At 41.6% G+C, this 243,845-nt stretch overlaps 1 protein-coding gene across 1 annotated transcript; it reads right to left on the bottom strand.

Moving 5' to 3' along the window:
* Positions 1-34,222: 34,222 nt before the first annotated feature.
* Positions 34,223-226,814, bottom strand: LOC126465865 (estradiol 17-beta-dehydrogenase 2-like). Its single transcript, XM_050096340.1, has 10 exons — positions 226,730-226,814; positions 161,548-161,712; positions 141,698-141,919; positions 138,250-138,432; positions 73,492-73,624; positions 68,100-68,211; positions 61,965-62,057; positions 35,615-39,781; positions 34,895-35,085; positions 34,223-34,784 (listed from the first exon to the last, which is right to left on the bottom strand). The coding sequence occupies exons 2-8, from the start codon at positions 161,693-161,695 to the stop codon at positions 39,659-39,661; spliced, it is 1,014 nt and encodes a 337-aa protein (XP_049952297.1). The 5' UTR covers positions 161,696-161,712; positions 226,730-226,814; the 3' UTR covers positions 34,223-34,784; positions 34,895-35,085; positions 35,615-39,658.
* Between the last annotated feature and the right edge of the window lie 17,031 nt (positions 226,815-243,845).

The following is a 243,845-nucleotide window of genomic DNA, read 5'->3' as shown; positions in this document are numbered from 1 at the left end:
CAGACAGCCACAGATACAGGACTGAATCGACTGGTGATAACCGGAAAATCTTAAAGGACATACTATTTGGCATTGCGGATTATATGTCTTTGGTAACGTGGAATGTTGGCGGATAGACCAACAAAGAAAGCGAGTTAAATCAAGTCCTCAGAGGAAAACAGACATTGCAATAATAACAGGAACTAAGAAAAAACTAAAAGGAACAAAATATTTGATAAATTACTGGATGATGGCGGCTTCCCACGAAGGTGACGACTTAGTGCTGGAGCAGCAGTTTTAGCCAATGATAAATTGAGAAGAAAGACTCGCCAGCACAGCTTCGTAAGTGAAAGAATAATGGCAGATTTCTAATTCCAGGAGGTCACGTAACAGTTATAGATGTATACTGTTCGGAGGAGGGAATCAAGGATTATACTGACACTTTTTACGATGATCTTCAGAAAGAAGTGAACAAAATTAACAATGCAGAACATATTGTCATCGCTGGCGATCGTAATGCAAGAGTTGCAAAGCTATCTATACCAGGAACAGAAAGACTGGAGAAAAGACTTAGTAATAGTGGACAGGACTACACCAAGTTGCCTGTTTTAATTATTTTAAAATTACTAACACTTTTTACAGAAAGAAAGACATCCAGAAAATTTTTATGGAGTTCACGAGGATTAAGGTTTGTGATTGACTGTATATTAATTAATGATAAAATGAAGAATCTCATGCAAGATATTCGTGGTTATAGAGGAAGTGACATAGGTAGCGATCACTTCCCTTAGGCAGTAACACAAGAATACTATCAAAATCAAAGAAAAAAAAATAATTTCCAAGCGAAGCCACAAGAGGAGTTGTTCAAAATAGGGATAGGAGAAGTATAGGATTAGGAAACTTTATCAGTAAGGACTCCAGGAAAAGCTTGCTTCACTACTAGTCAATAAGGACATCGATATAGAATTAAATAATATTACGACCTGCATCATCGAAGCGGCCTCAGAAGCGCTTGGTAAAGGAGAGAAGACAAACGGGAAAAAGTAGTTCATAATTTGGAACACAGAAATTACGGAAGCCGTTAAAAAACAATTAGCTCATTTGAAGTTTCTACAGACAAATACACCAGAGAGATGGGGAATGTACAGAATAACAAGAAACGTTGCGGAACAAACAGTTACCCAAAGCCTACAAAGGGCAGTGGGACTCGTTCGCTAATGTCATAGAACTCGACCCACAAGGAAGAAAAAGACACTGCCTCACTGAAAATTACACCCAATAAACAATGGATAAGTCGTTACATAGACTTACGGTGTGCAAAGAAGGCCGAAGATGATACAATGAAACAGTATATTCAGTTACTATGGAGAATCTACAAGCACCTTTGAAAGGCATGAAGAACGGAAAAACTACTGGAACACACGGAATAAGTGCAGAACGAATTAAACATGGGACGTTATCACAAGATACACTCATCTGCGATTAGTAGATGAATGTTGGACGAACTGTAATATCCCAAACCCTTGGTATACATCAGAAGTCCTCTCTTTTTGCAAGAAAGGGAAACGTAATAAGTGTAAAAACTACCGTAGTATCAGTTTTTCAAGCAATGGCTACAAACTATACTCAAAGATAACCAATAACCGCATGAATAATATCACAGAAGCCACTATTCCGGAAGAACCAAAGGATTTAGATCAGGTAGTTCATGCACAGACAATGCGTTTGTAATTAAAAATGTTATAGAAAAATACAGATAATTTAATATAGAAACACTTATGGCCTTTATCGAGCTTGAAAAGGCTTTCGACTGTGTGAGCCGTGATAGCCCATATGTCTGAATGTGAATATCCTTAGCACCTACTAGATGTAGTGAAAAGTCTTAACAAAAGTATACACGGTGTAATAACACGGGTAGGAATTGATTAGAAGGAATAATTATTAATCATGTTTATATTGACTCCATGCTTCGTGAATGAAAATACAAAGTAAACAGAGGAATTAAGAAAACGGATGAGGAATACGTGAATGTACTTTTGTTTGCAGATGACATCGTTATTATTTTCAGTATGACATCCAAATATCAGCATACCAACTGAATGGAAATGCAAGAAATACAACTTTAAATTTTCTCTTAATAAAACGAAAGTAATGGTGTCCCGAGGGAAATACACGGACAGACCAAAAATTGTTTTGGATAATTCAGTTTTAGAATAAGTCTCTCAAATCTCTTATTTAGTCTGTGCTATAAGCTTTGATTTTCACAGTGATACTGAAAACAAGAGAGACAGATTCCAAGCTGTCTGTGGTACCATTAGCAGAATAGTGGCCATAAAGTACAAAAAGAGACCATTATAAAATTCTGGAAAGTGACGGCGGTTCCAGTGTTATACTATAGAAGCGAAAACTGGGTTACCACAAAAAAAAAAAAGAAAACGAACAGCCGAGATGAGGTTCCTAAGGAAGGCGAAGAGTGCACAATAAGATATATGATTATAAATGAAGATATTAGAACAGAATTACATATTTTCGACATAATGAAAAAAAATAAAAAATATCGTGAAGATTGGAGACAACACCTCATGCGAAGACCAGGTCACAAAATTCACCAGAATACCCTGAGCTACAAGCCGAATGGGAAAAGAGATATCGGAGGACTTGGAAAAACGTGCGAATGATTTTGCTTTTTTGTGAGTTCGAAACAGGCAACAGCCTAATCTTTGAAAGAAAGATGATAAATGACGATGGTGATGATGCTGGAGCTCTAGTGAAGAGAGGTGCAAGTAATTAAATTATGTATGTCGCTTTATTCTTATATTATGGATCATGTCTGTTCTGTAATGATTTTTGAAAAAGTGGGCAATTATACACTTCTGTTGAAGTTGAAAAAGACCAATAGATGAAGACAGCTGCCTTTGAATGTCGACAACTGAAATAAGAGGATAAATACGCGCACTATGTCAATGTTGTTCAAACAAATTTCGGGATAGCAGGCGGCCGTCGTTCGATATCTCGCACGATATTTCAACTGGGCACTTGCCAGTCAGAAATTTGTTTGAACAGTAAATTCGCCGGGAAAATTTTAAAATTCACATATATCAGTGTTATTATACACAGTCCAGTCACATCAATGCGACCACGCCTACGTTCGACGCCAGCGTGCACTAACTAATCACAGAGGGAAGGTGGCAGCACTAGTAAAGGCGATTTATCTGACGTCCAAAAGGGCATGATCACTGGCTTACGGGCCAAGGGTGGAAGGATTTCCGAAACAGCTAAATTTGTAAACTCTTCGCATGCTGCTGTGGTTAAATTATACCATGCTTCACAAAATCAAGCTATCCAAAAACGGTCATAGATGACAGGGGTTAATGGCGGCTGGAGAGATGTGTACGAACGAACAGAAGTGCAGCTACTGAGCAACTGAGCGCCCGTATGGGCCAAGGGGATGCCAACAGCATCTTCTCAACGACCGTTCAGGAAACATTTCTGCATAGGGGCCTCTGCAGCAGGTGCCGAGTTCATGTACCCATGCTGACTGCTGTTGATCGGCGACGAAGGCTGGAATTTGCACTCCAGCAGGTGGCCTTTTCAGAGGAATCTGGTTTTATGCTCCATCGGACCGATGGCTGTTGGCGTGTACAGAGTGAAACGCCTGAAAACAAATGCCCGGCAACAATTGTCGGAAGGTTCCAGGCCGGAGGGCATTTCCTAGGTGATCTCTTTATTCTGGAACCCACAATGGGTCAACACAATTATGCATCTGTTCTTTGGGATCATGTCCGCACCTACGTGCAACCTGTTTTTTCTTACCACGACGCCAAGACAGTGCGACGTCTCAGACAGCTTGCAGTGTACATGCGTGGCTCGAAGAACAGCAGGATGAATTTACTGTACACACCTGGCCACCGAACTCCCCGGATTTAAACTCTGTCGAAAATCTTTATGATCATCTCGATCGGGCTGTTCACGCCATGGATCCTACAGCGTTGTGTAGCGTGCGCAGTAGAATAACAGTTCAGAGGCGATGATTGTTTCAACATGACAATGCGCCCTGTCATAAAGCTCCATCTATGATGTTGAAATGGACTGGCCTGCGCAGAGTCCCGACCTGAAAGCAATGGAACACCTTTGGGTTGAGTCAGACCGTCGACTTCGCACCAGACTCAAGCGTCCAGCATCACAACCTTCTATGAAGCTCTTGAGGAACAATGGCCTGCCATAGACAGTCAGACAGCTTACTGAAAGACTCCCTAGCAAAGCCGTCATAGTGGCGAAGGGTGGACACAATGCATACTGATGTCCAATAACAGGTTGAAACGTCCCCTTAGAAAAATTATGAATTAATGTGCTGGTAAACCTCTTACGTTATTTGATTTTCAAACAGCTGAGCAAAACTAAACGTAATCAAACATTTCTCTCTTTACTTATTCTGATCATCACTAAACTGACACACAATATTTTTAGCGCAACGCAATCTGACTTTCAATAATCCCTAGAAAAGAATGGCCCTGACTAACAATAACCTGTACCTTTCATGAATCACTTACCTCAGAAAAATCTTCGTTAGTCGAAGTACTGCAACATAGCGAGCGCCAATACTGCCAGCTAAATAAAAGATTCTAACTACTGAAGGCACTAACTACTGATAGGCATAGTTAGCAAATGAAAGATTTTCATAGAGAACAAACAATGTATTTACCTTAATAGTGTTCAAAAGTCATTATATATATATATATATATATATATATATATATATATATATCCAACCAGCCACAGACTGCACACAGCACAGTCAGTAATTTTCTTACAGAGCACTACGTGGCGTTACCAACATAGAAACCTAATCAGTCTACTTACAAGGTATCCGGATACATTTGATTAGGTGGTGAAGCTCGTATGTCTATCACCATCATCAACAAACTTTCTTGAGTTCTGACGTGAAAACTTCCCCTACAACGTCCTCTTCTCCTGAAAGTGCATATGCATTCAAGTCATCAAACAGAAGACACACAAATGATTGTGAACATAAACCAAAACATTATCATCATTATCTGTAAATATTATGCCTTAGTGCGTGACGTTTCAATTTGTTTTCTGTTACGTGCTCTTACACATGATTTCAAAACAGAGCTCCCAAAAACGGAGTACTGTCACTGTCTTCTTGGAATTTAGTTTGTCCGATTGGGATATCTCTTGCTGTGACAACTGTTTACTCTCCTTGTGCGTGAGAGGGCATGTAAATAATTTATCTCTTTTTTATCAGGCTGAAGGACCATTATATTACATGACGTAATAGCAAAGGCCTTCTTATAGTTAACAAAATAGTCGACTTCTCTTTATTAGTTGCAAGACAACATTACCGGTTGTAATGTGTTCATTACACCAGTTTGGGTAGGGCAGCAAATGCGTTGTTGCCTACGTAGTGGCCGTTGAGATTAGCATCTGTGAATGTCAGTAATTCCTTATAAAGAATGAAGAAAATAACTGCTTTAGCTGTGCGACTTTAGTGAGTCTGCAGCAATACACCACTCTACGGTGCTTTGTCAGATTACTCTCCCATAAACTCCCTAATTTGTCATTAAAATTTCGTCTGGTTGGACCCTCTTGAGAGCAAAGTAACTACTTATATGGCTGGAACGTAAAACCATAGGTTTGCGAATGTAAATAATGTCGTTAAAATTTTACTCACTGCATTGCCAGCAGCACGTACGTGAAATTTCCGTAGTTTTACCTTCATCCTGGATTCTACCTTTAAAAATTGCTAGCTCCAGCTGAAGTAATTGACAGCTTGCTTGTGGAAGTTCGTATGTCACTTTGGTATAGTATACGATGGAGAAGTACAATCGTTTCTTTGGTGGCAGACATTTCCGATTGCCGAATCAACCAGCGTCATACTGTGTGAGAACGAGAGAAAGAGCGGTATTCCTGGGAGCAGCCTACGACTACTTGTGGTTTACCAGGAAATTTCACAAACCTTCTCGCGACACAGTGAAACGGAAGCTTTCGCTGATTCCCTGACAGCAGTGTATCAGAACCGCGCGCTGGCCCTGACAGTCGATTCAGCACCGACCGGCAGCCGCGCCATCCTCTGATGTGTTATGTATGAGCAGGGTGTCGCCACACTGCTCTCCCGGAGGCTGTTAGTTTCTCTGACCCTGGAACCGCTGTTTTCCACTCAGGTAGTCCTCAGTTGCCATCACGAGGCTGTGTAGACCATGTTCCAATCCTCCCACTAGAGAAAAGTTCCTGGCAGTTCTGAGCGTAATACCTGCGTCCTCAGCTTACGAGATACGCAGACCCTGTAGCTATGGAGGTGAGCGAGAAAGTACATAGCAGCACGAAAAGTTATCTTTATAACAACGCATTTTGGAAATGTCGATGCCTCGATTATTCAAACCAACGTAAATTCGCAACCATGTGTCTAAAACACAGTGAACTTCCTTGAAGTCTCAAACGATTGTTAATGCGATCGTGCGCAGCAATCGACGAGGGTGGTTTGATAAAACTGGTAAAAATAAGAAGAAACAATACATCTTACTTCTCGACATAGTCTCCTTTGACGGATATAGACTTGGTCCAGTGATCCTCCAGCTTTTTCATCCCATCGGGAAAACAGGTTCTGTCAAACTCTGCTAACTCTGCCAACTCTCGGTGGCTCCAACTATCACTTCCTCATTCGATGATAGTTTCTTCCTAGCAAGCCGAAGTGCCAAGTTAGGGAACAGTGCCGGACTGTGTGGCCGAGCGGTTCTAGGCGTTACAGTCTGGAACCGCGGGACCGCTACGGTCGCAGGTTCGAATCCTGCTTCGGGCATTGATGTGTGTGATGTCCTTAGGTTAGTTAGGTATAAGTAGTTCTAAGTTCTAGGGGACTGATGAGCTCAGAAGTTAAGTCCCATAGTGCTCAGAGCCATTTAGGGAACAGTAGAAGTCACATGGGGCTAAATCTGAAGAATAGGGTTGATGGAGAACAAAGCCAAGTTCATGCACTTCCGCCTTTATTATCGCTGCTGTATGGGATGGTGCATTATCCTGCTGAAAGAGTACTTTTTCAGTGCCAACCTTCGTTTTCTTTCAGCCAACGCAAGTTTCAAACTGTCGAACGATGAAGCATAAAGGGTCCATTTATGGTTCTGGATTGTTTAGAGATATCTATAAGGATTATTCCCTAGGAACAACAAAAAAACAGTGGCCGTCACCTTACCAGCTGACAGAAGGGTTTTTGTCTTCTTCGGTGCACTTTCACCAGCCTAGGTTGATTGTTTTGACTGCTTTCTTGACTCTTCTGCGTAATGATGGAACCAGGTTTCATCAAAAGCCTCAAATCGGCTCAAAATGTCTCATGGTTTGTGAGAAAACGTCGCCAGACATTGTGTTGAAGCGTTGTACAGGATACGCTTTTGGTCGACTTCGAGCCATCGCACACAGCCTTTTGTTAGTCAGTTCTCTGTGCAGCGTATTACGCACTCGCTAAGTTGAGATGCCTACAGTCTCAGCCATCTCACGAGTTTTTATTCGGCAGTCTTGCGTCACCATATCATGGATTTTGTCAATAGTTGCCTTTGTGGTGACTTCAACTGGACATCCGGAGTGCACTTCGTCTTCAGCGCTTGTCTGAGTACGTTTAAATTCATTAATCCAAAAGTAAATGGTCTTCAATGATGATGCAGAAACATGTAAACTTCATGCAGTTCTGTTTTGATTTTTTTGGCAGTCCAACTCTTCACATGAAAATGTTTAATAGCAACAAGAAACTCAGTTTTTTCCTTTTTCGTCGCAGACGACACACTGATCAATTCAGACGGCTGTACACTATCGAATTTCTTTCTACGATCCATGGAATAACCAAGCTCGTCAATCATGAAGGTGCAACAAAATTGTTCCACTCTTTCTTGGAAATTTACCAGACTTATTAAACCAGCCTCGTACGGTGTATTTCCTGTCGACGTACCTGTAGGTAGGTAACTGTTGCGGCCCTACTGTTCGCTAATGTTCCTGAGTTTGTTTCAACTTTTGGAGCGGAATGTGCTGTGGTAAGCCTATTTCGACACATAATTAGGCTCGAGCTGAGTCGCTTCTTTTTCAGAGAACCAAATCTGTTACAGATAATGTGATACCGGAGCAGAACGTCTTGATAATCAAGATAAAGATTATTTATACAGTCCGAGAGCATTGTATAGTTTCCTGAAATAGCAACAAAGAAAAGGAAACGAAACGCCACTTCTAGAGTTACTTAACTTAAAAGAAAAATAGTTTATATACAACCGGTAGCATTTTTTTACTTCGATGAAAAGTAAAAGAACTTTTATCTAAGCATGAACGTTAATTTATAGTCTCAGTTATTAAAAAATGGTGTACCTAGTTTTTCACACAGCTTCAAAACTGAAGATTTACTGAAATATTACCTACCAGAGAGTTGTCATCATGTTTTTAGGATGATGTCTAAAACGATTTAAAGAGAAAAAGTGTTTTGTAAGCAGGCTGCATCAACATTATCCTGGAACAATAATTTATCCATTTTACTAATTGTTGAGCTCCAAGGCTGTGGACTGTATTACGTAAAGAAATACAGCAACCAGACACATTTTATGTATTTTTATTTAAGCAAGTGCACGTTTCGGGTTTTCACACATCTTCAGTTAGCCTAAACATACTTAAGTCTTCAGTGCATCATTAACACATCGACAGCACATTGAATGCCGCAGCTGCTTTTCTGTTCTGCTTGTTGTTGTTACGATTTTCGCGTTTGTAGATGTGGCGGGTACTGGGCTGTTTTTGTGGACGAAAAGAGTGTTTGCGTCGCATCTACAAATGCGAAAATCGGAATAACAAGTAGAATAGAAAGGCAGTTGCAATGTCCATTTTGCTGTCAATGTTTCAACGATATACTGAAGATTTAAATATGTATTACGCGAACTCAAGATGGGTGAAAGCCCGAAACGCGTTTGAACTTAAATATAAATGCAAAAAAAAAAAAAAAGGAACAGTCTGCTGTTCCTTTTAAATAACTATTATAGAAGTCTATATGTCTGTGGAGATGTGATCCTCAGTCTTCTGTTTTAATTTTAGATTAATGTCCAAAACGTAATTTATAAATACAATTATTCTTTTAGCTCTGGTTTTTGAAAGCATTGCACTGCGTCACGGAGGGTGTGGATACATCAAAGTGCTAGATGCAGATGCAGTCAGCGATAACTCAGACAACATGTAAAATAATTCTAGATTATTAAGTTGAAAAATATTAACGCGTAAGGAATACGATAGCTTCTAGAAAAGTTTTGCAGTGGAGTAAATTTTCTTTTAATTTTTTGAAGAAATTTCAACTACAGTACTCTTTCATCATCCTTATTCACAGTTCCCCTCCCTTCACTGTTAGAAAATAGTACTTCTTCTGGCCAGGTTCCAGTTCATATTAAAAATTCACATTCACGTGAAGCGAGGTCGTGGATTTAGGAACCATGTTCAGAAATTTGATACCAGTGTGGCTAAATTACCATAACTTCTTTGAATAATATGCAGGAACTACGTCTCGATAAAAAATAACAGCTATCAGCTTTTGAGTTTTCTTACGTGAGGGAGCACATACAGCGCTTTGTTGGCCTCTCAGGTTTCTGGCTGTTAACTAACAGAAATCAAAGACATCAAGGTACTGTACTGGTATTTGGTGTGCAGTACTGCCATCCTAAATGATTATACAATACTGTGTGCAGAAACACTGGTAGTAGCTACTGTTCAATACTTTGTTTTACCGGTATGTAGCTTGTAGCACTAGGTATCAATAGTATTTCGATACATAAAAAGATAATTTTAATTTAAGGTATGTTACATATTTGTGTCAACTCTGTTTCCGTGGACGCTTTGCTCTACGTACAAAATAGACGTACGCAGAGTGTTCCGAAACAGTTTGAAAAGCTTGTAAGAGCTACAAATTCAAGTACTTGCACGCGCCGAATTGCGGTAACATGCAGTCTTCTGTGGGTCCGTGAATTACTATTTGTTCAAATACTCATTACCAGCTAAAATGTGCATTTTTCGGAAGTGATAAATTTTAGCTACGTTTGTTGGGTCAGAGGAAACCAAACGAAGGTCAAGATTGGAGACTCCATCTCTGAAAGCCTGCTTGAATTTGCGCGAATGGCTAACTTCAGTGCTAAATAACTCGGAAATGGCGCAACGTATCAATTTTTTTTTTCGTAACAACATCCGACCACTTTTAAAATTTGAAAGCTACTTGTGATTTCCATAACACGAACCATCAACGGACCTTAGCGAGTTTGCACTCCAACATAAGAGACGTTTCCCGGCTTAAGACGATTAGTCAATTGATTCCAGAGATTAGTAGCGCGAGAGTCAGTCACTATCGCTGCCTGCCGGAAAGGAATCGAACTTCTGGTCTTAAGGATTGAGGAGCTAAGAGGCAAAGAAAACTTCGCAGTTAGCAGTAGCTTTATATGAAAAAATTTGAATTTATTATCCATTTCAGTTTCGCTTTCAAGCCTAAATCTAACAGGTTTCTCACAGCAAAACGCAATGTCGTATGTGTACAGGGAAATCTAGCCAATCTTATTTTATTCGGACATTACGGACATTAATGGAGTAAAAAGTCATTCGTCGAACAGCTTGCAACGGAAGAGTGAAATAAGCTCGAAATTACCCGTATATGTTAGAAACTTTTTGATAAATGCAGTTCTCTGGTGAGTATAAAAGTTAACGTAAGATATAATTCACCAATGCAAATGTTACGCTGTTCTCGTGTAGCAGTAACAACGTCCGTCTTACGAAACGATTGCGAACACATCTTGTTCCAGGAAGGGAAACCACAGAACATTTCTCCGGAATTGCTGCACTTAACAGCTGTTAGATCGCTCCGCAGAACACGTACTTCTGACCTTCGCGTGATACACGAGATGGATCGACTCGATCACAATACATTCGGTACTAACTATGTAGAACTATCATTACGAAACGGGAAAATAGCATACAGTCTATCAGACGACGAAGGCGTTTGTGTCATACGAGATAGTTGCCGCTCCGCAGACCAATTTACACCGAATGCTGGACATTCTAAGCAAGTGGTAAGTTATGAAATCCTTCTTCATCTCCTTAAAACACTCATCTGAAAAATATTTCTTGATGAAGAAACTTAAGCAAAATGTAACTCCCTGTGTAACAGGAAAACTCTTGCAATAATGATAATACAACAGTGGTGACTGTGTGGATGCGTATACCAAGTAAAAAAGACAGACACTTGAGGAAATATTTGTGAGTGGGATACTACTACTACTACTACTACTACTACTACTACTACTACCACCACTTTCCAGTGAATTATTATTTATTTATTTTTTACACATCTATTTCCGAAGAACCAAACTGAGGAGCAAATCTCCATGGTCATGGAACGTGTCAATACATAAAACTACTACAGAAATGTAATAATAGATAAAATAAAATGTTTATGAATTCCAAAAAGACGGTAGGATATAAGTTTATATAAACGCAGTCAACAATATAACACTGGAATCAGCTTAATTTTTCAAGGAACTCCTCGACAGAATAGGAGTGACCCATGAGGAAACTCTTCAGTTTAGATTTGAAAGCATGTGGATTACTGCTAAGATTTTTGAATATTTGTATTAGATTATTAAAAATGAATGCAGCAGAATACTGTAGGCATTTCTGCACAAAAGTTAAGGACGTGTAATTCAAATGCAGACTGGATTTCCACCTAGTTTTAACTGAGTAAAATCAGCTAATTCCTGGGAATAAGCTGATACTATTAACAAGAAACGACATGAAAGAATATGTATACTGAGAGGCCAATATCAGAATACCCAGAATAATGAACAGGGGTCAACAAGAGGTTCGCTAACTTACACCATCCATTACCCGAACCGCCGGTTTCAAAATGGTTCAAATGGCTCTGAGCACTATGGGACTTAACTTCTGAGGTCATCAGTCCCCTAAAACTTAGAACTACGTAAATCTAACTAACCTAAGGACATCACACGCATCCATGCTCGTGGCAGGATTTGAATCTGCGGCCGTAGCGGTCGCGCGGTTCCAGACTATAGCGCCTAGAACCGCTCGGCCACTTCGGCCGGCCCGCCGGTTTCTGAGCTCAAAATACCCTTTGAGTGTGGAAAGAGCTACCCCAAAACATGATACCAAACGTCAAGCGAATGAAAATAAGCAAAGTAGACTACTTTTCGTGTCGAACTATCACTTACTTCAGAAACTGCTTTAACAGTCTAAATAGCAGCATTAAGTCTTTGAACAAGATACTGAACATGGGCTATCCATGACAGTTTACTATCTGAACACATAGAAATTTGAACTGTTCAATCTCACTAATCATATGCCGATTCTGCATAATTAAAAGTCAGGTTATGTTGAATCGTGTGTTAGAAACTGTAAAAACTGAGTCTTACTATAACCTAGAGTTAGTTTATTTTCTACAATCCATGAGCTTACCTCTTGAACTGTACTATTTGAAACAGTGCCAAAGTTGAAACTTCCTGGCAGATTAAAACTGTGTGCCGGACCGAGACTCGAACTCGGGACTTTTGTCTTTCGCGGGCAAGTGCTCTACCAACTGAGCTGCCCAAGCACAGCTCACGCCCCGTCCTCGCAGCTTTACTTCTACCAGTACCTCGTCTCCTACCTTCCAAACTTTACAGAAGCTCTCCTGCGAACCTTGCTGTTTTAATCTGCCAGGAAGTTTCAGCTCAGCGCACACTCTGCTGAAGAGTGAAAATCTCATTCAGTGTCAAAGTTGCACACAACATCCTTTATACCAAGCTAGTGTAGTCAGCAAACAGAAATATTTTATATTCACCCGTAATACTAGATGGCATATCATTTACATAAATAAGGAACAGGAGTGGCCGCATCACTGATCCCTGGGCCTCCCTCCATTTAACCGTGCTGCACTTGAATCTCACGTCGTAGCCATTCGCAATACTGTCGAGAACGACCTTTTCTGTCCTTAAAGTAAGATGTGGACCAACTGCAATATTTTGTGATAAACATAATCAAACGTCTTAGTTAAATAAAAAAAAGATGGCTAGCGTTCGAAACCTTTTGTTTAATCCATCCAATACCTCACACTGAAAAGAGAATATAACATTTTCAGTTATTAAACCACTTCTAAAAGCAAACTGTACATCTGACAGCAAATTATATAAAACGAAATGATCACTTATCCTTACATAACAGCCTTTCAATAACTTTAGCAAACACTGCTGGCATAAAAATCAGGTCTAAAATTGTCTGCATCATCCCTTTCTCCCTTTTTATAAAGCGGCTTTATTACAGAGTACTTTAATCGTTCAGGAAACTGAACATTCCTAAAGAAAAAATTACAGTTGAGCATGAGAAATTTGTTAAGGAAAGCATTATATTTGTCATCTATGTTATCAGCACTATAGACATCCTGCCACTCTTGTTCCTTAACAAGGTTTACAAAATTCTCTATTGCTATTGGATTTTTCTTCATAGTTTGTAATTACATATACCATTTGTTTGAGTACATAAGCCCTTCAGTATTAAATTCGGTGCATTATGGTCAGAGAGGCCATTCACCCTTTTACTAACAGAATGCCCATCTAGTAATAAAAAATGAACATAAATATCGTCTATAATTGTGCTACTGTTTCCCTGCACCTTGCTTCGAAAAATCCACTGTTCGAATTGTACGTTGAGTGCAATTATGACTTAATCTTTCAACAAACCTCGTAACTACATCTGTTGTCCATCATTAAAATTCTTTTCTGGAGTATGGAGTGAAAGGAACGACTGCTTTATAGTGGGACAATGTTACGATTTGGTTCTTGGCCAGTTTACTTATACAGGATGGTCAAAAACAGCCTGAAAAGCTCGTCAAGACAATCAGGATCATGGCGTCTGCTGTTTTGGTCTTGTCAGTATCTTTAGCCAAGCCCAACGCCACCAAGCCCTTGACACTACTGCCCACCATACCAACGATTGTAAAATCTGTCGCAGAACTATTGAACATGTTTTATGTTTAAGAATTACGTCATTTATTGAGAACGAAAATCTCCTCTACAAAATTCAACATCAGTTACCCAAGCAAAGATCTTGTGAAACCCAGCTCGCTCTGTTCCTCCATAAGATCCATTGCGCTGTAGAAAAAGGGGGTCAAGCGATCACTTAACCATTATATTTCACTACCATTACAGCCACTCGTGTGTTTCCTGTTCCTATGCCTCTGCAAAGCTGAAATTTTTCTGATATTCCTGTTGGGATCATTTCATATGTATACGGGATGGACTAATATATTGCCTGACTTTTCTAGGAATGTACGTTCTTGGAATTTTGAGAGTAAACCTCCCTATCACCTTTCTTGTAGCGTCAGATACAGGAGCTGACTGGAGAACCCTGCCCATAATGCTACAAATGTTCTCAACTGTGCAGCGACCGTGCTAGCAATATAGGGTTTGGCAAGGACGACGACAATCACTAGAAACTCTCGTCGTGCGCGGGCGGGCATTACCTTGCTGAAATATAAGGCCAGGACGGCTTGCCGTGAAGGGCAACAAAACGGGGCGTGGAATATCTTCGCTGCGGATGACGACCAAAGGGGTCGTGCTACGAAAAGAACTAACACCCTAGACCACCATTCCTCGTTGGCAAGCCTTACGGTGGGCGATAGTAAGGCTGGTACCCCACTGCTGTCCGGGGCGTCTCTAGATACGTCTTCACTGGTAATCGAGGCTCAGTCCGAAGCCGAACTCATCACTGAACACAGTTATGCTCCAGTCAATGAGATTCCAGGTCTAAGACGTATCTGGAGACTCCCCAGACAGTAATATCATACCAACCTGTCACTTGCCACACCGCCAGACAACTAGTAACCATGGTTTTGGGATGCCATTTCTTTTCATAGCAGGACCCTTTGGTTATCATCTGCCGCACCTTTACGCCATAGCGGTACGTCGACGATGTTCTGCGTCCCTATGGTTGCCCTTCATGGCAAGCCATCTTAGAGAGTACATCGGAGCCCAAGCGGTTCCTCTGAATGGCATACCGAACGGAAGTCCCAAGTAAGCTTCACAATTTAACGCTGCACAACACTTGTCCGCTGCAGTGGGCAGCTGTCAGTGACGCTTCTTTCGCGTTTTCAGATAGTTCTGAGGCTACAAAAGCACGCAGTCCACTGCAAGAGATGCTTGCTGTTGGCGCTGTACTCTGCGTGCATTTGCTGCTTAAGGACTGATTGTAAACGTCAAAGAGGCGATCATTAACAGCTGTTCACTGAAGCGGACAAGTGTCACACAGGGTTAAGCTTTAGCTTGAAATTTAAATGACTCAGGAGGTGAATAACGTAATCTGATGCCGCAATTTGGTATCGTGTCTCTATGTCCCTCGTCATCTAATATATTGGCTATCCGAGAGAATGTTATTTCAGTATGTCGGTTGGTATATGGTTAACATGTAAGTACGTAAATGATAGATTATTTTTAAAATTCTGCTATATGATTTTGTGATTGATAATGACGGAGGGCGGTTGCGTGCTTCACTGTTAATCGTAATAAAATAATAGACATTCTTAAACAAAAATATTACTATTCGGAAAAAATTATTTGCAGACCGTAACTTGATGATAAATGATTACTGAATACATATGGGAAATTGTCAAAACCATAAAAAGTACTGAATTTTTGTTCAACAAATATAATACGAGTCTAATGTAAAATTAATTTGTTAATTGAAAAAAACCTAATTTTTACAGAAGTTCACAATACAGGGTGTAACAATAGGTATGGCCAAAATTTGAGGAAACGTTCTGCACAAGTAGAGTAAGAAGACATGTTGTGTGAACATTAGTCTGGAAATGGTTTGCTTCCATGTTCGAGCTTAGTTTCGAAAACTCTTCACAATATTAATCACTCGAAACCACACACGAAATGATCGTATCAGCACCGTAAGAAGCATTTTTCCAAACGAAATATTCAAAATGTCCTCCGTTAGCAAACATACGCATATCAACCCACCGTCACATCGAACTCCTGATGCACTGAATGGGTGTAGGTCCGGAGAGCGTGGAGGAACTGGTCCACCTCCACATATCCATCAGCCATGGAATTTGTTATTTAGAGGCCTATTAACCTCAACACTGAAATGAGTAGGAGTTTTGTCACTCTCATAAAGGCACATGTTCTGGCAGAATAGGTGTGGTATCTAAGGAAGCATGGTGGAAGAACATGAGGTCCTAACAAATAGTCGCCACCTATGCCGGCCAAAAAGTTACCAGGAAATCTTTCTTGATGACGTGAGTGCACAACAGGGCGAGGATTCTCGACAGCCCGTACGTGCTAATTGTGAAAATTTAAAATCTGTTCACGTTGAAACGAAGCCTCTTCCATGAACAGCATATTTCACTAAAGTGAGTGTTGAAACATTGTTGAATAAACCATTCACGGAAGTGTACCCTCGCACGAAAATCACTGCTGAGAGTGCCTGCACATCACAGGTTGCCAACTCTTCTGATACCCTGTTTGCAAACAGATATCACCAAATACCCACCCATACCCCACTCTTCCAAACACCATCATCATCATTAATGCACAAGCAACCTTTATAAGGAAAAAGTATTTTCTTTGAACACTTTTATTTTTAAAATGGAGAAATATAAATAATATTTAGCTTTTGTAGGTGTTTTGTAAATGACGAACTGAGACAATAAGAATAAATAGTGCTTATTTCTAACAATCTTTTGTGTATAGAATGATCAAGCAATTATCAGTATATCGCGAGTGCTTCTCAGAAAAGAAAGCTAATTATCCATATTGAGGGTAGATACTTGCTGCAAGACATGTTTCCACTGCAGCACTGCTCTCCCTAGCGACACTTGCTGCACACAGAGCCTGTATCCCCATTTAAAATCAGCCAAGTTTGTAAATCAGTCGATTGTTGGTGGCCCTACTTCTGAACTGGCACAAAATGGGAGGCTTGAATGCTTCATGTCTCACCACTGCCGCTAATAATGATAATAATAATAATAATTGTATAACAATGTGTAAGCACTATAGTAATGAATTATCCATTATATAATTATTGTTGTGTTGTCAATTAATTTGTTTATGTGTTGCAAAGTGAATGATGAACGAATTTCGGTTTAATTGCTGGAACCAACTACAGCTCAGAGAAGGCATTTCCATGAGGTACCTAAGAATATACAATCAATTTTACTGCTGTGGTTGCATGGTATAGAGTAAAAAATACGTGTGCACTGGGTGGATTGTATGAGGAAGAAGATGTTCATATATTCGTTTCACACTATGTAACCTCTAACACACTGTGTCACACCTTAATGCTAGGATTAAATAAAAATGTTATACTTGATAACTTATTATCGATATTACATTCTCACGAAATAGTGATAACAATAATGATCTTTAAAAATTATTTAGTTTTGTGACCGAAGCAGTCGAACACTTTTGTTTTTATCGCTAGGAAAATTTCATTTTATTCCTCAGTGGATAATTACACTTAGCCCGAGAACCACTGCCGTACATGGTACAGAGACAGCAGATTCTCATGTAGCACTCTCCAAACAGTCGTATGCTCAACACTACTTGTTGCAGCTGTCTTACGTTGACACAAGTGTTGTCATCAATTGGTCGAAGAACTTCTTCCTCCAGTTTGGCTGGCTCAAATGGCTCTGAGCACTATGGGACTCAACAGCTGTGGTCATTAGTCCCCTAGAACTTAGAACTAGTTAAACCGAACTAACCTAAGGACATCACAAACATCCATGCCCGAGGCAGGATTCGAACCTGCGACCGTAGAGGTCTTGCGGTTCCAGACTGCAGCGCCTTTAACCGCACGGCCATTTCGGCCGGCCTCTTCCTCCAGTTTAGGTGTCCTCATCCTTCTAGGAGGCCCCCCAGTCTCTAACAGCTGGCTTCACTGTCACATGCTCCTAAGACGGTATTTTAAACATTTCATGTAAAGCTGATAAATTTTGTTTCTCTATGTTTCCCGTGATTAATATGATTGTGAAGAGAAGTAGAAAACGACCTCTAACACAAAACGAAAACGTTTCCGGATGGAGGAGCATATAAAAAATTATCCTCCATTATATGTGAGGAATGTTTCTTGAAAGTTTGGGCATACATTTTTCTTCACGCTTTATAGTCGATAGCGAACTAACACATTGAATTTTTTTAATGTGGGATAAATTATGAAACGGCTTTTTTAGATTAATATTAATTGAAAATTTCTTACAGAAAGCAATGACCTTTCTTATCTTTTAAAAAAATATAAATGAGCTCGTGGCGGAGACCACGTGGTTCTTTGTTGTTCAGTTTTGTCAAAGATGGTCACTATGATTACACTACGACTGAAATTGAGATGGATCAAATAATGCCTTGCTAATCTAACGTGAAACTTTATACATCTAAGTTATGTGAAAATGGTGAGTGCTCATTCATGATTAGAACTATGAATGTTAAACTTCTTTTCTACAACGTATGCGTGTGTTGCTCTGGTATTCTTATCACAATAAAATGCGCCTGCAGTTTAGTTTCACTTGAGAATAATTTTGATTTTCCTTAAGATTTAGGTGGAAACAGAGCATTAAAAGCTAGTATTCCTAACTTACGAAGTACGGGTATATTTTGCTCGTTATCTTGACAGTTCACTTGGCTGGTTATCAAAACGAATAATGAACTAACTTCTAAGACTTCATGGGACAGATCTATAATTCATTTGTTATCAGAGTTCACTGTCATTGAGCTGTCGCAGTATATTTTCTCACTTACACAAGATTTAGTACAGCTCTTTGTTGCTGTTCTGACTGTAAGGAGAAATGTACGTGCAATGAACACGTTCTAACGATATGTACAGTCGTCAGGGCTCTTTGTCTCATGTAAACAGCGTTAATTTGCTTTGTATTCCACTTTGTTGTTACCATCATGACGTTTAGAACAACTGGTTCGTGGTATTTTTATGGAGTATTAAAAGTTTTTATTGAGCGTTGTTCTCAATATTCTGATGTGTGGTTTCAGCTACATGCCACACTTGGCAATGATTTGGTGGGTATTGAAAGATATTGAACAACTGACACTGGGTGAAATATTTTTGTTTGAAAACAAAAGATAAATCCACAAACAAAGGGAAACATAACAGCAATTTGATTCCTTTCATGAAACGATGAATATTAACACAGCAAAACGTTGCGAACCGTCTATCAGACCTCATCTACCATTCCCGTTGAAGCGTCAGGAGATGTAACAGGCGGTGAAGCTTTATTAATTTGGAATGAACTACACCAGTCTCGTTAATTTCTGTCCGTGCGTAGATATGGCGGACAGTGAAGTAAGTTGTACAGACAGTCAGTGTTATGAAATAAAGAAAACAAATAGTGAACAAGAATTTCGAATTGGGTTCATATTTAAAATAATGGCACAGGGATTTTAGCTGCGATTTCACTGGGAGCAGTCCCGAAAGGCTGAAAAACAACTAAAAGCCTCCTTGTATCTAATGACGCTTGTGAAGCAGAGAAGAGAAAGTAAATACGTATATCACATTCACCTGCCACCGGGGCTTCGACCATTACTGTCTCGCCTTGTGAACCAAATGCTTTGCCACAAAGCTCTTAATGGACATTAGAAAAGACGCGCCCTTGAAACCTCGAACCTCTCTGGATCTCCTGTGCAACAAATACTCCCCCCTTGTGGGAGGAGCTGCCGTGGTAGGTTACATGTATCTAGTTTTTCCGGAAAGTATTTGATGTTGTACGCAATGTTGATTTGGAACAGAGAAAAAGTTGTGAAAGTACGCTTCAACTTTCTTTTATTTTTGCAGATGTTAAAGTCTTTAGCTTCATCTGTACGGAGATTACTCACGAAATTCACAATACTGTCTGTGCGAAGCATCCTATAAACGGTTGTGTTAACAGTATCGATTACTCGGCAACCCATGAAGATCCGAAAGTTATAACTACGCACCAGTGCTTCCAAAAATAGCTTATGGAAAGAGAGATTTGCGAGGGAAACTTGCTAAATTGACATATCGAGGAGATTAAAGTGAAATTTGGTTGTCCGTGTGGTTGGGCGCCAGTGAAATATGAGCTGCTCAACTCAGGTGTTTACAACTGCTCGCTGGGAAATATACGACACACATTGCGCGCTTCTTAATACTCTGTTGTCTCGATAACACTCTGGAGCGTGTTAATTGATGTGCATACAGAAGTGCCGACACCGTTTGATCTGAGGGGACCGCAATGCACGCTATAAACACACGAAGGATGGCGTGAGGTCTGAAACAGGATACGTAATGAATGCTATAAAGAAAAGTACGTAGCTTTTGGAATACTTAACTTTAATCCATCCTTTTTGTATACATCGTTCTTGATGAGACATGCTTTATACGATACGAAGTGTGGCTAGAAAAAAACCGGACTAGTACTGGTGAAACAATAAAACGAATGCAATAAGGCTGAAAGTCGCGTGGCCTGTCACGTGACTCTCGCTCCGCCTACTGCTCGAGTTTCATCTGCCTCCTGCACTCAGTCTGCCCGTGGCGTCTGTTTTAAGTAGTTGACGTTTTGTCTGTGCGTCGGAAAATGTTGAGTGTACAGAAAGAACAGCGTGTTAACATCAAATTTTGTTTCAAACTAGGAAAATCTGCAAGTGAGACGTTTGTAATGTTACAACAAGTGTACGGCGATGATTGTTTATCGCGAACACAAGTGTTTGAGTGGTTTAAACGATTTAAAGATGGCCGCGAAGACACCAGTGATGACACTCGCACTGGCAGACCATTGTCAGCAAAAACTGATGCAAACATTGAAAAAATCGGTAAACTTGTTCGACTAGATCGCCGTTTAACAATTAGAGCAGTGTCTGAGTTAACAGGAGTTGACAAGGAAAGTGTTAGGCAGATTTTTCATGAAAGTTTCAACATGAACAAAGCATGTTCAAAAATGGTTCCAAAGTGTCTCACAATTGAACAGAAGGAACGCCGAAGAATGATTTGTTCTGACATCCTGGAAAACATTGAAAGTGATCCCACCTTCTTACAAAATGTTATTACTTGCGATGAATCGTGGTTTTTTTTCTTACGATCCCGAAACTAAACGCCAATTGATGCATTGGAAAACTCCTGGTTCTCCACGACAAAAAAAAGCACGAATGTCAAAATCGAAATTCAAGGCAATGATGATTGTTTTTTTTTGACATCAAAGGGATTGTGCACATTGATTGGGTACCAGAGGGACAAACAGTGAATGAGCATTACTACATTAGCGTCCTGGCTACCCTACGTGAGCGAGTACGGAGAAAACGGAACGATTTGTGGAGAAAAAAGTCATGGATCCTTCACCAAGACAATGCCCCAGCTCACAGTGCGTTGTCAGTGAAGACGTTTTTGGCAAAACACAACATTCCCATCTTAGATCATCCACCCTACTCACCTGATTTGGCCCCCTGTGACTTTTTTCTTTTCCCTAAAGTCAAGTCAGCTTTGAAAAGAACTAGATTTGAGACTGTTGAAGCAGTGAAAGAAAAAACGACGGAAGTAATGTATGGACTTACCGAAAATGATCTGCAGCATTGCTATGAACAGTGGAAAATTCGTATGGGGCGGTGTAGAGACCGAGGAGGAGAGTACATTGAAGGAGATAACATGAAATTGTAAATAATTGTAAATAAATGTTTTTTCCAGCATCAGTCCGGTTTTTTTCTAGCCGCACCTCGTAAGTATCAATTGCTATGTAAGGTTAAGTGCGCCTTGCTAGGTCGTAGCCATGGACTTAGCTGAAGGCTATTCTAACTATCTGCTCGGCAAAGGAGCGAGGCTTCGTCAGTGTAGTCGCTAGCAAAGTCGTCCGTACAACTGGGGCGAGTGCTAGTCCGTCTCTCGAGACCTGCCGTGTGGTGGCGCTTGGTCTGCGATCACTAACAGTGGCGACACGCGGGTCCGACATGTACTAATGGACCGCGGCCGATTTAAAACTACCACCTAGCAAGTGTGGTGTCTGGCGGTGACACCACATTAACTAATCTGGATGGCTATAAAAATTACTCTACGCGCAACGACTCGTCGACCTGTACTGCCTGTGTGTATGGTCCAGTGGTTAGCCTGCGTGTTGTTTTTAGGCTGTTATCTACACTTTTTCCGGCATACGACTCTCTGATACCCATCTACATCTCAAAACCACGCCGCAAATAAACAGTTAAACTATGAATACATGCAGAACGGAGTTCACACAATTCACGGACAGGTCATGCACAGAAACTTCTTACTTAGGGCAATTGACATTTGTGGCAAATAGGAAAGGTATTTGGCCACAGAATATCGGCAGACTAAGTCGTACGAAAGCAATGGAGAGGCTGGCTCTGAGCACTATGGGACTTAACATCTGAGGTCATCAGTCCCCTAGAACTTAGAACTACTTAAACCTAACTAACCTAAGGACATCAAACACATCCATGCCCCAGGCAGGATTCGAACCTGTGACCGTAGCGGTCACGCGGTTCCAGACTGAAGCGCCTAGAACCGCACGGCCACAGCAATGGAGAGGAAAAAGACAAAAAGAATAATAAGATTTGAAACACGGACAACCTGGACATGATGTCAAGCGATTTACTTCCACTCGTTTAGACTAATACTGCACTAATTATCCTCAGCCGTCTGAAAAGCACATTACACGCTCAGGCAAGGCAGCAAAATATACAGGAGGAAGTTTACACGATTCACCGACAGATGGCACAAGCAACATTGATTATTTTAGCATAGAGTAAAATGATGCCAGGAAAGGTATCCGCTCGCATAATCAAGGACCAGGCTCAGGATGAACGAAACTATCTGATGAAACACGTCCATATTCCTCTTAGTAGGCAGGACTTCTCGGGAGTATTAAGAGCAACACAATTAAGAACATTACTATAGCTGTCAAGCGAGGGAGGTCTGGATCTCAACGAATACAATGCAACGTCATTCATCACCGGTACATGTTTCGTGGTCACAGCACTACTCCAATCGCAGTCGTTTGTATTCTACATCTACATACATGCTCGGCAGGTCACCGTATGGTGCGTGGCATAGGGTATCTTCTACTACTAGTCATTTCCTTTCCTGTTCCATTCGTAAACAGAGCGAGGGAAAAACGACTGTATACGTACTTCCGTATACGAAATGCATGTTGGCGGCAATGGAATCTTGCTACGTTCAACTTCAAGCGTCTTCTGTAATCCCCTCTTACAGATCTTACTTACTCATTCCATTTCATATCGCTTCACAACGTTACCCCTAGATATTTAGTCGACGTGACTGTCTTCAGCAGCACTTTATTAATGCTGTATTCGACCGTTACGGGATTGTTTTTCCTTCTCATCGGCATTAACTTACAGTTTTCTACATGTCGAGCTACGTACCATTCATCAGACCGGCTAGAAATTCTGTTCCGTACGCCATGGCATCATCAGCAAACAGCTGCAGATTGCTGCTGACCCTGTCCGTCAGATCATTTATGTATATAGAGAACACCAACGGTACTATCACACTTCCCATGGGCACTCCTGACGATACCCTTGCTTCTGGTAAACACTCCTCGTCGAAGAGAACATACTGCGTTCTGTTACCTAAGGAGCCTTCGAACCACTTACATATTTGGGAATGTGATCCAAATACTCGAACCTTCCTTAGCAGTTTGCAGTGGGGCACCGTGTCAAAAGCTTCTCGGAAATCTGGGATATAGAATTCACCTGTTGTCTTTAGGGACCGATTATGGTTCAAATGGCTCTGAGCACTATGGGACTTAACATCTCAGGTCATCAGTCCCCTAGAACTTAGAACTACTTCAACCTAACTAACCTAAGGACATCACACACATCCATGGCCAAGGCAGGATTCGAACCTGCGACCTTAGCGGTCGCGCATTTCCAGACTGTAGCGCCTAGAACCGCTCGGCCACTTCGGCCGGCGGGACCGATGACCTCAGCAGTTTGGTCCCATATTCCTTACCACAAATTTCCAAATTTCCTGTTGTCTTTCACGCGTGGTTCGTAGGATATCACGTGAGATAAGGGCAAGCTGAGTTTCGCACGAGTGAAGCTTTCTAAATCCGAGCTGATTTGTCGAGAAAGCTTTTCCGTGTGACAGAAATTTATTATATTTCAACGGAGAATATGTACAAGAATTATGCCTTCAACATATGGAAGTGATTTGGAAATGGGAACACTGAGGGGTTTCAAGTACCAATTATTGTAAGTCTCTTTATATGCACTGTCTTCTGCTTGGTTCCAAAAGGAAATAAATTTTCGGTTGGAACCTGTTTGGATACAGTGAATATTAAATTAGATTCACTTCAATGAGTGGAGTCGGTGGGGATGCAGTAGTAGGAATGACAGCGGTGAAAACTGTTCATAAATGCTGAATCTGGAATGTGATGAATATTTGCTAATAAATGAACCCATATTTCCTGCATTTCACGGGCAATCGAACAAGCTTTCCGGGTATGACTCAAATTCTCGTTGTTACTGATGTTTTCCCTCATTTCTTTCGAAAGACACATCAGAGATTACCATGCAAACCTTCGTATACGAAGAGCTGTTGTGGCAGAAAGCCTGGAACCACAACAGCACGACTTCAATTATGCATGTTTCAGGCAGCTCTACTTAGCATTCATTCTGTTGAGTCACCGGTTCATGAACGTGAAACGACGGAGGATGAGAAACACTTGTTCTTCGGGCGCGACAGTCGAAGACAACAGTCCACATTAATTCGACGTCTGATGACGTTAAAATGTTCACATGTGCTGCACTCCTGGTGACAAGGCACTGCAGGATATAGAAGGTACTCTTTCTCTTACTGCGGGGGGAAAAAAAAATTAAAAAAAATAAAAATAAAAATAAAAATAAATTAATTTTGGTATAGGTGCACAATAAAAGGATCATTGTCAAAATGGATAGGAGAGACTTGTAAATTTGAATTTGCCTGTTAATTCGTCGAGAAAATTATCGATCCATTTAGTACCTCTGACTGGTGGGTTACGATCAACTGTTCACAGAACTGTGCACGAACTCAAACAGAAGCCCAAAAAATAAAGATAATGCACAAACTGACCAATTGAAATATTGTTGCCAACATTAGTGTAGCAACTGGCTACTACAGTCGGTGCATGGTGTAGAGACTGAACCTGAACGCTGTTTTCTTTTCCACTGAATCATGTCTGCATGTCTTGGGGTATGTGAACTCGCAGAACAATCGATGTGAAGAGTCCAGAAAATTCTCACATTACATCAAGATAATGTGGAAACAGGAGCGTTGTGCGATAAGTGGTGACAATAAGTTTTTCAGTTGTATTCAGTTGTATATTATTACTGTAAAACCTAAATAAAAATCGAACTGCATGAAATTATCGTTTTGAGGCTGTAGACTGTCGTTACCATCTGAAAATTGCCTTTACCCCATTCACTAGCAAAATGAGACTGCTCGTGCATTGCCTCCTGACATCTATGGACGTTTAAGGAAACTACGTGCACAAACCCGACTGAAAGCTGGTGTTAGACGTCAGAAGTGTTCCTATTGCTTCTCGTGGCGATGTGCTTGCGCGTAGTCGCAAACATTTCTGGGTAACAGGTGTATCAGTGTTAGGCATACTCTCGGCGTTTAGGTTATATAATGAAAATACTGAGATTATGAAGGGTCAAAACCTCTAAATTGCGCGTAAAGATTTGACCAACAATCTTAGCCACTCTAATTTTGGACATTTGAACCCAACAGAGGTGACAATGTGCACGGCAACATCTCTTTCTGTTGATACAGTCTGCAATAGAAACTGTTACAATAATATATTTGGTGATCAACTTCTCACAGTCGGGGTTCACCGTCATGTAGAATCATTTAAAGGACGTATATGCAGTGTCTGTTCTTTCGGACCGGTGCGAACGAACAGACACAATTTTTATCCAGCAGCCACTACGAATTAAGACACAAAGGAATTACAGATATTGGCTGCGCGTGGGCGTTAATTTAAATCAATGGGGAAAGATGAAAATTTGTGCTCGACTGGAAGTCGAAACTAATTGGGTTTACTAGGCAGATGATTTGACCACTGAGCCATCCAGACACAGGGGTCACCAACGGCGCGGACTGTCCTAGGACGCCGCCCGTCAGACTCAGATTTTCAACTTATCCTCACACTACTAATGTAGAGCCCCTTGCCCATTATCCTCATTACTCGTGGCATTTCGCTGATTCCATAAGAGTTCGAGCCTGGTGTGCAACTTAAATAAATGGAAAAACAGTCTCGCCGCGTCAGCCGTAATGTGTGGGCATGTGGTGGGTTTCGTGCGCCGCTGCCTGGTGTGCAGCGGCGTGATAAGTCGCAGGGCTTCTTGCAGCGTTGCAGAAATTTCTACGCTTATTGAAATCTGGAATCTGATACCATCATTGCCACTTGAACAGAACAGATACTTTGAAATCATCGTTTGACCGTAATTACGCCCGACCCAAGCTACATCAAATCGAATGTTGGTTAGAATACGAAGTGAAACTTGATTCAGAGGGTGTCATTGGAATGCATCTTTCGATAATGAGCGGCGTTTTTTTGTCAAATTTAAGAATGCTAACTTATGCGACAAAGTAGTCGAGTCTTGCGAAGGAATTATGAAGTTTTGTGGCGGAAACGTAGGCGAAGTCATCATAAAACATGCAGGATTTGGAAAACGGACGATCAGGACATTTGAATTGCCATTCGAAGTACCAACGGAACCGATAAATGCAGTGATAGCGCCGTACGGGAAAGTTCTTAGTAATGTTGCCGAACGGTGGTCCCATGCACGTAAATTCCAAGTGCTCAACGGAGTGAGACGATTAAAGGTCGACTTGCACAGGCATGTACCATTGTAAATCAGCGGTTGTGGTTACCGAGGCATCGTTATATACGACGGCCAGCCGAGGACGTGTGCGGCGTGCAACTCTGCCGGCCACGTCCGCGCTGAGTGTTTACAGCGGCGAGTGGCGCAGCTGCCGGCTGGCGAGGCGCCGAGACTGCGTTGCCAGCGACATAACGCTATGGCTGCCCGCGGCCGAGTCCTGATCCAAAGCCCTAATGTGAAGGTTAGATTAGATTAATTATTCATTCCATTGACCCATAAAAGAGGGAATCCTCCTGGGTGTGGAATATGTCAGATAAACCCATTACAAAAGTGTAATTAGAAAAACTTGAGTTTCATTAACTTTAATTATCCTGAGTCAATAATCAGTTAAGTTATGTACATGAATTAAATTTAAACTTCTAATATTTACAGGTTTAATACTTACATCTGCTTTCATTAAATCCATTATTCAGACATTTGCTAGTTTCTTGGCTATTACAACCAAGTATTGTCAAAAATTAAAGTAAATTATTCATTTCAATGGTTCAAAATGGTTCAAATGGCTCTGAGCACTATGGGACTCAACTGCTGAGGTCATTAGTCCCCTAGAACTTAGAACTAGTTAAACCTAACTAACCTAAGGACATCACAAACATCCATGCCCGAGGCAGGATTCGAACCTGCGACCGTAGCGGTCTTGCGGTTCCAGACTGCAGCGCCTTTAACCGCACGGCCACTTCGGCGGGCTCATTTCAATGATCCTCAGTTAAGAACAGTCAGATTATGTACAAGATTTAAAATTAAACTTCCAATATTTACAGACTTCAGACTTACATCTGCTTTCCATACATCCATCATTCACACAGTAGGCAGTTACCTACACGGACAACTATGTAACCCAAGCAGAAGCCCAGAGTACCATCGCTGACACAACCGAATCGAGATCATCCGAATCTAAGAAAATCGTGACAGCTGTAACGGTTTCAACACAGTAGACCCCGAAAGATATTGGGAACCACCGCAAATTCTCCGATTCCTCCGCTGTTGACAATGACTTATGCAAGAACCAATTGTGAATGATTAATCTCATAGTGAACCGATTTCTCTACTGAAAGCGACAATTTGACTCGAAACACCCCCCTCTTAGAAGATTTGAAGAATACTGAGAAAGAAAACCTCAGACAGCAGCCGGCAAAACCTAAACCACAAACACGTTAATAGAGCCCTGAAGATATTGAAGAACTGGAGCAAAAAAATCTCAAAACACATCGAGGCGGAAAGCATGACCTGGTAGGCGTCGGAAACACAGACACCCGAAACACGAATGAGGGCGCACGTATGAACCTGGCCCCTCTAACTGAAAAACCGGAGGAAACGTTTGACCCCTGTGGACCTGATAAGGAAACTGCGTGGTTTGATGAAACTGAATGTGATTGGTAGTACTACTGAATGACACAGTCGTATAAAATTGCCACGCTCTATGTAAACAGAATAGTTTCTGACGTGAAGTTACAATCTCTGAAGGGCTACTTATACGCTGCCGACATTGACACAGCGTTGATACAAAAGGTAGTTACGACGAAAATAGCGGATGTGTACGAATATGAGGCAATCGTGAATATGCAATGAATACGGAACGGGAATATCGTTCAAACATGGCGTACCTTGTACAGCACGAGCTATACTTGAATCTGGACGAGGAAAAACTGCAAAAATATATGATGTACTTCTTGTTAATGTACGAGTGTGAGTCAAATGAAAACCTTGAATTTGTAATAACAAATCGAAATTTCGCGTCGTTATCCTGTAAGTTGGTAAGCGTGCTACAAACAGCATGCAGAATGGCCTGTAGGTGACAGCATAGTGCAGATGCACACATACCGTCGCAGTATGAGTATAAAGATGGCTGCCCCAGTTGCGACTTGCACCAGGGAAGAACAGCGTTCTGTTATTTGGTTGCGTAGTGAAGGTGTGAAACTATCGAAATTCATCGACGAGTGAAGGTTCAGTACGGTGATGCATGTTCGTCACAGCATCAAGTCTACGAATGGAGTAAGAAGTTCGCAAATGGTGTGACTTCAGTGGAAGATGCTCCTCGTCCAGCTCAGGCACAACGAGTTGTGACTCCCCCACATAACATCGCAGCAGTTGAAGCCATAGTGAAGGAAAACCGCCGAGTGACACGGATTGACATTGCAACATGTTTACAGATTAGTCATGGGTCAGCAAACCACATTGTGCATGATGTGCTCCAGTTTCACAAAGTGCCTGCAAGATGGGTGCCACGGCAGCTGACTCCTGAAATGAGAGAACGACGTGTTGATACTTGTGAAGAACTTCTTCGACGCTTTGAACGAGAAGGTGATGGCTTCCTTGCAAGAATCGTTATTGGGGACGAACCTGGATTCACTTCCACCAACCGGAAACGGAGAGAGCGAGCAAGGAATGGCGCCATTCCTCATCACCAAAACCAAAGAAGTTTCGAACAGAACCATCAGCAGGGAAGGTTATGCTGACTCTCTTTTGGGACGAAAAAGGCATAATTTTGGAGCACTACATGCCTAGAGAGACCGCTGTCACCAGTGCATCATACACAGATCTCCTAAAAGATCATCTGCGGCCTGCAATCAAATCAAAGCGACGTGGATTGCTATCAGCAGGTGTCCTTTTGCAACATGACAATCCAAGGCCGCATACTGACCGTACAACAGATGCGACAATCACAGACCTGCATTTTGAGTGTCTTCCTCATCCACAATACTCATCAGACCTTGCCCCAAATGATTTCCATATGTTTGGACCACTCAAAGGCGCAGTGGGAGGAAAGAAGTTCCGTTCTCATGAAGAGGCACGCCACGCGGTGCATGAGTTGTTGCGATGACTACAATAAGAATTTTTTTCTAGAGCTGGAGGACTCGCATTGAGCGTGGAGGAGATTATGTTGAAAAGTGATACAGCTTTGTACCACTTCTGCACAATAACTAATATTTAAAAAAAGTATTTTAGGTTTTCATTTGACTCACCCTTGTATATGCTCCCTCCGGATCAACGGAAAACGAGAAGGAGTAACCTGTCCTGGGATGATATTGTCGCATTAATAACACATTTTCGATTGCACACAATTTTGGGTGGAGATTTTAACTGCATATTGCGTCCAGAAGATCAATCCCGAACTTCAACTTTTGCGAGGAGCTATTGTTGTTAACTAATGGACCATACGTGATAGATACTTGTCGCAAACCCGAGGTTACACGTACGTATTCAGTAATTCGGCAAGTAGACTGGACATGCTATATGTAACGAAAGGCTTTATTGATAATGTAACTGACTGTGAAGTTTCGCCGCTCTTCTCGGCTCTAGTAGTCTGGTCCCTTCAATCCCACAAACCTACCAACCAACCTAAAAAGAAATCGGATGGTTTAGATGGCCTACCCATACTTCTAGAACGTCATAGGACGAGAGTTCCCCAAAATATGAAATGAATTATTGGGAGACGTGCAGATGCCACCTCAGTTTACGGAATAACTGATTGTCCTGATCCCCCCCCCCCCCCCCCCAAAAAAAAAACACGTAGCACTAAGCTGAAGGATTTTCGACCACTAACTCTACTCAATTCCGACTGTAAAATCTTCACCCGAGTCATAAATATTAGAATGAAGTCGGTACTGCCGAAGGTACTTGGCCCTTATCAAATGAGTGCTGTCCCAGGGAGATCTATGTCAAATGCATTATGTGAATATAGGGACATTATACATTTGCGCACGACGGCTACCTACGGATGATGAGTCGGAGAAACCCTGACAGCAACACCATTATGTTGAATAATGCTTTTCGTGCAGCCACAGGACGTCGTGCACAATAGGCTGCATGATGCGCAACTTGGACTGATGACCTTAGCAGTTAAGTCCCATAAGATTTCACACACATTTGAACATTTTTCGTAACACATCTGAAATGTAACGTCCACTGTTCAAAGCGCCGTCAATGCGAACACGAGGTGACCGAGACGTGTAACCAATGGCACCCCATACCATCAAGCCGGGTGATACGCCAATATGGCGATGACGAATAAACGCTTCCAATGTGCGTTCACCTCGAGGTCGCCAAACATGGATGCCAACATCATGATGCTGTAAACAGAACCTGGATTCATCCGAAAAAAATGACGTTTTGCCATTCATGCACTCAGGTTCGTCGTTAAGTATACCATCGCAGGCGCTCCTGTCTGTTCAAAAATGGTTCAAATGGCTCTGAGCACTATGCGACTTAACTTCTGAGGTCATCAGTCGCCTAGAACTTAGAACTAATTAAACCTAACTAACCTAAGGACATCACACACATCCATGCCCGAGGCAGGATTCGAACCTGCGGCCGTAGCGTGTTGCCTGGGGTGCGGTGTACAAAATATTTTCGATCTCTACGGAGTTAGACACATTGCAAAGCAGATGGTGAATGTTACACTACCCAGGTTAGTTACAGCATTATTAGTATTGCTAGTGATTTTTATTAAACATGATTCTGTCTATCTCTCGCTACGTTACGCTCGGCTTTTAGGCGCAATTGAAGGACGGTATCCAATGGCGAGGATATAGCAGACTTCTCGGTCGTTAATGTTAATTTACGAAATTGGAGTTGTCAGTTCTCTTGCAAGTACAGTGTTTCGCTTACGACGCTATGTCCAGCGTCGCGTGCCAACCACTAACCCTTAAGCAGTCTGCAATCACCATATGAGAATCGAGCCCGTTGTTTGGACGGTGTTGAAGGCGGCGTGTCTGTTTTAACGGAACATTAAGAAAGTCGTTTAATCAAACCCCGCGACACGTATCGTCGGTGTGTGTTCCAGTTTTTGCCCGTCATTACATAACTGTAGTTTCTTCGTTAATAGTTAGCTTTATAACAAAAGGGCAGAGTGCAATGAGGTGGGCCGGACGACGTGGCTGAGCGCTTCTAGGCGTACAGTCTGGAACCGCGCGACCGCTACGGTCGGAGGTTCGAATCCTGCCTCGAGCATGGATGTGTGTGGTGTCCTCAGGTTAGTTAAGTTTAGGTAGTTCTAAGTTCTAGGGGACTGATGACCTCAGCAGTTAAGTCCCATAGTGCTCAGAGCCATTTGAACCATTTTTTGCAATGAGGTGAAAAAACTCAGGATATACCTTTAATATCTTGTCAGACCTCCTTTTTCCCGGCATAGTGCAGTAACTCAATGTGGCATGGATTCAACAAGTCGTTGGAAGTCCCCTCCCTATTGAATCATGTTGTCTCTATAGCCGTCCATAATTGTGAAAGTGTTGCCCGTGCAGGATTTTGTGCACGAATTGATCTCCCGATTATGACCCATAAGTGTTCGATGCTATTTATGTTGGGCGATGTGGATGGCCAAACCATTTGCTCGAATTGTTCAGAATGCTCTTCAAACCAATTGCTAACAATTGTGGTCCAGTGACATGATGTATCTTTGTTTGGGAACATTAAGTCCATGAATGGCTGCAAATGGTGCCCAAGTAGCTTCATCCAGTAGCTTCATCCAGTCAATGATCTGTTCAGTTGGATCAGAAGATCCATTCCATTCCGTGCAAACACAGCCCACACCATCATGGAGCTACTACCAACTTGCACAGTACCTTGTTGGCAACTTGAGTCCGTGGCTTCATGTGGTCTGTGCCACAATTAGGCTCTATCAACAGCCCTCACGAAGTGAAATCGGGACTCATCTGACTAGATAGCGGTTTTCCAGTCGTCTGGGGTCCATCCGATAAGGTAACGAGACCAGAGGCACTGCAGACGATGTCGTGTTGTTAGCAAAGGCACTCGCATCAGTCGTCTGCTCCCATTGCCCATTAAAGCCAAATTTCGTCACACTGTCCTGACGGATACCTTTCGCGAACTTGCTTTCTGCCGTTATTTCACGCAGTGTTGCTTGTCTGTTAGGACTGACAACTCTAAGCAAGCACCGCTGTTCTCGTTCATCAAGTGAAGGCCGTCGGCCATTGTGTTGTCCATAGTAATAGGTAATGCCTGAAATTTGACATACTCGGCACACTCTTGACACTGTGGATCTCGGGATATGGAATTTCCTAATGATTTCCACAACGGAATATTCCATTTGTCTAGCTCCAACTATCATTCTGCGTTCGAGGTCTGTTAATTCTCATCCTACCGTTATAATCACGTCGTAAACCTTTTCACATGCATTAGCTAAGTACAAAATGGCAGCTCCACTACTACAATGCCTATTTAGACCTTCTGTACGTGATGCTTTGGGCATCTGTATTGAAGCAGAACGCTATCAAATGGCTTTGGCACCTCACTGTATGTTGTTGACATACCTACCTGAGATTTTAGGTTGGAGGAAAGAGATACGTCCAATAATTCATTCCTCTGGAATGTACTGTTCCAGTTTTTTATGTCGTTTATCTTAACTTTGTTTGTGGGACATTTCTCTCCACGTGCTAAGGTTGTTGAGAGTCTGATATTTGCTAGGGGTTTTAAAAGTCTAAGAATGTTTTAAGTCAGTCCATCAATGAATGATCAGGCTACTAATACCCCTGGGTTGTGGCTGTCATACTCAAACATATTGTACTGTGAAACACTGAAGTTCACTTTCATTGAACTGTCTTTTCCCATTGTTTCTAAACTCTGGAATTCCGTTTAAAAAGATCTGGCCATCAGTCCTTATAGTTCTTCACAATTTTGTTATCCTCAAGGTAGTTGACAATGAATGAGATCTTTTTATTGGCAGAATGAAGAATAAGTTCAATATATTCTTTCACAGTGTGAACTCGTATCAGTTTGTCGTAACTTTCTTCTTATACACCCAAACACCCTATCACAAGGTAGGAAAGAGTGCCCCCGATGGGTAAGGATTGAAAAATTTTTTCAAACATACCGAGCCCTACTAATGCCATTAGGAATCGAAGTACTGAATTGTTACGGTTTTGTTCCTGGGCAACCATCAGAGAAAATGTGCATCTCCTTAATATTTTTACCTAAGTAATGTTCTTCGAAGAAAACAAGCAAGAAACTACAAATCTCATTCAGTCACTTTTTGGCTATTCCTTCACGGAATTCAAAGAAATGAGGTTTACCAGTCTTAAGGTCGTAAATACAGAAAGTAAAAACCCAGAGCTGACGTAGGTAAAACACTTCCTGCACTGGAATGCAGGGTGGTGGTACGTTCTGCACAAAATCCATACATATGCCTTCGACATCGTCGTTTTGCTTGCACTTTTCCTGTACAGCTTTTATCTTTTTATAAAACTTTTTGGTCCTTCGAATATGAACAATTTACTTGGCAACAATCACTCTTTTAGCTGAATCACAAAGGAAAATGGTTTTTAGTTTAGTTTTAATTTTGTCACAGTAACTACAAACATCTTTTTGAGGTCTACCATAGCTGTAATTATAATTTTCGTGGAAAAACTTTAAATAAAATCCATATTTTACATTCAAATCAAGGAACGTTTTTAGAAATAGCGAATGCATGATCTTTACATTCAAACCGGCCTTCAAGTACTTAATATATCTGTTTGCATAGTGAATAACTTTTACCTCGAACGATTCAATGTGTTCCTTTATTTTATCAATAACATCATCTTTTATAGCTCTGACATTGCTTCCCATGCTCTTACTCCTGTTTTCTATCGGAGATTTTCCTAAAACCAGTAGGTTTCCTAATCTTCAAATCCTCCTGTCACTCTTCAGGCCATGAATACTAATAAATGCAGTTTTACATAGCAGTATTCCGTTTCCTGAACTTAAACATGATAAATGAAGTTCTTCTCCCTACTTTTTGGACTATCCTTCTTTGGGCGTCTGCGGAAAATTTCTGTAACTTCCGTAGGACCTTGTAGATATCTGTCTTGTGTTTCCTTGCTCCTGAATTCCTTGAACATTTCTAGGATCTGGGCTCTGTCGATCTCATCAATGGCATCAAAACGGCGAAGCTTGTAACTGCAATAGAAGAAAACAGTGTTTAGAATATACAAGGGAAACAGGCTTCATGTTTTACTATACATATACAAAACATGTAGTCAACATTTAGTTTTTAAATTCATACTTACTTGCAATTTTTCCCCGTTGCAGTTGCAGGAATGTTTTGTCCTTTGTAGTTAATGTACGCTTCTCCTCGTAATTTAGCCTTCTTTATTGTGAAGTGTTTATATTTATCATAATGCTGTATGCCTTTCCTCTTGTTATGGCTGTTACCTTCTTTATTTGAGTCCATGCCCTTTTTATTATTAAATTGCCGCTACTAATGAAAGATTAGACAAAAACCACACAAGATTTATCATACAATGTGGTGTCAGCAATAGAGCATTAAATCGGTGCTGGTAAAATCTGATTGTTGTTAATGTAGGGACATAAACCATAGGCTACTTCTGGTGATTTAAAAAATGTTACATAATGCTAATGAGAAGATGTTGTATGAAACGTAATGAGTCCTGGACTCTCGACACTTTTATACCAACTAAATATTTTGGCAACGATTTTCTTAGCTTTAAAGGCAGAAACTCATGACGTTCTCAACACATATATGCGCCTACAGATGGAGAATGCAAAAATACTGAAATCTGAATTTGTGAAAAAGTGGACTCATGACCTTTCCATAATAACTGATTCAATTGTAATTAAAGTATGGCATGGAACAGCAGGCTCGACAGAAGATTATAAAATATGTTAATCAATCCCACATAACCATCTATGTAATTGGTAGCATGCAAATTCTGATTTAAAAACGTAAATGCAGACATGTTTGAATCAGATCAGTTGATGTCAATTACCTGTTACTTGAGTGAAAATGCAACTCTCTTCATTTACTGGGGTGAGCAGTGTACCAGCGTCCATCTCACGTTCGTGAAATGCTGCGAGTGCCACAAACTCCGATAATTCACGATCTAGTAGTACTCAAGGATAGCCCTACTAATCCACTCTCATAAGTACACAGTGTAATTATCCAAATCATAGTTATATTGTGGTGGTCTGGGAAGTAGTGTTGGTTAGTCACGAATAAAAATAAACAGCAATAACCTTCAAATGTGACTGAGAGGCACTTTATCCTCTAAGAAACAGCAGTTACAATAACAAGGGTTGATCGTTACAGTTCTGTTTGGCACCTATCGCTTAAGGCGAGAGCACACGAAAGACAGTGGTATCTGGCGAACGTATTCCTTTATGTGCCTGTATGATACTTCCATTACTCACATTAAATATGATTTTCTCACAATTCACATACTCGCTCAAAGAAAATCTTTACTCACGTTAGTCATCTAGAACTCCAGGAATATATCTCTATTACTTGGTAGTTTAACACAGTTACCACACAAAAAAGTAACATGTAAAGGAACTTTCGCTTGCATTGATCAATACTGCTCTGCCACGCAGGTATTTCAATAATGATTCTAAACTTTTAATTTTGATGAAGCCTGTAGTTATTGCTATTACTATCATTATCAAATCTAACTAAAATTAAAAATAAAGGAGGTTGTATTTACATATTACTACATAACACAGTTGCGATGTTACAAGTGCACTGATTATAGATAAAATATATGAAGTCTATAACTTTACTTCCGCCACTGTTTTACAAATTTGAAGCTTTATTATGAAAAACTTACAGAAACTTCACGATTCATAGTACTGGCCATCACTAGCTTTAATTTCTCCCATTTTTCAGGCTGCATATGCATCCCACAGTAGAAGAACTGGCAGTTTTTTGAGATCCATGTATCGAACCAATTTTGCACAGTGAGGCCGTGTGACATTGATAAAAAAAAGGTGGTATTCAGAGGGAGCATTGTCTAGGGAATACGGCTGATTGGGCATGACTTCCTGTTTCAATGTTTCCAAGTACTCGTAAGTTTTGACAGGTTTTGAAATATGGGGTCGAGCATCGATTGCAAAATGGTAGAAGAAAAGTTGCAGATCTAATACATAAGGAATTTGATGCATATATTGGGTAAAAAAAAGTCCATTGGTCATGTATAGTGTACCCATCATGTCAAATAAAATGCAGACTGAACTATAGGTACTACCACTCGAATACGAAATACAATAGGAATAGCAATATAATTATGACTCTAAAACAGTACATTACTTTTGTTGACAATTAAGATAATAAGAAAATAACAAGCCAACCTTTGAGTCATTATGTAGAAATTAGTCATGAGGTCAATCCACAATGTAGTCTCAGGTCTTGGTGCTGTATAACAATCCTGGTCTTAGTAAATGACAAAAAGAGTAGTACATCATAAATCAAGCATTGCTTCGCAAATAATATGAGGCATATCTGTTATCTACTTTGCATGACACAGCATCAAAATAAAGCATAGACAGAGGTCTAGGTATTAAGTACACAAAAAGGAAGTACAAAACCAAAACAAAAGATAATTGTTATGATACAAAAAGTGATGTATGTCCATCTAATGGGCAGATAATTAGAATTGCTATAAATTCATGTTAGATGTAGACATCCCATGATGATATGCTTGTTCTGTAGGAATGTTGTATTCAGTATAACCAAGCTAGAGGATAACCAGTCCTAAGTAATTTTGCACATAGAGTTTCTGTATGGCTTGTACGTGACATTCTCTTGATCTTGCTCCATCTTTTCAAATAATATGCCCTAATTAAATTTTCTGTGTATAAATGAGCAATTTTACAGGTTGCAGCAGTTGATTGTTTGTCGCAGCACCATTACACTCACCAGCAGTTATGTAAATGGTCTTTTTTATTTGTTACAGTTACTATGATACCCAAACAATTTGAACAGTGGAGATTGTCCTGCAGTAATTAGTTAAGGAACCTCTGAAATATTGCTGGAGTGCTTGATATGCCACACAGTGCTGGGTAAAATTGAAGTAGTGTGTTGCTGACATTGAATGTTTGAGACCCTGCACAAGGAGAAACTGGTAGTATGTTTCACAGTGGATATCACATGAATACAGTTTATGACACAAAATGCATTAAAAGTGTCCACGTGAAATATGTTTGGAACATCCTTGTGGCTGACTGTTACAAACTGTAGATGGTGAATAAACAGACTGGCTGTGGGCAAGACATGGTATATGTCTAAAACTGGAATTTTTGCTTGGCCACAGCCAAGCAAAGTCATGGTATGTTGTAAGTAAGCCCAGAAATCAATTGTTGGTACATCTCTATGGACAAAAACGTTACTGTAGCGCCAGTATCCAATTAATGGTACTCAGTGGGAGCCAATGTGAAAGTACACTTGTCATGGAATCTATCCTGCATTGTATAGGAACTGGTAGGAGAGGCCTGTCCTCCAGAGTTAAATGTTGTTCTGCACTTTCATAGATTCAACAGACTAACTTAAATAATCATCATTTGTTACTTCTTCCAACAATTTTAGAAATTTCATAGAAATATTAATTATCAGTTCCATATTATTTTATAGCAAATAATAAAAAATTATTATTACTTTAATTTGATAATAATTTGAGGTAAAATTCTGGTATTCTGTGACATCTTTAAAATAATTCCAACATGACATGTTATAGTACTTTAACACATAACATCACTATAGAAAGAGAACAAATATGATAGTAGTAAGTAGAAACTTTGAAGATATTCTTTATCATTCTCATTTCCCTTCATATTTACAGGAACTGAGAGCTGAAGTCGAAAGAAAGACAATAATGCCTTAAATAAACTATGACAAAGTTATGGTTTTTAAATACTGGTGTTGAATTTTAATATTAGAGTAAAAGTTAAGTAAGTAAAATACTAAAAATAAATATGTAATTTCTCTCCTTTTTTCAGCTAAGTGTTACATATGATTTTGTTCATGTGAATGAGATTTTCTATCGATAATCACTGGTTTAGAAAAGATACAGTAACAGGAACCTTGAAAAACAATTGATGACAATATACTGGACGAAAAGATGATATTTACCTAGGAGCAAAATAACACAATATGGGTGACATGTAGATTCTGCAAAGACTCATGGAAACCAAGCATTCATCATCATCATCATCTCCTTCCAAGGATTAGGTCCTATAGTCACTTGTTCCAATATCTGTCATCCTGCTATCTCTTACAAGGTCTACCCCATGAACAAAACAAATAATATTGGTGACAATTAGAGGCTCAAAACTGAGACAGTACCAGAAGCAACATTTTTGAAGCACCCTGCTTTATTCAGGTGAAACTAAAGGAAATAAATAAAAACATTAAAATGCTGAGCTACTGACGAATCTTGAAGCTAAGGGTGTGAATGAAATTAGAAGGAAGATATGAGATAAGAATAAAAGGCTAGGTAGTGCTCATTGGAAGCTACTTAATGTGACAACAAAGAGAGCTACATAAAATTATTCTCAAATGAGATTTTTCTCCAGAGCAGTAAAATTTCCAGGTTTGTTTGTACAAAACATGCCTTGGAGGAAATATGGTGAAAATAAATTCAAGGAAGTATGATATATGACGATTTAATGATTGTACATATATGTTGTTCAGCATAATGATTGAAGACAGACCGGATAGTGCTTCCTGTGTTTTTATTTCCATTCGACTTTTGATTTCAAAGAGACCTCTTCATTTCATGTCGACTTGGATCTTAGGAATAACAAAACAACTGTCTCAAGAACTGCACAAGTAAATAAAAATAGAAATATAATAAAAATAAATACAAGTAATTCAAATAATTCATAAAATATGCACTAATACAGTTGTTAATCGTATAATACAAAGACAGATGATCTCCATGTGTTTTAATGCAAATACTGACTGTATTCTTTGCTTCACTGTCTGCACACATTTTCCATCCACTGCAGTACAGTTTCCCAGTCAACATTACATCATCCACTTTTTAACCCCATATAATTTTCACCAGTGTGATGACTAGCTGTGCTAGGAACTCTTTCAGCCAGTCAGGTAGTTTTGCAAGTACAGTGAGAATTATTGTTTCTAAGAAACCTGGAGTGACTCTTCTCTGCAAAGAGAGAAAGAAATTGTATGCTATAATACTAATGTTGATGTCCAGTACATTACAAAACACAGAAAATAAAGCTATTGTGTAAATTTATAAGTTGTAGTTGCTTCAGTTGTAGTTGCATGATGTACAACTGCATTGCATATTATGCACCCCCTAATTTTATTTTGTTTTACTTTCAAATCAAATCATTTTATTTCTTCTTTAAATTATTACAATGCAGCTGATGTTGTCATACAGCTATATTATTACATCCAGTGCATATGAGCAAGTATGTAGAAAATATATGGACATTTTTTACATAGAACATCAACTGCAGTATGTTAATTAAAATATTTGCACATATGTACTTCATGACTTTAACATTATAACAGATAAGAGATTAGTAAATAGGGCTATATTTACAGCATATATAAATTCTTGTAGTGTATAGGAAACTTCATGTTTTAACCATTTCTTTGAAACATTTTTAAAAGCAGATAATGGAACATCATATGCCTATGGAGGCAATGAATTAAAAAACTTAACTCGTAAGTACTTTTAGTTGTTAATGCTCTTCTGAAGCCTAGTTGGAGGTATATGTTTTCTATCTGACTTGGGTCATGCAGATGAATTGATGTACATTTGTGTTATTTTTCCTTTAAGTTCAATAAATAACTGACTATAAATAATGATGGTAAGAGCAGTGTTTTCAGATTTTTAAAATTCACTCTATAAGAAGAAGCCCTACTGTCAGAAATTCCTAAGATGCATCTGGTGGCCCATTCTTGCTAAATAAAGATTTTACTCATACCTGGTGACTTATCCCCAAGCGATATTTCATATGTTGATGTGTATGGAAGAAAACATGATATGAAGCAAGTAAGATATCATCACTAACTAAAGTTCCAAGTTTAACCAATAAAAAAGTGACTCTTTATAGTTTTGTGAATACAAAATTCATAGGTATCTCCCAAATTAATCTTGAGTTAAGGTGAATACCAAGTAGCTCTGCTGATTTATTATTTGTTTCAGTGTTCCATAGACAGAAGAGAAGGATTGATTATTGACTCATGGATTACAAACCAGTCATAAGTTGCTCTTAATTGTTCTTCACTTAGTTATTTTAATATATCTCTTTCCCTGCTATTATAAATGTAGTATCATCTACAAAAAGAAAGTGATTTGCATTTTACCACTCTTGGAAGATCATTTACATAAGTGATCAATGACAAGGCTCCCAATAAAGGTCTGGGTGATAATTCGTGCAACTGATTTGAGTAAAATTCTATGAGAGAAAGCTCTTTATTCTCATGCCACACTGCTATAGCTTTTGTAAAAAGATTTTGTGATTCACTAAGTCAAAAGCCTTACTAAGATTCCCAAGTATAGCATGAGCAGATAAATTAGATTCTGATGAGTTTAATACAAATAAAACAGGATATTCGACTGTGTTAACTGTAGACAGATCTGGTCTAAATCCATTTTGAGATCCTGAGAAAAATCAGTGACAAGCAAAATGCATAGAAATTTCTAACGGCATAAAGTATTATACTATTTTTGACAATACAGGTACAAGAGATATTGGACAGAAATTGTTAGGGCTTGGCTTGACTTGTTACCCTTCTTGTATAAGAGCAAACTCACTGTTTCTTTTAGACAGATTGGAGAGCAATCCTTTTCAAACATGCAATTAATAAATATGCACAGACTGGCTGCTGTTGTGTCTGCTATCTTTTTTATAATGTAATTGGATAAACCATAAAAACCTTAAGTTTTTGAACTGCTTAATTTTGTTACATATTTTTTGGTTTCTTGGACCTTAACTGTTGACCATTTATTAATTTTTGATACTTTTTGTGACTATCCCAGCAATATATTTGTAATATGAAAGTTTTCTTCACACTGAGAGACATCTAAACATGAGATAGTTACATTTCAGGTATGACAAAAAAATTATGAAATTCATCGGATGTAATACCAACATCAGCTGAAGACTTTTTTTAACTTAGCCTATTTCAGCCTTCTTGGCAGCTTTGCACTTATTATGGGAACTACTAATATATTCATCCATTGCTCAACATTTGGCACATCTAATCTCTGCCCTGTATTTACGTTTTATTGTTATGTAGTTAATTTTATCTGTATGACAGTTTTTTGAATTATCATAATAAATCATGACTCAAGATCTGCGTTTTTGTAATTTAGGTGTGAACCATTTACATACAGATGGTTGTAAAGGCTTTATGGCTGAAACTCTGACTTTTAACTTCGTTGGTAATCATTGTTTAAGTCTATCAGAAAATACAGTAATAACTGTGCTAACTGAATCATCAATATTAAACCATTCAGAGAGTACCACATGCAGTTTCATTTGTAAATTGGTCCTGTGGTCAGCAACATTAACAATAATTCTCCTGATCTGTTCAGTCTACATGCAAACGGGATTAATATTATTAACTACAGCTTTTATTAAGACGCCATTATGGTCAAGTAAGAAGTGAGTATCAAAAACCTCTACCTCAAAATTGTATTTATCAGTACTGGTTATGACATTACCGATATAGGAGTAGTGTGTTGTGTTATCATTAGAACAGAATCTGTCATGTGACATTATCATATTAGGAAATTTGAGATGTTTTGAAGAGCTTGTTCTGATTGTTGATATTACCAAAGATAAAAATTCTATACTTAGTGTATTTTTTTTAAATTTAAGAACAATTCAATTCTAATATCTGGGGTACAACGTAATCATGCAATAATACATTTAAGAGTGGCGGTGTTATAGCAGTAGGTTGAGAAATATTTCTGTCATGAGTTTCATCAGTACTTTACATTAGAGATCTAAGCTATTGTTAATATAAATTGAAGTGCCTCCAAAATTCGGGTCTTGCACGTATTATTTAGTAAGCAGACTGAAGCAAGGTGAAATGTAAAACTACATTTGCTCCTCACTTAGCCAGTATTCATCGGTAGTAGCTAGATTCAGAAGGTTCTGGCTCACTTCCCAGTTTCTAGCTCACCCAGTGGTTTCACTCGTTCCTTTGCTAGCAAATGAAAACTTATTAAAAACCTACTGAATCTAATTACAATAATCCAATTTTTATAAAATGAATATTTTTTTAATATCATGTTCACCATTTTTCAAAAATGATTTTTTTATACAAAAGAACAACAAAGGATAATATTTAATATTTTTTTAGAAGATGGACATACGAAAATAAAATTTAACGTTTTTTAATAAAAGGTTTCAAAAATATATCTCATTTTTGTCAGTATCTGAAATTTCAGTTTTTTTGTACTATCAAAAGAATCTGGATTATTCCATTCAAATTCTCCATAAGATAAATACTGACTCACAGCACAACAACATAAATTATATGCATCTAAATATTCTAGATAATTTGATATTCATTTACTATTAAAATCTTTCATACATTTATTGTTTGCTTCAAAATATCTCTTACAACACTTCGATATTCCTCCTTATATTACTTTTTTCAACCATAAAAATTATATCATAATCATATAAAAAATCAAGTGATTGTTCTGTCATTTTTAACATTGCAACCCAAATTAATCCTGTATGAAGATCATACCTTTTATATATGTTTTTGTATAATTTTCAAGTAAATCATACAGCAATACATCAGTTTTAAAATATAGATCATGATATTCACTTAGATTTTTAGTATTAATTTTTTTCAAACTATTCTCAAATGTTTCTAATGTTTGTCACTTACTTCACAGTTATGCAGTTTACTGTGAAATTCATACTTTGTTGGAACTGTATCTCTTCAAATTTCTTCCAAGAATCCACATAATCATATGGATATGCATCTTTTCTGATCACTAAATCGAATAACCCTTATGGGGATGAATTTTCTAATGTTTTTCATTCGATCTCTATCTAAATTTGATGAAAGTTTATCTAGTGAAGAAACTATAACATTAGAAGTATCAAAAAACCTCGTTTTAAAATTTTCTGTCCTCAGTGAATAATGACCATTATACAATGTACATTTCTTTGATATCGCCTATCTTGATTGTTCTTCAGGAGTTAAATGGTTTCATTTCTTCAACTCTCTTTTTTAGACATACATTAAATTATTTATGACAATTTGGTTCTGTGTAAACAACAGGATATTTATAAGGTCCATTTAAATATTTAATATAATAACAGAATCCACATGGTTCATGTTCTGATATTTCATTGTACATCAATTTTCTAGATTCGGTTGACAGTTTCCTATCTTCAGTAGTTAACTTTCAGAATTAGTATGAATTATGAATGGAACTTTCTGCATATGTTGATAATTGCCAAAACGTATGTAGCAAACTTTCCCTGGCATTTCTACTTTTAATGGTTTGTTAACTAAATAGCTTTATGTGTGATTATTTAAGTTTTGTTTACTAGTGAAATGTAGTAAACACTAATCACAAATAAATTTTACCTCTTCATATTTATTAATTTGATTCAAAACAAGCCTACCTAAGTTTTTTATAGAATAATAATGTGAAACATTTCTTTCATTGAAATAGCTTTATGTGTTTCTCTTTCTTACTTTTCGTAATTTTTAATGGATACACTTGATATTTTTCATGAAATGAATAAATATTAATTGGTAGATGAATTTTATCTTCAATTTTTGGAACATGAAAAATTTTCGGATTTCTGATCAAGACAAAGACCAACATTTTTATATTTCATAACTCTTTCTGGAATTTTATCTACAGGATGTAAAGCAGATATTATACCTAACAGAAAACACTTTTGATCTTTATTTTTCATATTAATACATTCTTTTTTTATTTTATCTGGTATTTTGATGTACATTGATCCTCTCAATGAAATATATCTCTTTTCTTTGTAAACCAATGATTCCATTTAATCTCCATACTAATTTTCAAGCTTGAAAATAGCCGATACTTGATAAAACATTTTATTTATCAATCGTAATTTTCATTTGTGAACTTATAGTTTTCTGTCTGGAACTGAAATTCCACAAATCTCTGCTTCTCTTCATTTGGTACTCACAAAGAAGACTAAAAATTATTTTGAATCCACAATGTATTCTTAGATTATATTCTACAATTTTCATAATATATGAATTCTTCACTGGTTATCAGCCAAGTGGCATCGTCGTCTCATAGCAACGTTTCGATGAAGATGATGGAGACACATTCCATTAATATTATTTTTGAACAATCTTCACTCGAAATTCGTTTTAAATGATTTTTACAACAATATTTAGAATTATTTTCCCACATACACAAGGAATACGATTATTGTTGCATTTTTTAGCTGATATTCATACATATTGTCTACACATCATTCTGGAAACATCATTTGTGTATTTCTGTGAAGTAATTTTCTCAGTTGACTTTTCAGTAGTACGATATTTAGAAAATCTGGATTTGACACAAGACAGCTCTGCTTGTTGTTGAACTTGCTCTCAATTTATATGGAAAAAAATGATTGGATTTGTGAAAAGTAAAATCTTATATGATTAATATATTCTCCTACATCATAATGATTAACACTGTAAGCTTAATCAAGAATTAATAAATCATCATCAATTTGTTTTGTAATAGACTTTTCGTTAATTCCTTTAATTACTCGTCTAAACATTGGACATTTAATTTGTTTTTTATGCATTCATGTTTACACTCTTTATGAAAATATGATTACAGCTTGTTTTTTTTGTGTTGATTTTCATTTGTTAAGCATATAGGACATTCATGTGTTTTAGATTGTTCTATCAGTATTTCATAAGATTTAATAAATTTTCCTAAGAGTGATTCTGATAGATTGTGATTTCTTCAAACTATTTTCCAATGTACTTTTTCTTTTAAATCTATTAAAAAGGTTCAGATAATGTTTTTCATCTGATATTCACACCACAATTTAATTTACCTTGAAATTCTCTCATAAAATCTCCAGACAGTGCTTGTTTATATGATACATAATCCCAACTTACTATGTCTTGACATTTCTTATAAAATATTTTGTTGACATTTGATGATTCAATATATATATCCAATCAAATTTACCTTGAAATTCTCTCTCAAAGTTTTCAGATAATTTGTTAAGCTTTGGTATTAGATGTTTCCATTCAGATTCACAATATACATTTAACTATCTCATATAATCAACAACAATTTCATCACATGTTTCATTTGTTGAATACAAGTCAATAACTGTTTAAAATTTAATTTTTTACATATAACATGAATCATCTCAATACATTGTTGTTGTTTAGTTTTTAATTCATTCACTTCAATGCACTGCCAAGAACTCATAAATGATTGCTAATATTATTAATCAATTCTTCATAAATATAATGGTAACTAATAAGATCAAGAAGTTATTGTTTTCTCATTTTAGAAGAACGTCTAAGTCCTAATTACTTTGCTCTAACTTTTAGTTTGTTGAATTTAAGACTATTTACTGTTTGTTAGAAATAATTTTTATTAGATTTGCAAAGAAATGAAATTTTTTCAGAAAGCTTTCAGATACCTGAAAATTTAACCATGTAATAAAGCTACAAGACAAATGTATCAGTTTATATTTTTCTATTAAAAATATTATCAATAAATGGCAGCACCCAAAAGTACTTCTAGTTTCAGTATCATCTAATATGCTTTCATGCGATAATCATGTGTAAACTATATTTGCTGAAAATAATAATCTATGGTCCATAGTGAAGGATATTGCTAAGGTAATTGCCAAAAAAAGAAAGATGCAGTTTTTAATAATGTTAATGTTAAAGGTAACAAAAATTGTAGTTAGTTGAAAAATATCTAAAGTATTGTTCAATATGTGCATCCTCATACTGTATCAGTAACAAAATTGGTTTAACTAGGTTGTCACAGAGACATAGAACAGTTATTTCTAAAAGAGAAACTGAAAACTTCATTAATGATTTTGATTTTACAATAAATTTGATGTCATGGTCAAAGGAAAAATAATTTATTGGAATTATAATTAACTGTTTCAAGATTGAAAAATTTGAAACACAATTTCCTGTTGCAAAGTACTGGATTGATTTATATTTTCAGAATACAGACCTGCAGATGAATAAGATGAAAATGATAATCAAAATAAAAATACAACCGAAGGAATTAAAGGGCAGCAATTTATAAAGGAGCAACAGAATTATAGATTAATTTGATTTAATCTTACTTAGGAAAAGTTTAATATTTATGACGTTATCAGTAGAATACACAAAAATTTCTTAAAATGAGTGAGAATAATAAAATAAAATGAAAACAAAAATTCTAATAAAATATTTTCTCTTAAATGGAGTTGACTATAGATCTAATCAACAACAAGCTTATAGATAGTAATAAGCACCTGTTAATGATTAGTGATGAAAAGAGTAATCCATGGTTTGTCCAAATCAAGTTGCAGAATTTTAGGATGTGAATGCACAGAAAATCAATTAAAGTCAATTTTTCGAAAAAATATTATAAGACATGAAAATTTCGGTAGGATTGGACCGATCCTATCTAAATATGTAGAAAATTCAACAAAATTTATCACTGAACCTGATCTATATTCTTCAGTTATGAGATTAAAATGCCTTTCACAGAAATTTTTCAAGATTGGGAATGCAAAGAAGTTTTACCATCTAAGAGAAACCATGGAGAATATAAATGGTAGACAGAATAACTCAGTTAGAAAATTTAAATAAAATCAAAGATGAAATGATGGATAGTTTGAGAGAACTTCATGATGAATTTGAAATAATAAACGAAAGGAACAAAGAAACAAACACATTATTACTTTGTGTTGCACCTCAAACAGTTAACAAAATTTTAAGGTCGACTTTTGTTCTTTTGAAATTATTTGACGATGATTGTGAATGCAATATATTATTAGAACTCAGAGAGAAAATTTACAGGAATAGTTAAACAGAATCGAAGATAGACATACAAATTGTGAAGAAATGTGAGGACTCAATTACAGTCTTACTTCAGTAGATTTATATCAACAAATGAAGGAAACTTGGCACAATTATTTTTACGTTTTGAATGATTATACTCAAGAACAATTGATTAGTGATTTAATAAATCTAGGCATGGAAAATTAAATTTATATATTCTACACAGAATTTCAGCAAATGGTGTCTCATTCTCTAGACAATAAAAGATATTAACAACCAGAGGTGTGGAGCAGCACCTCTGTAAAGAAATGAGGTTTTATTATTTTAAAGAAGAATCGAATTATTGACATGAAAATTTTAAACTTTTATTCATTATGGTATTTCAGGTTGTGGGAAGTTGCACCCTGAAAAAACAGAACTAATTTCATTTAATGTTTTCTGTATGGAAATCCAGACAGGATGAACTTTTAGGTAGCTAAATTTTTTAAATATATATTATAATATACATTTTCAATGGTCAAATATTTGACCCCTCAAAAAAATAACACCGAATAATTTATGTGAAAAAGGCAGCAGTGGAATAATATGACCACTGAAATAATAATGAGAAATGTATTAATTTTATTGAAATAATTGATAAGCTAATAAAAGTTATTTTTAATAAATGGCAGCTATTCCAAATACATCTAATGCCGATGTCGCTAGTTGAGAAACAACTATGAAGAATATTTTTTAATTTATACGGAATAAGAACAGGATTGTTTATAACAACAAAGAAGTTAGTATCATAATTGATGAAGGGAATAATTTATGGTTTAAAGGTAAACATGTTGCAGAAATTTTAGAATATAAGAATCCCCAAGAAGCAGTCCATGAGCATACTAGAGAAAAATATCGTAAGGTATACAATGCCCTAAAGGAGAGCAAATTGCTCACCTTACTTCTCTATACTATTTTTATTAATGAATCATATTTATGTTCATTAATAATGAAATCTTACATGAAGCAAACAGAAGATTTCCATAACTGGGTAACTGAAGGAGGCTTACCTTCAATTACAAAAAATGGCCAATATAAACTACAATCAACAATTGACAATTTACAAGAATAAAGTGAAGATTTACAAAGTGATAAAGAAATAGCTATGTGTGTTCTGAAGAGAAGAAGAGAAGACATTCAAAATCTAAGAGAACACATTAATGAGAAAGATGAAATAATTAGAGAAATAAAACCACCTGTAATTACACCAGATCAAATATTTACTTGAGACATATGTCTGTTGATTTAAGAATCACTCAATGATGAATATGATTATTATGTCACTAGAATACAAAAAAGAATTTTACAATGACAGTTATTTGAATTTGTACACAAACATCCAAATTGTGAAGAAATGTAACAACTTGAGTACAAACCCGACTCAATAAATTTATACGAAGAAATGACTGAAAATTTGAGGATTGTCTGTCAGCTGATCTATCTTTTAATGTGGATGACTATTCACAAGACCAGTTAAAGATATACATAGTCTGCATCAGACTTAATCAATGTAAGTCTATTTTTTAAGGCATTCATAAGCAATACAAATAAATAATTCACATTTTCGTTAGTTAATTAATTAATGAATATATATATTATATATTTATTGTCATTTGGTTAACACAAAGAAAGGAGAAATGACAGTGCAAATTTTTTCATTGGTAGTGTTTGGTACATTTATGTATGTATAAACTTAAATGAGATATTTTTAAATTTAGTTACTTGAAGATGGTGCTACTACTAAGAACAAAGTTGTTCGAACATCCAATACAATATTTCTCAGTAAAAGTATTTTTCTAATTACTTGTTTCATAATTAAATTTAAGTCTGATAAGGTCACAAAACCCATCATTTAATTTTATCAACCCAAATTTAAAAATCTTCAAAGGATTCTTAAATTAAAGGAACTTTTATTTGAATATCAAAACATACTCTATCTTCTTTAATAGAACAGTTAGCAGAATGAATACTATAATCAACATCAAACTGATTTAATGTTTCAATAAAGGCTTCCATTTAAATATAAAAATGATCTTTTTTTGATAACAATATGCAATCATTTGTTTTTCAACTTCTCTATTTTCTTCAGTAGCTTTCAAAACATTATCACCTAACCCCATAATTCCTTGTTTTATTTGTTCAATTGCAACAATAACTGCTTGTCCTTTTTTTGTATTTTTCATATTCAGTTCGAGGTTGGTTTTTCCAAAGCTTGAATTGTTCCTCCAATCCTTCAGTTATCTTTCTACTCCATTTAGCTTTTTTAACAACTTCTGAGTTGTACTTTGTAAACATTTATTACAGATGAAAAAACATTACTTAAACATTTTTAAATATTTATGTTTAATGTTTATGTTTAACTTTTATGTTATTATGAAATTCTGTATTTTATTTCTGAACTTACCTTCATTTGACATCTTTTTAGTCCTGTCTTCCTCAGTTGCGTGTAATATTACGGTATATTGATAATTTTTATTTATGGACCATCTGACAGCAACTGAATAAAACAATTTTAGTGCCATACATCACATCTAAGCCAGCCAGCGACCAAGAGGAACAAATTCCAACAATCAGGAATATATAAACTTGAATGTAAAAGTTGTGTTGCAGTATACATAGGCATGACATGCAGGAATTTTGAAACAAGATACAAAGAACATAACGGATGTTGGAAATATGAAACAAAACAATCCACATTTGCAGAGCATTTAAAACACCATCACCATCATCCTACAAACATGGAACAAAAAATGAAAATAATGAGAGGAAGCAACCATGACAAACATCTTATACAAACGCAAGAAAACTTCCACATCCAAGAAGCCATAGCAGAAAACAAATGTGTGATAAACACACATTCACACAGGCTCCCTGCTACACTCAATAAAGGAAACGATAACATAAAACAAAAAAACTCTTCCCCACGCCATCTGGACACACACACACACACACACACACACGCACACACACACACACACACACACATAAACACACACACACACACACACACATACACACACACAGCCCCCAAAAAAATTATACCACACAAAAACACACTCTCACACACATACACACACACACACACACACAGCACAAAAAAATGATATCACACCAAAACACACACATACACACACACACACACACACACACACACACATACACACACACACACACACACACACACACACAGAAACACACACAAATGCATACACAAACAGATAACAGATACTTCAATAATTACACTCGAAAGTTTGACAGACGGCAACAGAAACCAAAACATTGCATTGAAACAAGCGTTCAGTTCATAGTGCTGTGGAATGTGGGAAAAAACCGCAAATTGGCAGTCATAAGAAGAAGAACAACACCAAAAATGCAACAAGAGCGTAATATGTAAGAAATTGTCCATGCAACCTATAAGTACAGTTCAAAATATTACTACTTAATAGGAAATACCAACCACCAGAACTGTTTATAACCTATAGGCACAGTGACAAAAAATATAAATTAAATAGCTAAGATACAGGGTCTTACAAAAAGGTACAGCCAAACTTTCAGGAAACATTCCTCACACACAAAGAAAGAAAATATGTTATGTGGACATGTGTCTGGAAATGCTAGCTTTCCATGTTAGAGCTCATTTTATTACTTCTCTTCAAATCACATTAATCATGGAATGGAAACACATAGCAACAGAACGTACCAGTGTGACTTCAAACACTTTGTTACAGGAAATGTTCAAAATGTCCTCCGTCAGCGAGGATACATGCATCCACCCTCCGTCGCATGGAATCCCTGATGCGCTGATGCAGCCCTGGAGAATGGCGTATTGTATCACAGCCAGCCACAATAAGAGCACGAAGGGTCTCTACATTTGGTACCGGGATTGCATAGACAAGAGCTTTCAAATGCCCCTATAAATGAATGTCAAGAGGGTTGAGGTCAGGACAGTGTGGAGGCCACGGAATTGGTCCGCCTCTACCAATCCATCGGTCACCGAATCTTTCATTGAGAACCGTACCAACACTTCGACTGAAATGTGCAGGAGCTCCATCGTGCATGAACCACATGTTGTGTTGTACTTGTAAAGGCACATGTTCTGCAGCACAGGTAGAGTATCCCGTGTGAAATCATGATAATGTTCTCCATTGAGCGTAAGTGGAAGAACGTGGGGCCCAATCAAGACATCGCCAACAATGCCTGCCCAAACGTTCACAGAAAATCTGTTGAAGACGTGATTGCACAATTGCGTGCGGATTCTCGTCAGCCCACACATGTGGCGGTGAATCGAGGAAGTACAGTACATACTGACGAAACTAAAATGTGCTCTAACATGGAAATTAAGCATTTCCGGACACATGTCCTCATAACATCCTTTCTTTATTTGTGTGTGAGGAATGTTTCCTGAAAGGTTGGCTGTACCTTTTTGTGACACCCTGTATGTACATATTCCAGGCCACTGATGATGCCTTGCAGAAAAGAAAGACAAAACGCGTATGGCACTAAAATTGTGTTGTTGTCAGATGGTCCATAAGTAAAAATTATCAATACACCGTAATATTACCTTCATTTGGTTTCTAGTTATGTATATAAAAAAACCAAATTGATAATTACATCATTTACTACAAATTTTTAAAAATGAATAACTTTAAGGCAGCACCAATGAACTCATGATAAATGTGATTTAAATTTGTTTCATCTTGTTTGAAAATAATTAAAATTTAAGATTACGTGTAACTAATTTTTTATGATTTTTGAATAAGTTTCTATTCTTTCATGTCTTCCTCTAGTAAAATATTCTCTACCTATAACCTGGGTTTCAAGAATGAAGTCATCACTTACTACTATTGTATTATGTAGACATCGCTCTGATGAAGTAATTTCTTCATTATTTTCAATAAAAGCAGTAATTTTTTTGTTGTGTTTATCTTAAATTATTTCACATTTTTATAATGTCTTCATATTTTGGTTGATCTAAACTTTTTGAATAAACACACAAATTATTAATTTTATTCCAATTCAACCACCCTAGTGCTAGAATATAATTGTTGATAAATAATGTAATTTTTCCAAAACCACTTGGTACTATGTTGCACATGGAATAGAATTTGGCAAGAGTTTACCATGTTTATTTTCTGATTTCTTTTCTGGAATTCTTATTTTCAGTTCCCAATCTGTGTGACTGCTAAAGCAGTCTTGACTAAGTCTCATTTATTTAAAGTCATCTACTCTTAAAAGAAGATTAACTGTAAAATGTATTACTAGTTGGTTTTTATTCAACTTTTTTAACACCAAATATTATATCAAAAAGTGATTAAAATTACTGTGATACAGCATAAAAAGTTTATCAGAAGTTAAATTTTATTCTGATGTAGAAGCAATAGAAATTCCTGGCGGTCAATATTGTTTGAAATACTTAGAAAACATTATTCAATCGAAAATGGTAAATAATCGTATTATTTCAAATAGAGTTGTAACTGAAAGTGATGTTAAATTGTTTAGGGATAAAGAAGATCACATTGGTCAAATTTTAGGATTTAAAAATCAAATTCTAAGCCTATAAAAAACTGTTGAAAAAAGATGTTTCTAAACCTATTCCATTCCAATTAATTATTATAAATTTTAATTTGGCTGATGGAATGTTTGTTAAACATACTGGTCATTTTTATAGAGAAACTAATATTATTGTTTCATTTAAACCTAATGCTGAATTTGGAAGACCAATAATTTATGAACCACATTATCCTGTAGATATACCTGTTGATTCTATTCAAGATTTAGAAATTTCTGTAGCTGATGAAATTAATAATGTGATTGACTTTAATGGTCCTTATGTAACAGTTTTTTTTAAATGTCTTAATGAATTTTATCCTTAAAACAGCGGAACAAAATCGAGAGTTCTCAGTTTTATACATACGCTGTGAATGAGAAAAGAAAACATAATTCCAGTGCACCTAACAGAGGTACAGAGATTGAAATAAATATTGGTGATGGATGGCTTCCTCCAAATAATGCACAATCATACATGAACATTAGAACTGTTATAGCTATTCCAGATGAATCAGAATCAGGTTATCCAACATATAATGGAAAATCTAATAAAACATTAATCGATAATTATGTGACAAAACTGTTTGTGTTTGTGACCACAAAACAAGGAAATAATATTTTATCTAGAATGGAACATCCTTTTATTTCATCAACAGCTATGTTTTATTTGACTATAAAATAAACTTAGAAGGACATATTCTTAATAATGGAAAAATTAAGAGTAATAAAAATGAAGTACTTTACCCATTATCAATGTTTGGTGGAGTTTTTAAACATTAAAAAGAAACTATGCAGGAAGGAGAATTAACAGCAGCTTTTACTAGGTCTTCTAGTTCTGGAGATGAAGTTCTTAGATGCTCTGAATATAATGATGCAGGAATTGAATTTAAGATACACTTCATAAGGAAGGAAAAATTGCAATAAAATCGATGAACAACCTGGGTACCAATTATTAAATATGAACCAATATATGAGTTAGAACAACGAGAAAATATTCTGAAAAATCGAAAAGTTCTGATATCGTTTAATGAACCTTATGCTGTGGAAGTTGCAGGTTTGAGTGGTAAGAAAAATTTTGAAATAGATATGAGTTACTATAACTCAGTGGATTCTGAAATACCATATTTCTTGTTTGCTACATTTCAAACAAATCGTAAAAATAATCAGTTATTTGACTCTTCATTATTTGACCATGTTAATCCACAGAATATATATATGAAAAATGGAAGAAACGAAATTTTCCCACAGGAAATGTGGAATATTAATCATCCAAATAAGTACTGCAAATTTTTAGCTGTATAAATGATTAAAAAAATTGAAAAAGTTAATGAAATTTATACATCTTTTTTGCATTTCATTTTGAAGTATTTACAGAAAGAAAGAAAAAATAAAAACTTAAATATCTTATGTCACTTACAAAATGATCTACAATCCTTATATATCTAAGTACCTCTTTTTATGCAGATGGACCGCTAGTTTACAACTTGTAATTATATGGAAGCATGTGGCCTCTAGATAAAGATATTGCAACAGTTTTGTCAGTGCAAGGAAGGTCGTGTGATGTGTGAGTGTATATAAACATTTTCTCGCGCTGTTTGCGGAAGAACATTCTCTCGTGCCGAACTAAGCAATCCATTACTTCATTCAGAGATGGCAGTCATGTACAATCCATAGAAAATAATAGGGAAACATATTTCAATTTAAACACAAATGAATTTTTTGAAAGTTTTCAGTATTCATACTAATTTTTATATGTAATTCATATTTCAACACCTCAAATAAAATATTAAAATGTGAAGAAAACAATTTCTTTATTTCGAAATAAACTGATGAAAGTAGTGCATTTAGAAAGTACTTTGTCACTCATATAACAACTATATATACAATCTTAGAGGTTCTTTATAGTGTCAAAACTCTAAGCTCTGTATGTAGACTGAAGGATTTTGGCCCTTACCTGACAAAATCATCGAAACGAATAAACAAAGCAGTTCTCTTAATTCAGAACTTAGTCTTCATATAGCACTGTGTACATAGGTTCAGAGGAGCCCAAAAAAGGATGATGTGGTGGTTGTTTTGTGGTTTTTGGAAATTACTTTTTATTTTTCCTATTAATTTTTAACAATCTTTAAATGGACAATACGAAACAGATGAAGCAATGTGGTTGTACGTAGCCTGTTCATAGACTGGCAATGCTATAGTCTATGTTAATATCACTGACAGCACTCTGCGCCCTCGGCATGAGATTCTGTGTTTGCACAGTAAACCTGTTAGCATGTTGATAGAGAAGTGTATGTACACGTTTTTTTCGTGGAGTTTCTGTGTTGGTAGGACAACAATGTAAAATGAGATGAAATTTCTTATACGAAAATATGCAAGGAATATTATGACAATGGAGGTATAATTGATAATGTTTGGGTAGTGGAATTATTGACAACTATATAACTGGGTGCCACATGAATAAGGTAAAATTTTCTAAATACATTATTTGCTCTTCGACAAAATCTTTCTTTTGCTAACCATATGCCTTCTAGTAGCTAGAGTCTACAATAATATGAATCTTTTTATTTAGCTGGCTGTTGCTGCTACTTGCTGCAATTGCTGTAGTTCATGTTATGAAGATTTTTGTGAGGTAAGTGGCTTATGAAAAACAATGGGGTTTCCACCAGTGGGATTCGTGATTGAAATGAGTTTAGGCAATTAACAGAGTTGGAGATACTATCATATTTCTTTAATTTGGATTTATATTACTGTTAAGATTTCTTGCACTTCAGGGCTATTCTTTTGTGTTAATTATTGGAAGTCATGATGTCAATGTATAGCAATCAGATTGTGTTGGGGTTGCATATTGTGGGTAATAAATGAATAGGTTAATTCTGAGTTGTCTTTGTCAGGGAAAATTCTGTTGGTAGAGTGCTTAGTAAAAAAAAAATAATTAAAGAGTTTCATGGTGAGTGCCTAGAGAAAAAAAAATATTAACGAATTTTATAAAGAGAATCATCGAAAAGGTGGTTATTGTTGGATTTGTAAGGAATGTAAAAAATATTACCTGGAAACTAAAGTTACTTGTGAATGAAGTAGAACTGCCAACAAGCCTTCTCTTAAAAAACATTTACAATCTCCAATTCACAAAAATCTTATGACTGCTCAAGAAGAAAGAATTTGGAAAATATTGGACAAGGAATAGATATCTTACCTTACCATAATTCATTTTATTTATTTTCTTACATTCACCTTCTATAAAAAATATTAAATTTTATTTTCTTACACACTTTTTATGAAGAATATTAAATTTTATTCCCTTATGCATGAAAAAATAATTATTTTGAAAACTGGTGAATGTGTTATGAAAAATCTTCATTTTATAAATTCTTCTAAGTAATTTAAATGAAATTAAGTGAATTAGCCCTGAAAAAGTGGATTATATTAGCTAGATTTGGTAGGTTCTGGGTATGTTTTCATCTGCTAGTGAAGAAACGAGTGAATCTAGTGAGTGAGCTAGGAAGTGGAAAGTGAACCAGAACATAATGAATATAACTACTGTTGATACTTCACATTCATTTGTTTCCTTCTATTTGGGTTAAAGCCATAGTGTGTATGGATCTTTCATTTCTGCTGTTTCGTTTCAATTCATTTTTGTATGGAGAGTTATGAATGTGAATAACATTAGATGAATTTTATTGTCATGCAAAATCATGAAACTGCTACCAGAAATCTATACTGTTTTCTCCATGATATGTTTCAAAACGTTTACCTTCATTTTCTGATACATATTGTTGGCAGTTACTGGATTAGATGAGATGTGTTATAATTTCTCTGAATCGTTAGGAAGTGAGAGCAGATGATGAGTAATTTGAGCCTAATTATAGCAATAATTATAACCAGTTGCGTATTACAATCTTTAAGTATGTTTATCCTGTGAACAAATTTTTCAAGCCTGAGCAGGTTCAGAGTTGATGATGGTAATGTAAACTGAACGATGAAAATTTGCAGAAGCTTTAACATTAAACTAATGGAACACCACTCTTGCTATAAAGTCAAATACCTTTTTATGCAGAGTGTCATAGATTTATATATGACATTCTGCATAAAAAGGCATTTAACTTTAACTATATAAATCTGAGTGTGGATGACAATAAAAATTTCTCAGAGATGTGCAAATGATAATGTGAAACTATTTCTCTAAAATTTACTGTGTAATAGCTCTATAAACAAATATACATACTGAATTATCAGCACATATAGCTGATTAATGTTATTGATAATAAATACAGAATTCAAAAACGTTACATTGCTGATGAGTAGATTAATAATGTAAAAGTACTGTCCAGGTAGAGCAGTATCGTTTCAAATTTTGTCTGAAATATCATGTATGAAGTAGGACCCATAGTCAGTATTCAATTACAGGTGAGACGAAGGCGATGGCATGCTACCTCTTACAGGACTATTCATATTCAAGTACTGCAGTGCTTAAATAACCTTCTGGTTAAATACAGGTTCACGATTTTACTTTAGCCTTATGAAAGATTTTAAAGCAACAAATTCTATCACAGAGTTCTTAAAATTACAGTGTAATATTTAATACAAAGATCTGTTCTTGTTAAATAAACCCTGAAGCACAAGATTTCTGAAGGGAAAAAGAAGGCTAGCAGCCTGAAACATCATACATTGCATTCCAACAAAATAACAGCGCACATAATACAAAATAGGGCAAATTAAATTACAATGAAAAAGCTTAAGAAGATTTTAAATGTTTCAACAATAAAAAAATTAATATTTACATACATTCGGTATTTTTGTAAAAGAAGACAGATGTAATATGATTGTAATCATGTAGTAAAGAGTCTACATCAACAAATCCAGGTTTTTAAACTAACATTAATGAGATGGAACGTGTTACACTCCACAGCAATGAAAACAACCGAACTTCTCAGTAGAACAACTTTCTATTGACAGATAGTGAACCAAAACAAGGTGTTGTTAGTAAATATGTATACCTCCAGAATAAGATCATCCCATAAAATTCATTAACTGTGACAAAATTACTAGAAAACGTCACACATTCCAGACTGACTTTCTACAAATTTTTGAAGAGGTAATTAACTGCTTTAAAACAGGTATTCCTCCATCCCTTGTTAATGAACTTTACACAACGAGAAACCAGAAGGATGTAATCAAAGTAAGACAGAGGAATGTACTCAGGCATAGAAAGTTGAGAATACCTGGGATTTGACCACTTACCAGGACAATTTAGTTACTTTTACAGAAATACAAGTCACTGAGGAATGAAATAGATAAGAAGTGCAGGGAAGCTAAGGCGAAATGGCTGCATAAAAAATGTGAAGAAATCGAAAAAGAAATGACTGTGGGAAGGACTCTGTCAGTATTATATGAAAGTCAAAGCAACCTTCGGTGAGATTAATAACAAAGTTGTGACATTAAGAGTGCAACGGAGTTCGACTGTTAAATGGAGAAGAGAGGGCGGTTAGGTGGAAAGAGTACATTGAAGGCCTATAGGAGTTGGACGATTTGTCTGATGTGTTAGAGGAAGAAACAGGAGTCGATGTAGAAGAGATAGGGGATACAATATTAGAGTCAGAATTTAAAAGAGCTTTCGAGGAGTTAAGATCAAATAAGGCGGAAGGGATCGATAACATTCCATCAGAATTTCTAAAATCATTGGGAGAAATGGCAACAAGACGACTATTCACGTTGGAGTGTAGAATGTGTGTGTCTGGCGACATACGATCCGACTTTCGCAAAAATATCAGGCACAGAATTCCGAAGACTGTATGAGGTGACAAATACGAGAATTATCACACAATCAGCTTAGCAGCTCATTCATACAAATGCTGGCAAGAATAATATACAGAAGAACGGAAAGGAAAGCTGAGGATATGTTAGATGACGATCAATTTGGCTTTAGGAAAGGTAAAGGCACCAGAGAGGGAATTATCACGTTGCGGTTGATAATGGAAGCAAGGCTAAAAAAATAAAGACAAAGTATTCATAGGATTTTTCGACCTGGAAAAAGCATTCGACAATGTAAAATGTTGCAAGATGTTCGAAATTTTGAAATAAGTAGGGGTAAGCTGTAGGGATGAAACTGGTAATATACAGTATGTACAAGAGCCAAGAGGGAATAGTAAGAGTGGACGACCAAGAACGAAGTGCTCGGATTAAAAATGGTGTAAGACAGGGATCTAGGCTTTCGTCCATACTGTTCAATCAGTACATCGAAGAAGCACTGATGGAAATAAAGGAAAGATTGTTGAGTGGGATTAAAATTCAGGGTGAGAGGGTATCAATAATACGATTCCCTTATGATATTGCTAGTCTGAGTGAAAGTGAAGGAGAATTACGTGATCTGCTGAATGGAATGAACAGTGTAATGAGTACAGAATATGGACTGCGAGTAAATCGAAGAAAGACGAAGGTAATGAGAGGTAGCAGAAGTGAGAGTATAGAGAAACTTAATATCAGAAGTAGATGAAGTTAAGGAATTCTACTACCAAGGCAGCAAAGTAACCAGTGACGGACGGAGCAAGGAGGACATCAAAAGCAGACTATAAATGGCAAAAAACTTATTCCTGGCCAAGAGAAGTCGACTAGTATCAAACATAGGCCTTAATTTGATGAAAAAATTTCTCGAATGTTGGTTTGGAGCACGGCATTGTATGGTAGTGAAACACGGACTGTGGTAAAACCAGAACAGAAGAGAATCTAATCGTTTGAGATGCGGTGGTACAGAAGAATGCTGAAAATTAGGTGGACTGATAAGGTAGGAAATGAGAAGGTTCTGCACAGAATCGGAGAGGAAAAGAACATGTGGAAAACACTGGCAAGAAGAATGCTCACGATGATAGGACATCTGTTAAGACATGGGGGAATGAGTTCCATGGTACCAGATGGGGCTGGAGAGGGTAAAAACTGTAGAGGAACACAGAGACTAAAATACATCCAGCAAATAATTGAAGACATAGGTTGCAAGTGCTACCCTGAGATGAAGAGGTTGGCACAGGAGAGGAATTCGTGGTGGGCCATATCAAACCTTGACAAGTGACATCACGGAGAGGTGACTTAGTTGCAGCAGAGGAATCGTTTCAGAATACATGCTTCAATCTGCAACGAGTGTGTGCAGTTTCGAAACTTCCTGGCAGATTAAAACCATGTGCCGCATGCAGACTCTGCTGGCTGCTTGTAAGCCACTTTATTTTCTTTCAGGAGTGCTAGTCCAGGGTAAAATCCTGGAAAGCTCTGTGAAGTTCGGTACGGGAGATATGCTGTCAGAGGTAAAGCATTATGCTGTGGTCGAGAGTTGCCCCTGAATAGCTCAGTCGGAACAGACGAAGTTCCCAGTATGATTCAGGGCCCGGCAAACAGTTTTAATCCGCGTGCAAGTTTCAAAAGATCTCATTTTCCAATCCAGAGTGATTCATTCACCCATTAACGTTCGTTGAACGCTATGGTGACCAGCGTGTCTTTATCTTTTATTAGCATTCAGAAATCGTGTCGTCGTCTTTCTCTTTAGCCTTAAATACATTATCGCAAAACAACTCTGATTTTCTTCTTCTAACGAAGAAAATTCGGAGAAAGCTTTGGCGGTAAATTAATGTTGAATAGATGCGATTTTGTAGATATTATCAGCTTGAAAATATTTTTCGAAACGTGTAATAAGCTGTGACATACGGTATTTAAAACAAATTTTATGTTGTGAACAAGTCAATTTCATTGGAGATTTCAAGTGAAGAGAAGTATCGTTATCATCCGGAATAATTTTTTTCTATAGCTGTACTTTTTTCTGAAACATGTAACGTTATCATTAAATTTTAATATGCGCACGTTGTATCTTTGCAAGTAGAGATTCAACGTATTTAAGTTGTAAGAATTTGATGTACGTATTCTAGTGTGACAAAAAAATCTGATTTAATGAAGCAGCATATTCGCGATTTTTTTTCCGAAAAGAGTGAAATTTTCTACACTCATATTCGTTACTACTTCGATCAGAGCTGAATGTCACGTGTCTTTCAATGGATTGCGAGCACAGGTCACTGGATTTTCATTCGCCCTCTCAGTTCAGTTAGAGTAAGTACCCAGTTTTGGAATACTTCTGTGGCACCTCTGCAAGAAAGTCGTTGCACACGATCTTCGAACTGCTGGACTAGATAATATTTGACATTTTATCGTGTATTCAAAATCGATGGCTAGGAGAAGAACCACAATGAAAGAATAAGCAAAAAAAATTGGATAAAAGTTTTTATTAAATACAGCGTTTGAAGATTTAGAACCCGGACACATAGACCAAAGTGATTAGATATGCACTGTCCTAGAACTCGCAAAATATCGCTTCCTAAAAGCATTGGTCTGCAAGACACCATTTACCCGCATTGCAAAATGTGAATAACTCTCCACAACTAAGGCCAAGAACCCTCATCTTCTCCGGTATACATACACGCGACCCTACTCTGTTCCCACAGCCATACAAAAATGGAGCATTACAGAACCACCATATTGCTTCGTTAATACTCGACGGAATCAACTAGTATGATCTCAAACCATTACATTTCTCACGACAGATGATTAGACGTGAGTTATGAAGCACCTGTCCCTGATTCGAAAGGCACTTAAGGTAGATGGTGATTCTCAACAAATGTTTCTGTAGGGATTATGTGTTTTTCTTTACTTCCTCTCGAAATGATTATTGGAAATGGAGATTTTCCTTATGTACAGACCTGTACATTCTGCCCGACGCAGGCTATCACCATTTCGTCGATGACCTCTGAGATGTTTTTCTTGGCGAGCCACTTGGATGCTCTAAGCATTACCTGGTAAGGCAAAGAAGGAATTAGTCTTGAGATTAAAAAAGAAAGAAACTGAAATATGAGCAACTGTAAAAAGTTAAGTTAATCATAATACTTTTTATCGAAGTATGGCACAAGTGCCGTTAACATTTTTGAATATTTAAGCTCGTGTGTAGGACCTGAGCTCGAACCCTGAATCCTTGCATTGCACTACTGCGTGCACCATCCGCGCACATTCACACATTCCGACTGTGGTCAAGTCAAATTGTCCGCTGTGTCTTTTCTTTCAGACGTGACAGTTCAGCAACTTAGCAAGAGAGCTCTATAGATTTTGAAACGAAAGATGGGAAACACAAGCCAAGTTACAACTTTGATGGCGTCTGTGAGGCGTGTACAATTTGCATAATTTGTAACTACATGCAAAATAGTGGATCAGGCCTTGAGTCCCGACCAACACCCAATTTAAACTTCCCGTAAAATTGGTAGTCATGTGGCATTCAGGGCTGCCTAATGAGAAAGGTGTTTTTTATTCTTATTCCTGTAACAGGCTGCTTTTCCCTCGCCCAGTGTGAGTGTTGTGTCTCACGTGTAGGCGGCCATGATGAGTACGTGGGGATTCTATTTAAGTGCTAGTGTTGTTGACGAACAAAAAGAGGAGAAAAGCTGAAAACCGGTGCCGGTACATAGCCTATAGATCGCGAGCGGCTCCTTGGGGGCCGCAGAGCGTAACGTCTGCACTGGATGGACGACCCATACTCTACAGTACTAATGCTCTCACTCCATGAGACGCTGCGGAGAGGCGCAGGGAGTGGACATGTAATCCGATTGTGTGTAACTTATGGTCCGTAATAAGTAAAAGTAATATCAGGTTGACGAACTTGTCAACAATATAAACACAGCTAAACTAGATGCCAATTTTGTTCAGTTTATGAAACGAATAAATTGGGTGAGTTTCAAAACACAAGAAGTCTCAAGCGGGAATGCAAAGTCAGTAGCACAGATAACATTGCATCAGGAATGCCGATCAGCGAGTTTTAACGGTCGCTAAAGGAGGCGAAGCATCAATAGGAGTTATGAGAAGATCAGTATCTGTCTTTTGAAACGACACCAGCAGCCAATGTCAATGGAAAAGCAGAGTCAAGTAAATCATTGACAGGGTAGGGGCAGGCGTTCAGATCTCCCAATGAACTGCAGGAGAAACGTCACCTGATGAGTCATCATCGAGGAAGCGCAGAAGTAAGACATGGGACGTTGGCTATTGAAATTCCCGTGCGGTCATCCACATTTAGGTTTTACGTTGTTTCCCTAAATCGCATAACGCAAATGTCGGGATGGTTCCTTTGAAAACGCACTGCCAGTTTCCTTCCTGTTCTTCCCCAGTATCGCCAAGCAGAGGGAACATAGTTACTGACAGAACGCATCATCATAGACGTGTTTTTTCACCAGCGCAAAGAGCCAACGGAGAGATGTGTGTGTGTTAAAATGGAAAATAACGAGGAAGCCACAAATTCGAGTATTCCATCGGAGAACTTTGAAATAAATTATACTGAACGTGGCCAATAATTCGTTATGGGACCGCGAAATGCAAACGTTTGGAAAGGAGGACACTAGATCTACATCTACATGATTACTCTGCAGTTCACAATTAAGAGTGTGGCAGAGGGTTCATCGCACCATCTTCAAGCTATTTTCTGCCGTTCCACTTTCGAACAGCGCGCGGAAAAACGAACACTTAATTTTTTCCGTGTGGGTTCTGATTTCTCTCATTTTATTATGATGATTATTTCTCCATATGTAGATGGACGCCAACATAATATAATCACACTCTGACGAGAAATCTGTGATTGAAATTTGATGAGAAGATCTTCCATCACGAAAAACGCCTTTATTTTAATGATTGCCACCCTATTTCACATATCATACCGTAGCCCCATCTCGCCTATTTCGCGATAGTACAAAATGAACTGTCCTTCTTTGAATTTTTCGATGCCCTCCGTCAATACTACCTGATTTGGATCCCATATTGCACAACAATAGTCCAGAAGATAGCGAACAAGCATACTGTAAGTAGTCTATTTAGCAGATCCCCCCCACATACATCTCGCGTATTGACCACGAGGAGAAAATTCGAGAAATTAGAGCCAACACAGAGGCTTGCCGACAATCATTCTTCTCACGCACAATTCGTGAGAGGAACAGGGTTGGGGAGATCAGACAGTGGTACCGAAAGTACCCTCCGCCACAAACCATTAGGTGGCTTGCGGAATATGATGTAGATGTAGAAAATGGTTCTGGAAACTCGCCGAATCACTAACAGAGAGGTTGTTGATGATGTCAGCATATTATTTTGGATTATTTGGGAATGAAATGTGTAGGAGCAAAGTTTGTATTTAAATAGTTGAATTTTGACCAAAAACGATGTCGCGTAGACATCGCTCAGTAATTGCTGAATGATCAAGAACTTCTAAAGAAGGTTATAACAGGTGGCGTTAACGTAAGTATATGGGTATGACGCCGAAACCAAGGTCCAGTCGTTCCAATGGAATCTTCTCACGTTTTTTTTTTTTTTTTTTTTTTTTTTTTTTTACAGTGGGATGGTTCATCATGGTTCAAATGGCTCTGAGCACTATGGAACTTAACTGCTGAGGTCACACAGTCCCCTAGAACTTGGAACTACCTAAACCTAACTAGCGTAAGGACATCACACACATCCACGCCCTAGGCAGGATTCGAACCTGCGACCGTAGCGGTCGCGCGGTTCCAGACTGTAGCGCCTAGAACCTCTCGGCCACTCCGGCCGGCAGATCATTATGAGTTCTTACTTTATGGCCGTACGGTCAGTAAGGAATACTACCTGGAAGTTATGCGCTGTTTGCGTGAAGCAGTCCGAAGAAACCGAACAGAATTGTGGCAAAACCGTTTGTGGAAATTGCATCGCGATAGTGCTTCCGCTCACACCTCAGAGCTTGTTCGTGATTTTTTGGCAAAAAATAGAATTGCTATGTTGCCTCAACAGCCATTTTCGCCGGACACGGTCTCCAGTGACTTCTTTCTATTCCAGAGGTGGAAGAAAATCATGAAATGACGTCATTTTGCCACCGTTTCAGATAAAAACGGAATCGCTGAGGGAATTGAACGCCGTAACGAAAAGTGGTTTCCAGAAGTGCTTCAAAGATTAGAAAAAGCGCTGGCACAGTTGTATTACATCTGAGGGAACAAAGTTAATGTTCATGAATAAATAAAGACTCTTGAAATAGGAAAGTTCCCGTTATTTTTTGATCACACGTCGGACACTTTAGTGTGTTACAGTGACAGGAAATGCAGTTTATTTGGTGTGATGCTGTTACTCCTATAGCAGAATCGAACTATCGGAAACTTTAAACTGACGCGATTATGAGAAAAACAGCATTTCTAATCGGGCGTTTTTTTAAAATTTACTTTGTATTATTATAATAAACGTGTTATAATAAGTATTAGATTCGGAGTGTAAGAAGAAATGCAGATGATAAACGGGTATTCATTGGACAAATATATTATACTAGAACTGACACGTGATTACATTTTCACGCAATTTGGGTACATAGATCCTGAGAAATCAGTACCCAGAACAACCACATCAGGCCGTAATAGCGGCCTTGATACGCCTGGGCATTGAGTCAAACAGAGCTTGGATGGCGTGTACAGGTACAGCTGCCCATGCAGCTTCAGTCATCAAGAGTAGTGACTGGCGTATTGCGACGAGCCAGTTGCTCGGCCACCATTGACCAGACGTTTTCAATTGGTGAGAGATCTGGAGAATGTGCTGGCCAGGGCAGCATTCGATCATTTTCTCTATCCAGAAAGGCCCGTACAGGACCTGCAACATGCGGTCGTGTATTATCCTGCTGAAATTTAGGGTTTCGCAGGGATCGAATGAAGGGTAGAGCCACGGGTTGTAACACATGTGAAATGTAGTGTCCACTGTTCAAAGTGCCGTCAATGTGAACAAGAGGTGACCGAGACGTGTAACCAATGACACCCCATACCATCACGCCGGGTGATACGCCAGCATGACGATGACGAATACACGCTTCCAATGTGTGTTCACCGCGATGTGGCCAAACACGGATGCGACCATCATGATGCTGAAAACAGAACTGGATTCATCCGAAAAAATGACGTTTTGCCATTCGTGCACCCAGGTTCGTCGTTGGGTACAACATCGCAGGCGCTCCTGTCTGTGATGTAGCGTCAAGGGTAACAGCAGCCATGGTCTCCGAGCTGATAGTCCATGCTGCTGCAAACGTCGTGGAACTGTTCGTGCAGATGGTTGTTGTCTTGCATACGTCCCTATCTGTTGAGTCACGGATCGAGACGTGGCTGCACGATCCGTTACAGCCATGCGGATAAGATGCCTATCATCTCGACTGCTAGTGATACGAGGCCGTTGGGATCCAGCGTGGCGTTCCGTATTACCCTCCTGAACCCACCGATTCCATATTCTGCTAAACGTCATTGAATATCGACCAACGCAAATAGCAATGTCGCGATACGATAAACTACAATCGCGATAGGCTACAGTCCGACCTTTATCAAAGTCGGAAACGTGATGGTACGCATTTCTTCTCCTTACACGAGGCATCACAACAACATTTCACCAGGCAACGCTGGTCAACTGCTGTTTGTGTATGAGAAATCGGATGGAAACTTTCCTCATGTCAGCACGTTGTAAGTGTCGCCACCGGCGCCAACCTTGTGTGAATGCTCTGAAAAGTTAATCATTTGCATATCACAGAATCTTCTTCCTGTCGGTTAAATTTTGCGTCTGTAGCACGTCATCTTCGTGGTGTAGCAATTTTAATGGCCAGTAGTGTATGTACAAGAGACAAGAGGGAATAATGAGTGGAACACAAAGAACGTAGTGCTCGGTTTATGAAGGGTGCAAGACAGCGATGTATTCTCTTGCCGCTGCTGTTCAGTCTGTACTGTAGAGAAAGCAATGTTGGAAATAAAAGAAAGTTCCTGACTGGAATTAAAATTCAAAGTGGATGGATATCAATGATAAGATTTGCTGATGTCATTGCTACCTGAGTGAAAGTGAAGAAAAATTACAGTATCTGCTGAATAGAATGAGCCGTTCAGTGAGTACATAATATGAATTGAGAGTAAATCGGAGAATGACAAAAGTAATGAGAAGTAGCAGAAATGAGAACAACGGGAAACTTAAGATCAGGACTGGTGATCACGAAGTATAAAGAATTCCGGTACCTAGACAGCAACATAACGCTTGACGGGCGGAGCGAGTACGACAAAAATGCAGACTGGCACTGACGTTAAGTACTTCTGGCCAAGAGAAGTCTACTAGTATAAAATGTAGGCTTTTATGTGAGGAAGGAATTTCTGAGAAACGTTTAGAGCACGTCATTGTATGGCAATGAAACATGGACTGAAGGAAAACCGGAAAAGAAGAGAATCGAAGTGTTTGAGGGGTGGTGCTACAGAAGAATGTTGAAAATTAAAGGAATAAGGGACATCTATTCAGATGTCACGCAATAACTTTTAAGTGAAGGAACTGTCATGGGTAAAAACTAGAGGAAGGCAGAGACTGGAATACATCCAACAAATAATTGAGGACGTAGGTCCCGAGTGCTACTGTGAGATGATGAAAGTGACACTGGAGAGGAATTAGTGATGAGCCCCATCAAACTAGTCAGAAGACTGATTAAGTAAAGAAAATTCTAATAATAATAATAATAACAGAAATAGTTATGGTGATGGGAAGTAATGTTGTGCAGTGTAAAATTATTAATTTATATTGCATAATTTGTGAAAGAGAAATACAGCAAGTGTCAAATTACAGGCCAAAAGCTATAATGGAATGAAATAAATAAATAAACATACTACACGACGAATGGAAAAAAATTCTGTACTCAGTTTATTATTCGTTAGTGAAAAAGACTGAAGACTGCAGCAATAGCAAAAGAAGGTCTACACAACCATGGTATTTGGTCACTTTTGAATAAACAGCTGTGTGAACGTGAAGACATCAGGTGACACAGCGTAGATTACTGTGTGTTAGAAACTTACCTCACAATTCTTTCTTGCTGCCTGTCGAATGCTTTCTTTGTCATCCGAGAGAGTCTTCTCTGTATTTTCAACATATTTCGACTGCAAGTATTCTGCATCAGTAAGAGCAGTTCTGCAAGAAACCAAAACGTAAAGAAATAACACATGTAGGGAGTGAACCCAAAATAACAAAAACAAAGAGAACCTAATTATGCTTGAAAATTTTATACCATATCAGGACATGCTGAGTATGTGAACGTATAACGAAATGTGTCAATGACAAAACGTGCATACAACAGTAAAATGTGCCTACATTCATGTTTTCCTTGTTTTATAGCTATATTTAATTTGTTAATTCGTTGTTCGACATTCGTAGTATCGTGTCTTCCTACAAGTATTCGGATTACTTTAATACAGATGAATGTCGAGAGAGAATGTGTGTGTGTGTGTGTGTGTGTGTGTGTGTGTGTGTGTGTGAGAGAGAGAGAGAGAGAGAGAGAGAGAGAGAGAGAGAGAAGAGAGAAAATGTTCTGCTAAGGAGGAGGACTATTCTTTCGTCGGCAACCACGTTACCTTCCTCATCTCACGGTGAACCCCGTAAGATGCGTACTTGGACAGCCTTTGAATTCAGTTGGTGGTTGTATAATTCTTCACTGTGCAATCATCACATCTCGTTACATTTATGGACACTAGTAAAGACGATCTTTCTGAAACATACATACTGACATGGTATTCCTTATACTTTAATGTGGATAACGCTGTTAATGTAATTCTGGAGTTTCTTCTCTCGAAATGGGCTGTTCAACTAGAAGAGCAATATCACCAGGCTGAATACAGAAATTCAAGATATTAGTGTTTACAGTTTCGTTATTATTGTGTCGTTCATTTTAGAATGTATTTTTGATAGGAAAGTGTCTGACAGGTATATCGGTTTGACATTTATGCATATTTCACCAGCAATCCGCTTGTTAGTGTGTAGCGCATAGCTCCTTAGCTGGCCCCACTGCAATTAAACAGAATTTTTTTCTATTTTGTACATAGCATTTCTTATGAAGAGCCGCGCGGGGTAGCCGCGTGGTCTCAGGCGCCTTGCCTCGGTTCGCGCGGCCTTCTCCGTCGGATGTTTGAGTCCTCCCCAGGGCATGAGTGTGTGTGTTGCCCTTAGCATCAGTTAGTTTAAGTTAGATTAAATAGTGTGTAAGCCTATGGACCGATGACCTCAGCAGTTTGGTCCCATAGGAACTTACCACAAATTTACAAAATTTCTTATAAAGAGAGTGCAGTCATATTTCGTTCTAGATCGTATGATACTCCTGTATATCAAAAGTCCTCACCAAAGTTTTGTTAAGAAGCGCGTCACGTTCAGAAGAAGCTGGAACATTTCTGGGAGGTATTCAATATGGCAGTTCTTAGAAACAAACATCTAATGTTTTTCCTAGTGTCGTAATCAGTCTGCTTTTTGTATAAGTGTAGCAAGTTGGGAAGCTGCCTCTCTCTCAATCAGAGAGAGCTGCTGGAAAATTATTTTGGTAGCTTAGTAGCATTTTATTAGAAACTGGTTAATAAGTTTCCTCAATGCAAGATGAGAGAAGTACTGATCCATAGGAGTAGATGGACGAAGGATTGTCTCCAGTTTTCGACCTGTGGAGTAATTACTTGTGCAAACCGCTAAGTAGAAAATGATTCGCAAAACATATATTACTGAAGTGTTACAGTAGCAAATCTTTTACACATTCTGAGAAAGTTCACAGCATTGCCAAAAAAAAAAAAAATATATGCTTATCCTCTACAGATCTGCAACGGTTAAAGTATTAGAACGAATGTAGATTAGGTTCAACATTTCGTCGAGTTCGAGATCATTAGAGATGTACTGCAAGCTTGGATTATGGAAGGAAATCCGTTGTGTCCTTTACAAAAGGACTATCGCAGCATTTAGGGAAACCGCAGAAAAGCTAAATCTGGTTGATCTAGTATCCTCCCAATAAGAGTCAGTGTCTTAATCATTGTGTCACCTCGGTCTGCGTTCAAATATTGCATAATTCGACATTAATGAATAACGAAAAATGATTTTCTGCTTCTGCTAGAGATTCTGGAGGTTTTTACAATACGGAAAGGCGCACTATTTATCCTAAGAATGCCCTGTGAAAGACTCGGCAATCGTTTTAAAATATTTAAGTCCTTAAATCTTACGTTACAGAGTTTCAGTTCACCTCTAGGTATCTGTGTGACACTATATTTATAAAAATCAAAATCAAATGCCGTCTTGATAATTTTGTTGAAAAAGGAACACACTTTATTAGTTCAATGTTTTACAGATATTAAACTAGTGAGTGGTTTGTACACTGTTCTCTCATTGCTCTTTTCCTTGCTGTGGCAGTTCTTGTACATCATGCATCAACCAAATGGTTGGTTTTTAAATTAATTCCAGCCTTTAAAACCTCGCCTAAAGCTCGCCGTCATAACGTATTCTTTGGCTCAAGGCGCTAGCTTATTTTTGAAATTTTCCTCACGGAATGTCTTCCTGTTCGCCGTCGTCATTGCTGAAAAAGACGCCATTCGGAAATGAATGTCCATCTGGGCGAAACGTAAATGTCTTTTCGTAAGAAATGCAAATGAACACGCCTCAGTTGTTGCCTCAAGGAGTCTCCACAGCCTTTCCCACCGAACTCGAACAGTGCTGTGAGACCATACCCTACGAGGGACATGATGTAACGGGGACTTTGGCTCAGGGTTGTCGTTCAGAAAGAATTCTCTCACACTTCACGGAATGTGTGAATACGCATATCAGTTTGGCATACGAGTTGAACTAGTCACGTATAAAAAAATCAGTCCGCAGAGAGTAAGAGACCACTTTATCAACAAAATAAGGTTTTTGTCAGCGTGGACCTACAGCACAACAAAAAACATTCACCAGTGAGCAAATGTGGGACATGTTGGGATGCTGTCTGTACGTTGTATGTTACCTGCAGTTTTCAGGTAACACAACTTGACGAAATGTGACATCAGTGGAAAGCAGCGTTGAGTGCAGCCAGCCAAGATCACTTCCGATAGCTGTACTGTCTTTGTCGTCTGTATGACCCATTGGAGTGCTGCGTCATTTAGAAACCAAAGACAAATCAGTCTTGGCAACATGCACTACCGGTCAGTTTGATGGCCGCATTGGCTCAAAGAACTGATTAAACATTGACCTTCGTCTGTCAACGTGTGATGCGGGATTTTCAAGTATCGCGCAACTGGTCTCCGTTTTTTTTAGTAGAACTCTACAGTTTATAACAGATGTGTTGCTGCAGTTATTGTAGTAGAGATAAGGAAACTTCGGGGAAGGAAACCGCGAGGAAGATCAGTTTACATTTCGAACAAATGTAGGAACACGCGAGGCAAACTGACCCTACCACTTACCTCAGAAGTTAGGACAAGGAAAGACAAACCTACATTCATAATATTCGTAGACTTGGAAAAAGGTTTTGACAATGTTGAGTGGAACACTCTCTTTGAAATTTGGAAGTATCAGGTATAAGATGCGGGGAGCGAAAGGCTATTAACAACTTTTACAGAAATCAGATGGCTGTTATAAGAGTCGAGGGACATGACAGGGAAGCAGTGTTTGAGAAGGGAGTGAGACAGGGTTGAAGTCTGTCACCAATGTTATTAAATATGTACGTTGAGCATGTAGTAAAGCAAGCCAAAGAAAAATTTGGAATAGGAATTAAAGTTCAGGTAGAAGAAATAAAATTTTAGGGTTTGCCGATGGCATTGTAATACTGCCAGAGGCAGCAAACGTCGTGGCATAGTATTAAATGGAATGGACAGTGTCTTGAAAGGAAAATGTAAGACGACCATAAAAAGAAAGCAAAACAAGGGTAATGAAATGTAGTAGAATTAGACTAGGAAACAAGACACATAACACAATAACCTAGTTTCGTTATTTGGTCACCAAAATAACTGATGGCCGAAGTAGAGAGGATACAAAATGTAGACTAGTAATGACAAGAAAAGCGTTGCTGAGGAACAGAAATTTGTTAACAGCGAATATCGATTTAAGTCTTAGGACGTCTTTTCTAAAGCATGTGTATGGAGTGTGTCAATGTATGGAAGTGATACATAGAAAATAAACAGTTTAGACAAGAAGAGAATAGAAGCTTTTGAAATGTGGCGCTGCAGAAGAATGAAATGTGGTGCTACAGAAGAATTCTGAAGTTAAGATGGGTAGATCACGTAACTAATGAGGAGACACTGAATAGAACTGGGGAGAAAAAAGATTTGTGTCAGGGATCGGTTAATAGGACACATTCTGAGACATAGTGGGCTCACGCATTTAGTACTGCAGAGGAGTGTGTGTGTGTGTGTTTGTGTATGGAGGGGGGGGGGGGAGGTAAAATTGTAGAGGAAGGCCAAGAGATGAATACAGTAAGATTCAGAAGGATGTAAGATGAAAGTACTTATTCAAAGAGGAAGAGGCTTCATAGGTTACAGGCATGGAGAGTTGCGGAGGGCACTTTATGTGCCACTGTCATTACCTCCCTTTCCTGTTCCAGTCGCGTACGGTTCGCGGGAAGAACGACTGCCGGAAAGCCTCCGTGCGCGCTCGAATCTCTCTAATTTTACATTCGTGATCTCCTCGGGAGGTATAAGTAGGGGGAAGCAATATATTCGATACCTCATCCAGAAATGCACCCTCTCGAAACCTGGACAGCAAGCTACACCACGATGCAGAGCGCCTCTCTTGCAGAGTCTGCCACTTGAGTTTGCTAAACATCTCCGTAACGCTATCACGCTTACCAAATAACCCTGTGACGAAACGCGCCGCTCTTCTTTGGATCTTCTCTATCTCCTCCGTCAACCCGATCTGGTACGGATCCCACACTGATGAGCAATACTCAAGTATAGGTCGTATAGGTAGTTTATTGTACGATCACCAGATTTAGCACCTCTTTTAGTTTCCGTGGGAAAAACCGAAACAACACGTCTATATGAACACTGAGGACTCCATTGATATGCAGTACAGGACCTGGGCTGCGGGAAGTTTAAATGAAATTCAGCGGGCAACATTGTCAGCGTGGAATCTTTAACATGGGTATCACTACTCTTAATATGGCAGCCGTAATAGCAATCTCTTCTGATCGAGAGACAGTCATTCTTGGCGCTACTGTCTTGTTACTATTTCATCAAATCCCGCACTTTTACGCTCTCTCTAACACCAGAGAGAAAAGTAATTAGTTAAAAAAAGTCAGAAATCGGCAGCTATAAAAATAAAAAAATTACTTACGTACTTCAGAAGACTTTTCATAATATCCGAAATAACGTAGCGGAAACCACGACTCGTTACATTTACTCGTTCTACTTATATTTTAGGTGGCCCGTGTCATTTGCCGCACGCAAGGTGTACACTTGCATGGTATGGTAATGTACTCACTCATATAATAGCGGTTCGACAGCACAGACAGTGACGGACCATTTCTTCATTTCCAATCTCAAGACGTCGGTAAACATCGTCAGCGCACTTTTGGACAAGCAGTAAGTACTCGCCATCGGAAATGGCAATCTGCCTGTAACATCACAAACGACAAACTCCATCTTAGCGTCAGTGTTCTCCCTCCGTCTTTTTTTAGCAGGCATTCATACGAAAACCTTACAAGAAAACGTGTAACACAATATTCATATGGGTAATTTAAAACGGACACCATATATAAATGAAAGTCTCAACACACAGTTCGCGGTGGTCTTAAAAGCGAGATCCACTTTAATACGAACGAATCTCATGGCTGGAGATGATAGAACTGTTCGAATCTCACTTAGCGACACGACAGTGTCGATAAATGCGAACGAGCATGCTGTTGCCCTCTATGCAGGAGGATACAATCGTGCAAATTTGGGAATTCAAAATTGGTATACGTTGTTCAATTCGTACAAATAAATTTCATTTAAATAGTGGTACGACGTCCCATTATTACATGCCAATTACTATTCAAAAGAATAACAGAAGCTCTAATGAATAATTGGAAGTTGGTAAACCATCCGAGCGTTGTCAGACTGTTTTAGATAATGTGAATGATTATATTGCTGCTAATTAATTTGTATCAAATGTTTATCTGCTGTCTTCAAGAAACTAGCGAACAAGCGCTATTTAATACGCACTGAATTATGCAGTAAATTTCAACTCATATTAATAACGTTAAAAAAGTATTTTTAAACAAAACCAAATATCTCAAATTCTCACAAATTACGAGGATAATACGCACTTTCCACAGTTACACTGAAGTAGCGCTTACGCGACTGCAACATTTACGGATAATATCCAGATGCACAGACTTCAGAAGCTCTCAGATATTTTTGTTTCTCTATCTTCAAGCGAACTGATAACTATTCACCGAACTAATCATTCACCGAAAGTGATACGCTTTCTATCTAGCATCACCAGACACTATTAACATTGTGAATAAATAACATTCATTTTAAAATTAGATACTTGAAAACAGTTTTCTTTATGAATGATTGCATTGGCAATACATCTAGTATGTAGTAACACAAATGGAAAGACAGCGTGACACTACCTGTGAACATTTGTGTTTTGTAATCAAATTTCGTAAGATGCGAATAACATATACTTTCAAATCATAAAAGCAAACAGTGCAAGAGAATTTTTTGCAATGACCGAAGAATAGGACTCAAAAGCCGCGAAGATGATTAAACTAGTGAATTGTTGCATTGCAAGTTCGATTCCTGCTTCTGATAACATGAAAGGAGAAGCAGTTGTGATAAGAATGTGCAACAAGGAACAAAAAATGGTCATAGCAATGTTTCAAAAGTGTAATTCTTCAGCAAAGCTGTCATTCAACATATAAAAACCCAGAGAAGGAAAGTATAGTATACTCGCAACGATTACAGCGTTCTTACTGGTGATGCTTTGTAAACAACAGCAGAAAGTGCCTAATGAAGGAGCTTCTCAATTTTCAGATACTGTAAAACAGCAAGTAACCAAAGTATCTAGGAGGGTTTACCCTAGGTAAGCGTGGGCTAGGAATTTCTGTGTAAAATCTCGCAGCTGGTGCATTTTACCCTTAGTTTATCTCTTGGTTGTTTCACACTAGTGATCCCCTCAGACTATCACAACTTTCATATGAGAATTATCGAGGTGTAACTGTTATTTTAAACATTGTAGCAGCTGTAGCCAGATCTGACTCAATAGGCAACGCTAATTGTAATTTCATTTCATCTTGGAGACTATTGGAAGGGCTTAATTACACACACATTAACTTGTCTCCTGATACGATTGCTCTTCGGCTTTTGCTTAATCAAAAGTCGAGGTTCACATAAATAGGGTAAGATAAAAAAAATGGCAATGGAGGCCATACATCTGACTCTACATCAGCGTGGAATAACTTGAAAAACTTTAGTATTGGTAAGGCAACGAATTTAGATGGAATGAGGTTAATGAAATGAATTAAATATTTCGAGATGAAATCAAAATAATCTCTTCCATAAGTATTTCCGTTTTGAAATCACCTCTGCATTGCTAACAAATGCCAAATATATGTAAGGGATGTTCTCTTTGAGTAGTGCTGAACACTTCGGCAATTTGAGGTCGCAGTGGGGAGTGTCTGTCACCGAATACTATCGTCATCCCAACCCCAGTGCGATGCAATTTCCAACTAGCACCCTACGGTTTCATCGAAAAGCTAAGCATTCGTATAGGAAGAGAGAAAGAGAGAATAAAAAATTCAACAAGTCACAGAAAATGAAACATCCGATATTACAGTACCTTTGCCAACATCACTGACACTGTTTTGCATACAGAAGAAGTAAAATTACTCGAAAAAGGTCTGAAACACAATGTCAGCACACTTATCGACGAAAAATACATTGAAAACCTCATAGCTGACACAGGAAAACAGCAACGAAACTAGTGAGGTAACACTGGTGTGACGAGAGAGCTAGTCAGTAATGAAATCAAAAACATAAAAAGCAAGCAGAGGAAACCGAAAAAACACAGATTCCATAACACTGACAAAACTTAGAGAGAAACCACAAGAACACAACACCATCATCACAAGGGCAGATAAAGGAAACACAGTGGTTCTCATTGATAAAGAGCAATACATCAGTAAGACACAAGAGTTCATTACAAAAAATAAAATTATAAATCTACAATCAGATCCAGCTAACAGATTCCAAACGAAGTTGAGGAACTCTCTGAAAGACATTCAACATACAATAGAAAACAATGGAAAAAGAAAACTGCTGCAAACATATCCGATTGCACCTTCCCTCCGATGCTAACCACAGCTAAAAAGGAAGCTCTCCTCAGCAGAGCTATTGTGACTTAAAGAAACACTCGCACTACTTGCCCACTTGCAAGATATATGTTGAAAATATTATCAGAAAACTACAACTTACAAGAGGATGGGACTATAAGAATCACACTCAATTGATTCAGCACGTAAAAGACATACAAGTTCCAGACACAGCCACCCTCCTGTGATTTGATGTAGAGAATACATATTCCAATATCCCAATAATTGAAACAATAAACATTACAGAACAAAATCTTAAAACACACAGTACACTTCCACATTAATATATCAAAGAAACAGTCAGGCTTATAGAGCTATTTCATGTCAATAATGAATTCTATCTGCAAAGTGAAGGATTACCAATGTGGTCCCAGTGTCTGGAACCACAGCAGACATATTTATGAACCATGTAGGATAGATTATATTCAACAAAATAGCGCCAAATAGGGACAACATCCTATACTGGGTTAGATATATATAGATGACATCTTATGCCTGATAGATGAACCAAACAATAAAATTGACCAGTGACATACAGACATAAATTCTATTCATGATAAGACACATTTTACAGTCGAGAAAGAGCAAAATAGACAGTTAAATTTCTTGGACATCATGGTAAAGATTCGAAACAATCAACACACATTTGACATATACCGAAAACCGACAACAACAGCCACAATTATAAATGAGACATCGGAACATCCCAGTTCTCAAAAGCAGGCAACACTTACATACATGCTCCACAGATTAAACACAGTACCATTAGATACAGACAATTACAGAAAAGAAATGAATGCCATGATACAAATAGTCACAAACAGTCGATACAAAGATGAGTAACAAAGCTGAACAATAAAATCAAGAAACAGGATAGAACAAACACCCAGCTGTCATCCACACAAGGACAAAAATCACACACAACTAAATACACAAAATACAAGAATAGAAACAACACAAAGTGTGAAAGAAACAGAAAGTAAAAGATGGTACACAATGACATACAACCGCAAATACACAAACAGAATAACCAATGTTTTCGAAATACAAGGCATAAAAATAGCACGCCAAACCAACAAATCCATTCAGAAATACTTCCCAAAAACAATGGGATAAACTGATCTGTCTGAGAAATCACGAATATACCAAATGAAATACAATACATGTGATGGAAGATACATATGTCAAACCAGGAGGACATTTGACCCAGGTACAAAGAACATGTAAGAGCTTAGAAGTATAGGACAAATCGCTCAACTTTCGCAGAACACTTACACCAACAGCAACATAAAATTACAGCCAGAGATACAGACACGGAAATCTTAAGGATAAACAACAACAAAAAACACCTCTCCATCTTACAAGACAACTACCACACCCGAAAAACCATAACAGAAATAAAACAACTCATAAATGATCAAACCAACATGGCAAACCATACACTCTTTAAACTTATTGGCACTTAGTGTAACATTAAATGTACACATATAACCACAAGCTCCATTTGCCACTACCATCTCCTCCCAGATTCTGTCCCCTAATCACCGTCCTGCCCCCCTTCCCCTCCCCCCCCCCCTGCAAAAAAAGGAATGTGAACCCATCCCCACTTCTCTACCTACATACAAGACAATTGCACTAACTCTCTCTCTCTCTTTCTCTCTCTCTCTCTCTCTCTCTCTCTCTCTCTCTCTCTCACACACACACACACACACGCACACACACAAAAGATAGAATAGTCACAGGTTGGCAACACTCACAACACGAACGAAAACAAGCGAACGGACATAGAGGCTGTGGCAGTGCAGAACGAGAAACAGTTTATAAGTGAAGCGAAAATAATGCAGGCAGGAAATTCTGCAGAATGGCAAAAACTGCCAAATACAAATGTGAAATGAAGCCTTTCGATGCCAACCGCTGCTAGCAAGGAGGGAAGAAGCCGAATACGTAAAGAAACACCGTAAGTAACTTGCAGACCAACTTTATAAAGAAAACGCTGTTTTTAACCTAAAAAAATGAAAAATGTACAAAACTATGGATCCGATTTGCAGAATAATCACGGAAGATGCTTAAAAAATCGCGTGTGATGTAATTCTTTTTAATTAAATTGCAGTCAGCTCAAGACAGATAACGTACAGTAACAGATATCATATCTATATAACAACGGGAACATGCTGTTAAAAATCTCAATTATTTAAGTTACATATAAATATAATAAACATCGTATATTAAAGAATTACATGCCTAAAAACACCTCTGTATTAGAAGTGAACGTTGTGTCAAAGTTACAAAGCAATCGACGAAGAACTTTCGGAGATACATGATTCTGAAAATACAAACATTTACATTTTTATAGCGACTCCCCTTTTATTACATATATATTACATATGTATCAGATGACGTTCCAGTAGGTATATAAAACACGTGAGTATTCGACTGCAATGTTGTGTCAAAATTTCAAAGCAATCGGTCAAGAACTTTGGAAGATACACGATTTTGAACAAATGATCACGTGTATGTAGAATCAAAATGTTATGTTGAAAGGAAAAGTGAGCTTAGCAGAAGTGCGCATTGTTCTAGTTAAGTGGCATGCTGTAGATTAGACATGGATAATTAGTGACAAGCTTGGAGAGAGAGCAGAGCTGTAATTCGAGAAGCTGAGTGGTAGAGCGAACGCTAAGAGTCTTCTTTTAACCGGAGAAATCTGACAGCATTGGAGAACTTATGTCAATTCCATATACCTATTTGAACTAGATCTAGTGTATCGAATACTGCAAGCGCAGGGAGAAATGAAATATTAATATTCGTTTACTGTTTCTCAGAAAGTGCTTCTGGACCATAGCATCGCATGGCAGTGGGGCAACAGGAGAGGAAGACATGCAAAGCGAAGCATTTTAGATGGTGTGTTGCGAAGGGTTCTGAGAATTTAGCGGACTGTCAAAGAATAAGGAGGTTCTTACAGTCAATGTTCCAGAAGACGCACGGACAACAAAAGCCGCCCGACTTTCAACGTAGCCGTTACAAGAAGCATTTACATCTACTGGGCTGTTCACATACCCATTACGCGACCGTGGTGAAGAGGAGGATGTCAATGATTTCCCTTTTGGCTGCAAGAGCAGATACAACGCCAGGCCTAATACGCTGTCTGGTCAGCATTGTTTTTGCCGACATTTGCCACCGTACTCCCCTGCTTGAAAGACTTAAGAGAATATCGCCGTTTTTATGCCTTTTGTTGGACGCGCAGTTCAGCTTATATGATTCTACTATAAATTTATGCTTATGACGATGTGTAAGATACTAAATCCAATGTCTACGTTGCCGCTCAGTGTGTTGAACCTTATATGGTTCAAATGGCTCTGAGCACTATGGGACTCAACTGCTGTGGTCATTAGTCCCCTAGAACTTAGAACTAGTTAAACCTAACTAACCTAAGGACATCACACACATCCATGCCCGAGGCAGGATTCGAACCTGCGACCGTAGCGGTCTTGCGGTTCCAGACTGCAGCGCCTTTAACCGCACGGCCACTTCGGCCGGCCGAACCTTATATGTATGACGAAGTACGTGTAAGTCCTGCTCAGATGCCAAAATAAAAAAAATGTTTAGAAAAAAAGTTTGTAGGTAGGATAACATTTCGGTTTTCTTTGAACAAAGAGTAACAATATTGCTTCTTTTTGAAACCGGTGTTGCACGTTTGAACCTGTGGTATAGTTTCAATATGTTTCAGAGAACTTACGGCGATTGGTTTCAATAAGCATAGCGAAATGGTTTGAGCTACGTTATTTTGAATACTCTTGCTCATGAACTGTTGACACTACATCTATATCTGCATCTACATCCATACTTCGCAAGCCACCTGACGGTGTGTGGGGGAGGGTACTTTGAGTAACTCTATCGGTTCTCCTTTCTGTTCCAGTCTCGTATTGTTCGTGGAAAGAAAAATTGTCGGTATGCCTCTGTGTGGGCTCTAATTTCACTGATTTTATCCTCATGGTCTCTTCGCGAGATATACGTAGGAGGTAGCAATATACTGCTTGACTCCTCGGTGAAGGTATGTTCTCGAAACTTCAACAAAAGCCCGTACCGAGCTACTGAGGGTCTCTCTTGCAGAGTCTTCCACTGGAGTTTATCTATCATCTCCGTAACGCTTCCGCGATTACTAAATGATCCTGTAACGAAGCGCACTGCTCTCTGTTGGATCTTCTCTATCTCTTCTATCAACCCTATCTGGTATGGATCCCACACCGGTGAGCAGTATTCAAGCAGTGGGCGAACAAGTGTACTGTAGCCTACTTCCTTTGTTTTTGGATTGCATTTCCTTAGGATTCTTCCAATGAATCTCAGTCTGGCATCTGCTTTACCGACGAATAATTTTATATGGTCACTCCATTTTAAATCAATCCTAGTGCCTACTCCCAGATAATTTATGGAATTAACTGCTTCCAGTTGCTGACCTGCTGTATTGTAGCTAAATGATAAAGGATCTTTCTTTCTATGTATTCGCAGCACATTACACTTGTCTACATTGCGATTCAATTGCCATTCCCTGCACCATGCGTCAATACGTTGCAGATCCATCTTGTTTTGCATAGTTTTGTGTACAGTTTGTGTGTGTGTGTGTGTGTGTGTGTGTGGGTGTGTGCGTGTGGTTGTTTCACTATCAGAAACTTTTCATCACTCTTTTGATCACAGGAAATCGCTATCTGTGTAAAGGAGGTACAAGTAATTACTTCTCCATTCTCAGTGCAGTCCGGTGGGGCGTGCTGTGTTTCCAACCGTGACCAGGACACTGCAGCTTGCGTAAGTTGTTCACTATGTCAGCATGTCACGAATGTCATCTTGCGAGGAAACACTGTGATCGTTTCTTAGAGAGTTTGCAGGAAGATTAGTTTCATGTGACGTAACATCACGTTCACGAGGGTCAATAATTATAGGATACGGTCAATAATTTGCAGGTGATTAAACAAATGAACTGACAACGTCTGCTCACAGACAATGCACTTTATGGCAAGACGGTTTGTCAGTACATAAAGTTGTCCTCCAATCGGTCTATGCAGAGTGACGCTATACGAATACTCAGCCGCTGTTGTGAGACACAAAACACTGAAGATCTGCCTCGTAGTAGTCACACACGGTGAACGCCGTCAGCGACCTACAAATCAGGGCTCGCATATACCCAAAGGAGAATGAAACAAAACTGGACGCTACTGATTTGGAGAAAACTTGGATGGCAGTGCCGACCTAGACAATACGAAACGGTTTGTACACGATCAGTCTGGACTCCAGGAGTCCATCAACAGCAGCAAAAACACCCAGTGCCGTGGCTCTCAAAGGAGGTGAGCAAGGGAACACAGGGAATGGAATCTGGATCATGACATCTTGCACTCTTCAGCGACTGCAGGTGAAAGCCGTGGGAGAAGGTGGAGGCGCCGATATGCATTTCCACCGTTTCAGCAGCGATGTGGGTCAGTCATGTTTTGGGCAGGTGTCTTACCACTTTATTGTTATATTTTTATCGTCTCCTGACTGGTTTGATGCTGCCCGCCGCGAATTCCTCTACTGTGCCAACCCCTTCGTCTCAGAGTAGCACTTACACTGTTCCTCCTCAATTATTTATTTGCGTCTATTCCAAATTCTGTCTTCCACTATACTTTTTACACGCTACAGCTCCCTCTAGCACAATGGATGTCTAAAACACATGTTCTGTCATCCTGTTCCTTTTTTGTTAATGTTTTCCATATATTCCTTTCCTTGACAATTCTGTGGAAAACCACATCATCCCGTATCAGTCCACCTAACGTTCAAGATAATTCTGTAGCACCACATCTCAAATGCTTCGAGTCTGCTTTTCCGATGTTCTCACAAATCATGATTCACTTCCATACAAAGCTGTGCTAAAAACGTACATTCACAGAAATTTCTTTCTCAAATCAAGGCTTATTCCTTGCTTCGTCCGCCATGCGTTGTTTTGCTTCCAAGGTAGCAGAATTCCTTCACTTCATTTACTTCAAGTTCCTAATCTCATATCTTCTAACCCTCATTACTTTCGTCTTTCTTCGGTTCATTCTTAAGACACGACGGACTGTATGTGAGAGTGGGTGACGTGTTTTGGTCGGTTTACTCTTGTGACACGTCGGACTATACTCGTATTTGAGCATGGGTGATGCGTTTTGAACTCACTCCGTATTCCGTACTCATTCGACTGTTCAGGCCATTCAAAAGGGCTTCCAATTATCTTCACGTTCATTTAAAATAGTAACATGATCCGAGAATCTTCTCATTGATGTTATTTCACCTTCAGTTTTAATCTCATTCTTGAACCTTTCTCATATAGTACCTATGTATAGGTTGCACAGTAGCGGCGAAAGACTACATCCCTATCTTACATCCATTTTAACCCGAACACTTCTTCTTGGCCTTCCATTGTTATTGTTCCCTCTTGGGTCTTGTATATACACAGTGTACAGTATGCGTTTTCCTGAGTGTTTCAAACACATTGCACAATTTCACAGTGTCGAACGATTTTTCAGCTCGAAAAATCCTATGAGAATGTATTCAGTTTTTTAGTGTCTTACTTCCAATACTTAAGTGCCACCTCGTCGCACGTCTTATTAGTCGCTCTGACATGTAAGACTATGTTACAAATGCATCTAATTTTAAATTGTAAACGAGTTTGTACAACATTACACATTTTTATTATGTTTATTAACGACTTAGTTTCCAGCGTTATTCAGTTCATGTTGCATACATCTATTGCTTAAACTGTGACCGAGTTTGTACGACATTATTTATTTTATTATGTTATTTTTTTGATGTTTGAGTCCGAATACTTTTCCAGCACTATTTATTTCCTTATGCCTGCCGTTGATGATGTCTGTTGCTACACTCTAATTTCGTTATAAAGAAATAGTTCACAGGTGAACCGTCGGATGTCAGTGTCCAACGGGGGCAGTAATGTGGTAGGTGACCACGTTGCTAAGAGCAGGTCCGCTAATGAGCTGATTGATCAGTCTTCCTCCCCCCCCCCCCCCTTCCCTGACGGGGACGGGAGAGCTGCTTGAGGGCTTGGATTACGCTTCTCCACCTTTTACCGTACAATTTTTTTCTTTACTTATTTATGTTATTTATGTTTCATAGGAAGACCTCGAAACTGATGGTGGGACTTGATTGAGGCTGATCTAGTGACCAGTGGATGATGTTCTCCGTGAACAGGTGTGTTTCGAGAGGACGAAATGGAAGAGGCTCATTACCCGGGAAACTGGAACTGTTAAATGATGATGATTCATATTTCATGCAAAAGTACAATTAATAAATTCTGACAAAACAAAAATGAAACTAGCTTTGAGCATGATATTGATAAACAATAATATAAGGCAGTACTCTGCATGCGTAAATTATAAAATTAGCATTAAAATTAGTAAAGCAGTAGAATGTTGATGAATTAATAAAATTTGGAGACCTCAGGTTTCAATCGTTATCAGTTTGAAGTTGAAAGGGATACTTAATATATCGGTTTGCTACAAATAATTTAGTGACGGTACTGAATCAATAAAATTAGTGCTAAATGTTTGGAGGTGACCCATTTACGTGTTTTGATGTAAGTGTGTGGTGTTACATTTATTTTCAGTGTGTCTGTGTTGGTCGCTTTCTCTTAGGCTACTGTTTAAACCAGTTCGCAAATGGAGCAAAGTACTAAAACTAAGGAGTAACTCGGATACGTGGGGTTCGGGAGTAGTTATGTAAATTAAAGACTAAGTTATACATAGCAGTAGTATCGTTGGCGTATACGTACATCTGTGCCATGATAGGAGATACATTTCTTGCTCTTTTTGTGCCGTTTTACAATACTATGCTAATAGTGGTCAGCTACTGGTGGGAGGCGGGGATAATTTTAGCATAATTTACATTTGAATTTGGAGTACAATTGACAATTTGTTGCCTGTCACAGCTACCCTCGATTCTCCGCCACGTCCTACGGTCACTATATGGAAAAAATTGGAAATTCGTGGTAAGGTCTTATGGGACCAAACTGCTGAGGTCATCGATGGTTCAAATGGCTCTGAGCACTATGGGACTCAACTGCTGTGGTCATCAGTCGCCTAGAACTTAGAACTACTTAAACCTAACTAACCTAAGGACATCACACACATCCATGCCCGAGGCAGGATTCGAACCTGCGACCGTAGCAGTCGCACGGTTCCGGACTGCGCGCCTAGAACCGCGAGACCACCGCGGTCGGCTGAGGTCATCGGTCCCTAAGCTTACCCACTACTTAATCTAACTTAAACTGACTTACTCTAAGGACAGCACACACACACACACCCATCCCCCCGAGGGAGGACTTTAACCTTCGACGGGGTGGGGGTGGGGGGGGGGGGAGCCTCGCTCGCCATATGGAGAGAGCAGTAGTGGGCAGTTATAAACTTTTAATCTACGCTAGGTTTTATGGCTAATTTAACTCTAATATGTGCGTGTCATGTGTATGTGTGTGTGTGTGTGTGTGTGTGTGTGTGTGTGTGTGTGTGTGTGTGTGTGTGTGTGTGTGTTGTGTGGTTAGTTGTCTTCATTTTGGTTCAAGTGGGGGGGGGGGGGGGGGGGAGTGGGTAGTGGGATCTCTCTGATTATGAGTACCATACTGGCGGCTAGGTCCGGTTACTGTGTTCGCTGCTTGTGTATATCTGAATGTGGGTCGTCTGTTTGTTCGTGGTCTCGTTGTCAGGACGTCTTCCATGTCTGGACGTTTCGTTAGTGTGTGTCTTCCGTAGTCTGCTCTAAGTTTGGTCAGTCTGATCTCCAGTGACTCCATCCCAGTGTGTCATAGACCGTACGTTCTTACTGGGTGTTAGCCACGGCAGTCTGGAGATGCTACGTAAGAGTCGTCTTTTGTTTTAGTGGAGTCATTCTGCTATTTGTTAATGCCCAAAGGTTGTTATGCCCCATAAAGGTACTGTGGCATGTCTTGTATGTGTGAATTGCTATTTGGTGGTTGCAGACTGATCAGAGGTTGGCATGGTCTTTCAACTCTTCCCCACTCGATCCGCCCTGCCGGTTTGCCCGCTGTCAGTACATAGCATCTCCTCCACATTCCTCCCGCCGACGCACTACTGCGCCGTCGATGTGTATCCAAGTACGCATGATGGCTGCACGTCTCCTCTTTCTCCGGCAGCCCCTGCAACCAGCTCGTTACGGGATGTGTCCTTCCTCTTCTAAGTCACACTCATTGCGGATCCAGTTCCTTACTAAAGATGTAGCCATTACCACGACTGCTCAACGGTTCCTTTATTCGATTATTTAATGACACCGTCCAAGAAATTAGACGTCTGTGTCATTACGCTAGTAAGGTCGTAATCCGTTTCACGTAATTCCGGTAGGCAATGATCCTTGACTGCCCATATGTGTTGCTGCTGCAATCGTGTGTGCCAATGGTGCTATCGCCAATGATCTTAGACTATACGCAGCGTCTGAGCTATATTGTCTTGCCACACTGGAAGGGTATCTGATAGACCCCGAATATTCTTAGTCCGAGATCGTCTTTGACACTATCTAGCAGTTCACGTTCAAATGGCTCTGATCACTATGGAACTTAACTTCTGAGGTCATCAGTCCCCTAGAAATTAGAACAACTTAAACCTAACTAACCTAAAGACATCACACACATCCATGCCCGAGGCAGGATTCGAAGCTGCGACCGTAGCGGTCTCGCGGTTCCAGACTGAAGCGCCTAGAAGCGCTCGGCCACTTCGGCCGGCGCAGTTCCCGTGTTTTAGCTGGTCTTCACTTGGCGTTTTCGGAGAATTGGTTTTATCTTTCCGGATAATGTGCAAAAAGAAATAAACGCAATGATTGCATCTGTTACCGGTGCAGAGGCAAGGGGTGGAGTGAGCTACATGACGCCTTGATGAACAGCTGTCATCTCGATTTCGGCGTGATTCTGATGCCACGATCGAAACTCAGGCACAAAGAAAGGCTGACCTGATAGCAGTCAAGAATGTCGGTGCCGACTGCGTCATAGCAGCACGTGAGATGAAGACGCCGCAGCCACCTAAGCAGTGGGAAAAGCCAACCGAGGCACTCCTCACGGGATTGCTCTGGATATGTGATCTGGCAGCAGTACAAGAAGTCGTATGGAACGTAAGCGGGGCACAAGCTGCTCAAACGGAAGGACTGAACCCAAGTCGGAGATACACGAAAAACATACTCTTTTTCTTATTTGCCGAGACACTTCGAACAGCATACACTGATAGCATGTATAAAAAAAATTACCAAAATACAGTTTTACACACAAGTTCAGCAATCTGAACCATAAAACAGAGGCTTGGAACGAATGTTCAGACAGACTTTAACTAAAGCAAAATATCATTTGGCGAAATCAGAAAACATTACACATTTTTCAATGTAGTAAAACTGAGAAAATTCTGATACTTGAAAATATACGTACACACTAGATCCATAAATTTACTTAGGCTTCAACAAAATGTGGTAGTGTGCGGCCCATTTACAATATTAATCTGGCGTGACTCAATCTGCCGCAGAAAAAGATTCTGAAGCTCATTAACTATTTGCTTATTGATTTGATGGAAGGAAATTTTCTCACGATGTTAAGGACAGTGCATGACATGGCGATCACGAGCTGGTTCTTTTAACTGGCCTAGGCACCGGGGTACACATGGAATAACTTCAGCAATTTTACACAGACTAGTTGAGTTTATCTATATACACCAAACAGTAATTAATACATCACACTCTTATTTCTGCTAAACAACAGGCTAGTGTGAACCAAGCGATTAAGACTTACGGTTAACTTTAACACAACCACTAACAAAAGCAGAAAAGAAAACTTTAAAGTTTAGTTGAGGCCAATGCTTACGAAGGCAACAATTCAAGTGAGCAAACTTTACAGGGTGGATTATAAGCTTTTCAAAACTTTAAATAGATGTTCATACAACGTAAAAATAACTCTAAACCACCTTTAAACGGTGGGTTAAAACACAGAAATGTGTATTTTGAGGAGCCTTAAAAGATGAGTTAAAAACTTTTCAAAAGTTCAAGCACAGTTTTCAATTTTAAAGTCACGCTGAAGCCCCCTTTCAAAGGGGAACTAAACCTTTTAAACTTTAAACTCATGTTCACAATTTGACAATAGTAAGGTTGCACTGAGCCACCGTCGAACAGTGAACATACTATCTTCCAGATCAGCTTCAGTTCAGGGGCAGAAGACACAGAATTACAATTTCCAACCATTAATTAGGGACTTCCGTTGAACGTAACACGCTGGAGGGGTCTAAGAATGCAGGTACAACCAAGTAAGATCAAATAACAACTATGCAGATGTGGTATAGGAAAATAAAGTTAGTGTGGGCAGCGGAGCTTTAACAGTAATCATTGATGGTGAGAACTGAAGAACAACTTCCAAACCAGTAACGTCTAAATAATGCGATTCACCAATGTGGGTAGTGGCCAGCAGAGAATATCACACGGACAGATTACTGCAAGGAATTCCATGAGACGCTACATATTGCCCCGACCAAAATCTAGTTCCGCCATGCGACACGTTATTCCTGCGTAGCGTTTCGACAGTAACTGATCGCTCTAAAGCCACCACTGCAGCCCAGGTGCGCTCCTCCCGCGACGATCCGTCAAGACCATCCTTACACACGTCGCCGTACCGCCTGGCAGCCAGCCCTACCCTCTATGTGTTGCTGACGAACACCGCCTGTCCATTAGCTCCTCCCCAGGCTCTCCCTACAACTCTGCCAAACCAAAGAGCCCACTGATAGACATATAGTCTTGAGGTAAAACCCCAGGCCAACGATATGGGCGCTATTTACTCGTAACGTACTGAGCCGTACACGGCTCGCGTTTATCCCACTTATTGTTTGTCATCTTCTGTTACTGTACTGCGGCCTCGTTTTCTTATTCCATTTACTGGCTTCACTAACTTCCTGCCTTACTTGTCGTGAGCGGCAGCAGCAGCGCGTATCGATAAGTGCACTGTCGTACCAGCTCTGGAGCGACCGATAGTATTTCCAGGTCGTCGTGTGTTTGGCAGTGAGTTCGGGACGCAGCAGCAGTGAAGTCGGGGACGGAGCGCCGGTGAGGCGCCGACAGCCAGTGCTCGCCGACCGCTGGCGACACACATGAACTGTCCGACGGAGGGAGATTGGGGCGGGACGGCAGTTGGTTGGTCGTTCGGTCGGTCGTCTCATCGGCCGACGTATACTTGGTCCTTTCACCGTTTCCGCGCCTGGGCAGTCGGTCGGTTGGCGTGAAGCAGCGAGGAAATCTCCGCGGCGCGTAGTTTGGACGGTGACGGTGCCGGCGTCCACGAGTGGTCGGAGTGTGTGGTGCTGTTCCCATTGCTAAGAGGTCCGTGGCTCATCGATACCGGACACGAAAGTTATCTTTTCGCTTAGTCCTTTGAATGTATGTCAGTTGGGTTGCCGTCGGATTGAGAATTGTTGGGTCGACTGCCTGTCTCACCTAAGCGAGCGTAAGTGTTTGGATTCCAGGCCGACCCTCGGAACTTCTGAGCGCCCTTGGGTGTACTCCCTCTTCTTGTTTGTTCTTGTTGTTTGTACTTGTATGGCTTTTAGCCGATTTTTATATTAAGGTTATTTTGCCCTTAAAGCGTAAGATTCTTTAGGCCTTCAGCCTAATTTAAAGAACTGTTCCACGTAAGATCTTTGGCATTTTAAAGGTTTTAATGTTGTTGAATTGTAAGTGTTGGGCCTTCAGCCGATCTTGAGTTTGAGTTGTTTTGCTCTTAAGGCCTTCAGCCTAAATTAAAGAACTGTTTCACGTAAGGCCTTTGGTATTTAAAAAAAATAATGTTATGGAGTTTAAGTGTTAGGCCTTCAGCCGATCTGAATTCAAATTGTTTACTCTGAAAATATCAGATTCTTTGGGCCTTCAGCCTAAATAAAGAATTGTTGTAAGATAAGGCTTGCCTTTTAAATTTCTGATTATGCTTGCGTTTTAAGTTATTGGCCTTCAGCCGTTTTTAAATTAAAGTAGTTTTCAGTCGGTAATGAAGTTCCAAAGATTAAAGCAGTGTGTTAAAAATAATGGGCTCTTGTAATGTTTGATCAAATAATAAAGTTGTATGTTCGTGGTAGAAGCTGGGCGTCTCACGCACTTATCAAGAAGAACTGATGCATGCTGGGTTTAGTGATGTGCCCGTCAAGGTGCAACAGTGAACTAACAAAAGGAGACTGTTACTGTTCACCATAATCGTGAGATCCGCAGACAGTCTTAAAACTGTGAGAAGAGCTGGAGGAAATCTCCTAGCTACAGAAGCTGTTAGGCTTCCCTGCCGACATATAGGCTGTCCTGTCCAGCCTGGACCACGTGGCAAAGTACTGCCGCAGCACGGAAGAAGTATGCCAGATTCTCTGGCGATCACGACAGTTGCAGTTGCGACAAGACCAGAGAAGGGAGGCCAAAATGGGACAGTTGTGGTGAATCCCTTGTTGCCAACTGGTACAGCTGCCAGTCTTCCTCAGGCCGTAGCCAGACGGAATGGAGGATGGCAGCACCAGCCAAAAAGGCTCACCAGAGAAGACGGAAACGCCATCAACTGGCGGACTCTAATCTGGCGCAGCGGAGAGGCAAGCCGGACTCGGACTCACCTGCCTATGATTGACCGGAATATCCTTCCATCGAGAGTGATGGGTGAAGACCGTTTGCCAATGGAAATGTAGCAGGGCCTGAAAGGATGAACCGCAGGACGAGGAAACACGGCCATTTGGCACAGCACACAGGCATCTGATTTGCCCCACCCTATGGACTGCCAGAATAGCCAAGAGTGAGAGAAGTGGCTGCCACCACCCGTGAGCAGAGAGGTTCAAATGGCTCTGAGCACTATGGGACTTAACATCTGAGGTCATCAGTCCCCTAGAACTTAGAACTACTTAAACCTAACTAACCTAAGGACATCACACACATCCATGTCCGAGGCAGTTTTCGAACCTGCGACCGCAGCAGTCGCGCGGTTCCGGACTGAAGCGCCTAGAACAGCTCGGCCACCGCGGCCGGCCAGCAGAGGTGGCAAGCACTACCTGAACAAAGTAAACTACAGGTGACGGTGGTGTGCAGACAAGAATCGAAGTCGCCCTGAAGAATCCCTGAGCAGATTCCGAATTTCCCAGCACATAGAAGCGGAAGCATCCTGACTTCTACTGCGGGAGGTACACGAGCGGCCCATGTCGGAGATACTTGTGGCAGTCAGGACAACTGCAGGCATGCAAAAGAAGATCATGTCGCGACCCCGTAAAGAGATGGCTGCACAACACAGCTGGGACTGGAATAACGGGCCTTGCAGCCTGGAGATAGTTTACCCCAGGCTGAGATGATCAACTAAAGGACGCTAATGGTCGAGATAATCAGACTGTAGAACAGTCTGATGGATCACGAGCGATGTGCTGCCTCAGACAACAAGAGCCCTGGTGGTGTCAGAAAAGATATTGACAGTACCCGAATCAGGGTGATAGCACCAGTGTCTATGGCCAGCGTTTTCAGAGATTTTCCCTGGAGGTAACGTGAATACAAGAGTTGTCACCGATTAATCTCCTCCACAATAATTCCTAAATAGGATAACAAGCCCTCCCAAATCAGTCCACCCCAAGCTACAGACAAATGCAGTCGGAATAAATATAAAAACAAAGGCCACAAAGAGCCTCAGAGTTCTCAGCCAGCTCACCCATCCCTCTCAGGGATGCAAATGCAAGTGTTTTCCTGCCCTTTCTTGTTTCTTAAGAGAAAAAAAGGCCAGTCAGTTCATCAGCGCACCTGATGGTGGTGAAATTAACACATTGAAATATTGTATCCGCTGGATACTAACATCCGGCAACATACCTGTGAACTATTGAACTATTTCATCATAAAGTATGCCCGGAGAAGCTGAAGAATCACAACACAATGTCATTGTACCTTGTTTTTTTTTTTTACCACTGGATAATGGCTCACCTGTGAAGTACTTCGACATAAAGCATTCTGGGAGAAGCTGAAGAATCACAATTCCACCTTACTTTTTTTATACTGCTTAGGTAACTACTCGATAATGACCATGGGCGGCCGAAAATGCTCGTGGTTTTAAAAATAAAAATTTTATTCCAGATCAAGCGCAGTAACAGAACTGCCTTCTTCCTAAAGCAGAGCTGATCATATAACAGGTCTAATTTCCTTTTCCATTCATCTGCACATTATTCTTGTCAATATCTTGGATGCTTGAGCTATTAAGCTGATTGTGCGATAATACTCACAGTTATCTGCCGTTTATAGCTTCGGGATTCTCTGGATCATAATTTCTCGAAAGTCTGATGGTCTGTCTCGAGACTCTTAGCTCCTACACACTAACCTGCTTGCTCGTTAGGTTGCTACTTTTTTCTACAATGATTTTCGGAATTCCTTATGAATTTTATCTATGGTTTCCGCATTGTTTGATCGCAAATCTTCCAAAACTCTGTTAAATTGTAATACTGGATCCCCTATGTCTTCCACAACGGCCCCCACTTTTTCTTTTCACATCATCAGACTTTCCTCGTCCTCACACAGACATTTAATATACTTTTTCCAGTTATCTGTCCTTTTCTCTACGTTTAACAGTGAAATTCCTCTAGCACACTTCATTGCGTTTTCTTTATGTCCTTCGTGCGAACATTTATTTTTCTATTTATTTACATTTTTTTCTGCAGCCATTTATATTTGGCTTCCATTTACTTCCTATTTATTTAATTTCTCAGTGATTTATATTCCTGACTTTCTGTCGTCTGCTGAACATTTTTGTACTTATCTAGTCATTTCAATAAAGTAATATTTGTTCTCTTACCCAAGGTTTCTTCAGAGGCCCCTTCCTTGCTCCGGCATTTGTCCATCCAGTTTCAGTGATTGGCCTTTTTAGAGATGTCCATTCCTCTTCAGCTGAATTGCCTACTGTGGTACTGATTGTCACAATATCTATGAGTACAGCCATAGAGAGCTGCAAACGCACACTATCATTCCTCAGTAGTTCTGACTCCTATTTCTTTTCACATTGATATTTCCAGATGATTCACTTAAAGTTTAATCTACTCTTCATCAATACTAAATTGCGACTTCATCACTCTCGATGGTGATTTGAGGGCTGTCCAGAATCAGGATAGGAGCCTGTAACTTATTGTTCAGCTCTATAGTCACCCGTTCGGCGATGTCTTCGTTTTCTAAGAAGACGATGTGCAAATGCACCGAGCACACCTCTTAAATATCCTCCTGCATACGAATACAGTGGTCTTTTGGTATCTGCCGACTTGAACCCGATAGTGTTTACTTAGGATCAGTGGAAACATACCTCGTTGCAACGAACCCTCCTGACACACTGTAGATGAATTCAGGAGATCGCTATCGAAGTGTGGGACAAGCCTGAGTATGGTTGCTCATAAAGAAATGAACGAGTGCTCTCTAGGATGGGGATCGGCAGAAGTCAGTGGAAGTCAGTCGACCTTCGCCCGCTCGTGTTTTGTCTCCAGCTATTGTCAGCCTCTGCGATCTAATACAGAACCTTGCGTATGTGACCTTTGCGAAGTGTTTTTTGTGCCATGTTGTGCAATTAATACAACACTTGAGGATTGACGAAGCGGTTAAGGCCCATCAAGGATTCAGCCAGATACTCTTTCCACTCCCCGGGCAAGAGGAGCTAGAGAAATAATAATGCTGCTTAATGTTGCGAGCCGGAGAGCAAAAGTAAAGATTTGCTGTGAAACAAACAGGAGCAAGTTCAGGTTTGTGAGAAGAACTTGAAATTTTTGCAAAGACAATTCTGGGAAATCAGCAGAAAATCTCGCAGAAATGAGATCTACATCTATGTGATTACTCTGCTATTCACAATAAAGTGCCTGGCAGAGGGTTCAATGAACCACCTTCAATCTGTCTCTCTACCGTTCCACTCTCGAACGACTCGCAGGAAAAACGAGTACTTAAATTTTTCTGTGCAGGCCCTAACTTCTCTTACTTTATCGTGATGATCATTTCTCCCTATGTGGGTAGGTGCCACCAGCATGTTTTCGCAATCGAAGGAGAAAACTGAAATTTCATGAGAAGATCCCGTCGCAACGAAAAACGCCTTTGTTTTAATGATTGCCACTCCAATTCACGTATAATGCCTGTGACATTATTTCCAATTTCGCGGCTATACAAAACGAGCTGCCCTTCTTTGAACTTTTTCGATGTCATCCGTCTGTCCCACCTGATGCGGATCCCACACCGCACGGCAATACTCCAGAAAAGGGCGAGCAAGCGTAGAGAATTTCAGTTCAAATTTTCCAGTTCGACAGTGACTGGAAATTGCTTTCGGTTTTGTCTTAATTGTTTTAAAATGGTAAATTGTGTGTGTAGGAACTAAGGGTACTGTTCCCCTTGCAAGGAGAGGTCCACAGTGATGGGATCAACTTTTGCAAACCACAAATACGATTGTATGGTTAGAGTCTCAGGTATTATATCACACCCTGCAATAATCATTTGTGAGAAAACAAGAGGCATGAATTTTCTTTCATTAACTAGATGACTGAACTGCAACGTCGATTTTTGATCCCCCTTGTCTTACTGTTGAAGCTCTTTGGGTGACATGACGAAAGTAGCAGATAGAGTACTGTCACATACAAATTTTTTTATCGTCTTCAAAGACAGGATTGTCATCACTATTTTTACTCAACTGCAAATATGGTACTCCCAAATTTTTCTCCGAAGGCAGTTATTTTGAACAACGCTCCATACTATAACAAACAGGTGGACAAACGCCGTATGATTCCAAAGCGAGAGTGTTGCAATAGCTGCAGAAGAGATGTGTTGCCTGCAACTAAAATTTAAGGAAGCAGACTCAGTTTTCTCTAATCCAAGCGAATTTTTTTCTTTCTTTTTGACTCATCAATCCTCTGACTGGATTGAGCGACACGCCAAGAACTCCTCTCGGTGCCAACTTTATCATCTCAGAGTAACAATCGTAACCTACGTCCTCATTTATTTTCTGGACGTATTTCTACCTCGGTCTTTCACTACAGTTTTTACCCTTTACAGCTGCCTCTAGTAACATGTAGGTTATTCCCTGATGCCTTAATACATATCCTATCATCCTATCCCTTCTTATTGCCAGTTTTTTTCCATATATTCCTTTCCTCACCAATCTGTACAGTTAGTTCTCATTGCTTATCTTATCAGTCCATTTAATTTCCAACATTCTTCTGTAGCAGCATACCTCAAATGCTTCGGTTGTCTTCTGTTCCGGTTTTCCCCCAGTCAATGTTTCACTGTCATACAATCCTGTGCTCCAGATGTACAGTCTTAGACAATAAAACTAACCGCCGGCCGGCCGCCACGGAGACTAAGTCCGAGTCATTCACTTAAGGTGGCCAATAAAACTGACCGCCCCTGACAACTCTAAGTACGGCCATCCGCACAATCTGGCAACACTGTAAGATGCAGAAGTGTTAGGAGGAAGTGTTGTCTACTTCCGAGACGGTGTCGGAGTATGTGAGCCCGTGGTCTAGTGGCAATCGTCGTGAGTTCTGAGCTTATAGTCGCCTGTTCGCGTCCAACTGTAATTTTTTTTTTTTTTTGCCACAGTCGGTCTAAAGTTATGAGTCTGAGTGAACATCGAAGATAATTCGCTTCACATTCTACCCACTAGCAATAACAAGTATTCCAGAAACAATTCCGCAGGACAGCTCGTGGCTACGCCGCGATCATAACAGCTAACGCTCGAACGTTTCCTCGCGCTGCAGCGGCTACCGGCCACCGGCCAGACGCCACCCGCCGCGCCGCCTGAAATCCGGCGCCGCCCATGTGAACGCGGCGCCACGCTGTCAGTGCATGAATCAACTGTCATTTTCGAATTTGAAGTTCTAGTTGTCATCTTGCAGTTAAGCATTGGATTTTGCATACTTGAAAATCATGAACTACGGTTAAGCATTGTAAAATTGAGTCGCAAGTGGAAATAGGTGTAACATCTGCAACACAACGTTTACTTTTGGTATAACAGAGGGGTGAATGCAGAGGAGGCAGCTAGAAAGATTTGAATTGTGTGTGGAGCGAATGCTTTTGGGAAAAAAACACTAGAAAAAGATATTCTTGTTTCAACAAAGATCGTTCTGACATGAATGATTTTCCACATTAAGGAAGTCTCGACTACTGATATATGTGATAGATCACCATTTTACCATCATGCGACATTTGCATTCAACAGGAAAAGTTCAGAAGTCTGGTGTAGGAGTACTGCATGCTCTAATTCGAAACAACAAAAGTCAACGGAGTGACTATTATTGAACGTCATCAGGTCGCTCATTGAGCATTCGTATGCAGTACTGTTACTGGTGACGTGTTATGATGCCTTTATCGTTAACTTCCTAAGATGAAATGAAAGGCTGAGCCCCTCCAAAAGACATAAACTCGAGCAAAGAGTAGTATGAACATAATATTTTACATCTGATAGCTCCAAAAGTGTGTTTTGGGCTACGAATTCTGCCCCAAGGGCTGTGTGCAACACAGCTGGAATTTGTTGCCAACAACTGAGACACCTTTCGATCTCAGCGTAAGAAAATCGAGCAACACAACTACATCACATGCGCTACTGCATGACAACGCACTTCTTGATTTGAGAAACAAAACTATCCAGGTGACTGAAATTAAAGTCGTCTCTCAGGCACTTGTATCGATAGAGAAGTCCTCTCTCAAGCACTTGTCCCTCTCGTCATATATTCGTAAAGTTTTACCTTTCCCGCTCTTGATCGATCAACCGTCAACGCAATTCATTTCTAGACGAAAATACTCTTACCACTACTCTGGTATAATGATATCGTTGGAACCAGTAGGTTTCTACTGGTGTAGAATTTGTAAACAACTTAAGCATTGTCAGATCGTTTTAGACATCGTGAAAGAAAATTCTTTTGCTGATTAATTTCTCTTTGATGATTACTGTTGCGTTTAGTAAACTAATGGAAAATCCAATTAAAATATTCACTGTACTAATACAAATTAAATTCAGCATACTACAGAAACATCACGACGGCAGACTATCTTAATAAAGCATTAAGTATCTGTAAGACGATTGAGCCTATTTTAACACGAATTAGTAGGACATTACCGACTTATGACTTCGAAAAGATCTGTATTTGCTTCATTTCCTGTATCATTCGCAATTATTATGAAAATGTTGCATTTCATAGATATAATTACGTATTCACAAACAACAAAAAATATGTCGTCATTATGAATTTGGCAGTACCGTAAGGTTTTCGCTCTGACACTAAGGGTTACTGAAAGTAGCAAGGCGCATTTTGCTAAGCGCTGTCTTACGATTCCCTTATTGCGTTTGTATCTGCCTGCTTGAAGCTAAGCTACAAAAGAATTAAAAATCTGGCTTTCAGCGAGTCTCGAAAGGCGAACGAAAGCAGCTTGCACCTGGTGGCCAAACATGTTTCTTGGGAACAGGCTACTTCCTAAAGTGGGAAGACATTCTTTTGTGGTTGAATTGTTGGCAAATGTCAGTCAGACGTGTGCCGTTGGTCTACGCGTTTCGGTGTGTTGAATTTGTACCAATGATTTTTCTACGGGTTTTTTCTGTCCCAAATAGAGAGTTGAAGTCTCCCGTTAGTATTTTCACGTCATCTTGGTGAATTTTGCTCATAGTATTTTCGGGTGAATATCTTTTATAGGGGCTCTGAATGAGCATAGTCATAAGTCGATTGTTGATGGAAGCGATTTTTTTGACAGAGTTGATGATAGATCGAGAAATGCAGTGCCGAAGATTGGTACGCCTTTCGCTACGTTTTGTTGTATTTTTCTCTTGAAGATGCAATGATTTCCGTAATGCAAGTTTTAATTGTCAATTAATCGTGGTTCTTGAAGAGCAAGGATGAGAATTTTTTGGCAGTCGTTTTCTTTTGTGAGATTATTGAGGTTTCTTGTTTGGATCAATGTATCGATGTTTAGTTTTTAAATGAATGTTTTCTGCTTGTAGGGAAATTTACCAGAGATCTTCGATATTCTTTGCCGCGCTAACCTGGACTCCCCAGAGTGTGAAAATCCAACTGCCGCCTATCGGTGGCCAGGTTGTGTACCACCTGGGGTAAAGTTACCTTTGCTTGCATAGTTCATGTTTTCTTGTGTTTCATTGGTTTGGCCTGGGTGATACCGGGACCAGACAGGACCAGAGGGTGTTGAAGCCTTTGGAAGCAAATATTTTCAGCCAAGCTTATTGAGATAACAGACGGTGACCAGAGTAGCGGTGATTTTCAATCAGATGTGTCTGGATTTTGGGTTCAACGGATTGAGTAGCCGTCCAGGACTGTGTTAGTATTTGGTTCATCCCAAGTATTTGATTTCCTCGGTACCACCCATATGGGGAGGGTTTTCCCTCTCGGCCACACGGGATTTTTATTGTTATTATTATTGTCATTATATCATCAGCAAATCTGATATGGAGTACCTTCCCACCACTGACATAGATGTGTATTGTTCGATTCCATTTTTCCATCAGATGAATATAGGTTATAATTACGTTACATTGCTGCTAGTCGACATATTTCTCACTTTTTCTTAGACAGTTGCTAGCTGTTACTCCATCATAGGAATTTACGTGCGCAGCATTGTTGCAATACAGACGTTCAAATTATCAGATTTCGGTAATTTCATTTCGATACAAGATCGTCCTACTTGGTTACTAAAAGTATATTCGTCCACAAAACCCGTGTGGACAATTATCTGATAATCGGTCAAGCTTTGCTTTGTCGCAGCTCTTTAGCATACAACAAGTCCATTTACTTTCAGTCCCCTCCTTCCAATTCTTGCAATATAATTTAATTGAACAATCTCACCCACTCGACGCCAACTGAGGAACTGACTGGTGCATGTGTTGTTCAAAACACAGTACTTGTCACCCTCACTGGAATCAATGACTGTTTGTGTGTGTGTTTGTGTGTGTGTGTGTGTGTGTGTGTGTGTGTGTGTGTGTTTTCGTGTTAACGCACAATCTGAGTCAATACTATTAAAATCAGAGAGACAACCAACAATAAATATTGCACCAAATATGACTGTAAAGTATTTTAATGCGATGGGAAGTTACAAACTGAATTTTTACCCATCCCATGTCCTGCGTATTAGGTTAAATAAGATGTATTAACTCCACAGTGTCGTTAGCAGAGACAGTGCGCTCTTGTTGTCGAGGCTCGCGACAAGTGCAGCGATTAGCAGTGCCCAATGCCGCCGCGATTTGTTTGTGTTGGCTGAGCGTGGACACTGCAGCAGACGCTTCGCCCTAAACAGAAAGAAATCACCTTGGCTCTGACTGCAGTGAGCGGATATCACTGCCTGCGTGTTCTTATAGTAACCAACGTGAGACTCTACTCACAGGTGCCATGGAGCAATTGCAACGGGTATCATGTCATTAGTCATCAGAATATTAACCAGTGATGAAATGTCCACTCTATTTGAATCCCAAGAAAATAGGAACCGCCGGCCGCGGTGGTCTCGCGGTTCTAGGCGCGCAGTCCGGATCCGCGCGACTGCTGAGGTCGCAGGTTCGAATCCTGCCTCGGGCATGGATGTGTGTGATATCCTTAGGTTAGTTAGGTTTAAGTAGTTCTAAGTTCTAGGGGACTGATGACCACAGCTGTTAAGTCCCATAGTGCTCAGAGCCATTTGAACCATTTTTTTACAATAGGAACCTTCCCACAAAGGAATGTGAGGTGATATCAAAATTTATCCAACATACAAAAATTAACTGCAGAGCTTTCATGTATGCAGTAATAGCACACAAGGAAATGTTATGTCTTGGAAGCGTATATTTCATTTCCTCTTCTCATATTAACGCCCTTGTTTTAATATGAAGTGAGAAAATAAACACGAAAAATTAAAGTTCCTGAGAAGCATATAAGTCATCTCATATCACAACTTTTGTTTTAGTATGAAGTAAAAAAATAAACAGTTTAGAGTTCTGAAGCATAAGATGACATCAGATTCTTATCGTAGGCGCTATCGGAAACGCCAAAAGCGGGGAGCTGTCCATTCTTTTGTACAACAGTCTGTTTCCTTTCATGTATTACTCCCGCTAGGAGATTCTTATTTAACGACTTGTCGGCATCAAGTTCTTCAGCAGAACAAGCCTTATGTTATTGTGATAATTACGGTATGGAAAAAATGCAACAAAGACGAGTTCCGCTAGAGCAGTGAGGATATTTGCACATGTGTGTATTCAGCAATGACTGCCAGCTGCCACAACACTTCACAGAATCCTTGCGGCAGGCAACACAACTGTGCGTGCAGACCTCATTCAGTGACACGTCAGGAGATGATGAAAACGTCAAATTAACGTCGCTTTCCGAGTCGTATTCAATCCAGAATGAGGTGTTATTAAGGTTGTTGAGCGTTCTAGCAATTACACTTTTATGATTCCCATATGAGTATCTCGATAGCCAAAAGAACCCGTTAGTGTGAAAGTATCGGAACTGCATTAATATCAGACTGCAAGAACTTGAGACAATACGTGGGTGACCTATTACTGTTATTATGCATTCTCTCCGTCTTGGTCGTAATGCGAATGGATCTTCAGAGGCGCTTTCCGCTATTCTTGACAAACATCAGCAACCTGTAATCACTGAGAGTCACAACTGCGTGATGATAATGGTTCAGGTTGTCAGTAGTTGTGGTGGTGTTATGCTGTCAAGCTGCATACAGTAACGTTAATGGTGGCGCACATAATTTAGCGCTGACTCAAAAAGGTTCAAATGGCTCTGAGCACTATGGTACTTAACTTCTAAGGTCATCAGTCCCATAGAACTTAGTACTAATTAAACCTAACTAACCTAAGGACATCACACACATCCATGTCCGAGGCAGGATTCGAACCTGCGACCGTAGCGGTCGTGCGGTTCCAGACTGTAGCGCCTAGAACCGCTCGGCCACCCTGGCCGACTTAGCGCTGACTACCTACTTAAGTAAAGATAGTGATGTGGCGTCATCGCTTGTCTTTATTTGGCCTCAGCTTGAGTAATCCGATTCAACGAACATAGTACTCCAATCGCGGGCTCCTAATACAGTATGACTGCAGAGATTATCGTGCTGGTATTACATTAATTCTGCAACGAAATGCTTAACAAATCTTACCCTCAGCTATGCAGCTGGAATGACTCATTACACAAGTACTCCATGTTGCACTTGGTTAAGTGATCAGTCCGCTGCAATCCTGCTTGTCCGCGCGACTGCTTCGGTCCCAGGTTCGAATCCTGCCTCGGGCATCACACACGTGATGCCCTTAGGTTAGTTAGGTTTAAGTAGTTCTAAGTTCTAGGGGACTGATGACCACAGATTTTAAGTCCCATAGTGCTCAGATCCATTTGGGGCCAATCCTGCATTTTACTGTTCGTAAATACTCGTATACTTAAGAAATGGTTCAAATGGATCTGAGCACTATGGGAGTTAACTTCTGAGGTTATCAGTCCGCTAGAACTTAGAACTACTTAAACATAACTAACCTAAGGACATCAGACACATCCATGCTCGAGACAGGATTCGAACCTGCGACCGTAGCGGTCGCGCGGTTCCAGACTGTAGCGCCTGGAACCGCTCGGCCACCCCGGCCTGCATACTTGTATACTGACCATTCGTTATTTGACTAAATATGAACTACAATCGAATTCGCATGTATATGACATCGGTTAGCGCCGGCACAAAGGTATGGTGCAAATGGCTCTGAGCACTATGCGACTTAACTTCTGAGGTCATCAGTCGCCTAGAACTTTGAACTAATTAAACCTAACTAAACTAAGGACATCGCACACATCCATGCCCGAGGCAGGATTCGAACCTGGGACCGTAGCGGTCGCTCGGCTACAGACTGTAGCGCCCAGAACCGCACGGCCACTCCGGCCGGCCACAAAGGTATGACTAAGGGTTGGATGCCGTTGAAGTCCTGTTACATTGATGGCAAGACAAATGTTCGCAAATCACCTCTATTGCCTCAAAAAACAATTGCATCTTAAATATCGAAGGACCGACGACCACACTGTCACAGTGCGTTGAAATACAGCAACTTTGGCAAATGAAAATTTGTGACCGACTGGGGTTCGAACCCAGACCTCCTGCTTACTAGACAGACGTTCTGATCACTGCACTATTATTTTTTTTAAATGTCTGAGAAGACTTTCAGCACCAGGTAGGCGGAGGCAAAGACGGCAGGTGTCGAAGATCCGGTCCTGTCGTGGTCCTTCAAAAAGTTTCGGATGACATTCCGCTCCCAGTTGTTAGTGGCAATGCGCATGGGATTCGCTCTTAACCACAGTCGGAGTTGGAGACTCTTCAGTTACATCTAACCAGTCCGCATCTACTGCACTATTTTAAGAGCCGAGATGCAGTATTTTGGTATTAAAATTTTGTAATTTTGTGGTAAGAACTTATGAGACCAAGCTGCTTAGGTCATCGGTCCCTAAGCTTACACATTACTTAATCTATCTTAAACTAACCTACGCTATGGACAGCACACACACCCATGCCGGAGGGAGGATTCGAACCTCCGACAGTGGATACTATGATGACACAGCAGTCAACCTCTCAGCAGCACCTATCAACACACGCTCCTCTTCAGACGCGAATTCCCATTTTTGCCGCATACCACATGCGCGGTACCCCCCGGCCATTGTTCCACTAGCTTGCGTCCACACTGTATTTCCGCGATGGTCGGACGATGTCGTGCGTCTAGCACTGAAAACTTTCGATGACCCGTGGGGACCCAAATAATTATACAGGATGTTTCAGGAGGTATAGTAAATATTTTAGGAAATGGTAGTATAGACAAATTGTTGAAATAATGACATATAACATGCGTCCAATTTTTATTGAACATACAGATAGCTGGGTTCAATGCATTTTCGTTTCGTATCTTGGTCCTTACAGGTCCCAGTTGTCTACACTTACTTGAAAATGAGCTTCCAGCGTCATTGGAAGAGGTTCATTTGGCTACAATAATGCGTATGTTCCTCCAGCATGACGGGGCTCCTCCACATTCTAGTCGTCAGGTGACACATTATCCAAATCTAACATTTCCTGGAAGATGGATCATTAGATATGGGCACATTTCTTGTCCTTCAAGGTCCCCGGACCTTATCTCTTTCGATTTTTGCCTGCGGGGATGGTTAAAGGCGAAGTCTACAAAGAAAAAGTAAACCCAAGAGCCGATTTGATCGTTCGGATTATGAATAGTGCAGCCCTCATAAAAGAACGCAAAGACGACCTACACGTGGTGTTATCAAGAGAAGTCAAATGCGCATTGTAGTTGGTGGGGGAATTTTTGAAAATCATCTTTGAATGTCCCCGTTGCCTTTGCTTTGAGTTTGTTATGGTTACGTACTAACAGCTGTATCTCTGTACACAATAAAGAGTGGACGCATTTATATGGAATTTTTTTATGCAATTCGTCTGTACTACCACCTGCTAAAATATCTAATATTCCTCCTGAAACACTCTGTATATGGATATATGTGTGGTGTCTGTTCTTTCGGACATGTCCGACAGAAAATGCTTCATGGCGTTCTACAACGACCTTCGATCTAGTTGTACGGGCTGATAGAGATTTCAGAGCTCCTTGGCTGTCTGAATAAAAGTAGATGCTACGATTTTTGTAGGGTCTACTCTAATTCTCCTCCGTGCACATGCTAATAGAAGATACTATGTAATACTGTGGCCATCTTCCCTAAGGAGATTCTAGGCAGTACACCAGATCCGGTGATTTCATCTGTTTTCGACCTGTCAGTATACCACTATATTATGTCTCCTGAACGGTGTAGTGGTTCGTTCTTCCACTGCTCCCTGCTTCCAACTGTTACATGGCAAGGCTTATTGAAACAGCAAGAAGTTGTTGTATAGTTAGTCGGCATTTCTCCAGCCATCGCCATACTGATTTGGGATTCCGTATATTGTAACTATATCCAGTTATTTACAATTTTTAGCCTTTATGTCCCTGCTGCGGCCTCCATTTTAAGCCACAGGTGTAAGGCGGGCATGTATAGCCTAATATCCATCCCAAGAGTGGATGTCCTGCTAATTCCGTCTGTTTTTGAAAGCAGGCCAGTCTCTGCACTTTGCCAGACTCCCTAGCAGCCACCTTCTGTTCGACTGTGTTCATATTATATGACAATAAATTATCATTGGTATTTTTTCAGAGGTGTATATCCAGTACGTACTGGGTTTAGACCCCAGTTTACCCTACAGCACCTTCTGTTCGACTGTGTTCATTTTATATGACAATAAATTATCATTGGTATTTTTGCAGAGGTGTATATCCAGTACGTACTGGGTTGAGACCCCAGTTTACCCTACAGCAGCTTCTAGTGCTTATAAGATTATCTTTCGCAGTGGAATATATTCTTTATGTGAGGTGTTCATAATAGTTTTCCATCCAGGGCTACCTCTAGATACACTACAACCCTCTCTAAAGTTTCATCGAGAAACATAATTTTTCAGTATATGTGCTGGACATGCTTCCCCATAAATAATACTACACCAATTTTCGTGCAGCTTGTCTTTAAATACTTTTTCACAATGTTCAGTGCACACAAGTTTAACAATACTATCAAATTTTCTAAGTCTTATTGTGAATAAATCGTCTACTTATTCTTTTCAAGGGTAGTCTCCCGCATTCAGCTCATCTATGAGTTCATTCACCACTAGGTTCTTCATCTCTAACCATTTACTCGAAGGTCGTATTACTAGAACCCCCTCGACATCCAGGAAGATACAGAGAGCATCCAGAAAGGGTAGTGCTTTTTCCACCTTCCCGACAAGTTGGTGAAGTGTTACCTCACATGATTTGCTTCGTAAGTATTATGAAAATGTGGCAGTTCATAGATAAAATTACGTATTCACAAAAACAAAAAGTATGTTGGCAGAAAATGAAAGTGGCATTATGAATTTGGCAGTACCGTAAGGTTTTTCGCTTTGACACTAAGGATTACTAAAAGTAGCAAGACGAATTTTGCTAGAGCGTTGTCTTACCATTCCCTCATTGAATTTGTATCTGCCTGCTTGTAGTTCTGCTACAAAAGAATTAAAAATCTTGCTTTCCGCGAGTCTCGAAAGGCGAACAAAGGCAGCGTGCACCTGACAGGCAAGCACGTTACCTAAGAGCTAGCGAACAGGTACGGGTCTTTCACGTACTTACTGGCTCAGTAGCCGCTATGGCAAATAAATCGCAACACAAGAGACGAGAGTAGTTGTGTTTCCCGTGTGGAACCACTTTCGTTGACTCAAAAGCATTAACTGATATCCTTATGTCACGTCTCAAGAGAAAATCACTTGCAGTATTCAATTGAAATGACACGATAATATCAAGTGAATTTAGCGGGATAGTTCTGTGCCATCAAGGAAGTAACTCGCCGGTCACAGAGTTGCCAAACATATTCTGCGCTGTTGCCAAGTTTCAGTTATAGTGCCAGGAAGGATACCAGCTGATATGTTGTGTGAGTGACCTCGGAAGTGACATCAGCTTCATCTCAAAGTTGCGGGTGGCAAGGGCCGCAAGATCCTCATTATATGCCCATGAGTCTTATTCGCATTTCTGTAACTAGGTTTAGAGGCTAGAGTGCAATTTCTTGTAATACATCGATGCACTGAATGCAAACTAAATGTCATATATTAATAACTGCGACAATTATTTGTGTTTTACTGTCTCAATCGGATCGAAACGTTGAAAGCGTATTCACCAGACGCGATTCACAATTTTGGAGCTTCTCCAGTGGTTGAGTTGGCAATGCCTCTTTGCTGTACAATATTGTTATTGAGATCACTGTCATTGGCACATCCACCAGAAGACAGGCATGGCCTGGCTTATTGTTGTCAGATTTCCTGACGGATATTCTGCCTTTGCTCGAAACGTGAAGACTTAAGGTGAATTCGAACATTCCATATGGCGAAAATTGGATGTTTCTATTCTTCCAGCTCTAACATACAAATAACAGTTACAATAAGCGGCAGAAAAGCGCCTGTGAACCAACAGTTAATGATGCAATCATAAATAGTGGAATCTGACAAATTCCATCTGTCATCTGATAATTGTGAGAACTACTTTTTCATCTTCACAGCACCGCAGTATGAACTCAAGGGTTTCATAGAATACCTATACTTAATTCCGTTGCGATCGTTTTCAATGACAGTAGGGAGGAGCAAAACCATCTGACTTGAAACATACTTTTCCAGCGGGATTTGAATCTTTGGCTACAGCTGCAGTAGCACGTCCAGTGAGGTATTAAGAATGTGAGCATGCTACAGTATAGGCTAGGGCAGAGAGAAGCAGGTTTCCGACAAAGTAAACGATGGTAGACACTGTCGCTGTCACTTATTAAACAGGAATCGTTCAGAAAATTACAACTATATCTAGTGAAATGAGTGGGTTGATGCAGCTCCAGTCCGGCACCATCACTGAGTTGCCAAACATTTTCCGAATAGCACTTATGATACAAATGTGTGTGTGTGTGTGTGTGTGTCTGTTGGCTCGAGCACTATGGGACTTAACATCTGTGGTCATCAGTCCCCTAGAACTTAGAACTACTTAAACCTAACTAACCTAAGGACATCACACACATCCATGTCCGAGGCAGGATTCGAACCTGCGACCGTAGCAGTCCCACGGTTCCGGACTGCGCGCCTAGAACCACTAGACCACCGCGGCCGGCTGTGTGTCTGTTCTTAGGACATTTCCGAAAGAACAGACACTGCGAATCGAAATAGACAGACTTCTTAATCAATTAAAGATTGAAGGACAGATGTCCAGGCTGTCATGGGCATTAAAATAGAACAACAGCGTCAGATGAAAATTTGTGCCTGACCAGATTCGAACCCGGATTTACAAAATTTTAATACCAAAATACTGCATCTCGGTTCTTACAATAGTGCAATAGGTGCGCACTGGTTAGATGTAACTGAAGAGAGACTCCAACTCGGATTGTAGTTAAGAGCGAATACCAAGCGCATGGCCATGAACAATTGGGAGCGGAAACTTAATGTCATCAGAACCTTGTTGAAGGACCATGAAATGCGATCGTTAGACCGACTGCACAAAGTTCAGATTATAAATACATACATACTTAGAAAAATATATTACGTCGGAACAGTCTTACCGATACTGCAGGGCACTGCACATAAAAATATAAGCTGTAGCCTCTTGGTATGTGTGGAAACAAAATATCATCAAAGTATCCTTCGACACGGCAACTTTGCAGAGGCAAAACGAAGGACTTGGAATTAAAGACGTGCTTTTAAACTAATACACGCCACTAAGACAGGCATCACGAAACTTCTGTTCCTCTCGTTAGATCCTGGGGATAGGAACGCTCCTGTTAATGTAGCACGCCAGCCTAGATTACGTCCGAAAGTACTATGGCGATTGGAGCTGTATAAGACTTTCACGAGCACAAACCAACACTAGAACCGTTTATCATTATATTACCAGACATCGTCTTTACAAACCAATTCCGGTAACTTAACCTACAAAAAACTGGAGGAACGTCTGGAAAAATATCAACAATAAAATTATACCAACTAGAGTAAGTGCCGTATGGTGCGACTTTGTAAGCGAAACCATACCCACAGCGGAACGATTATGGAAAATCAAATTGAGACCATCTCCATACGGCGACAAATGACGGCTTGTAGAAACTGTAGCGCACATCTTCTCATGTGAAAATAGAATCAGAATTTGGAACTGGACTAGGAAGAAATTAGCACTGTCAATAGAACCGCAGAAAGTCAAATACCGATAACTGAAGCTTTACAACCCGACTGGAAATGTTACTTGTCCGCAAAGAATAACAGTTATTCGTGGCTTCTGGGACAATTTGTGTTTTACGTCATAACAAACAAAACTAAGTAGAGTACATGTTCTATATTGCAGTAGAACATTTTAAGCTGAAGAAGAATAACAAATATAAGGAATGGTTTTAAATTTTTTATCTATTGCTTTATGTGGGCTACAAAGAGGTTCAAAATGGTTCAAATGGCTCTGAGCACTATGGGACTTAACATCTGTGGTCATCAGTCCGCTAGAACTTAGATCTACTTAAACCTAACTAACCTAAGGACATCACACAACACCCTACAAAGAGGTGGGCAGTTTTATTCATTAGAAGAGGAATACTAATCTTTCAATTTTTTTATTCCTGGAATATTCTTTTACGTTGGATCTAAAATCTAATTTGGCATAACCCCACCGGATCCGAAATTTCTTTTATTTGTTGAAAAATATATGGCTTCCTTACAGACCTCATATGCATCCAGTGCATAATAAATTAAAATGTGAATATATTTCTGAATGAATGTTTGTCATGTATTTTTACGTCACCCTTTCCATTGTTATAAGTTATGTTCTACAACGAACGCAGGCCATTGGAGGCGGCAATATGTAATTTATTTTACCTAAATTACTACTTAAATTTTGTTCTACAATTTAAAAGAATATACGGGAGCAAACATGGAATACATGGGAATAATGCAGCTGCTCAGTGCCGGGTATGGGAGAGGCATTGTGGCCAGGCCTCGGATCTTCGACCCCTGCCGTCTTTGCCTCCGCCTACCTGGTGCTAAAAATGTCTTCTCAGACATTTAAAAAAAATAATAGTGCAGTGATCAGAACGTCTGTCTAGTAAGTAGGAGGTCTGGGTTCGAAGCCCAGTCGGTCACAAATTTTCATTTGCCAAAGTTGCTGTATTTCAACGCGCTGTGACAGTGTGGTCGTCGGTCCTTCGATATTTAAGATGCAATTGTTTTTTGAGGCAATAGAGGTGATTTGCGAACATTTGTCTTGCCATCAATGTAACAGGACTTCAACGGCATCCAACCCTTAGTCATACCTTTGTGGCCGGCCGGAGTGGCCGTGCGGTTCTGGGCGCTACAGTCTGTAGCCGAGCGACCGCTACGGTCCCAGGTTCGAATCCTGCCTCGGGCATGGATGTGTGCGATGTCCTTAGTTTAGTTAGGTTTAATTAGTTCAAAGTTCTAGGCGACTGATGACCTCAGAAGTTAAGTCGCATAGTGCTCAGAGCCATTTGCACCATACCTTTGTGCCGGCGCTAACCGATGTCATATACATGCGAATTCGATTGTAGTTCATATTTAGTCAAATAACGAATGGTCAGTATACAAGTATGCAGGCCGGGGTGGCCGAGCGGTTCCAGGCGCTACAGTCTGAAACCGCGCGACCGCTACGGTCGCAGGTTCGAATCCTGTCTCGGGCATGGATGTGTCTGATGTCCTTACGTTAGTTAGGTTTCAGTAGTTCTAAGTTCTAGCGGACTGATAACCTCAGAAGTTAACTCCCATAGTGCTCAGATCCATTTGAACCATTTCTTAAGTATACGAGTATTTACGAACAGTAAAATGCAGGATTGGCCCCAAATGGATCTGAGCACTATGGGACTTAAAATCTGTGGTCATCAGTCCCCTAGAACTTAGAACTACTTAAACCTAACTAACCTAAGGGCATCACGTGTGTGATGCCCGAGGCAGGATTCGAACCTGGGACCGAAGCAGTCGCGCGGACAAGCAGGATTGCAGCGGACTGATCACTTAACCAAGTGCAACATGGAGTACTTGTGTAATGAGTCATTCCAGCTGCATAGCTGAGGGTAAGATTTGTTAAGCATTTCGTTGCAGAATTAATGTAATACCAGCACGATAATCTCTGCAGTCATACTGTATTAGGAGCCCGCGATTGGAGTACTATGTTCGTTGAATCGGATTACTCAAGCTGAGGCCAAATAAAGACAAGCGATGACGCCACATCACTATCTTTACTTAAGTAGGTAGTCAGCGCTAAGTCGGCCAGGGTGGCCGAGCGGTTCTAGGCGCTACAGTCTGGAACCGCACGACCGCTACGGTCGCAGGTTCGAATCCTGCCTCGGACATGGATGTGTGTGATGTCCTTAGGTTAGTTAGGTTTAATTAGTACTAAGTTCTATGGGACTGATGACCTTAGAAGTTAAGTACCATAGTGCTCAGAGCCATTTGAACCTTTTTGAGTCAGCGCTAAATTATGTGCGCCACCATTAACGTTACTGTATGCAGCTTGACAGCATAACACCACCACAACTACTGACAACCTGAACCATTATCATCACGCAGTTGTGACTCTCAGTGATTACAGGTTGCTGATGTTTGTCAAGAATAGCGGAAAGCGCCTCTGAAGATCCATTTGCATTACGACCAAGACGGAGAGAATGCATAATAACAGTAATAGGTCACCCAGCGAAGAGAAGATTCCACGTATTGTCTCACGTTCTTGCAGTCTGATATTAATGCAGTTCCGATACTTTCACACTAACGGGTTCTTTTGGCTATCGAGATACTCATATGGGAATCATAAAAGTGTAATTGCTAGAACGCTCAACAACCTTAATAACACCTCATTCTGGATTGAATACGACTCGGAAAGCGACGTTAATTTGACGTTTTCATCATCTCCTGACGTGTCACTGAATGAGGTCTGCACGCACAGTTGTGTTGCCTGCCGCAAGGATTCTGTGAAGTGTTGTGGCAGCTGGCAGTCATTGCTGAATACACACATGTGCAAATATCCTCACTGCTCTAGCGGAACTCGTCTTTGTTGCATTTTCTCCATACCGTAATTATCACAATAACATAAGGCTTGTTCTGCTGAAGAACTTGATGCCCACAAGTCGTTAAATAAGAATCTCCTAGCGGGAGTAATACATGAAAGGAAACAGACTGTTGTACAAAAGAATGGACAGCTCCCCGTTTTTGGCGTTTCCGATAGCGCCTACGATAAGAATCTGATGTCATCTTATGCTTCAGAACTCTAAACTGTTTATTTTTTTACTTCATACTAAAACAAAAGTTGTGATATGAGATGACTTATATGCTTCTCAGGAACTTTAATTTTTCGTGTTTATTTTCTCACTTCATATTAAAACAAGGGCGTTAATATGAGAAGAGGAAATGAAATATACGCTTCCAAGACATAACATTTCCTTGTGTGCTATTACTGCATACATGAAAGCTCTGCAGTTAATTTTTGTATGTTGGATAAATTTTGATATCACCTCACATTCCTTTGTGGGAAGGTTCCTATTTTAAAAAAATGGTTCAAATGGCTCTGAGCACTATGGGACTTAACAGCTGTGGTCATCAGTCCCCTAGAACTTAAAACTACTTAAACCTAACTAACCTAAGGATATCACACACATCCATGCCCGAGGCAGGATTCGAACCTGCGACCGCAGCAGTCGCGCGGTTCCGGACTGCGCGCCTAGAACCGCGAGACCACCGCGGCCGGCGGTTCCTATTTTCTTGGGATTCAAATAGAGTGGACATTTCATCACTGGTTAATATTCTGATGACTAATGACATGATACCCGTTGCAATTGCTCCATGGCACCTGTGAGTAGAGTCTCACGTTGGTTACTATAAGAACACGCAGGCAGTGAAATCCGCTCACTGCAGTCAGAGCCAAGGTGATTTCTTTCTGTTTAGGGCGAAGCGTCTGCTGCAGTGTCCACGCTCAGCCAACACAAACAAATCGCGGCGGCATTGGGCACTGCTAATCGCTGCACTTGTCGCGAGCCTCGACAACAAGAGCGCACTGTCACTGCTAGCGACACTGTGGAGTTAATACATCTTACTTAACCTAATACGCAGGACATGGGATGGGTAAAAATTCAGTTTGTAACTTCCCATCGCATTAAAATACTTTACAGTCATATTTGGTGCAATATTTATTGTTGGTTGTCTCTCTAATTTTAATAGTATTGACTCAGATTGTGCGTTAACACGAAAACACACACACACACACACACACACACACACACACACACAAACACACACACAAACAGTCATTGATTCCAGTGAGGGTGACAAGTACTGTGTTTTGAATAACACATGCACCAGTCAGTTCCTCAGTTGGCGTCGAGTGGGTGAGATTGTTCAATTAAATTACATTGCAAGAATTGGAAGGAGGGGACTGAAAGTAAATGGACTTGTTGTATGCTAAAGAGCTGCGACAAAGCAAAGCTTGACCGATTATCAGATAATTGTCCACACGGGTTTTGTGGACGAGTATACTTTTAGTAACCAAATAGGACGATCTTGTATCGAAATGAAATTACCGAAATCTGATAATTTGAACGTCTGTATTGCAACAATGCTGCGCACGTAAATTCCTATGATGGAGTAACAGCTAGCAACTGTCTAAGAAAAAGTGAGAAATATGTCGACTAGCAGCAATGTAACGTAATTATAACCTATATTCATCTGATGGAAAAATGGAATCGAACAATACACATCTATGTCAGTGGTGGGAAGGTACTCCATATCAGATTTGCTGATGATATAATGACAATAATAATAATAATAAAAATCCCGTGTGGCCGAGAGGGAAAACCCTCCCCCATATGGGTGGTACCGAGGAAATCAAATACTTGGGATGAACCAAATACTAACACAGTCCTGGACGGCTACTCAATCCGTTGAACCCAAAATCCAGACACATCTGATTGAAAATCACCGCTACTCTGGTCACCGTCTGTTATCTCAATAAGCTTGGCTGAAAATATTTGCTTCCAAAGGCTTCAACACCCTCTGGTCCTGTCTGGTCCCGGTATCACCCAGGCCAAACCAATGAAACACAAGAAAACATGAACTATGCAAGCAAAGGTAACTTTACCCCAGGTGGTACACAACCTGGCCACCGATAGGCGGCAGTTGGATTTTCGCACTCTGGGGAGTCCAGGTTAGCGCGGCAAAGAATATCGAAGATCTCTGGTAAATTTCCCTACAAGCAGAAAACATTCATTTAAAAACTAAACATCGATACATTGATCCAAACAAGAAACCTCAATAATCTCACAAAAGAAAACGACTGCCAAAAAATTCTCATCCTTGCTCTTCAAGAATCACGATTAATTGACAATTAAAACTTGCATTACGGAAATCATTGCATCTTCAAGAGAAAAATACAACAAAACGTAGCGAAAGGCGTACCAATCTTCGGCACTGCATTTCTCGATCTATCATCAACTCTGTCAAAGAAATCGCATCCATCAACAATCGACTTATGACTATGCTCATTCAGAGCCCCTATAAAAGATATTCACCCGAAAATACTATGAGCAAAATTCACCAAGATGACGTGAAAATACTAATGGGAGACTTCAACTCTCTATTTGGGACAGAAAAATGCTGTAGAAAAATTATTGGTACAAATTAAACACACCGAAACGCGTAGACCAACGGCACACGTCTGACTGACATTTGCCAACAATTCAACCACAAAAGAATGTCTTCCCACTTTAGGAAGTAGCCTGTTCCCAAGAAACATGTTTGGCCACCAGGTGCAAGCTGCTTTCATTCGCCTTTCGAGACTCGCTGAAAGCCAGATTTTTAATTCTTTTGTAGCTTAGCTTCAAGCAGGCAGATACAAACGCAATAAGGGAATCGTAAGACAGCGCTTAGCAAAATGCGCCTTGCTACTTTCAGTAACCCTTAGTGTCAGAGCGAAAACCTTACGGTACTGCCAAATTCATAATGACGACATATTTTTTGTTGTTGTGAATACGTAATTATATCTATGAAATGCAACATTTTCATAATAATTGCGAATGATACAGGAAATGAAGCAAATACAGATCTTTTCGAAGTCATAAGTCGGTAATGTCCTACTAATTCGTGTTAAAATAGGCTCAATCGTCTTACAGATACTTAATGCTTTATTAAGATAGTCTGCCGTCGTGATGTTTCTGTAGTATGCTGAATTTAATTTGTATTAGTACAGTGAATATTTTAATTGGATTTTCCATTAGTTTACTAAACGCAACAGTAATCATCAAAGAGAAATTAATCAGCAAAAGAATTTTCTTTCACGATGTCTAAAACGATCTGACAATGCTTAAGTTGTTTACAAATTCTACACCAGTAGAAACCTACTGGTTCCAACGATATCATTATACCAGAGTAGTGGTAAGAGTATTTTCGTCTAGAAATGAATTGCGTTGACGGTTGATCGATCAAGAGCGGGAAAGGTAAAACTTTACGAATATATGACGAGAGGGACAAGTGCTTGAGAGAGGACTTCTCTATCGATACAAGTGCCTGAGAGACGACTTTAATTTCAGTCTCCTGGATAGTTTTGTTTCTCAAATCAAGAAGTGCGTTATCATGCAGTAGCGCATGTGATGTAGTTGTGTTGCTCGATTTTCTTACGCTGAGACCGAAAGGTGTCTCAGTTGTTGGCAACAAATTCCAGCTGTGTTGCACACAGCCCTTGGGGCAGAATTCGTAGCCCAAAACACACTTTTGGAGCTATCAGTTGTAAAATATTATGTTCATACTACTCTTTGCTCGAGTTTATGTCTTTTGAAGCGGCTCAGCCTTTCATTTCTTCTTAGGAAGTTAACGATAAAGGCATCATAACACGTCACCAGTAACAGTACTGCATACGAATGCTCAATGAGCGACCTGATGACGTTCAATAATAGTCACTCCGTTGACTTTAGTTGTTTCGAATTAGAGCATGCAGTAATCCTACACCAGACTTCTGAACTTTTCCTGTTGAATGCAAATGTCGCATGATGGTAAAATGGTGATCTATCACATATATCAGTAGTCGAGACTTCCTTAATGTGGAAAATCATTCATGTCAGAACGATCTTTGTTGAAACAAGAATATCTTTTTCTAGTGTTTTTTTCCCAAAAGCATTCGCTCCACACACAATTCAAATCTTTCTAGCTGCCTCCTCTGCATTCACCCCTCTGTTATACCAAAAGTAAACGTTGTGTTGCAGATGTTACACCTATTTCCACTTGCGACTCAATTTTACAATGCTTAACCGTAGTTCATGATTTTCAAGTATGCAAAATCCAATGCTTAACTGCAAGATGACAACTAGAACTTCAAATTCGAAAATGACAGTTGATACATGCACTGACAGCGTGGCGCCGCGTTCACATGGGCGGCGCCGGATTTCAGGCGGCGCGGCGGGTGGCGTCTGGCCGGTGGCCGGTAGCCGCTGCAGCGCGAGGAAACGTTCGAGCGTTAGCTGTTATGATCGCGGCGTAGCCACGAGCTGTCCTGCGGAATTGTTTCTGGAATACTTGTTATTGCTAGTGGGTAGAATGTGAAGCGAATTATCTTCGATGTTCACTCAGACTCATAACTTTAGACCGACTGTGGCAAAAAAAAAAAAAAAAAAAAAAAAAAAAAAAAAAAAAAAAAAAAAAAAAAAAATTACAGTTGGACGCGAACAGGCGACTATAAGCTCAGAACTCACGACGATTGCCACTAGACCACGGGCTCACATACTCCGACAACGTCTCGGAAGTAGACAAGACTTCTGCATCTTACAGTGTTGCCAGATTGTGCGGATGGCCGTACTTAGAGTTGTCAGGGGCGGTCAGTTTTATTGGCCACCTTAAGTGAATGACTCGGACTTAGTCTCCGTGGCGGCCGGCCGGCGGTCAGTTTTATTGTCTAAGACTGTACATTCTCAGAAATTTCTTCCTCAAATGATGGCCTATGTTTGATGCTAGGAGACTTCTCTTAGCCAAGAATGCCCTTTTTGCCAGTGCTAGTGTCGTGTTTTGTCCTCCTTGGTCCCTCCATCATGGGTTATTTTGCTGCCTACGTAGCAGAATTCCTTAACTTTATCTACATCGCCATCCCCAGTTCTGACGCTCCCTCGATGTTATCATTTCTGTTGCCTCTCATTACTTTCGTCTTTCTTCGATTTACTCTCAATCCATATTCTGAACTCACTAGATTGTTCACTCCATTCAACCATTCCAGTATTTCTTCCTCACCTTCACTGAGGATGGCAACGTCATCAACAAATCTTATTATTGATATCTTTTCGTCTTAAATTTTAATCCCGCTCTTGAACCTTTCATCTCTGTCACTGCCTCCTCGACGTATAGGCTGAATAGTAACTTACACCCATATCGATCTTGGTCTTCCACTTTTATCGTTTTCTCTTGTTTCTTGTACCTATTGCATATTGCCTGTTGTTCGCTATAGCTTACCACTCTTTTCGAATATTTTAAACCATTTTACATTGCCCAACGCTTGTTTCAGGTCGATAAATCCTGTGACGATTTCTCGCTTTTTCTTTAGTCTGGCTTCCATTATCAACCGCAACGTCAGAACTGCCTCTCTGGTGCCTTTACCTTTTCTAAAGCCAGAGTGATCATCATCTAACAGACCCTCAAAAAAAATGGTTCAAATGGCTCTGAGCACTATGGGACTCAACTGCTGAGGTCATTAGTCCCCTAGAACTTAGAACTAGTTAAACCTAACTAACCTAAGGACATCACAAACATCCATGCCCGATGCAGGATTCGAACCTGCGACCGTAGCGGTCTTGCGGTTCCAGACTGCAGCGCCTTTAACCGCATGGCCACTTCGGCCGGCTAACAGACCCTCAGTTTTCTTTTCTATTCTTCTGTATATTATTCTTGTCAGCAACTTGGATGCATCAGATGTTAAGCTGATTGTACGATAATTCTCACTCTCACACTAATCGGCTCTTGCGATCTTCGGAATTGTGTGGGTGATGTTTTTCCTAAAGCCTGATGGTATATCACCAGTCTCATACATTCTACACACCAACGTGAATGGTTTCGCTGCCACTTTCACCAACGACTTAAGAAATTTCGATGCCATGTTATCTATCCCTTCTTCCTTATTCGATTTCAAGTCATCAAAAGCTCTTTTAAATTCCGATTATAATACTGGATCCTCTCTCTCTTCGCTGTCGACTCCTGTTTCTTCATTTATCACGTCATCAGACAAGTACTCCATCTCATGGAGCCCTTCATTCTACTCTTTCCAACCATCCGCTCTCTCTGCAGCGTTTAATATTCGAATTCCCATTGCGCCTTTAACGTTACCGCCCTTGCTTTTAATTACACTAAAGGTTATTTTGACTTTTCTATATGTTGGATAAATTCTTAGGACAATCATTTCTTTTTCCATTTCTTCCCATTTTTCATGCAGCCATTTCGCTTAGCTTTCCTGAACTTCCCATTTATTTCATTCCTAAGTGACTCTTATTTCTGTACTCCTGAATTGCCCTGAACATTTTTGTCCTTCCTTCTTTCATCGATCAACTGAAGTATTTCTTCTGTTAACCATAGTTTCTTCGCATTTACCTTCCTTGTACCTATTTTTTTCCTTCCAACTTATATGAATGCACTTTTTAGAGTTGCTTGTTCTTCGTCAACGGTACTATCCACTGAGCTATTCATTATCGCAGTACTTAAGCTTCAGCGAACTTCAAGCGTACCTCTTAATTTCTTAGTACATCCGCATCACACTTCTTTGCGTACTGAGCCTTGCTGACTAGTTACTTAAACTTCAGCTTACTCTTCATCATTACTCAGTTGGGATCTGAGCCTATATATACTCCTGGGAAGGCCTTGCAATCCAATATCCGATTTCCGAGTCTCTGTCTGACCACGATGTAAGCTAAATGGAATCTTCCTGCATCTCCATGCTTTTTCGAAGTATACTTCCTCCTCTTGTGATTCTTGAAGAGAGTTTTCGCTGTTGCTAGGCAAAATGTAGTGCAGATCTCAATTAGCCTTTCTCCTCTGTCATACCAACTGCCAAGCTCATATTCTCCCATAACCCTTTCATGTACTCCTTCCCCTACACCTGCAGTCCAATCCTCCTCGACTATTAGATTTTCATCTCCGTTTACATGCTGATTACAAGTTCAATATCATCAGATACTTTCTCTGTCTCTTCATCTTCGACTCGCGACGTCGGGATTTATGTCTGAACTATCGTTGTCGGTGTTCGTTTGCTGTCGGTTCTGATGAGAACAAACCCATTACTGAATTGTTCACAGTAATTCACTCTCTACCCTACCTTCCTGTTTATAACGAATTCTACTCCAGTTATACCATTTTCTACTCCTGCTAATATTACTTTATACTCATCTGACCATAAATCATTCTCTTCTTTCCATTTCACTTCACTGACCCCCACTATTCTAGATTGAGCCTTAACATTTTCTCTTTCAGATTTTCTACCTCGCCTACCACATTCAGGTTTCAGACATTCCACGCCCGAATCGTAGAATGTTAACGTTTCGTTGGTTATTCAATCTTTTTCTCATGGTCAGCTCCCCTTGGCACACCCCTCCCGGAAATCCGAATGGCGACTAGTCTGAAGTCTTTTTCCAATGAAGAGATCGCCATAAGACTTTTTCAGTTACACACCATATGTCCTGTGGATACACATTATGTGTCTTTAATGTAGTGGTTTCCATTGCCGTCTGCGTCCTTGTGGCATTGATCGTTACTGGTTCTTCCGCCTTTTAGGTGCAGTTTCCCACCGCAAGGGGAAGATAGTGTCCGCTCCTCTGCCCTCTCTGACAGTGCCATAGGCAGAACGAGGGTGACTTCATATTCTGGAAGCCTTCGGCTGTCGTCACTGATGACTTTTATTCAGAATTTAAGCAGTGGCGAAGTTCAAACGCGAGACCGAGGACGGTTTGACTATTATTCTAAGACATTACCCGTTTCAGCTCACGCGGGACCCAAGTTCCTCCTTTCTGAATCATGCCCATAGCCTTGAGACGTTTTGAAATGGCTTGCTCTGTCACTCCCACTAATTGTGCCAATTCTTCGTGAGTCTGACGCGAGTCTTCACTCACGAATATCTCCAATTCTGCATCTTCGAAAACATTCTATCTTCCATCAATATGCCGGTCTACGACGTTAAGATCACCGTTCTTGAAGCGTTGAAACCACTCACAACATGTTCCTTCACTAATAACGTCCTCGCCACACATACTTGAGAGCATTCGATGAGACTCAGCCGCTGTTTTCTTTACATTGAAACAACAAGAATAAGGCTCGTAAACTGACATTTTAAATCAAGAACACCTTTATGATGCAGACACAAACCGACTAATGTTTGAATGAGGTTATGTTGACCGAGGCGCAAGCTATCTGCCTGACGTCTGCGATCTGCTTCTTTCGGCCGCTACTTACCGTTGTCGCCACCTATCGGCAAAAGGCGTAAGCAAAGTTGTACACCTTGTACATTTCCTCAATCTCTTCCTCACCTGCGGAGCTAGTTGGCATATAAACTTGTGCTACTGTGGTGGGTGCGGGCTTCATGTTAGTCTTGCATCCCCGGGGACCAACCCCCTCCCCCTCCCGGCAGCTTTCACTGCACAGAACTTTTGTTTTTTTGTTTTTTGAAGTTGGACTCGAACCCAGATCATACGTATATCAACCTGTTATCAATCTAACAGACCACCTTATTTTTTTTTTCCAAACCCAGCCACAGAAACGCGAACCAGACACATCACGTATTCCAGGCCATAGCAGCCGCGACCTGAAGACACCAGCTATTTTTTTTTATTTATATGAATCCAATAGACCATTTTTTTTACTTGCGAGCGGGGCAGGCAGGTGGCGGCAACGAGGGCAGGGGTCAATTAGTCCGAGGCCTGGCCACAGTGCCGCCCTCATACCCGTCACCACTCACATTGATTGTAAAGGAACATTGATTTTTTTTTGTTTTTGGGAAAGCATCAAGCATTGGAGCCAGATCATTCGGTTGATACATAAACGGGTGAAGGTTTTAGAGCTCTAACAGCTACCCAATACCTGTTCTATTGAATACAATATGGAGCATATTACCGTACTTGCGACGGTGATCCGCGTAGTGTCTAATTTTAATGTATTCCGTTTCCATGTGTAACAGAAACTCGCTGTAATCGTCGCCCGTCAGCCGATTGAAGACATGACTTGTATATTGGCCCAAGAGCCACATGACGGCATTATTTTTAGTTGGCGGAAAATATTTGACGTCCGGTCTGTGCAGTAAGTTCGTGTCTATGTTATTTTCAGAAGTCCTAGTTATAAGGGCGACTTTTTGACGAACCCATTGCCAATTGCGCATGCGCTGACTGCAAGTATATCTGTGGGGAACAGTATCCACTCGGTGACAATCTGGACAATGGGCTGTGTCGCTTAGCCCAATCGCATGCAGGCGCTCGTTTGTGCTGATAATGTTGTTAACCGTTTTGTACCATGTCGACCTGACCAAGGACGGAAGTACACTGCTGCTGATGTTCGCCCACAGGACATCCCAATTGACTCCAGTATGTTTATGTTCGATTTTGTTCTTGCCCTCATATTGTTTCCTGTGCTCCAGAATGTCCTTGGCAGTTAAGGGTCGATGTTGGAGAAGGACCTCGCTCAAGTAGCTCTTTTCCAGATAATATGTGCGGATGTGGGAGAGCTGGTAGTCGATCGTCTGCACATTGATCGGAGGTTCTACGCTTTTCGGCGCGACTGCCTCAAACAACTTTGCCGTAAGAGTGTCAGAGTAGTTTTGGATTAAGGATGTCATCCGTTTAATGTACAAAGCCATTGCTTTGGCGTTCAGATCGGTCAGACCCATACCGCCATGCAGACGGTCGAGGGTCACAGTCTTCACGTCAACTCGAAATATTTCCCCCCGCCACAGAAAATTGGTCAACTTGCTCATTATCTGTTTGGCTATGACAGTGGGGATTGGAAAGACCTGTGCCACATAATATGCTCGCGACAGGATACATGTATTTATAAATTTAACCCTCTGAATTTGGTCCATGCTGCGATAAACGTTATCTATTAAAGCACCTTTGACTTTGAGCGAGACATCCCGCCAATTCGCCGTTATCATGCTTTGTGGGGGGACCGTCAGTATCGTCCCAAGAGATTTGTGTTCCGTAACATGGTTAGCCCATTCTAGGCCGAAATCTTCAAGTGCTCTTATACGTAAAAATTTGCTTTTAGTTTCATTCATTTTTGCGCCAGAAGCAGAACAATAGCTTCTGAGGTCTGCCTCCAGTTGAATCACATCCGTCATGTGCTCTTGTACTAGCTGCAGCAATGGTTCTACTGAGATGACAAAGAGCAACATGGAAAGGGGGGCTTCCTTGGGGGACACCCCTTGCGATGGTAATGGGTCTTGTGAGCTGGCAGTTGACGGAGATCGTGGCGGCCAGACCAGTGGTCATATTGCGCTGGACAGCGATGGAGTCATGCCGGAAGCCCATCCTCCGCATCGTTTCGAAGAGGTATTTATGGCTGACACGATCAAATGCTTTATAAAAGCCGACAAAAAGGAGGCCGCAATTGATGGTGCTGGCAGACGACAGAGCGACGATATCTCTTTATTGTGCTGTAGTCTGTACAGAACTGGGAGGACACTCCCTCACCCCCCCCCCCCCCCCCCCGTTCTTCACACGCCTTTCGCTTTCCTCATGCCAGACCCTCTTGTCACCGCTAACCACGATCCGCAAACATCAGTCAGCAGCCTCCTCGGGAAATCAACACCCCAACGCACCAAGCTGCATATTGCACGTGCAAATGTCCAATCTCTGCCAGCTCACTTCGAGGAGTTCAAATATATATCTCAAACTACTGATATACACGTAATACTTTTGTCAGAGACTTGGTTCAAACCAAGTATTCCTACAACTTCCGTAAACCTAGATGGCTATATCTTTCTCAGGCACGACAGATGCAACAGACGAGGGGGCGGAGTAGGGGCGTACATACGCTCTGATTTGTCACCTACTGTACTACATACATCTGACAACAATGTAGATAAACAAGAGGAATATACACTCCTGGAAATTGAAATAAGAACACCGTGAATTCATTGTCCCAGGAAGGGGAAACTTTATTGACACATTCATGGGGTCAGATACATCACATGATCACACTGACAGAACCACAGGCACATAGACACAGGCAACAGAGCATGCACAATGTCGGCACTAGTACAGTGTATATCCACCTTTCGCAGCAATGCAGGCTGCTATTCTCCCATGGAGACGATCGTAGAGATGCTGGATGTAGTCCTGTGGAACGGCTTGCCATGCCATTTCCACCTGGCGCCTCAGTTGGACCAGCGTTCGTGCTGGACTTGCAGACCGCGTGAGACGACGCTTCATCCAGTCCCAAACATGCTCAATGGGGGACAGATCCGGAGATCTTGCTGGCCAGGGTAGTTGACTTACACCTTCTAGAGCACGTTGGGTGGCACGGGATACTTGCGGACGTGCATTGTCCTGTTGGAAGAGCAAGTTCCCTTGCCGGTCTAGGAATGGTAGAACGATGGGTTCGATGACGGTTTGGATGTACCGTGCACTATTCAGTGTCCCCTCGACGATCACCAGTGGTGTACGGCCAGTGTAGGAGATCGCTCCCCACACCATGATGCCGGGTGTTGGCCCTGTGTGCCTCGGTCGTATGCAGTCCTGATTGTGGCGCTCACCTGCACGGCGCCAAACACGCATACGACCATCATTGGCACCAAGGCAGAAGCGACTCTCATCGCTGAAGACGACACGTCTCCATTCGTCCCTCCATTCACGCCTGTCGCGACACCACTGGAGGCGGGCTGCACGATGTTGGGGCGTGAGCGGAAGACGGCCTAACAGTATGCGGGACCGTAGCCCAGCTTCATGGAGACGGTTGCGAATGGTCCTCGCCGATACCCCAGGAGCAACAGTGTCCCTAATTTGCTGGGAAGTGGCAGTGCGGTCCCCTACGGCACTGCGTAGGATCCTACGGTCTTGGCGTGCATCCGTGCGTCGCTGCGGTCCGGTCCCAGGTCGACGGGCACGTGCACCTTCCGCCGACCACTGGCGACAACATCGATGTACTGTGGAGACCTCACGCCCCACGTGTTGAGCAATTCGGCGGTACGTCCACCCGGCCTCCCGCATGCCCACTATACGCCCTCGCTCAAAGTCCGTCAACTGCACATACGGTTCACGTCCACGCTGTCGCGGCATGCTACCAGTGTTAAAGACTGCTATGGAGCTCCGTATGCCACGGCAAACTGGCTGACACTGACGGCGGCGGTGCACAAATGCTGCGCAGCTAGCGCCATTCGACGGCCAACACCGCGGTTCCTGGTGTGTCCGCTGTGCCGTGCGTGTGATCATTGCTTGTACAGCCCTCTCGCAGTGTCCGGAGCAAGTATGGTGGGTCTGACACACCGGTGTCAATGTGTTCTTTTTTCCATTTCCAGGAGTGTAGAATGAAATTTTCACTCTACAGCGGAGTGAGCGCTGATATGAAACTTCCTGGCAGATTAAAACTGTGTGCCTGACCGAGACTCGAAGTCGGGACCTTTGCCTTTCGCGGGCAAGTACTCTGCCAACTGAGCTACCCAAGCACGACTCACGCCCCGTCCTCATAGCTTTACTTCTGCCAGTGCCTCGTCTCCCACCTTCCAAACTTTACAGAAGCTCTCCTGCGAACCTTGCAGAACTCCTGAAAGAAAGGATATTGCGGAAACATGGCTTAGCCACAGCCTGGGGGATATTTCTAGAATGAAATTTTCACTCTACAGCAGAGTGTGCGCTGATATCAGTTAGTTCTGCAAGGTTCGTAGGAGAGCTTCTGTAAAGTTTGAAAGGTAGGAGACGAGGTACTGGCAGAAGTAAAGCTGTGAGGACGGGACATGAGTCGTGCTTGGGTAGCTCAGTTGGTAGAGCACTTGTCCGCGAAAGGCAAAGGTCCCGAGTTCGAGTCTCGGTCCGGCACACAGTTTCAATCTGCCAGGAAGTTTCATATCAGCTGTAGAGTGAAAATTTCATCCTAGAAACATCCCCCAGGCTGTGGCTAAGCCATGTATCCGCAATATCCTTTCTTTCAGGAGTGCTAGTTCTGCAAGATTCGCAGGAGAGCTTCTGTAAAGTTTGGTAGGTAGGAGACGAGGTACTGGCAGAAGTAAGGCTGTGAGGACGGGAAGTGAGTCGTGCTTGGGTAGCTCAGTTGGTAGAGCACTTGCCCGCGAAAGGCAAAGGTCCCGAGTTCGAGTCTCGGTCCGGTACATAGTTTTAATCTGCCAGGAAGTTTCAAGAGGAATATATGTTCATAGAGATCAAATCCCTTAACAGAAAGTACTTAATATGTGTCCTTTACAAACCTCCTAAAGTAGGTGGGTTCGCCTGCTTCGAAACTGCCCTCTCTAGTCTTGAGTCGTTATATGAACATGTAATTATAGTTGGTGACACTAACATTAATTTTCTGCGTAATAGTCCTTCCACTGGGAAATTTAAGAGGATGCTTTCTTCCTCAAATATATCGCTACTTCAGCTGGCACCTACTCATCACACGACTACCAGTCATACTTTCATAGATATATTCGCAACGAAATATCCAAACAGAATAATCCGCACCTCTCAAACATCTGCGACTGGCATGTCTGCCCATGACATCATTTTCATGACGTATTCACTAGAATGTCCTAGAAAGAAACAAAAACTGTCTACATACCGAGACTTCAAACGCATAAATTTGCCTGAACACGAAACTGAGGCACAAGAAATAGTTTGGGTGATGACCTCTACTCCCCTCATGGACATAAACGACAAACTCCAAGATTTCACTAACAAAATTGCTCAACTATATGACAAATATGCTCCAATAAAGACCAGAAAAGTAAAAAGGAAATATGCACCTTGGCTGACTGATGAACTAAAACAGCTCATGAATCTCAGAGACGCCGCACATCGAGCATACAAGATACACCCTACACATGAAAACCATACTGTATACAAGCAGAAACGAAACATAGTCAGTCAAGCGGTGAGAAACGCTAAGCTCAGGCAAGCTCGTGCATTAGCTGACAATAGATGTAGACCAGCTATCCTGTGGAAAAATCTCTGTATTTTCGGTTTAGGCAAGATAAAAGCTGCAGAAAATCCCATGGTCCCAGCTGAAAAGCTAAAGCGATTCTTCACATTACCTACAACCCAATTGAACCGAAAAAAATTGAATAATTGATTAATTCATGGGGATGAACGACTGTAGTAAAGAAAAATTCTATCTACTGCACGTCACTTTTCAATGCTGTCAAGAAAGCCATAATGCGGTTTAGATCAGCACCTACTGGACATGATGGCATCACTATCCAGATGATAAAACTTATTATTGATCAACTACTGCCCTCTATAACAGACATTTTCAATGATTCATGGATCACAAGGGTTTTCCCTGAGGCCTGGAAACTGGGACAAATTAAGCCACTGCCTAAAAAGGACATCGCCACAGCACCCTCTGACTACCGCCCCATCTGCCTTCTTCCTGCACTATCAAAAGCCTTAGAATATATAGTCCATGACCAGCTCACCAACCTACTAGACGAATACCAATCAGGTTTCTGTAAACATCGAAGCACAACATCCGCACTGATAAAGGCGACAGATGACCTGAAACTTGCCATGGATAGACAAGAAACGACTATCAATTGCTTCTTAGATTTCAGCAAATCATTTGATACTGTCGACTTCGACATCTTACTAGCCAAACTTAGAAGTCTAAATTTCTCACCAAGTGCAGTGCAATGGTTTCGCTCATACATGACGTCTCGTCAGTAATGCGTCCTGTCCGGGAATATAAAATCGAAATGGCGGCAGGTAGTGTCAGGCGTTCCCCAAGGCTCAGTATTAGGTCCTCAATGATGTGTCATCGGTTCTGACCTATTGCAAGTATCATATGTATGCTGATGACCTTCAGTTGTATGTAAGTGCGAAACCAAGCAATCTATAGAAAGCTATTGAAAATTTCAATACTGACCTCGATGCACTATCAAAATGGGCACAGGACATAGGACTAAAACTAAACCCATCTAAAACCCAAGCGGTACTTGTTGGTAACTCTAAGCTCATCAGCCCAAAACATCGGGAATCCGTACCATCTCTTATCCTAAATGGAACAAATATTAACTTCTCTCCCTCAGCAAAGAGTTTGGGAATAATAATATATGAAAATCTAAATTGGACAGAGCACGTAACTGCAGTGTGCAAAAAAGCATCAGCATCCCTTCATATCCTACAAAAATATAAAAAACTCTTCCCTTTCGATCTGAAAAAGAAATTAGCACAAACGCTTATATTCCCAATCATTGACTACAGCGATATAATCCTACAAGGCCTCTCTCAGGAAAATTCGCGACGTCTGGAACTGGTTATGAATGCCTGCATCCGATGTATCTTTGACGTTCGACTTTTTGATCACATTTGTCCTGGCTGCGTGCAGACAAACGCAGAGATTTCCATACACTGTCTCATCTAGTGCCTTATAAATGTACACTGTCTCTCATATCTCTCCTCGTCCTTAACGCTTATGTCGGAACAACATGACAGAAACACACATCCCCATCATAATAAAATCCTCTCTGTTCCACTGCATTGCTCAGTCACCTTCTGCAAGTCCTTTACAGTAGCGGGAACCCAACTCTGGAATAACGTCCCTCGATATGTTAGAGAACTTAAAAACATGTCCGGCTTCAAAAAACAATCAATGACTTATCTACTTAAACAACAGTAATGTCTTCCTCTGTACATGAATGCACTTCACCTCAGGACTTCCCTCTTTCTCCCTCCTTAAATTTCCCGTCCCCAAAACTCGCTATACTAGTAAACATCTACTTTACACACCAAGATATTAATGTTCAAATGGTTCAAATGGCTCTGAGCACTATGCGACTTAACATCTAAGGTCATCAGTCGCCTAGAACTTAGAACTAATTAAACCTAACTAACCTAAGGACATCACACACATCCATGCCCGAGACAGGATTCGAACCTGCGACCGTAGCGGTCCCTCGGCTCCAGACTGTAGCGCCTAGAACTGCACGGCCACTCCGGCCGGCGATATTAATGTACATCTGCACAAATCTTAATTACTATTGCCAATTTTTCTCATGTTTATCATTATTATTTGATTCTTTTTACTGTTATTACTACTGCTTTTATCAAAATTTGTATGAATAGCACCTTTTGTAAAAATACTGCCAGTATTTACTTTGTTAGGTCTTAGTCATTACTCTTTATTCATATTGTCACTAGAGTAACCTAATTTTCTTATTTAAACTATTGTCATGATCTAACTCTGACGTGTGAAATGCTGCATGTGTGGAACACTGGTCCGATGTAAGAGAGGGCCTGATGGCCCTAATCTGATCAGGTTATATAAATAAATAAATAAATAATGCAACCACTATGCTGTTCGTAATAGCTTATATGCGTTCCTAGTTTTTTACTCATTATTGAACCTACTCCTGCATTATCCCCATCTAATTTCGTATGTATAACCTTGTATTCACCTGATTAGGAGTTCTGTTCCTCCTGCCAGCGAACTTCACTAATTGCCACTATATCTAACTTTAACCTATTCATTTCCGTTTTTAAATTTTCTAACCTACCTGCACGATAAAGGGATCTGACATTCCACGCTCCGATCCGTAGAACGCCAGTTTTGTTTCTCCCGATGACGACGTTGTCCTGTTTAGTCCCCGCCCGGAGATCCGAATGAGGGACGATTTTACCTCCGGAATATTTTAGCCAAGCGGATGCTATCATCAGTAGAGCTGCACGCCCTCGGGAAAAATTACGGCTGTAGTTTCCCCTTGCTTTCAGCCGTTCGCAGTACGAGCAAAAGCGAGGCAGTTTTGGTTGATTTACAAGGCCAGATCAGTTAATCATCCAGACTGTTGCCCCTGTAGCTACTGAAAAGGCTGCTGCCCCTCTTCTGGAACCACACGTTTGTCTGGCCTCTCAACAGAAACTCCTCTGTTGTGTTGTATGTAATGTGTAGGCGTACAACGACCAGTAGATGGCACTCCTAAACGCTTCTTGGCGCATAAGCTGAGTTGTCAGTGTAAGTGTAGTGCCAGCACTGCATGACGTAAGCGGGACGTATTCCCCTCACACTGCCTCACTGCACCTCATCCGCCAGTGTCCAACGCACTGGGAGTCGACGGGCGGAGCTTGCTTCCTCTGTTCCCTGCAACCTCTTAGAATTCGTTCACCTCCTTGTGACATCATGTACCTCAGATTTTGAAGTCTTAAAAGATATCTCGTTATCGTTGGAAGTGGAGTCACACAACTCCTCCTTCCTTGTCGTGATACCGTTGTGCATATTAATATCAAATTACGAACGATTATGCTTATCAGCCGCCCTCCCCCCCCATGAACCATGGACCTTGCCGTTGGTGGGGAGGCTTGCGTGCCTCAGCGATACAGATGGCCGTACCGTAGGAGCAGCCACAATGGTGGGGTATCTGTTGAGAGTCCAGACAAACGTGTGGTTCCTGAAGAGGGGCAGCAGCCTTTTCAGCAGTTGCAGGGGCAACAGTCTGGATGATTGACTGATCCGGCCCTGTAACACTAACCAAAACAGCCTTGCTGTTGTGGTACTGCGAACGGTTGAAAGCAAGGGGAAACTACAGCCGTAATTTTTCCCGAGGGCATGCAGCTTTACTGTATGATTAAATGATGGTGGCGTCCTCTTGGGTAAAATATTCCTGTGGTAAAATAGTCCCACATTCGGATCTCCAGGCGGGGACTACTCAAGAGGACGTCGTTATCAGGAAAAAGCAAACTGGCGTTCTACGGATCGGAGCGTGGAATGTCAGATCCCTTAATCGGGCAGGTAGGTTAGAAAATTTAAAAAGGGAAATGGATAGGTTAAAGTTAGATATAGTGGGAATTAGTGAAGCTCGGTGGCAGGAGGAACAAGACTTTTGGTCAGGTGAATACAGGGTTATAAATACAAAATCAAATAGGGGCAATGCAGGAGTAGGTTTAATAATGAGTAAAAAAATAGGAGTGCGGGTAAGCTATTACAAACAGCATAGTGAACGTGAAACGTCCCCTTAGAAAAATTTATACATAACTGTGGTTAAACTGACACACAATATTTTTTTAGCGCAACGCAATCTGACTTTCAGTAATCCCTACAAAAGAATGGCCTTGACTAACATTAACCTATACCTTTCATGAATCACTTACCTCACAAAAATCTTCGTTACTCGAACTACTGCAATACAGCGAGCTCCACTACTGCCAGCTAAATAAAAGATTCAAACTACGGAAGGCACTAACTACTGATAGGCATAGTTAGCAAATGAAAGATTTTAATAGAGAACAAATAATGTATTTACCTTAATAGTCATAATATACACTCCTGGAAATTGAAATAAGAACACCGTGAATTCATTGTCCCAGGAGGGGGAAACTTTATTGACACATTCCTGGGGTCAGATACATCACATGATCACACTGACAGAACCACAGGCACATAGACACAGGCAACAGAGCATGCACAATGTCGGCACTAGTACAGTGTATATCCACCTTTCGCAGCAATGCAGGCTGCTATTCTCCCATGGAGACGATCGTAGAGATGCTGAACGTAGTCCTGTGGAACGGCTTGCCATGCCATTTCCACCTGGCGCCTCAGTTGGACCAGCGTTCGTGCTGGACGTGCAGACAGCGTGAGACGACGCTTCATCCAGTCCCAAACATGCTCAATGGCGGACAGATCCGGAGATCTTGCTGGCCAGGGTAGTTGACTTACACCTTCTAGAGCACGTTGGGTGGCTCGGGATACATGCGGACGTGCATTGTCCTGTTGGAAGAGCAAGTTCCCTTGCCGGTCTAGGAATGGTAGAACGATGGGTTCGATGACGGTTTGGATGTACCGTGCACTATTCAGTGTCCCCTCGACGATCACCAGTGGTGTACGGCCAGTGTAGGAGATCGCTTCCCACACCATGATGCCGGGTGTTGGCCCTGTGTGCCTCGGTCGTATGCAGTCCTGATTGTGGCGCTCACCTGCACGGCGCCAAACACGCATACGACCATCATTGGCACCAAGGCAGAAGCGACTCTCATCGCTGAAGACGACACGTCTCCATTCGTCCCTCCATTCACGCCTGTCGCGATACCACTGGAGGCGGGCTGCACGATGTTGGGGCGTGAGCGGAAGACGGCCTAACGGTGTGCGGGACCGTAGCCCAGCTTCATGGAGACGGTTGCGAATGGTCCTCGCCGATACCCCAGGAGCAACAGTGTCCCTAATTTGCTGGGAAGTGGCGGTGCGGTCCCCTACGGCACTGCGTAGGATCCTACGGTCATGGCGTGCATCCGTGCGTCGCTGCGGTCCGGTCCCAGGTCGACGGGCACGTGCATCTTCCGCCGACCACTGGCGACAACATCGATGTACTGTGGAGACCTCACGCCCCACGTGTTGAGCAATTCGGCGGTACGTCCACCCGGCCTCCCGCATGCCCACTATACGCCCTCGCTCAAAGTCCGTCAACTGCACATACGGTTCACGTCCACGCTGTCACGGCATGCTACCAGCGTTAAAGACTGCTATGGAGCTCCGTATGCCACGGCAAACTGGCTGACACTGACGGCGGCGGTGCACAAATGCTGCGCAGCTAGCGCCATTCGACGGCCCACACCGCGGTTCCTGGTGTGTCCGCTGTGCCGTGCGTGTGATCATTGCTTGTACAGCCCTCTCGCAGTGTCCGGAGCAAGTATGGTGGGTCTGACACACCGGTGTCAATGTGTTCTTTTTTCCATTTCCAGGAGTGTATATAGCAGTTCATGACATCCATTCTTACAAATGTACTTTTTGTGATGGACACACCTCCAGATTATCTATTCTCAAAAATCCGCCATCTGACTTCCCCACATCCACCACTGCTGGCGGCTCACCTCCAACTGCGCAACGCTACGCGCTGTTAACATCCAGCTGTCCAACACTACAATAGGGAATATTACAACAATGCCACCCAGCCACAGACTACACACAGCACAGCCAGTGATTTTCATACAGAGCGTTACGTGGCGTAACCAATATAAAAACCTAAACAGCCTACTTACAAACGCATTATTGAGGCCAAGATAGACACGAAGCCCACGCCTATTACAATAGTACAAGTTTATATGCCAACTAGCTCTGCAGATGATGAAGAAATTGATGAAATGTATGATGAGATAAAAGAAATTATTCAGGTAGTGAAGGGAGACGAAAATTTAATAGTCATAAGTGACTGGAATTCGACTGTAGGAAAAGGAAGAGAAGGAAACGTAGTAGGTGAATATGGATTGGGGCTAAGAAATGAAAGAGGAAGCCGTCTGGTAGAATTTTGCACGGAGCATAACTTAATCATAGCTAACACTTGGTTCAAGAATCATGAGAGAAGGTTATATACGTGGAAGAACCCTGGAGACACTAGAAGGTTTCAGATAGATTATATAATGGTAAGACAGAGATTTAGCAACGAGGTTTAAAATTGTAAGACATTTCCAGGGGCAGATGTGGACTCTGAACACATTCTATTGGTTATGAACTGTAGATTAAAACTGAAGAAACTGCAAAAAGCTGGGAATTTAAGGAGATGGGACCTGGATAAACTGACTAAACCAGAGGTTGTACAGAGTTTCAGGGAGAGCATAAGGGAACAATTGACAGAAATGGGGGAAAGAAGTACAGTAGAAGAAGAATGGGTAGCTCTGAGGGATGAAGTAGTGAAGGCAGCAGAGGATAAGGTAGGTAAAAAGACGAGGGCTAGTAGAAATCCTTGGGTAACAGAAGAGATACTGAATTTAATACAAACGTCTCAAAAATGAGATCGACTGGAAATCCAAAATGGCTAAGCAGGGATGGCTAGGCCACAAGTGTAAGGATGTAGAGGCATATCTCACGAGGGGTAAGATAGATCCTGCCTACAGGAAAATTGAAGAGACCTTTGGAGGAAAGAGAACCACTTGCATGAATATCAAGAGCTCATATGGAAACCCAGTTCTAAGCAAAGAAGGGAAAGCAGAAAGGTGGAAGGAATATATAGAGGGTCTATGCAGGGGCGATGTTCTTGAGGACAATATTATGGAAATGGAAGAGGATGTAGATGAAGATGAAATGGGAGATATGATACTGCGTGATGAGTTTGACAGAGCACTGAAAGACCTAAGTCGAAACAAGGCCCCAGGGGTAGACAATATTCCATTAGAACTACTGACGGCCTTGGGAGAGCCAGTCCTGACAAAACTCTACCATCTGTTGAGCAAGATGTATGAGACAGGCGAAATACCCTCAGACTTCAAGAAGAATATAATAATTCCAATCCCAAAAAAAGCAGGTGTTGACAGATGTGAAAATTACCGAACTATCAGTTTAATAAGTCACAGATGCAAAATACTATTGCGAATTCTTTACAGACGAATGGAAAAACTGGTAGAAGCCGACCTCGGGGAAGATCAGTTTGGATTCCGTAGAAATGTTGGAACACGTGAGGCAATACTGACCCTACGACTTATCTTAGAAGAAAGATTAAGGAAAGGCAAACCGACGTTTCTAGCATTAGTAGACTTAGAGAAAGCTTTTGACAATGTCGACTGCACTACTCTCGTTCAAATTCTGGAGGTGGCAGGGGTAAAATACAGGGAGCTAAAGGATATTTACAATTTGTCAGAAAGCAGATGGCAGTTATAAAGAGTCGAGGGACATGAAAGGGAAGCATTGGTTGGGAAGGGAGTGAGACAGGGTTGTAGCCTCTCCCCGATGCTATTCAAAAATGGTTCAAATGGCTCTGAGCACTATGGGACTTAACGGCTGAGGTCATCAGTCCCCTAGAACGTAGAACTACTTAAACCTAACTAACCTACGGACATCACACACATCCATGCCCGAGGCAGGATTCGAACCTGCGACCGTAGCGCCGATGCTATTCAATCTGTATATTGAGCAAGCAGTAAAGGATACAAAATAAAAGTTTGGAGTAGGTTTTAAAATCCATGGAGAAGAAATAAAAACTTTGAGGTTCGCCGATGACACTGTAATTCTGTCAGAGACAGCAAAGGACTTGGAAGAGCAGTTGAACGGAATGGACAGTGTCTTGAAAGGAGGTATAAAATGAACATCAACAAAAGCAAAATGAGGATAATGGAATGTAGTCGAATTAAGGTGGGTGATGCTGAGGGAATTAGATTAGTAAACGAGACACTTAAAGTAGTAAAGGAAATTTTGCTATTTGGGGAGCAAAATAACTGATGATGGGCGAAGTAGAGAGGATATAAAATGTAGACTGGCAATGGCAGGGAAAGCGTTTCTGAAGAAGAGAAATTTGTTAACATCGAGTATTGATTTAAGTGTCAGGAAGTCGTTTCTGAAAGTATTTGTATGGAGTGTAGCCATGTACGGAAATGAAACATGGACGATAAATAGTTTGGACAAGAAGAGAGTAGAAGCTTTCGAAATGTGGTGCTACAGAAGAATGCTGAAGATTAGATGTGTAGATCACATAACTAATGAGGAGGTATTGAATAGAATTGGGGAGAAGAGGAGTTTGTGGCACAACTTGACTAGAAGAAGGGATCGGTTGGTAGGACATGTTCTGAGGCATCAAGGGATCACCAATTTAGTACTGGAGGGCAGCGTGGAGGGTAAAAATCGTAGAGGGAGACCAAGAGCAGAATACACTAAGCAGATTCAAAAGGATGTACGTTGCAGTAGGTACTGGGAGATGAAGAAGCTTGCACAGGATAGAGTAGCATGGAGAGCTGCATCAAACCAGTCTCAGGACTCAAGACCACAACATCAACAACAACAACATGCTTATCGGCATTTATCTACATCTACTTCTATTCTCTCCAAGCCATCTTGCGGCATATGGTGTGGCACATGGTACGTCTCGTGACACCACTATCATTTTCCTCTGCCTTTTCCATTCGCGAATACTTCCCAGAATCCGAGACTGTCTATGAGCCTCCATGTTAGCTCGAATGCCTCTAATTTCACATCGTACATAATTCACTAGCTTCCTGATCCTTCTTGAAACGTACGCCTTCGGATTTTTAAAAGGTAATTTCTCTGTGCTGCACAACGAATTTTTTACAATATCTACCACGGAGCTTCGATCATCTCCAGGCCGCTCTCGCTGTTAGTCAACGAAATTGCGGCCAGATGCGCCGCATGTGTTTGAATCCGTATATTTATATATCTTGTACATATAAGGGTCTCAAACTAACGAGCAATGTGAATATGCTGCACGCTAGATCTTCCGTGAGTGAATTAAAATTCGTCAAGATTCTTCCAATGTATCGGCTTAGATCGCTCTGTGTAGTTAGTCTAAGATGCACTGATGAGCCAAAACATTATGACCACCTGCTTAATAGCTTGTCTGACCGTCCTTGGAACAAAATACATCATTGATTCTGCGTATCAGGCATCCGACATTTTGTTGGTAGGTTTGTGGACGAATGTGTTATTAGATTTACACGCACAGGTCATGTAATTCACGTAAATAACTGGCCGGTAATTTGCGCATGCGGCAATAGCGTCATATAGCGCCTCAGATGGGTCTCGTAGGATTTACATCAGGCCAATCTGGTCGCCGAGACATCAATGCGAGTTAAATATAATGCTCCTAAAACCACTGTAGCACGGTTCTGGCTCTGAGACATGGTCATTTACGCTGCTGAGAGACATCGCCGTCGAGGAAGATGTCAACCGTGAAGGGATGTAGGTGGTTCGCAGCTCTCAGCGGATCTTCGATTACTATCACAGGTCCCACGTAAGCGCAGTAGAATGTCTCCCGCAGCATAATGCTCCTCCCATCAGCCAGTGTCCGTGGCGCGCTGTACGTTTCGAGTCGCAATTCACCTCGATGACGGTGTTTGTGGAGACGACCAGAGACCTAGAGCAGCAAAAATGTGAATCACCCGAATTGCCAACATGTCTCCATTGATCGACGGTCGAATCTCGATAGACCTATGTGCACTGCAGGCTTTACGCAGTAAAAATCTGCCTTTGTCAAAGTCGCTTATCTCAATGAATTTCCCCACTTGCACTCCATATGTTCGCCAGGGTGATCCTCCGTCCGTCTCCGCTCCACTTACGTACACTACTGGCCATTAAAATTGCTAGACCACGAAGATGACGTGCTACAGACGCGAAATTTAACCGACAGGAAGAAGATGCTGTGATATGCAAATGATTAGCTTTTCAGAGCATTCACACAAGGTTGGCGCTGGTGGCGACACCTACAACGTGCTGACATTAGGAAAGTTCCCAACCGATTTCTCATACACAAACAGCAGTTGACCGGCGTATCCTGGTGAAACGTTGTTGTGATGCCTCGTGTAAGGAGGAGAAATGCGTACCATCACGTTTCCGACTTTGATAAAGGTCGGATTGTAGCCTATCGCGATTGCGGTTTATCGTATAGCGACATTGCCGCTCGCGTTGGTCGAGATCCAATGACTGTTGGCAGAATATGGAATCGGTGAGTTCAGGAGGGTAATATGGAACGCCGTGCTGGATCCCAACGGCCTCGTATCACTAGCAGTCGAGATGACAGGCATCTTATCCGCATGGCTGTAAGGGATCGTGCAGCCACGTCTCGATCCCTGAATCAACAGATGGGGATGTTTTTAAGACAACAACCATCTGCACGAACAGTTCGACGACGTTTGCAGCAGCATGGACTATCAGCTCGGAGACCATGGCTGCGATTACCCTTGACGCTGCGTCGCAGACAGGAGTGCCTGCGATGGTGTACTGAACGACGAACCTGGGTGCACGAATGGCAAATCGTCATTTTTTCGGATGACTCCAGGTTCTGTTTACAGCATCATGATGGTCGCATCCGTGTTTGGAGACTTCGCGGTGAACGCACATTGGAAGTGTGTATTCGTCATCGCCAGTGTGGCGTGATGGTATGGGCTGCCATTGGTTAAACGTCTCGGTCACCTCTTGTTCGCATTGACGGCACTTTGAACAGTGGACGTTACATTTCAGATGTGTTACGACCCGTGGCTCTACCCTTCAATCGATCCCTTCGAAACCCTACACTTCAGCAGGATAATGCACGACCGCAGGTTGAAGGTCCTGGTTCAAATGGCTCTGAGCACTATGGGACTCAACTGCTGAGGTCATTAGTCCCCTAGAACTTAGAACTAGTTAAACCTAACTAACCTAAGGACACCACAAACATCCATGCCCGAGGCAGGATTCGAACCTGGGACCGTAGCGGTCTTGCGGTTCCAGACTGCAGCGCCTTTAACCGCACGGCCACTTCGGCCGGCTGAAGGTCCTGTACGGGCCTTTCTGGATACAGAAAATGTTCGGCTGCTGCCCCGGCCAGCACATTCTCCAGATCTCTCACCAATTGAAAACGTCTGGTCAATGGTGGCCGAGCAACTGGCTCGTCACAATACGCCAGTCAGTACTCTTGATGAACTGTGGTATCGTGTTGAAGCTGCATGGGCAGCTGTATCTGTAGACTTGATTGAAGCTCTTTTTGACTCAATGCCCAGGCGTATCAAGGCCGTTATTACGACCATAGGTGGTTGTTCTGGGTACTGATTTCTCAGGATCTTTGCACCAAAATTGCGTGAAAATGTAATCACATGTCAGTTCTAGTATAATACATTTGTCCAATAAATACCCGTTGATCATCTGCATTTCTTCTTGGTGTAGCAATTTTAATGGCCAGTAGTGTACTTTCGTTATCGCGTCAGGTGCTCGCAACACCACCTGGCGGCGTCCAACGTGGCGGTGGGCAGTGGTCATAATGTTTTGAACTGTCAGTGTATTTTACTCTTGTTACTGCTTCCATTGTTTTATTGGCAGCTGTGTAATCGAATAAGTACCGGTTTTTCCGCCCGTTTATGCACAATACCTATGTTTTCTATTGGGTCAATTGCCACCTTTACCACAAGTAGATTTTCTTCAGTTCTTTATGCATTTATTTACAGTTTTACGTTGCTGTGACTTCGCTATCTATAAAGCAACATATGAGAACAGCTTCAGAGGTCCTTTAACGTCATACATTTAACCATTTACTACATGTAAGTATAGCTGAATTTGTGAGAAGGTAGGAAATTAAGGAAATGGGACCTGAATAAATTGAAAGCCCATAGATTGAGATTTTCAAAAGGAGCACTGAATGATAAGGGGAAAAGAATATAGTAGAAAACGAATGGGTACCTTTGAGATATGAAGTAGTGAAGGCAGCACAGGATCAAATAAGTGAAAGACAAGACTAGAAGAAATTCTTGGACATCAAAGGATATACTGAATTTAATTGATGAAAGGAGAAAATAAAAACGCAGTAAATGAAGCAGGCGGAAGGGAACAGTAGCATCTAAAAGTGAGTTTGACGGGAAGTACAAAACGGCTAAGCAGGAGTGGCTGGGGGACAAATGTAAGGATACACCTTGTATAACAAGGGAAAGTACAAGTAGATACCGCCCATTGTCAAATTAAAGAGGCCTTTGGAGAAAAGAGAAGCAGCTGTATGAATGTACGCTAAGCAAAGAAGGGAAGGCTGAAAGGTGGAAGGAATACATAGAGAGGCCGTACAAGGGAAATTAATTTGAAGGCAGCTTTATGGACAGGGAAGAGGAAGTAGATGACGACGAGACGGAAGATATCATACTGCGACAAGAATTTGAAAGACCAAACTTAGAAGGTAGCTTAAGAAAAAGCAAACTTATGTTTATAGCATTTGTATGTTAGGATAAAGCTTATGACCACGTTGACTGGAATACACTCTTCAAATTTCTGAAGTTATCAGGGTTAAAATAGGGTTAGCAAATGATTGTATAGCACTTTTATGTACACTGGGCAAGCATTGAAGCAAAGTGAGGAGGAAATTGGATAAGGAAGAACTTTGTGGTTTGCTGACGACATTGTAATTGTGTGAGAGGTAGCAAAAGGACTCGGAAGTGCAGTTGAACGTAATAGACAGTGTATTTAAAGAAGGATTAAAGAGGAACATCAGTAAAAGCAAAACAAGGGTAATGGAATGTAGTCGAAATTAATCAGACAACGCTGTGGGTATTAGATTTGAAACGAGACAGTAGAAGTAGAAGATGAATTTTGCTATTTGTGCAGTAAAATAATTTATGATTACCGAAGTAGAGAAAATATAAAATGTAGAATGCGAATGGGAAAAAAAATGTTCTGAAGAAGATAAATTGGTCAACATCGAATATGTTAGGAATTCTTTTTTGAAGGCATTTGTGTGGAATGTATCCATGTGCAGAAATGAGACTTGGACGATGAACAGTTCAGACAAGAAGAGAAAGAAGCTTTTGAATTGTGGTGTTACAAAAGAGTGCTAAAGATTAGGTGGGTAAATCGCGTAACTAATCAGAAGGAACTGAACAGAACTGAGGAGCAAAGAAATTTGTGGCACAACCTGCCTAAAAGCAGGGATCGGTTGATAGGACACATTCTGAAACATAAGGGGATTGTCAATTTAATGTTGAAGGAAAGTGTGGGAGGACCCAAATTACAGAGGGAGACCAACAGATGAGTACAGTAAGCAAGTTCAAATGAATGCGGTTTGCAGTAGATGAAGAGGCTTGCACGAGACAGAGTAGCCTGGAGTGCTGCATCACACCAGTCTTAGGACAGAAGACCTCAACAACAACAACAACAAGAACAATTACTACACTTACGGACATGAAGATTAAGGTTTTCCGTGTTTTTCCCAGATTACTTAGTCCAAACGGCGGATGCCGGAAAGGTACCTTTGAAAAGGACACTGCCGATTTCGTTTGCAGTTCTTTCATAATCCGGTCTTTTTCTCCATCTCTAATGACGCTAAGTACTAAGTACCAATAACAGTAACACTCCTAATACAATAACGCCTGACATCAATTTCAATCATTTATGGGATTCTTACTCTGGGGTTGCAGTTAGTTTTGGTCAAAAATAGCTCATGTAGTCCGGTTTATACGTTTCATAGGCAGCATTTTATTGCCTATAGCTTCCAATTACGTGATCCTCCTTCAAGCTTCAACTTTAGATTATGGCACTTAAAACTCGTCTTGTCGGAAACGCTTTGACAAACTGAAAACACCAGTTCCTGCAAGATACCATCTCAACTTTATATGTATGTACAAATTTTCTGCGGTAAACAGCCTTCTTCTTTCTTAGCAGATTACTTGTTACATCCTTCCTTGTCGCCATATTTCTCTTTTCACTGATGGTAAGACTAACTTGCCCCAAAAGATTCCCATGGCTGTACTTACCATAAGGACTGTTGACGTTGATGAGGCGGCCCTTGGACTTCTTGAGGAGCGGCAGGAATGCCTTGGAGACCCTTATGGCGCCCATCGTGTTTACGTCCAGCACCTTCTGGAATTTCTCCAGCGGTGTGATATCAACTTCGCCGCAGTCGCTGATTCCTGCGTTGTTTACCACCGCCCATAACTCTAGAATAAGAACGAAAGTATAGCGTACCTTCAGAACGCATGTTTTGTCTGATAGAGATATACAGGATGGTCCATTGATAGTGACCGGACCAAATATCTCACGAAATAAGCATCAAACGAAAAAACTACAAAGAACGAAACTCGTCTAGCTTGAAGGGGAAAACCAGATGATGCTATGGTTGGTCCGCTAGTGGCGCTGCCATAGATCAAACGGATATCAACTGCGTTTTTTTTAAAATAGGAACCCCCATTTCTTATTAAATATTCGTTTTAGCTGCTGTCGCGGCTAATCCGCACATCAGTAGCAGACAAATTGCGCGAGAATCGGAAATCTCAACAACGTCGGTGTTGAGAATGCTACATCAACATCGATTGCACCCCTACCACATTTCTGTGCACCAGGAATTGCATGGCGACGACTTTGAACGTCGTGTACAGGTCTGCCACTGGGCACAAGAGAAATTAGGGGACGATGACAGATTTTTTGCACGCGTTATATTTAGCGACGAAGCGTCACTCACCAACAGCTATAACGTAAACCGGCGTAATATGCACTATTGGGCAACGGAAAATCTACGATGGCCGCGACAAGTGGAACACAGCGACCTTGGCGGGTTAATGTATGGTGCGGCATTATGGGAGGAAGGATAATAGGTCCCCATTTTATCGATGGCAATCTAATTGGCGCAATGTATGCTGATTTCCTACGTAATGTTCTACCGATGTTACTACAAGACGTTTCAGTGCATGACGGAATGGCGATGTACTTCCAACATGATGGATGTCCGGCACACTGCTCGCGTGCGGTTGAAGCGGTATTGAATAGCATATTTCATGACAGGTGGATTGGTCGTCGAAGCACCATACCATGGCCCGCACGTTTACCGGAACTGACGTCCCCGGATTTCTTTCTGTTGGGAAAGTTGAAGGATATTTGCTATCGTGATCCACCGACAACGCCTGACAACATGCGTCAGCGCATTGTCAATACATGTGCGAACATTACGGAAGGCGAACTACTCGCTGTTGAGAGGAATGTCGTTACACGTATTGCCAAATGCATTGAGGTCGACGGACATCATTTTGAGCATTTATTGCATTAATGTGGTATTTACAGGTAATCACGCTGTAACAGCATGAGTTCTCAGAAATGATAAGTTCACAAAGGTACATGTATCACATTGGAACAACCGAAATAAAATGTTCAAACGTAGCTACGTTCTGTATTTTAATTTTAAAAACCTACCTGATACCAACTGTTCGTCTAAAGTTGTGAGCCACATGTTTGTGACTATAACAGCGCCATCTATCACAAAGCGAAAAAGTGGTCCAACTAAAACATTCAAATTTCTTTACGTACTACACCGATATGTAATAAAAAATGGGGGTTCCTATTTTAAAAAAACGCAGTTGATATCCGTTTGACCTTGGCAGAGCCATCTAGCGGGCCACCCATAGCGCCATCTGGCTTCCCCCTTAAAGCTAGACAAGTTTCGTTCTTGGTAGTTTTTTCGTTTGACGCTTATTACGTGAGATATTTAGCCCGGTCACGATCAATGGACCACCATGTAGTTGTTCTGTATCAAAACTAGTTATGTTGTGAAAGGTTTTCCTGTCCAGTTGGTTTTCACCAACTGTAAATGTAAGCATACTCGTGCGTATTACCCAACCCGCACTTGTGAGTAGGTAATACTGCAAGTCGAAAGATTATGACGTGTTTTATTATTATTTTGTTGATACAAACTGATTTAGACAACAAAATTGATCTTTTCATCATGTTCCTCCCTTTCCTGAACTCTTTCTCTTCCTCATCAACTTAACAATCATATCTCGACAGAAGATCTACAAATATATCAACAACTTTCGCTCTCTCGTCGCGAACAAGGCCCTGGTGTCTTTCCCCTCGATAATACCACACTCGTAATAGAACCCAATCGTAATAGCCCACAGTACCGTTACCGCATATCAACCACTTCGTTACGGAAGATACTGACCTACTCTTGATTAATGCTATAGAGCCTGGGAAAGTTACATGGTCAGATTAAGGGACGATACCGAAGAAAATGAAAGCTACTTTTTTAGAATTGTAACATCTTGGTTCAGTCAGCATGTTATGGGAATGCTCAGAGAGATTACAGTTGAATATAGGTAATTGCGCTATTATTTTGACCATCTCAGATCGGTATTGACAGTTTACACGATACACTAAAGAGGACTGCAGAGCTTTAAAAAATATTGACGGTTGTTGAATGTATGCTGGAATATATTGTACGTTGCATGGATGCTATTGTGTGATACATATCAGTTCCTGCTGAGACCAAGAGAAATTCAATTAACTCCGAATGCGTTTCCGCAAATAATTGAAAAAAAGGTGTAAATAGATATGTGTAAGAAAGCACATGTGATGCTTCGAAGAAATGAATTTCCTGATTGATCAGGAAACGCCAGTTATCTCATCGTCCACAACAGCAGAGGAAAATAAAGGTCATGGTGTTACGACAGCAAACAGATAACTTTTTATGTAACTTGTAGCAGGTTGCGAACAGGCAGACGAGAACGGATTAGGTGTCCAGTGAGCGTATTTGCCTATTTTTCTTGAAAGCAGTTGTCACAACACAGATATAAGATCATGCAAGCTTTCAATGAGCATCATCGATTTTTTTTTTTTTAGTTTCCAACAGTAGTTACAGTTGAGAAATACATAGAAAAGACCAGATGTACACGATAAATTATACAGTTTGATTGGTAACTGTTGTGTTTTACGAATCTGTACTGCTTTGAAAGCGTACCTGAGCCATTGAAATATTCAGTGAGAGCTCCTCGGACTTGCTTCGCTCGTTCTGTGTAAGTTTTACTTTTGTTTTACAAAACAAGCGGCATAGTTGCAGTACACACCGACTTCGTCGAGCGCCATATTTGCTATGAAAGCTGAGTCCTAACTGGCGTGTGCTAGAGATGAATATTGGCCAATAAACTTATGCTGTTCTTGACCTCGTATTTTCGGGCAATATATTGTCAAAATATTATTGTGTTGATGGTACTGAGCGTGTGAGGCCTGGTTAGGTGTTTGTTAGTGTCATAGAATGGGATTTTTTGGATGGTATTTCCCCCCCCCCCCCCCCCCCTTAGAATGCCTGAAGATGAGGATTAATTATCTGAAAACGGTAGAAAATATTTAAGGTCATTCTGGCAAAAGTGGAATTTCATTTACTGTTTTTTAAAAGCATGTAATATTTGCAAGAACCTGCCCGAAGTTCTGAAATACCTGCGCCAGTTGTGTCCGAGAGCGCCGCTTCGACGCAGACCACGGCGTCAGCCACCTGCTGGTCTGAGGTGACATCTAGCGGCAACACGCGCAACCTGGAGGAGCAGTCTGCGGCGAGTTTGCGCGCGCCGGGACCCTCGGGGTACAGACAGCTCGCGAACACCGGCACCCCCAGCCCGTCCAGACGGCGTGCCAGTTCTAGCCCGAAGCCAGAGTCGCATCCTGCGCAGCACCATAAGGCTAGAAAATATGCCACTCCTCAGACCCAATACTTTCAGTAAGACACACCAAATCTAGTTTCCTGAGACGATATTTATCACAAACGGTGTATTCCTGCCAAAAAATGGTTCCTTCTTCAACTGTACCTTCAGATGCCTCTACTCTCGTGCTCCATCTCTCACATCACTTTATTTTACCTTTGTTCACACGCCCTTCAAGCATAGCAAAATTCCATCGCATTGTTACTACCTTGAAGTGTATAGCTGATGTGGCCTCAGCACTTGCTCTCTTTCGTGTTGTAAGGGTACAGACTATCTAGTTTCAGTATTGACTTACCCTTTACCCATCTGCCTCTTGGAGCTACCGCCGCTGATTTGAAGAACCTCCATCATTCTAGAAACAGCGAGAGTTCTGTAACGCTGTTCTGTATCGTCCATACCGTTCGGTTCCGTTGGTTAGCCTCTGTAGTGACATCATTTTCAGTTCGATAGCTGAAGCTACTATTCTGTACACTATTGAGGTCTTTTAACGATCGGTCCGCCTGCCGATTATTTGTCTACTGTATCAAGAGTCGGTGACGTATCGGTAAGACCATTCGTTTGGTTATGAAGATAGTATGTTATTTTAGAAGCACTGAGTGATTTTTATTTTGGATTTAGTGATTAGGTTTTACTGAAGAATCACTGCCAAGCATCCAAGCGGAAAGTGAATTCATAAATGTCATTATACACGCATTTCAGCCGAGATTAAGTGCAGTGGACACGGTGCACAAAGAAGGCAATAGCAACGAAGGCAGGCAAGGTGGCTCAAGTAAATGCGGCTCCGTTTGGCAACATAGTATGTGGGATAAGACGAACCTCTTTTAAATGCCCAAGAGCAGCTTTGTGGCAAGGTACAGACTGAGCAGGGAGGCGGTCTGTAATTTGATTGAGGAAGTGTGGCTGTACATGAGAGCCATCAACAAGTTGCAGCATTTTGCACCTGAAGGTACATTTGTTAGGCAAGTCGTGAAATGACTTTACTAGATGGACAATTCGTACGAGCCATCAAATGCAGTGGTTATTTATTCATTTATTTATTTTATTTGCTTGTGGGCTTCGACAACTCTTTAATTTCTTGGGACTATGGGTCTGATCAAAAAGGGGGTAGTAGTTGACAATTCAGCTGCCATGAGTCAGCCAAGCGTTTCAAGGTGCACTATCGAAATTGTGAGGGCTCCCAATGTGCCTGCAGTCGAAAACAGTGATGGGTATATAGATATCTGGTACTTGTGTCGGCTGGCTGCTTCACGTGTGGCAGGCTGTGTGCACTGCACTGTGGCATGCCGAGTGTGCAGTTGTTGCTTGAGCATCACCACACCTGTGGTCATTTACATTTGATTGGCCGATGCGAGGAGAGATGGCAACATGGCACAGGAGCACCGAATCGCCAACTAATGGCTTACAGAACTGCACGGAGTCTCGTCTGTGGTAACCGTTGAAACACGTATGTAACATAGCAGCGATGGCGAGGCATTGTAGCATCTGTGACCAGAGAGTTTGCGCTTGACCGCGCGAGTGTTGCGAGCGGTTCTCAGTCTGTCAGTAGTCGTTGCGAGTCTGTCAGTTAGTCGTTACGAGTCTGTAGCTCTGTCTAGTTGAGAGCAGTACTCTGTCAGTAGTAGTCGTGCAGTGCAGTACGCTAATAGCCGTCATGCAGAGCGGTCGGTCAGTAGTAGCAGCCCAGTGCGGTTGTGTGATGTAGGCGGTCGGCAACACTGGTCAAGATGCTGAATGAGGTATACTGTTAATTAATATAATCATTAGACAATGTAAAACTTATTTATTGTAATCAATCTCTAACAAGTCCCCCAATAATAATTTTGATTTCAAAAGCATTTTTCAAAAATTTTATTTTTTATTAAACTAAAGATTTCGTTGCACTTCCCATTTCATTCCACTTCTTTTGAAGAAAAATTTCAGTAAATTCACAGAAAAAAGGAATAATATTATTTGCAATGCAGTTCCTCCAAGCCGTGCGCAGAAATAAGAGCAGAAATTTGACATCCAGTTATTCTGAGGTAAGACTTTAATTCTGATTGTTTTACACAGGGCCAAAGACCGATGTTTCGGTTTAATTGAATTTTCTTATCACTGAATAGACTTTAAATTTTTTTGTGAGGAATTTATATTTGAGTCAGATTGCGAATTTCACATTTTTGTTGCCATTGTCAGTACATTTCATTGTGGGCAGGTTACGCTTAGCGCAATGTCTATTAGGATTCATAATTAAATATTGTCTTTTTTTAAATTACATTGTGGGGAGGTTACACTCGGCTCCCATTTGTATTAAGTATTGTGTTTTTTTTTCCTTTTAAAAATTACGGTGGGGAGGTTACACTTGGCGACACCCAGTCCAGGATCGTATTTCGTTGAGAGTCTTTTGAACAACAGTCAGATATCTGCTCTTATTTGCTTAACTATAATTAGGATTTGGCGCTACGCTTTTACTAATTTTGTGACTCTCTTTCCACAGATCAACGGCAATTCTTTGCTCTGTTGTAATTGTGTGTTGCTTTTGCATTTGTGATTATTTGTTTTGTGAAAAATTGTGACTATTGTAAAAATGCCGCGAAAGACTGTGAATAGTGTATCGCGAAGTATTATGAATGAAATTACCGACTTAAACAACGTGACCGATTGTAATTGTGATACGCAGCGTAATGATGACAATCCTGCGTTCACTAACAATCAGTGCATTCCAACCACTAGTGATGACCTTTACCCTGATAATGAACAAACGAATTCAATTGTCTCGTCTGTTAATTTGACGACAATTGATGACGCAGAACGGTCTATTGTAATGAGTGCTGCCGAGCTTAACACACCCGATTTAGAAAATTCACGTGACGAACAGACAAATATTTTTAATGAAAATGAACAGGATACCCAAAGTAGGACGGATTTATATAATTCCGAAATAATGTCTGACAGTGTACATTCGACTGACAAACCTTTTTGTAAATTACAGAATGACCAAATGGTCACACAGAACGTGATAATGGCAGATACACCGTCAAACAGTACAGAGAATAGAGCAGGTAATGCTACTGAAGCTCAAATTATAGCATTTTTGCAACAAATGTTTAAACAACTTAATGAAAAACTTGATAAGCAGAACAAACGACTGGAAGAAGAGATCAAACAATTTAGAGAACGGAACAAACAATTTTCTGAAGGTATTAAACAGCCGAGGGAAAAACACGATAACCTTAATGAACAGAACAAACAAGCTAGCGAACAGATTACAGCTGTTACCATACAATGTCAGGACACTAAAGTACAATTACGTGTGAATACTAAGACTTGTGCTAATAACAGTGATGAAAAAGTTGGCACTGTTGCACAAAAATTAAATAGTACACATGTAAGCACAACAGAATTACATAAAGACGAAGTTAATGCAGTCACTGAACAATGTTCAGCAAACGCAACACAGATACACGAAATTAATGCAGTCACCGAACAATGCCCTAAAAACGCAGTACAGATTCGCGACGAAGTTAATTTAGAGTCAGTGGAAGTTTCACACACTGTTAATACGGAAGTTGTTAATAAAAGTGAACGACACAACAACCAAATTGACGAAAGTATTAAAGTAACAGAATTAACAATTATTTCAGTCACCAATACGTCACAGAATCCGCCACGTTACGAACATTTGTCAGAGTCACGCAGCGCGTATCATGTGAACAATTTACAGAGAATACGCGAATTAGAATCCGAAAAGACACGCGACTTAAAATCTGAAAAGCTACGTAACTTGAAGTACGAAATGACACAGACAAACAAATTCTCACGCAAACCCGAACGTGTTCTCAAATTCAGTGACGAGAACGTTGATAATAAGCAGTTTGCATTTGTAAGGAAGTGTAAGGAATTTAATAATGGCAGAACACAGAGACACGATTTGCGCTGTATACGACAATTTGTTTTTATGCTTTCACCGCTACTGCCTGTAATGCAGAAGCTAGCTTTGAACCTGAGGCGACAATTTATTTTTGTATTTACAACAGCATTGCCTATAATGAAGAAACTAGAATTAGCATGCAGACAGCAATTTATTTCTGAATTTGTAGCGCCATTGCGTATAACACAAAAGCTGAAATTTATTTGCAGTGCGTAATAGACCTCAGGGGATTCATTACGCTTTAATGAATATGTGCCGTAGCGAGCATAGGGCCCCGAGCTGTAGTAGTGCTGTTTCATCTTTAGTTTTCTGCACTGCTGCCTTTTCTTCTACTATCCTTTATATCTATCAAAACAGCTCTTTAACTATTGCTCTATCTAGAATTAAGAAACATTGTACTGAAAACCCGATATGACAAATCTTTTACCGAATGTGACAATTTTCAGCAGGCACTCCCGTAATGACAACTACCGCCGTAACTTTATTAACTGATATAATCGTAATCATCAGTATGTACAAAATTTTCGGCAGTCGCAACTACATTTTTGTAACAATAGATGTTTTTCACTACAATAGCATGAAAGTCAGCCGCTTAGCATACCTAACCAACAATGCAGTCTACAAGGTCAACCAAACTTTAATGTTTCGCCGCGTGCACGTATAGTCCCAGCTCCAACAAATAGTAACGCATGGCAGCAAAGAAATAACTACGTACAGACAACACACTATTTCAACTCGTATCGCAATGCACCGTATAGAAATTACTATCAGGACAGACGTAAAAAAAAAAAAAAAATGATGAGCACAACTTTCAGCGTACATTTAATAACAGTCGATCTTTTCAGCAGCAAGAACATCAGCAACAACACATTATCATGAATGATCCAGACAATAGGTGTCATCCATAGCGTAACACGTCAGTAAGAAATAACAAAGCAGTTCATATAGTGGATATGCCTCAACATTCTCCCGTAAATAATAGCACGTACGACAGAATTTTAACCAGATGCAGCACAGATTGCATATTACAGTAACGCAAACATTACTTTTGATACGCAGAATTTTCCTCACGAGTCTGTTATTTGAAACATGCTCTGTTGAATGCACCACTTTTATCGCACCCAGACCTTACTAGAAATTTTTGCATTGCCACCGACAGTTCCAACACCGCCTTAGGCGTACATATTTTCCAGGAAATTGAAGAAGATGGTTCAATAGTAATCAAAAACATCGCATTTGCAAGCCGCATTCTGTCACCTGCTGAGCGAAATTACTCCGTTACAGAACTTGAAACATTATGTGTTGTATGGGCTTTTACGAGATTTCGGCACTTTCTTTATGGCAGACATACCACAGTTTACACAGATCACAGAGCGATACAATTTTTACTTTCGGCCAAATTCACGCACGACAGATTAAGCAGATGGAAACTTTATTTACAGGAATTTAATTTTACAATTGTTCACATTCCCGGCACACAAAATGTTATAGCAGACGCACTATCGCGTTCTCTCGGCAACAATCAGCAAGACGTAGCAACCAACTTCTGCAAAACAAATTTCAGTGTCATGTACATTCAGCAAGTTGCATTTGAAAATTTTATTTCATCGTCATTACAGGACATAGCACAGGAGCAAAATAAAGACAATGTGTGGAAAGAAATTAAACACCTTTGGCTAGATAAGAATAATGTTACGATTAGGAACCACTACACTGTACGCAATGACATTCTGTTTCGCCGCTCTCATCCTGACAGCAACAATTGGTTATTATGCATACCTGACGAACTGGTCAACAAATTAATTTGGTACACTCATTTAAGCTACGCACATTACGGAGCACGAAAATGTTTTCTTATACTGAGACAGAACTGTTATTTTACCAACATGGAAAAACGTATACGACGAGTTTTAGCGTCTTGTAAAATTTGCCAGAAAGCTAAATCAGACACCACTTCACATATTCCTCCTTTATATCCCATTATACCTGTTAAATTAAGACATATGGCCGCAGTAGATATTTTTGGTCCGATTCCGAGAACTAACAGAGGTTTTTGCTACATTTTTGTCGCTGTTGAGCTCACTTCAAAATTTGTTACTTTCACTCCGTTACGCAAAGCTACTGCTAAAACTGTTTCCAAAGCATTTGTAACACATTTTCTATCTCATGTAGGGCATGTAATGAAAGTAATTTCTGATAATGGATCACAATTTCGTAGTAGCGTGTGGACACGCATGTTACGAGCTAGAAACATTTCTCCGATCTATATATCCAAGTACCACGCTTCTTCGAACCCTTGTGAACGGTTAATGAAAGAAATTGGTAAGCTGTGCCGAATATACTGCCACAAAAGACATATTGATTGGGATACACACATACTCTCATTCCAAGATGTAATTAATTCCATCCCAAATGAATCCACTATGCTATCTCCGTCTGTTATATTGAAAAACGTTGAACCACCTAACAAAATTAAAGAATTAGTAAAATTACCCAAATGTAGGCGACTAAGACACCACGAAATAATTGACATTGCGCTGAACAACATCAAACGTGCCGCAGAGCGCCGGAGAAGACAGCAAAAACAGGTTTGTAGACGCCGAGACTTTCACGTTGGACAGAAGATATTAGTACGTACACACTATTTATCCAGCAAATTAAAAGGTAAGTGCAGTAAATTTGAACTTCTATACGCAGGTCCGTATCGGATTCGCAGCATCCCTCACCCCAATGTTGTACACGTCGAAACTTTGAGAACCAGAAAATCGAAAGGCAACCACCATATCTCAAACATTAAACCGTTTATTGAATGAAGACACTTTATGATTCAACACACTATGATGCCATTTACTAATGCAATTATATTCACCTGACTAATTACTGATGATTATCGTATTTTTTTCTTGGCAAGTGCCCGGCAAGGTAAGGTTAGCAGGTCGCTCTTCTTGTCGTTACACATCAGACCGTGCATATTTTTTCAGACACACTTACGTATTTTATGACTAATTATGCAATGTTAACTAATGACGTGTTAATTTCATTACATTTTTTCATTAAAGTCTTTAATTCTCGCCTCGATTAACTACACTACATACAAGCTGAACACAACGAACGTCACATTTTGTCTTTTTATGTATGATTGTATTCCAGTTTGTTTATATGCACTGTGAAATAGTTAAGATATAACACACACCAGTCGACTTTGACTTTTTTTTTTTTTTGCCCTATGATATCTCAACATCGTGACTGTTTTACATTTTTCCTTTTGCTGCTGCACTGTGATATTCTGTGTACATTTTTGCATCTGGACACTGTCAATGTCTTTGACATATTACGTTTTCTGTCATGTTGTGCTGTATGATTAATTATGTCACCATAAACCAGTCATTATTTAGTGGGTATATGATTTAAATGCAAGACATTAATCTCTGTTCATCAATTTCAGAAAGGAATGATGATTCTAAGAAATAAATTTAACATAAATGGGAATTTCACCTACGGAATAAACGAAAGGAGATGCAATAACTTTATGAGGAAGAGTAAATGGATCAGGATTAACAAACATTAACAAGAATATACAATACTCATCATAGAATAGCAGTCTTAACTAATTTTTTTCTTTCAGAATACAAGGTGATTGATGCAGGCTGTCAGACTGAACTACACATCTTAGTTTTAGTGATGAAATATGCTAGAGATAAGGAATAGTTGTATAATGAGTAAGGAAGTTATTTTTTGCAGATGATAATGAATACTGATGAATAATGATGAAGGATATGGTATTATGAATAATGAAGTTTTTCTTTACAGGTGATGATAATAATGAAGTTATGATAATGTGGATAATGAAGTGATTGATAATGAAGTTTTTTCTTTACAGATGAGGATAATGTTGAAGTTATGTATTTATGTTATGTAGTTATTTAAGTTTTTGTTGCAGTTTGCTTTGACAGCAGGTGTTACATTGCATAGTAGGATGACAGAAAGTTTTGGAAAGGACAGCTATGGAACACAATTTATACACATTTCACTACCTGTTAATTCGAAGTTCACTACTTTTCAGCATAGTGTGCGTTTCTTCTTTCAGGTTAATAATCCATTTTGTAATTTTTCCAGGAGAAGTTTTTCATGATACTTACTAAACCTGTTACTTATTATACCTGTTCTAGTACTTGCATTTTTTTTTGTATTTTACCCATTTGTGTTTATCGTTTATGAATGTGATCACATATACTGCCTTGTTACATGATCTTGCTACAGCTGACTCATGACGAATGACGTTACCTATCCTCATTTGCAGCAATAGGTCAAAAGCAAAAAAGTGTTATGCCTTAGCAATTAATTATCGATCCCAACGCAATGCATTGCTAAAAGAGGTATTACCAGTCCCACATAATGTCAATAGTTTATGATAATTCTGAATAATACTGATCAACTCTGAATAGTATGTCACTTCAGTAATGACTTCTTAATGATACAAAAAAAATATATATACTAAATATACTTTGTAACTGGCCAAGGACCGCCACTGTTTATTGTAATATTACCCATGATGCCAGCTAGTGATTCTTAATAGATTGGAATGACATAATTAATTAACTATGGTACTGTTTAATAATGCTTTGTAATTAGGAGAAGACTAATGATTCTTACTAGATTAGAATGACAAATGATTAATTAACGACAAATGATTAATTAACTGTAATTAGACAAATGATTAATTAACGACAAATGATTAATTAACTCTAATTAGACAAATGATTAATTAACGACAAATGATTAATTAACTGTAATTAGGAAAAGGCTAATGATTCTTAATTATACTCTGTAACTGGAAAAGAATGTGATTGTTTCATAATGCTTTGTAATCAGGAGAAGGCTAATAATTCTTACTAGATTGGAATGACACATAATTAATTAACTATGCTATTGTTTCATAATGTTTTGTGGTTAGGAAAAAGGTAATGATTATTACTATTGGAAGACAAATGATTAATTAATTATACTATATTTTGTAACTGGAAAAGAATGCATTTATTTCATGATGCTTTGTAACTAGGAAAAGAAGGCTACTGATCCTATGTAAAACAATTAATGAACATTTTTCTGTAATACTACATACTTGGTACAGAAATGTTCAATAACTGGGCTATGAATGCCACAAACTGCTAATTAAGTCTGTAATTGTCAATATTATGTGACTTGATGTCCTTCACCTCATAAGCTGACTACCCTAAATTACTGCAATGTCCATTTGTCCTCTTTATCCTAGTGATCATAGAGCACTATCTTTGGTTTTGCACTAATTCTACGTTGGTGTGCCTTGTAAGAGCGTGGTGTTGACACGACATGCTGTCCACCACCGTGAGCAATGAAGACGTTATTATGGTCCCACTGTTTGGTGTACCTAATGTACTGCCAAAATGAAAACATGGAACATTACTACGACAATTCAGTGTCTTGGCTACACTGATAAATTCTGATGGGAAAAGAACTTCAAGTTGCGTCACTTGGTGTTGTACTTCTGTGGAAAGATATGGACTTTCAGAACAGCTGTGTGCAATCTAAAGTGCTACAACCATGATGCAATCCTTCCCTTTCCTATCCTAATTCTTGTCACATAATGAAAATCATTTTTTTGGTAACATCATTTCTGTTCGTAGGTTATACATTTTTTTCGATTCGCTGAACTCCAGTGCGAGTACACTTATGTCACTGGTCGACATGATGTTTGCCATTATGTTTATTTGTTGTGAAAATGCTAAAGACATTTTTCAGTGCATGTGCACTTTGGACATGATTTTCTTGCCATTATGTTTATTTATTGCGAAAATGCTAAAGACATTTTTCGATTTGTTCTGAAGTACAGTATATGTACACTCTTGTCTTTTATATTGTATATACATTTTTTTATTTTCTGAACTACAGTGCATGTGCACTTCTGTTAGGTGTCAATATGTTTTCTACTGAACTTCAGTGCTTGTGCACTTTTCTCATTTTTCAATATGATTTGTATAACTTTTATGATTTCCTGATATGTTCATTAAGTACACTCATGTCACTTGTCAACATAATATTTTTTGCCAGTCTGTTTATTTGTTCTGAATATGCTAAAGAATTTTTTCAGTGCCTGTGCACTTTGTTATCTGTCAAAAATTTGTATATACATTTTTCTGATTTGCTACTGTGTTTTGTACTCACATTTTGTCTTTGTCTGATATATTTTGTACTTAGTGCGTGTGCACAACATTTAAATATTCTGTAAGTTGTAGGATTTTGTTAATTAAAGAAAAATTTTGCCGCGCTTGGCAAGTCCAAATGACTCACCATCGCTGCCAAATTTTTGCCCCCCCAGTGGAGGGTTATGAAACACGTATGTAACATAGCAGCGATGGCGAGGCATTGTAGCATCTGTGACCAGAGAGTTTGCGCTTGACCGCGCGAGTGTTGCGAGCGGTTCTCAGTCTGTCAGTAGTCGTTGCGAGTCTGTCAGTTAGTCGTTACGAGTCTGTAGCTCTGTCTAGTTGAGAGCAGTACTCTGTCAGTAGTAGTCGTGCAGTGCAGTACGCTAATAGCCGTCATGCAGAGCGGTCGGTCAGTAGTAGCAGCCCAGTGCGGTTGTGTGATGTAGGCGGTCGGCAACACTGGTCAAGATGCTGAATGAGGTATACTGTTAATTAATATAATCATTAGACAATGTAAAACTTATTTATTGTAATCAATCTCTAACAAGTCCCCCAATAATAATTTTGATTTCAAAAGCATTTTTCAAAAATTTTATTTTTTATTGAACTAAAGATTTCGTTGCACTTCCCATTTCATTCCACTTCTTTTGAAGAAAAATTTCAGTAAATTCACAGAAAAAAGGAATAATATTATTTGCAATGCAGTTCCTCCAAGCCGTGCGCAGAAATAAGAGCAGAAATTTGACATCCAGTTATTCTGAGGTAAGACTTTAATTCTGATTGTTTTACACAGGGCCAAAGACCGATGTTTCGGTTTAATTGAATTTTCTTATCACTGAATAGACTTTAAATTTTTTTGTGAGGAATTTATATTTGAGTCAGATTGCGAATTTCACATTTTTGTTGCCATTGTCAGTACATTTCATTGTGGGCAGGTTACGCTTAGCGCAATGTCTATTAGGATTCATAATTAAATATTGTCTTTTTTTAAATTACATTGTGGGGAGGTTACACTCGGCTCCCATTTGTATTAAGTATTGTGTTTTTTTTTCCTTTTAAAAATTACGGTGGGGAGGTTACACCGTAACGCATGGTGCGGTCGCCTACCGAATCGACTGGTAGAGCGACTGAACGATACAGAATAAGGCTGTTGGCATCAACGGCCATGTAGGGTTTGGCGACAGCCCTTACTCGGGGCGTGCAACGTCACTCTGACAGTAGCGAAATGAGTGATAAGATGGAATGGTGGAACGAGTACCTAATTATGCGGATTATAGTGGCAGTGGTCACCTCTGCGAAATAAATAGAAAGCCTGCATGAAAGTTATTGTTAGTATGAAAGAGCTAGGAGAGATAGGCAATATAAGTGTGATATTATTTGATTGACTAATAAAAGGATATTGTTTCAACATACAATCTTTATAGGAGCTCACCATTCATATCAATGATAATTATTTGGACGGAACTAAAGATTTTTGTTCAGGATGTGGAAAGGAGTGAAAGGACATGAGCCACTAGGTACACAGTCTGGGCTAATTAATTACGCACGTGTTCTTTTGGTGTAAGAGCTTCCTTTTAGCTCTCTTACAACGTGTTGTAGTGTACAGGTACTGCTATCTTTACCCAGGTGGGAAGACATCCCAGCTCGCAGGTGTGGAAAGCTGAACCACATGCGAAATGGCTAGTGCAGAAAACGAAAACACGCCAAGGAGGAAGAAGAAAAAGGGATAATAGTTAAAGTGGACAAAAGGTGTGAAACGTTCACAAAAACACCCATAAAGAAGTAGATAAAGAAATAAATGGTGAACAGACAAGTGTAAATGTCGTGTGACTAGGGCCTCCCGTCAGGTAGACGGTTCGCCGGGTGCAAGTCTTTCTATTTGACGCCACTTCGGCGACTTGCACGTCGATGGGGATGAAATGATGATGATTAGGACAACACCCAGTCGCTGAGTGAAGAAAATCTCCGACCCAGCCGGGCATTGAAACGTGGTCCTTAGGACTGACATTCTGTCGTGCTGACCACTCAGCTACCGGGGTGGGGGGGGTGGGGGGGACGGTGAACAGATAATGACCTATCTGTATGATATGTTGCAGAAGGGACCAAGAAGGAAGAAATAAAAAAAAATATATAAGGAGGAATGAGAGGATTTAAGGTGGCAGTGGTAATGTATTAACAGAATGGACAGTTGAAATTAACGAACAAATAAAAAACAATGAAGGACGGACCGTTGCTTTTGACCCAAGAATTAATAAACCAGTAAACTTAAACAATGCCAAAATTGGTAAAATTTGCTAACGTCAGGTAAATTTTAGGGGCGGTGTAGAGGCGGTATCAATTCTTTCGTGCCATATTGAGCAGAAACAAGAGAAAAAAACCACAAAATGTTGATGAAATCAAAAGAAGGTATAGAAGTTAGCTCAGGCGGTAGAAGAGGGGCAACAAACCTGCAACGACTGGTGGGTTTGGTGGTAAAGAAGAGAATGAAACAGGAAATAGGATACTTCAATGGGCAAGCCGCAATCCTTATTGAAAGCAACTCTCAAGTGGATTTCAGTAATAGCTACAAATTCAGGGAATATCACGCGAAGGGAAAACGCTTCCCAGTTGCTTTCCTTAGAAAGTTGGGACGAGAAAACAAAAACAGCTTATGTAATGAATCACAAAGGCGGTGAAGCTTATAACTGGGGCATGTGACTCGAAAGAGAACGTATGTCCTATGGGGAATCCGTGAGAATGTTTCTTGACATATTAGTCGAAAAATAAGCAGGATGACATACTAAATTCAATCTGCAACGGCCCATAATAAAATATTAGATGAAACATATTCTGAATTTCTGAAAAAACTACTTGATAGAAACCAATGTTTAGGTACCTTGTACAACGAGAGAACGGTTATGCGTTGGGTAATATAGCGGTTGCCGCGACGTGTCGGTAGCCATCTGCTGGGAAGAACTATAGATTCAGTAGAACAAGCGCCAACGATATGCACACAATCGGAGAGAGAGAGAAGAAGCCGACGGAAACGTTCAGGGGCACTTTTCACGACGAAAGACGGCCACTTGAACGGCATGAGGCAGAACAAAAAGACGAAGCTAGGAGACAGTGAGGTAGAGGAGGTGGATGTTATAGACAGCGAAGCTACGAGGAATGGTGATATCTTGGACGCGGCGCAGATGTGCGCGGGGCGCGAAATACGAATACAGAGGCTGTGAGACACGGTGATACGACGGATGAGGAGAACACGGGCCCGCGGCATACGGGAACTAATACGTTTTTTGACCTCAAAGGCGCGATGCAGCTCAGCTCATGAATGGCCACACAGAAATAGGCAGTAGTTTCAGGAGTCGCCCAGCCTGAAAAGAGCGCAGAAGGGTATCAATTAAATAAAAAGGGCAAACGTGGAAGTTTGTTTATAATAACTAAAGACAGAGTAAATGAAGAACAAGAAGAATTGATAGTATGTGATGACAAGCGGTAATGGTGCTGGTAGTGAATACTTAGTTATATGACAGAAGAACGAGGGCTCACGTAGACTCAGGAAGCCAGCTTTGTGCTATAGCCAACAATGTTTATAATGAGTTATTACTATCTGGAATAGAAATATCAAGTTTGCCTGTAGCTGATTTTAAAATTAAAATAGCTGTTGGGGCGGCTACAAAATCTATTTGCTGTCAAACAATGTTGGGAGTGGAAACGGGAGAAAAAAACTTATCGCGTCGATGCTATAGTGCTACTTGGATCACAAGAGAAATTTATTATTGAATCTAATTGGGTCACAGAGAAAATGGCGGAAACTGACTTAAGAAAAGTGAATTGAGAATTGGATAAAATAATGAAATGAAAAAAAGTGGAGTTTTAAAGAACAGCATTAGAAGAAATTTTTCACGAGTTTACCGACTGGCTTTAAGGAAAGTATATGAAAATGACGAAACATTGGCAAACGAATTCGTACGAGATGAAGATCCAGCAGAATCCGAAGAACAAGGTGGACTCACTCCAGAAGAAGTATGATCGAAAATTAAGGGCATCGCAAGTCTGGAACCCAAAGAAACGCAGAAATTAATTCCTTTCATTTCAGAATACAGAGAAGTATTTAGTAAGACACCTTTCATCACAAATGGGTCACCATACAGAATTAAAATAAATCTACATAAGCCGTGTTTTGTACAATCATATAAAGTACCACAAGCTCAAAAATTGGCTGCCGAAAAGAAGATTCAAAAGAAGCTGTCGTCAGGTGTGATCGAAAGAATCAGGAATCAATACAACATTGGTTGTTGCCAAGAAAAATGGAATAAAAATTTCGTCTAGTTTTGGATTTGCAGCAAGAGAATAAAACATTCTATCCAGAACGAGACAGACCAATAAATAAGGAAGAAGTATCGCAGAAATTTAAAGGGACACGAATTTTCACATATTTATGCTTGACATCTGACTATCAGCAGTTTTTGCTCGATCCCAAATTATGGCCGTTCACAACGTTTCTATACGAAGTCCTTGTTACCGGAATCGGATGTTTTTCTTGAGGTAAATGTATCCGTTTCGGCGTTCGTTCGGACATTAGATAGAGTGTTAGGAGGAAAGTTATTCAAGAAAATTACAGTTTACGTCGATGATTTGCTAACAGCTAGCGAAAACTGGGAAGGACGTTTTGGGACTTTAATAGAAGCATTCAAAAAGCTGCGTTTGAAGGACAGGAAATTAACTTTCTGGATCTTGCAATCAACTGTGATGGTACAGACCAATTAAGAAAAAGTGAGAAATACAAAGGAATTTCCAGTGCCGAAAAAATGCTTAAAATTTTTTCAGGGTATGATGATTCTAATGACGATTCTGAAGTGAACAAGAACTGAACAGCGAAGTGCTGCAGGAACCGTTGAAGGAAAATAAAGAATGGTTCTGTCAGAAGACTTTCAGAAAATTAAGGAGGCCCTGTGTAATGCTCCTATATTGGTACAGCCGAATCTACAAATAACATTCTACCTGTCCTGCGATGCACTGGATTATGGTTTAGGAATTCAGCTGTACCAGAAGGAAGAAGAAGAGGAGGGAGAGAAGTGATAAAGACGATCACATTTGGAAGTCGGATGTCGAACGATCATGAGGAAATATATTCTGTGATAGAAAAGGAAGCGTTGGCAGTAGTGTTTGGATATGCAAAATATAAATACTATTTCGCTGGTCGAAAATCTACAGCAGTGACAGTCCGTAGGGCACATTCATTTATGTTGACTAGTAAACCAAGGCATAGAAGACTGACCACATAGACGTTAACACTGCAGGAGTTTGGCTTTGATATACGTATCTGGAAGTGAACAGGTCGTTCCAGATGCACTTTAGAGACTACTTTTAGGAATGAATGAGGCTCCACACGAGATGAAAATATGAAAGTTGGCATGTGTTTGATAGAAGGGGTAGCTTACGAAGGTAATGTGAAGAAATTGGTCAAAAATATGAGAAAAAACAGAATGACGATGAAAAATTGGTTCTGATAAAAAAGAAGTTTCAGCTGTGCCAGTGAAGGAAAAAAAAAAGAACTTTAACTTATAAGTGATGGAGTCCTGTATCATCGGAGTAGTGAAGAAAGGGAGGAACGGAGAATCTGTATAGCTGAACAAGGAATTGATGAGCTTATTAAATATACACATTGGAGTTGTGGACACTTTGGCGCCAAGAAATGCTTACACAAATAACAAAGATATTGATAGTTGCATGATAAGGCGAGATGCGTGAGGAAAACATTAAGGACTTGTGAAGTCGGGCAGAAGACTAAAACATCAACGGTGCAACACAAGGGGTACAGGCATCCAGTATTACCGAAAGAAATTAAAGAAAGGATGACTGAGAGTTGGCCGCCATCTCGATTAAAAGAACTTATGCCCATGTTGCGGTGGTCTCACGTGTAACATGTGATATACACTGAATTAGCAAATGTCATGGGAGAGTGGGTTTCAAATGGCGCAGGCGTGTTGTACGCGCACAGCACTCCCTCTGTGCCAGCCGAATGTATATAGGAGACATTCTGGGAAATGATTCTGTAAGTTATTTGCTTAATAAGCAACGTCGTCGTGAGCTGAAGCCGTTCGAACGGGGTATGGTGCTCGGTGCTTGACGGATGGGAATTTCGATTTCGGCAGTGGTGCAGGAATTCGGCTTCATACGTTCAGCCGTGTCCAGGGTGTACCGTAAATGGTTGAATGATGGAGTCATAGTCCACAACAGGCGAACTACCGGTCGTCCAAACACACTCAATGACCGTGGCCGGCACATTTGAGACGGATCGTCAGTAGTGACAAAAGGACAGCAGTGCAGCAAATCATGACTGAGCTCGACACAGGACGTGCTAGACACCTCTCCCTGTGGACAATCCGTAGGAGCATGGGTTCCGTAAGGTATGAGAGCCAGCGCCACACACAGGAGCCGCTGGGAACCCAACGTCATCCGACACAACGGCTTGCATTTGTCGCCAGTCACCAGGGATGGACACTGTAACAATGGCGTAACATTGTATGGTCAGACGAATCACAATTTCAACTACACCGATAGGAGGCAGCGAATGTGGCGCTGACCACATGAATAGCTGAATCCCGCCTGTCAAGAAGGCATGATCCAAGGCGGTGGTGTCTGTGTGAAGCATTTTCCTGGCATAGAATGGGCCCTCTAGTTGTTCTGGAAGGGACTTTAAATGGTCTGCAGTATGTTGAGCTGTTTGGAGACCGTCCCCACCCATTTTTGGCCTTCCAGCATCCTGACGGTTCTGCAGTGTTTCAAGATGATAACGCGCTGCTACATCGCTCCCACATCGACCAGGGCAGGTTCAAAGACTGAGGCAGCTACCCCAGAGTTCAGATTTGAACCCCATAGACCGTATTTTAGATGTCATGGAACGTAGGCTCCGAGCTATGGATCCTGCACCCACGAAGAGAGCAGAATTGGCTGCCACTCTGCAAATGATGTCAGCTGCTTTCAGAAGAGTATCAGGACCTTTAGACTCACGTCCAGGGCCTCCCACTGCAATCCTCAAGGTCAGGGGAGGCTCCAAACGATATTAGGTTCATACCTACGACAGTTGCTAAGTCCATGTACACTCCTGGAAATTGAAATAAGAACACCGTGAATTCATTGTCCCAGGAAGGGGAAACTTTATTGACACATTCCTGGGGTCAGATACATCACATGATCACACAGACAGACCCACAGGCACATAGACACAGGCAACAGAGCATGCACAATGTCGGCACTAGTACAGTGTATATCCACCTTTCGCAGCAATGCAGGCTGCTATTCTCCCATGGAGACGATCGTAGAGATGCTGGATGTAGTCCTGTGGAACGGCTTGCCATGCCATTTCCACCTGGCGCCTCAGTTGAACCAGCGTTCGTGCTGGACGTGCAGACCGCGTGAGACGACGCTTCATCCAGTCCCAAACATGCTCAATGAGGGACAGATCCGGAGATCTTGCTGGCCAGGGTAGTTGACTTACACCTTCTAGAGCACGTTGGGTGGCACGGGATACATGCGGACGTGCACTGTCCTGTTGGAACAGCAAGTTCCCTTGCCGGTCTAGGAATGGTAGAACGATGGGTTCGATGACGGTTTGGATGTACCGTGCACTATTCAGTGTCCCCTCGACGATCACCAGTGGTGTACGGCCAGTGTAGGAGATCGCTCCCCACACCATGATGCCGGGTGTTGGCCCTGTGTGCCTCGGTCGTATGCAGTCCTGATTGTGGCGCTCACCTGCACGGCGCCAAACACGCATACGACCATCATTGGCACCAAGGCAGAAGCGACTCTCATCGCTGAAGACGACACGTCTCCATTCGTCCCTCCATTCACGCCTGTCGCGACACCACTGGAGGCGGGCTGCACGATGTTGGGGCGTGAGCGGAAGACGGCCTAACGGTGTGCGGGACCGTAGCCCAGCTTCATGGAGACGGTTGCGAATGGTCCTCGCCGATACCCCAGGAGCAACAGTGTCCCTAATTTGCTGGGAAGTGGCGGTGCGGTCCCATACGGCACTGCGTAGGATCCTACGGTCTTGGCGTGCATCCGTGCGTCGCTGCGGTCCGGTCCCAGGTCGACGGGCACGTGCACCTTCCGCCGACCACTGGCGACAACATCGATGTACTGTGGAGACCTCACGCCTCACGTGTTGAGCAATTCGGTGGTACGTCCACCCGGCCTCCCGCATGCCCACTATACGCCCTCGCTCAAAGTCCGTCAGCTGCACATACGGTTCACGTCCACGCTGTCGCGGCATGCTACCAGTGTTAAAGACTGCGATGGAGCTCCGTATGACACGGCAAACTGGCTGACACTGACGGCGGCGGTGCACAAATGCTGCGCAGCTAGCGCCATTCGACGGCCAACACCGCGGTTCCTGGTGTGTCCGCTGTGCCGTGCGTGTGATCATTGCTTGTACAGCCCTCTCGCAGTGTCCGGAGCAAGTATGGTGGGTCTGACACACCGGTGTCAATGTGTTCTTTTTTCCATTTCCAGGAGTGTATACAGGGTGTTACAAAAAGGTACGGCCAAACTTTCAGGAAACATTCCTCACACACAAAGAAAGAAAATATGTTATGTGAACATGTGTCCGGAAACGCTTACTTTCCATGTTAGAGCTCATTTTATTACTTCTCTTAAAATCACATTGATCATGGAATGGAAACACACAGCAACAGAACGTACCAGCGTGACTTCAAACACTTTGTTACAGGAAATGTTCAAAATGTCCTCCGTTAGCGAGGATACATGCATCCACCTTCCGTCGCATGGAATCCCTGATGCGCTGATACAGCCCTGGTGAATGGCGTATTGTATCACAGCCGTCCACAATACGAGCACGAAGAGTCTCTACATTTGGTACCGGGGTTGCGTAGACAAGAGCTTACAAATGCCCCCATAAATGAAAGTCAAGAGTGTTGAGGTCAGGAGAGCGTTGAGGCCATGGAATTGGTCCGCCTTTACCAATCCATCGGTCACCGAATCTGTTGTTGAGAAGCGTACGAACACTTCGACTGAAATGTGCAGAAGCTCCATCGTGCATGAACCACATGTTGAGTCGTACTTGTAAAGGCACATGTTCTAGTAGCACAGGTTGAGTATCCCGTATGAAATCATGATAACGTGCTCCATTGAGCGTAGGTGGAAGAACATGGGGCCCAATCAAGACATCACCAACAATGCCCGCCCAAATGTTCACAGAAAATCTGTGTTGATGACGTGATTGCACAATTGCGTGCGGATTCTCGTCAGCCCACCCAACTGGTGGTGAATCGAGGACATACAGTACACACTGACGAAACTAAAATGAGCTCGAACATGGAAATTAAGCGTTTCCAGACACATGTCCACATAACATATTTTCTTTATTTGTGTGTGAGGAATGTTTCCTGAAAGTTTGGCCGTACCTTTTTGTAACACCCTGTATAAAGCCGCAAACCATACTGTTATTGTTATTATGTGGGCAGGTTACTCGGTGACGAGGCTGACCTGTGATGAGGATAGCACGTGACGGAAGGCGGTCCAACAGCTGCTGAGGCCTCAGCTTGGACAGAGCGACGCCTAAGAGCCAGACCAGCAGCGACGCCAGCGCCACAGCGCCCACGCACTGGCACAGTGTCGCCAGTGTTGCCAACATCCCTCCTCGTCTTCCTGCTACAAAAGGAAAAACCTGGTAACAAGGCCGCCTTGGCCATTTGCTGCGCTGAACAGCCACCCGCTAGTACACAAAGCATGGATGCACAACTGGTAAAAAAGAATGCAATACATGGTATAGTATGAGCGTGAAGAGTAAAGTTTCGTGGGCAGAAACTGATTACATTTTGCATTATTCAGAGAAGCAACCACCTCTCGATGTACTCGTATTAAGAATTACATGGTGGACGGAGCTGCTCATCAGATACTTTTGTGGTGTACTGAGATACTGCACAAGAAGAGTTTGCGACAGTTGGTGACGAGAAGTACCGTGGACGTCCGTCCGTAGCAGGCACATCGCTGTGTGCAAACCAATCACGCTGCCCGCGAGAATCATGGCAGCGCCAGCAGGAAGTGAGATGCGCGCTTAAGCAACCGCACAAGAGCAGAAGTTGTGAGTAGCAAGTTGTAATTAAGTTTGGGTGTTGCTAGGGAGTTCCTGCAGAACGTTCGTTGTGTCTTCAAGTCGTCGAGGCATCCAGTAACATAGAAACAATTGCCGATGGATAGGCAGTGACTAATCTTCAATAGAAACAGAACAGCAAATGCAATTATCGTGTATGGACAAAGAACGCCTGTCTAAAGATTTAAATGAGTACTGTTAGTTTGGGACTGTTCTTCGATGGTACACTCAAGACTGAAGACTAGTTTTGTTCCGACTTTAATTCAGAAAACAATTTAATTTGTGTTCGTGCACTATAGTCAACGCAAGACAGATAGACTAAAAGTGCATTCTACAATTGCTGTAACCACTGTTACCAAAGTTGAGCAGTATATGCATGGGGGCTTAATTAAAAGGAAAGGACTAATATTAATGAATAAATGCAATAATTTTAGTAGCTGTGTGACCAGTTACGAAGTCTCGTAACCGGTTGGCCCAGACCAGTATTGGCACGCAATCTGATTGCATAAAATAAAAATAGTGACAAGGAATTTCCATTAACAAAATTGATTAATTAAGTCCCCTGCAACCAAAAAAGCTACGAAACGACAAAGTACAAGTGTAACTGTTCTGTGTGTGGTAGTGTGACTCAACGTACATATATCTGGCTCGATCTTTCTCAATACGACAAAATATTTTAAACACCATTTACAATGAACTAATTGAAAAACCAGAAATACGATAATTGTACATAGAAACCAGATTTACAAGTCTAATAAATGAACATGAGCCAGGTGCTTTGTTGACTGTAGCTGTGAGCAAGAAAACTGTAATACCTTTTTACCTCATTATATATTGACAAAAATATTCCATTACACCAGCATCGTAAATCAAAAGCCCATCTCCTTTCTCAAATATATTCTGACAATTGCAACTTCTTCCATTTATACATTACACCAACCGAACAGCGTCTACTCTCTCGCCCAACAGAACAACAACTGCCCTCGACATCCTCTCAACTACTACTGCCCAGTGGAGGCGGCGGAATAGTAATCTTTGGCGCAATCTCTGGCGCTGTGACTCTGTGTAGCCACCTTTCATATATTTTACTATTCACTATTCTGTGTTACTTTCATTGGGTATCTGCTGCCGTAGAATCCACGAACCCATCCTACCATGGCACCTTTATTAGTGTTTTTCAGTGGCAATGAGATTTTCATCAAAGTGGACGACCACAGCCCACAACACTTTTATGCAATACGTAGCTGAAATGTTTCTCTAGTATTCGCTCTCTATGAAATAACATCAATTAGTTCTTCATAAATTGTCCATATACTGAGCCTTTCGTAACGGTACTGCACAATTCACATATTGTGCATTTGCAGAATGTATTTACACCTAATCTATTAGTCCACGTTCTCATTCCCCCTCTCACACCGTCCTATCTGTCCTCCCCCTTCTCCTTCTCACCATTCTCTCTTCGTCCACTTCCTTCTCAGGATGCTCTCTGTCCATTTTTTTCTTCTTCCCTTTCTCTATCCATCTCGTGCTGCCATTATCTCTGTCCATCCGCTACTCCTCCCTCTCCATCTCCTCCACCCTACTCTCTCTGTCCATCTCCTCCTCCCCCTCATCCTGTTCATCTCGTCCTCCCATATACCCCTCTCTGTTGCGGACTGGTTGCATCAATTCTGATGAACAGCTCGCTGTTGCTTGAAAAGACTAATATACAGGATGATAATTATTGAACTGTATGAAAAAACCATAAATCAAACTATGGCGTGCACATACTTTACTCAACATGTAAACGCCACTACAGATATTCGGATTTAGTTTAGGGCATGTTCGATATGCCTGCCATCATTGGCGACGATGTGTTGCAGACGAATAGCGAAATTATGCATGACCAGCTGAAATGTCAGAACATCGATTCTGTCGATAACTTCCTGAATGGTTTATTTCAGCTCAGCAATGGTTTTGGCGTTATTGCTGAAGACCTTGTCTTTCATATAGCCCCACAAAAAAGAGTGACATGTGTTCAGATCCAGAGAACATGGCAGTCAATCGGGGCCCATGCCAGTGGCCTCTGAAAACCCCAGAGCCAGGATGCGGTCCCCAAAGTGGCCCTCCAGGACATCAAACACTCTCCTGCTTCGATGGGATCGAGTTCCGTCTTGCATGAACCACATCTTGTCGACGTCAGGGTCACTTTGGGTAATGGGGATAAAATCATCTTCCAGAACCTTCTCATACCGTTCGGTAATCACTGGTATAGAGGAATATCGCACCGATTATTCCGTGACTGCACACTGCACACCACACAGTCACCCACTGACGGTGAAGAGACTTTTAGATCGCGATATGCGGATTCTCAGTCCCCCAAATACGCCAATATTGCTTATTGACGTACCCATCCAAAAGAAAGTGGGCTTCGTCACTAAACCAAACCCTATTCGCATACTAATTCCCATTATTCCCCGCGGTCAATCGCGCAGTTTGAACGTCCTAACGCAAATACTTCAGAAGTTATGACGATTTTATTTTATGTAGTTCAGTAATTATCAACCTGTAGATGTCGTGGTAGGACAGGTGCGTGGACTCTAGTGCAGCACACACACAATGAAAGTAACAGAGAATAGTGAACAGCAAAAAATATTACTCAACTTCGGTAACGCTGGTTACAGCAATTGTAGACCGCACTTTTAGCCTTTCTGTTTCGCATTGACTACATTTGCATGAAAACAAGCTAAACTGTTCTCTAAACTAAAGTCGTAAGAAGACTGTCTTGATTCGAAGAACAGTTCCAAACTAGCAGTACACAATTAAATCTCTAGTTAGGCGTTCTCTGACCAAACACGATCATTCTATTCACTGTTTTGTTCCTACCGAATATTAACCAGCCTCTATCTATCGGTTAATGTTTTGTCTCTCTCAACGACTTGAACATACGACGAACGTTCTGCAGGAACTCCCTAGCAAGACTCAGACTGACTGACAACTCGCAGCTGACAAATTTAGCTCATGTACGGTTACTTAAAAGCCTGTCTCCCTTCCCGGTGGCCCTGCCGCTCCAGGGGGCCTGATTCTCGCAGGCAGCGTGATTGGTTTACGCGTAGTGATGTTCCTGCTGCGGACGGACGTCCACGATACTTCTGGTGCCAATTGTCGTAAAGTGGTCTCGGACATGTCCGAAAGAACAGACATAATATATATCGGGTGATCAAAAAGTCAGTATAAATTTGAAAACTGAATAAATCACGGAATAATGTAGATAGAGAGGTACAAATTGACACACATGCTTGGACTGACATGGGGCTTTATAAGAACCAAAAAAAATACAAATGTTCAAAAAATGTCCGACAGATGGCGCTTCATCTGATCAGAATAGCAATAATTAGCATAACAAAGTAAGACAAAGCAAAGATGATGTTCTTTACACGAAATGCGCAATATGTCCACCATCATTCCTCAGCAATAGCTGTACTCGAGGAATAATGTTGTGAACAGCACTGTAAAGCATGTCCGGAGTTATGGTGAGGCATTGGCGTCGGATGTTGTCTTTCAGCATCCCTAGAGATGTCGGTCGATCACGATACACTTGCGACTTCAGCTAACCCCAAAGCCAATAATCGTACGGACTGAGGTCTGCGGACCTGGGAGGCCAAGCATGACGAAAGTGGCGGCTGAGCACACGATTATCACCAAACGACGCTCATCTATCGGACATTTTGTGAACTTAGTTTTTTTTGGTTCTAATAAAACCCCATGTCATTCCAAGCATGTTTGTCAATTTTTACCTCTCTATCTACATTATTCCGTGGTTCATTAAGTTTTCAAATTTATACTGACTTTTTGTTCACCCAGTATATAAAATTCAGGCGAGGACGGCTAATGATCTTTTTCAATGGGATGCTCGCCAGGCGCAAACTCTTAAGGAAATGGGCAAGAGGCACTACATTAGTGTGTGGATCGGCAATTTGTGTCTGACGGGAGACGTGCTAGGGTAGTCTGTGCAGTTGCGATGGCCATTGTGTCCTGATGGCTTAGTCGTAGTTGGCTTTCAGTCAAGACAGTACGGTCGGACTCAGCCCGCCGGGTAGCGTCTTACAGTATGCTTGTTTACCTGCTAGCGCGGGGTGCTGTGTCGTTGTACTGACATATTACCGCCTCGCCAGGGAGTTATCGACACGCTACAAACTATTGTTCAACAAACTGTACACAAGACCGAAGGTCCACGAGATAGAAGGATTTCTTCAAAACGAGATGCACACAGAACGAAGCGGCCTGTGACAGAATCATACAACGATCTACCAACGGTTTCCGCTTCTGCCACGCTGACGGTAATGTGAGTGTGGTAGCGGTGGACCATGGTGGTCTGGCGGTGCATATTGTACGCATCTTTGAACAACTGTTCGAAGCTCCCGCCAACATCGTAATTGATGTGCTGCGCTCATATGGCACAGTTTTGAGCCCCACATGAGAGAAATGGAATGTTTTTGAAACATGGTACGCCAGGTATGCATAGAACCTGAGAAGCACATTCCATCATACGTTTTCGTTGGCGGATGCCACGTAATTGCTACATATGAAGGACAATTGTGGACCTGCTTGGCCTGCGATCAGGAAGCCCATGTCCGATCTGAGTGTATGCAGCGATGCTTCGTCCAGATGCCCCGTGTGGAATTTCCCCAGGGGCCCACAATGATCTGCCTCCTGCTAATATATCTGGAGGCGGCACTGCATGATGTGATGGATGATGCAAACTTGATACCACCTCAAGCCCTTACGAGTTCCGATGGTGACACAACACCGATGGCGACGCCGCCGCCACAGCCACTGCACAGTTTAGGAGTTGCATCCTCTGCACGTCATGGCACCAGGGTTACCTGGTCGCCGTCACTGTCAGGATAGGAAGCAGAGACTCCCAGTGCCGAAACCCGCCCTCTGGTGGATGTTGAGTCATTGACCCACATGGCCGGCCGGGGTGGCCGAGCGGTTGTAGGCGCTACAGTCTGGAACTGCGCGACAGCTACAGTCGCAGGTTCGAGTCCTGCATCGGGCATGGATGTGTGTGATGTCCTTAGGTTAGTTAGGTTTAAGTAGTTCTAAGTTCTAGGGGACTGATGACCTTAGAAGTTAAGTCTCACAGTGATCAGAGCCATTTGAACCATTTTTGACCCACAAGCAAATGTCACCCAAGTGGCACAAGAAGAGATGATTGTCATCCTAAGAAGATCGACAGGGAGGGAATGTAATGCTGGAGGAAGGCAACGACACTGTCGCAGCATCTCTCCTAATCCTGTCTTGGCGATTGGGCAGATGACATGGAGGCAGATGGCATGCAGCACACATTGATAGCTCCTCTGACACCCATGGCCGGCACTGAGTTCATAGGGAGACCATACAACACAATAATGCACATCATGCAACTGGGCAGATGCAAGGTGTCTGACCCCGTCATGGGCTTGCACCCACACTTAATGTCCACCACTTGAGATGTGTCAATTCTATCGCGTGGGAACCTTGTCAGTCGTATTTACTCCACCGTTAAGACCCGCATGTTACACGACATGATAAGAGCGGCAGACTTGGACATTGTTCTCTGTGAGGACCATTCACAGCTGCATTTATACCTTTATGGTTACACCGTCTACAGTATACAGTCAGGTGATGGAAGAGGAGGAACGACCATCCGTCTCTGAGACGGAATAGAAGCAATAGACATGACATACTTGTCAAATGCTCGAGGCATAGCACTCACAGTTGGTTCGATCAGCAGCATTAACAACTACGCACCCTCAGGTACTTCACACCTTGATGACAGGCACGTTTCTATTCGAAGGAGCTGTCGACGGTTTTGCTGGGAAACATGGACCATTACATTGTGGGCAGCGATTTTAACAGTGTACTGCAGCTCAAGGCCCAGATACTGCATCACATCCCATGTCCGGCTTTGGTACATGACGTAGTGATCCATGACACATTGCTCGTACAATATGGGAACATCATGGATAAACGCACTTTACCAGCCACTCTGCCAGTCGACTGGACTGGATGAACGTCAGGCGCAGCTTCCACTCAGCGACCAGTGATGCAGAAATCTGGCCAACAGCCATCACAGATCATGTCACATGTAGCTGCACTGTTATCCTACCCCACCAACTCACCTGACGCAGCAGAGGCCTATGGACGCTAAGTATTACCCTTCCTCTTGAGGAAGCACATTGGCAAGCAGTTGCTGACTTGTGGCGCCATTGTTTCAGAATCCTGCCCACATATGCTCCCACGTTACTATGGTGGCTGGGATGAGTCAAACCTGCCTTCTGCAAGACCCTGATGGCATACAGATGTGACAGATCGAGCTAGCACTTCACCTACAATATACTTCATCACACTTTCTGTCAGAACAGATATAAACTCTTCACACGTTTGAAAAGAAAGGAATGACATGTTCCTTTATCCTTTGTTTCCGTGAAGTACTACACTTTTAGTTAGAAGAAGACAGAATTCAGCTATTAGCTGTGGTGCCTTCAAGAAACTACCACAATATGTTGCCCCTAACCCATGCAGGTGATCCCTGTAAGATAAGCCTTGTATAGAAAAGTTACTTTCTAATATAATCTCCACGTGATTTAACCTCTATTTTTTAAAGTTAATACACATTTGCTGTGTCAGTACAATTTTCAAGAGAAGCTAATCGGGAATGACCGCTTTTCTGGTCGCTAAATCTCTCATTAGGTTTTGACAACTGTGATGTTGCAGTAAACAATAAACATGGGTCACAAAGAAGCTATCGTTCCTTTGAGAGTATACTAAAAATAGTCTTTGTTGTTTGTCATAATTTCTCATCGTTCCGAGAAACAAATCTTTATTTAAGTACCAAGAAGGCCAGCATATTGCCTGCATTAATTACGAAAATCGCAATTCATATTCTGTGCCACATGAGCTTGTTTAGCTATATGATTGCGAAGGAATTCGCTTATCGCCAAGTTGTTCGTAGGATGGTCAGAAACTGAATCACTGTCATCGTTCGCTTTATATGCGTCATTTATGTTTGTTTCAGTGCCGTAACCGTTGTTTCCAATGTCGGGAACGCCGTAAGGGAAGTACGTGACATTCGTTGAAATTTGAAATTATCTGTTTTCTATTCCATAATGCACTTTGGACTTTGCTGAACATTTTGGTATACAATACATTTAAGTCAGACAATTGTGAGGCCTTCAAATAATACACTCCTGGAAATGGAAAAAGGAACACATTGACACCGGTGTGTCAGACCCACCATACTTGCTCCGGACACTGCGAGAGGGCTGTACAAGCAATGATCACACGCACGCCACAGCGGACACACCAGGAACCGCGGTGTTGGCCGTCGAATGGCGCTAGCTGCGCAGCATTTGTGCACCGCCGCCGTCAGTGTCAGCCAGTTTGCCGTGGCATACGGAGCTCCATCGCAGTCTTTAACACTGGTAGCATGCCGCGGAGCGTGGACGTGAACCGTATGTGCAGTTGACGGACTTTGAGCGAGGGCGTATAGTGGGCATGCGGGAGGCCGGGTGGACGTATCGCCGAATTGCTCAACACGTGGGGCGTGAGGTCTCCACAGTACATCGATGTTGTCGCCAGTGGTCGGCGGAAGGTGCACGTGCCCGTCGACCTGGGACCGGACCGCAGCGACGCACGGATGCACGCCAAGGCCGTAGGATCCTACGCAGTGCCGTAGGGGACCGCACCGCCACTTCCCAGCAAATTAGGGACACTGTTGCTCCTGGGGTATCGGCGAGAACCATTCGCAACCGTCTCCATGAAGCTGGGCTACGGTCCCGCACACCGTTAGGCCGTCTTCCGCTCACGCCCCAACATCGTGCAGCCCGCCTCCAGTGGTGTCGCGACAGGCGTGAATGGAGGGACGAATGGAGACGTGTCGTCTTCAGCGATGAGAGTCGCTTCTGCCTTGGTGCCAATGATGGTCGTATGCGTGTTTGGCGCCGTGCAGGTGAGCGCCACAATTAGGACTGCATACGACCGAGGCACACAGGGCCAACACCCAGCATCATGGTGTGGGGAGCGATCTCCTACACTGGCCGTACACCACTGGTGATCGTCGAGGGGACACTGAATAGTGCACGGTACATCCAAACCGTCATCGAACCCATCGTTCCACCATTCCTAGACCGGCAAGGGAACTTGCTGTTCCAACAGGACAATGCACGTCCGCATGTATCCCGTGCCACCCAACGTGCTCTAGAAGGTGTAAGTCAATTACCCTGGCCAGCAAGATCTCCGGATCTGTCCCCCATTGAGCATGTTTGGGACTGGATGAAGCGCCGTCTCACGCGGTCTGCACGTCCAGCACGAACGCTGGTCCAACTGAGGCGCCAGGTGGAAATGGCATGGCAAGCCGTTGCACAGGACTACATCCAGCATCTCTACGATCGTCTCCATGGGAGAATAGCAGCCTGCATTGCTGCGAAAGGTGGATATACACTGTACTAGTGCCGGCATTGTGCATGCTCTGTTGCCTGTGTCTATGTGCCTGTGGTTCTGTCAGTGTGATCATGTGATGCATCTGACCCCAGGAATGTGTCAATAAAGTTTCCGCTTCCTGGGACAATGAATTCACGGTGTTCTTATTTCAATTTCCAGGAGTGTATTTTAAATGTTGACGTGTGACTCAAATTTTGCAGCTACGTATATACTGCCACAATTGAGCAGTCATATCATGGGAACTACACAGTCAAGAAGACTGTGAATTACTTTGTTTCGTGCCTAATGCTACGTCTCAGAAGTTCGAATTACGAATAAACAAATCAGTCCTTTGTTTCTGATACTAGTTTTCGCTGAAAGTAGTGTGATTATCGGCTATTTTTGTAGTAAGCTAACTTCTATTGCTTTTTTATACGTAAATAAAATGACGAAGCTTAAAAGTAACTTCAAGAAACGGAAATATGCAGGTACCAGATATGTGACACATGCATTTTCTACAGAAGTACTTGAAAACACATGAGCTAGCAGTGAAGGAAATCACGATAATGTTTCTGAAGTGACCTCGTCCCCTATTCCATTGAAAAGGTAAGTAACTTTAGAAACGGGTGACTGTTGTAAAAGTAATGATAATATGGCAGTCAAACCTATTTTCAGAGATCTGGCAAATCCTGAGTTATTAAAAAAGTGTTTACATTGGAAGACCCAGAATGTGAATGAGACCTTCAGTAATGTTGTGTGGTGCTGTGTGCCTAAAAATGTATTTGTTGGCCTCATGACTCTAAAGTTAGCAGTGTCTGATGCTGTAATAACTTTTAATGGTGGGAACTATGAAAGACTTGAGGTTTTGGAGAAGTTAGGGATAAGATTTGGACAGAACATAGCTAAAGGATTGATGGAACTGGATGAAATTCGTGTACGTGAAACAAAGTTAGCTACTCAGCAAATGACAAAAGAAGTAAGAAAGAAAAGGAGGCAAGCACTGGCCTGTTGTGACACTGAAGAAGACACACACTATAGGCCAGGTCAATTCTAGTGCATAAAAGACGCAGAAATGTAAGTCTATATGAGAATTTGTAATAAAAAAGCTTTAAACCTCAATATCTCTTAACTACATTGTTTTCAGTAAATGACCCGTTTTCTAAAAGAGTACTGATGGTAGAGACATGAAATTTTCACAGCGTGCCAAGTGTGAGATTCAACACATATGGAACTAGAATAATGAAAATATCATGATTTGTTTTGTTTTTATGTTCATTTATTTACAAAATTCTGTCAAAAAATTGAGTGTCTGAAAAAAATGATAACATGCCCCACAATACAATTTTAGTAATAATCCTAGTCCAGTGTATCTAGAAAGGTGCATTTAATAATTATGAAAAATTATAAGTTGGTGTCTTAAAACTTTTCCAAGATAATGGGTCACAAAATTCGATAATTTAACATTGGCAGCATAGGACTTACAATGTCCCCTTAACTCAGATAAGCCACACACTGCCCTATTTTCGACATTATTCACCACAATATTACACACCATATTATAACACGCTAATGTTTTTAGACTCGATCTCGAACTGGAACCATGTGGCTGTCTTTGATTTTTAAATAGCTCATCGGTGTTTGCACTCGTTCTCATAGTTTCCTCTTTCTATACTGCCATATCCACCGCGAGTTTCCCGTACCGAGGACCATTTGTTTATCTCTGACTGACACTCATTTTAATTAATACTAAAATATAAATCACAAAATAAACACTAAACAATTGCACTTTCAAAGTAAATAACTGTCTCTCCAGTGGCTGGCTGATAGAATGACTGGCTATATTTTCTTTGAACTTGGAAGTTTGAGTGGGCACTGCTCAAGATCGACATTAGCTAACTGTATGAAAGTGCTAGTAGCGACTTTCACCACAAAGCTTCATTGTGAGTAACGCGATTTGTCTTCCTCACTTATACCATATGAGAAGGCACGACACTGAATAATGTGAATAATGGACACATAATGTCATTACTAAAACAAACCCCGTCCGTTTTCCGTTGGCGGACCAGACCGCTCATGAAACATGAGCTGATTGTCGCCAGTGTTACTAATATCCACTTTATTGTGAGTTAAGTTCGCATTGAAACTTCCTGGCAGATTAAAACTGTGTGCCGGGCCGAGACTCGAACTCGGGACCTTTGCCTTTGGCGGGCAAGTGCTCTACTATCGGAGCTACCCAAGCACGACTCACGATCCGTCCTCACAGCTTCGATTCTGCCAGTACCTCGTCTCCTATCTTCCAAACTTCACAGAAGGCTGCTAAAATGGCGGGAATCGAAGACGGCAACGCCTTCAGAACAAAGGAGATCCAAGCCCATGCACTGCACAGTTTTTTACCTTGAAGAAAGAAAAAGAAAGGTGTTTGAATGCCATGTGTCTAAAGTACATGAAGACTGTACGTGAAAAGTTTATGACAATGCACCCATAGCAACCAGTGACAGTGACTAGAGCCTTCGTAGAACCTCCGTATGAGTTGAAAGAATAAATGTTTGGTGATACGTTAATGACTTAAATCTGTAGTACAGAATGAAGAGTACCAAATTAAATAATTTCACAAAATGTTAGAAAATGGCAACTATTGTACATTCTTCAAAAAAGTGATTTGATAGTTTATTAATATAAAAAAGTGCACTCATAAAATTATAAGGTGACGCAGCGTTCTACAGAGACATTTATTCGGTAAGCATATTTGTATTAAGGATAAGATGTAAAGTTATATCATTATAGCTGCTTTTATTTGGGGTGTCAGGAACACTCCTCGCGAATACCAGCGTTATGAAAACAAGCGCGATCCCGTGAGGGAAAGAATTCGAATTTCCATAAATCCCTATTTCAAAAAATAACTATTCACGAAAACAATAATTTAGTACATACAAAAATAAAATGGCTCTGTAACGTATTACTATGTTTACGACGTTGCTCACTGAGCCATATACGTTATCTCGCATTTCAGCTGCTTCTCTCACACAGTTAATGATAAAAATTCAGAAATTCAGGGTCGCCACCAGCCCAAGCCCTTCCTAACCATTTAGAAAAAAATGGAGCTGGAAAATTATTAGTTTAATTACCTTAATAATTTAATTGAAAGTTCGAAAATTTCATTAAGCAGCCAGATAAATAGCACTCCATGTTGTGCATGAAGCAACTTGATTAATTCAGGATTGGAAATCGGAGTAAGGCGGTAAATCGACACCAAAGAATTTATCTTTGGCTCTGAGCACTATGCGACTTAACTTCTGAGGTCATCAGTCGCCTAGAACTTAGAACTAATTAAACCTAACTAACCTAAGGACATCACACACATCCATGCCCGAGGACATCACACACATCCATGCCCGAGGCAGGATTCGAACCTGCGACCGTAGCGGTCACGCGGTTCCAGACAGAATTTATCTTTCACGTAGATTATTTACTGTAACTAAATATTTGGTTGCATTTCCTAACTACACATAACTGGTGCTTGACTAGAAATATTTAAGTAAGAATTAGTGAGAATGAAACAGAGCACAATTTAACAACAGCAAGAAGAAACACAGAAGACGGGGGTGGGAGACAGTTATACTATCATCTCCTTTACAGTAATACCATAAAAATATCTCAGTGAGATTTGCATTACGATTCTACGCATGCACTATTCTGGACAGAGGTTTAATAAATACACAAGGCTGTGCGATAATTATTTAACATACTAACTGCGTCTGCTGCTTGCAAACGTCCGAACTAGAGTATGTAGTGCATTCTGACTCAAACTGTTGTGCTGCTTTGTAGAAAGCGCACGAAAGAAAAGATATTCTTGCAGAAATTGTAGCTCATTAAACAAACAAACCGTTAAAATAAAGCCTATTGCTGTGCCGTGGTGGAGCAGAAGGGTCATTGATTACCAAACACGTGGCACAAAATCGACACACAAAGACACACAAAATATAAGATTAAAAATCATTAAACAAATAACTCGCTTCATACGCTTCAGTTAAGCTGAAGTTCTTAAGTATTTCACCAGTTAAGCATAACGAAGTCCTAACTCAACCTGGTTCCTATTACCTGAAACCCCCTTTAAGAGCTACGATCCGTACTCACCAAGCGTTCACCGATGAGTGCCCCTTTCTCTTTTGAGATTACCTAGCTCCCCGTGCAGCGGAAGATACCAGAGGGGTAGCCCTTTGTCAACATCCTCACACACAAAAACAGCCTTCCACTTAGATGGGTAAACCTCTCTGCTCAGGTATTGGACACCTAAGTTGGTCATCCTGTGCTCTCTTTCGACCGAGAAGTAACATCGTCTGCTCCCAGCAGACGATGACCAACTCAGCGTTACCCACAAAACAAAACCGAAACCCCACATTAAAACACACATACAATAATCAATAGGCCTTATTTCAGTGCTCAGTCTTTCTGGAAGAGTTCATGAATTGAGCTAAAATCAGGTAGTAAAATGAATAAGTTGTACCAAATTCGACAAGCGTCTTATAAAACGACTTCACAGAGACGTTTCAGCTCTCTGAGAGACCTCTCCATAGTAACTGTGTTCCACCTTTTGTTTATGGTTCTTCGTGGTTAACCACTACACCACCCAGCTGGGTTTGAAATCAGAGACGTGAAAATAGCTTTCTTGCCGCGAATTCACCTACACCTATTATAAAAATGGATGTACGTTCGTGTGTATGTGTGTCCCACATATCACCCTAAACCACTGTACCGGTCTCAACCAAATATGGTACACATGTGCCTTATTGCCAAGCAACAATCGCTGTAGCGGTAAGAGCCACCTACTTTAGTCCGGAAGATATGTTGTCGTAAACACTGAGATGCATGAAAAACTGTCGCATTATACACTGAGATGACAAAAGCCATGGGACAACTCTTAATATCGTGTCGAACCTTCTTTTGCTCGGCATAGTGCAGCAGCTCTACGTGGCGTGGTCCCAGCAAGTCGTTGGAAGTCCTCTGCAGAAATCCTGAGCCAGACTGCCTCTGTAGCCGTCCATAACTGCGAAAGTGTACCCCATACAGGATTTTGTTGTCGAACTGATCTCTCGATTATGTTTCATAAGTGTTCCATGGAATTCTTGTTGGGCGAACCATTCGCCTGAATTGTCCGGAATGAGTTTCAAACAAATCGTGAACAATTATGACCCAGTGACATGGCGCATCGTCGTTTGGGGACGTGAATGGATGCAAATGTACTCGCGTCGGCCGTCTGCTGCCATAGCCCATTAACGCCACATTTTGCCACACTGTCCGTGACATGGCGCCTAAAACTGCTCGGCCACTCCGCACGGCTACCGCTAACAAAACAGTAATTTTTTCCCTTGAATGTTAACTAAATCTTGTTTCGTCTTTCACCGCATTTTTCGTAATCGAAAATGTATTTAAATGCCGAAATTTGCGGGGATTTTTAACTGATATCCAGTCTCATTCAGAGGTAATGATGCCAGAAGAAGTCGTAATCAACGATCTATAGAATCCACATAGTTTGTTCCGACAGCCTTGCAACCACGCTTCGTTTTCATATTTTCTTTCCTTTCTAATTTTGCTTCTCTTATTTTCTTTGTAGCTGACTTTGTCGTAAGTCCCACAACGATTTCTACGGTTATTTCGCGCAGTGTTGCTTGTCTGTTAGCACTGACAACTTTACGTAAACTCCACTGCTCTCGGTCGTTACGTAAAGGCCGTAGGGCACCGCGTTGTCTGTGAAGAGAAGTAACGTCTGACATTTGGTAGTATCAGCACGCTCTTGACACTGTAGATATCGGAATATTGTATTTCCTAACAATTTCCGGAATGGAAAGTCCCGTGCGTCGAACCCCGACTACTATTCCCCGTTCAAAGTCTGTTAATTCCTGTCGTGCAGCCATAATCATGATGGACGTCTGTTCACAAGACCCGTCTGAGTAAAAATGAGAGCCCTGCGAATGGACTACCTAGTGTACACGATACGACCGCCATCTGTATATGTGCATACGGCAGTCCAAAGACTTTTGTCACCTCACTGTATTTCACGTTTAAGTTTAATAGCTCTGTGCTACTAATCCACATACGCCGCTAAAGACAACTACAAAGTTATGTCATTGTACCACTCATAGTTCAGTAGACATCACAAACACAGAGGTACGTGAAAAACTGCTGCACTGTGCATGACGTTTAAATTTATTGATTCTTTGATAGCATCTCCTTTCACAACACATTTTGTAGACAGTATCCACATATACCGCTGAATGTATCTACAATATTATATCAAAGTATGACACACAGCTCAGAAGCTATGACATCGTATGCACTGCGCCTGGAAAACTGCCGCATCAAGATAACGTTTAAAGTTATTACATCTTTGCTACTAACTCTATTTGAAGCCTATTTCGCAGGAAATATATACATATCCCGCTGAATGTACCTTCATTACGACACATAGTTCAAAATACACTCCTGGAAATGGAAAAAAGAACACATTGACACCGATGTGTCAGACCCACCATACTTGCTCCGGACACTGCGAGAGGGCTGTACAAGCAATGATCACACGCACGGCACAGCGGACACACCAGGAACCGCGGTGTTGGTCGTCGAATGGCGCTAGCTGCGCAGCATTTGTGCACCGCCGCCGTCAGTGTCAGCCAGTTTGCCGTGTCATACGGAGTTCCATCGCAGTCTTTAACACTGGTAGCATGCCGCGACAGCGTGGACGTGAACCGTATGTGCAGCTGACGGACTTTGAGCTAGGGCGTATAGTGGGCATGCGGGAGGCCGGGTGGACGTACCGCCAAATTGCTCAACACGTGGGGCGTGAGGTCTCCACAGTACATCGATGTTGTCGCCAGTGGTCGGCGGAAGGTGCACGTGCCCGTCGACCTGGGACCGGACCGCAGCGACGCACGGATGCACGCCAAGACCGTAGGATCCTACGCAGTGCCGTAGGGGACCGCTCCGCCACTTCCCAGCAAATTAGGGACACTGTTGCTCCTGGGGTATCGGCGAGGACCATTCGCAACCGTCTCCACGAAGCTGGGCTACGGTCCCGCACACCGTTAGGCCGTCTTCCGCTCACGCCCCAACATCGTGCAGCCCGCCTCCAGTGGTGTCGCGACAGGCGTGAATGGAGGGACGAATGGAGACGTGTCGTCTTCAGCGATGAGAGTCGCTTCTGCCTTGGTGCCAATGATGGTCGTATGCGTGTTTGGCGCCGTGCAGGTGAGCGCCACAATCAGGACTGCATACGACCGAGGCACACAGGGCCAACACCCGGCATCATGGTGTGGGGAGCGATCTCCTACACTGGCCGTACACCACTGGTGATCGTCGAGGGGGCACTGAATAGTGCACGGTACATCCAAACCGTCATCGAACCCATCGTTCTACCATTCCTAGACCGGCAAGGGAACTTGCTGTTCCAACAGGACAATGCACGTCCGCATGTATCCCGTGCCACCCAACGTGCTCTAGAAGGTGTAAGTCAACTACCCTGGCCAGCAAGATCTCCGGATCTGTCCCCCATTGAGCATGTTTGGGACTGGATGAAGCGTCGTCTCACGCGGTCTGCACGTCCAGCACGAACGCTGGTCCAACTGAGGCGCCAGGTGGAAATGGCATGGCAAGCCGTTCCACAGGACTACATCCAGCATCTCTACGATCGTCTCCATGGGAGAATAGCAGCCTGCATTGCTGCGAAAGGTTTCAATTTCCAGGAGTGTATATGCCGCGCGGGGTAGCCGCGTGGTCTATGGCGTCTTATTACGGTCCGCGCGGCTCCCCCCTTCGGAGGTTCGAGTCCTTCCTCGTGCATGGACGTGTGTGTGTCGTCCTTAGCGTAAGTTAGTTTAAGTTAGATTAAGTAGCGCGTAAGCTTAGGGACCGATGACCTCAGCAGTTTGGTTCCATAAGACCTTACCACAAATTTCCAAAAAAATGCTTCAAATGGCTCTGAGCACTATGGGAATTAACTGCTGTGGTTATCAGTCCCCTAGAACTTAGAACTACTTAAACCTAACTAATCTAAGGACATCACACACATCCATGCCCGAGGCAGGATTCGAACCTGCGACCTTAGCGGTCGCGCGGTTCCAGACTGTAGCGCCTAGAACCGCTCGGCCACTCCGTCCGGCACAAATTTCCAAATTTTTCAAGAGATATGACGTCATAAACACTAAGATGCGTGAAAAAATACCACGTGAGGTTTTGATAAGTATAGTCTTTACTATTACGACACTCCTTTAGTCGAGTCAGCTTAAGGAAATCCTGGCAACGCTTTACGATAGCTTTCAATTGTCAAGCGCGAACGCCTGTGTTGCTATGAAGAGCCGTTGCCATAGAGACGTTTACAAAATCGTGTTGCAGACACGCGAGGCGGCTGCGTACAGCGTACAGAAACTATGCTGGTTCTTCTCACACCGAGTCTACTGTAGGAGTACATGCAAGGTTTCGTTTCTAATAGGAAATTGGTATAATGAATACTCGACCAATGTCGGGTTTGTCAGCTAATAGATTACAATCAAACGCTGCATAGAAATAAGCATTAATCTTACCTTTGCTGAAACCAAGGAAACCACGGTAAACAACGGATTCCCGGCTAGGCAGGTTAACGATGCGTTAGCGTGAACTGTCTGAAGTCTCGATGTGTGCAACTGTTGTAGAAAAGCGACCTCTGGACCACGCTTGACAGAATGAGCAGGTTGCGGCGAAGAATCTCCTCTTTCCGGCGGCAAACATCAGCCGTCCGAGCCAGAGACACAGTCTAGCATAGCAGACTCGACACTCTGTCTCGTTTTTGTTACGCGCAGCTATAGAAGCGCCCCAAGTGGCCAGCAAGCGTTACTTCTGAATACGATATCTGATGAGCGCGAATACTAACATTTATATTATTTGTAACATAGTCTTTACAATAAGGGGTGTATGTAGTGCCATAAAAATCGGCAATAGCTAAAAAAATGACAGCAAATGTGTCATTATTGAGTTTCCTAAAGGCCCTGGGAGGTACAAAACGGTACAGTACAGCATACTTTATTTGCGATTGTCTTGTAACGTACAGACATTTACTGAACTTTAATAACACAGAACTGCTACTAAACACCAGAACACCTGACTTTTAGCAGAAAGACATACTACATCCACCCAACAAAGACGTGTTTTCCTCGCTATAGGAAAGGGTTGAAATGGCTCTGAGCACTATGGGACGTAACTTCTGAGGTCATCAGTCCCCTAGAACTTAGAACTACTTAAACCTAACTAATATAAGGACATCACACACATCCATGCCCGAGGCAGGATTCGAACCTGCGACGTAGCGGTCGCGCGGTTCCAGACCGTAGCGCCTAGAACCGCTCAGCCACCCCGGCCGGCTTCTCGCTATACCTTCAGCCAAATCAATGAATGTGGGACATGGGAAACATAAATGGAAGATAATACCTAGGTTATTTAATGTGACAAGTAAGCCACCACAACTGAAGTTTAAGAAAAAATCACGCCGCCACAACTGAAGTTTAAGAGAAAATCACAAAGACATGATAATAAATGGTCAAAAGTAGTGAAACTGTTTCCCAGTACAGAAGAAACCGGTTCGACAATATTGTTACTAAATCTGAGCCACAAATGTCAAGAATCTTCAACGCATTTCCTTTTGAAGCGTACTGACATTTAAAAAAAGTATTCATGTGTTAGGAAGTCGAGTGAAGTGTAAGAATGGGCAAATCATTAGCCTGCATAATTTTTTTTTAAGTGTCAAGGAAAGTACCTACGATAATAACAACAGAAATATATTTCAGTGGAATGAACTGCAAATATACATATATTCGAAAATATTTCCTCATGAATAAGTTGCAGCTTATCTCAATGAATTAATGTGATTCAGCTGTTTTATATGTATTTCGTAATGATTCATGTATTTTTGTAATTTAATAACGCATGGAACGCTAAACTATAACAGCTATCTCGATAATTAAGTAGAAAATAATTAAAAACAAGCATTATCTCTACGATGCATGTGAGTGTCTGCTTTCTCACCGCTTGGAGCGCTAGTGTCGCTCCATCTGTCAAACGGTAACAAATTTCCCACCAGTGTCGTGACTGTATGTGTTAGACTGTGGCCAGAGATATCATTACATCGAGCTGGTCGCTATTCAGCGCGACGAAGGCCGCCGAAGAACTTACATTTAATTGTAGAAAGCAATGGAATTATGAAGTGATTGTTTATATTGGTCTCCTATGGTCTTTGGTTCAGTCCCGATTTGAGTCTTGTTAGATAAGCCTACGCCAGTAACCTTGCGTACGCCAGAGCTGGTAAGTGCAAGCTCTAATTAATAATTGTATCTAGCAGCCACTTGGAAAGGCAATAGATTGCGGATATAGGTGGAATCGCGATTAATAAATTTTGTGAGAATATCCTCAAGAAGGTTTCTTCATTGTTGAGTTAGTATTCGATCGGTGTTGTAGATCAGAACTTAGTGTGAACGAGTTGTTACACATGTTCATGAATGTATCTGCTTCTGTTTGTATTGTTCCGCGAGAGAAAGCAGCCAGTCTTGCTAAGACAGTCAGATATTACAGGTTCCAAAGAGCTAGACACAAAAAAGTAATGTCTTATTGAGATCTTATTACGATTTAAAATCAGTAGTTTGAGAGAAAGGATTTAATTAGATTTCATTTAATAACAGGGGAAGGTGTTAACTTATTTATTCACTTAATGATTATTTAAAGGGTTTAAAGAGAAAGAAATAAGGAAATTGAACAATAAGAAATAGCGTTTACAGATCGTAAGAGAGTTAATAGTATCGCAGAGACGGCTATCGCTATGTCACAGGTTTGCTACGTTCGGAATTATCGTAATAAGAAACGGATTACTAAATTTAACTGAACAAGGGTGGTACGAAATTGAGATTTACTGTAACTAAATGAAACATTGGTCACGGTAAATACTTATTACGCGTTTTTAGGTGATTTTTGTTTTATAGTAGTGAGAGAAAGATTTTCGCATAGTAGACTATACCGACTGTTAGCGCAAATAACGTTTATAACCAGCGACATTTAAAGTCATTTTGGGTTATAAAGTTGTTTACTGTCATTAAGAGGATTTAATCATTTAAATTGTGAATAATAACGCTATAGTCGGTTCAAGTTAGGTGTTATAACGTACGCAATTTTACTGAGAGCTGCTGAACTGCTGTTGTCAATAGCAACCCACGTTACGGCTCGTTGAACGAATTTATTCATGTTTCAGACACCGTGCAGTGTGCACAAGATGTAATCAAATCCTAGTTACTATAACGAAAAGTACCAATAGTGAAGTGTGTTGACCATTCACTACTTCCACGCATTTCAGTACTATTGACCAGTGTAGTGTGTACGGTGTAATACGAGCATGTAACCTGTGTACTTTCGTTGTAGTGGAATGCGTAGTTTGCGCACATACATTCACATGGTTAAAAAAAAAAAGTTCAAATGTGTGTGAAATCTTATGGGACTTAACTGCTAAGATCAGCAGTCCCTAAGCTTACACACTACTGAACCTAAATTATCCTAAGGACAAACACACACACCCATGCCCGAGGGAGGACTCGAACCTCGGCCAGGACCAGCCGCACAGTCCATGACTGCAGCGCCCGTAGACCGCTCGGCTAATCTCGAGCGGCTCTTCTTTCAAAATCTACTTTAATAACCAAAATTTTGAAGCTTCTGAACATAGTCAACGCAAAGACCCATAATTTAACCGATCTTATGAAAGCATTCGATTGCTTCATTGTGTTACTTCTTGATTTTAAGGTGGTAATCCATCAGAGACAAGCAGTAAGTGTTTCATCCTTTCAATGTGTCTCATTATTGTACAGTGGAGCTGTCTGCTACTATTTATTGCACAAAAGTAGCTTTATGTGTTACTGTCCCTTGTCATGAACAACACCATTACGTCGTAATAAAAGTAGTATAGGTTATGGTTAATAAATTCAAACATTAGAGAACCGCAGTTAAGGAAGTGGATATTCCTTGCATTACCACTCATGATTCACATATCGAATTATAAATGAAGAATAAAATATCTACTTTCTTTCGTCAGCTCCCTTGTACCATTTCGCAGACAGGCTGTTTTTGTGTGCGGTGTAGTTCGTCCACCCCAGTGAAGTGTTAAAATTTTGTTTACGTGTAGATTGAGATTAGCGAGGGCAGGAAAATTAGAAATTATATTTATTTCGTGTCATCTGACTTCGTTATTATCATGCTGAACTCAAGATTGTGTTTCCAAAATGTTCGAGTTTCATTAGTAACTGCATGTGGCGTCTCCCTGCACGTCTGTATCCATTGGCTTGTAAACATTGTGGCCTAGTGTTGGCAACAGCCTAGTGAAAACTACCAGTTGTGTCGGTTATTAGGAACCGATCAACTCATGCGGTTTTAGTTTAAAACAACCATTTGAATCGGTTTTTAGGAAACATCGATTCATTCGGTTGCGGTCTTACGTATCGGTTAAATTATTCATTCATTCCTTTAAGTGAAAATCGACAATACAGTCCGTCGTAGTTTTGCAATTTGTGTTATACAGTACATACACTACTGGCCATTAAAATTGCTACACCACGAAGATGACGTGCTACAGACGCGAAATTTAACCGACAGGAAGAAGATTCTGTGATATGCAAATGATTAGCTTTTCAGAGCATTCACACGAGGTTGGCATCGGTGGCGACACCTACAACATGCTGACACGAGGAAAGTTTCCAACCGATTTCTCATACACAAACAGCAGTTGATCGGCGTTGCCTGGTGAAAAATTGTTGTGATGCCTCGTGTAAGGAGGAGAAATGCGTACCATCACGTTTCCGACCTCGATAAAGGTCGGATTGTAACCTATCGCTATTGCGATTTATCGTATCGCGACATTGCTGTTCGCGTTGGTCGAGATCCAATGACTGTTAGCAGAATATGGAATTGGTGGGTTCAGGAGGGTAATACGGAACGCCATGCTGGGTCCCAACGGCCTCGTATCACTAGCAGTCGAGATGACAGTAACAGATCGTGCAGCCACGTCTCGATCCCTGAGTGAACACATGGGGACATTTGCAAGAAATGGATAGGTTAAAGCTAGATATGGTGGGAATTAGCGAAGTTCGCTGGCAGGAGGAACAAGACTTATGGTCAGGTGGATACTGGGTTATAAATACAAAATCAAATAGGAGTAACGCGGGAGTGAATAAAAAAATAGGAGTGCGGGCAAGTTACTACAAACAGCATAGTGAACGCATTATTGTAGCAAAGACAGACACGAAGCCCACACCCACCACAGTAGTACAAGTTTATATGCCAACTAGCTCCGCAAATGACAAAGAGATTGATGAAATGTATGATGAGATAAAAGAAAGTATTCAGATAATGAAGGGAGACGAAAATTTAATAGTAATGAGTGACTTGAATTCGATAGTAGGAAAAGGAAGGGACGGAAAAGTAGTAGGTGAATATGGAATGGGGTAAGGAATGAAAGAGGATGCCGCCTGTAGAATTTTACACAGAGCATAACTCAGTCATAGCTATCACTTGTTTCAAGAATCATGAAAGAAGGTTCTATACATGGAAGAGGCCTGGAAACACTGGAAGGTTTCAGATAGAGACATAGATTTAGGAACCAGGTTTAAAATTGTAAGACATTTCCAGGGGCAGATGTGGCCTCTGACCACTATATATTGGTTATTAATTGCAGATTAAAACTGAAGAAACTGCAAAAAGGAGGGAATTTAAGGATATGGGACCTGCATAAACTGAAAGAACGAGAGGTTGTAGAGAGTTTCAGAGAGAGCATTAGGGAACGACTGACAAGAACGGAGGAAAGAAATAGAGTAGAAGAAGAATGGGCAGCAGAGGATCAAGTAGGTAAAAAGACCAGGGCTAGCAGAAATCCTTGAGTAATAGAAGAAATATTGAATTTTATTGATGAAAGGAGAAAATATAAAAGTGCAGTAAACGAAGCAGGCAAAAAAGAATACAAACGTCTCAAAAATGAGATCGAAAGGAGGTGCAAAATGGTTTTGAATGAGCAGTTAATTTAGTACTGTCTGAGTATTGGATTTGGTGAGCAGTTGTGAACAGACATCAGTTCGGTTGTGGCGCAGCAGCAAGCAGGTCCGTGCAGTGCGAGGTCAAGCCAGGGCTGCTGGCGTCGTGCTGCCACTGCCGGATCGAGGAGGCGTAGCTGCGAGAGCGACGACTTCGGTGCACACCGAACCCTGGACGTTTTAGTTGAGTGAAGAGTCAACTGCTAATGCAGCCTCAACTATTCTGAGACCTCGCCTTTGGTTGGCAGGTTGTTGCTCCCGGGGTAGCTGAGCCTGGCGGCAACGAGTGAAGTGTTTCGAGGCGGTGAAATACTGCAGCCAGCTTTCTCTATTTAATTTAGTATTATTCTTATTAGTGAAGTGCAACCATCGGTATTTTCTGCCTTGTGGCCGCTAACGCCCCAGTTACCTGCCCTGGAGGTTAGCGCACTTTACTGGCACTGTACCTTTACTCGTTGTGTTGATGCTGTCCGACATGGCATGTAGTTCGACAGCCTCTTCTTTTGTACTGTGCATATTTTTTGGGAGGTCTACCTTGGTTCTAGTGTTTCCTTTGGCCTTGGATGTTTTCTGAAGACGTAGTGCTGTCTGTCTCTTTGCCCTTCCCTTAAAATATTCCATCATGTACCGGTGATTGGTTAGGTGGTAGGTTGGCACTTAAGCTGCCCATAGTTTGAGTTGCCATCCTGTTACGTGAGTTCAGCTCTTGGCTGCCTGTCTCACCTTACTTATGTTTGAGTTACCTTCCCAGGCCGACGCTTGGACCACTTGCTGAGACTCACTTGACCTGATTCCTTAGATTGTGATGTTTGTACTAAGGATATTTGTAATTTTCTAATTATTCTTTCATGATAAGGCCTTCAGCTGCGTTGCAGTAAGTTTTTTAAGCAAATTTGTTTTAAAAGCAAGGAATTTATTTTAAAGGTTCTATTTGGAATTGTTCTTCTGACTTCTAATTCAGGCCTTCAGCCGTTTGTGATTTGAAGTTGTGAGTGGCCTTAAGCCGGGCAATAATTTTACTTATTTCGTAATAAGGCCTTCAGCCGTGTTACAGTAAGCTTATTTTTTTTTTTAAGCAGACTTGTTTTAAAAGCAAGGTATTTGTTGAGATGTGTGCTATGACTTCTAACTCAGACCTACAGCAGTTGATATTTGAAATTGTTTGTGGCCTTGAGCCGAGTAGTAATTTCACTTCTTTTATAATAAGGCCTTCAGCCGTGTTACAGTTTGTTTTAAAACGAATTATTTATCTTAATATGTGCTATTTCGAATTGTTCTTCCGACTTTTAATTCAAGCCTTCAGGCGTTTGTTGTTTGAGGTTATTGTTGGTTGCCTTCGGCCCTAAAATTGTGCAATTTTTTTCTGTGATAAGACCTTCAGTAGTCATACAATCAATTGTGTTTTTTAGAGATTGTTTTAAAATTTTAATTTCTTTAAATAAAGTTTACGTATTTGTTGTGCAACCGAGAGTAACTGATTATGGCCCTGACCACAATCGTAACCCTATCCTGCACAATTCTGAGAAACCATCTCTCAGTGCCATTATCTGAATTGTGTTTTTCTCTGCTTGAAAATTAGTATCTCGTAAACGAACACTCCTATTGATACAGCCACCTCTTCTCTTAGTCGCAAAACTATGTTTCATGTTGTCTCCATGAAAGTTATCTGTTACTATTAGGTAGAACACGACGTCTATAAATTTTCTCGATGACGCTTTGGGAAACAATTTGACACATGGACCAGATTGGAAACAGGTACAAATACGTTCAGCGTGCTCTGGAAATGTCTCTGAAAGCTGTACTATGGTCTTCTTACAGAAAGTTATATCTCTATTACAGGGTTGTCAATGAAGAAAGTAGCTTAACACCGTAAAGAATGGGATTATCGTGCATAAAACCGACAATGAAGATCGGCCATTATCGCGAAAGAATATACGAAGCTTCCTGATGTATGTCGGACCGGGAACCGACCCTGGGACCTTTGACATTCGCGGGTTAAGTGCTCTCCTGACAGAGCTACCGAAGCTTGACTCGTGACCCGCCTTCATAACTCCACTTTCGCCAGTATCCCTCCCACGCGTTCCAGATACCACAGAATTATTCTTGAATTCCTTGCGGGACTGGACTTCCTGTAAGTAAGGATGTAACAGAGAAATGATTAGCCACAGGCGAGGGGACTGTTGCCAGGAAGATTTTTCACTCGGCTGTGGAGTTCGCACTGATCTGAAACTTCCTGGAAGATTGTCAAATGGACCGGGACTCAAACCTAGGAGCTTTGTCTGTCACGGGATAGAGCTGTACCGACGAAGCCGTAAAAGCACGATTCATGACCCGCCAGCACAGCTCCACTTCCGCTACTGCCTCTAGCGATAGCTTTGGCGGCAGAGCAGTTGTACACGAAAAGTAAAGATTCCATGTTTCAGTCTCGGTCTGACACATAGTTTTAATCTGCCAGGAAGTTTAAAAACAGTGTGGAGAAAATATTCATCCTGGAAAATAAATTATATCCATTTACTGTGGGCACACAATGTACACTGATCAGCCAGAACACTATGACCACTTAGTTAGTAGCCGCTATGTCTACCTTTGGCACGGGTAACATGTCGACGCTTCGTGGCATGGAAGCAATGAGGCCTTGGCAGGTCGCACAGCTGCACACACATGTTACTTAATTCCCATAAATTCCGGAAGGAGGGGGGGGGGGGGATGGAGGTAATGAGGTCTGACGCCACATTCAATCACATCCCAGATGTGTCCAATAGTGTTCAGAGGTGGCGAGGTGGGGGCGGGGGGACAGCACATCAATTGAAACACGCCACTGTGTTCCTCGAACAAGTGCATCACACTCTTGGCCTTTTCACATGGAGCATTATCTTGTTGAAAAATGCCAGTGCTGTCAGGAAACATGATCGTCATGAAGGGGTGTACGTGGTTTGTAACCAGTGTACAATATTCCTTGGCCATCATGATTCATTGCAGGAGCTCCAATGGACCCATGGATGCCCATGTGAATGTTCCCCAGCGTATAATGGAACGCCGCCAGTTCCTCTCCGTCCCACATTGCAAGTGTCAAGGAGGTGTTCCCTGGAAGACGACGGATTTGCTCCCTCCCATCGGCGTAATAATAGGAGGTATCGGGATTCATCAGATCATGCAACGCTCTGCCACTGCGCCAGCGTCTACTGTCGATGGTTACGTGCGAATTTCAGTCGTAGTTGCCAATGTCGTGGTGTTAACACTGGCACATGCATGTGCCGTCAGCTGTGGAGACTCATCATTCGTAGTGTTGGGTGTACTGTGTGTTCAGACCACTTGTACTCTGCCCATCATTAAAGTCTTACGTAAGTTTCTCGACAGTTCGCCACCTGCCCTTTATTACAAGTCTGTCCAGTCTACGAAGTCCGACATCTGTAATGAGGGGTGGCCGTCCCACCCCGCGACGTCTGGACGTGGTTTTACCTTCGGTTTGTCACGTGTTGAAGACACCACAATACTCCTGGAACACCAAATCTGAAATGCTCGAGCCGAGCCTCTGGGCCATCACAATCTGCCCTCGGTCAAACTCAGATAGACTGCGCAACTTCCCCATCCTACACACGAACAGCACGCTCACTGATAGTACATGTACTGTTCGTGTGTCTGACTGACAGCTGCAGAAAATGGCCGCGCGGTGTAAGGCGCCATGTCACGGATTGCACAGCTCTTGCTACCGGAGGTTCGAGTCCTCCTTCAGGCATGGACGTGTGTGTTGTTCTTAGCATAAGTTAGTTCAAGTAGTCGTCCACCCCCGGTAACTGAATGGTCGGTCAGCGTGACGGATTGTCACGGGTTCGATTCCCGGCTGGGTTGGGGAATTTTCTCCGTCCAGGGACTGGGTGTTGTGCTGTCCTCATCATCATCCTACCACCCTCATCGACTGCAGGTCGCCGAAGTGGCGTCAAATTGAAAGACCAGCACCTGGCGAACGGTCTGCCCGACGGGGGCCCTAGCCATACGATTAAATAAAATAAGTAAGTTCAAGTAGTGTGTAAGTCTAGGGACGGATGACCTCAGCAGTTTGGTCCAGTAGGGATTCATACACATTTGAACATTTGACTGGCAGTTATCCCTCACTGGGTTACACTGCTATCCCCTGGAAGGGTTTATTTTGATGATAGGTTCCGTGGCTACAATGCTATGGCTGATCAGAGTTTGTACAGCTACAGTCTAAGAAGTAACGCCGTTAGGTGAGCTCGTTGATGACCTTTGATGAGGACGGCGCGCGACGGCAAGTTGTCCAGGAGCCGCAGCGGCCTCAACATGTCCAGGGTGGTGCCAACCAACCAGACCAGCAGCGACGCCAGCACCACTGGCGCCCACCCACTGGCCCACCGCCGCCAGTGCTGCCAACATCACTCCTCCTACTCCTGCTACAACAGGAAGAACACGAGAACACAGTCTCCGTAACCGTTTGCGGCACTGAGCAACTACACGCTGATACACGAACGGTTCAAATGGCTCTATCCACTATGGGACTTAACTTCTGAGGTCATCAGTCCCCTAGAACTTAGAACTACTTAAACCTAAGTAACCTAAGGACATCACACACATCCATGCCCGAGGGAGGATTCGAACCTGCGACCGTAGCAGCAGCATGGTTCCGGACTGTAGGGCCTAGAACCGTTCGGCCCCAAAAGACGGCGCTGATACACGAAGCAAGACTAATGTTAAAGCGAGAGCGTTACTCGACAAAAAAGCCGGTGACCCGACCAGTGCGGCAGCACCGTCATCTTGACGCCCGAGAAACAGGGAGGGGAAGCAGGAACAGCTTTTGTATTAAACCAAGTTGTCTTAAAGTAGAAAGAACAATAATTTTCTTTAAATCAAATTCAAAGTTAGCTCCCAATCCTTAGCAGTGGACCGCTGTCACATGCTACACGTCTACACACAGATGTTTGCATAGCGCTCCGATTAAACACTAAAAGCCACTCCTTTGCGACTTTGCTCCTCGTATGCAATCAGCCATAATTTGACGTGTATGAATGCACGCTTCGCTTGAATAAACCACATATTGCTTTCACTACAATACTTAATTTTTCGTAAAAATCGATTACGTGTTAAGTCACACAAATCTTAAGGCTGTAAATTCAACTAAATACTTAGGCATTACAAATACAAATAACCTAAATTGGAACGATCACATAAATAATATTGTACGTAGAGCAAACCGGAGACTGCGATTCATTGGCGGAACACCCAACAAGTCCACTAAAGAGACTGCTTACATCACACTTGTCCGCCCTATTCTGGATTATTGCTGTGCAGTGTGGGATCCGCATCAGGTGGGACTGACGGATGACATCGAAAACGTTCAAAGAAGGGCGGCTCGTTTTGTATTACCGCGAAACTGGGGAGATAGCGCCATGATACGTGAATTGGAGTCAATCACCAGTTTTCTCCTATGATTGCAAAATGGCTCTGAGCACTATGGGACTTAACTTCTGAGGTCATCAATCCCCTAGAACTTAGAACTACTTAAACCTAACTAACGTAAGGACATCACACACATCCATGCCCGAGGCAGGATTGGAACCTGCGTCCGTACCGGTCGCGTGGTTCGAGACTGTAGCGCCTAGAACCGCTGGGCCACATCCCTCCGATTGCAGAAACATTCTGTTGGCACCCACCTACATAGGGAGGAATGATCATCACGATAAATAAGAGAAATCAGGGCTTGCACAGAAAAATTTAAGTGCTCACTTTTCCCGTGCGCCGTTCGAGAATGAAACGGTTGAACACAGCTTGAAGGTGGTTCATTGTACCCTCTGCCAGGCACTTCATTGTGAATAGCAATCACTTAGACGTAGATGTAGGTGTAGATGTAACATGCCTTTCCACAAACTACATAGTCACGTTCACACATGGTCCGAGCACGGGGCTCACAACCCGAACCACACGCCAATGTTAAGCACTAATGGAAGACTGGGTCCCTTACTTCGATTGCACATAATTCATTAAGGTCAATCCAACACACTTATTTCAAATAACATAAATGAGGTTACATTTGAATCTGTCTGACATTAAACAGGAAATAAAAAAAACAATTTCAATATCAGCTGATTTAGTGTGTGAAGCGCGAGTTAAGCCAATAACCAGGTAAACTAAACAATTCAGCGTAACTCAAAAGAAAGAGAAAAACAAAATTGAATCAATACACCCCACTGACAAATATTCAAAAAACCTTACAATACTACTCAAAAGAATACACTGAAGTGGGGAGCAGTCATTCACTCGACAGAACACTTCAAAATGAGTTCAATAACACAGCTGCGTGCCCCAGAAAACAGCAAGATATTAAATGCACTTCATTTGACGAATAACAAATACTCATTAACATTACCCCACTCCTGTTTGAACTGCAGTGTCCCAAAGAAACAGACTCTTATTCTGAAGAACAACCTTTTTTTATATGTTTAAATTACAGCATTAAGGAATTCCAAAAGATGTCCAATCGAACCCCCCCCCCCAATTCAGTTAAGGCACACATCTTTCCCCTTTCTAGGCGGAGGCTGAGACAAACACAGAATGCCACAAAAACACAGTTTTGCTGTGAAATCTTAGAGGACACCCGGAAGCAGTAACAGACAAGGGGTCGGCACCCACAAATAACACAGGCTAAGAGTCAGGCTGGGAGCACATCCTACGAGAACTTGTTCACATTATGCTCACCACAAACTGTAGACATTCCGGACGAACATCCGCTTGCGGTGGCTGCCAGACGGACGAAGCAACCAACAGGCCCACGGCGTGCTTCTCACACAGGCATCTCAATTTGTACAAACATCTAGGCCAACACCAACTGCCGCGCGGGATTAGCCGAGCAGTCTAGGGCGCCGCAGTCATGGACTGTGTGGCTGATCCCGGCGGAGGTTCGAGTCCTCCCTCGGGCTTGGATGTCTGTGTGTTTGTCCTTAGGATAGTTTAGGTTAAGTAGTGTGTAAGCTTAGGGACTGATGACCTTAGCAGATAAGTCCCATAAGATTTCACACAACACCAACTCCGGACTCCCCTCTCACTGCGAGGCTTGTCACAGTTTATATGAAATGCCTTCCAGGCAACCAGTAACCGTCGCAGGAGTTTCACGATTAGCAAACAGCCCCAGCGTAACAGACATCACACATGTGCTTCGCCCGAGCCACAACTGCACGAGTCTCACCGGCCGCCCCAAACCGACTGCCTCTCGCAGTCCCGCGCGCCCCAGCCGAAAACGCAAAGATGATAATGCCCGGGGACGCGCCAAAGACAAGCCGATCGCTGATGATCGACCAGCGATCTGGCTCAACACATATGATGACTCGTTTATTCTCGCAATTTCTAAAACGAAGTCCCCAAGACAGAACTTTTTATTTGGCCGGTTCTGTGGAACAAGAACTATGAAGTTCACAAAAATTTGGTACTATTTGAACCAATCATTGCAGCGCATACCTTACCCCCCCCCCCCATGAACTATGGACCATGCCATTCGTGGGGAGGCTTGCGTGCCTCAGCGATACAGATAGCCATTGAAAGGTGGCTACACTGAGCCACTGCGCCAGAGATTGCGCCAAAGAGTATTATTCAGCCGCCTCCACAGTGCGTGTCAAGAACTCGTAGCAGTCAGTGCCTGTTAAGAACTCGTAGTAGTCAGTGCTTGTCGAGAGCTCGTAGTAGTCAGTGATTGTTAAGAAGTCGTAGTGAGGAGTGTTTGTTGAGATGTGCTAGCAGGCAGTGCTTGCTGAGATGTGATACTGAAGAGTCTTGTTGAGATGTGGTAGTAGAGAGTCGGTGTGGAGACATATTGTAAGGATTAGAGTGATTTTCATCAATATAAATGAGGTAACAAACTCCATTTCTTTTTTTCTCATTATCTCAATGTCCTGAATAATGCACCATTACAGGTTCAGTCAACAAAGCATCTGGCTTGTGTTCTTGTATTACAGTGTAATTCTGGTTTTCTTACGCAATTATAGTATTTCTATTTTTTAATTACTTCAGTATAAATGATATTTAAAATTTCTTGTCTTGTTGAAGAAGAACCGTGCCAGATGTGTACGTTGAGTCACACTCCCACACACAGAACAGTTATACTTGTGCCTTGGTTTTGTAGGTTTTATAGTTTCTGGGGACTTAATTAATTAACTGTGTTAACGAAAATTTTCTTCATTCTTTGTTGTTATTCTATGCAGTCAGATTGCGTAATAGTTCTAGTCAGGGCCAACCGATTACGAGACACAGTGTAATCGGACATACAGCTACTAAAAACTAAAAAATATTTGCATTTTATTTAATTAAGCCCCCATGCACGTGGCGACCCTGCCAGGATCGTCCCTTGGAATCTTCTGATTGTAAAAATAGTAGACCGTAGTATTGTTGTAGTAATTTGTAGTTTAGTAATTGTAGTCTATTTTGCATGTGTAGATTTGGTAATTGTCATTCTTCCAATGGTATTTTTTTTTTTTCAGAATTTGATTTGTTGTCTTGTATACGCATTTGACAATTTAGTGCAATTATTTCAATTGTTCGTTAATCGTGTTTGAAGGAAACATTTCGTGTGAATGGTATTGTTGAAGATGAGGAGTCATTGTGTGTAATTTTCGTACAGTGACGAATTTTTTATGTTTTGTAAATGATTACGTGATCAATGAAAAAGGCAAAAATGATGGATAGTGAGAATGACTAAATTGTTAAAATGCGAACTCGCCAACACAGGAGAACAGTGTGATGAATAATGAAGTGGAAAACAATGTAATAAGTTGGGAAAATAGTCCGGAACCATTTCAAAATTTTTCTCAATCAGAAAATTCACAGAATACGAGATTAACGATAGAAGATTATGAAATAGTATCGAACACAGATAGCTTTATGGCTATGCAGAAGGAAGTTAGTTTTGCGGGAAATGTTCGGGGCGAAAAGAATTTTGAACCATTTAATATGGAGCAGTTGATGGGTGCAATATTAAATTTGGGATCTGAATTAAAAACAGTGGCAACACGTTTAGAAACTGAGATGGGAACAATTAAAACTGAGATGGGAACAATTAAAACTGAGATGGGAACAATTAAAACTGATATGGGAACAATGGAAACACGGTTAGGATCTGAATTAAAAACAGAGATAGGAACAATTAAAACAGAGATGGGAACTTTGGAAACACGGTTAGATTCACGAATAGGGACATGTTTCAAAAATATGAAAGATGAATTAAAGAAAGAAATCAGAGAAAGTACAACCGATTTTGAATTCTCACAATAATAGATTAATTGCAGTAGAGATTAGACAAAGGGAACAGGATAGAGAACAGGAAGAAAGAGATCGCGTGATAGTACAGAAATTTTCAGAGTTAAATTTACAACGTGCAAAAGATAAGGAAGAAATATTTGAGAGAATCGAGGAATCCGTACCAAATGACAGATTAAATAACCTAACACAACAGTATGAACAGTTAACTACTAAATGTGTTAATACTGAAACCCGAGTCGCGACATTTACGGAAGACGTAAATAAACAGAAAGAACAAATAGGTGATTTATCGGAAAGAGTTGAGGAGATTTCAGACAAATTGACAAATCTTAGTTTAAATGGGGATAGAGATTCAGATGATACAGCACCATTGCCATTTGCAGAAACCGAAGAGTACCAGAACATAAATAAGCATGTTGAAAATCAGGGAAAATTTAATGAACGCGTGAAAAGGGAATTTGAGGCATTACGAAAGCAAGTCAAACAGATCGAAGGCGAAATTGTAGGAAAAGACAGCAAAAGAAATTTGGAATCACAGATAGCAGAGGGGTTTGAAGAAAATAATTTGTTTCATTTACGGGATGCGACAAGAGAGCGCCAGGCGCGCGAACTTGACAATAATCGTCATTGGGACTGGGACAGACGCGGTAGGTCTTTGTCGCCACGAGGCGAAAACTTTGACTATAAACACTTTTTGACTGTTCGGACATTTAAGATCTTCCGCAACTCTAAGAATGACATACATCCATGTGCATGGTTAGATCAATTTATGTACGATCTTCCACCAAATTGGCCACTAAGTCACAAACTGGAATTTGTGTGGATATTTAGAAAACGAACCGGCGACGCGGATGCGCGCACTCATTAGAGATTGTAATAATCTAAATGATTTTTATCATGCATTTCTATCGGCATATTGGTCCGAAAACACGCAAGACAGAGTCAAACACAGTCTTATTATGCAGCGTAATTTCAAACAGTCTGAGTTCCGCACGCCGGCAGAATATTTTGAAGACATGATTCGAAAGAATCAGTTCCTTTCCAACCCTTACAGCCCGACTGAATTAATTCGCATTTGTTTAACTAAGCTGCCACAATCCATAAGACAAATTGCTTTAGCCGGAAGATGTAAAGACGGCATTGAGACTTTTAAGACTTTGCTACAAGAACTCGAGTATGACAATGACGACGGGACTTCCTGTAATTTTTTCAGTAACAGTAATTACAATAGATTTTCAGAGAAAAGGGATAGTGGTCGGAACGGACGTTATAGCGGTAATTTTGAGAATGACAGACGAAACAGACAGGACAATAGATACCAGCCTTATGACAATAACAGACGTTCTAACAGAAATTACACAGACAGTTATAATAACGGTAATTACTACCGGAATGATCAATCATACGGAAACAGTAATCGGTACCATCAAGACAGAAATTATTCATACAATAATAGAAATTCTTTCTACAGAAATAACCAGGGTAGTAGATACAACAATAATTTCAGAAGTGACAGTAGAAATTATACAAGGAGTAGTCATGCAGACAGACAGGAAAATAGAAATTTTTATAACAGACACAACCAAGAATTTGCATCTAACAGACAGGAGGGACCTAATTGGCGTCCTCCACGTGACAGAACTTCAGAGAGACAAGTGCAAATCGTAGCAATTGATCCGCGAAATGATGCGAATAATCAAAGACGTGACGCAAACAATCGACAATGACTTGCAGCTTCGGCTTCTGGCAGCAATATAGACGGTTCAGAAAGTAATGACACTACGACTTTACACTACGTACGCCTGGAAGACATGAGAGACATTTTGATAGACGAAAAGGAAAATAATGTAGACGCATTTTTACATCCTGTTATTGAAGTATGTGTGGGTAAGAATAAGTTCACTGCAGTTTTAGATTCTGGGAGCCCATTGAATGTCATTAGTGAATCAGTTTTTCGTATATGTGTAAGAACTATTGCTTGTCCTGTGTTACCTATTTCTAAAACTACAATTCGAGGAGCGATTTCTGGAAAAAGTGTGGAAGTCAAACAACAGACCAATTTAAATTTCATTTGTCAAGGATACGAATTTTCTGCTAATTTTATTATTGTTCCATTACTCAGTACACAAATTATATTAGGTATGGAGTTTCTTAACGCACATAAGGCAATTTTGAACTAAAGAAGGAAGTGTGAATTTGACTGTTGCCGGAATGCCGAAAAGTTTGAAATTTTTCGAGTGTTTAACAAGATCTGAGTCAGATACAAAATGTTTAAGGTTTCTTACTTCTGATGTTTTCGTTGAGCATTATGACGACAGTGTGTTTATTCATGACAATGATAATAGATACAGAGACGCGATGGATGATATAATTAATAGCGAAGAATTAATTAATGAAAAGGTTAAGAAAGCTGAAGTGCCAGATGACGTTGCAAGAGAAGAGCTGCACCACATTTTGACTTCACATGCTACAGTGTTTAGTCATCACAAGGAACTATACAAGGCTTACAATATTTATTTAAAGTAAAAAACACACACCATTTCGCGGGAAAACGTACGCTATTCCTTTGGCTTGCAGAGACAAGGTTAAGAATGAACTTCAATACATGTTAGATCAGGGCATTATTGAGCCTGCAGTCAGTCCTTATACTAGCCCATTACACGTTGTTCTTAAAAAGGATGGGTCAATTCGTTTGGTTCTGGATTCCAGACAGATAAATAATATCATCATTCCTGAAACTGACCGTCCACAAAATTTAGATGAACTTCTTCAACATTTTCATGGAATTAAAGTTTTATCCACGATTGATATGCGCGCAAGTTTTTGGCAAATAGAACTCCACCCTGATTGTAGAAAATACACGGCCTTTTTAGCCTTTGGTAACTGTTACCAGTTTCGGAAATTACCGTTTGGACTTACTGTATCTTCAGCAGCATTCATTCGTAGTTTAAATGAAATTTTACCTGTTTATCTTCGTGACAATATTACTTCATATGTTGACGACATTCTTATTGCTAAACGTTCTTGGAGTGAGCACAACAAAATTTTGGATTCATTATTACGTATTTTTGCAAGAGTTGGCATTACAGTGAACTTAGAAAAATCTGAATTTGGTCGTTCTCAGGTGAAATTTCTCGGTCACATTATTTCTAAAGAAGGTATTCTTCCTGATCCAGAAAAATTAGACGCTATTCGTAATTATGCTGTTCCTACTACAAAACGTGATGTTCGTAGTTTTCTTGGTGTCTGTAATTTTCTTAGACGCTTTGTTAGATTGGACGATTTGGCCACACCTCGTTTATGTGAACTATCTGGAAAGAAATCTAATTGGTGTTGGGATGAGGAAGCTCAGTCAGAATTTGAACAACTTCGTGATGCTTTAGTTGCTGCTCCACTTCTTTCACATCCGGATTTATCTAAAGATTTTTGTTTGGCGACGGACTCATCACACAAGGGCCTAGGTGCACATTTATTTCAAGAGATAGAAGAAGACGGCGTTGTAATACAGAAAACTATTGCATTTGGAAGTCGTGTTCTTTCTAAATCAGAAAAGAATTATTCGATTACGGAACTTGAAGCTTTGGCTGTTGTTTGGGCTTTCACAAAATTTTGCACATTTTTGTTTGGCAGACATACTAAGGTTTACACCGATCATCGAGCTCTGGAATTTCTTATGTCAACAAAATTAACTCACGGCAGATTGTCACGATGGGCGTTGTACCTACAGGAGTTTGATTTTAGTATTGTTTACATACAGGGTTCTTCAAATATTGTTGCTGATGCTTTATCACGTGCACCTATGGGTTTGAAACAAAGTGCTGAAGAGGACTGCAAGGAAAACAATTATTGTTTGATGTATATTCAATGTGTTGCGTTTGAGAACTTTATTTCGTCTTCGCTCCAGGACATCGCTAAGGAGCAAAGTAAGGATCCAATCTGGAAGGACATTAAGGAGAAGTGGAGGAGAAAGGAAAGCGTAGCGATTAGACAGCATTATTTAGTCTGCAATGACATTCTTTTTAAACGAAAATCGGTCGACAACTCTGTTTGGTTAGTTTGTATTCCTGATGAGTGGGTTAATAAGCTGATTTGGTATACGCATTTCAGTTATGCACACTTTGGACCCAGAAAATGCTTTCACAAATTACGAGAAAATTGCTACTTCAATATATGGAAAAACGTATTCGATCTGTTCTGGCCAAATGCAAATTATGTCAAAAGGCTAACCCGCCAACAGTTTCTCACAGAGCACCGTTGTTTCCTATCATTCCAGCGAAATTAAAGGAGATGGCTGCAGTCGATTTGTTCGGTCCAGTGGTTCGTTCTACTAATGGTTTTGGGTACATTTTCGTAGCAGTGGAGTTGACGTCAAAATATGTGTGTTTTACACCTTTACGCAAAGCAACAGCTCGTTCAGTATCTAACGCTTTCATCAAACATTTTCTTAAAGAAGTTGGTCATGTTGATAAGGTTATATCAGATAATGGATCACAGTTTCGTTCTAAAATTTGGCTTCGTACTCTACAGCGTCGTAAAATTAAACCAATCTTCATTTCACTTTTTCACCCTCAATCTAACGCTTCAGAGAGATGGATGAAGGAAATCAATAAATTGTGTCGTCTTTATTGTCATCAGAATCACAGAACTTGGGATCAGTATCTTCATATTTTTCAAAACAATCTGAATGAACTCCCTAATGATTCAACTTCTTTACCGCCATTACTGATATTAAAAAACAAAGCACCGACAAATCGCATATCTGAAATCGTTCCTTTTCCGCCTTCACGGAAACTGCGGCATTCTGAAGTTGTCAACCTGGCTCTACAAAATATTGCATCTGCGGCTGCTAGAAGAGAGAGATCAGCTAAACGTCCTGGTCGTTTAAAAATCTTGTCAGTTGGTCAGATGGTGTTAATTAAGTCCCACCGTTTGTCTCACAAAGGAAAAAGCTTGTGCCGCAATTTTTTTATGCTTTATAACGGTCCATATAGAATTCGTAAAATTATTCATGATAACACTGTCGAAGTAGAAACTCTTAAATCTCGACGCTCTAAAGGAATACATCATATATCTAACGTAAAATTTTTTGTGGAATGACATACTTTAGAGAAACTCACAGCTACATGTAAACATGCGGAGAGTACAAGGATACCGCGCTGTGTTTTGGCGGCGGCACATACTCAAAGCAACAGTCAAGTCTGCGCGCCGCACAAGGCAGTCGTTGACCGCTTCCTACGTCACGCGCCTACAGCTGATCGAGCGCTCAGTGCGAATGCACTGACAGCCGTAAACAAATACACAATCTAATTTCTCCGACTAAATTCAGTATAAAGCTATAGTGACTTGATGAATTATGTTATTAACATTCAGTATTTTTCAGGATATGGTTCTATAAAATATTTTAGAACTTCAGGTAAATTCTGTGCGTGTCCGACGTTAAGACGACTTGCTATCGAGAAATTTTCAGAAAGAATGTAATTTCGAAGAAGAAACTAATAAACTAAAAAAGGTAACTATTAATTGAGTTTATTTTTCAGGTAACATATTTCCACTTGGGTACGTACTTTAGACGTAATTTGCTGCTCGCAATTACGTGATTCATACTTTGTGCTAATTTCATGTTCTATGAATTTACTTGTGAAGCGACGTGCTTGCGTACGTTAACTGATTTTGACAATGATTATTAATGAACTGGGTTGTAACTTGTATATGTTATGCATCGCTTGGCTGCACTGCTTTTTCACTGATGTCATATTTTTCTATTGTGTGCCTGCTGTGCTTATTCATTTAAATTATAATTGTCACCTGATTTATTGTGCTGATGTGGTTAGGTATGTAAGTTATACTTTGTGATTTATCTGCTTGCGCCTTCATGTTTACTTATTAAGATTACATATGAACACTTATTTGCTTATGCTGATATGATGCTAATGACCTGTTTGCTGCTATGCGTATGGATTACATATTTATACATATCTGTTGTTGTCATAACTACTCTTTAATTTGGTGTATAGAAATGCTGATATACTATGTACAAACAGAGAGTTTAGGTCACACTATTGGATTAATTATAGATTGTTCGCTTGGCAGAGCCTCGTTGTAAGGATTGTGCTGCATCCACTTGTTGACATTCTGTTCTCTACTGGTATATTTACTCGCTATTGCTTGTTTTGCTTACGCTCAGTGCCTTATATTTTTAAGATAAGAAAATGAACTGCTATAATTCGACGAACGACATTGGTACAAAGAACTTCGTTGAAGTCACATGAGCTGGAGGTTTTATGGAAGCTGTATAACTTTATGCTAATAGGAAGGAAGCTAACGACATGACATACCATTACTAGGTTTAGACCATTAACAATTATTACACCGCATTCTTCGTGAGCAATTGAAATAGGAAGTGACACTTAACACAAGAAATACTCCACATATTTGCTTCTGCCATAATTCTTGAAATGATGTACACACTGTGAAATATTATGATCATTCACACTCCGTAATCGTACTTAATTACTGAGAGTTATTCGAACTAAGTCTGTTAGAGGTCATGTATGCATTTCTTTGTTTATAATTCATAATGAGTAGAAGATTTGGGTCAGATGGATTACACAGAGGTTGTGTGTTGACAGTGTGTCTTCGGATTATATGGGATGATGAGGTTTGTATTAGCATTTTATCTGTACTTGTTCGAGGAGACTGACTAGAGGAAAGAGTTGTTATGGAAGTGAAATGATATTGGCGATAAGGTTTATATGTATCGACGTATTGAAGAGGTATTATTGAGGTATTGAGATTATATGAAGTTGATGATTATTGGAGTTTTTGTGGACAAGAGGTAAGGTAAATGCTATTAATGATAAGGTTTATATGTATCGACGTAAGAGGTATTATTGAAGTATTGAGATTATGTGATGCTGATGATTATTGGAGTTTTGGTGGATAAGAGGTGAAGTAAGTGAGGTGCATATTTTTTTTTTTTTTGTTGGTCTATATGGAACAAGGAGGATGAAGATAGCAGACTAGAACACTCAAGTAGAAGGAAGATAGTCTATACACACACTTTGTTAAATCACTAAGCAGTATATACTTTTTTTTTGAAGAGAGGAAGTATTTGCATATCTTGGCTCACTGACAGTTGTTCAACAACAGTACATTTGATCTGGCTTGGCAAACATTGGTCTTGACATGATGACTATGACGTTGACTTAACTATTATTGACTGTTATACATTGCTGCCACTACTACTTGATACACAAGATGAACATCAAATTTTGACAGAATTGCATTTACACAGTTAACACTATTCAATTACACAGTAGTACTTAATGTGGATGAAAGATGAGTGAGTGTGTTTTGTGTGTTTTCCTTTCCTAATCCTACCCACCTATCTCCTAAACATTATTTTATTGTTTGTTGTGGCTTGCACTGACACCCATAAATATTATAGGTTTACTGATATTTGAGTATTTGTAATAGTTAATATGACAATTATCTGATATCATTTGTGTGTTTATTAGAATTTATATGTCTAGTGTGTAAAAGCATTTGTATGTGTATTCAAACTATTGTTCATGCCTGAACTGTCTGATTAGTGATGGTGAATATTATGAACTGTTACCTGCACCTCTTCAACATAATGGGTGCCACTTAGAAACGTTTAATTTCTGCTGATGAACTGTGTGATCAGTGATAGTGAATATTATGGACTGTTACTTGTACTTTTTCTACATGATTGGTGCCACTAGGACATGTTTAATTTCTGCTTATAAACTCTGATGAACAGTGTGATCAGTGATAGTGAATATTATGGACTGCTCTCTGGACCTGCTCATCATTGCTAGGTGCAACTGATGGACTGCTTCTGCTGAAATGATGTCACTTGTTGGTGTCTGCACCTGCTCAACATTACTGGGTGCACAGATGGAGCTACTTCTATGGAAATGATGTCACTTGTCGGTGTCTGCACCTACTCAACATTGCTGGGTGCCACTGTTAGAACTGTTTCTACTGAAATGATGTTACTTCTTGCTGTCTGCACCTACTCAACATTGCTGGGTGCCACTGATGGATTGCTTCTACTGAAATAATGTCACTTGTTGGTGTCTGCACCTATTCAACATTGTTGGGTGCCACTAATGAACTGCTTTTACTGAAATAATGTGACTTGTTGCTGTCTGCACCTGCTCATCATTGCTAGGTGCAACTGATGGACTGCTTCTACTGAAATAATGTCACTTGTTGCTGTCTGCACCTGCTCAACATTGCTGGGTGCCACTAATGGAACTGCTTCTACTGAAATGAAGTCACTTGTTGGTGTCTGCACCTGCTCAACATTACTGGGTGCACAGATGAAGCTACTTCTATGGAAATGATGTCACTTGCCGGTGTCTACACCTACTCAACATTGCTGGGTGCCACTGTTAGAACTGTTTCTACTGAAATGATGTTACTTCTTGCTGTCTGCACCTACTCAACATTGCTGGGTGCCACTGATGGATTGCTTCTACTGAACTAATGTGACTTGTTGCTGTGTGTACCTCTTCAACATTGCTGGGTGCCACAGATGGAACTGCTTCTACTGAAATAATGTCACTTGTTGCTGTCTGCACCTACTCAACATTGCTGGGTGCCACTAATGGAACTGCTTCTACTGAAATGAAGTCACTTGTTGGTGTCTGCACCTGCTCAACATTACTGGGTGCACAGATGAAGCTACTTCTATGGAAATGATGTCACTTGCCGGTGTCTGCACCTACTCAACATTGCTGGGTGCCACTGTTAGAACTGTTTCTACTGAAATGATGTTACTTCTTGCTGTCTGCACCTACTCAACATTGCTGGGTGCCACTGATGGATTGCTTCTACTGAACTAATGTGACTTGTTGCTGTGTGTACCTCTTCAACATTGCTGGGTGCCACAGATGGAACTGCTTCTACTGAAATAATGTCACTTGTTGCTGTCTGCACCTGCTCAACATTGCTGGGTGCCACTAATGGAACTGCTTCTGCTGAGAAATGTGACTTGTTGCTGGGTGTACCTGCTCAACTTTACTGGGTGCCACTGATGGACTGCTTCTACTGAAAAGATGTCACCTGTTGGTGTCTTTTTTGTATAAACTAATCATTGAAAGCATTTTATGTGAACATTTGTATAAACTGATTTTTTGTGTATTGTGTGAACTCTTATGTAAAGTCACATGTATGAAAAGAAGTTGTATTGCTTACTGTATTTCATATATTAGGTTATTGAAAGGTCAGTGCAAAGCCAAAATTTTAACTAATTATGTGATATTTAGGTATTAATATTATCTTTTATTTTTGTCTGTATTTTTCTGGACGAATTTGGTGGTATTTTCACCACCAATGCTGGCAAAAATACCATTAAATTCTGGCCTGTGGAGGAGGGGCATATGAAAGGTGGCTACACTGAGCCACTGCGCCAGAGATTGCGCCAAAGAGTATTATTCAGCCGCCTCCACAGTGCGTGTCAAGAACTCGTAGCAGTCAGTGCCTGTTAAGAACTCGTAGTAGTCAGTGCTTGTCGAGAGCTCGTAGTAGTCAGTGCTTGTTAAGAAGTCGTAGTGAGGAGTGTTTGTTGAGATGTGCTAGCAGGCAGTGCTTGCTGAGATGTGATACTGAAGAGTCTTGTTGAGATGTGGTAGTAGAGAGTCGGTGTGGAGATATATTGTAAGGATTAGAGTGATTTTCATCAATATAAATGAGGTAACAAACTCCGTTTCTTTTTTTCTCATTATTTCAATGTCCTGAATAATGCGTCATTACAGGTTCAGTCAACAAAGCATCTGGCTTGTGTTCTTGTATTAGAGTGTAATTCTGGTTTTCTTACGCAATTATAGTATTTCTATTTTTTAATTACTTCAGTATAAATGATATTTAAAATTTCTTGTCTTGTTGAAGAAGAACCGTGCCAGATGTGTACGTTGAGTCACACTCCCACACACAGAACAGTTATACTTGTGCCTTGGTTTTGTAGGTTTTATAGTTTCTGGGGACTTAATTAATTAACTGTGTTAACGAAAATTTTCTTCATTCTTTGTTGTTATTCTATGCAGTCAGATTGCGTAATAATTCTAGTCAGGGCCAACCGATTGCGAGACACAGTGTAATCGGACATACAGCTACTAAAAACTAAAAAATATTTGCATTTTATTTAATTAAGCCCCCATGCACCATACCATAGGTGAAACCACAACGGAGAGGTATCTGTTGAGAGGCCAGGCAAACGTGTGTTTCCTGAAGAGGGGCAGCAGCCTTTTCAGTAGTTGCAGGGGCAACAGTCTGGAAAATTGACTGGCCTGGCCTTGTAACACTAACCAAAACGGCCTTGCTGCGCTGGTACTGCGAACGGCTGACAGCAAGGGGAAACTACAGCCGTAATTTTTCCCGAGTGCATGTAGCTTTACTGTATGGTTAAATGATTATGGCGTCCTCTTGGGTAAAATATTCCGGAGGTAAAACAGTCCCCCATTTGAATCTCCGGGCGGGGACTACTCAGGAGGACGTTGTTATCAGGAGAAAGAAAACTGGCATTCTACGGATCGGAGCGTGGAATGTCAGATCCCTTAATCACCAAGAATCATGAAAGAAGGTTGTATACATGGAAGAAGCCTGGAGATAGATTATATAATGGTAAGACAGAGAGTCAGGAACGAAGTTTTAAATTGTAAGACATTTCCAGGGGCAGATGTGGACTCTGACCACAATCTATTGGTTATGAACTGTAGATTAAAACTGAAGAAACTGCAGAAATGTCGGAATTTGAGGAGATGGAACCTAGATAAACTGAAAGAGCAAGAGGTTGTAGAGAGCTTCAGGGACAGCGTTAGGGAACGATTGACAAGAATGGAGGGAAGAAATACAGTAGAAGAAGAATGGGTAGCTTTGAGAGATGAAATAGTCACGGTAGCAGAGGATCAAGTAGGTACAAAGACGAGGGCTAATAGAAATCCTTTCGGTAACAAAAGAGATATTGAATTTAATTGATGAAAGGAGAAAATATAAAAATGCATTAAATGAAGCAGGCAGAAAGGAATACAAACGTCTCGAAAATGAGATCGACAGGAAGTGCAAAATGGCTAAGCAGGGATGGCTAGAGGACAAATGTAAGGATACCGAAGCGCATATGACTAGGGGTTAGATAGATACTGCCTACAGGAAAATTAAAGAGACCTATGGAGAAAAGAGAACCACTTGTATGAATATCAAGAGCTCAGATGGAAACCCAGTTCTAAGCAAAGAAGGGAAAGCAGAAATGTGGAAGATATACACTCCTGGAAATGGAAAAAAGAACACGTTGACACCGGTGTGTCAGACCCACCATACTTGCTCCGGACACTGCGAGAGGGCTGTACAAGCAATGATCACACGCACGGCACAGCGGACACACCAGGAACCGCGGTGTTGGCCGTCGAATGGCGCTAGCTGCGCAGCATTTGTGCACCGCCGCCGTCAGTGTCAGCCAGTTTGCCGTGGCATACGGAGCTCCATCGCAGTCTTTAACACTGGTAGCATGCCGCGACAGCGTGGACGTGAACCGTATGTGCAGTTGACGGACTTTGAGCGAGGGTGTATAGTGGGCATGCGGGAGGCCGGGTGGATGTACCGCCGAATTGCTCAACACGTGGGGCGTGAGGTCTCCACAGTACATCGATGTTGTCGCCAGTGGTCGGTGGAAGATGCACGTGCCCGTCGACCTGGGACCGGACCGCAGCGACGCACGGATGCACGCCAAGACTGTAGGATCCTACGCAGTGCCGTAGGGGACCGCACCGCCACTTCCCAGCAAATTAGGGACACTGTTGCTCCTGGGGTATCGGCGAGGACCATTCGCAACCGTCTCCATGAAGCTGGGCTACGGTCCCGCACACCGTTAGGCCGTCTTCCGCTCACGCCCCAACATCGTGCAGCCCGCCGCCAGTGGTGTCGCGACAGGCGTGAATGGAGGGACGAATGGAGACGTGTCGTTTTCAGCGATGAGAGTCGCTTCTGCCTTGGTGCCAATGATGGTCGTATGCGTGTTTGGCGCCGTGCAGGTGAGCGCCACAATCAGGACTGCATACGACCGAGGCACACAGGGCCAACACCCGGCATCATGGTGTGGGGAGCGATCTCCTACACTGGCCGTACACCACTGGTGATCGTCGAGGGGACACTGAATAGTGCACGGTACATCCAAACCGTCATCGAACCCATCGTTCTACCATTCCTAGACCGGCAAGGGAACTTGCTGTTCCAACAGGACAATGCACGTCCGCATGTATCCCGTGCCACCCAACGTGCTCTAGAAGGTGTAAGTCAACTACCCTGGCCAGCAAGATCTCCGGATCTGTCCCCCATTGAGCATGTTTGGGACTGGATGAAGCGTCGTCTCACGCGGTCTGCACGTCCAGCACGAACGCTGGTCCAACTGAGGCGCCAGGTGGAAATGGCATGGCAAGCCGTTCCACAGGACTACATCCAGCATCTCTACGATCGTCTCCATGGGATAATAGCAGCCTGCATTTCTGCGAAAGGTGGATATACACTGTACTAGTGCCGACATTGTGCATGCTCTGTTGCCTGTGTCTATGTGCCTGTGGTTCTGTCAGTGTGATAATGTGATGTATCTGACCCCAGGAATGTGTCAATAAAGTTTCCCCTTCCTGGGACAATGAATTCACGGTGTTCTTATTTCAATTTCCAGGAGTGTATATAGAGGGTCTATACAAGGGCGATGTTCTTGAGGATAATGTTATAGAAATGGAAGAGAATGTAGATGAATATGAAATAGGAGATATGATACTGCGTGAAGAGTTTGACAGAGCACTGAAAGACTTAAGTCGAAACAAGGCCCCGAGAGTAGACAACATTCCATTAGAACTACTGACAGTCTTGGGGGAGCCAGTCCTTTCAAAACGCTACCATCTAGTGAGCAAGATTTATGAGACAGGTGAAATTCCCTCAGACTTCAAGAAGAATATAATAATTCCAATCCCAAAGAAAGCAGGTGTTGACAGATGTGAAAATTACCGAACTATCAGTTTAATAAGCCACGGCTGCAAAATACTAACACGAATTCTTTACAGACGAAAGCAAAAACTGGTAGTATCCGACCTCGGGGAAGATCAGATTGCATTCCGTAGAAATGTTGGTACACGTGAGGCAATACTGACCCTACGACTTATCTTATAAAATAGATTAAGGAAAGGCAAACCTACGTTTCTAGCATTTGTAGACATAGAGAAAGCTTTTGACAATGTTAACTGGAATACTCTCTTTCAAATTCTGAAGGTGACAGGGGTCAAATACATGGAGCGAAAGGCTATTTACAATTTGTACAGAAACCAGATGGCATTTATAAGAGTTGAGGGGCATGAAAGGGAAGCAGTGGTTGGGAAGGGAGTGAGACAGGGTTGTAGCCTGTCCACGATGCTGTTCAATATGTATATTGAGCAAGCACTAAAGGAAACAAAAGAAAAATTCGGAGTAGGAATTAAAATCCATGAAGAAGAAATAAAAACTTTGAGGTTCGCCGATGACATTGTAATTCTGTCAGGGATAGCAAACGACCTGGAAGAGCAGCTGAACGGAATGGACAGTGTCTTGAAAGGAGGATATAAGATGAACATCAACAAAAGCAATACGAGGATAATGGAATGGAGTCGAATTAAATCGGATGATGCTGAGGGTATTAGATTAGGAAATGAGACGCTTAAAGTAGTAAATGAGTTTTGCTATTTGGGGAGCAAAATAACTGATGATGGTCGAAGTAGAGAGGATATAAAATGTAGACTGTCAATGGGAAGGAAAGCGTCTCTGAAGAAGAGAAATTTGTTAACATCGAGTATAGATTAAAGTGTCAGGAAGTCATTTCTGAAAGTATTTGTATTGAGTGGAGCCATGTATGTAACTGAAACGTGGACAATAAATAGTTTGGACAAGAAGAGAATAGAAACTTTCGAAATATGGTGCTACAGAAGAATGTTGAAGATTAGGTGGGTAGATCACGTAACTAATGAGGAGGTATTGAATAGGATTGAGGAGAAGAGAAGTTTGTGGCATAACTTGACTAGATGAAGGGATCGATTGGTAGGACATGTCCTGAGGCATCAAGGGATCACGAATGTAGTATTGGAAGGCAGTGCAGAGGGTAAAAATCGTAGAGGGTGACCAAGAGATGAATACACTAAACAGATTCAGAAGGATGTAGGTTGCAGTAGGTACTGGGAGATGAAGAAGCTTGCACAGGATAGAGTAGGATGGAGAGCTGCATCAAACCAGTCTCTGGAATGAAGACCACAACAACACAACATTATTGCCTAATGACACATTTACCTGTATTGGCAATGGGATATTTATTGTGTACACTTTGCTTTTACTTGCCTGAATAGCACTCCGCTGCTGTAATTTTCACACCATCTACTTAAATTTAACATTTTACACTCTCATTCCATCGCCTTTTACATCCTTTCGTCATCGCTAAAAAATTAGATGACTTTAACAAAAAATCATGCCGGCAAGTCGCGAAAGCATTTCCAACGTTCGTTTTCCGTATTTATACTGCGACCTAACGTCGTCCACTAATTTGTACCGGAGCGTATCAGTACATCTCACGTGACCAAGTTAGTTGCTACCACTGTCGTGCATATAGTTCGCTTTGTCAGCTAATGTAAGGCTACAAACAGCGTCAAAGTAGAACTTGAAAATCGGAGACCATCAACAGTTGCACACGACTCCGATACATTTCACCCGATAATTTCCATCATCAGAACTGAGAAACTAATACTGTGCCCACAAATAAGATGATACTTTAATATACGATCACACAATTCTAACATGTACACTTTTGATTGTATTAACGGATCTTGAAACTGAGAGCATGTTATCTGATAGTGATCTCCGTATGGTTACAAGAGTATCTTGTTTAATTTTATTGGCTCTGTTTGCGGCTCAGTGAAGAAACGATTCTCAGAGATGTACTTTGCGTAATTTTGACCGTGTTTTTCAATAATTTAAATCTGTAAGAACTCATTTTACTTCCAAACTTAACGAAAGTAGCCACGTCAGAATTTGGTGACATCGAAAGAACATATAACCATTAACTCCCGTAAATTAATTCGTAAACAATTAAGGAAATGGCTATAATTTTGTTCAGTTATAGCGGCAAGAGCTAAATAAATTCGAAATCGGTAATGAGAATGCCGTAATATGATTTGTTATTGAATGTAAACACTTTTACGTAGTTGGCAGCTGTCAAAATCAAACTCTTCGCCGGTAGCATGTCTTGCTCCAACAGCGAGCCAGCAGCTTAGCTACGATTGATCGATGCTCAGAATATGATGGCAGACGCCACAGTTTACGCGGGATTCCACATACCAGGATAAATAAGTCAATTCATCTGCTAATACAGTGCACCCGTGGTCTAGGAGTAGGGATTTTGATTAAAAACCAGCATTCGGCGCCCAAAAGCTTCCAGCATAAGAAGTCACCCTCATTCTGCCAACGGCCTTGTCAAAGAGGGCGGTGGAGGGACAGAGTTTCAGGGCACTCTCTTCTTCTAATGGTGGGAAACTGCCCCTAAGGGCGGGAGAATCAGTGATGATCAACGGCATGAGGATGCAGAAGGCAATGGAAACCACTGCATTAAATATGCTTAACATATATCCACATGTTACCTGTACATGGAAAAGTGTCATGATGATTTCTCCACTGGCAAAAGATTCCGGAAATGCCCCCCATTCTGATCTCCGGGGGGGGGGGGGGAGGGTATAGCCAAAGGGGAGGGAGGTGACCATGAGAAAAGACAGAATAATCAACCAAAAGATAACGTTCTACGAGTTGGGGCATGGAATGTCAGAAGCTTGAATGTGATAGGGAAACTAAAAAATCTGGAAAGGGAAATGCAAAGGCTTAATCTAGATATAGTAGAGGTCAGCGAAGTGAAATGGAAAAAAGACAACGATTTTTGGTTAGTTGAGTATAGGGTAATATCAACAGCAGCAAAAATTGGTATAACGGGAGTAGGATTCGTTATGAATAGGAAGGTAGGGCAGAGAGTGTGTTACAGTCAACAGTTCAGTGATAGGGTTGTTCTTGTTAGAATCGACAGCAAGTCAACACCGACGACGATAGTTCAGGTATACATGCTGACGTCGCAAGCTGAAGATGAAGAGATACAGAAAGTATATGAGGATATTGCAAGGGTTTGTTTCTGTGTAGAAACGTGGTAGTAGCTTCGTCCCGCCATAGCCCTCAGTATTTCACAGCCCCACAACAGGCTACAGCACTCCATACACCTCATCGCCGACACACACCGTACCCAGGGTTATACACACATCAGAAAAAGTTTTGCATCACCGAGAGTTCAGGCACCTGTATAGAAAATTGGAATAGAGATAAACATAAACATCATTACCGCCCTTTTTATTGCTCATGAAAACCACACATTGCATGTTGTACCACCATACAGCGAGACCTTCAGAGTTGTTGGTCCAGATTGCAGTACACACAGGTACCTCTAATACCTAGGCACGTCCTCTTGCATTGATGCATGCCTGTCTTCGTCATGGCATACTATCCACAAGTTCTTTAAGGCACTATTGGTCCAGACTGTCCCACTCCTCAACGGCGATTCGGCGTAGATCCCTCAGAGTGGTTGGTGGGTCACGTCATACATAAACAGCCCTTTTCAATCTATCCCAGGCATGTTCAATGGGGTTCATGTCTGGAGAACATGCTGGTCACTCTAATCGAGCGGTATCGTTATTCTGAAGGAAGTCACTCGCAAGATGTCCACGATGGGGGCGCGAATTGTCTTCCATGAAGGCGAATGAATGCCTCGCCAATATGCTGCCGATATGGTTGCACTATTGGTCGGCGTGTGGTATTCTCGTATTATACAGCCGATACAGCACCTTCCATGACCACCAGCGGCGTACGTCGGCCCCACATAAGGTAACGTCCACCTTGCTGCACTCGCTGGACAGCGTGTCTAAGGCGTTCGGCATGTTGTTGGGCCCATCTGTACCACGCTGCATGGTGTCGTGGTTGCAAAGACGGACCTCGCCATGGACGTCGGGAGTGAAGTTGCGCATCATGCAGCCTATTGCGCACAGTTTGAGTGGCAACACGACGTCCAGTGGCTGCAGAAAAAGCATTATTCAACATGGTGGTGTTGCTATCAGGGTTCCTCCGAGCCATAATCCGTAGGTAGTGGTCACCCACTGCAGTAGCAGCCCTCGGACGGCCTGAGCGAGGCATGTGATCGACAGTTCCTGTCTCTCTGTATCTCCTGCATGTGCGAACAACATCGCTTTGGTTTACTCCGAGACGCCTGGACATTTCCCTTTTTGAGAGCCCTTCCTGGCACAAAGTAACAATGCGGACGCAATCGAAACGCGGCGCTAACCGTCTAGGCAAGGTTGAACTACAGACAACACGAGCCGTGTACCTCCTTCCTGGTGGAAAGACTGGAACAGATCAGCTGTCGGACCCTCTTCGTCTAATAACCGCTGCTCAAGCATAGTTGTTTACATCTTTGGCGGGGTATAGTGACATCCCTGAACAGCAAAGGGACTGTGTCTGTGATACAATATCCACAGTCAACATCTATCTTCAGCAGTTCTGGGAACCGGGGTGATGCAAAACTTTTATTGATGTGTGTATTATTAACTAATCTAAGACATGTAAATAAAATGTATGCTACACGTGATGTGCACAGAGGCCTTTTATCCTCTATAAGCAAGCTTCTCGTAATTTCATCTACTGTAGTGTTAATACGTGATCGCCGGCCTGAGTGGCCGTGCGGTTCTAGGCGCTACAGCCTGGAGCCGAGCGACCGCTACGGTAGCAGGTTCGAATCCTGCCTCGGACATGGATGTGTGTGATGTCCTTAGGTTAGTTAATTTTAATTAGTTCTAAGTTGTAGGCGACTGATGACCTCAGAAGTTAAGTCACATAGCGCTCAGAGCCATTTGAACCAATCAATACGTGATCCATGTACGTCGCTTTTCGTTTATCCACTTTACATTGCATCTAAATATTTTACGATTCCAAACATATATGACGTGCAACTCGCATGTATTGCGAGAGAATACCAAAGGATTTGGGATCCAAATAAGAAAACGTCACCGGTTTCTCATGCACACAGAGTCAGTGGCAGCATGACAGTTTAGTCTTGTCACCATGGCTCTGCATTAGCGGTCCATCACTTATTTCTAGCCGTTACATCAAGAAACTACAGCCTCTGTCCATGTGTACAATATTCTATTATTTTAAGCATATGCGTATGACGTCACGTCTCTCCTTTCCTCTGTGTAAACGAACTCCACATATTTTATTCAATGGAGGTCTGTGACTTCTCTCAACCTTAAATAAGGAAGAAGAAACAGATAACGTTCAATCGGGATATCTAAAATCATTTGGGGTAAGTGACAACAAAACGACTATTCACGTTAGTGTATAGAATGTATGAGTTTGGGGACATACCGTCTGACTGTCGGTAAGATATCATCCACACAACTGCGAAGACTGCAACAGCTGACAAGTGTGTGAATTATCGCACAATCAATGTAACACCTCATGCATCCAAGTTGGTGACGAGAATACAGACGAATTTAAAAGAAAATTGGGGATCTGCTAGATGATGTCCAGTTTCGCATTAGAAAAGGTAAAGGCATGAGAGAGACAATTCTGATGTTGCGGTTGATAATGGCAGCAAGACTAAAGAAAAATCAAGACATATTCACAGGATTTGTAGACCTGGAGAAAGCTTTCAACAATGTAAAATGGTGCAAAATGTTCGAAATTAGAAGAAAAATAGGGGTAAGCAATAGGAAGAGACTGGTATTATATAATATGTACTAGAGCCAAGAAGAAATAATAAGCGTGGACGACCAAGAACGAAGAGCTCGGATTATAATGATGTAAAACAGGGATGTACTCTTTCTTCCCTACACTTTAGGCTGTGCATCGAAGAAGCAATGATGGAAATACACTCCTGGAAATTGAAATAAGAACACCGTGAATTCATTGTCCCAGGAAGGGGAAACTTTATTGACACATTCCTGGGGTCAGATACATCACATGATCACACTGACAGAACCACAGGCACATAGACACAGGCAACAGAGCATGCACAATGTCGGCACTAGTACAGTGTATATCCACCTTTCGCAGAAATGCAGGCTGCTATTCTCCCATGGAGACGATCGTAGAGATGCTGGATGTAGTCCTGTGGAACAGCTTGCCATGCCATTTCCACCTGGCGCCTCAGTTGGACCAGCGTTCGTGCTGGACGTGCAGACCGCGAGAGACGACGCTTCATCCAGTCCCAAACATGCTCGATGGGGGACAGATCCGGAGATCTTGCTGGCCAGGGTAGTTGACTTACACCTTCTAGAGCACGTTGGGTGGCACGGGATACATGCGGACGTGCATTGTCCTGTTGGAGCAGCAAGTTCCCTTGCCGGTCTAGGAATGGTAGAACGATGGGTTCGATGACGGTTTGGATGTACCGTGCACTATTCAGTGTCCCCTCGACGATCACCAGTGGTGTACGGCCAGTGTAGGAGATCGCTCCCCACACCATGATGCCGGGTGTTGGCCCTGTGTGCCTCGGTCGTATGCAGTCCTGATTGTGGCGCCCACCTGCACGGTGCCAAACACGCATACGACCATCATTGGCACCAAGGCAGAAGCAACTCTCATCGCTGAAGACGACACGTCTCCATTCGTCCCTCCATTCACGCCTGTCGCGACACCACTGGAGGCGGGCTGCACGATGTTGGGGCGTGAGCGGAAGACGGCCTAACGGTGTGCGGGACCGTAGCCCAGCTTCATGGAGACGGTTGCGAATGGTCCTCGCCGATACCCCAGGAGCAACAGTGTCCCTAATTTGCTGGGAAGTGGCGGTGCGGTCCCCTACGGCACTGCGTAGGATCCTACGGTCTTGGCGTGCATCCGTGCGTCGCTGCGGTCCGGTCCCAGGTCGACGGGCACGTGCACCTTCCGCCGACCACTGGCGACAACATCGATGTACTGTGGAGACCTCACGCCCCACGTGTTGAGCAATTCGGCGGTACGTCCACCCGGCCTCCCGCATGCCCACTATACGCCCTCGCTCAAAGTCCGTCAACTGCACATACGGTTCACGTCCACGCTGTCGCGGCATGCTACCAGTGTTAAAGACTGCGATGGAGCTCCGTATGCCACGGCAAACTGGCTGACACTGACGGCGGCGGTGCACAAATGCTGCGCAGCTAGCGCCATTCGACGGCCAACACCGCGGTTCCTGGTGTGTCCGCTGTGCCGTGCGTGTGATCATTGCTTGTACAGCCCTCTCGCAGTGTCTGGAGCAAGTATGGTGGGTCTGACACACCGGTGTCAAAGTGTTCTTTTTCCATTTCCAGGAGTGTAAAAGAAAGGTTTGTCAGTGGAATAAAAATTCAAGGTGAAAGGATATCAATGATACGAGACGCTGATGAACACATTGCTATCTTGGGTGAAAGTAAAGAAGAATTGCATTATCTGCTGAATAGAATGAACTATCTAATGGGTACAGAATATGGACTGAGAGTAAATCGAAGAAAGACGGAAGTAATGAGAAGTAGCAGAAATGATAACAGCGAGAAGCTAAGCAACAGAATTGTTGGTCACGAAGTAGATGACGTTAAGGAATGTTGCTACCTAGGCAGAAAAATAACCAGTGATGGACAGGGCAAGGAGGACATCAAAAGCAGACTAACAGTAGCAAAAAGTGCATTCCTGCCAAGAGAAGTCTACTAGAATCAAACATAGGCATTAATTTGAGGAAGAAATTTTTGCGAATGTACGTCTGGAGTACAGCATTGTGTGGTGGTGAAACATGGAATATGGGAAAACCAGAACAGAAGAGAATCGAAGCATTTGATATGTGATGCTATGACTGATAAGGTAAGAAATGAAGAGGTTCTGCGCAGAATGTGGAAACCACTGACAACGAAAAGGGCCAGGATGATAGGACATCTGTTAAGACATCAGGCAATGACTTCGATGGTGCTAGAGGGAGCTGTAGAGGGCAAAAACTGTAGGGGAAGACAGAGATTAGAATACATACATCAAGTAACTGAGGACTTAGGTTACAAGTGCTGCTCTGAGATGAAGACGTTCTCATAGGAAAGGAAGTCGCATGAAACCAGTCAGAAGACTGATGACCCTAAAAAAGTACAATATCCACATATATAAAAAATACACCCTCAAAAAGAATACGCAAAAGCACAAAGGATACAGCTACAATAGAACAAATGAATAAGGTAGAGAAAACAAAAAGTAGTAATAACTGTTATGGATGGGCTCAACATTTTACGAAAATTTCCTTTATTTTCAGTAAAGTAAATACTGAGAAAACTTAGTTACAAAAAGATGAAAGAAATTATAATTGAAATAGTTTGAAATACGTTGAGTCTTTGTAGGGGAAAAGCACTTGGTGTTGAAGCTTATCTGCTTAAAGACGATGCATCGCGAAGTCAGCGGCAGTTTGTTGATACTGATGACGGAATTATTATGGATGCATTAGCAATGCAGTTGCCGTGGATATTTGATTAGCATAGGCTCCAGCATGAAATAATATTATCCTCCTTTGCATTTCTGTGCTCACAGAAAGACATAAGAACAATCAATATTGTAATTGTAAACTGTCGTAGCTGTGTTGGAAAAGAACCAGAGTTCTAATCGCTAATAGAAAGCACTGAATCGCAAATCGTTATAGGTACGGAAATCTGGGTAAAGCCGGAGATAAGTTCAGCCGAATTTTTTACAAAGGACCTAACCATGTTAAGAAAATGTAAATTAAATACAGTTGGTGGTAGAGTGTTCATTGCTGTCAGAAGTAGTTTACCTTGTAGTGAAATTGTGTAGTTCCTGTGAGTTAGTATTCGTAGAGGTTATACTTGACAATCTGAATAAACTAATAATTGGTTACTTTTACCGATCCCCTTACTCAGATGACACAGTTTCTGAACAGTTCAAAGAAAACTTGAGTGTCATTTCAAATAGATATCCCACTCATATAATTATAGTTGGTGGTGACTACAATCTGCCCACCATACGTTGTTGAAAGTACATGTTTAAAGTCTGTGGTAGGCATAGAACATCGTCCGAAATCGTACTCAATGCCTTCCTGGAAAATTATTTTGATCAACTAGTTCAGGAGCCCACTCGAAGTGTAAATGGTTGCGAAAGAATACTTGACCTCTTAGCAACAAATAATCCTGACCAAATAAGGAGCATCATCACAAACACAGGGATTTGTGACTACATGGTTGTTGTAGCTAGACTGAATACGTTAACATCCAAACCCACCACAAATAATCGCAAAATACATCTATTTAAAAAAGCAGATAAAAATTCGCCTGACACCTTCATAAGAGACGGTCTCCATTACTCCCAATCTGACTGTGTAAGCGTAGACCAAATTAAGTTTAAATTCAAAGAAATAGTATCGACGGCATTTGAGAGATACGTTCCAAGCAAATTAATACGAGATGGTTCTGAATCCCCACGTCATAACACTATAGAAGAAGCAATGAAAAAAAGCATGTCAAATTTTAAAGAACCAAAGTCCCCGAGATCGGTGATGTTTCACAGAAGCTCAAAACGTAGCGCGAACTTCAGTGCGAGATGCTTTTAATACTTTCCACAACTATACTCTGTTTCGATACCCGGCAGAAAATCAAAAGAAATTGATGTACGTAAAGTACACCAGCGCAAAGACACAATCAATAGCTTCACTGCGCGATAACAATTATGACGTTACTGACAACAGTGCCACTGAAACAGAGTTACTAAACAAAGGTTTCTGAAATTCCTTCATCAAAGAACAAGAAGTAAATATTTCATACATAGAGAAACTACCAAGATGAGTAACTTAGTGGTAGATACCCTCGGTGTAGCAAAGCAGCTTAAGTCACTTAATAAAGACAAGGCCTCCGGCCCAGATTGGACACCAGTCAGGTTCCTCTCAGACCATGCGGATACAGTAACTCCATACGCTATGTGACCAAAAGTATCCCAACACCTGGCTGAAAATGACTTACAAGTCTGTGACGCCCTCCATCGGTAATGCTAGATTTCAGTATGGTTTTGGCCTACCCTTAGCCTTGATGACAGCTTCCATTCTCGCACGCATGCGTTCAATTATGTGCTGGAAAGTTTTTTGTAGAGTGGCAGCTCATTCTTCACGGAGTGCTGCACTGACTAGAGGTATCGATGTAGGTCGGTCAGGCCTGGCACGAAGTAGGCGTACCAAAACATCCCAGAGACATCCCAGAGGTGTTCTATAGGATTCAGGTCAGGACTCTGTGCAGGCTAGTCCATTACAGGGATTTTATTCTCGTGTAACCACTCCACCATTAGGTCGTGCATTACGAACAAGTGCTCGGTAGTGTTGAAAGATGCAATCGTCATCCCCGAATTGCTCTTTAACAGTGGGAAGCAAGAAGCTGCTTAAAACATCAGTGTAGGCATGCGCTGTGATAGTGCCACGCTAAACAAAAAGGCGTGCAAGCCCCCTCCATGAACAACACGACCACACCATAACACCACCGCCACCGAATTTTACTGTTGCCATTACACACGCTGGCAGATGACGTTCACCGAGCATTCGCCATACCAACACACTGCCATCGGATCGCCACATTGTGTACCGTGATTCGTCACTCCACACAACGTTTTTCCACTGTTCAATCGTCCAACTTTTACGCTCCTTACACCAAGCTAGGCATTTAAGTTTGGCATTTACCGGCGTGATGTGTGGCTTATCAGCAGCCGCTCGACCATAAACAAGTTTTTTCACCTCCCGCCTAACTGTCATAGTGCCTGCAGTGGATCCTGATGCAGTTTGGAATTCCTTTGTGATGGTCTGGATAGATGTCTGCCTAATACACATGACGACCCTCTACAACTGTCGGCGGTCTCTGTCAGTCAACAAACGAAGTCGGCCTGTACGCTTTTGTGCCGTACGTGTCCCTTCACAAAAAAATGTTCATATGTATGTAAAATCTTATGGACTTAACTGCTAAGGTCATCAGTCCCTAAGCTTACACACTACTTAACTTAAATTATCCTAAGGACAAACACACACACACCCATGCCTGAGGGAGGACTCGAACCTCCGCCGGAATCAGCCGCACAGTCCATGTCTGAAGCGCCCAAGACCGCTCGGCTAATCCCGCGCGGCAGTTGGTGTTGGCCAGTCCATGACTGCAGCGTGTGTCACTTCACGTTTCCACTTCACTAACACATCGGAAAGAGTGGACCTAGGGATGTTTAGGAGTGTGGAAATCTCGAGTACAGACGTATGACAGAAGTGACCCCCAACCACCTGACCTCTTTCGAAGTCCGTGAGTTCCGCAGAGCGCAAACTCTGCTCTCTCACGATGTCTAATGACTACTGAGGTCGCTAATATGGAGTACCTGGCGGTAGGTGGCAGCACGATGCACCTAATATGAAAAACGTTTGTTTTTGGGTGTGTCCGGATACTTTTGATCACATAGTGCATTTACCAACCATACACAACCGATCGCTCGCTGAAAGGTTCGTAGTTACAAAAAATGGTTCAAATGCCTCTGAGCGCTATGGGACTTAGCATCTGAGGTCATCAGTCCCCTAGAACTTAGAACTACTTAAACCGAACTAACCTAAGGACAACACACATCCATGCCCGAGGCAGGATTCGAACCCGCGACCGTAGCGGTCGCGCGGTTCCAGACTGTAGCGCCTAGAACCGCTCGGCCACTCCGGCCGGCTCGTAGCTACAGACTGGAAATTTGTATAAGTCTCACCGATACTCAGGAAAGGAAATAGTAGTAATCCGCTAGATTACAGACCCATATCGCTAGCACCAATTTGCAGATTTATTCACAAACAGCCAACACGGATACAGAGAACATCGTTCGTGTGAAGTATTTTCATGAAGCAATAAATGTTATCGACAAGGGACGTCAAATCGTCTCCATATTTTTTGATTTCCAGAAGGCTTTTGATGCCATTCCTCACTAGTGACTTCTAATTGAACTGCGTGGTGATAGAATATCGTCTCAGTTGTGTTTATGGATTCGTGATTTCCTGTCGGAAAGGCCGCAGTTCGTAATAACTGATGGAAAGTGATCGAGCAAAACAGAAGTAATATTTGGCGTTGCCGAAGGAGGTGTTATAAGCCCACTGTTGTTCCCGATCTACATAAACAATTTAAGATATAAACTGAGCAGTCCTCTTAGAGTGTTTGCAGATGATATTGTCATTTATCGTCTTGTAAAGTCCTCAGATGATCAAAACGAATTGCAAAATGATTTAGACAAGATATCTGTATGGTGCAAAAAGTGGCAACTGATCCCGAATCATGAAGTGCGTCAAGTCATCCACATGTGCACTAAAAGGAATCCGCTAAATTTCAGTTACATAATCAATCACACAAATCTAAAGGCTTTAAATTCATCTACATAGTCAGGTATTACACTTATGAATAACTTGAACTGTAGCGATCACATAAAGCTGCACTCGAGATAATAAATTCGAAGTAGCAATCCAAAGACAGTGAGTTATTGGCAGAACACTTAGAAAATGTAACAAGTACTGCTTACACTACACTTGTCCGCCCTCTTCTGGAATATTGCTGGGTGGTGTGCGATCTTTATCAGTTATGACTGACGCAGGATATGGAAAGAGTTCAAAAGACGGCAGCATGTTTTATATTATAACGCAAAATAGGGGAGAGAGTGCCACGGATCTGATACGCGAACTGAGATGACAATAATAAAAACAAAGGCGTTTTACGCTGCAGCAGGACACTCCTATGAAATTTCAATCAGTAGCTTTCTCCTCAGAGTGTGCAACTATTCCGTTGGCGCCAACAGAGAGAAGGGAGTAATGTTCATCAAAATAAAATAAGAGAAGTCAGAACTCGCACGGAAAGATTTAAGTTTTCGTTTGTCCAGGCCGTTGTTGGAGAGTGGAATGGCAGAAAAGTAGATTAAAGGTGGTTCAATGAACCGTCTGCCGGGCACTTAATTGTGAATTGCTAAATAATCATGTAGATGTAGATGCAGATGTCTATAGGGTGGTCGGGATAATCGCTGCTGTGTAAATCGAATTTCATATGTGAATGATCCTAACGTGCCATACGCTCACCTTTACAGGCCGTACACTTTTAGCAGTCACGATCGCAAATTTGTAGTTCTGGCGAAAACAGTGCCACACGTCTGAATTAGTCTGCAAGTCCCCACGACGACAGATAATGTTTTAGCGCGAGCGGCTACTCATAAAGTTGTACTCGAGATAATAAATTCGAAGTACGTAACTCGATAAAATTATCTGCCGCGAGTAATGAGTGTAATTGGCAGGGGCTCTACGAATGTAGTGCGTGGACATTAAGTTGGGAATGTGGGTATTATGGGGAGCGTGCAAGGGATAAATCCCTGCAGTCGCATTATCCTCTGTGCCCTCCGTGGCTCAGATGGATAGAGCATCTGCCATGTAAGCGGGAGATCCCGGGTTGGAGTCCCGGTCGGGGCACACATTTTCAACTATCCCCGTTGATGTATATCAACGCCTGTCGACAGCTTAACGTCTTGATTTAATTATCATTTTACCTCTGGAGGATGCTTCTTTAGATCAGAGGGGTGTGCCGCTCAGCCTATTCAGCAGTCATCGCCGAAGATGACAGCATCGTCTCTCTACAGTTAGCAATGAGAGAGTTTTATTCGACAGAACCGCAGCAAAGTGTGTAGTTAGCTGTGCTCTCGTAGTGGATCAAGTGACACGTTAGTAATCAGTTACAATGGCAAATTAAAATACATGAGGCTCCTGGGGCAGTGGATTTTTCAAAATTAAATATTTCATCTTGTTGAACTTATAGTGATCAACTACTACTACTACTATTGCTACTACTACTACTACTAGTACTACTACTCTGTAACGAACCATCGAAGATCGCAGCTGCCTTATATCAAAACACTCATTAAATATCCCTGTACAACCGCAGAAATTTTGTCGGTGAGTTTTAGGTTCACATGATATAATGTACGCTGTAAGTTGTCATAATCGCAGAGGCATGACTCTATGAAATGAGTGGCCTAAATGTCTCAAAACCTTGTCTCAACTAGCTATGATACATGGGAACCTGTTTCAGTGCTATTGAAGGGCCACAGAGGCGCGGATTTGACCTTACTGTGTAATGTTCCATGCTACTCCCATCTGTTGTCGCCACTGACCAAAGGCCGAAAGCGAGAACGCAACGTGAGACCGGAAGGTAAAATAAATACACGTAACTATAACGTTTTGTTCAAGCCGGTCAGCTGCGATTTCTTTGACGTTGAACAGCGGCGACCAGATCAAAGTGGTAAACTGTTCAAGACTTGCTCCAGCGGGGACGATCAGACGATTTCTCAATTCCAGGGCAGCATATCCTGCGCTCCAACCATGTTTTTGCGTGGGAATACCGAGTTTTGTACCAACAGAGAACGACGTGGAAAAAAAACTTGGTGCGCAACCACCATTTAGGTACATACACTACTGGCCATTAAAGTTGCTATACCACGAATATGACGTGCTACAGACGCGAAATTAAACCGACAGGAATAAGATGCTGTGATATGTAAATGATTAGCTTTCCAGAGCATTCACACAAGGTTGGCGCCGGTGGTGACACCTACAACGTGCTGACATGAGGAAAGTTTCCAACCGATTTCTCATGCGGATACACACACACACAAAAGAAAGTGTATGAAATCTTATGGGACTTAACTGCTAAGGTCATCAGTCCTTAAGCTTACACACTACTTAACCTAAATTATCCTAGGGAAAAACACACATACCCATGCCCGAGGGAGGACTCGAACCTCCGCCGGGAACCACAAACAGCAGTTGACCGGCGTTGCCTGGTGAAGTGTTACTGTGATGCCTCGTGTAAGGAGGAGAAATGCGTACCATCACGTTCCCGACTTTGATAAAGGTCATATTGTAGCGTATCGCGATTGCGGTTTATCGTATCGCGACATTGCTGCTCGCGTTGGTCGAGATCCAATGACTGTTAGCAAAATATGGAATCGGTGGGTTCAGGAGGGTAATATGGAACGCCGTGCTGGATCCCAACGGCCTCGTATCACTAGCAGTCGATATGACGGGCATCTTATCCGCATGGCTGTAACGGATCGTGCAGCCACGTCTCGATCCCTGAGTCAACAGATGGGGACGTTTGCAAGACAACAACCATCTGCACGAACAGCTCGACGACGTTTGCAGCAGCATGGACTATCAGCACGGAGACCATGGCTGCAGTTACCCTTGACGCTGCATCACAGACAGGAGCGCCTGCGATGGTGTACTCAAAGACGAGCCTGGGTGCACGAATGGCAAAACGTCATTTTTTCGGATGAATCCCGGTTCTGTTTACAGCATCATGATGGTCGCATTCGTGTTTGGCGACATCGCGGTGAACGCACATTAGAAGCGTGTATTCGTCATCGCCATACTGGCGTTTCACCCGGCGGGATGGTATGGGATGCCATTGGTTACACGTCACGGTCACCTCTTGTTCGCATTGACGGCACTTCGAACAGTGGACGTTACATTTCAGATGTGTTACGACCCGTGGCTGTACCCTTCATTCGATCCCTGCGAAACCCTACATTTCAGCAGGATAATGCACGACAGCATGTTGCAGGTCCTGTACGGGCCTTTCTGGGTACAGAAAATGTTCGACTGCTGCCCTGGTCAGCACATTCTCCAGATCTCTCACCAATTGAAAACATGTGGTCAATGGTGGCCGAGCAACTGGCTCATCACATACACCAGTTACTACTCTTGATGAACTGTGGTATCGTGTTGAAGCTACATGGGCAGCTGTACCTGTACGCGTCATCCAAGCTCTGTTTGACTCAATGCCCAGGCGTATCAAGGCCATTATTACGGCCAGAGGTGGTTGTTCTGGGTACTGATTTTTCGGGATCTATGTACCCAAATTGCGTGAAAATGTAATCACATGTCAGTTCTGCTATAATATATTTGTCCAATGAATACCCGTTTATCATCTGCACTTCTTCTTGGTGTAGCAATTTTAATGGCCAGTAGTGTATAAATAATACGCTTGGTGAGCGACCTATTAATGAAATGAACCGGTCAGAGTCTGTCTCAGTAGATAGCGAATCGTTTACATTCTTAGGAAGAAAAATTGATCTGAAGTGAACAGCGCGTAATGAGAGGAGTCTGCTTGTCTGGTGGTGGGCATTCTCATTAACGCCGACTGGCTGAACTTGAAAGCTGAGCGGTTACAGGTCGGTGGACGTGACACCTTCTGATATGCTTAAAATATCAGTCTGCTTCTAGACGTACCTCTGGCGAGACAGAAATTGTATTGCTCACTTGGATTCTGTACCTAGAATACAACAGGACAAGTATTCGATTATAGGGCATAGTATCCCACGTGGAGGCTACTTCAGAGCAATAGAATAGTTACGCTAAGTAACTCAGTATTTAATTATGTTCAGCGTGCTTTGTGATGGTGTACAGTGGATCGAAATGTCACTTAACGTTCATATTAGGAAAATGCCAGGGACTCTAAGAAATATACTAGGCAGTGTACTATAGCTTTAACCCCATTTGTAGGCATGTGTTTTAACATCGTTATTTTTAGTGTGTCTCTAGGAACAAATTACTTGTAATTAATTTCTGATTTAATGAGAGATTGCACGTTATTTGATATTACGTACTGACCAACAAGTGTTCCGGTGTGAGTCATCCTGCATATGATTCAATATGCAGTTACTGTCTAGGTTTTAACCCTGTGCCTTTTATTCATGGATTAATGTTGGTGTGGTACATTCCATTTTAACTTCGTGACCTTGCCACAGGGTCCCGAGAAAGTATAGCTTTAGTGTATATGGTGTAAGTAAAAGGGTAAATCCAGTACTACACACCGCGATACAACCTTACAGGACACGCCATCACATTATACTCCGAGGTCGAGGGGTGGCATCTATGACTAGTTCCCAAAACGATTTGGGTCCTGGGTTCGAATCTCGACAGTGGTTAAATTTTGAATAAAAATCATCAGCAATGGCGGCAGACGAAATCCTGCGTAAGAATTCATCCTCATTCTCCCAATGATCATGTCAATTAGGTTAAGGAGGTTGGAAGAGGGGACAGAGGTTCAGGGCATAATCTTACAAGTGGGGCGAGAAACTGCCCCTACAAAAGCGGAAGAATCAACAATGATAACAATGATCAACGACATGAGGACGCAGAAGGCAAATGGAAACCACTGCATTAAGCAAACGTAATGTGTACCCACGGGACATGTGGTTTGTAACTGAAAAGTGTTATGATGATTTCTCCTTAGGCAAAGGATTCCGGACTAGTCCCCACTTAGGCTCTCCGGGAGGGGACTCCCATCTACAGGTCGGGGCGCGGAATGTCAAAAGTTTAAACGTGGTAGGGAAGCTCGAAAACCTGAAAAGTAAACGTTGCAGCTCAGTCCGAATGTAGTGGGATTAGTGAAACGGAAAGAAGACAGTGATTTCTGGTCAGGCGAGTACAGGGCAATAGCAACAGCAGCAGAAAATGGTATAGCGGGGGTAGGTTCCGTTATGAATAGGAATGTAGGGTAGAGAGTGAGTTATTGTGAACAGTTCAGTGATAATGTTGTTCTCATCAGAATCTACAGCAAACCAACACCGACTACAGTAGTTCAGGTATACATGCCGACGTCACAAGCTAAAGGGGAAGAAATAGAAAGAGCATACAAGAATATTGAATGGATAATTCGGTACATAAAAGGAGACGAAAATCTATTAGTCATTGGAACCTGGAATGGGGTTGTAGGGGTAGGAATAGAAGTAAGAGTTATAGGAGAATCTGATCTTGGTAGCAGCAGTGAGAAAGGAGAAAGATTGATTGAGTTCTGCAATACATTTCATTTCGTAGTAGCGAATACTCTGCTCACGATTCACAAGAGGAGGAGGAATACTTGGAAACGGCCAGGAGATACAGGAAGATTCGAGCTAAATTACATCATGGGCAGGAAGAGATTCCGTAATCATATAGTGGTCTGTAGAGCATACCCAAGAGCAGATAAAGACTTATATCACAGTTTAGTAATGATGAAGAGTAGTCTGAAGTTTGAGACTAGTGAGGAAGAATCAATGTGCAAAAAAGTGGGATACGGATGTACTTAGGAATGAAGAGATACGCTTGAAGTCCTCTGAGGCTATAGATACTACAATAATTATCAGCTCAGTAGATAGTCGGGTTGAAGAATATTGGAAGTCTCTAAAAAGGGCAGTCACGGAAGTTGGAAAGAAAAACATAGTTACACATATGTAACAAGGATGAAACCATGGGTAACGAAAGATATACTTGACATGATCAGTGAAAGAATGAAGTAAAAAATTTTCATGGAAATTCAGGAATACAGAAACACAAGGACTTAGGAATGAAATAAATACGAAGTACAGGGAAGCTAAGCGAAATGACTGCATGAAAAATGTGCAGAAATCAAAAAACCAAAGGTTGTCGGAAGAACTGATTTAGGATATAGTAAATTCGATGATATTAAAAGCAAGGTCGGTAACATTAAGAGTGCTGCGGAAATTCCACTGTTAAATGCAAAGAAGAGAGCGGATAGATGGAAAGAATAAATTCAAACTCTCTACGAGAGGGAGAGGAAATTGTCAGATAGCGTGATGCGTGATATAAGAAGGAAACAGAGTCGATCGGGAAGAGGAGGGGAATCCAGTGTTAGAGTCAGAATTTGAAACAACTTCGGACGAATTAAGATCAAGTAAGATAGAAGGGATAGATATTATTCAGTCGGAATGTATAAAATCATTGGGGGAAGTTTCTGCAAGACGACTATTAATGTTGGTGTGTAGAACATATGAGGCTGCATATATACCATTGGACTTTGGGAACACTTCATCCACACAATTCCAGAGATCGCAACGGCCAACAATTTCGAGAATGGCCGCACAGTTATCTTAACACTCAAGCATCGAAGGTGCTGACAAGGATAATATGCAGAAGAATGGAAAAGAAAATTGTGGATGTGTTAGATGACGATCAGATTGACTTTAGGAAAGGAAAAGGCACCAAAAAGGCAATTTTGACGCTGTGGTTGATAATGGAAGCGAGACTAAGGAAAAATCTTGACACATTCATAGGCTTTATCGATCTGGAAAAAGCATTCGACAGTATAAACTGGTCTTGACTTTTATCCATATGTATTCCTCCCCCGTGTCTAAGAGTACTATCTGCCAAAGTTTACGGTCACTATCCCACTATGTAGTAGTATAATTACATCTCTCAGTCCAAAGCACGACACATACCGTGCCGTCGTCATCACAAATCAAACTGTTCAATTAAGTGAACTATTGGATAATTTTCACTTTGGTGACTGAACGCTTGCAAAGAATGCTAAAGGCGACCTGCAGTACCCTCATATCACTCCCAGACCTCAGTAAAAGAAAGAAAGTAAAGGAAGTTACGTAAGGGCTTAGCGTCCCGTCATCAAGAACGAGAAAATCGAATGCGTTTTTCTTTCACGAATCATAACCGCATTTGCCACATTTTATTTGAGTAAACCTAGTAAAACGTAGGTGAAGAGGATCAGATGGGAATTTAATATGCCTTTGTGATCATGATCCCCTTGCCTTGACAATTGTACCACCTTGCTGCGTGACAGGCTCATAAATCTGTGCATGTCCCTTGTGACTTGCCAGCAAAGTTTTTAATTAGATGCTGTATCGAAATAAGCGTTTTACTTACCTTCGATTAGCTGAGAAAATCCTGGGACACAGCGGATTCCCGGCCACTGCGTTTGTGTAATGTGTCCTGCTGTTAACCGGCCGAAGTCAGACGATGCACTAAAGTCCATAGTGCCGCTCCCTCTTTCACAACACGTAAAACCGGATTGCGTAATTCAAATGGCTCTGACCACTATGCGACTTAACCTCTGAGGTTATCAGTCCCGGATTGCGTAGTCATGCAGATAGACTTTAGTTCCCACATCTCACCGACTGTATGTTTTGATAACAGTTGCAAGTCACTCATTAGCACTTTCCGGAGAATGAACGGCCACTACACGAGATGGAAAGCTACTGCTGCACCGCGCGGGATTAGCCGAGCGGTCTGAGGCGTTGCAGTCATGGACTGTGCGTCTGATCCCGGCGGAGGTTCGAGTCCTCTCTCGGGCAGGGGTGTTTGTGTTTGTCCTTAGGATAATTTAGGTTAAATAGTGTGTAATCTTAGGGACTGATGACCTTAGCAGTTAAGTCCCATAAGATTTCACACACATTTGAACATTTTTACTGCTGTTCCATACTATGCCTTGAAATTAACCGTTTAAATGAACGTGTTGTTTAGTACCGTATTCCCGCGTCGAAGATGTTTTATACGGATGGAGTAAAGATCGCAGTTGACGGAAAAGTAGACTATGGAATACACAGCCGTGTAGAAAATCTTCAGGCTTTATTTTACCTGTCTAACGAGATATAAACAATAAACTGTGCAGATTACACTGCCATTAGGTAGCAGTAAAATTTTATATCTCTTGCACACGTATTATCATTGTGGTTTTAACCGATTTTCTAATCATGTTGAAGAGCATCCAGAGAAATAACAAAAAAAATTCTTCGAAATTACTGACATGATACAGAAGTTACTACGAATACTCAAGAACATAAGTTAGTTCTGGTGGATTCCACGGAATAGTAGAGTATTTCGTAATGAAACAGTTGGTAGTTCAGTCAAACAAGCCTTAATCTCATAAGGAATCTTAAATGACGGACTTCCGTATCTGGAAAATCTGAGCTTAATAATAAATTGATCTACTGGAAAACGCAAAGGCATTCAACGAAAATAATGAAAGAACTGCACTACGATAAGTCAAATTTTTTAAAAAAATACGTCTGTTTATGATTCCTAATATAACATGATTAAGCGTCTGTGAGCGAACCATACGTGGTCGTGCGGTAGCGTTCTCGCTTCCCACGCCCGGGTTCCCGGGTTCGATTCCCGGCGGGGTCAGGGATTTTCTCTGCCTCGTGATGGCTGGGTGCTGTGTGATGTCCTTAGGTTAGTTAGGTTCAGTAGTTCTAAGCTCTAGGGGACTGATGACCATAGATGTTAAGTCCCATGGTGCTCAGAGCCATTTCAACCATTTTGAGTGAACCATAGTAAATTTCGGACTTCTCTGTTACGGGTAGGACTGAAGGCATCTTCAACAAGCGATTCGTGCAATGAGGAAATATATACAATATTTTAATATTTTCGTGTTCGAAGCAATAATCGCTATAAATGTTTAATTAGTGCAAAGATTCACATTCTGTCATCGGCTGCAGTCTGGCTTTCATCCAATGAGAAACAACTTATACTTAATATGATGTTTAATCATTTAAAGGTGTACACAGGGTGTTCCTGGAGGAATGGTCAGTATTCTGTCAATAAAACAGAAAAGATCATTCGAAACAATATAGTCTAGTAAACATGTGCTCTATAATGCATACCTTAAGACTTATGAGCACTTGTTCATCTTCGCTGCTGCGAAACACATACGTTCTACTGAACAAGTACTCATAGCTCTTAAGGTAATGTGTTATAGAGCTGATGTATATTACACTCTTTGCTTGAAATGATCGATCCTGTCATATCCCTGAATATTGACCAATACTCCTGGACACCCTGTGTTAAGGATTTGCAACAAGTTTATAGGATGACTATTACTATGTGTTGCTCTCTCATTAGGTATTGTTATGCATTCATTACTTGGCTCTGTACATATATTCAGAAATTATCAGTGCTGTGTAAGAGCAGTAGTAACAAGTACGAGTGTTGTAGGGTTGTATGACGACGGACAAACGTCCAAAGAAGAGAAAGAAAACCTGAAAAGTGAATGAAATTTTCAGCGTAGTGGTTCAATGAAAAGGCACGTAAATTATAACGATAACATTTGTTCACAGTTTGGTTACAAGTCATCTATTTCTATGCTCTGAATAGCGAATTATTATTACGTTTCAATCCAGCTTCGTCTTGTGAGAGACATTTTGAAACGTAACGAAAGAAGGAAAACTATCAGCAAAATATAAAATGTATCTGCAGTGCCACATAGGTTAATACCTCCTGCTTGCCGTGAACAATCTTCATACTTAAAGAGGATGAAAACATCAACGCGGAACTGATGTGTGCGTAATCCATAAAGCGAAAGAAGTAAGATAATTAACTGCAAGAAATACCAGTTTCATGTACAGGATAGATGATTTTGCATAGAGTCTTGTACCCGAAATCTTTGAGCAGAGCTGTGAAAGCCTTCGACTTCTTCCACCCGTTACTGGTTGATTTTCTGGTGCTGACTGACCACACATTATAGTAAACCCGTTCCAGTACAGCTGACTTCTACTTTTCAAAACAGAGAAGTCTTTTTTTTTTGTTTTTTGGTGTTCAGTCTCCTGACTGGTTTGATGCGGCCCGCCACAAATACCTTGCAACCTTTGTTCTCTATTATTTGCTGGATGTATTCCACTCTCTGTCTACCTCTACAGTTTTTGCCCACTACAGCTCCCTCTAGCACCATGGAAGTCATTCCCTCATGTCTTACAAGATGTCCTATCATCCTGTCCCTTCTCCTTATCCGTGTTTTCGAATTGTTCCTTTCCTCTCCGATTTTGCGCAGAACCTCCTCATTCCTTATCTTAACAGGCCACCTAATTTTCAACATTCGTTCTTAGCACCACATCTCAAATGATTCGATACTCTTCTGTTCCGGTTTTCCCACGGTCCATGTTTTACTACCATACAATGCTGTACTCCAGATGTACATTCTCAGAAATTTCTTCCGCAAGTTATGGCCGATATTTGATATTCGTAGACTTCTCTTGGCCAGAAATGCCCTTTTTGCCAGTCTGTTTTTGATGTCATCGTTGCTCCGTCCGTCATTGGTTATTTTACTGCCTAGGTATCAGATATCCTTAAGTTCATCTACTTCGTGACTATCAATCCTGATGTTAAGTTTCTCGCTGTTTTCATTTCTACTACCGTCTCTCTTCGATTTACTCTCAGCCCATACTCTGTACTCATTAGACTGTTCATTCCGTTCAGCAGATCATGTAATTCTTCTTCACATTCACTCATGGTGGCAATGTCATCAGCGAATCGTATCATTGATATCGTTTCACCTTGAATTTTTATTCCACTCATAAACCTTCCTTTTATTTCCATCCTTGCTTCCTCGATGTACAGGTTGAACAGCAGGAGCGAAAGGCTACATCCTTGTCTTACACCCTTTTTAATACGAGCACTTCGTTCTTGGTCGTCCACTTTTATTATTTCCTCTTGGCTGTTGTGCATATTGTATGTGACACGTCCCTCCCTATAGCTTTTCCCCTAATTTTCTCAGAATTTCGAACATCTTGCACCATTTTACATTGTCAATCGTGAAACGTCCCCTTATGAAAAATTGTACATGACTGTGCTTAAACTGACACACAATATTTTTAGCGCAACGCAATCTGACTTTCAAAAATCCCTACAAAAGAATGGCCCTGACTAACATTAACCTATACCTTTCACAAATCACTTACCTCACAAAAATCTTCGTTAATCGAACTACTGCAATACAGCGAGCGCCACTACTGCCAGCTAAATAAAAGATTCAAACTACGGAAGGCACTAACTACTGATAGGCATAGTTAGCAAATGAAAGATTTTTGTGGTGTCACCGCCAGACACCACACTTGCTAGGTGGTATCTTTAAATCGGCCGCGTTCCATTAGTACATGTCGGACCCGCGTGTCGCCACTGTCAGTGATAGCAGACCGAGCGCCACCACACGGCAGGTCTCGAGAGACTTACTAGCACTCGCCCCAGTTGTACGGACGACTTAGCCAGCGATGCAACACTTACGAAGCCTCGCGTATTTGCAGAGCAGATTGTTAGAATAGCCTTCAGCTAAGTCCATGGCTACGACCTAGCAAGGCGCCATTAGCATTACATTGCATGTATCTACAGAGTCTCACTTGTATCGTCAAGAGCGATGTACAACAAGGATGGATTAAAGTTAAGTATTCCAGCAGCTACGTACTTTTCTTTATAGCATTCATTACGTATCCTGTTTCAGACCTCACGCTAGCCTGAGTGAGTTAACGCGTGCATTCGGCCTCCTCAACCAAGTAGTGTGCGTAGTGTTGGCTAACTGCTAACACTACAATTTTAATAGAGAACAAACAATGTATTTACCTCAATAGTGTTCAAAAGTCATCATGTATATAGCAGTTCATGATATCCAGTACTACAAATTTCAAAACTCCGCCATCTCTCTCCTCACATCCACCACTGCTGGCGGCTCACCTCCAACTGCGCAACGGTACGCGCTGTTAACATCCAGCTGTCCAACACTACATTGGCAGACAACAATGCAAACTAGCCACAGACTGCACACAGCACAGCCAGTGATTTTCATACAGAGCGCTACGTGGCGTTACCAATATAAGAACCTAAACAGCCTACTCACATAGCCCCCATGCTCCCCACAAAAAATTTTACAAATTGTTTTGGGCAGTGGCCAATACAAATTTGAAAAAATTTTTCATAATTAGAATAACAAAGAAACCAAAGGCACACACTTATTGATACAATGTTGGTCAAAAGCTAAAATTTTCTCACAGTCTATAAAGACAGTCCTGATCGTTTTTCTCAAAGTCTGAGCAGTAAAAGAAAATGCACACAGAAGTAGTGGATTTCCATGCAGTCTTGAAGAAGTAGTGTTGTCCTTCTAACGGAAAGACAGTGCTGACTCTTGACATGCAGGCATGTAATGGGCCACAACAGAGAAAACCCACAGCAGAGTCATTCGACGTTAAATAGTTTAAATAAATACATCTCTCTTGTCATTATCTGACAATCGATACATCTTTGGTGTTATGTCCAGTGTAGAACTTACTGTACTGGAGTTCATTAGATGATATAAAACCAGAGATGTATCCACTGTCAAATAATGACTTGAGAGGTGTATTTACTTCAAATGTTTTTAATTTATATCAGTTGATGATGGTCTCAGAGAGAAGCCTGTTGATGCTTAAAATTTTCAAATATGGATTTCATGAATGGCTCAGCTTCGCTCCATTATCATTCAAAGTATCTTCACCAAACGTATGTACAACATCTTTATTTGGTATTTTACCAACTCAGGAATTCAAAACTCCACATAATATAAGGTAATCTCTCTTTACATATTTATTTATTTAGTTCTTCATAGAATTCTTCATTAATTTCCTTTTTTATTTATTTATGGAAATATTCTCCTATTACAACCAAGTGACCTCTATGTATTTTAAATGTAACACTTGGTATGATCCATGCTGCTGCAAACATCGTCGAACTGTTCGTGCAGATGGTTGTTGTCTTGCAAACGTCACCATCTGTTGACTAAGGGATCGAAATGTGGCTGCACGATCCGTTACAGCCATGCGGATAAGATGCCTGTCATCTCGACTGCTAGTGATACGAGGCCGCTGGGATCGAGCACGGCGTTCCGTATTACCCTCCTGAACCCACCGATTCCATATTCTGCTAACAGTCGTTGGATCTCGACCAACGCAAGCTATAATGTCGCAATACGATGAACCACAATCGCCATAGGCTACAATCCGACCTTTATCGAAGTCGGAACCTCAAGGTACGCATTTGTCCTCCTTACACGAGGCATCACAACAACGTTTCACCAGGCAACGCCGGTCAACTGCTGTTTGTGTATGAGAAATCGGTTGGAAACTTTCCTCATATCTTCACGTTGTAGGTGTCGCCACCGGCGCCAACCTTGTGTGAATGCTCTGGAAAGCTAATCATTTGCATATCAGAGCATCTTCTTCCCGTCGGTTAAATTTCGCGTCTGTAGCACGTCATCTTCGTGATGTAGCAATTTTAATGTCCAGTAGTGTAACTTCTTAGCTGTGCCCGTAGAGGACTCCTCAGGAGACACACGCTCGTACCACATACTAGGCGTTGTACGGGCTATTGAGAATGACTTAACTGTCGCAATCTGTTTAATCAATAAACAAGACAAGTGAGCGTTGACTGATAATCTCTGTAGTCAGGTTTAGTGGTCTGCGCCAACAACATGACGAATGTGAACGTAGAAATCATATTCACTCATGTTGCCCAAATTCATGATCATCGTGTTGCGTCAATGACTATACTTCCAAATGTTCTAATTTCATTAGCAATTACATCGCTCGTGTGGACTGACAGCAATTTTTTTTTCCTATCGGCGTGTTACTACTTCTTTCCTTCGATATTAACCCGCCTGGTAAGCAACGTGACATATTTGCTGGTGTAGTACTGGTTTCTCAATTATTTGTTCCCGCACGTTGTAGTTGGAGATGTGAACAAGGGAAGCAGTCTGTTTACACTCCTTAGAAATTTAGCACCTACTTTCTGAATTTGTTCTCATGAACTATAGTCATGATTCAAATTTCAGCACCATACAGATACACACTCCTGGAAATGGAAAAAAGAACACATTGACACCGGTGTGTCAGACCCACCATACTTGCTCCGGACACTGCGAGAGGGCTGTACAAGCAATGATCACACGCACGGCACAGCGGACACACCAGGAACCGCGGTGTTGGCCGTCGAATGGCGCTAGCTGCCCAGCATTTGTGCACCGCCGCCGTCAGTGTCAGCCAGTTTGCCGTGGCATACGGAGCTCCATCGCAGTCTTTAACACTGGTAGCATGCCGCGACAGCGTGGACGTGAACCGTATGTGCAGTTGACGGACTTTGAGCGAGGGCGTGTAGTGGGCATGCGGGAGGCCAGGTGGACGTACCGCCGAATTCTCAACACTTGGGGCGTGAGGTCTCCACAGTACATCGATGTTGTCGCCAGTGGTCGGCGGAAGGTGCACGTGCCCGTCGACCTGGGACCGGACCGCAGCGACGCACGGATGCACGCCAAGACCGTAGGATCCTACGCAGTGCCGTAGGGGACCGCACCGCCACTTCCCAGCAAATTAGGGACACTGATGCTCTTGGGGTATCGGCGAGGACCATTCGCAACCGTCTCCATGAAGCTGGGCTACGGTCCCGCACACCGTTAGGCCGTCTTCCGCTCACGCCCCAACATCGTGCAGCCCGCCTCCAGTGGTGTCGCGAGAGGCGTGAATGGAGGGACGAATGGAGACGTGTCGTCTTCAGCGATGAGAGTCTCTTCTGCCTTGGTGCCAATGATGGTCGTATGCGTGTTTGGCGCCGTGCAGGTGAGCGCCACAATCAGGACTGCATACGACCGAGGCACACAGGGCCAACACCCGGCATCATGGTGTGGGGAGCGATCTCCTACACTGGCCGTACACCACTGGTGATCGTCGAGGGGACACTGAATAGTGCACGGTACATCCAAACCGTCATCGAACCCATCGTTCTACCATTCCTAGACCGGCAAGGGAACTTGCTGTTCCAACAGGACAATGCACGTCCGCATGTATCCCGTGCCACCCAACGTGCTCTAGAAGGTGTAAGTCAACTACCCTGGCCAGCAAGATCTCCGGATCTGTCCCCCATTGAGCATGTTTGGGACTGGATGAAGCGTCGTCTCACGCGGTCTGCACGTCCAGCACGAACGCTGGTCCAACTGAGGCGCCAGGTGGAAATGGCATGGCAAGCCGTTCCACAGGACTACATCCAGCATTTCTACGATCGTCTCCATGGGAGAATAGCAGCCTGCATTGCTGCGAAAGGTGGATATACACTGTACTAGTGCCGATATTGTGCATGCTCTGTTGCCTGTGTCTATGTGCCTGTGGTTCTGTCAGTGTGATCATGTGATGTATCTGACCCCAGGAATGTGTCAATAAGGTTTCCCCTTCCTGGGACAATGAATTCACGGTGTTCTTATTTCAATTTCCAGGAGTGTAGTACAGCGGCTATGGTTTCAAAACTGCTTACTTTTGTGGTGATGCCGCCGTCTCTTACAAAATCTTAAATGTTTGTCTACTGATCTTGTACAAGGTGTTTGTTTTGTACAAAAGTTTTAGATATTACTTTTTATTTTGCTCTGAATGCTAATTTTTCGATTGTTGCACAGAAATATGTAGTTTATATGATACATGTTACGAGCGTTTGATGTACACTTTCTTGTCTTTTTCGTGCGAGACTATCTGTTCATTGGGAAATGCCTTATTAGTATTCTGTTGATCTTTACATGTTTACTTCGTTTTCCGTTTTTGTTTCTTCAATAGCCTTAATGCAGGGTGGTTGTAGTTAAACTTTCGATACTTGGCAGAGGTCCCACAAAAAACGAGTGATCGTAGGACAGTGACACTTGGTGGAAACATATGTAGGGACATTCGGAAGAGAAATAATGAATAAACACTGAAACAAAGAGATTTTAAGTTTCGCATCAGAGGGTTCAAATCTAGTGATCTTGGCGTTTGTAGTCCTGGTGGTTACCCATTTTGGAACGATCGGCCGATGATTCGGTTTTCTCCAGATGTGTTACAGAGTAACCGAGTGACCTCTCTAGCAATACGAGTTGGAGCTCCATCGTACATCAGGACAGTTAAGTCCAAAGCATCTCTCTCACATAGAACAGGGCCTCACGTTGACGATGCAGATCACAGTAACGTGTGCCGTTGAAGCTGCATGTTCTTGGTCCTTGGGGTCTGAGTACCTCAAAGTAAATGGACCAATCGCGAAGCGTGCCGCAAAGTCACACCATACATCAACGCGTTCACTATGCAAGGGAACTACAAGAACGTTTGTTGGCCGTAATGATCACCAAATGCGACAGTTGTTAAGCATTCACTGCACCGGTGAGCGTAAAGTATGATTCATCACTCCACAAAATGTTGTAAGTCCAAAGTCTACTCGAATGCATGACTCAGTTTTAGGCCACTGTGTTAATTAGATCGGGCTCCATTCTAATTTAAATGTCTTCTTTGAACGCGCAGAAGGAGGAATTCTGTGTACCCTTGGTTTTGTTGTAGTCTATAGTGTGGGCAGTTTTTAGGATTGCGTAGCTCACTCGGTAAAAACGGAACCCTTATGGATCACTTTCTTGTCCGTCTGTCTGTTCATCAATTAAGATCTCTTTTTTTCAAGAAGGGATGGAGGTATCCCTTGTCCCCCTCCTCATGAACCATGGACTTCGCCGTCGGTGGGGTGACTTGCTTGCCTCAGTGATACGGATAGCCATATGGTTCAAATGGCTCTGAGCACTATGGGACTCATCATCTTAGGTCATAAGTCCCCTAGAACTTAGAACTACTTAAACCTATCCAACCTAAGGACATCACACACACCCATGCCCGAGGCAGGATTCGAACCTGCGACCGTAGCAGTCCCGCGGTTCCGGACTGCAGCGCCAGAACCGCACGGCCACCGCGGATAGCCATATCGTAGATATAACCTCAACGGAGGGGTATCTGTTGAGAGATCAGACAAACGCGTGGTTCCTGAAGAGGGGAAGCAGCCTTTTCAGTAGTTACAGGGGCAGCAGTCTGGATGATTGACTGGTCTGACCTTGTAACACCAACCAAATCGGCCTTGCTGTGCTGGTACTGTAAACGGCTGAAAGCAAGGGATACTACGGCTGTACTTTTTCACGAGGACATGCAGCTCTACTGAATGGTTAAATTAAGATGGCATCTTCTTGGTTAAAATATTCCGGAGGTAAAATAGACCCCATTCGGACACCTGGTGGGGATTATTCAGGAGGACGTCGTCATCAGGAAAACAGAACTGGCATTCTACGGATCGGAGTGTGGAATGTTAGATCCCTGAATTGGGCAGGTAAGTTTTAAAATTAAAAAGGGAAATCGATAGGTTGAAGTCAGGTATAGTGGAATGAAGTTTGGTGTTAGGACGAACAGGTCTTATGGTCAGGTGAATACTGGGTTATAAATGCAAAGTCAAATAGGGTTAATGCTAGAGTGGTTTTAATAATGAATAAGAAAATATAAATATGTATGAACAGCATAGTGAACGCGTTATAGTAGCCAAGACAGTCACGCAACACACGCCTACTACAGTAATACAAGTTTACATGATAACCACCTCCGCAGATGATGTAGAGATTGAAGAAATGTATGATGAAATAAAAGAAATTATTCAGGTAGTTGAAGGAGACAAAAATTTATTAGTCATTGTGAGCAGAATTCAATAGTAGGAGAAGTAGTAGAAGGAAAAGTAGTAGATGAATATGGACTGTGGTAAAGGAGTGAAAGAGGAAGCCACTTGGTAGAACTTTGCACAGAGCATAATTTACCCAACGCAAACACTTGGTTTAAGAATCATAAAACAAAGTTGTATACGTGGAAGAGACCTGGAGACACCGAAAGGCTTCAGATTGATTATAATGGTTAGACACAGATTTACGAACCATATTTTAAATTTTAAGACATTTCCAGAGGAGTCTGACCATTTTATTGGTTATGAACTGTAGATTGAAATTAAAGATCTATACACTCCTGGAAATTGAAATAAGAACACCGTGAATTCATTGTCCCAGGAAGGGGAAACTTTATTGACACATTCCTGGGGTCAGATACATCACATGATCACACTGACAGAACCACAGGCACATAGACACAGGCAACAGAGCATGCACAATGGCGGCAATAGTACAGTGTATATCCACCTTTCGCAGCAATGCAGGCTGCTATTCTCCCATGGAGACGATCGTAGAGATGCTGGATGTATTCCTGTGGAACGGCTTGCCATGCCATTTCCACCTGGCGCCTCAGTTGGACCAGCGTTCGTGCTGGACGTGCAGACCGCGTGAGACGACGCTTCATCCAGTCCCAAACATGCTCAATGGGGGACAGATCCGGAGATCTTGCTGGCCAGGGTAGTTGACTTACACCTTCTAGAGCACGTTGGGTGGCATGGGATACATGCGGACGTGCATTGTCCTGTTGGAACAGCAAGTTCCCTTGCCGGTCTAGGAATGGTAGAACGATGGGTTCGATGACGGTTTGGATGTACCGTGCACTATTCAGTGTCCCCTCGACGATCACCAGTGGTGTACGGCCAGTGTAGGAGATCGCTCCCCACACCATGATGCCGGGTGTTGGCCCTGTGTGCCTCGGTCGTATGCAGTCCTGATTGTGGCGCTCACCTGCACGGCGCCAAACACGCATACGATCATCATTGGCACCAAGGCAGAAGCGACTCTCATCGCTGAAGACGACACGTCTCCATTCGTCCCTCCATTCACGCCTGTCGCGACACCACTGGAGGCGGGCTGTACGATGTTGGGGCGTGAGCGGAAGACGGCCTAACGGTGTGCGGGACCGTAGCCCAGCTTCATGGAGACGGTTGCGAATGGTCCTCGCCGATACCCCAGGAGCTACAGTGTCCCTAATTTGCTGGGAAGTGGCGGTGCGGTTCCCTACGGCGCTGCGTAGGATCCTACGGTCTTGGCGTGCATCCGTGCGTCGCTGCGGTCCGGTCCCAGGTCGACGGGCACGTGCACCTTCCGCCGACCACTGGCGACAACATCGATGTACTGTGGAGACCTCACGCCCCACGTGTTGAGCAATTGGGCGGTACGTCCACCCGGCCTCCCGCATGCCCACTATACGCCCTCGCTCAAAGTCCGTCAACTGCACATACGGTTCACGTCCACGCTGTCGCGGCATGGTAGCAGTGTTAAAGACTGCGATGGAGCTCCGTATGCCACGGCAAACTGGCTGACACTGACGGCGGCGGTGCACAAATGCTGGGCAGCTAGCGCCATTCGACGGCCAACACCGCGGTTCCTGGTGTGTCCGCTGTGACGTGCGTGTGATCATTGCTTGTACAGCCCTCTCGCAGTGTCCGGAACAAGTATGGTGGGTCTGACACACCGGTGTCAATGTGTTCTTTTTTCCATTTCCAGGAGTGTATTAAAGGTAAGAAATTAAGGAGACGGGACAGGGATCAGTTGATAGAACCAGAAGCTGTTGACAGATGCAAAGGGAGCATTAGGAACGGTTGATTAGAACACGGCAAAGGAATACAGTAGAAGACGGATGGGCAGCCTTAAGAGATGAAATATTGAAAGCAGCAGAGGATGCAGTAGATAAAAAGACAAGACCTAGTAGAAATCTTTGGATAACACAAGAGACATTACATTTAATTTATGAAAGCAGAAAATTTAAAAATTCAACAAACGAAGCAGGCGAAAGGAAATACAAATATATATAAAATGAGATTGACAGAAAGCGCAAACTTGCGGAGCAGTTGTGGTAAGAGGACAAAATGTAAGGATTTAGAAGCATATTTCGCCAGGAGAAAGATAGATAACGCATACAGGAAAATTAAAGAGGCCTTTGGAAACAAAAAAATGGTTCAAATGGCTCTGAGCACTATGGGACTTAACTGCTGTGATCATCAGTCCCCTAGAACTTAGAACTACTTAAACCTAACTAACCTAAGGACATCACACACATCCATGCCCGAGGCAGGATTGGAACCCGCGACCGTAGCGGTCCTGCGGTTCCAGACTGTAGCGCCTAGAATCGCACTGCCATACCGGCCGGCCCTTTGGGAACAAGAGAAGCAACTGTACGAATATCAAGTGCTCAGATGTAAACAATCCTAAGTAAACAAGGAAAAATTGAAAAGTGGACGGAGTACGCAGAAAGTCTATACAAGGGAGATAAAAGCAGTTTTATAGAAAGGGAAGTGGACGTGGATGAAGATGAGATGGGAGATATGGTGCTGCTAGAAGAATTTGACAATGCTCTGAAACATCGAAGTCGAAACAAGGCCCCGGGAGTAGACGACATTCCGTCACAACTACTGACAGCCTTGAGAGAGCCAGCCATTACAAAACTCTTCCACCTGGTTTATAAGATGTGTGAGACAGGTGAAATATCTTCGGACTTCATGAAGAATATAGTAATTCCAATTCCAAAGAAAGCAGTTGCTGACAAGTGTGAAAATTACCGATTATCGGTTCAATAAGTCATGGTTCCAAAATATTAACACGAATTCTTTGCAGAATAATGGAAAAACTGATGGAAGCAGACATTGGGGAGGATCAATTTGGATTCCGGAGAAATGTAGGAAAACGCGAGGAAATACTGACCCTACGAGTAATCTTAGAAAATTGGTTCAGGAAAGGCAAACCTACATTTATAGCATTTGTAGACTTAGAGAAAGCTTTTGACAGTTTTGTATGAAATACTGTCTTTCAAATTCTGAAGATAGCAGGGATAAAATACAAGGAGCGAAGCGTCATTTACAATTTGTACAGAAACCAGATGGCAGTTATAAGAGTCGCGGGGCATGAAAGGGAAGCAGTGGTTGAGAAGGGCGTGAGACAGGGTTGTAGCGTATCCCAGATGTTATGTAATCTCTACATTGGGCAAGCAGTAAAGTAAACCGAAGAAAAATTTGGAGTAGGGATTCAAGTTTAGGGTGAAAAAATCAGAACTCTGAGGTTTGCCGATGACATTGTAATTCTGTTAGGGACAGCAAAAGTATTGGAAGAGCAGTTGAACGGAGCGGACACTGTTTTGAAAGGAGCTTATAAAATGAACGTCAACAAGAGCAAAACGAGGACAATGTTCAAAATGTTCAAATGTGTGTGAAATCTTATGGGACTTAACTGCTAAGGTCATCAGTCCCTAAGCTTACACACTACTTAACCTAAATTATCCTCCATGCCCGAGGGAGGACTCGAACCTCCACCGGGACCAGCCGCAAGGACAATGGAATGTAGTAGAATTAAATCAGTTGATGCTAAGGATCGCAGAATAGGAAAGAGACACTTAAAGTTGTAGATGAGTGTGCTATTTGGGGAGCAAAATAACTGATGGTGGCAGAGATAGAGAGGATATAAAATGTAGACTGGCAATAGCAAGAAAGACATATCTGAAGAAGAGAAATTTGTTAACATCGAATATAGATTTATGTGTTAGGAAGTCTTTTCTGAAAATATGGAGTGTAGCTATGTATGGATGTGCAACGTGGACGATAAACAATTTATATGAAAAAAGAATAGAAGCTTTCGAAATGCGCTGCTACAGAAGAATGCTGAAGATTAGATTGGTAGATCACGTAACTAATGAGGAAGTACACAATTGAATTGGAGAGGCAAAAAATTTGTGGCACAGTTTGACCGAAAGAAGGGATCGGTTAACAGAACACATTCTGAGACATCAAAGGATGACCAGTTGAGTATTGGAGGGTAGAAATCGTAAAGGGAGATTAAGAGATGAACACAATAAGCAGATTGAAAAAAAAATGTAAGTTGCAATAGGTATTCGGAGATGAAGAACTTAACACCGCATAGAGTAGCATGGAGAGATGCATCAAACCAGCCTTTGGACCGAAGGCAACAACAACAACAATTATCTCTTTGGGTCAAAGAAGAGTGAAATTTCCTTTGTAATGGTTCCTCTGTAATTGTTCCTCTGTAATGGTGGAATGCGTGGCACCCTCCGAAGTCACACTCAGGCTCGGTGACGTTTCAGACAGCGAGGTGTCGATACATGCAAATAAAGGTCTAGAGCTCAGAATTTCATGTGAAGTGTGAGGTGGGATAATGGTGTGACATTGGCACTAACTTTCACCACAGTTCTGCCCAACGACTCTGTGTGCGTGTCACATGATGGGAAGACCATCACACCCCTCTTACACTTACTCTGCGATGAAGGTCAGAACCGCAACGCCTAGCATTGAAATAACGAAGGTTTCTTATCCGTGGCCGAGCGAAATATTTCGAACACATCACCGCGCGGAATCGACACGAAAAGGCACCACGAAGTGACATAAACTGAGTCCATGAAACTATCCCTTCCGTAGGAGCGTTTGCTTTAGCAGATACCGCCCTCTAAAATGACAAAAATCAAATGACTCTAAGCACTATGGGACTTAACACCTGAGGTCATCAGTCCCCTAGACTTAGAACTACTTAAACCTAACTAACCTAAGGAGATCACACACATCAATGCCCGAGGCAGAATTCGAACCTGCGACCGTAGCAGCAGCGTGGTTCCGGACTGAAGCGCCTAGAACCGATCAGCCACAGCGGCCGGCCCCTCTAATGGAATGGCTCGCACAGAGTCCCACTCTGAATTTCATTTTCCAAGAAAGCTTTCTGTCAGCATTCAATACTAAGTACTGAATGTTAGCATCTACATCTACTTCTACATGATTACTCTGCAATTCACATTTAAGTGCTTGGCAGAGGGTTCATCGAACCACAATCATACTATCTCTCTGCCATTCCACTCCCGAACGCGCGCGGGAAAAACGAACACCTAAACCTTTCTGTTCGATCTCTGATTTCTCTTATTTTATTTTGATGATCATTCCTACCTATGTAGGTTGAGCTCAACAAAATATTTTCGCATTCGGAAGAGAAAGTTGGTGACTGAAATTTCGTAAATAGATCTCGCCGCGACGAAAAACGTCTTTGCTTTAATGACTTCCATCCCAACTCGCGTATCATATCTGCCACACTCTCTCCCCTATTACGTGATAATACAAAACGAGCTGTCCTTTTTTGCACCCTTTCGACGACCTCCGTCAATCACACCTGGTAAGGATCCCACACCGCCCAGCAATATTCTAACAGAGGACGAACGAGTGTAGTGTAAGCTGTCTCTTTAGTGGACTTGTTGCATCTTCTAAGTGTCCTGCCAATGAAACACAACCTTTGGCTCGCCTTCCCCACAATATTATCTATGTGGTCTTTCCAACTGAAGTTGATCGTAATTTTAACACCCAGGTACTTAGATGCATTGACAGCCTTGAGAATTGTACTATTTATCGAGTAATCGAATTGCAACACATTTCTTTTGGAACTCATGTGGATCACCTCACAGTTTTCGTTATTTAGCGTCAACTGCCACCTGCCACACCATACAGCAATCTTTTCTAAATCGCTTTGCAACTGATACCTGTCTCCGGATGACCTTAATAGACGGTAAATTACAGCATCATCTGCGAACAACCTAAGAGAACTGCTCAGATTGTCACCCAGATCCTTTATATAGATCAGGAACAGCAGAGGTCCCAGGGCGCTTCCCTGGGGAACACCTGATACCACTTCAGTTTTACTCGATGATTTGCCGTCTATTACTACGAACTGCGACCTTCCTGACAGGAAATCACGAATCCAGTCGCACAACTGAGACGATACCCCATAGGCCCGCAGCTTGATTAGAAGTCGCTTGTGAGGAACGGTGTCAAAAGCTTTCCGGAAATCTAGAAATACGGAGTCAACTTGAGATCCCCTATCGATATCGGCCATTACTTCGTGCGAATAAAGAGCTAGCCGCGTTGCACAAGAACGATGTTTTCTGAAACCATGCTGATTGCGTATCAATAGATCGTTCCCTTCGAGGTGATTCATAATGTTTGAATACAGTATATGCTCCAAAACCCTACTGCAAACCGACGTCAATGATATAGGTCTGTAGTTCGATGGATTACTCCTACTACCCTTCTTAAACACTGGTGCGACCCGCGCAATTTTCCAATCTGTAGGTACAGATCTGTCGGTGAGCGAGCGGTTGTATATGATTGCTAAGTAGGGAGCTATTATATCAGCGTAATCTGAAAGGAACCTAATCGGTATACAATCTGGACCTGAAGACTTGCACGTAACAAGCGATTTGAGTTGCTTCGCAATCCCTAAGGTATCTACTTCTAAGAAACTCATGCTAGCAGCTGTTCGTGTTTCAAATTCTGGAATATTCCATTCGTCTTCTCTGGTGAAGGAATTTCGGAAAACTGCGTTCAATAACTCCGCTTTAGCGGCACAGTCGTCGGTAACAGTACCATCGGCACTGCGCAGCGAAGGTATTGACTGCGTCTTGCCGCTTGTGTACTTTACATACGACCAGAATTTCTTCGGATTTTCTACCAAATTTCGAGACAATGTTTCGTTGTG

This window comes from Schistocerca serialis, chromosome 1 (assembly GCF_023864345.2).
Source record: "Schistocerca serialis cubense isolate TAMUIC-IGC-003099 chromosome 1, iqSchSeri2.2, whole genome shotgun sequence".
NCBI lineage: Eukaryota > Metazoa > Arthropoda > Insecta > Orthoptera > Acrididae > Schistocerca > Schistocerca serialis.
The sequence above is the reverse complement of the archived record's forward strand: the minus strand, read 5'-3'. Positions and strand labels throughout refer to the sequence as shown.

Coding starts and splice junctions, on each gene's coding strand:
- LOC126465865 (XM_050096340.1), bottom strand. CDS start 161,695: ATGTTGGCAACACTGGCGACACTGTGCCAGTGCGTGGGCGCTGTGGCG. Junction 141,920..161,547: donor ACGTGCTATCCTCATCACAG/GTCAGCCTCGTC, acceptor GGTGCTGCGCAG/GATGCGACTCTGGCTTCGGG. Junction 62,058..68,099: donor CAGCAAGAAAGAATTGTGAG/GTAAGTTTCTAA, acceptor TTGCCTTACCAG/GTAATGCTTAGAGCATCCAA.